This window comes from Schistocerca serialis, chromosome 5, assembly GCF_023864345.2.
Source record: "Schistocerca serialis cubense isolate TAMUIC-IGC-003099 chromosome 5, iqSchSeri2.2, whole genome shotgun sequence".
Lineage (NCBI taxonomy): Eukaryota > Metazoa > Arthropoda > Insecta > Orthoptera > Acrididae > Schistocerca > Schistocerca serialis.
In genome coordinates this window covers 190,356,767-190,645,124 of record NC_064642.1, presented here as the reverse complement: position 1 = coordinate 190,645,124, position 288,358 = coordinate 190,356,767, and the positions used below count along the sequence as shown (strand labels likewise).

The 288,358-nt window shown below is 43.5% G+C and overlaps 1 protein-coding gene across 1 annotated transcript; it reads right to left on the bottom strand.

Annotated features, from left to right (window-relative positions):
• Window positions 1–64,624: 64,624 nt before the first annotated feature.
• On the bottom strand, window positions 64,625–287,904 carry LOC126481842 (homeobox protein Nkx-6.2-like). The gene is made up of 3 exons (XM_050105802.1): window positions 287,187–287,904; window positions 156,482–156,660; window positions 64,625–64,843 (listed from the first exon to the last, which is right to left on the bottom strand). The coding sequence occupies exons 1-3, from the start codon at window positions 287,902–287,904 to the stop codon at window positions 64,625–64,627; spliced, it is 1,116 nt and encodes a 371-aa protein (XP_049961759.1).
• Between the last annotated feature and the right edge of the window lie 454 nt (window positions 287,905–288,358).

The following is a 288,358-nucleotide window of genomic DNA, read 5'->3' as shown; positions in this document are numbered from 1 at the left end:
ACAAAAAAATCAGTTGATTTAGGCTTCTATATGTACAACGTGAAATGCGTAAATTCAATAAAGACTAGTAAACGCAGAGTTTGGTAAAAGTCTGTGTTGGTTAGCTACCTTTTGATTTGACCTGTCAGTTTCGAAATTCGAGTATACTGTAGAGTCAAGAAGTTAATGCTGTGGTGTAGCTTTTGGCTGTTGTAACTTAAATATTTTAGCCACAATCCATCTCTGGAAGGATCTCTCAGAGCACGCAGGGTTTAACGCCAAGTTTTTAAAAATTTCTTTTAGCTCTCTCTTCTTTGATAGGATGATACGTTTTACTAGGCTTTAGTCAGGAAATGCCCCAAATGTCAATGCAAGGATCAGTTATAATGATCAGAAGGGGTAAGCTTGATAAACGGTGCTGCGGTTACAGTCTGTTCAGAATTAAGTGGCCTAAACGCCGCCTGCGCCGTTGCGCAGAGTCTGTCCGTTTGGACTGCCACTCGCCACAAAAGGAGTCGTGCGAGATACGTAGCGCTATTTCCACGTCTCTCCACTCTCTGCCTCGGATGTGTGACATTTTGATAAATTTCCGGAGTGATTCGTACGGAACATCGAAATTAGAACGGTGAAGGAGTCGATGAGTACTTCTTAATGTCTGTCTTCAGTAATATAGTCTGTGTTAAATACCGTATGGCAAGTGTTATGTTACGCCTGTATTAAACTGAATTTGACTAAGATAGGTGGTTGATGATATTCACTTAGGACGAGGAACCTCCGTACTCGAACTGTATCGACGACAGCTGCAAGGCAATCTTTCTGCTTTAAGCAAAAAGTAACGTTTTCCAGGATTGAAGGAACCACTGTTACGAAGGAATATTCCTATTATTTCACTTTTCATTCAATTAGAGTGTGTAGGGGGCTTGGTTATATCGAATGTGCAATTATTAATTGAAAAAATAATATCGGTGTTACAAAAAAGAGTAGGCTACGTTGAGATTCTTAGGTGGCAATAGTTTTTCTCTTCCTAACATGAGCACTAACTACAGAGTTGCTGTGACGGAGAAGCTGCAGTTTTCAGGCAAGACACTTGAATAGAAGTCGACCCCGGAAACTGTTTCGCCAGTATTTTCCGGCTGTCGCTTAAGGTGTTCTACATTCATTGCGCTGAAAAATGGCCGGCCGGAGTGGCCGTGCGGTTCTAGGCGCTACAGTCTGGAACCGAGCGACCGCTACGGTCGCAGGTTCGAATCCTGTCTCGGGCATGGATGTGTGTGATGTCCTTAGGTTAGTTAGGTTTAATTAGTTCTAAGTTCTAGGCGACTGATGACCTCAGAAGTTAAGTCGTATAGTGCTCAGAGCCATTTGCTGAACAATGCCAGACACACTGTTGTCCACATCATCAGAGGAAAATGAAGATCATGTTGTCTTGCAGTAACCAGAATTTTTTATTTCACTTCTAGAAACTCTCACAATTGATAATACAAATCGGGTCAACTTTCCAGTGAACATACAGTATATGTTTATTTTTGTTGCAACAGTTGTCACAGTATAGAGATAAAATAGTGGAAGCTGTCAATCATCATAATTGTTTTACTATGTTTGCCACAGTTATTACAGCAGAGAAATGCATAGAGAATCAAACACGACACAATAAATTATAAAAGTTCTACATTTGTCGTGTATGTTCCTTTGGACATGTCCGATAGGAAACACACCATTTTGAATATGCAAACGAATTACAGACATTAGCTGGAGTCGGTATCGATTTAAATGAATGGGGAAGTTGAAACTTTGTGCTGGACTGGGATTTGAACAAGGGTCTCCTGCTTATTAGACGGATATATGCCAACTAGACCATGGGGCAAAGTGGGAAGGGGTCGCAACCCGAGGCCTGGCCACCATCCCTGATTCTCACCCTCCAGGAATCAAGGAAAGGGTGGGGAACGTGGAGTAGAGGTACAATTTACATTTCCTTTTTTTTAAATTAACATTTATACCAACGACAACAAAATCAAAGCCGCGTCGCGAGGAGGAAGGCACAGGAAGGCGTAAGACTCATTGAGACTATCAGCGTATATTAATTCCGAGAAGAACATGGCGATGGCCGGCCGAGTGGCCGAGCGGTTCTAGGCGCTACAGTCTGGAACCGCGCGACCGATACGGTCGCATGTTCGAATCCTGCCTCGGTCATGGAAGTGTTTGATCTCCTTAGGTTAGGTTTAAGTAGTTCTAAGGTCTAGGGAACTGATGACCTCAGCAGTTAAGTCCCATAGTGCTCAGAGCCATTTGAACCATTTTGAACCTGCCGATGACCAGTGAATATATCGGTTCTAAGTATGGAAGGGTCGGGGATCAACTCTTCATACAGGAACACCCCAGCTCTGGGGTGGGCTAAGGAAGACACTGCAAAGGAAATTGGAGAAAAATTGTCTTCATTTTTGTTTGCGGACAACTGCACAATGGCATTCATTAAGAAACTGCCAAAAATCAAGGTGACTTTTCTCGCCATCAGCAATCACGTAATCGGCTGCGTGTCCGCACATCCACTTCACACAGTTCGTCTTCGCCTGCGGGAAGTATCCCGCGTCCGGAAAGAGGTGCAGTTGATTAGATATCTGATGAGGAGTCGTACGGCTAATTGGGGACATCTGTCGCACAAATAACTAGACACCTCTTGCCGAACTGCACACTAGGCGATGCTTGTCTGTGTCCAAAACTGCACAGACGACACACAGCAGTGTGTCTGCGAGGTGAATCCAGTGAAGGGGTGACCCGCGTACTTGCTTCCCATTGACCATGCAGACTGGACGTCAGTGTCAAGACAAGGAGCGCACACCGATCGCCAAACGGCACGCCAGTCGACGTGGTGATGCTTCCCCTCAACCACATTCGGTGATCTGTGCTGCGGAGGAAAGCCATAGATCGCTTTCGTGGATGTCGAATGCGTTGGCTTTATCGCAGTGCGCACGTAGCTCAGGTCGAGAAAAAAGTGGTGGGACGTCCGAAAGTGGAATAGGTGCTGAGAGAGAGAGTGTGTGGTGCAAGGGCTTCCAGCAGTAGACTAGGACAATGGTGCCACAACGCTGTGTGAGAGCCAATGAAAAAGGCGATCGCTCTGTCAGGCGCATGATACAGACCTAAACCGCTCCCCCACCGCGGGACAGTGAGGGTCTTGTACCTTATCTTGAGCAACAAGCCATGACAAACAAATGAACCGAATGCCGCTAGCATGCGGCGGACAATGGATGGCGGAATAGGAAGTGACTGTGCCAGTGGGGAATACGTGACACCAAATATACATTTACATACTATGTGCGTTACAAAACATCGAGTGCTCTTAAGGGTGATCTAGGAGCCCAGTACGTAGTCAGGAAAGTAGGCGCAGGCCGTTGAGAACAATCGTGCGCCGAGTATTCGAGTATCGGATAATATCAGCTACTCACAAAGGAGCAGCGCTGTCAGCAGGAAGCCCCTCTCCTATAGCCATGGCACTCGATTTGCGGACGTTAAGGTAGCTACCAGAAGCTTCGCCGTAGGCGGTTACCTGTGCCAGTGATTCCCTGACCTCGGCGCAGCTACGAAGGACGATGACGAGATTGTCTGCATAAGCAGTGCCTCTGAATACATGGTAACCGAGAGACATCCCAGGCGCTACCGTCACAGGTTCGAATCCTGCTTCGGGCATGGATGTTTGTGATGTCCTTAGATTAGTTAGGTTTAATTAGTTCTAAGTTCTAGGCGACTGATGACCTCAGAAGTTGAGTCGCATAGTGCTCACAGCCATTTGAACCATTTTTGAGACATACCAGGGAGGCTTTGACGGACGCCGCAGAGCAACGGTTCCATGGCGAAAACATACAACAGTTAAGAGATTGGGCAGCCATGACGCACTGATCGACGGATCGAGATGGGAGGAGTGAGACGGCCATGTAGAGTACATGAGACGTAGCTCCACGAAGGAGACGCATTATGACATCGACGGTAGTATTAGGGTAGCCCATATTGCGGAGCAACCCTTCCCGATCGAACGCCTGGCAGAAGTCAACAGCTGCCAGAAGTTCAGGAATACGACAAGAGCGATTATGTCCCGATAGCGACAGAGGGCAGTGCGGATGTTATTGCATCTCCCAAAGAGGTTCGATTGGGGGAAACCACTACCGAGCCGTCCGTTTAAACCGCGCAGCCAGCAACCGGGTTAAGATCTTTGTGTCGCCGTTGAGTAACGTCAAGGGGCGGTAGTCACACATCCGTGAGGTACGCCGAGGCTTGTGAATGGGAATGAGGAAACCATCCAGGAAACCGTCTGGGATCGGCACTATAGGTGGCATAAGCTCCTGACAGATCTCTGTCCATACTGGCGCCAAAAGGGGACGAAATGTCCTATAAAGTCCAGTGGAAGGCCGTCAGGGCCAGGGTACCTGTTCGTAGAACCCGTCTGGAGAGCATGATGGACTTCGTCCTCTGTGACGTTAATAAGCAGATCCATCGTCGCCTCCAAGGGAACCGAGCCAAAGTAGAGTCTAGAGACGCCGTAATGTTGGCAAGGTGATGACGTTGTTCAGAGTACAGCATAACAAAATATGCATGGAAAACAGACCATGTATCCCGTTGGATATCAAAACGCCGTCCATCATCTATCTTAAGAATATTAATCAAAGTCCTCCGATGGTGGTGTCGCTATGACATGATTCATAGGTGGACGCTCCTGCTCTATCCCGTCGTGTGTGCACGACCTGGGCATGGCTCCTTCAAGGTGGCGGGGAGAGAGGGGTGTGAGCTATGCGTTGGCATTATTCACCATCGCCTGGCGCTCTAGCGAATACAGCATCACAGTGCATTCCCGGAGAATGGTGAAATAGAATTCCCGAGTTCGTCGCCGCCAAGCCGCAACCTCCCTTCCGTAACCAGTCAATGCTTTGGAGAGGGCAGGCTTAGCACAGAGCACCCACTAAGACAGGGCAACTGATTGGACTGATTGGCGTCACAGCGTCGACGACAAGCTGTGCACGTGGTCTCGAAGAGCTGCCGGCAGTCGGGTGAAGTAAGGTGGGTTTTTTTCCACGGCGCACAGCGCGCCACACGCTTTGGCGGCAGAGACTGATGGCGCAGATGCATGCGTCATGGTCAGAGGCAGCTGGAAGAATGGTTATGAAAAGCGTAAACCCCAGACGATCGCCACGAACATGCTCCCAATAATCCACTAGGCTGAGGTGCTGGAGAACTGTCGCTAGCGCATATGTCAATGTTACGAGAATAAAGCTGTGTCCGCGTAAATAAAAACTTTCGTGCAATTGAAGGGGTCGCTGGAAGAAAATGCCAGCCATCAATTAAGGTTCAAATGGCTCTGAGCACTATGGGACTTAACATCTGAGGTCATCAGTCCCCCAGAACTTAGAACTACTTAAACCTGACTAACCTAAGGACATCACACACATCCATGCCCGAGGCAGGATTCGAACCTGCGACCGTATCGGTCACACAGTTCCAGACTGTAGCGCCTAGAACCGCTCGGCCACCCCGACCGGCCCATCAGTTAAGGATTAAACTGATAAATTTATCTGTTGCTTCCCAATACACAACGTTGTGGGAGGTAGTAGTTTCATGTGTACTGTCAGAATGCACTGCCTACTCTGCTTATGTCCTTGTCTGTAAAATTAACGAAACACGTAACATACAATAACTCAAAATAAGCTGTTGTTAATTAGCACTTTCTTCCGCTCTCTCCTTCAGTGTAGCATGTTATTTTACACCTGACACCTTAGAAAAAAAGAAAGGTCATTAAGTCTCAGTAATGTCATTTCTTACAGCTCGATAGCTTTTAGTGCTTGCAATTGCCAAAGTTGTGTTAAGCGGAAAAAAATTTCATGATTCTATATCTGATACAGCAGAAACCAGTAAATTCTTCCACTTTTTTCCCCGAGATAACAAATCAACTCGCAGTAATTTCATTTATAGTCAAGCTCAATCGTCTTAACGTCTTTTACTGTCTTATATTTATCCGTTTCTAAAACGGTGTTAACGCAACGATTTGGCGAAAGGCAAGATTGACGCTATATGCCTCGCCTGGATTGCGTGACGTCATAGTTGAGTCGTGAGGCCTCGTCGATTAGGTGGCGTTGTTCGGAGGCCAAAACCAGCGTTATAAAGCACGATGGTTGCTACATGACCGTCAGAGTGTCCGAACCTGGGATCGTGGGCGAGGCGCCGCACAACGTCGGCGCACTGCTCGTCATTCAAAAGCCTGATGTACACCGTAGTACTGAGGATCGAAAAATGGATACCAATAACATCTTGTGGCGGGAGACGAATTTAATCCCGTATAAAACGCTGTACTTCATACGCCTTCGGTCGTTCGTGATTCAGAGGAAAAGTTAATTTAATTGTGGTTTGACAGAATATCTCACGAAATAAGCACCAAACGAAAAAACTGCAAAGAACGAAACTCGTCTAGCTTGAAGGGGGAAACCAGATGGCGCTATGGTTTGCCCGCTAGATGGCGCTGCCATAGGTCAAACGGATATCAACTTCGTTTTTTTTAAATTAGGAACCCCCATTTTTTATTACATATTCGTGTAGTACGTAAAGAAATATGAATGTCTTAGTTGGACCACTGTTTTCGCTTTGTGATAGATAGCGGTCACTTTCAATGGACCACCCTGTAGAATTCAGACGAGGCTGTCCAATGATTCCTTCAGTGCAAATGCACACCACACTCGAATTCTTATGTAATTCAGCGACGGCCGGCCGACCGTGTCGCCTAGTGTTAAGGTGCTGTTTCTCGTCCAGCGTGAACGGCTCCATGTTTTTTCGATTTTTAGTGTCTACATTTTTTTGCCCATCGTTTTGACTGTCTTCTCTGTGCCACCTTTATGTGCTACTTGTTGTCAAACTCGAGGCTGAAGAGCGGCGTATTGTGCTGCTGACAGCCCGCCTTTGTATAAGGTGTTTAAAATCACAATAAAGAAAAAAAACAAAGGCCGGCCGGTGTGGCCGAGCGGTTCTAGGCGCTTCAGTTTGGAACCGCGCGACCGCTATGGTCGCAGGTTCGAATCCTGCCTCGGGCATGGATGCGTGTGATGTCCTTAGGTTAGTTAGGTTTAACTAGTTCTAAGTTCTAGGGGACTAATGACCTCAGAAGTTGAATCCCATAGTGCTCAGAGCCATTTGAGCCTGCCTCGGGCATGGATGTTAGTGATGTCCTTAGGTTAGTTAGGTTTAACTCGTTCTAAGTTCTAGGGGACTGATGACCTCAGATGTTAAGTACCATAGTGCTCAGAGCCATTTGAACCATTTTTTTTTAATCAGCGACATGCCGCGAGTAATGAGGATAATGGTGAAGGGGCACTACATTAGTGGTATGTGGATAGTTTGAGAATTTCGGTTTGACGGGAGGCTTGCTAGGGTAGGCCGTGCTGATGTGCTGGCCACTGTGTTCGGATGGCACAGCAGTCAGCACATCTACCTAGTAATCAGGAGACCTGTGTTCGAATCTCGGTCCAACACAAATTTTCAACTTTTCCCATTAAATCAATGCCCACTCGCAGCCAATGTCTGTAATTCCTTTGCGTTATAAAAGTTAACTTGTTTTATTTGTAAAAAGGCTTATTTGTTGTGATTTACGAACCTATACTGCCATGAAAGATATCCTGGATTTTTCTTGGCAAGGAGGACGCAGCATGTTATCCTTAATGGAGGGTCATCTTTAGATGTGGAAGTAACTTCGGATGAACCCTAGGGAAGTGTGTTGGGTCCCTTCTTGTTGATGTTTTGTATTAATAGTCCTGCGGACTGTGTAATAGTTAACTTCAGACTTTTCGCAGATGATGCAGTTATTTACAACGAAATACAGTTTGAACAAAGCTGTACAGATATTCAGTCAGACCTTGACAAGATGTCAATGTGCTGCAAAGATTGCCAACCTGCTTTAAATATTCAGAAATATAAAATTGTGCACTTCTCAGTACGAGAAAACATAGTATCCTATGAATATATGGTCAGTGAATCACAGCTGAAATATGTAAACTCATACAAACAGCCGGATGTAACTCTTAGTAGTGACATGAAATGGAGCGACCATGTAGTCTCAGTCGCGAGTAAAGCAGGTAGCAAACTTCGGTTTATTGTTAGAATAGCTGGGAATTGCAGTCGGTCTACAAAGGAGACTGTTAAAAATCACTCGTGCGACTCATCGTAGAACATTGCTCAAGCGAATGGGACCCGTACTAAATAGGATTAGTAACGGGCATTTAACGGATGCCGAGATGGACAGCAAAAATGGTCGTAGGTTTGTTTGATCCTTAAGAGATGTTTAAAGAAATAAACTGCCAGACTCTTGAAGATAGACGGAAACTATCTCGAGAAAGTCCACTAACGATGTTTCAAGAACTGGTTTTAAATGATGACTCAAGAAATATACTACAACCCGCAACACGTCGATCCAATAGGGATCGTGAGGACAAGTTTAGATTAATTACAGCACGCAGAGAGGCATATAAATAGTAATTCTGTCCGTGCTCCGTACGTGAAAGGAACGTGGAAAAGTCTGGTACAGTCAGATATACCCTCTGCCCTACATTTCACAGCGGTTCCAAGGGTATAGATACAGGAGTGGCAGTATTCACAGAAAGCTTCTCGGATTGTTTCGCCCGATTTGCATAATTTCTCTGTGTGTTTTACAAAGCAAGCAGCCCATTCGTAATACACATGCACGTCGTAGCGTGCTGAAACGTCGCTAGGAAGCTATTAATCGACCACTATATAATTGTAACTGGGAGTGAGGGAGCTTTGGTCGGCTTAGCCTGAGTTTTTGTCATGATATTTCACAAGGATACGCTGAAACACTTAGTACTATAATTATGCACAACTATCTTGAAATCATTCGGTGCCATGCGTTTTTCTTAGTCACCACTGTACTTGTTTGCTGTAACGTCATCGCATGTTTCCGATAACAGTCACCGGAGACCAAGTGCAATAACATCGTGGTGAGGAAATACAGAGTTCTAACTGAAAGGTCCCAAACATAAACACTGCGCAAACCGTTCTTAGCCTGGCACTTTCACGCAGTTTATTGACACAGTATTATTCTGTCGATAATACGGAGCGTGTGAGGGCCGCTTTACAGCCGCAAGTAGAGCGTAGAGTGTGAGCAAAGGAGTTAGAAGTGTGCTAACATCACTAGGCAGCATAAATAGACCAAAAACAATTCCGTAGAAAACATATATTGCCCCACTGCACATAAATCCTGCTGCCTCCCCCGTTTATTTTCTACAAAAACAATGAAAGAAAATTCAATGAAAGAATATTTCTTTAGCACATGTCATTCTGTTCTTTCTCTAACTTTTCGCTTCTAAAATTTATACGATTTTACACTCGTTCTAACTAAATCTGAAAACATTGGTTTCCACTCTGATGTTGGTCCCCAAAAAGCAAGGGGTTTTCGAAGTATTCATAAGCTGTCTGTGGTGATTAAAATCACTGTACACACTTGTTTCGTTTGACAAAAGCGAATAAAAAGAATTCATTAAGCAATAACTCAGATGAACACCGACAGTGGGACATTAATTTAGTGTTTTTCTCTGTTGACTATTGTTCGTGCAATATTACTTCGCCCCTCAGCAGAAACGCGTTTTCATTCTCAGTGCCGGGTGAGTCCACGCCCCTATTTAGAAAGGAAAGCCTCCTCAGTTGCTTGTCGCCTACTGAGCGATGGGCTTCATCTGTTGTGGAAGAAACATTGTATTCCTGCTTCAATTACACTTTGGGAACGGAAACGTGTGCACGCTGGCTGCCTTGTAAGCTTTCTCAAATTATTTTAAAGAAACTACTCAGTAAAATAAATTTGATTTTCTCGAATCTCATAACTTCATTTGTCAGCTTCATGTTGAAATTCCTGTCATTTCTTTAATACACACACCTAAGAAAGTTTTGCATCACCTCGGTTCCCAGAACTCCTGAAGATAGACGTTGACCGTGGATAGTGTATCACAGACGTAGTACGTTTGACTGTTCAGAGATGTCACAAACCCGCCCAAAGATGTAAACAACCACGCTTGAGCAGCGTCTATTAGACGGAGGGGGGTCCGACAGCCGATCAGCTCCAGTCATTCCACCAGGAAAGAGGTACACGGCTCGTGTTGTCTGTAGTCCAACCATGCCTAGACGGTCAATACCGCGGTCCGATCGCGTCCGCATTGTTACTTTGTGACAGGAAGGGCTCTCAACAACAGAAGTGTCCAGAAGTCTGGGAATGAACCAAAGCGTTGTTGTTCGGACATGAAGAAAATGCAGAGAGACAGGAACTGTCGATGACAGGCCTCGCTGAGACCGCCCAAGGGCTGCTACTGCAGTGGATGACCGTTACGTACGGATTATGGCTCAGAGGAACCCCGACAGCAACGCCACCATGTTGAATAATGCTTTTAGTGCAGCCACAGGACGTCGTGTTACGACTCAAACAGTGCGCAATAGGCTGCATGATGTGCAACTTCACTCCCGACGTCCATGGCGAGGTCCATCTTTGCAACCACGATAACACGCAGCGCAGTACAGATGGGCCCAACAACACTCCGAATGGACCGCTCAGGATTGGCATCACGTTCTCTTCAGCGATGAGTGTCGCATATGCTTTCAATAAGGCAATCGTCGGAGACGTGTTTGGAGGCAACCCGGTCAGGCTGAACGCCTTAGACACACTGTCCAGCGAGTGCAGCAAGGTGCTGCTGTTTTGGGGTGGCATTATGTGGGGCCGACGTACGCCGCTGGTGGTCATGGAAGGCCGGCTGTACGATGCGTGAATGCCATCCTCCGACCGATAGTGCAACCATATCGGGAGCATATTGGCGAGGCACTCGTCTTCATGGGCGACAATTCGTGCCCTCATTGTGCACATCTTGTGCATGACATCTTTCAGGATAACGACTGGTGTGGCCGGCATGTTCTCCAGACATGAACCCTATCGCACATGTCTGGTACAGATTGAAAAGGGCTTTTTCTGGAAGACGTAATCCACCAACCACTGCGAGGGATCTGCGCCGAATCGCCGTTGAGGAACTAGCGGATAGTATTCCACGACGAATACGGGCATGCATCAATACAAGAGCACGTGGTACTGGGTATTAGAGGTACCGGTGTGTACTTGGGTTGTTTGGGGAAGGAGACGAGACAGCGAGGTTATTGGTCTCATCGGATTAGGGAAGGACGGGGAAGGAATTCGGCCGTGCCCTTTCAAAGGAACCATCCCGGCATTTGCCTAGAGCGATTTAGGAAAATCACGGAAAATCTAAATCAGGACGGCCGGACGCGGGACTGAACCGTCGTCCTCCCGAATGCGAGTCCAGTGTGCTAACCACTGCGCCACCTCGCTCGGTGGTGTGTACTGCAGTGTGGACCAACACCCCTGAAGGTCGCGCTGTATGGTGGTACAACATACAATGTGTGGTTTTCATGAGCAATAAAAAGGGCGGAAATGATGTTTATGTTGATCTCTATACCAATTTTCTGTACAGGTTCCGGAACTCTCGGAACCGAGATGAGGCAAAATTTTTTTTGATGTGTGTAATTTTACCATGATTTGAGACCACTCTCATGTAATACTTTTTATATGGAAGTTCCCCCATTTGAATGTATTGATCGTGTTAATTATGCTGTAAAATCATGATTTCGGTCTTTGGCCATTTCCAAGTAACGCAATGTTGTGCATGTTCAGACTTCTATAAATGAAATCATTGTTGAAATACATTAAATTAGGTTAGTAGTCGTTAATAGTCGTAGTTACTGTGATATTCCTACTGAACCAAATTCTTGTAGTCTGAAAGAAAAATATGTTTCTCTATGATTATTTTGCATTTGGTGGACTTCCGGTGACACATTTCTGTGTACAAAATGAAAATAACATAATGAATTTTTCTTTAAGCTTGAGACGAGTTCTGTATCTTTCTTCAACTTTGAAAAAATGATTGTATGTAGTGTAATCACTTCTGATCGTATGGACAAACCATAGACTGAAAGTGGAATGCTCGTAACATTCATCACACACCACAAAATGTTCAAGATACCAAAATGAATTTTTTGCAGATGATAGCACACAAAGCGGAGGGTATTTTGCCCTATTATTACCATGTGAAACTTTCTGATCTTCTCTGCTAGATGAGTTACAACAGAGTTTTTTCTATGAAGTTTTGAGGTCCAACTATAACTGGCCAGATAAGAATTAGTATGGGTTTACAATAAGGTAAGTGAAGGAAAAATGCATGTATTTTTTGTACTGAGCATGAGATTTTCGTGAGCTGTTGACATGACATGTCCTAAACCGTTCATTTAATAATAAACTGCTTCAGGATTCTGTCAAAATTGCAGCTGCGTTCGCATGTTAGTGAGGTGTGATATTAAAAACCCAGGTGTGTGTTATGGCAGAAGAAGCTAATTTTAAAATGGCTGCTAGAGAAAGATAAATGTTTTACTACTGGTCCAATTTCAGCGCAATTCTGTAATCCATTGTGTTTTTTAATAATAAACAGCTGACTTGTCGAATTGTAAGTTGTACTAATATAACCTATTAATATGTTTGTTTAGAGACTCGGTAGCTGTAGTTAGAAGATTTGTATGATACGCAATTGCACGAAGGCTTCAGCTGTAGAACTGCTCTCCTGTACCACACTGACCTGTCTGCAAGGGAACTGCCACCACTACCGTGTCCCCTCCGCCACCACGCTATCTGTGTACCTAGCGGCCAAGTTTGACGTGATTTGTGACTTCTGGCATGGTTGTGTTGAAGAATGATCTGGCAGTTTCGGTTTTTTCTTGATTGTATCTATGCTTTTATGACAAACAAATTATTGTATAATATTCAGCATTAATTGTTCCTATCTCCTCAAAAGCAATGGTCACGACACGTACAGTGTAGGTAAGGAAAGCAGCGATCATATTCGTGGTAGTGTTTCAAGAGTGAACCTCTTTTGTTGGTTTCATTTCATCTTGGGATTCTCAATCGGTTGACTGTTACTCAGTTTCAAGGTTGCACAAATACGAGTGTCATTCGGAAGGTAAAGTACGGTTTGTGTTGACACGTGGCCGCGTCTCCCCCACCAACAATGCCGACCGACCAGTGACCTTGGTACTTATCCGCTTCAGTTTGGAGGTAGCTTCGATCAAACACGGTTACTTACTGCTTAGGTGTGTGACTTTAAATTTGTGACAACATTGACGATCCCGCCATGTGTGAGATGCGCAGTGTTATCCGCTTGTTAAACGTGCAAGAAGTCAGACCTATCGAAATCTATAGACAGATAAACGAAGTTCGGAAATGGTATTTCATGTTTAATGGTGGGTGGAAGAATGATCACGATGCAGACAGCTCGAGCCGGCACTCCGTGGGGTCTGACAGACTCAAAGTAAAGATTGAAACAAAAGTCAAGAAGATAGGCGTTTCACTACTAGTGGACTCCGCTCATTCTTCTCAGAGATTTCAACAACCGTGTTGTACAACACTGTTGGTTCACACCTGTGTTATAAAAAAGTGTGTGCCAGGTGGGTTCCTCGAATTTCGTCAGACGAACGCAAACCAAACGAGTGGAAACTGTATTGACATTTCTCAGTAGCTTTGAAAAAGGATGGTGATGAATTTGTAATGCCAGTGGGAAAGAAATATAAACGGATTGACTGCCAAATAGGAGGAACAAAGTTAGAACAGGTGGACGGTTTCAAGTACTTAGGATGCATATTCTCACAGGATGGCAACATAGTGAAGGAAGTGGAAGCGAGGTGTAGCAAAGCTAATGCAGTGAGCGCTCAGCTACGATCTACTCTCTTCTGCAAGAAGGAAGTCAGTACCAAGACTAAGTTATCTGTGCACCGTTCAATCTTTCGACCAACTTTGTTGTATGGGAGCGAAAGCTGGGTGGATTCAGGTTACCTTATCAACAAGGTTGAGGTTACGGATATGAAAGTAGCTAGGATGATTGCAGGTACTAGTAGATGGGAACAATGGCAGGAGGGTGTCCACAATGAGGAAATCAAAGAAAAACTGAGAATGAACTCTATAGATGTGGCAGTCAGGGCGAACAGGCTTAGATGGTGGGGTCATGTTACACGCATGGGAGAAGCAAGGTTACCCAAGAGACTCATGGATTCAGCAGTAGAGGATAAGAGGAGTCGGGGCAGACCGAGGAGAAGGTACCTGGATTCGGTTAAGAATGATTTTGAAGTAATAGGTTTAACATCAGAAGAGGCACCAATGTTAGCACTGAACAGGGGATCATGGAGGAACTGTATAAGGGGGCTATGCTCCAGACTGAACGCTGAAAGGCATAATCAGTCTTAAATGATGATGATGATGATGAATTTTTGAATCACCTTGTCGCTGGCGCTGAGGCTTGATGTTACATTTCACACCTGAAACAAAGCGACAGTCATAACATCATTCGCAATCCCAAACGAAACCTAAAAAAGAAAGACAAATTTTAGGCACCAGAAAGATTATGGCTACGGTGTTTTTCGATCGTAGGGGTGCGCTGCGTATTGACTGCATGCCTAGGGGTGAGTGTGGTTCAAATGGCTCTGAGCACTATGGGACTTAACATCTGAGGTCGTCAGTCCCCTAGAACTTAGAACTACTTAAACCTAACTAACCTAAGGACATCACACACATCCATGCCCGAGGCAGGATTCGAACTTGCGACCGTGGTTCCATTTTGAAGAGCCTAGAACCGCTTGGTCACAGCGGCCGGCCCTAGGGGTGAGACTATAAACGCAGCGGCCTGTCAGATGTTTCAACGACTTCGCCGCGACATTAAAAACAAGCAGTGCGGAATGCTAATCAGTGGAGTCATCCTCCTTCACGATAATGCACGTCCGCTTGCGGCGCTACTGACACAGGACTTCCTTGAGCGATTTCAGAGGGAAATGTTTCATCATCTACATACAGTCCGGACTTAGCCCCAAGTGTTTATCACCTATTCCTCGAACTGATTTTTTTTTCTTTTTTTTAGTGAACAACGCTACAGAAGTGATGATGAACTTAGGAAGCCGTTAACGAATGGTTCAATAACTTGGCGGCAATTGAGTATGCAGAAGACATAGAAAAGCTGGTAAAACAGAACAACAACTGCCTAAATTTGAACGATGACTACGTAGAAAAGCAGCTTGGGTATCAAATTGTGTGTAAAATAGCTTCGTTTAACTATATCAAATAAAAATTTCTGTAGAAAAAAACGCTCTTTACTTTGTAACCTCCCCACAAAATTTAATAAATAATAATAATAATATGATTCTATTTTTTGTGTAACCTCAGAACAAAATTGGTTCCCATTTATAATCTCCATACAGAAGTGCATTCACATTTAACCTCCACACAAAATTTGTTTCCCATTTAATGTACCCACAAAATTCTTTTCTCATTTAATGTAAGCTCGACACAGAAAAATTTCTAAACCTCGTAATAAAAAATAAATTCAGTAACCTGGTAAATTTTGGACGACAGCAGTGCTGCGTCATGGCCCTGTAAGATCATTCTGAATAAAAAAGCAAAAATTCTTACCTCAATAAGGTTGCCAACTATCTGCTCTTACAATAACTTTTTCCGGCACAGCTCTGTGCAATGCTGGCCGATAGATTTGTCATTTATGAAAGGAAGCAACTGATTTTTCTTTTGCAACAGTCGGAATGATCATGGATTGGAGAAATTAGTAAATTCCTTAAATTGAAATGAATGCTTGTTAGAAATTACTTTATATGACAAAGATTATTATTAGGACATTTTTAAAGGATTTACATGGGAGTTCACATAACATTACTAGTTATGCGCGAGGCTGCTTTTTACCTTATACAATAATACTCAGGCTCCGGCATCGCTACACCGCGACCGGCCACCGAACACGATACACCATACCAGACCAGAGCAGACTTCACACCAGACACAGACTAGCAACAACTTACTGCTACATCTACACGGTTCCTACTGAGTCAACACTGCTCTCTGGTCAGCGATTCTCTTATACCTTGCATATCGCAGGCAATGCATGAGCAATACATCGAAATTACATCTGCTCGGACCTCTTACGTAGCCCTCCACTGCTGGGGCAAAAATTTGGTAGCGATGGTGAGTCAATTGGACTTGCCATGAGCAACAAATTTTTCTTAATTAACTAAGTTTACAGTCACAGAGTATATACATATATATAAGTGCAGAACATGAAATGAAATAGAGTGCACATGCACTGAGTACAGAACATATCAAAACATTACAAAATATATATGCAATGAGTACAAAACATATTAACAAATGACATCAAGTGCATATGGACTGTAGTACAGAACATATCTAGCAATGACAAAATGTATACGCAATGAGTACAACAATATTAACAAATGACATAAAGTGCATACGCACTGTAGTATTTTTTACCATTTTACAAGAACTAGGATAGGAAAGGGAAGGATTGCATCATGGTTGTAGCACAGTAGGTTGCACGTAGCTGCACTGAAAGTCCATATCTTTCTACAGAAGCACAACACCAAGTGAGACAATCTGAAGTTCTCTTCCCTGAAGTATTAATCAGTGTAGCCAAGACACTGAAATGTCTTATTAATATTCCATGTTATCATTTTGGTAGTGCATTAGGTACACCAAACAGTGGGACCATAATAATATCTCCATCGCTCAAGGTGGTGGACAGCATGTCGTGTCAACACCACGTTCTTGTAAGGTACACCAACGTAGAATTAGTGCAAAAACCAAATATGGTGCTCCATGATCATAAGGATGGACAGGACAAACGGATATTGCAGTAATTTCTGGTAATTAGGCCAGAAAGTGAAGGACATTAAGTCTTATGCTAGTCATCATTGAGAATTACACTAGTCTATCAACCGATTTGAGTAATTGGTGGCACTCATTGCCTAGTTATTAAACATTTCTGTACTATGTATGAAGTATTACAGAATAATATTCATAAGTCATCTGATTACAGTGAACATTGGCACTCATTGGCCAGTTACAAACCATTTTTATGCATTATTCAAAACTAATCATTGAGAACAAGAGTTAATTAATGGCATACCAGTTACATAATTCATCTAGTTATACTAATCATTGGCATTCATTGGCCAGTTACTAAACATGTAGCAAGTATTGAATATTACAAAACAATTTTCATCACTCATCCGATTGTGGTAATTATTGGCACTCATTGGCCAGTTACAAACCATTTTATGCATAATTCAGAAGTCATCATTCAAAGCAAGAGTTAATGAGTGTAGCATTAAGCTACTGGTATTCGTATATGATAGCATGTAAGTGACATAATACAAATTTAAAATATAAGAAACAGTGGCATTCATTGGCCAGTTACTAAACATATAGCAAATATTGAATATTACAAAACATTTTTCATCATTAAAGTGACATACAACATATTTAAAATAATTATTGGCACTCATTGGCCAGTTACAAACCATCAGAAGTCATCATTCAAAATGAGAGTTAATTAAGAGCATAGCATTTATAGAGTACAACAAAAATATTATTTACAGAAATTATTGGCATAGCATTTATACATTGTTACAAAACATCATTCAGTATTACTCAGAACTCATCATTCAAGTGACATAGGACATATTTAAAATGTAACACACTATAACTATTACTCAAGGTCTGTGATTTGAAAAAAATCATTCAGTATTACTCAGAACCCTCTGAAACTGGTAGCGTTACTTGGGACTGGTAATACATTTTTATTTTTATTTTTTATTTTTAGTAGCAATGCATTGTGTTGGGATTAATTGCTGGGGCATGAAAATATTTGCTTTTGACTTATTGCTCCAAATAAAGATTAGTAACGTCATTCGTCAAGAGTCAGCTGTAGCAAGGTTATGAAACAAGTAGAGTATATGTGATGACATTCATGAATGACACACACAAACGGGTAAAAAAAATGCAAGTACTAGAACACGTTTAATAACTAACTGGTTATAGCACATTAATTTCATGAATAGCTTCTCCTGAAAAAAAAATACAAAATGGATTATTAAGCTGAAAGAAGAAACGCATATTACGCTGAAAAGTAGTGAATTTCGAATTAACAGAAATGAAACGTGTACTCAATATGTATGTACTCTAGCTGTCCTTTCCAAAACATTCAGTCATTATACCATGCGACATAAGACATACTGTTAAAACGAACTGCAACAAATACTTAAATAACTACATAGCATCTCTTAACTAACAGTAAATATATAAACTTCATCATTATTCTCATCTGCAAAGAAAAACTTAAAAGTGGTGCGTTAAGTGGCCATATAAAATTTATCACTATCATTACTTACAAACAAAAACTTCATTATTCATATCACCATAACTTCATTACTATTATCACCTGCAAAGAAAAACTTCATTATTCATATTAGCATATTCTTCATATAACTATTCATCACCATTCATTATCATGTGCAAAAAAGACACTTAATTATTCATATTACCATTTACTTCATACAACTATTCATAGTATAGAGTTTCTTATTTCTAGCATATTTCATCACTAAGACTAAGATGTGTAGTTCTGACTGACAGCCTGCATCAATCGCCTCGTATTCTGAACGAAAAAATTAGTTAAGATTGCTATCATACGATATGTATAGTATATTCTTGTTCATGTTTGTTAATTCTGATCCATTTACTCTTCGTGACGAGGTATTGCATCTTCTTTCGTTCATTCCGAAGGTGAAATTCCCATTTCAAAGTAATCCACTGTGGTTTGTTTAATTTATTTCTTTTACACGTTATTGCTTTCTGAAAATGATGAATAAGGATTAATATCTTGCATTTAAATCATATACCCATTAAATAAAAACTGGTTTCTAGTGATATAATTAAGCATACAGCACAGCATGACAGAAAACGCATTATGTCAAAAACATAGAGAGTGTTCAGGCGCAAAAATGTACACACAGTCTCATAATGCAGTAGCCAAAAATGTAGAATAGTCAAGATATTGATATATCATAAGGAAAAATGTCAAAGTCAACTGGTGTTTGTTACATCTTAAACATTTCATAGTGCATACAGGAAAACAATCATACATACACGAAAAATGGAAAATGTGCACGGTCTGATATATAACGACAAGAAAAGCGACCTGCTAACCTTACCTTGCCGGGCACTTGCCAAGAAAAAATACGATAATCATCAGTAAGTAGTCACATAAATGTAATTGCATCATTGGTCATACAATAATCAGAAAATGGCATTACAGTGTGATAAATCATAAAGTATGTTCTTTCAATAAAGGGTTTAATATTGGACACATGGTGATTGCCTTTACTTTTTCTGGTTCTCAGAGTTTCGACGTGTACTACATTGGGGCGAGGAATGCTGCGAATTCAATATGGACCTGCGTATAGAAGCTCAAATTTACTGCATGTAGTATGTACGTACTAATATCTTCTGTCCAATGTGAAAGTCACGACGTGTACAAACCTGTTTTTGCTGTCTTCTCCGGCGCTCTGCGTCACGTTTGATGTTGTTCAGCGCAATGTCAATTATTTCATGGTGTCGTAGTCGACGAGATGTAGGAAAGGATACTAATTCTTTAATATTGCTAGGTGGTTCAACATTTTTCAGTATAATAGTCGGAGATAGCATAGTAGGTACATTTGGTATGGAATTAATTACATCCTGGAATGACAGTATGTGTGTGTCCCAATCAATATGTTTTTTATGGTAGTATATTCTACATAGTTTACCAATTTCTTTCATTAGACGTTCACAAGGGTTCGAAGAAGTGTGATACTTGGATATATAGATAGGAGAAATGTTTCTTGCTCGTAACATACGTGTCCATATAGCAGATCGAAACTGTGATCCATTGTCGGAAATTATTTTCAATACATGTCCTACATGAAATAGAAAATGTTTTACAAATGCTTTCGAAACAGATTTAGCAGTAGCTTTGCGTAGCGGAGTGAAGGTAACAAATTTTGAAGTGAGTTCAACAGCGACAAAGATGTAGCAAAAACCTCTATTAGTTCTGGGAATCGGACCAAAAATATCTACAGCGGCCATGTGTCTCAATTTAACAGGTACAACGGGATGTAATGGAGGAATATGTGAAGTCGTATCTGACTTAGCTTTCTGGCAGATTTTACATGACGCTAAAACTCGTCGAATACGTTTCTCCATGTTGGCAAAATAACAGTTCTGTCTCAGTATAAGAAAACATTTTCTCGTTCCATAATGTAGGTAACTTAAATGAGTATACCAGAGTAATTTGTTAACAAGCTCGTCAGGAATACATAGTAACCAGTTGTTGCTGTCAGGGTGAGATCGGCGAAACAGAATATTACTGCGTACAGTGTAATAGTTTCTGATGGTAACATTATTCCTATCTTGCCAAAAGTGTTTAATTTCTTTCCACACGTTGTCTCTACTCTGCTCTTGTGCTACGTCTCGTAATGACGACGAAATGAAATTTTCAAATGCAACTTGTTGAATGTACATGACGCTGAAATTTGCTTTGCAGAAGTTGGTTGCGATGTCTTGCTGATTGTTGCTGAGAGAACGGGATAGTGCGTCTGCTACAATATTTTGTGTACTGGGAATGTGAACAATTGTAAAATTAAATTCCTGTAAATAAAGTTTCCATCTGCTTAATCTGTCGTGTGTAAATTTAGCGGAAAGTATAAACTGTATCGCTCTATGATCTGTGTAAACGGTCGTATGTCTCCCATAAAGAAAATGCCTAAATCTCGTAAATGCCCATACAACACATAATGTTTCAATTTCTGTAACAGAATAATTACGTTCAGCAGGTGACAGAATGCGACTCGCAAAGGCGATGTTTTTAATTACTGTAGTACCATCTTCTTCAATTTCCTGAAAAATGTGTACGCCTAAAGCGGTGTTTAGAACTGTCGGTCGCAATGGTGAAATTTCTAATAAGATCTGGATGTGATAAAAGTGGTGCATTCAACAAAGCTTCTTTCAGATTCACAAATTCAGAATGTGCTTGGCTATCCCAGAACCAAATAGTGTTTTTACCCGTCAATTGACATAATCTAGGGGTGTCTAAAGCAGAGTAATGAATAAATTTACGAAAAAAGTTAATTAAACCCAAAAAGTTGCGTAGTTCTTTCTTCGTCGTAGGAACAGTAATGTCACGTAAAGCTTGAAGTTTTTCCGGGTCAGGCGCAATGCCTTCTGCTGAAATTACATGTCCAAGAAATTGTATTGAAGTTTTGCCAAAGTGCGATTTACTGAGATTAACTGTGAGTCCTTGTGCACGAAAAGTTCGTAACAGTGGTTCAAGAATCAAATTGTGTTCAAACCAATTAGCTTCTGCAATAAGAATGTCGTCTACATACGTTGTGATTCTGTCTTTCATGCAAAAGTGTGTCTCGGATGTCGTCAAAAGTAATAACATTTTCGTGAACAAGATTCTCTGTGTCAAAAGTATTGCTTGCGTCGCTGGAAGATGCAACCTGTATTGTATCTAGTCAAATTCTATCTGTCGTGCTATTATTTTCGGGAGGATGCTGTGGCATTTCGACTATTTGTACTGTTCTGTTATTTCGTCCTGATGCATTAGGTTCGGGATGATATCTACTGTCTGGTTCATTCATGATAATCTGTTGTTGCGGATGATTTTGCTGCTGGTAAGACCGACTGTTATTAAACGTACGCTGAAAATTGTGCTCATTACTTTTACGTCTGTCATGATAGTCATTTCTATACCGTGCATTGCGAAATGAGTTGAAATGGTGTGTTTTCTGCGCGTACTGATTTCCTTGTTGCTGTGCGTTACTATTTGGCGGAGCCGACGCTATACGTGCAGGCGGCGAAACATTAAAGCTTGGTTGACCTTGCAGACTACATTGTTGGTTAGGTATGCTAACCGGTTGGTTTTGTTGCTGTTGTTGGGAAAAACCTCTATTGTTACCAAAGTGTGGTTCCTGTTGCTGATAATTTTGGCGATACTGATGATTAAAATTTTGCCTGTTATTAAAATTATGCTGTTAGTTCTCGTCATTTCGGGAGTGTGTAATGAAAACTGTCGCTTTCGGTAAAACTTCTCATATGAGGTTTCTTTACTAATTCCTAATTATAGATAGATCGATAGTTGAAGAGCTGTTTTGATAGATATAAAGAATAGTAAAAGAGAAAGCAGCAGTGCAGAAAACTAAAGATGAAAAAGCAGTACTACGGCTCGGGGCCCTGTGCACGCTACGGCACATATTCATCGAAGTGTAATGAATCCCCTGAGGTCGATTACGTGCTGCAAATAAATTTTAGTTTCTGCGTTACAGGCAATGCCACTGAAAATTCGAAAGAAAATTGTTGTATCCAGTCCAATGCTATTTCTGCAATACAGACCAAGCTGATGAAAATACAAAAGCAAATTGTCGTACCCAGTCCAAAGCGCGTACCTGTGCTCTGTCGTTTTTAAATACCTTAGATTTTTTTACGGATAAAAATTGCTTATAATCACAATTGTCGTCTCTGTATGTGTGAACAGGTGCAGGATTGAATGAGAATCTGTTTGTCTGTGTCTCTTCGGATTCTAAGTCGCGTGGTCTCTGTAAATTACTTAAGTTATACTGGCTGTGTGAGAGTGACAAATGTTAGGAACGTGGCGTATGCTGTGACGTGTTAGTGACTGAAACATTTTTCATTTCTGTCACTTCTTGCTGTAAAGTTGACAATTTTCTACGTAATTTATTATTAGACGAACCTATCTCACTGATCGTCTGCTCTAAATTTTGGAATTTGGGTGTTTGATTAAACGAAACAGGTGACGTATCGTCTCATTTGGTGTCATTATTACTTTCGATAACGTCAATACGACTGGCCAATTCATCATATGTTTCAGTCAGTACTTTTACCTGATCATCGTTTTTATTATCACAAGCGTTAATTTGTTTTTGTATTTTACGTGTGGTTTCGTTCAATTTTTTAACGTCTGCTTTGATGGCATCGGGATCCTGTATTAGTTCTAATTGTTCAAGTCTGTCGGTCACTGTCTCAAAGTCTACTGTGTGTGTGTCTGTTTTTGTTTTAAGATCAGAGATTTCATCATGTAATTCGGTGTTCAACTGTTTGATAGTATTAATTTCGTCTGATACTGTAGCAATATTGTTGTCTACGTATGTTTTTGCTTTCGTAAACAATTTACGCTTATCTTCCTGTCTCTGTGCAGTAATTGTTTCCATGACTTGTTGCTTTACTTTATTCTGTTCCTGTATAAATTTACGGTAACGCGTTTACTGTTTCGTAGGTGGTGATTAAAACGTTCGTCAATTTGGCTGTTCTGTTGGTCAAATTTCGTGTCTACTTTTGCATCCACTGTACGTGAAAGTTCTGCTGACATTAATTTAAACTCTTCGCGTAACTGTGTTGCGTTTTCAGAGCATTGTTTAGCGACTGCACTAATTTCATCTCTAAGTAATTTCGTTGTAGCTGCTTGCGTATCCCTTAATTCTTGAGCAACAGATCTAATTTCTTCACTACTGCTCCTAGCACAAGCCTTAATTTCCTCGCGTAATTGTTCTTTAGTATCATGACATTGCGCGGCAATGGTTGTAATCTATTCACTAAGTTGTTTGTTCTGTTCATTAAGTTGTTTGAAAATGTTGTCTTGTTTTTCATTGTTTTCATTAAGTTGTTGTTTGAGATTTTCATTAAGTTGTAGCAATAATGCCATAACTTGATCCATGCCAATATTATCTACTCTATTCTCTGTGCTGTTTGATGGCGTACCTGCAATTGTCACGTTTTGTGTAACCATTTGGTCATTGTGTGATTCTCGGAAAGGTTTGCCAATCGGGTGTGCACTGTGGGTCACTACCTCGGAATCAAATAAATCTGACATATTTTGACTACATTGTTCATCTTCGTGAGAAAAATTTATCTGTTCACAATTCAAATTTTGCAAACCGGGTGTGTCAAACTGGCGGCGTCCATTGTATCGGAACGTGCCGCGTCATCAATTGTTAAATTTACTGTGGACACAATTGAATTTATTTGCCCATTATTAGGATTTGACTCAATACTAGTGATCGGCAGGCACTGATTATCTGTCACTAGGGGATTATCATTATTACACTGAGTGTCGCAAGTATTATCGGTCAAATTATTCGAGTCCGCTATTTCACTCATTGCACATCGCGATGTACTGTTAACAGTTTTTCGCGGCATTTTCTCACAAATCGAAATTAAGCACAAAAATGAAACAAAGGCAAAGTAAAAATGGAACAAACACAATTACAACAAAGAGCAATAAATTTCCGATGATCTGTGAAAGAAAACGTGACAAATTAGTAAATGCGTTGCGCCAGATGCAAACTACATTTAAGTAAATAAGAGCAGATATATGACTACTTCTCAGAGATTCACAAAGAAATACGATCCTGGCCGGTTGTCGCCAAGTGTAACCTCCCCACAAAATTTAATAAATAATAATAATAATAATATGATTCTATTTTTTGTGTAACCTCAGAACAAAATTGGTTCCCATTTATAATCTCCGTACTGAAGTGCATTCACATTTAACCTCCACACAAAATTTGTTTCCCATTTAATGTACCCATAAAATTCTTTTCTCATTTAATGTAAGCTCGAAACAGAAAAATTCCTAAACCTCGTAATAAAAAATAAATTCAGTAACCTGGTAAATTTTGGACGACAGCAGTGCTGCGTCATGGCCCTGTAAGATCATTCTGAATAAAAAAGCAAAAATTCTTACCTCAATAAAGTTGCCAACTATCTGCTCTTACAATAACTTTTTCCGGCACAGCTCTGTGTAATGCTGGCCGATAGATTTGTCATTTATGAAAGGAAGCAACTGATTTTTCTTTTGCAACAGTCGGAATGATCATGGATTGGAGAAATTAGTAAATTCTTTAAATTGAAATGAATGCTTGTTAGAAATTACTTTATATGACAAAGATTATTATTAGGACATTTTTAAAGGATTTACATGGGAGTTCACATAACATTACTAGTTATGCGCGAGGCTGCTTTTTACCTTATACAATAATACTCAGGCTCCGGCATCGCTACACCGCGACCGGCCACCGAACACGATACACCATACCAGACCAGAGCAGACTCCACACCAGACACAGACTAGCAACAACTTACTGCTACATCTACACAGTTCCTACTGAGTCAACACTGCTCTCTGGTCAGCGATTCTCTTATACCTTGCATATCGCAGGCAGTGCATGAGCAATACATCGAAATTACATCTTCTCGGACCTCTTACAACTTTCCGAATGACCCACCTGTATCCAAGTTCCGCCTCTTGTAACGATATTGTATATGGATTTTGCAATCCCTTCATAGAACCTTTTGAGAATGTCGTTTACACCAGCCAGTCTTTCAGCTCGAGTCAAATAGTGCAGGATCCAAAGGGAACTGATATTTTTCACACCTGAATTTTTTCTACAAAATAGAATGTATATGTCTGAAATATGTTTAAAAATGCTTTAGCTAACGGTGGGTCAATGGCGACTATCTTCAAGCACGTTGCCCACTATATTATGTCGTTTTGGAAAAATAACTGATCTTCGAGACAAGAGGGCGTGCTGAAAAGTAATGACTCAGAATTTTTATTCTTTTCTCAATATTGGTATGAGGTATTACATGACATTAAGACATCGCTGACACAAGTTGCAACCTTCTTCTGCCCCGAACTGCGGCATGTAACATGGCGGTATATATCGTAACTATGTCGATGCATGAGAAACAGCGTGTTGTAATCGAGTTTCGAAACGCGGAGAACTCCGTCCACACATGGAGCACTCTCTCCTCCAGCATGACACTGCCATACTGCACACGAGCGCTGAGGCATCTGCAACAATCCGTCGCCTTGGGGTTCACAGTCATCGATCATTCTTCCTACTTGGCCAAATCCGATTTTCATCTTTTTCCAAAGCTTAAAGAAGATCTTCGAAGACTTCACTTCGACAGCGACGAAGCGATGGAAGCCGAGGTGAGATTGTGGCTCTGTCTACAAAGTCAAACATCCTACAGTGACGGTATCAACAAACTGGTCTCTCGTTGGGAGAAATGCGTTCGTCGCCAGCGTGACTATGCTAATACGTAAATATGTAGACATGAAGAATAAAAATGTAGAACGTTAATAAAATGTATATTATTTAAAGAGCGTTAAGAGTTTCGCACGAAAGTTTCGGAGGTATTTCTTTTCAGCATGTCCTTTACGTCAATGCTGGGAACCCGACCACATTGAAATTCTGTAAACCAAGTGTAAACAGTCTTCTCTGAAGGCTCTTTATTACCAAGAGTTGCACGCAGCGGTTCGAGGGATATTTGTCTTGTTGAGCCCTTTTTCTGGAACACTACTCTGTGAATTTATGAGCTGCCTTTGTTTGAACATTAACAAATGGTTCAAATGGCTCTGAGCACTATGGGACTTAACATCTGTGGTCATCAGTCCCCTAGAACTTAGAACTACTTAAACCTAACTAACCTAACGACATCACACACATCCATGCCCGAGGCAGGATTCGAACCTGCGACCGTAGCGGTCACGCGGTTCCAGACTGAAGCGCCTAGAACCGCACGGCCACACCGCCGGCGAACATTAACAAATTTTAGAGCAACAGTAAATCTCTGTCTTTTACCCCAAATTTCTGATCGCCCTCAAACAGAGGCTATGTTATGTGGTGTCATTGAGAGAAAATGCACGTGCTGAGATTCTTTCTGGAATCTTTACTATTAAACCGCTATCCCGGAGTCGCTACCAGTTACAGGCTACGTAATAACTTCCAGGGCAACAAAAATTTTACTTTCAATGTTTCGTATAGTTACTGACCGAATTTAAAAATTTGAAATACCATGGAAATCTACTCAGTAAAAGGTATCATTTTAACGCAATAATACAAGTATTACAGTTATAAATTGTGTTAGAAACTATGTGCTTGTCTTGAGGCATCTTATATGTCAGCGTGCAAATACTCGGACTTTATTCATCCAGTATTTGAGAATGAGACCACTTAGCGACTTCCAAAAAACTTTACAAGTATTTCAAACCTTTACGATACAGTGTTCCCGTTGACGCCACACACAACGTGAAGAAAAGAAAAACGTTTATCTCATAATACATTTTCGCTGTTCATGCAGTCAAACTTAATCATTATGCCTGAAATTATAATTTATTACTTGAATGAAATTTTCACTCTACAGCGGAGTGTGCGCTGATATGAAACTTCCTGGCAGATTAAAACTGTGTGCCGGACCGAGACTCGAACTCAGGACCGAGTCTCGGTCCGGCACACAGTTTTAATCTGCCAGGAAGTTTCAATTTATTACTTCTTTACTAGTGACCCTATTCGCAACAGAGTTTTCAGTCAGTATCCACGTATACTACTTAACGTATCTGTAAAATTATATCGTTGAACGACACGTAGTTGAAAGATATGATCTGTTTCGTAATGAGAATGCAGCGACTTCCAGTTTGATTTCAAACCTTTCTCACACCTTTCTCGCTTACATGTTTAAAGTCAAATACTTAACACATTAACTCATTCGTAAAGTAATTAGACGTTTGTAGCTGTAATATACATAGCATTTTGATTCCTTAAAAAATCGAGGGTTTACTAGTATTTAACTAAGCGGTCGTACTGTACAATCCATGTTGAAGGCTGTATCGGGACGTACCAGAATAACCTTTGTGAAACTTACGGAATAATGTGTGCTAAACACCGGCTGATACAATACATCTGAAACGAGCTAGGGATTCCATTAACGATAACACTTCTTTTCATAGCTGTAGCGGAAAATCGACAATAATCTGACTGATTAAAAACCTCCCATACTTTTCTTAAATTTGCTGTTGCTTCTCGACTCAACTGCATAAATGTTGTGACAGTCGTACTAGCGAGTATTGGCCGAAATAACAGCAGCGGTGTACATGCGTGCTAGGAAATAATCAGTAGCACATCCCACAATGTTTGGGAAGATTATACAGAATCATCTGCTATTAGATAATTAAGGTAGAGAGGTAAGGCATACAACAATTTAAAACACATCAAAACTGATAAGCTTTCCATTTGAACCATGGACAGGATTGTTTGAAATTACTAACGTTGATGATACCAACTTGTGATAATATTATTCGTATATTCAGTATTTGTGCCACAAACTTTACACAGATTTATTTTTCAAGCTTTCCATTTCGAAATACGGACGTAAATATGAACTGTATCGGCATGTGTTAGTTACACAGACCCAACGTTACTGAGAGACGCGAGAGACCATTTGGTCTCAGATATACAGATTGATAAACAAAACTCAGATCTCTCAATATCCGGGCTGGTTCTTAAACATACGTACATTTGGGAAGAGCACCCATGGTGGGCAATAATTTATTTCCGTTGACTCTCAGACAGGCAACCTGATTATGCGAACAGTGATTGAAAGACTGTCTAACGGTAGTGGAACACGCAGATCTAGCTTCAATCAACATCCTTCCCATTACAATAATTTACAAATTTATAGTAAAAGAGATCTCAGATCGCAAATTCTAGAAAACTAAGCTTGAAACTCCCCTATGCCTAATGCCACTGCGGCCACCACCAGCTATCTTAGGCAAGCGCTCGGATATGGCGTGAAGACTAACTCAAGGAGGTTCGAATTGTAAACTAAACCTAGAACCCGCGGTAAATGTAAAGAATATGTGAAAATATGCTATCAAAAATGTATGGTCAAAATTATGCGGTGTAGGATCTGTTACCATTGGTTTCGAAACCATGTGGCTCAGTACTAGTGCCCACAACAAGGTCTCGTGATGTGTAGCACTGTAATGCTACAAAATGTCAGCGATGGAGAAGGCGAGCACGCAGTATCCTTTGGACAATGTTTGGAAAACGAATAAGTGATCAGAGCTTTTTCTAGTAAGATTGCGTAGCACATTGTGATTGTTAACAAGGCCGAGGCACACTTTAACATCTATTTATTTCGTGTCTAAGCAGGAAATCATGTTGTTCTTGTCATGGTCTTCCGTCCGAAGAATGGTTTGATGCAATTCTCCATATTACTCTATCCTGAACAAGTCTCTTTATCTCTGAATAACTACTGCAACCTGCATCCTTCTGAATCTGCTTACTGTGTTCATCTCTTAGTCTCCCTCTCCCCAAATTTCAAATTTCTTTTTTCCCTATTCCTATTCAGTACCCTCTCATTAGCTACATGATCTACCTATCTAATTTTCAGCATTCTTCTACAGCACCACGTTTCAAAGGCCTCTATTCTCTTCGTGTGTAAACTGTTCATCGTCCATGTTTCACTTCCACACATGGCTTCATTCCGTACAGACAAGACTTAAATCTATATTCGATGTCAACGAATTTCTCTCCTTCAGGAACGCTTTTCTTGCCGCTGCCAGTCTATATTTTATGTCCTGTCTACATCGGCCATCATCAGTTATTTTGTGCCCAAATAGCAAAACTTACCTATTATTTTAAGTGTCCCGTTTTCTAATTCAATTCCCTCATCATCACCTGATTTAATTAGACTACATTCCATTGTCCTTGGTTTGATTTTGTTGATGCTCATTTTCTATCCCCCTTTCAAGACACTGTACATTCCGTTCAGCTGCTCTTCCAAGTCCTTTTCTGTGTCTGACGTAATTAATAATGTCATCGCCAATCTCAAAGTTTAATTATTCCTCCCTGGACCTTAATTCCTACTCCACATTTTTCTTTGGTATATGAAGATAGTATCTGTCCGAAAGAACAGATACCATCTTCATATACACTCCTGGAAATTGAAATAAGAACACCGTGAATTCATTGTCCCAGGAAGGGGAAACTTTATTGACACATTCCTGGGGTCAGATACATCACATGATCAAACTGACAGAACCACAGGCACATAGACACAGGCAACAGAGCATGCACAATGTCGGCACTAGTACAGTGTATATCCACCTTTCGCAGCAATGCAGGCTGCTATTCTCCCATGGAGACGATCGTAGAGATGCTGGATGTAGTCCTGTGGAACGGCTTGCCATGCCATTTCCACCTGGCGCCTCAGTTGGACCAGCGTTCGTGCTGGACGTGCAGACCGCGTGAGACGACGCTTCATCCAGTCCCAAACATGCTCAATGGGGGACAGATCCGGAGATCTTGCTGGCCAGGGTAGTTGACTTACACCTTCTAGAGCACGTCGGGTGGCACGGGATACATGCGGACGTGCATTGTCCTGTTGGAACAGCAAGTTCCCTTGCCGGTCTAGGAATGGTAGAACGATGCGTTCGATGACGGTTTGGATGTACCGTGCACTATTCAGTGTCCCCTCGACGATCACCAGTGGTGTACGGCCAGTGTAGGAGATCGCTCCCCACACCATGATGCCGGGTGTTGGCCCTGTGTGCCTCGGTCGTATGCAGTCCTGATTGTGGCGCTCACCTGCACGGCGCCAAACACGCATACGACCATCATTGGCACCAAGGCAGAAGCGACTCTCATCGCTGAAGACGACACGACTCCATTCGTCCCTCCATTCACGCCTGTCGCGACACCACTGGAGGCGGGCTGGACGATGTTGGGGCGTGAGCGGAAGACGGCCTAACGGTGTGCGGAACCGTAGCCCAGCTTCATGGAGACGGTTGCGAATGGTCCTCGCCGATACCCCAGGAGCAACAGTGTCCCTAATTTGCTGGGAAGTGGCGGTGCGGTCCCCTACGGCACTGCGTAGGATCCTACGGTCTTGGCGTGCATCCGTGCGTCGCTGCGGTCCGGTCCCAGGTCGACGGGCACGTGCACCTTCCGCCGACCACTGGCGACAACATCGATGTACTGTGGAGACCTCACGCCCCACGTGTTGAGCAATTCGGCGGTACGCCCACCCGGCCTCCCGCATGCCCACTATACGCCCTCGCTCAAAGTCCGTCAACTGCACATACGGTTCACGTCCACGCTGTCGCGGCATGCTACCAGTGTTAAAGACTGCGATGGAGCTCCGTATGCCACGGCAAACTGGCTGACACTGACGGCGGCGGTGCACAAATGCTGCGCAGCTAGCGCCATTCGACGGCCAACACCGCGGTTCCTGGTGTGTCCGCTGTGCCGTGCGTGTGATCATTGCTTGTACAGCCCTCTCGAAGTGTCCGGAGCAAGTATGGTGAGTCTGACACACCGGTGTCAATGTGTTCTTTTTTCCATTTCCAGGAGTGTAGTTAAGGCTAACCGGCCGAGCATTGCCGGAACTCTTACGGGACTCGGTAAGATCGTCTGCCGCGAGTAATGAGTCTAATGGGCAGGGGCACTACGAATGTAGTGTGTGGACATTAAGTTGGGAATGTGGGTCCTACGGGGAGCGTGCAAGGGATAAATCCCTGCAGTCGCTCTATCCTCTGTGCCCTCAGTGGCTAAATTAGATTGAGCGTCTGCCATGTAAGCAGGAAATCCCGGGTTCGAGTCCCGGTCGGGGCACACATTTTCAGCTGTCCCCGAAGATGTATATCAACGCCTGTCGACAGCTTAGGGTGTTAATTATCATTTCATTTTTTCTTTGGTTTCTTTTACGGCCTGTACAATGTACGGATTAAAAGGGTTAGGCTACAACTTGTCTCACTCCCTTCTCAACCACTGCTTCCCTTTCATCCCCCTCGACTCTTATAACTGCCGTCTGGTTTCTGTTCAAGTTATAAATACCCTTTCGGTCCCTGTATTTTACCCCTTCTGTCTTGAGCATTTCAAAGAGGTTATTCCAGTCAACACCGTGAAAAGCTTTCTCTAAGTATAAAAATATTATAAACATAGGTTTGCCTTTATTAATCCATCTTCTAAGATAAGTGGTAAGGTCAGTACTGCAGCGCGTTTTCCTTCATCTCTCCTCGAGGTCAGCTTCTACCACTTTTGTCATTCTTCTTTAAAGAATTCGTGTTAGCATTTTCCAACCATGACTGATTAAACTGATAGTTAGGCAATATTCACATCTATCAGCACCTGCTTTCTTTGAATAATTCTGGGGATATTTCGCCTGTCTTATAGATCTTGCAAAGCAGATGGAAGAGTTTTGTCACGGCTGGCTCTCCCAAGGCTGTCAGTAGTTCAGACAAAATGTCGTCTACCCACGGATCCTTGTTTCGACTTAGGTCTTCCAGTGCTCTGTCGTATTCTTCTTCCATCTCGTCTTCATCTGTGTCCTCTTCCATTCTTCCATTTCTATATTATTGCCCTCCGTACATCCCCTTGCGCAGAATCTCTATGTACGTCTTCGATCTTTCAGCTTTGCCATTTTTGATTAGGACTCATTTTACATCTGAGCTCTTACTATTCATACAGCTGCTTATCTTTTATTCAAAGCCCTCTTTAACATTCTTGTAGGCGGTATCTGTTTTTCCCCTAATGATATATGTTGCTAAATCTTTGCATTTGTCCTCTAACCATCATTGCGTAGCCATTTTGCACTTCTTGTCAATCTCATCTTTTAGACATTTGTATTTCGTTTTGCCTACTTCATTTATTGCGTGTTTGTACTTTCTCCTTTCATCAGTTAAAATCTTACAGATAATTTGGCTTATACGGCAATATATCGCAGTCAGCGCCATGTGTTTCGCCCCTAATATATAATCCAGTTGGGAGGACTGGAATGTGGTCCACTCAACCCTGTGATGCCAACTGAGGAGCTGCCTGAATGAGAAGTAGCAGCCACAGGGTGTGCAAAGCCGACAACGGCCGCAAGAGCGGTGTGCTGACCCTATGCCCGTCTACACTTGATCTCGGTATCTACACACATTTATTATTAATAGCGAATCTTGACAACGTGAAGGTACACAATAATAGAAGCATAATCTTACTAAGAACTCCGCTAACAGCTGATAAAACCGCACTATAAGAAGCAAAGTACAGTGTCACCACATTTTGTGGATATTAAAATTAATAAAGAAATGTCTAAAATATACTCACTACGTTAAAAGATTGTAGGCATATCCATCGGTCCTCGTCAAATTTTACTATTCAGTCAATATCGGCAATACTATGGTGAGTGAAAGGCAAAGGGGGCGTGCTCCAGTCTTTAAAATTTGCCTTCATGTAAAAAGAAAATATTTTATAGTTAATGGACGCTAAAAGTTTTTAAAAGGGGCTGGATTGGCGATAAAAAATTGTCTGTGCTGTCATGAGTTGTCGCGGGACTATTGAAATTACTATGTGAAAAGTACCAGGTGAAAGTGTCTTACCTGTGTGGCCGTGGGGCAGTTCGGTGCAGAACAAAGCAAAACCGGCCCGCACGAGCGACACAGAGAGACTAGCTGGCTAGCGGGGCGGAAGCTATACATGTGGACAATGTGACGTCATATACTCATGACTAGGAGCGCTGGGTCGCTACCTTTCCAACCGAGAAGAATGCAGAATTTTAATATGCACTAACACCTTATCATACAGAAAATCAAAATTAGGCAGAATTCCAATTACTTATTCAACGTGGACTGTGTGTTTTCGTTTTTGTAACTAAAAATTTCTACTTCCTGTAATATATTCAATATATGGTTTTTTTTCTTTTTGATGAAGTATTTTTAAATTTTCTGAAGGGCTTGTGATGTGCCCCTTTTCGCGTAAGTGCGCTGTTAATGCAAATCGTGGATTATTTAACTTAAGGTGTACCTGAAATCTTATTCGAAATGACCTACTGGTTTGTCTTATATATTTCTTAGGGCAACCATTGCATGTAATGTGGTATACAACCGCTTCATTATATTTATTTACCACAGAAAATTCGTTCCCTTTTAAAAACTTTTATCGTCCGTTAACTATAAAATATTTTCTTTTTTGTTTTTAGATGAAGACAATTTAAAAAAAATGGAGCACGTCTTCTTTACCTTTCGTTCACCATAGTATTGACGATATGCACTGAATAATAAATGTTGACTAGGAACGATGGGTATACCTATGACCTTTTAACGTTATGGGTGTATTGTAGACATTCCTTTATTAATTTCAATATCCACAAAATGTGGTGACACAGCACTTTGCTTTTTATCGTGTAGGTTGCACCTGATAATGCGGCTTCAAGCTGCGAAACTGGTTGAGTTTTAATATTATAATACCGGCTGTTAGTGGAGTTCTTCCTAACATAATACCTTTCAACAGCTGCGGTTGCTTGGAATATAAAATAGTTTGTGATAATACAAGAAAAAGTTCCAGTAATTGGTTATGTATGAGACTCATTAGGTGGGCCTTAACTCTCGCGTCTTACTACAGATAACAGGCGTAGCACAGCCGACAAACAGTCAGCTGGAGCCGGCCGAAGTGGCCGTGCGGTTAAAGGCGCTGCAGTCTGGAACCGCAAGACCGCTACGGTCGCAGGTTCGAATCCTGCCTCGGGCATGGCTGTTTGTGATGTCCTTAGGTTAGTTAGGTTTAACTAGTTCTAAGTTCTAGGGGACTAATGACCTCAGCAGTTGAGTCCCATAGTGCTCAGAGCCAACCAGTCAGCTGGTGTAATCATTTTAATACTGTGTTCATTGCACTCTCGGCCCGAAGAAACAGTGTGAGACAATATGGAGCAAGAACTGAAGCTTAACAATCAATATCCCCTCATTTGGGTAGCTCTACGCGATCTGATTATCAGTGAGTAGCTTCATTTAGGTATGGCACATTTGAAGCAACTTGTGGGTTCTCTTTCCCGCCGAACTGAAGCTAGCGGTGAGTAGCGGTATTGTATGGTGTTTTAGTGATGTCTGCATGAGGTAACTAACTTTATATCCACTCGCATTTCTAAGCATGGTGGCGTAGTTATTCGAAAATCAATCATATGAATACACACAGCCAAAATCAAGTCTAACGCAACCTTTTCTTTCAGTCCCCTATTTCAATAATCAGTTTCAAAATGTTTTTGGTTTTCGACTCACCTTTCTTTAAGACACTAAATGCTTTTCTCTTCTTTTCCACCCAGACATGTTGTAGCATTTAACAGCAAATACCTGTGGCTTCTGCTTTATTTCTTCAGGTGAACCACGCTTCACACTGCAAAAATACGTTAAATCTTCAAAATATAAAACTGTGACTATAATATCGTTTTTGTACGGTACATGGGGTAGTTTGCATGTATTCCTCAACAAAGGAGCAAGTCTTGGCGGACCAGTATCTAAACGTGATGCACAGATCATCTACTGTATAAATGTATCATAATGCATTATCTGGTGAAAACTGTGACTGTTTTAGAAAAACTATCGCGCTTAGTATCTGCGTCGTGGCTATAGACGTGTGATCATTCTCGCTAGTGAACCATCTTTGCATGTATTCAGATCTTCCAAGGCTTCAGTTTCTGCTATCATTTTAACACTTTCTTTTCTCCACCGAATCCACAAGGGGGATGATGAACGTTAAAATCCGCCAATACTTTCTTCGGATGAATTAACGATGCTCCTCATTGTGTTCCTTTGAAATGTATTCATTTATTGAAATTTCCTGGCAGATTAAAACTGTGTGCAGGACCGAGACTCGAACTCGGGACTTTTGCCATGTCTCCGCGATATCCTTTCTTTCAGGAGTGCTAGTTCTGCAAGTTTCGCAGGAGAGCTTCTGTAAAGTTTGGAAGGTAGGAGGCGAGGTACTGGCAGAAGTAAAGCTGTGAAGACGGGGTGTGAGTCGTGGTTGGATAGCTCAGTTGGTAGAACACTTGCCCGCGGAAGGCAAAGGTCCCGATTTCGAGTCTCGGTCGGGCACACAGTTTTAATCTGCCAGGAAGTTTCATATCAGCGCAGACTCCGCTGCAGAGTGAAAATCTCATTATTTATTTATTTCCCTTTTGGGTAGCTATTTTAGGCTGAAATGGTATCTCTGTCCTTACGGTTCTTTTTTCAGACTTCGTGAGAGACGCCGCACTCCTCCCCTCCCAATCCCCTCCCCGCTCCCCCCTGCCTCTCCCCACCGCATGGCACACCTATTACCATTCTTTTCTGCACACGCAATAAAATCATAACGTAGTTCTTTTGGCAGCGTTTCAGAGAAAGCGCCAGCGGGTAGCTGATTCAGAGGTACAAAAGTGACAAAACATGTTTTGTTATTTTTTTATTGAATCAGTGTTCTAGTTCGTTCTGTTCTCAACCAACACTCACACATCTGTACTACAAGTACACAGTGCTTTGAATCAGCCGACCAATCGTTAGGTGCACAGGAGCGTCAGTTTAACCTGAGTGCTTGTTTGCTTAAACGCTGTTTACGAAAACTATTTTTTCCATCATGGCCTGATTAAACTGTCGAAAAAAGCTCAAATTCCATGTAACTTTTCTTTTGCACAGTTAACGAGTTTCCGTCCGTGGCCATTGTCAAATGCAGATGTATATCAGTGCCGTATGTGTAGCAACATACGTGTGTCTCTGCATGAACGATTAGTTTCGTATATGGTGACGTTCAGGTCATCGACATAATTACAGCTACATTTGAAAACTGCCTCGCGCTGACACAGGAAAATAATGCAAAATAAGTTTGGAAGTAAAAGCTTAACTTCTTCCGGCAAATTAAGGAACATGTGGTGGGCAAAATGGTTATGACCTCCAGGATAAAACTTTAAACACGTGTTCGGAGATTTTGGTTTTGCCTGGTCTAAAGGGGTTGCACAAAAATACGAAAACACCGAAGACACAACACATTACCATCCCTAGTACGATGCAGGGAGCCCGATGACATTCAAAAGAGCTTCTAGTCGTCTCCGAATGGATAATAAGATCTATGTGGTTTTCAAAGGAATCTCTTGCTATTCTTCTTGCAAAATATTGGCGAGTTCACTTGACAATAATGGAGGTGGGTAGCGTTCACGCACCTTTATTTCCAAATCAGACCAAAAATACTCAATAATATTGAGATCTGGTGACTGTGGTAGTCAAGGGAGATGTCAAAATTCATCATCGTGCTCACAAAGCCATTCTTGGACGTTGCGAGTTGTGTGAACAGGGAGGGGTCCTGTCTTCCTGGAAAACAGCATCGTCATTGGGGAACAAGAATTTTACCATGGGATGGACTTGAACAACCAAAATAGTCATACAATCCTTGTCAGTAAAGCGACCCATGGGGCCCATGGACTACCAAGATAGACATCCCAAAAGACATCCCAAATAGTCACCCAGTCACCCCCCTTCCAATCCCCCCCACCCTCCGCCCCACTCCCATGTTTCACTCCTGTGATATAAACTCGGTCAGTTGTAGTCAGTGTGAAACAAGACACCCGACCAAATGATTTTCTTCCTTTGTTCTATAGTCCAGGTTATATGGCTTTGGCACCACGTTTTCGTGTTACGGGCATTTGCATCACTGCTGAGTGGTTTTGGGCAACGGCCTTGCCGCAGTGGACACACCGATTCCCGTGAGATCACCGAAGTTAAGCGCTGTCGGGCGTGGTCGGCACTTGGATAGGTGACCATCCAGGCCGCCATGCGCTGTTGCCATTTTTCGGAGTGCACTCAGCCTCGTGATGCCAATTGAGGAGCTACTCTACCGAATAGTAGCGGCTTCGGTCAAGAATACCATCATAACGACCGGCAGAGCGGTGTGCTGACCCCACGCCCCTCCTATCCGCATCCTCCACTGAGGATGACACGGCGGTCGGATGGTCCCGGTAGGCCTCTCGGGGCCTGAAGACGGAGTGCTAAGTGGTTTTGGAATTCCAGCTCGCCCTACAATTCCTTGTTTACGGAGCTCGCTTCGTATTGTTTCGTTGTTGACAGGGTTCGTGAGTGCGACATTAAGTTCTGCAGTGACTTTTGCTGCTATCGTCCTCTTGTTTTCGTCCCAATCCCCTTCAGTGACCGCCGGTCACGATCAATCAACATACACTTTCGTCCGCGTAGTGATTTAGCGGATGGTGTTTTTTCGCTTTCCCTGTGTGTGATATAAATATTGCTTCTTGAAACACCAAACACTGCAGCTCCCTTCATTACGGTAGCATTCGCCATACGAGCATCAACAATTGGCCAACGCTCAAATTCACTTAAAGCACGCCTTCTTCAGGACACGAGTGGCCTACCGGGACCAGCCGACCCCCATGTCATCCTCAGTGGAGGATGCGGATAGGAGGGGCATGGGGTTAGCACACCGCTCTCCCGGTCGTAATGATGGTATTCTTGACCGAAGCCGCTACTATTCGGTCAAGTAGCTCCTCAATTGGCATCACGAGGCTGAGTGCACCCCGAAAAATGGCAACAGCGCATGGCGGCCTGGATGGTCACCCATCCAAGTGCCGACAACGCCCGACAGCGCTTAACTTCGGTGATCTCACGGGAACCGGTGGATCCACTGCGGCAAGGGCGTTGCCCTCAAATTCACTTAGCCCTGAAATAATGCACGCACACACAAAACACTGCTCTGACAGCGACTGACAGTCGAACGTGTTGAGGATGTTGCACAAGTGCCGTTCGTAGGCGAAAACAACACCACAACCTGCAGGCCGGCCTGAGTGGCCGAGCGGTTCTAGGCGCTACAGTCTGGAACCGCGTGACTGCTGCTGTCGCAGGTTCGAATCCTGCCTCGGGCATGGATGTGTGTGATGTCCTTAGGTTAGTTTAAGTAGTTCTAAGTTCTAGGGGACTGATGACCTCAGAAGTTTAGTCCCATAGTGCTCAGAGGCATTTGAACCATTTGAACCATTTTGAACAACCTGCAGGCTTGCCTAGCATCTGCATTTATGTTCAGGCATGCATTTCTAGCAGTGTTTCCAAGTTTTTATCCAATCTCTGTACGTTATGAAAACGCTTCCACTTACGTTTCATTAGATGCAAATTTGCATATTCTTCCAACAATTTAAACATATTTAACACGCTGAACGTCTTCTACACAATCGAGATTAGAGCGTACGGTAAAGACTAAAGGAAGGAAGAATAAAATCTGCCGTCCCATCGACAACTAGGTCGTTAGATACCTAGCACAGTAGTTGGTTAGGGATGTATGAGTAAGGAACTTCGATTTTTTTTCTCTTTTTAAAGAAACCTTACGAAATTTAGCAGAACCATGGAAAATCTAAATCTGGCGGGATTGACTAGGATTTGAAACGCCGTTGTCTCAGCTGCGAGTATCGTGTCTGATCTTCTGTGCCACCTCACACAGTCAGTGCTAACGAGACCCAGTGAAATGTAATTACAAACGGTGTATTGTGAGAAGAGAATCGAAGCGTTAGAGATGTGGTGCTACAAAAGAACTTTGAGCATTAAGTGAACTGATAAGGTAAGAAATGAGGAGGTTCTCTACAGAATCGACGGAGAAAGGTACACTCTTAGACATAAAACTCGACCGGCGGCCGGCCGCTTCAGAGGCTAACGTAAGTCCGCGCCGATCGCGACATGGGACAATAAAACTGACCAACTCGCTAATTCTCTAAGTCCGGCTATCTGCACAATCTGGCAACACTGTACACTGCGGCACTTCCTGGAGGAAGCCTTGTCCGATGTTAGAGGACGCAGAGCCTGTTTACGCTCGTGGTCTAGCGGTAGCACGCGTTCTTTCTGTCTATGATGGCTGTGGATCGAGAGCAGCTGGAATTAAACACTTTCATAGTCTCTTCTGTCTGAATGGTGAACACACGAATTTAATGGTAGCGCAGATTCAATCTATTTCACTTTCTGACACACCGATAACAAATTTTTATTCAGTAACCATTTTGCTGCAGATTTCTCGAAGATTGTCCTCCTCTGAACGCCGTAGGTGGTAAAGCTCCGGGATACACTTTCTGGCTAACGGCAGCGGCCGTGGCGACAGCAGCGACGCTGCACTCCCCCGTTCTTTATCGAAATCGCCTGCTACCGCTCATCGCTTTTGATCATTTAAAACTCTTTATTATTTTTAAGTGTTGCTAAACAGAAAATTTCTACGATTTTCACTCACGCTCGAAAGCAACGGAAAATTACTCTATTACATTAATCGGCGAGAGCTGAGTATGCCTCGAAATTAATTTAATAGACTGGGACGAAAGTGATAGTTAAGGTCATCACATTTAAACCAGAAAAAGATGTCATTTTTGAGGCTTCAGAGAACGGAAAGGGATTGCTAACGCTGGTGTCAGGAAAACTCTACAGTTAAATGCTGTTGCAAAATATAAAGGGGAGAAAGTATATTAATCAACATGTTCACTTCATAAACAATCTCCTCATGTTAGACCTATATGACGAACGAAGCTCAAATTCGTATCGTTTCCGAAACTAGTTCACAGTGCAGCACCTTGGCATTTGCAAAGCAGACATCCGTCATATTAACATAATTTACTAAGTCGAAATTGCACGAAGATTTGTGTGTAATGGCACTCCTAAGATTTCGTATAAGGAATTTTTACTAGCAGTTTGCAACTCCATTAATTAAAATGGAATATAAAAAGGTTGTGTTCTGCGGCTTTCTGCGACATTGAAACGCCATCTCATATAGCACTATTATTGCAACGCATAAGGGAACCACTGAGCTAACGACACACTGGCCATATCAGGCGGACTATAGTCATTGTGATATTGCCTGAGCCTCAAAACGCAATACGTGTTACTTATGTGAAGAACGCCGTTCTTGGAGACCAGAAATTAAATATACTTTCTGTCTCGTCTTACAGTGGGTTATATCGTATGAGTCTTCGATGTGAAATACGAACGCCATGTGAATTTAGCGAGGTAATATCGGGCTACACCCGGAAGTAAATGCACTATCACTGTGTTGACAAATATTTGCTACGACGCTGCTTGCTCTCAGCTCCCTTACGAGGCAGCTCTTCAGCGAAAAGCTTGTCGTGATTGTCCGATACGGTTCTTCACAGGGGAGACGCCCGCGCACGTTCGGTTTTTATGCGGCGTTCTCTCCTAATAGTTTCTGATGTCGCCTCGGGGTCTATGTATACATTTGAGGCATTCAGTTATCATTAATCCAGAATGATACAAGTTTCAGCTTCCGGCGTGGGAGAAGGCTGTTGACAAATGACAATATATCATTTCAGCGTAGGAAATCCAAACGGATGATTCAGTGTTTCTCATTCAGCTTAAAGCATGTAAAATAATTTTCCGTAACGTTCATAATCATCTCATACTACAGACGAAGTAAAAATACATCTTAAGCTTATTTGAATTGAATATAATGAAAGATAACAAACGCTCTGCACCTCGATGTCGAATGTGTCCACGTGCAATCTTTTCCAGCATACACATAGAATGTCACGATTACCACGAGAATGAAGAAATATGTTGGTAAGGATGGAAGCAAAAAGAGACACAGTCAACAAATATTCGATTCCTCAGGATATTCATTTCATTTGAGATTTAAAAAGAGGTAAAGCGGAATATTACTTTCGTTAACACGAAAGATATGTCGCACATATGGATAACGAGGAAGTCTGCGTCTTCATACGTTTCCTCCCTGAAATCTGTATGCTCTCTTATATACTAAGTAGACTGATCATTGTTTCCATAATGTTACCCTCTTGTTTGGCCCCTAAACGGTCAGTAGATTCCAAATGCATGTTTCTGCAAGAAAGTAGTTGTTTGAACCCTTCCTGTGTGTTTTTTTGCTTGGAAATCATGAAGCAGACCACTCTGCCTCGCCCCTCCCTCCCCCCTCGAGGGTCAGGCCTCAAAACTAAACCGTTTTTTTCATCCAATGGCATAATTTATTCAGACTGCATAAGCACAAAACTATCAAACAGAGTCTTCCATTTGCAGTTGCAACACTTTAACCAGCAGCTGACCCAAGTGTGATCCACGGTCATGGTCTGAAATTACGAGCTCTCTGCTACTGTGGCAATGTCCGTACTGTATTTTCTATCCCACGGCACCAGCTTTTCTGGTAACACTGTGTTAAATGAACAGGAGTCGTTGCAGAGTTGTGCCAGCGTAACTGTCCTCCCATTGTCAACTTGTATCTCACTTCTCCTGTAGTGTTGATCACGAGGTGCCGAAGTAAAGGAGTATATTCTGCATGACGTAACATTCAATATTCCCATCTTTCATAGCCACTCTTCATGTGCATCGATACCAAATAGGGAGGTGAAAAATCTTGAGAGTGAGAGAATTACAGTAATAATCGTAATAAGAACAATCAAATAATGAGTGAAGTTTATTGCAAAGCAGAACGAGAATGGCTGTGAAAATTAAAATCTATAAAAATAGGTTGATCGTTGAGTTGGCGCAATGCAAATATCTGAAGTTTATTGCAATGCAGAACTAGAATGGCTGTGAAAATAAAAATCTATAAAAATACGTTGATCGTTGAGTTGGCACAATGCAAGTATCTTCTTAGCATTTTATTACTGAATTTAGTTCTGGATGTTTGCAAAGAAAAAGGAAAATTCGGTACTTCTCGCTAGAGTAATACAATGTGAATCAGCAACTACGCTTTCCTCAGAACACGACTCAGGCAGGTCCCCAAGTAGCTACCAAGGCATTGCTGCATTCTGAGCCTGACATTGCTCTGATGACGGTTAATGCAGATAGTTCCGATTATGTAATACAAAACTTATTGGAGGTTAGTTCATAGGACCGTAATATTATATTTGCGATGTAGATGGCACATTAACGTGACGACTATGCAGATTATTCGTCAAAGAAAAAAGACAAAATTATGGGAACTGAGCATTGTTCTACGCCACCAATGCTGAAAGAGAGTGAATGACCACAGGCGTGCCCAACACTTTCGAAAGGTCTTCCAAGTACCAAAAACAGTAGCAATATGATGAAAGCATTGGACAGATCAGAAATGCCTCACTGCTATCTACAACCTGTTTGTGTCAGCCCTAGTGGTGCTGCGCTCCCAGACGCCAACCACATAGCACATTACACCGCTGAGTTCTACGAATGAATTCGGTACTTCTACTGATCAGCTTCAGTGAAATTTGTTATACATGACTAGAATATCAGGTGTTATTATGGATAATAGTCCAACACATCGAAATCATTTGGCGGATTCACAATGAATGTAATAGATTACTGAAGAAGAAAGGAAACAATGGGAAAATGCGCTGATGTGGATTTTCATACGTTTTTATGTTCATAGCTGCCATAGTTAGTACATCAATAATAACCTCGTTTATTGCTTCAGTAACTGTTACCTTCTCGTTTGACACCGAGATGATGTAAACAACACAAAAAATGGCTCTGAGCACTATGGGACTCAACTTCTAAGGTAATCAGTCCCGTAGAACTTAGAACTACTTAAACCTAGCTAACCTAAGGACAGCACACACATCCATGCCCGAGGCAGGATTCAAACCTGCGACCGTAGCGGTCGCGCGGTGTAAACAAAGCAAATTCGTGTCACTGACAGTTAATTCTAGTCTGTTCCGGGGGTTAGTCTTGTTTTGTTGTTGATGTAAATTGGTATTCGCTGCGAAAACTACTGTCGCAAGTCCAGAGAGGTTTCCAGAACACACATGAATCGGAGGGTTTGGAATAGTCTCTCAGTTGTGACCTTTTGAATAGCAGTTGCCGCGCGTGGTGGCCACGCTGGCTGGGGCGCCGTGTCACAGATTTCGCGGCCGCTTCTGAGGTTCTAGTCCTCCCCGGGCATGGAAGTGTGTGTTGTCCATAGAATAAGTTAGTTAGCGTAAGTAGTTTCCACGTCTAAGGACTGATGACCCTAGCAGTTTGGTCCCTTAAGCACTAGAACTTATAAAAGAGCAGTAGTGGAAGGAATTGATAAGATAAAGCTTTTGCAGAAAAACTGGAACTAATGGAAAAAAGCTATAGTTATGTTAATTGAGCACTTTACTGTAGCAGTGCCTTGTTCTCACAGTAGTAAATACTGCCCTTACCATAATCGTTGCTGACGTATACAGCTCGCAACGTGAAACATTGAGAGTAGGGCCACCTCTTGCATGAAGCGACCATTTTGAACTGAAATACGTTTCCTAACTCAAAACCACTCCTTCTGTGGTCATTATTCACAATATTTGATCGACATGACAAGAAAATATTAAATGGATGTAGCAGATAAAACACCGTCCCACAACCGCAAATCATTCTCATACCAACACAGTTGCCAAATAAGGCGTACGACGTCGTGAGTCCTTGACTATGTTAGCGGCAAGAAGATTCCGTTTTCTTAGCAGAAATTCTTCACGAACGGATGGGGATACAATGCAATCCGAATGACAGATATGGCTGTATGCCTACATGTCTAAAAAGAGCAGAAAATCTAATTGTTAACCCTCTGAGTAATATTCCCACGACTGTGACTCGTATCATGGTTAAAGCCTATTTATTACCACTGTTCATGCTTACCGACTCTTACTTACATCATCAAATAACAGCAGCAAATGAGAGAAATACTTTCGGAGTACACACCTTGATATTTGAATTAATTTTCCGATGTAGCAGGTTTTCTTTTTCAATAAAGTTATTGTTTCCATTTCCAGACAACATTTCATATCCTTCTTACTTCTGCTGCAGCAGTTATTTTGCTGTCCACACGGGAAACCACGCCTACGACTACCATCATCTCATTTCCTCCGATTAGCCTTACTTAATTTTACTACTGCTCATTACCCTTTTATTAAAAACTGTAAACCAAGGATAGAGAAATAACATCTACATGTAATGTTTACCGCGATGCAATCAGGAAACTGTGCTTATAAAAGCGCTCAGAACAGCTGAACGAGCCTTTCAATTTGCAGCACACTCCAGACCGAATGAAAGAAAATAATATTAAGAGGAGCAAGTTGACCATAACGAGGGTGGGGTGGGTTTGATGTAGCGCCGTGAAGTTAGACCAGTTTCCGTCGCATTTAGTTCCTGATAGACCAAAATGTGATCTTGACACAAAAGCATCAGTGTACTCATATGGGAACTATTTCCAACGTGTAATTGATAGAACGCCTGGTCACGTTAGGTAGCATTTCGCCTTCGGCCATCACTAATTTTAATTTCAGTCCATTCCTTGATGACGCACTGAAATATTTTCCAACTTTTCTCATTGATTCCTACCTTAGAGATTTCCTAAAGCGTTATATCCTGTGTTAGTCACACCGTAAGTTAGACAACCATAAAGCTCTGACTTGATGTAGAACATCAAATCATTTGAGCATCGATTCGAAAATACAAGAGACCACTTCTGAATAAGGGCCTGCGGGCAGCAAGACCTGGAATACAACACTGTGGGTAGTACAATGCCCATGTTTTACGTCACAAGATGCAGAAGTGATTTATGCTTTTCGAAAAACTCATTTCATGAATGCTTTCGAGTCTGTTAACGTATGGGAAAGGTGATTTGTGATGATATAAAGTTGGGTAACATAGATTTCACTAATTTCGTTGGATTTGAGAATGGGAGTCAGTTTCTGGGTAGTCGAGTGATGTGATGTTGGTCAAGACCGACTGCTATTTCTACATCACAGTGGGTGCCGTAGTGTTCCTGTTTGGTCAACACAAACACCACGTGACTGAGCACACTGCTCTTCACGTCACATGCTGCAAGTGGCCGTGTCACGTATGGAGTACCGACAAGAATAGCTAGACGCTGGTGGAAAGAATACCAGCAAAGGGCCTATAACGGGTGGAAAAGAGGAAGTGGAAAAGGGACCATGCTCAATTCCCATAATATTACCTTTTTATATTGACGAGTAATCTGGATTGTCTTCACATCGCAAATTTAAAATTACGATCCTAGCAACTAACCTGTATTACATAATCGGAACTATCTGCATTAACCGTCATCAGAGCAATGTCAGGGTCAGAATGCAGCAATGCCTTGGTAGCTACTTGGGGACATGCCTGAGTCGTGTTCTAAGGAAAGCGTAGTTGCTGATTCACATTATATTACTCTAGCGAGAAGTACCGAATTTTCCTTTTTCTTTGCAAACATCCAGAACTAAATTCAGTAAAATGCTAAGAAGATATTTGCATTGTGCCAACTTAACGGTCAACCTATTTTTATAGATTTTTATTTTCAGAGCCATTCTCGTTCCGCTTTGCTATAAACTTCACTCATTATTTGCTGGTTCTTATTACGATTATTACTGTCAGTCTCTCACTCGCAAGAGTTTTCACATCCCTATTTGGTATCGATGCACATGAAGAGTGGCTATGAAAGATGCGAATACTGAATGTTACATCATGCAGAATACACTCCTTTACTTCGGCACCTCGTGATCAACACTACAGGAGAAGTGAGATACATAAAGTTAACAATGGGAGGACAGATACGCTGGCACAACTCTGCAACGACTCCTGTTCATTTAACACAGTGTTACCAGAAAAACTGGTGCCGTGGGATCGAAAATATAGTACGGACATTGCCATAGTAGCAGAGAGCTCGTAATTTCAGACCACGACCGTGGATCACACTTGGGTCAGCTGCTGGTTAAAGTGTTGCAACTGCAAATGGAAGACTCTGTTTGATAGTTTTGTGCTTATGCAGTCTGAATAAATTATGCCATTGGATAAAAAAAACGGTTTAGTTTTGAGGCCTAACCCTCATGGGGGGGAGGGAGGGGGGAGGCAGAGTGGTCTGCTTCATGATTTACAAGCAAAAAAAAACACAGGAAGGGTTCAAACAACTACTTTCTTGCAGAGACATGCGTTTGGAATCTACAGATCGTTTAGGGGCCAAACAAGAGGATAACGTTATGGAAACAATGATCAGTCTACTTAGTATATAAGAGAGCATACAGATTTCAAGGAGGAAACGTATGAAGACGCAGACTTCCTCGTTATCCATATGTGCGACATATCTTTCGTGTTAACGAAAGTAATATTCCGCTTTACCTCTTCTTAAATCTCAAATGAAATGAATACCCTGAGGAATCGAATATTTGTTGACTGTGTCTCTTTTTGCTTGCATCCTTACCAACATATTTCTTCATTCTCGCGGTAATCGTGACATTCTATGTGTATGCTGCAAAAGATTGCACGTGGACACATTCGACATCGAGGTGTAAAGCGTTTGGTATCTTTCATTATATTCAATTCAAATAAGCTTAAGATGTATTTTTACCTCGTCTGTAGTTTGAGATGATTATGAACGTTACGGAAAATTATTTTACATGCTTTAAGCTGAATGAGAATCACTGAATCATCCGTTTGGATTTCCTACGCTGAAATGATATATTGTCAGTTGTCAACAGCCTTCTCCCACGCCGGAAGCTGAAACTTGTATCATTCTGGATTAATGATAACTGAATGCCTCAAATGTATACATAGACCCCGAGGCGACATCAGAAACTATTAGGAGAGAACGCCGCATAAAAGCCGAACGTGCGCGGGCGTCTCCCCTGTGAAGAACCGTATCGGACAATCACGACAAGCTTTTTGCTGAAGAGCTGCCTCGTAAGAGAGCTGAGAATAGGCAGCGTCGTAGCAAATATTTGTCAACACTGTGATAGTGCATTTACTTCCGGGTGTAGCCCGGTATTACCTCGCTAAATTCAAATGGCGTTCGTATTTCACATCGAAGACTCATACGATATGACCCACTGTAAGACGAGACACTTAGAAAGTATATTTAATTTCTGGACTCCACGAACGGCGTTATTCACATATGTAACACCTGTTTGTGTGTTTAATGTTGCGCTTTGAGGCTCAGGCAATATCGCAAAGTCTATAGTACGACTGTTATGGCCAGTGTGTCGTTAGCTCAGTGGTTTCGTTATGCGTTGCGATGATAGTTCTATATGAGATGGTAGTCCCAATTTGGCAGAAAGCCGCTGAACACAAACTTTTTATATTCCATTTTAATTAATGGAGTTGCAAACTGCTAGTAAAAATTCCTTACACGAAATCTGAGGAATGCCTTTACACACAAATCTTCGTGCAATTTCGACTTAGTAAATTATGTTAATTTCACGGGTGTCTACTTTGCAAATGCCAAGGTGCTCACTATAAACTAGTTTCGGAAAAGACTCAAACCGACTGTCAACGATACGAATTTTAGCTTTGTTCGTCATATAGGTCTAACATGTCAGGAGGTTGTTTATGAAGTGAACATGTTGATTAATATACTTTCTCTCTTCTAAATTTTTGCAATAGCATTTAACTGTAGAGTTCTTCTGTCACCGGCGTTGGCAATTCCTTTCCGTTCTCTGAAACCTCAAAAACAATAACTCTTTCTGGTTTAAATCTGATGACATTAACTATGACTTCTGATCAACGTTAAATACTTCATCAACCCATACATGGAACTCGAAATATGCAGTGTTCCTGCACTGCAAGGTATTGACACAGTTTATCGCATAGACTTACCACAAGGATGATACAGAAACGGTAATACACTTTACACCACAGAAGCTCACTCTGCCTTGACGAAAACATCCGAATATTGGTCAAAAGTTGCACAAATAATTGACTGTGGAAGAAAAAGAAGCGAGGCATGAAACATTTATAAATTCATCGAATGTAGTGTGTTGGTTTAATTTCGTCCCAGTCTATAAAATTAATTTCGGGCCATACTCAGCTCTTGCCGATTAATGTAACAGAGTGATCTCCGTTGCTTTCGAGTGTGAATGGAAATCGTAGAAATTTTCTGTGGAGCAACAATTAAAAATAATAAAGCGTTTTAAATTATCAAAAGCGATGAGCGATAGCAGGCGCTTTCGATAAAGAACGGAGGAGTGCATCGTCGCTGCTGTCGCCACGGCCGCTGCCGGTAGCCAGGAAGTGTATCCCGGAGCTTTACCGCATACGGCGTCCAGAGGAGGGCAGTCTTCGAGAAATCTGCCGCAAAATGCTTACTGGATAAAATTTTGTTATCGGTATGTCAGAAAGTAAAATAGATTGAATCTGCGCTACCATTAAATTCACGTCTTCACCATTCAGACCGAAGAGGCTATAAAAATGTTTTACCCCATCTGGTCACGATGCACAGACGTAGACAGAAGGAACTCATGCTACCACTAGACCACGGGCGTAGACCGATTACGTTTTCTCTAACATCGGACAAGACTTCCTCCAGGAAGTGCCGCAGTCTACAGTGTTGCCAGATTGTGCAGATAGCAGGACTTAGGGAATTAGCGAGGTGGTCAGTTTATTTGTCCCATGTCGCGATCGGCGCGGACTTAGTCTCTGCAGCGGTCGGCCGCCGGTCGAGTTTTATGTCAAAGAGTGTACATATGAGAAACACTGAGGGACAGTATCATAAGAGACTTCTTAATACATCAGGGGGACAACTTCCATGGTACTAGAGGGAGCTACGGAGGGTAAAAACTGTAAGGAATGACCGGGATTGGAATATATCCAACAAGTAATTGATGATGTGGTGTGACAGATTAACTCTTGAGATGAAGAGGTTTGCGACAGGAGAGGAATTCGTGGCTGGCTGCATCAGGCCCGTCAGAAGACTGATGACTCAGAAAAATTACTATGAAGGTGCAACTTGTAATTTTCTGCGAGTCGTGTCGATCATTTTAGTTTCAGGGAACAGAAAACAATACCGCCGTATGTCAACAAGCCATGGCTGGTTAATGCTGGGGCCGGCCGGAGAGACCGAGCGGTTCTAGGCGCTTCAATCAGGAACCGCGCGACCGCTACGGTCGCAGGTTCGAATCCTGCTTCGGGCATGGATGTGTGTGATGTCCTTAGGTTAGTTAGGCTTAAGTAGTTCTAAGTTCTTGGGGACTGATGACCTAAGATGTTGAAGTCCCATAGTGCTCAGAGCCATTTGAACTATTTGGTTAATACTGGTCGGCTTTCTGCTTCCATATTGAAAGCGTAATATGTATGCATTTATGCTGACTGTCGACAAAGTAAATTGACCGATGAATGTAATCATATTGTGATGTTGCGAACAGCGTGAGACTAGAGCATTTTTTAAGGCCTGGCCTAATGGAGAGCAAAATCTAGAATATTCTTAACCATCATATATATAAATTCTCAAAATGATTGCCGAAAAAAGATCAAAGGCAAGGTTTTAATAAATGAAAAGCACCAGTTTGCTTTTGTTCTACAATATTACTTTCATTGTTAATCGGTTTTCGGCTTACAAGGCCATCTTCAGACATTTACTGAGTATTATCACCAAAGAAGTTAAATGTTAGCAAACAACATTGGAAGAGAAGTAACACATCTAGACTGAAGTAGAAACATACAGTAAGTAACATCTTTGCAATGAAAAAGTAAAAACTGAACAGTACATAAATAACAATGGAGTAGACAGGAAAACCTTTAGCACAAAATAGGAATAGCATGCCTATGTAACAGTTTCTATTAATAAACAAAAGTAATAAAATAAAATAAAATTAGTACTAGGTAAGGCTGCATCAGGAGGTATGAAACATGGAGAGAGATACACAACCAGTTAAAAGAAGAGACAGTTATCAATGTAACTACAGAATACATAAGGAACTTAAGCAATATCAATAAGATAAACAGAAATAATTAAATGCGGGAAAATGGAAGTCTTTGAGGGAACCTACAGTCTGAGAGTGCGGTGGTACTGCATTTTAACATTAACAATATAATCAAAGCAGTGGCTGTGTAACAGTTTTCATTAAATAAATGAGCAAAGTAAAATATGAACAGTGTTTGATGAGACAACTACAAGGGGTGTAAAACATGGACAGTAATACAAGTACCAGTTAAAAGAAAGCCTTAACTGTTGAAACTACAGTCTATGTGGAATACAAAGACAATTTCAACAAAACAAAACAACTTAATGAATAAAGGAAAATGGTAATATGTTGGAAGAGAGAGTTTGGGAAGTAATGAACAACAAAGATGATTATATGAAGTTTAGGAGAGGGGAAGTGTTGAGCTGTGTCTGGTCATTTAGGATGAGATCTGGACTGTGAGAAAGATGTTTGTTAATTTCCAGGACTTCCAGCAGGTTGAGTTTATGGCCTTTGTTTACTAAGTGAAGTACATGGGACACTGGCTGGTAGTTGTGACCCTCACTCACTACATGCTCAGCAAATGCAGAGTCTGAATTCTGCAACCTCTAGCTGCGTTCATGTCCAGCAAACTGGTGCTTTTCATTTATTATAATGTTGTTCTACAAAGAACCGACAGAAGATTCTGTTAATATGACAAGGTTTTAAATTATCTTCATACAACTGAAACTGCAGATAGCTTCATGACGAATTGTAAGCATGATCTCGAAAACGTTGAAAGGTGGCTACACTGAGCCATAGCGCCAGAGATTGCGCCAAAGAGTATTATTCAGCCGCCTCCACTGGCAGTGCTTGTTCAGAAGTTCCCGTAGTTAGTTCTTGTCGAGAAGTCGTGGTGGAGAGTGCTTGTTGAGATGTAGCAGTGGTGAGTCGTAGTTGAGAAGTTGCGGTAGTGAGTGCTTGTTCAGAAGTTCCCGTAGTTAGTTCTTGTCGAGAAGTCGTGGTGGAGAGTGCTTGTTGAGATGTAGCAGTGGTGAGTCGTAGTTGAGAAGTTGCGGTAGTGAGTGCTTGTTCAGAAGTTCCCGTAGTTAGTTCTTGTCGAGAAGTCGTGGTGGAGAGTGCTTGTTGAGATGTAGCAGTGGTGAGTCGTAGTTGAGAAGTTGCGGTAGTGAGTGCTTGTTCAGAAGTTCCCGTAGTTAGTGCTTATCGAGAAGTCGTGGTGGAGAGTGCTATTGAGATGTAGCAGTGGTGAGTCGTTGTTGAGAAGTTCCCATGGAGAGTGCTTGTTTAGAACTTGTAGTATTGTTTTGATGGGCTAGACACCAGATGTTGTTGGATTAGGGATGCTGTAATGTGCTTTTCGTCAATATATATGAAGGTAAAAAAATTCTTTTTTTTTTATTATTTCAATGTCTTAAACAATAATGCCTCTTGGTCACTGGTTCAGTCAACAAAGCATCTGGCTCGTTTTCTTGTATTAGACTGTATTTCTGATTTCTATGGGCAATTATAGTATTTCTGGTTTTTTTTAATTACTTCAGTATAAATGGTGTTTAAAATATCTGGTCTTATTGAGGAAGAACCGTGCCAGATGTGTACGTTGAATCACGCTTCCACACACAGAACAGCTACACTTGTGTTTTGTTGTTTCCTAGGTTTTATAGTTGCTGGGGACTTAATTAATTAATTGTGTTAACAGAAATTTTGTTTCATTCTTTGTTGTTGTTCTATGCAGTCAGATTGCGTACAAATACTGGTCAGGGCCAACCGGTTACGAGACTGCGTAACCGGACAGACAGCTACTAAAAAATTAAAAAATATTTGCATTCTAAATAATTAAGCCCCCATGAAACGCCTATTAAATTTCGTACCCCTGCTTGTCTCCTGATGAAATTACAGTATGCAGTTTGTGGTAAGTTTGGGTTTGCAAGACATAGTATACCTTTTCTCGTAATTCTTGCACCAGACTTTATTATATTCTTCGCGAAACTACGTCATCTATAAATTATTGTGGATGTGCAGTGTCATACACACTTGAGAATGAATCATCGTTGCGCAAGACAAGCTCTAACAAGAATCCTTGACCAGTTTATCGGAAAGAGTGTTATGTTTATTATGAATAAAGCATGATGTACAGTGTAAGTTGTGATTTGTTTACGTGTGTAGTTTCATGTGTAGCCTGCGATATAATTCAGTGTGTAATACAAACAATTTTGATTTTCACTATTACGTTGTAAAAAGAAAAAATAGTTTGTTGAAACAAAAAAAATGCTGTAGATACCAAACTGCGTTTGTGAGCTGAACTTCGTACATGCTGTATCAAAATAATGTATTTCAACTAATAGCGTTGTCCAAGGAGAATTTGCCACTAATTAATCTGTCTGAGTAAAATAAATGAAGGTTAGATTACGAGTAGTGTTCTGTTTTGCGGCTGCGGCGCTGGCAGTGGGAACATAGAGTTCTGTTCACGAACTTTGAAAAATATCTGGAAGTTACGAAAAAAGTGTACGTTGGTGAAGGAAATCTCAGGGGAAGTGAATCAGTACCTACGTGAAAAGTTTCGTGCTGCTTAGAGGTATTAAACGGGTAATAAAATACGGTGTGAAATCAACGAAAAAGTACGTGGATAACGGAGGCTGTGCACAATTCAATCTCTGGTGTGAAGGCAGAAAACGTTTCTGAGCTAAAAGTGGCATTCCTTATAAGACAGAACTGTTTGTAAGGAGGACCTAGATTTTATGTGTGGATTTATAGTGCAATAAATTTCGTAGCGTTACTCGAAAGATAACAATGGGGACTATGAAAGTTTTGTCAGTTTTAATTTCTGTGATTTTTACACGTATGTCACCTCCAGTTACCAACAATCTTACGCCAACTGTTTCAAACTTACAGGGACATACTTCGGCAAGAAAAATGTCTTCTGGCTGAAATTAAAATTACCTGTTACAACAATTAGTTAATGAGTGGAACTGCTTCGCTGTTAAATTGAAGATGTATGCCGCTACATACTATCAAAGAATAAAACAGGGAACTGCAACGATCCATCTTTGACCATCGTCAAGAGAGGTAAGCGTATTAAAGTTAAATCGCGGACCTGACAGTGATGTAATTTTTCTCTTTAAGCGAATAAAAACGTAGGGAATAACGTGCAGGGTAAATTGCGTAATGCATAGGAATTAATTAATTAATTAATATTTTCTCGAAAGTAACAAAATCAAATTTAAGTGGTATGCGCATTCGTTATGTCAACATGCTGAAGTGCGCCATGTGTAAATTTACAGAGTCAAACGAGATACTTTCATTTCTCGCGCAGTTGGAAGTAAGAATAGAGCACTTAATTAATAGATGGTGAACCAGTGACTGTCGTCGTAATCCCACTGACTGTCAGTTAATTGTATTATCACACAAATTTGATAGCTCTTGTGTATTAGCAGTATAGCGATGTATTTTGCCTTCCGTGTAGTGTATATGAGTCCAAGGGTTGCGGGTCTTCGCAGCCATCTCAGGGTTTTGAATGTGGCGTCATTTAATACTGCGTTACTCCGATGATATGCCGTGGTAATAGTAAATCAGTTTGCCTACAGAGGAGAGCGAGGAAATCTTAAACTTCTATTAGTACTCTGTATAAACAGTAAATAAAATGTGGCAATGGCGACTGAGTATTTCTAAGGTTACATCACATCATCAGTCACTACTAAGATGGCTTCATTGGCATGTAACCCACCATGTTAAAAAAAACTGATAGTTTTTTCTAAGACTTTTCATGTACAGCAGCTTGCGTTTTCAGCTCCGAACTGTCAATACTTACCATTTTGCGGCAGATTTATTGCAAATTAACCATTTTATTTTGTACTAACTCCGTGAAACGATACGTATCTGGTGTGTGAGCGAGGAAATATGGTGGAAGATCGTTGTGGTGACCACGGAGCTGAAACTCATATACAATTATCTTGCTTTCTTATTGCTTGATTTTTTTGTGTTCCCTGTTTGTTTTCGTTTCGTAGTAAGCAGACTCTGGTTTCACTACATTGTGCTTCTGATTACGACTGCTCGTGTGTGCTGTACTCTTTGTATTGCACTGTAAATACGTTGCTAGTATTGTGATTAAGTTCTGCTCGCATCCGTAATAGGGCTTTGGTAAATGATTCCATTTTGAGTTTGTTAAACGCAAAACAGAAGCATGGTGTTTTGTGGACTTTTGCATATTTTTTACCGCCTAAGAATCTGTGCGTGAACTGCTCGATTTAAATGCTTGTTAAGTATATTGCTTTTATTCTAATTCATTTTTGTTTGCAACCATTTTCCGTACTTTTTTTAATGCTGAACTCCATGTTAGCATGTTTTGACAGTATCAGCATTCAGTTTCATTACATCTTGTCACAGAGTTAGTATGTAATTCTGCTTTGAATGGTGTTACTTCTTGTCACTGAATATCATGGGATTCACAGTGGCTTGCAGAGTTTGGATGTAGATGTAGATGAGTATGCTTGGCAGTCTTGCTGACTCGATATAGTTCCTTGCAAATGTTAAAAATGCGATACTAGTTATGCAAATGTTTTCACACGTTATTAACGGGTGCTACAAACAGTATATTTTAGCAGAAGTAAAGGAAAATTTCGGTGGCCTCCATTAAGTGCGAGAGTAAGAAAAACGGATGAGAACAAAAACAATGTAGAATACGAGCAGTATACTTCCAATACATTTAAATAGAGCAGTTCACATGCGGATTGGTAAGCAGTAACAAACAGACATGCTCCACAGAACACCATGGTACGAAACCAGCTACTATTTCATATGAAATAAAAACAGATATGGAAACTTACTCCACACAGTAATATGTGTGAGAGCAAAAATTAAGCAGACTACTAGCATTACTCGTCTTTTCAATCTGCAGCTGTCGTCCTTTCTTTAAGCATTTGCAGTTAAATTAGAGGATATGTGTTCAGCCTTCTTGCATACACACTCCTTTTTCTTTTTACCCAAACATGTTTCAGCATCTCTGTGCCCTCATAACTGGGTTTTTTGTTTACTGAAGAAATGTAAAAAGTGAAAATATTTTAGTTTATAATTGATTTAACAGAGTAAGGCCTAAAGCAAGTTTTTGTTCTTTTAGCTTTTTACCGTGATTTTACTTTATGTGGCTTTGCAGGACCAACTCTATAGGGTCTTGCTCTGATAGCTTGTCATCTGCAAAACCAAACGATGTAAGTGTGAATTTCATCGGCGAATTAACACATCTTTTTATTTTTAAAAACGTGATTTTTTGCGTGTAAAAATGTTTTGCGTAGGCCTATATGTTTGTTACTACTCACGTTTTGTTGTCACTGATTCTTCTTCTTTTGGATTCCAAGACACTGCATACACATATTAACGTAATTTATTTCTTTATAAACGCCTTTTTACTTCGCAAGATGCGATGAGCACTCTGTTGTGTTTCCTAACCCCGTCCGCGTTCATTTTTTCCCTAGATAATTTGGCGCTAAATTTGAATTTTGTGTACTTTTCTCTCTCTTCATGTGTGTGTGTGAGTGTGTGTGTGTGTGTGTGTGTGTGTGTGTGAGAGCTCCTTTGGCTGTTTATGTTGCCTTTTCTGAAAGTTACTTTACTATGTTAAATAATGTGTCTCTACAGAGTATAGTGATTTCATTTATAACTTGTTTGCCTTCTGCTCTTGCCTTCTGTAAGTGCAAGTTCTCTTCTACTGTCAGTATGTGGTATAAGCTGTGGCTGGATGTCAGTATTTTTAAATCTGTTTCTATTGTAGTCGGGTGGTGGTTATGGGCTGTTAGGTGGTCAGCAAATGTGCTATGGGTGCTGTTACTTTTTAGGGCTTTGAGGTGTTCTGAATATCTTGTTTTAAAGTTTCTGCATGTTTGTCCTATGTATACTTACTGACAAGTGTTGCATATGAACTCATATGTTCCTGACCTGTTGAATTTATCTGTGGGTGTCTCCTGTGTCCTGAATTTTTTTCTGTGTTGTGTTGTCTGTCCTGTACCCTATTTGAAGTCCCCGTTTCTTCAATATGTTGTCTATTCTGTGGAGAATTTTGTTATTATTGGTGAGTATGTGCGATTTTGTTTTGTGTGTGTTGTTGTACTGTTGTGTCTTGCATGTGGTCATTGTTTGTATGTTGTGTTGCTCTGTATTGTATAAGGTTTTGTGTGTATGTTATGCTTTCGTTCCTTCTCTGTTTACAAATTTGTTGGTTTGATTTCTCTATCATGTGTGGTTTGTAACCATTTTCCTCTGCTATCTCTTTTATTGTGTTTAGCCCCTGTGTGTAATTCAGTTTGCTTACGGGTGTTATGTTCAATCTGTTGAGCAAGAATCTGAAGCTTTCTTGCTTGTGTGCCACCGGGTGGTTCAACAGATCGTGAATGGTGATGCTTGTGGTTGTCGGTTTCATGAATATTGTGAAATCATGGGTGTTGTTCGTTTTCGTATGGTGAGGTCCAGGAAATTTTGTGTGTTGTCTGTTTCTGTTTCTAATGTGAAGTGAATTTTTGGGTGTAAGTTGTTCATTTCCTTGTGTAGCTGTTTTATATATGTGAGTGTGGTTCATCAGCTAGGCATATTATGTCATCGACATAATAGTGTATGACTTCGTATTTTTTTGGTCTTATTAAATATGTGAAATTCCTGTTCTCCAAGTTGTTCATGAATATGTTGGCTAGGAGGATACTAATTGGGGATCCCGTCTGCAGTCCTTCATGTTGGGAATAAAATTATTTGTTGAACATAAAGTAATTTTGTGCTGTTATGGTCTTGAGTATGGTTGCTATTTCATTAATGTGTGAGACTGGTGTGTTTCCTTGTTGTTTTATTCTTTGTATGATGATTGTTTCATTAATTGGAACAAAAGTGTGCATTGATGTGACATCAGATTATACGAGCCTTGCTGTGTCTGGTATGTCTCTGTTCCCCATTCTCACTACCAGTTGCATTGGTTTTGTTGTTTTCAAAAGTGTATATGTCCTTTACTAACGTGTGTGTATGTTGGGCTAGGTGGCATGATGGAGGATTTCTGAAGTCGATAACCGACCTTAATGGAGTATGATCTTTGTTCACCTTTGGTAGGGCTTTTAGAGTGGGTGCCTTCGGATATTTTTGTATTATTGATTTTGTCTGGGCTTTCCAGAATGTATTTTTGATGTTTTCTAGTGTTTTTGGATGTTTCTCTGACATTTTGCTGTTGGGTCACTGATCAGTTTGATGATATTGCTGTCCTTCAGAAACACAAATGTTTTATCTATGTATTCCATTTCATTCATAACCACAACAAAACGTGATTAGTATCAAACATATATGAAAACATTTTGACACGCAAAAAGTCACGTTTTTTAAAATCAAGAGCTGTGTTAAATGGCCGATGAAATTTACATTTAATCGTTTGGTTTTCAGATGGCAAGCTGTCAGTGCAGGACGCTATAGAGTTGGTCCTGCAAAACCACATAATGTAAAGTCACGGTAAGATAAGAAGCAAAACGAACAAAAACCTTCTTTAGGCCTCACTTTATTAAATCAATTATAACCTAAAATATTTTGACTTCTTACAGTTTTCCAGTAAACAAAAAGCCACTTATGATGGCACAGAAGTGCTGAAATATGTTTGGGTAAAAAGAAAAAGCAGTGTGTTTGCAAAAAGGCGGAACAACATTAGGTGTACAACGCAATTCAAAGAGTCTAATACACAAAAGAACGTCGTAATCAGGAACGTAATCCAGACTTGATAACAGCCACATGGTCGAAATTGCAGTATTAGGTTCTACAAATAAATACACTTTACCATAAAACTACAAGATCCACCCGTAAAGTGCAAATGAAAAATACTTTATCACCTAGTACAGAATGCAGTTATCGGGCCATATTTTCCCGAATTCTAAGTTCACTGCCAGGCAGCTCGGAGCGCAATTGTTGGTCTTTGCTTCCGTATCGTAACACAGTCCTTGCACTTCTGATATTTTGGTGTTCTGTGCTAGAGACTTACTTATCCTGCGTGGTCTGCGTACATGTCTGTGCCTCATAGTAGCTTTTTTCATAGTAGCAGCAGCTTTCTTTATAATTTACTTTAAGCAATTTAGCTGACATAATCTTGACAAGCATTAAGTAGTATAGCGTATTATTTTCTTTGATCCAGTGCATAGTTGAAGGTTCTGTGATTTGGCTATCTCATATTTGTGATCCCTTGACGGGATCTATCGAACATTATGAAAATCAATGAATGTCGTAGGTTGATTAAGAATGAGAGTTTTCATTGTGTCAGTACTAAAGTGTATCCTTCAGAATAACAGAAAATTATAACATAAATTAGGGTCTTTGCGTGTCAAATCAACACACTGATTAAATTTGACGTTCTCAGATTTTGATGAAACTAGATGCACCTTGTTTCCATATATAGCTATGAAGGAAAACCATACATTTTTTGTGATTTAATTAAAAATTTGTTAAGTCTTCAATTTTAAAATTTTCGTTAAAAAATCTACATCATGGAGTAGTAAATTGCCATTTTCTCCGGAACCAGATGAGATACAGACTAGCAAAACGTGTCATTTTAATGCTGTTTAGATAGGTTTTCATTTGGCATGCAACATGATGGGGTTTAAAAATTAATTTAAAAAATTAAATAAATTTCAGATTTTAATATTCTAAAAAAGCCATATTTTTAAAATTTGGAAAAAATCACAAAAAACTTCTGAAAGTTTAATTTTGAGATCATCATGGATCACATGTTGCAAAATTTTCAAGTTCGTGTGTTGTGTGAAAAATGACTTTCGTAGAGGTTCTGCATTAAATCACCAAATTCATTTTAAAAATTTTACTTACAACATGACATTTACGAACAGCTGTGTCTATCACAACTTGTCGTTATACACTGTAGTTACGTATCCATTTATACCTGTCAGTGACGGTGTTTCTTGGGGTTTGGTGGCAACTGCTGTAATGAACTTCGAGCATTTGTCGTGTCTGAAACTACAGGAGTGAATGCATGAAACAAACGAGTCCCTGGAATTGTTAACGCTTTGCTGAAGCGACTGTTTAGAAATGTGGCTGTCTCTATGCATTCGTCTAGAATTGCAAATGCAAAATGTACTCCAGAGATCTTTTCCACGCCCTGTTGAAAAGTTGCCGAGGTGTAAGAATTTGATTGTCATATCGATGTAGCAAACTTACTCGTGCTGCCGGCCTCTTGATTGTGCCACTGACTCCATCGCCAGGCCCTTTTCCATATGCTGTTCCTGAAAAATGCCATTCATCTTCTATGCCAAACTCAGCTTGATGAAAACATACATTTAAAAAGGTTTTCTTGTTATTGTACTGAGCAATAGCGCCATCAGAAAAGTAGTAAATTTTTTTAGGTTCAAGGTGCTTTTTCAAGAATTCAATGAGCTTTTTCTGGAAGCAGTAGACAGCCACAGTTTTATGTTCCAGACAGTCTGAAATAATAACATAACTGAGATGCTCTGTTTCTGTTTCTCCTTTGTATTATACAACAAATGGGTGAACAGTGGCTTGCTGACTTGTCCAGAGATAGATCTGGACCTCATCGTGCGTCAAAAATGAGTAGTTTTATGAAAAATCACAGTACACCGAGAATGGTGAACTTTGTAATCGTTTTCCTAATGTGTTTTATGATTGAACTTTGTTTTTCTGCAATAAAGTCATGACGGACCAACATAGACAGTTTATTGCAAAATAAATTGATGAACTCTGTAGTTGATATTTGTAATGTTTCCAGTTTACACCTGTCTGCAGAAATCCACTGTCGGAAGATGACATAGTCTATCAGCTTTTCTTCGAACGCCTTCTGAAGTATAGTCTTGATTTCCTTATTCCCAGGGCATAGATTACAGTCTCCCAACTGCAATCTATTAATGGTGGGTGACACAGAACCTTTTTAAGACACTCTTTATATGTTTGTATTTCTCCACTTGTTACTGAGTTCAACCTTGCATTTTCAATCGTAAATTTGAAATTTTGGTGAATGACATATACACGGACTGTTTGTACCACAGGGCCCTGCTGGAAAACAGCTTTTAGGCCTCAACTCTGCAAATTTGGAAAAAACTGACAGGCATATTAGGAAAATTTTCTCTAAAAACTCTGTATGCCTCCTTTAAATAACAAAGAAAAAGTCTCTTTGGAACTTTAATTTTCTGTCCGCCGCTGTCCTTCATTGAAACACAATCCATTACTCCCGGCATGGCGCTGCTTATGTCGTCACTTTCATAAAATGACCAAAAGATGTGGACAGTTTCTACTGGCAGACTTTTCCCTGGTTTTTGATGAGGGTTTTCCAAAACACCTCCGTTCTGTAATAGCTGCTTTGCTAGCCGTACCATGTATTATGGGGCATTGAACTCCTGCATTGTCTTCCTTACACTCTATGATTTAGGCAGGCACGTTAAAACCATGATTTTCTTTTTTATGCTGCTTGAGTTTGTGAAGTTGGTGTTCAGATTGTTTAAAACTGCTCTTTCTGGAACCTCAGTGTCACTTACAGAAGGCTTTGTGTTACCAGATTCCTTTTCATAGCAGAATCGATTCTCTTTCTCTTTCCTGCAGATTATCTCTTATTATTATTATTATCTTTTATACATGCGTTGTGAGAGGCGCTGACGCTTTCACCTAGAATAACTTTTGACTTGTTAAATACGTTTGTATTCGTTTTTGGGGTAGATAAACTTTGCAGTACTTGGGGATATTTGCAATGTTTGTTAGCCTACGCGAACATTGCCCAGAGGAGAGTCAAATAACGAACACTTCGATTTATGTTCATCATTAATATTCAAAACACAAACATCTATTTGACTGATAAATTTTTGCACCAGAGGATCATATCAGAATGAAGAAAGTCCAATTATATAACCCTTGTATAGATCTAATAAGAAATTACAGGGTAAAGCTTTACTGAAAACGGAGATTTTTTTGTGTTGGTCTTGAAGTCGTTTGAATGGCATACCACTCGGAGGTTTAAGCCACTTTCCACGGAAATTTTCTGTGCTGGAGGAAATACAGCTGACGTTTACGTAAGCGACTTCTAACATTTTTCGTAACAGAATTGCTTTTTTGAGGAATAGTTCCACTGTACCGCCTTTGAAACCCCCAGTAAAGTATCACACTACTGGTGGAATCATTTTTTATCTTAAGAATGCATTTTCTGTCGAGAGGAACCAATGCCGCACCATTCTATCTGAAGACCGAAGCTTAAATCCCCAATGCTCTGTCTGAAAATGTAACTAAATCTAAGTACGTCCATCCTGAGCAGTCCGAAGTTGTACTCCATCCAAATGATGTAATTGTCCACGGAACGGTAAATCCTGATCCTCGTTATATGATATCGTGTAGGAGTCAATATAGGGCTGGTTGATAAATACTAATTTGTGTGATGTAGTCGTGGCAGCCTCAGAAACAGGACTAATACAACTTTTACTTTCTTTTTGGAACGCGACCTTCATCTACTGCCTCTCTGAGTCATATAAACTGTGTTGTATGTGTTTTCAAGTTTAATCGTTTTGAGTTTTATATAGAAATCTAAATACTTGTAGAAATGTTTGACTTTAAGTCTCAACGGAAGAACGATATGCGTTTAACGTGGGTAAATATTTACGAGCAGACTCATGTAGATTTCGTGTGATTTGACACTGGCTGTCATATCCTTGTTTGAAGCTGGCAGTTTTCTTCGTCTTATGTCATCTACTTTTTTAAGCATACAGTATCACACAGAAAACTTAATTATTGCAGTCATAAAATCATAACTGCCAGAGAAATCTGGAAAATGAATTACTGTGCTTACTTTTGAGGTAGAGGAATGAGGAGTTTAGGTACATTGTGGGAGAGTACTAAATCATACACATTCTAATTCGCAACATGTTTATATTACAAATAATTGGTATATTAGCTGGTATACACGTACAAGGTTGTTACTTTTCGAAATCAGATATCATTTTCAGCAGCCATTTACTCATTACACTCATTTACACACTGCACTCACACACGCACGCTGTCTAGTAGAGATTTCTTTATTTATAATCTTATTTTTAAATTATGCACTTAATTACACAGATAAAATAACATTTATTCGAAGAGCGCTTGTTTCCTGTACGTTAATGGCGGCGCACACATTCGCCGCTATCTGCTTCCACGACGCAACGCGCGGTACGCTGTTTTAACACGCAGTGCCCGCGCACAGCTGTGAAACCAATTTTTTGGGGCCAGCAATATATACGCCCTATCTGTGGGACGTGCTTTTGCAGTAATATTATCAGCGCCTGACTAGTTGCTTTATTCCTTCCCACAGGAACCGTACACCACCCTAATCTCCCCGCCTTTGCCTTTTTTTCCCCCTCCCTCCCTCCTCCGCCTCTGTTGCCGACCAGCGCGCCGCGGCAGATATACTTTACAATATACATAATCTTATTTACAAGTCCATATATAGCTTCGCGGGCACCCTGCTATGCATCCTCTCGCTGATTAGGCCTTCTACCTATCTTACTGGTTAATCTAGAACGTGCAAAATGTACAGCTAGGTTCATATTCTTTGGTTGCATTTGCATAATACTGCGCGCCCTCTTTTTAAAAATAATACAGACTGTCACGCCGCACCTCCAGCAGTGTAGTCTATTCACTTCCACACCAACTACGAGTCCAGCTGAACTGACGAAACGGGGTGTCAGATATGACAGGATCTAGATACATAGTACAGGCTACATATTTCATTTTACCATCAATTTCATTACTATAAATTACATGTGAGGTCATTCGAAAATTATCTTTACAAACGAACGTTCGTTCTACTTCTAGTTATGAGTTGAATAAAAACTTTATCTTCGTTTCGTCATTTCAGCTTCAACAATTACAAAGAAAAATCATAACAATGCGCAGTGAAAATGCAAATTAGAAATTTATAATCTAGGCAACAGTTCAATTGCAGTAACAAGTAAATGTCCCAGTTATGCTCCTTGCTCGTAAAAAGTTATTCGTGCCTGACGCTTCCTCAGTTCCTTCCATTCTTGTGGCGATCTTCCTTGGGAACAGTTAACAAACATCGTTGTTATTGCTGTCACTAACACAGGCATCACATGACACCGCTGAGCCGGATGCTACGACTCCCCTAGCGTCATACAAAACCACTAGCTTTTTATACTGACGGGTACAAGAAACTTGATAAATGCTTGCTGAAACGCTTCAAGAACATGAGGAACAGCACAACGTGCAGCACATGACGGAAACGAGCCCCTGCTGCAGCGCTAATGTCTAACTAATTAGCGACATTTCTTGCAGAAACCGCAACAGACCTCGGAAAAGAAGTACTGTTCTTCTGTAGCACCAGTTGCGCTACTTTCTTATTAGTAAACGAATTAGAGGAGTATGTAACATTAGCACCCTTATTTTTATTTAATGAGTGCACGGGCTTCCATGAAATTGTACTGGTTTCCTTCATATTTTTTCGATTTTGGAAGTATAACTACTCTTAACATCGCGAGAATATTGATCTCTGTCTTATGTTAAAAATTAATTCCTGAATCTTTTTGCTTGTAAACACTGTTCAGTTACTAGAATGAATCTTTCACAGCGCTTTGAAACGTCTTGACAGACTAAAAGTTAATTCCAGACCTGAATCAGAATCAGTACTAGTGTTTTCTGCTGGCAGCTTGACCCAGACCCCACTCTCGAACTAGATAGATGGTCAAATCTCTCCAATTTTCCCACGCCACAAGGACTCTCTTGTATATATTGCCAGACAAGTACCCTGGTATAAGTAATATGGCGGAGGCTGGTTTGATACTGACAAACGGAGAGATTGACAGGTGTCTGGATAGCGTTTTAGTCTGTCAGAACACCGTATCGTTGTTACTGTTACAATTTAGAGATCAGTTTTACAGTATTAATCGTTTTCTTTGATCTGTAGAACGGTTTTCTAAATGCAAAAATTTTCACCTTCTATCATTCTTTCAGTGTAACAGCGAGCATTTCTGTTCTCCTATCTTATAGTTGCCGCCAATAAACAGTCATATTTGCAGTTCATTGAACTTCACAGTACTGCATACCAAAATAGCCTCCATTCGAATAATGGGCTTTTAGTATTGCGATGGCTGATGCAGAGCTTCATCTCTGAAAGACCCATATGTCTCCATGTGTGTAATTCAGCCTCGAGCACCAGGAAATTGCTTGTGCTGTATCTTGAACAGAAGTTATCGACAACGAGTGGGAGACTTCCAGCAGCGGACTGTTTACGCTACAACGTGGCTCTGAGATGCTTCACGGTAGATATTTCCCAACAGTTGAGGACCACTCAGTTTGGAACAGCGGTCTGTCCGTCACGGGTGCCGTAGAAACTTGAGGTCCAGCGTTCTGCGACGAGGCTGGAGACGCGTCGAGCAGGCTGAAGCGCTCGTCGGACGGAGCCGACGCCCCGGCTCAGGGGCGGCCCGTCAGCTCGGCGGCCTCGCCGGCGAGTTCGCGGCGCAGCCGCTTGGCGGCGCTGGCGGCGCGGCCCAGGTCGTCGTCGCGGTCGGACGCGTCGGCGTCGGCGTCCGCGTCGGCCAGCCCCTCCGCCTCCTCCTGCTTGCGCTTCGCCGTCGCCATCTCGGCCGCGTGCTTCTTGCGCCACTTGGTGCGCCGGTTCTGGAACCACACCTGCAACGCAAGAAAGAAAATGTGTCAGGTCATCCTGTATCCTGTCACATCTGATAACGTTATACACTGACTAGCTAAATAAATGGACAGTCTGTTTAACGAAGGGTTTGAGTGAAAGATTGAGAAAGGCTAATGATAGTGAAAATGATGGGAGTTAACAATGAGTGACCATGCTCCCGGAGTCAAGCCAAAAGCGCGTAATTCACAGTGCAAACACCAGTTGTCACAAACACTTTGTACAGACCGCGTAGTCACAGCACAAACATCGAATTTCACAAACACCATTGTACGGAAGTGGCACAATTTAGTGCGCTCGGCGTGTCTCGATTGTCAAGTGAAAATTGTCGAAAAATGGCTCTGAGCACTATGGGACTTAACATCTATGGTCATCAGTCCCCTAGAACTTAGAACTACTTAAACCTAACTAACCTAAGGACAGCACACAACACCCAGCCATCACGAGGCAGAGAAAATCCCTGACCCCGCCGGTGAAAATTGTCGGTACGCTACAATTGGCTCTGAGCACTATGGGACTATCTGAGGTCATCAGTCCCCTAGCACTTAGAACTACTTAAACCTCACTAACCTAAGGACATCACACACATCCATGCCAGAGGCAGGATTCGAACCTGCGACCGTAGCAGTCGCGCGGTCCCGGACTCAAGCGCCTAGAACGGCTCGGCCACCGCGGCCGGCCGGTACGCTACAAAAACGCCGTCAATGTGTTGTGTGGTATGCGAAATTTTTGAGTGTCGTAGAGACTGAGCCAGCTTTCGGACACCAGCACAACGTTATCGGCCTGTTCTAGTGTTTTCCTTTTCTAACATCTCAAACGGATCACTCTGTACACTGACGGAGTGTGCGTAACACATAAAACACAGTGCTGCGCACAGCACAAAACATACGAACTTTTATTCCTTTTTCTTTGATATGAAAATCATTTCCGTTAAAATTTCGACGAAAATCGTTATCACTGTTTATGTTAGGTACCACAGATGCATAGATATGTTTAAATGACCACAAACTCGCGCCCAAAGGACTGATTCATTTATTGTTCCACTGTAGGCCAATTTCAGCGTTACGCCATTTTCGAGTGGTCACTACAATATGTACATAGTAACATCGTAATAAGCATCTGATAGGCGACCGCGTCACTAGGTTAGTTATTTTGTACCAAAATTAGATAGGGAGGTTACAAGTGGTTTACCTTTCCAAAGATGTTTCTCAGATTCAAACACGTTTCATCGTTGTTGCACCATTTAATTACTGACCTCTCTGGCATTCATGATATGTTTCAGGCAATATGTTGTAGTTGTCCTCAGATATTTTGATGTTATCGTATGTTACCCGTAGATACGTAACCTTCATCGTTCTGTCTGCCGTCATTTGAAAAACAGAATTTCCTCAGAAAAATAGATGTTGCTGAATAAAACACAAAACTTCGCGATGCCACCGACGTGTCGCAAATTTTCCTACCAGCCGAGCAGTCCTTCATATTTGCCTTCCAGGCCATTGTTTCTCATTCCGGATCATGTTATCCTTTACTGTGCTTTTCACGGTTTGCTGATAATTTGCGGCGTAATTAGTACTTAAAAATTTTCTCGTCGTTTCGTTTTCCGTCTGTGTCACGCAGTATTTAAATGTGTCATACTGCGGATTTTCCTAGTGACTCTCATTTTCTTTTTGACATAATATACTTCAGATCTTTTGTCCTTCTTGTTTAATTTTTGTGAATGTTTCTTAATTTGTCTCCGTGATGCGTAATTGTGCTTCAGTTTGTCTTAGTACCTCTGTTTCCTTTTTGCGTCATTTCTGCCATATTCTAGGTTTTGCTAAATTTAAATAACTTTCTCTCTGTAGTTACTCTAAATTTTCTCTAAATACTACAAAAACCGGTATTTTCTTTAAGAGAACTATGTGTAAATTTTATCAAGAATTAATGAATCAGTTTGGTTACTGCTGCGCTAAAGAATAAGAAATCCATCGAGATTCGACAGCCGGTCTGTTTGAGAATGTTTTTATGCTACTTAGCATGTCTCTTTCGCTTAGACAGACTTTATCCGTATAAGACGGCCGCTGTGACCGAGCGGTTCTAGGCGCTTCAGTCCGGAACCGCGCTGCTGCTACGGTCGCACGTTCGAATCCTGCCTCGGGCATGGATGTGTGTGATATCCTTAGGTTAGTTAGGTTTGGTAGTTCTAAGTCTAGGGGACTAATGACCTCAGATGTTAAGTCCCATAGTGCTTAGAGCCATCTGAACCATTTTTATACGTATAAAAATGTGAAGTTTTCCCATGTTTCCTATTCCCAAGGTTTGATCCAAACGTAATTGTACTGTAGATAGGTGCTGAGTGGAAGGAATATGATGGTATATCGCCTCCAATTGGACGATGTCTAATAAGCAAATATGAAGTTCAAATGAACCAATGGGTTGGCAGCCGCTTCATTTATGTATAAAAAGCAAAAACTTTCATTCGTATTCCAAAGTAAAATCATTGCAGACTTAACGTTTTGTAGCTTGCAAAGTATAGTCTTGCTGATCAAATTGGTGCAAAACTGTCAACAATTTAGACCTATTGGAATATGTATTGATGGATCATACACGAATCGTATTTGCTTAGCAGAAATCATCTTCCTGAACGTCTCTAACCCAGATAAACTTCAATGGGATCTTAATAGAACAAGTATGAAATTCGACCTAAAAAGACAAACGTAATGTACAACCAACTTGGGAAAAAGAAAATAGAAGTTAACAATGAAATAGAACCCAAAGGTGAGTATTTGTATTTAGGGAATCGAAAACAGTGACTTGACAGACAGCTCAAGACGTGCCCTAGAGTGGTTTTGGTAAACTATATTAGGTTTTCAAAAGCAACGTTCGGATGTTTCTGCAAAGGACAGTTTACATACAGTTAGGTGTACTGCCAATTGTGACTTACGACTGCGATAACTGGACTTTTAAAATCGTGTACCTTTAGTCGAGCACGTTGGATACAGGAGAGACAGAAACCAAGGAACGGATCTGGGAGAAGATTGGGGAGAAGACGCAATCAAGACACATGAAAATAGGATGGAGGTGGAGGGGATATGTAGCCCAACGAATAAATGATAAACGGAGAAAGCAGCTTCTTTGTTGAGTTCTGAGACACAAGAAAATACGAACAATGGGACCTACTGCAACGACAAATAGCTAGTGATTATACTAAGGAGCATAAACTATCAATATAAATTTTTGTCATCAGAAGAATATTTGCAAAAGGACTAATCGTCGTGTTTAATGTTCACAAAACGGTTTATTAGGGGAATCCACATTCTAACCCAACATTGGTGTCCCAGTTTGCCCTCCGCCAACGTTTTCGGTCTTCTAAGCTCCTGTGCTAACGCGCGCACGAATTATTTCAGTTGAGATCATCCTGGAAACTGTGCCGGCAGAAATACCGTCTGTGGTCTGGGGAAGCAATGGCTGAGGTGTATGGGCAGGGGGGGGGGGGGGAGGGGGGGCTAGCCATACGATTAAATTAAAAAAAAACTCAGATATTCCGTGAACTATTTACATATTTGTAAAGATACTCCGTATTATCGTTGTAAGATGGTTATTTTTTGATTTTGTTATTGGATGTGTTAATATTTGTATAGGAAAATGATATATTTGAAGAATTGTGGTCAGAGAAACAGTTGTTAGGCAACAGTATCTGCGTCTGCGATGGCAGCACTGTGGAGCCGTAGGATTTTTGACAGTCAGTAGTGGAAACGTGCGGTGTGCAGCAGGCGGGGATTCGCTGAGTGTACAGTGTAATGCATAGACGCACTTTGGAACAATGTAAGTTGCAGATTTATTGCGAGGAGGAATGATGACAGAACAATAGTTGAATAGCATACGGACATAAAAAAGCTTTTGAAATGAAGAACAAGGTATTATCTGACGAGGTAAAAAGTCTATTTTTATTTTTGTACACTTCTATTGTTGGTACACTTCACCCTCGTCACAGTCGAATGTTGATAATTATTCTATTGATTGATATTGTAAGTTAATTTACTGTATCATGGAAATTATTAGATTAAATGAATTTTCATATTGGAGTCTATAATTGTTTTCTTTGATAAATTCCTTCCTAACTGAAATTTCAGAACTTAAAAGTTACGCCATGTATTTCAGTGGCATTCTGTGTGAAGATCATTAACCCAATTTCCCTGGACCAAACACAGATTTTTTTTATTTTTTTATTTTTTTTAGGTGTTGTGGAGTATTGCTGTGTTGCTGTTTCTGCCAGTACTTCTGCCATTTTGCAGGTGAGATTCATAATGTTTCGTTTTATTTGCGCAATGTAGGTTCTGCCAGTTTCTTTATTTTACGAGGGCCTTATGTCAGTGTAGAAATTTTCGTGTGTTTCAGGTTACAGTCTTATACAGGCCGACATTACAGTTTGGTTTGTTTTTTTTATATAGTTACATTTTTCTGCAAACATTTTACACTGACCAAGTCCACTGAGCGTGAAATCATTGGTTTGCTTATTAATTTGCTTGCGAATGCGATCGATTTTCACACACACAGGATTTTCTTGAATTTCATGTAAGTGATGTGGCTTTGAGCTCAGTAGCTCATTTAGGTTGTCAGTTCACATTTCCAGGTTTGTATTCACGATAACACACTCACGCAAGTAAAGGCTACTCACTTACATCGTATTTTGGTGAGTAGTTGGCGATGTGGTGCTGTATCGAAGCCTTTCGGCAATCTTTTCACTTGAATCTATTGTTTACAAGACGTCGTATATGAATAAAGCCAGCTGTGTTTCAAGCGACTGGTTTTTGTTGAAAGGCGGTAGGCAGTCCGCTCGTCGCGACTGAAAGAAGGGCGTATAAAAGGAGTAAGAGAAGAACGTGCAGAGGCGAGGACTCAAACGACGTGATTTGGCGCGTCTGGGCTGCACGCGGGCACGTGCGTGGAGGGTGGCGGCGGTTGCGAGCGCGCGATCCGTCTGTGGCGGCGTGTCTGGGGCGCAGTTGGCGTGTTTGCGCCCGCCCGCTCCAGTGCTAATTACCTCCCCCCCCCCTCCCACACCCCCGCCCACAGTTACTAAGAGCAGTACATCACGGACGCTTTAATCATCCCTCCTTGCCGGCGCTCCTTCCTCTCCTCTATCTTTTATCATAAAGTGAAGTCCCGGCACCGGGCGGCGGATAGAGGGCGCCGGTAATCAAGTGTAATTATGCGTTGTATTTGCAAATTACACGGTATTTAGGCCGGCATGTAATGCCCATCAATCATGGCCAGGCGGGGACGCCGGGCCTCTTCCACGGCCGCAACTCGCTGCTGCTCCTCTTCCTTTTCTTCGTCCCTCCTAGCCTCGTCCTTCCGCCACTTCTCCCGAGTGCGCCGTCTCGCCGTCCGGAAAGCAGAGCGAAGGGGTGACAGAAGAGAGGGGAGGAGGCTCCTGCCTCCCCTCCCCCCACCACTCGGCCGTCGTGCGGCCGGCACGGCGCCTGTGCCTTATCGTCTAAATGAAGTGGTATTAGTGAGGCATCTCGGAGCGCTGCAAAATGTGGTCGGCCGGCGAGCGAAGGGCTGAAGGGCTGCCGGGGGATGGGACGGGAAGGGTTAATGCCTGCCTGCGAGGGCGGAAACTGCGCCCTGTCCGCGCCACACCCTGGCCCTATCCCGTTTACACTCGACCAGAATGGCTTCATTACTTTCAGCGCTTCGGGAAGGAAGGACGCCGCAGCATACCATGCACGTCTTCAACGTGTTTACCCGACACTTCGGAACGAGGACAGCGGAAGCGAAACTCGAGCCAAAACAACTGACGAGACAAATAATATAAAGGGCTGGATCAAGCTTTCCCGACGAAGTTTCGTAGATTGTCGGCGAATGGTTTGATACAAGAATGAGGAAGGTCTTGTTAAAGAATAAAGGAAAGTGGCAGCTTATCCTTTCACTAATGACAATTTTAAATTTCAAAATTTTGTTTAGGGGTAAAACTAAATAAAGAATTTGCCAGATACGAGTAAGACTCACGCACCAAGAGTTCCACACAAGCTTAATTATGTACGCTGACAGTTAATTCATTCTGGGAATCGAAAATCTCGACCATTTTTGCGTGTTATCGACATTGATACTGGCAACATATCGTTCCCAGCGATTGCAAGATTTTCGAGAATATTTTAATTTCAATTGTATAAATGTGACATAAAGTCATACAGGGGGCAGGCGATCAGTTATTATAAAAAAAAGTAGTTCTCCTCTCAGGCTGACTGGGTCGCAATGATGAAAGTCAGACATCAAACAAGGAATAACTTTATTGCTCATATGACGTGTTTCGGAATTTCTCCATCTCCAGACATCTAGGAGACAAGCCTGCGAATGTTTGTTTCTCATAAAACTTGAAACGCCATATCTAGGTGCAGCAGTCGCTCCTGGGTATCTGATAACGGATAAATTCCGAAACGCGTCATATGAGCGATAAAATCATTCGTTGCTTGATGTCTGACTTTTCCCATCGCGACCCAGTCAATGCAAAACTACTGATTGTTTTAGCTTCAAGTTTGACTTCGGATAACAAATGACAAAAAATATATTTTTTGGTGTGATATAATTACAGTTTATCAGTTTCGGAGCTTTTCGTTTACTTGTACCGTGAAACTTTGTTTCTTGCCAAATTTCATCATTGTAGATCAACGGGAAGTACCCTACAGGCTTTGATGAGTGTCTTTGTGAGTATTAAAATCTGTGACATAAGTAGCCTTGTCTTTTGACTGTATTGACTTAGAAGCTTCAATTTATTGTACTGCCAAGTGATCATAGGCCGCAGTACGTGACACAAATTTCAACCTCATGCGTCTACCCGTTCCTAAGAAAAATAGTTTTTAACAGTAGGACTGACAGACAGACAAACAGACGGACAACAAAGCAATACTTTGAGGATTCCCTTTTCACCGCTCTGGGCACGGAATCCTTAAAACTGATTCAAAAGAGTTAACTTCACACCTAACACTTCTGCTAGCGGAATTTCACTGCATAAATCTTCCTAAATAATGTTAGCCACTACAATAATACCACAAAAAAACCGGTCACACGAAGCATAACACGTTCCCACGTAAAAACACTCACAGCCAGCCATCCACTAACCCACCCAACCACACACACAAACACACACACACACACACACACACACACACACTTGACAAATGAACGCATAGCAAACCACACATATATAGTACACACTGAAAACGAAAGAAAAACACACAGCGACAGTTGGCAACACCACACACTATAAACACACACAAGTTCAACGCACAGTGCGAGGTGCAAGTGAAATGTTGAAATAAATGTGATCAAAAAACGCCGCAGTTCGGCCGTCTGTACCACGGAAACCGAGTAAATACATCTTAAGGAAGAGAAAGATGGACTAAGAACATTGGAAATCTTAAGTAACAACAAATCATTATTTAACCTCACGAATCTGAGCCTGCAAAACTTACTTCTAACCTGAAAAGCAAGAGAGTAACAAGAGCAAATGTAACATAGTAACACATTTGTAACTACAACAAAATACATTTATACAGGGTTAGGGACTAATTATTGCCACCAAGAATAACTCCGAAAGTGTGATAGGAGCTGGAAAGTTTGTGGGACAAAAGTTGCATGGAACAACGGGGGCCATAATAGACGTTGGTTTTTTTGTTGCTAGGTGGAATCGCTTCGGAGATATGAAGGTCAACTTTGTTTCTTTAAATGGGATGCTGTAGTTTGGTACTTATTTTATGATAGCGGCTATCGAGACGAATCCAATGATGTGTATGTGTAAAGTTTTATGCTGAATGCGCTACCGAATTGTAAACAAAAGTGAACGCCTTTTCGCTTTTGGAATCCTTGTAGAGCACCAAACACAACTCAGAATAAACATCTAGGGCCATATTAACAGAAACTTCTCCGTTCGAAACTGGTAATGGCTCTATTTTTAATTACCAGACTATTTAATGATGACTGGTTGCTTTTCTATTGCTTTCAGTAACAATTCACATGTGTTTCCACAAGGGGAAAACACTCATTGCCAGTTTTTCACGTAAGATTATACCAAACTAACACAATGTGTAACTTCACCTGTAAAAGAGATACAAATTGTGTTTACGAAGCATGAAACTCATATTTCGATACCTGCGCTTACGAAGAGGGAGAAGTAACTGATGGTATAGAAGAGTAGATATTAAATCTACTAATTCTTTTACTCAATGACATAACTGTGCATCTTGCGAGGGTGGGTGTGGAAACACTCGAAATCGGTGAAGGACAACAAAATAAATTTGATTACATAAATAGTGACTGGTTGCAGCAATATCTTCCTCAGTAATTTAAGAACTGTTTCTTAATGTTAGGACTTGTCTATGAAATTTGTGTATTACTTGTGCTTTCACTAAGAACGCTTCGAATGTTAGATACATAAATCTGAAGAGACAGCAATCGCAGCAATCGTATATTTGTGTTGATCAATAAAGTAGTCGAAAATTATAAAGTTTACTGAAAGAATTACTCTATTTTAAAATCAAAGATAAAGCTAATATTATCGAATCTCTTCCTAGGATGCGAAGAAATTCTGAAATAACCGTTATATCTACGTCGTACTGCAGTGCTTTTTCCTTCTGAATCACCTGCGCAGAGGGATGCTTCTAGAACTCTGCCCGATTTGAGATTGGGGCCGAGATGGCATTCTTATGAAAGCAAATGAGATGGAAACAGCTGCACCTCTGCAAGATATCCTAAGATTTAAATTGAGGGAAGTTGTATAAAAGCAATGAAACTCGAGTGGGCGTATAAATACTTCATCTTGCTTCCCGGAGTGCGGGCAACTTCCCCTGAGCTTCGCCAACATACACATTCGCTCTGGAACGTTGTCCACGCGACTAAACAGCGTTTCATTTGATATTCTGTTATTATCATTGTACGATAATAAAGAATGTACGCCCCGTTGACTGTTTTATATAGGGTTAATGAGGAGAAAAGATAAATGGATTGAGGGATAATAGTATTAATGATTCTGAACAATAAACTTAATATGACCATATGTCCTACTACGAATTGTATCCGAGATAGAACACATTTTGTATCACTTTTGTAAGTTTTATTGAATAACTCGAAAACCGCACCCTCCAGCGAAAACGTGTCGCAATATAAAATTGAACCACATTAAATTTCCTACAAAAAAAGTCATTTTCATTGTTTTCTGTAGGACTGATAGCTTGCGCGGGGGGTCAGAGAATATTGAGCAACTCGCGCGACGCGCATGCGCTGTTGCTTAGATAGTTTTCGTAGACCAGTTTGAGGTATCCCGACTTGACAGACCACAAGTATCCCGTATCATATTATCCATCTCAACCTTATTAGACTAGTGTGGTACGTTGTAAACAATGCCAATATTTGAGTAATACAGAACATAAACGACAATGAACACTAAATATGTTCTATTTCGGAAGCCATTCGGAATATGGCATATGTCCATATGAAATTTTCTGTTCAGTGTCTCTAATACAACATCCCTCAAAGCAGGTACATTTCCTCTTGACTTATGCTGTATAGAAAACAGTTTGTTAAGCAGTGCACATCGATTTTATAGCGTAGCCACTTACTTCTTAGAAAGAAATTTCGTTGTTGACTCCATGTTAGTTATCAATCGCATGTATTTGTAATTTTTTCCGGTTTTGTTGATTTTACGAGTGTATGGTGAAAGGTCAAGGAAGAATAGCATCTCTGGGTGCTACCATGCCATCCGCTCTTCAGCGAAGCGCTTCAGCACAGTAACAGAGCAATATCAAAATATGAAAATTATATTCAGTAGACAGTTTAGACTCAAAAAATTGTTGTGATTTAATGGTCTAAATGTGAAATAAGGTGACTTAACTGATGTTTACAGAATTTCAGTGACATAATACTTCCTGATACAAGTGAAGGAAGAAGATGATGGTTATCTGATATTTGTTTGAGGAAGACCAGTGTAATAGTAAGGTTTCGAAGAAGAGAACTGATTTATAGAAAATGAAGTAGACGCAAGAAAGTATGTCATGATGGTATGTATATTATGAAGGACTTAATGGTGAGGGTAAGGATTCAATAATTTATGTATGGATCAGGAACAGACGTTTAAGAAAGGTAAGGTGATTGAATGAGCCATCGTGTGTAAAACAAGGGAAGGTCTGTTATGTTGGATAATTATCAGAAAGGATTTCGCTTTCCATTCGCATTAGATGTTGCTGTTGTCTGATTTTTCTCGCCCGCCGATGGTGATGTGTCGGCTGTCAGCGGCACATTCACGGACACTCTTCAATCAAAGAGCCGTAAGACTATTACAAAGATGAGTTAAAATTTAAAGTATTGCTGAAAATAAGCGCTAGAAATTTAAAAAGATTATGATTGTGCGTTTATGGTTTACAAATTAAACGAAACGATTTACTGAATTTTTGTACTACCGCAGGGATATCACACTTCGTTATCAGGTGGTTCAAATGGCTCTGAGCACTATGGGACTCAATTGCTGAGGTCATAAGTCCCCTAGAACTTATAACTACTTAAACCTAACTAACCTAAGGACAACACACACATCCATGCCCGAGGCAGGATTCGAACCTGCGACCGTAGCGGTCGCGCGGTTCCAGACTGTAGCGCCAGAACCGCTCGGCCACCAGCGACTGGCCGTTATCAGGTGGAAAATAAGCGTAGTGATAATTGTTAAATTTAAGCGCCTAACCTGCATCAGGGGTTTTGGGACTTTGGAAGACAGGAAGCTTGCAGTTACATAACGTTTGAGGGTAGGTCGTGGAACAGTAATGTGGGGGCTGTTCGTTATGGTTTTTATGCGGGTTTTGTGGTGAGTGAATCGAATGGTTGGATGCGAAGTTTCATGAGGAGGGGACAGGTCGTGGAAGTAGACTTAGTAGCAATCTGTATAGGCACAGACGGTTCCCAAGAACGATATGGAGAGAAGTGACATAAAAACTCCTTTCTAATTATTAGTTATTTACAAATCAACCTTCGGTTTAATAAAATCATTTGAAGGATACACAGTTATACTGACTGACGTGAAAATCTATAGTTTGATCCGTGGCAAAATGTTGGTCTTCGCCTTTCTTTGTCCTTTGAAATTAGCCGGCCGATATGCGCTTCAGTCTGGCAACGCGCACCCGCTACGGTCGCAGGTTCGAATCCTGCCTCGGGCATGGATGTTTGTGATGTCCTTAGGTTAGTTAGGTTTAACTGGTTCTAAGTTCTAGGGGACTAATGACCTCAGCAGTTGAGTCCCATAGTGCTCAGAGCCATTTGAACCATTTGTCCTTAGGTTAGTTAGGTTTAAATAGTTCTAAGTTCTAGGGGACTGATGACCTCATATGTTAAGTCCCATAGTGCTCAGAGCCATTTGAACCTGTGAAATTGTTGGTAGTGAGGGCATCTGCCGACTGCAGCAGTTAAGGGATTTGAATGGGGTCGGACAGGAAGTAAGCTAAAAATTAGATGTAGGATGTCCATGGCGGGAGCGGGGGAAGAAATCCATAAATGTTAAGAGCATCACCTGTAATTTTCATCTGCATCTACACCAACATTATTACTCTACAATTCTGCAATTCACAATTAAATGCCTGGCAGACGGTTCTTCGAAATACCTCAACCCTTAAATCTTTCCGTGCGATCTCTGATTTCTCTTGTTTTACTATGATGATCATTTCTCCCTATGCAGATGGGCACCAACAAAATATTTTCCCACTCCGAGGAGGAAGTTGGTGATTGAAATTTCATGAGAAGGTACTACCGCAACGAAAAACGCATTAGTCTTAATGATTGCCACCCCAATTCGCGTATCACATCCGTGTCACTATCTCCCCTATTTCGCGATAATGCAAAATGAGCTGTCCTTCTTTGGACTTTTTCGATGTCCTTCTTCAATCCTAACTGATGTGCATCCCACGCCGCACAGCAATACTCCAAAACAGAGTGGACAAGCCTTGTGTAAGCAGTTTCTTTAGTAGCCCTGTTGCATTTTCTAAGTGTTGTGCTAATAAACTGCAGTCTTTCCCCACGACATTATCTATGTGATCATTCCAGTTTAAATTATTCGTAACTGTAATCCCTAAGTGTTTAGTTGAATTGGTAGCCTTTAGATTTGTGTGATATATCGTGTAACTTAAATTTAGCGGATTCCTTTTAATACTCATGTACTTTATTACTTAGAGTCAATTGCTACTTTGCGCACCACACAGATATCTACATCATATCGCAATTCGTTTTGATCATCTGATGACATTACATGATGGTAAATGACAGCATTATCTGCAAGCAATCTAAGCAGGTTGCTCAAATTGTCTCCTAAATCTTTAATGTAGGTCAGTAACAGCAGAGGGCCTGTAACATTTCCTTTGAGACCACCAGATATTTCTTCTCTTTTACTCGATGACTTTCCGTCAGTTACTAAGAACTGTGACCTTTCTGACAGTCGCACGACCTAGACGTTACTCCAACGACACAAAATTTGATTAGAAGTCGCTGCGTCAAAAACCTTCTGTAAATCTAAAATTACGGAATGAATTTGACATGCCCTGCCGATGAGAATAAAGAGTTATTTGTTTTTCACAAGGACAATATTTTCTGAATCCGTGTTGACAGTTTGTCAATAAATCGTTTTCTTCGAGCTAATTCATAATGTTCGAGTACAGTAATTTATATGTTCCAAAACCCTAAAACAAATCGATATTAGCGATATGAGTCTGTAATTCAGTTGAGTACTCCTATTTCCTTCCTTGGGTATTGGAGTGACTTCTGCATCTTTCCACTCTTTAGGTACGGATCTTCCGACGAGCAAGCGGTTGTTCAAATGGTTCAAATGGCTCTGAGCACTATGGGACTTTAACAGCTGAGGTCATCAGTCCCCTAGAACTCAGAACTACTTAAACCTAACTAACCTAAGGACATCACACACATCCATGCCCGAGGCAGGGTTCGAACCTGCGACCGTAGCAGTAGCGCGGTTCCGGGCTGAAGCGGCCACAGCGGCCAGCCAAGCGATTGTACTGGGTGAGCAAAAAGTCAGTATAAATTTGAAAAATTAATAAATCACGGAATAATGTAGATAGAGAGCTACAAATTGAAACACATGCTTGGAATGACATGGGCTTTTATTAGAACCAAATAAATACAAAGGTTCAGTAAATGTCCGACAGATGGCGCTTCATCTGAGCAGAATAGCAATAATTAGCATAACAAAGTAAGACAAATCAAAGATGATGTTCTTTACAGGAAATGCTCAATATGTCCACCATCATTCCTCAACAATAGCTGTAGTCGAGGAATAATGTTGTGAACAGCACTGTAAAGCATGTCCGGAGTTATGGTGAGGCATTGGCGTCGGATGCTGTCTCTCAGCATCCCTAGAGATGTCGGTCGGTCACGATACACTTGCGACTTCAGGTAACCCCAAAGCCAATAATCGCACGGACTGAGGTCTGGGGACCTGGGAGGCCAAGCATGACGAAAGTGGCGGCTGAGGACACGGTCATCACCAAACGACGCGCGCAAGAGATCTTTCACGCGTCTAGCAATATGGGATGGAGCGCCGTCCTGCATAAACATTGTCGTTTTAGCAGGTGTTTATCAGCCAGGCTGGGGATGATACGATTCTGTAACAGATCGGCGTACCTCTCACCCTTAACGGTAGCAGTTTTGCTGTCCAGCGCCATCTGTCGAACATTTTGTGAACATTTTTTTTTTTTGTTCTAATAAAACCCCATGTTATTCTAAGCATATGTGTCAATTTTTACCTCTCTATCTACATTATTCCGTGGATTATTAAGCTTTATACTGACTTTTTGATCAGCCGGTATATGATTGCTAAATTTGAGGTATGTAATCAGCATGCTCTGGAAGGAACCAGACTGGTCTACATTGTGGACCAGAGGCTTTGCCTTTATTGAATGATTTAACCTGCTATGCTACACTTAGGAAATATACATTTAAGTTACTCATTCCATTTGAATTGGTACTGTAGTGTAGTTTATGATTGATAGAGTAGGTAGATATCGAGGTTAATTTAAAGGCAGGGGGTTTAAAATTACCTTGGGAAAATATAAAGAATTCTTGGAGAGGAAAGAGGTGGGGTTTGTTTGTGTTGATGCTGTAGTAGTCCACGATTGTCAAGGAAGACATAGATACAGTGAGCGCCACAACTTAATTCTTTGATGTGCCAATTTTTTTTAACGAGTAAACAGTTTCTATAAACTCTTTTACTTGAGCGTATACAATTACTTTGTCTCGAAAATTCCTGCAGGGGACAGCAGATACTTCGCTCGGTCTGCAATATAACGCAGTAGTAGGATCCCCCATTTGGCAAGGCTGCGAACTGCTGGGGTAGCGACATCTTGCAGGGGGATTAGTGCGGCCGCTGCGGCTTAGGCCGCCTACATTTCATGCCATTCCGTTCCGTTCCGGCCCCCAATAATAAAGGAGCGGCCGTTATTAATGCTGCAGCATCTACACGTGTTTACCACACCCGCTGGCCGCCGGCCTCCAGGACGCCGGAATTGGCCGCCCCTTTCTGCGGCCACTCAGTTTAATTACCATTCCGGCTCTTTTACAGTTAAAAAGAGCGCGCCGCGCCGCCCGAGGCGACCCCGATACTCGGAAATAGTCGCCGGGCCGAGTGTGCCGGCTGTTTGCATTAGCTGCGCGTAATTTGCATCTTCTGTTTTTCCCATAGGGAAGGCGTGTTACATGCTAATGCCCCAATTTCTTGCCGTGAGTTGCTCGTTCCCCAGAAATTCTGGCTCCATACCAGCAATTCCGCCCTGTGGAGGGCAGCGCCAGTAACTCGGGAACGCGGGCTGCGTCGCATCTTCCCGAGCAGAGATGTGATTCTCCCGGCCGGTTACACCTCCGAGTGATTACGAGGTGCTGTCGGAGATACAGGGGGAACACAGAGCAGCTGTCAACGTTCTTCTAGCACGTGTGGGCTCAATAAAGCCGCGACACTTAAAGTATCGTGGAAATAAAATATTTTCAGACGCTGTTACGTTCTTACATATTTGCCATAAAGATCTCCATGAGATAAGGGTTTTTCTTTTACTGTCTCAGTCATGTATCAGTGATTTCTACTTTTCGCCCCGAATCGTGCAAATTAATTGGAAATTTTTTTAAATTACGTTATGTTGACTAACGACTGTACTATTTATTACAGTTTCCACGATTGCAATTTCGAGCTCAGGTCTTTTTCAAGAGATTAAGATGCTGAGATCAACGTCAACATTACAAAAATATGCGAAATAGATGTGAGCTTATATGGCTTATATTAGTATTCGGGATGGACCAGACCGTTATATAACAGATGGAAATAAATCTTGTCAAATTGGATTCGTAGTTTCTACACATTTCAGTAACGTCCACCGTAACTTTTACAGCTTCTGCAGACGTCAGTGAAGTACACGGTATGCGTACGTAACTCAGCAGAACTATAATTCTAAAACAAATATAAACTTTGCAATTCCAGAATGGTGACACATAATTTAACTTTGCCTTGGACGCTTCTCAAACCATCCAGTCACATTAACATTACCACCACCTAGTCCGACGTCAGCGTAGAATAATCACTCACGGATAGCAGGTGGCAGCAGTACCAGTGAAGTGTATATAAAGTGTGTCTGGGGAACGCGGAAAACAGTGTCGTTGTCGTAATGCGGAAACGGGGTTGTTTGTCTGACGCCCAAAAGGGCATGGTCATTGGCTTTCGGGCCAAGGGTGGAAGTATTTCTCTTAACTGTTCGCGTGGCGGTGTGGCTGAGCTGTACCGTTATTGGCAAGGCCGGCGTGTGTGGCCGAGAGGTTCTAGGCACTTCAGTCTGGAACCGAACGATCGCTACGGTCGCAGGTCCGAATCCTGCCTCGGGCATGGATGTGTTATGGTTTTAGGTTAGTTAGGTTTAAGTAGTTCTAAGTTCTAGGGGACTGATGACCTCAGATGTTAAGTCTCATAGTGATCGGAGCCATTTGAACCCTTTTTTTTGTTCATGGCAAAATGGCGCTATCCAAAATCGGCGCCGAGGCAGCTGCGATACACCATTGATTACGCATGACAGACGTGAATGACGGCTGCGGAGATGTGTACTGGCGAATAGACGTGCAACTGGTGAGCAATTGACGGCGCTCAAAAATCAAAGAACTACCAACAGTGTCTATTCGACGACCATTCAGCGAACGCTGCCGCTTGTGGGCCTCCGCAGTAGGCGCCTGGTTCATGCACCTATGCTGAACTGCTGTTTGTCGGCGACGAAGGCTGGAATTAGCACGCCAGTTCCGCAACTGGACGTCCACTGAATGGTGACAGATGGCCTTTTCAGATGAGTCACTTTTTATGCTCCATCGGAGTCTGAAAGCAAACACCCTGCAACTATCATCGGAAGGGTCCATGCCGGAGGAGGGAGAGTTATGCTCTGGCGAATGTTTTCGTGGCATTCCCTAGGTGATCTCGTCATTCTTGAAGGCACAGCGGATCATCACGTTTCAAACAGCTTAATGGAGACGCCTCAGAGCTACGTGAAAGTGAAACTTTACTGTTCACTGATTTACAATTATTTATGGGAAAGTAAACGTGAAAAATTCGAAACGCATAAAGAAAGTAAACAGAATGTCTACAAACTTTTCTAATGAAAAAAGCAGATGAAAACGAACTGTCATTATATGTCATTCAGCTAACAACACGAATTTTTGTAACAATAAATTTAATGTGGAAAATAACTAAACCCAAAGTTAATGCAGTATCTGTCATAATTGTGTTTACCCTGCAAGAGAACTTGTACTGCGACCCCTTGGAATTATTTTTGATATTCGGAATTTACAATCCAGAAACTAGTTATCTAATTGTTTTAATTTGTATTTATTCTGTAACACAATTCTTCTAACAGCCCTCTCAAATTTTGTTTATGTTCCCAGTTAGCAGACCAAAAGCCACATTCTAAAATGGTTTCTGATTTAGTATTTACCATACACATTTAGTCTTTGTTGTAGTTTACGATGTCCTGCAAATTTAGTTTTGAGTTGCAAGTCGCCGAAGTGGCTTCAGCTATATAGATCTCCACCAGGTGACTGGTCTACTCGGCGGGTGGCCCTAGCCACACGCATATTTCAATGTATATGCTTCGATTCGTATCTGAGAAGCCATCGTGGTTTTTCACAAATCCCCTAAAACAAAAGACGACATGGTTCCTTAGAAAAGGAAATGCATTTCCAGAACTTAATTAACGCCCTGCCCTTATTTCCATTGTTTGCAAAGTAACAGTGAATTGTTAATGGTTCCTCAGAAAAGAAGACTCATTTCCAAAACTGAGTTAAGGTCCTGCCCTTGCAAAGTAGCAATGACCTGTTGATTTAATTTATTCCCTCAGAATTAATGCCGCTACAGAGACCTGATCTTATACATAATGTGCAGCGCACTAGCTTGCGAGATAGCGAGAGCAACTAGACCCGTAAACGACACCGGGCAGCCTGAATGCATGAATGCAGTTTTTAGGCGATTTTCCACATTTGTTTGGGCAAATGCTGACAAGGTCACCTATCGCTACGGGATACAGAAGCCACCACCTTACAAGAGAACCTCTGCTCACTTCACGTCACGGAAGAAATTACCACGGTCGCTGGAGCGCAGCCCTTGGCCGCTCCAGACATGAGAAAATGTCACTCGGGCTGTCAAATCGAGTTAAGCAATGATACAATCCGATTACGGGCTACGAGTACGTTGAACCCCTCATGATGTGATTCGTCCCACTTGACAGGTGACCCCGCTACGATAGCCAGCGTCTCTCACTGATACTATACACAAGTAGTTTAAAATAAGATAACACACAGAATTCAGTGTACACTATTCGCGGAGTGATGACGCTCACGACTTCCGTCTTTTAAGCTAATTGATGGGGCATTCGGTCACAAAGATAAATAAAATGTATTTGCCGTACAATAGGATAGAGAGAGTCCATACTAGCTCAATGCTGTGATTATGAATTTTCACTACAAGCGGGTCGTCATAATCATCATACCAAGTAGGACACGCTTAAACCCGATTGGGATCTGAATGCTCCATTTGCAGAACATTTGTTGAGGCAAAGTCAGCCTGTGCGAGTATCTCAGTCGGGCGAGAGCACAGCCCCTCAGGTGGGGTAGAGGGGGCGCCTGTGGCCGACCGGACGGACGGGGGTATTTTTGCGGCAGAGCTGGGGCGAGGCGCGGCCATTACTCAGCGCGCCGCCGGTTTTAGCGTGGATTTGTGTCGGGATCGCTCCGCCATCATCGCCCCTCCTGACGGCTTGCAAAAACTATTGCCCGGCCAGTTTCATCTCGCCAAATGGAAAACAATACAATTTGTCTCTGCGGTCCGCGCGACAAATGGTGGCTTAGCCCCTGCCGCCGCTGCGTCAGCGCCCAGTGCATTCGTAACCCACACACACGCACTCCATTTCTTGTTCCTCTCAGTACCAGCTCTAAATCTTTATAACTCTTACAGTTACTTATTCTGGAATTGCGAAACTACGAGGCACTGCAGCAGTTGCGCTACACTTTCACAGAATACTCGTAACAAATGCTGGTCTAGAATTCGCCTTTCGTCCTACTTATTTCACGTATTTATACGACGTCCAGAAATTTGTAGCCAATCTAGAATAGTATACTACAAAACACTATGTACCGCTCCCACAGGGACAGCAAAAAAAGGCTAATTATAGCGCGCTCAGAGGCATTCATGGAATCCTTTTTCCTTCTCTCCATAGACGAATTGTACAGAAATCTGTCCTGATCGGTAGCATAATGTAAAGTACCTTTTGCCATGCGCTTAACAGTTGTTTCAGAATGTAAATGTACGTGTAGATGTATCCGGATGCTACCGGGTGTTCGTTTAAAAAAATGGCTATAAGCACTGTTGGACTTAACATCTGAGGTCATCAGTCCCCTGGACTTAGAAGTACTTAAACCTAACTAACCTAACATAACACACATCCATGCCCGAGGCAGGATTCGAACTTGCGACCATAGCAGCAGTGCGGTTCCGGACTAAAGCGCCTAGAACCGCTCTGTCGCAGGGCCGGCTTCTGTTTATTTATGACAGTTGTTATAAATTTATTAACATTTAAAGGATACAGCCTTTCGCTAAACTAAATCGAGACACTAAGTCGGCCGGCCGGAGTGGCCGTGCGGTTCTAGGCGTTACAGTCTGGAACCGAGCGACCGCTACGGTCGCAGGTTCGAATCCTGCCTCGGGCATAGATGTGTGTGATGTCCTTAGGTTAGTTAGGTTTAATTAGTTCTAAGTTCTAGGCGACTGATGACCTCAGAAGTTAAGTCGCATAGTGCTCAGAGCCATTTGAACCATTTGAACACTAAGTCGATCTACATTTTCTTACAATTAGGCACGGAGGATATGTAGATCTCAAAATCGTTAGTGAAGTGTGAGAGCGTCGTTGACCATATCGCATAAATAATTTCTATATGTCCCAGTGTAAAAGATATATAAATGAATGTGTGTGTGTGTGTTCCAGCATAACAGTGAAACGCACGACAGAATTTCAAAAAGAAAAAAAAAACCTTGGGGGGGGGGGGGGATATACCCCAAGTACCTGTGCAGGGACGTGGGAGAGGAACTGAGTGAAGTCTGCTGCCCTGCAAATCTTATAACGAATTAAATTAAACTTGGTCCACAAACACACCACTCGCGATTGTATTTGAGAACGAGTGACAAGTAAAAATACGCTTAAACAACTAATTTTAGTATGGAGTCCATAGGTCGTGAGGCCGCTAGACTAAATGACAGCAACTGAAGACACGCGCGGAAAAACGGACTAGCCCTCAAAAGTTAAAAGTTTGAGATAAGTGCTGTTATCTGCTGTTGGGTGCAGGAATTATCAAAATTGACATTGGTCTCACCCCTAAATATTAGAATTTCTTGCGTTTCTATAGATATGTTTTCTGTAATGTCAAAAACAGCCGCTATACTCCGGCTTCCCGCCTGCGGAAAGAAGCTGAATAGCAGAACAGTAGGATATCCAGTACTGTGCTATATGATAAACAGACAACAGATACGTAATTGTAATTTGAAAAGGTTTGGGGGCTGAGATAGATTATATTGGAATTAATAAAAGCCGGCCGCTGTGTCAGAGCGGTTCTAGGCGCTTCAGTCGGGAACCGCACGACCGTTACGGCCGCAGGTTCGAATCCTGCCCCGGGCATGGATGTGTGTGATGTCCTTAGGTTAGTTAGGTTTAAGTAGTTCTAAGTTCTATGGGACTGATGACCTCTGATGTTAAGTCCCATAGTGCTCAGAGTCATTTTTTTAATTAATAAAAGTGTAAACACGAAATATAATCCTTGTGTAATACGTAATATTAATCACTTTATGTACCTAGTTTAGAGTGTTTGAAGTGTTCAGTAGGCACATTCAGCACAAAATACAGATAATCGACATGGAGGATGTAGAAATGGGAAACGGTGACGAGAGTGTGAAAAATCAGTGAAAATCATCAAAAGAGGAAGCGTAATCCAATGAAATGGCGCAAAGATGTTGAGAAGAAGAAGAAGCGCAACAGTGGTAAAGAGTACAGTAATTATAAGGGTGTAGTGAAAAAGGCGAATCACAAGGTTCACATTGAGCCTATGCGAGAAAATGCTTCGATATTGTACCTGCAGGCACACGGGAGAAGTTGTTTCGTGATTTTCGAAACCTAAGTAACAATGATCTTCAAAATGTTTATGTACTTGGATGTTTGAATATGAATCCTGTCAATCTGAGGGATACTGATGATACAGAGAGAAGTGGGCGGCATATGACCAACATCTGTAAGATTACTGAGGGTGAAGTGTAGGTTCAGATGTGTAAGGAAGCTTATCTAGCAATCTTCGGTATAAGCAACGGATGCCTATCCCGTATGAATAAAAAAAAGAAAACATCTGGAACTCTTGAAGTTAGTTTCTGTGTTCATTAGACTACATTAACGATGATAGATTTATGTGTAACATGACATTAAAAGCTGAATATTTTATTTAAGATAAGCGTGGGAGACGCAACAATCGTCCAAATAAACTTGAGGAGGTCCCGGAATTCACATGGGCTTATGTATGAGTAAATAGTTCTCCTACGCAGTCATTCAGTCATTACTACAGGAAAAGAATTCCAACACGACGTATGTGTGTACAAATATAAATATTAGCAATATGTATAGTATTAGCCTTGGCATGTACTGTAAAATATTTTTCAGTTTCTCAATATTGGCTTTGCAAAACCACGTAGTGGCACCTGTTAAGTTTGTTATCGCCTTAAGATCCACATTTCATGTGAGAAAAACTGTCAGAAAAAGAAAGAACTAGAGGCAAAACTGAACTTCCATGATAAATAGGTTAGTACTGAAAATATGAAAACAGGCTCAGAATATTGAAAAACTTTTACAGTTCTGTTATGGACACTGCTTTCGTCAGTGGATGCATTGTTTTGCGACATCAGACTATGATCGTGGCCTTTGGCTCTATCTACTTGAGCCATACGTGATGTGTTATCACCAATTTTCCATTTTGCAGTACTTTTTACTACAGTTAATGCAATACAACCTACGACCAGCTCAGGGAAAGAAGTGATGACACTTTCTGTAGGACCTGACCACGATTTTTCAGGACAGTGCTCAAGGACATACAGTGCAAGCTGTTACTGATTTGTTTGACTGATGGGCTGCTAAGTGCTATACCACCTACTGCACTCCCCTGACTTAAGCCCTTGTAAGTTCAACTCGATTTCTAAACTAAAGGAAACACTTCACGGCATTCGCTTCAGAACTGCTGCAAATTCGTCGGTCAATAGACCGTGCCGCTCGAACTGTCAACACAACTGGCACTGCTAAGAGTATCCTACGACTTCCACATCGCTGGCAACGGGTTACACACAATGCTGGTGACTACTTTGAAGGTCAGTGAAACTCTGAAACACGTATCTATTTTGTACGAGCTGTAAATAAATTAAAGTTCCAACCCTCGTACTATTGATATTCTTTATGAATTATTAATTTTCATGTTACTTTCCAATATAAAGGATATCACACATCGGAAAAAATAACTGGTCCATACTGTATGGATTTTCGTTAGAAAGATAAGAATAAAATAGTCTGATACAATTTTTCCAGTCTCGTTTACACAACCCCACTTTTCTCCTTTTCTAAATACTGTGGGTTAGCCCGCTTTTCCGAGTATATCTTCAGTTGTGATCGAATTCTAACATCAGTTGAATGACACAAAGAGAGATCTGTAATTCCTCTTGGATACTTTTATAAACAATGGGACCTTGGAAAAGGAACTAGAGCCCATAGTTTGCCTGTACTTAAGCTTCCAAAAGAGAGCAATTAAAATTATTTAGACTTTATAGAGTCGGTAGATCAGATTTCTGCTATTTTCTAATACAAGACTGAGATGAGTAAATGAGTGAGCAACGTCGGGTAAACGGGAAGTTGGAGAAAATTATGCCCCTACTGCAGTTCCTACGGGTACGCTCCATTTTGCTTACGTTTCTGTTGAAAGTTCGATGTTGGGTACAATGTACTCAGTTGTATCACTCAGAAACTGTGTGAGCCATTCATATATCTGATAATGTACTTAACTTGTTCATACCTTTCTTATCAGTTATAAGATTAACCATGGCACAGTTAGAGAAAGAACCGACCTTAGATCTCGAGAAAGTCCAAGAGAAAGAGAGCGTCTTTTCCCTTGCATATAGTTCTGAAGTCCGAAATTCAGACGCGGAAAGTATAACAACAAGCCTTCAGGTACGAGGGCAGTTCAATAAGTAATGCAACACATTTTTTTTCTCGGCCAATTTTGGTTGAAAAAACCGGAAATTTCTTGTGGAATATTTTCAGACGTTCCCGCTTCGTCTCGTATAGTTTCATTGACTTCCGACAGGTGGCAGCGCTGTACGGAGCTGTTAAAATGGCGTCTGTAACGGATGTGCGTTGCAAACAACGGGCAGTGATCGAGTTTCTTTTGGCGGAAAACCAGGGCATCTCAGATATTCATAGGCGCTTGCAGAATGTCTACGGTGATCTGGCAGTGGACAAAAGCACGGTGAGTCGTTGGGCAAAGCGTGTGTCATCATCGCCGCAAGGTCAAGCAAGACTGTCTGATCTCCCGTGCGCGGGCCGGCCGTGCACAGCTGTGACTCCTGCAATGGCGGAGCGTGCGAACACACTCGTTCGAGATGATCGACGGATCACCATCAAACAACTCAGTGCTCAACTTGACATCTCTGTTGGTAGTGCTGTCACAATTGTTCACCAGTTGGGATATTCAAAGGTTTGTTCCCTCTGGGTCCCTCGTTGTCTAACCGAACACCATAAAGAGCAAAGGAGAACCATCTGTGCGGAATTGCTTGCTCGTCATGTGGCTGAGGGTGACAATTTCTTGTCAAAGATTGTTACAGGCGATGAAACATGGGTTCATCACTTCGAACCTGAAACAAAACGGCAATGAATGGAGTGGCGCCACACCCACTCCCCTACCAAGAAAAAGTTTAAAGCCATACCCTCAGCCGGTAAAGTCATGGTTACAGTCTTCTGGGACGCTGAAGGGGTTATTCTGTTCGATGTCCTTCCCCATGGTCAAACGATCAACTCTGAAGTGTATTGTGCTACTCTTCAGAAATTGAAGAAACGACTTCAGCGTTTTCGTAGGCACAAAAATCTGAACGAATTTCTCCTTCTTCATGACAACGCAAGACCTCACACAAGTCTTCGCACCCGAGAGGAGCTCACAAAACTTCAGTGGACTGTTCTTCCTCATGCACCCTACAGCCCCGATCTCGCACCGTCGGATTTCCATATGTTTGGCCCAATGAAGGACGCAATCCGTGGGAGGCACTACGCGGATGATGAAGAAGTTATTGATGCAGTACGACGTTGGCTCCGACATCGACCAGTGGAATGGTACCGTGCAGGCATACAGGCCCTCATTTCAAGGTGGCGTAAAGCCGTAGCATTGAATGGAGATTACGTTGAAAAATAGTGTTGTGTATCTAAAAGATTGGGGAATAACCTGCTGCATTTCAATGCTGAATAAAACAACCTCTGTTTCAGAAAAAAAATTTGTTGCATTACTTATTGAACTGCCCTCGTACAAATACTCGTGCTTTACTAGATACGCAGTGAAACCTGAATTTTTGTGGCTGAAGGCATTCATTGTTGTACTTCCAGTACACGTTCGTTAATTACAATCACACCGATTCAACTCGAAGGCTATATAGAAGCACTTCTTGCAATATTCGATCAGTATCCACGTTCAGACTGGCCCGAGCTATGTTTACACGATAGTGATGATCAATACCGAAATAGTGATGTGTAACTTACGTGTCCACGGAGAGATGCGGCTCTATCGCCTGGGCGTTAGTACGTGATTCAGCGTTCCAGAGGAGATTTGTGGGTGCTGGTCGTACTAGAACTCGCGCAGCCTTGAGGACGCGCCAGAACAGAGCCACAAGAAAGAGAGCTGTGCGACAGAGGGTAAGACACGACAGGGCAGGACAGGAGAGCCGGCGGAGCGCACCGTGTTCTTGCTGTGCGGGGGCGGAGGGGGCGGCGGGGGCGGCTTAGGGCGCGGGCCCGGGGCTTAGGCGCTGACAGATGGCGGCCATCCGCACCTGTGCTGTGTCCGCCACCGCCTCCCCACACAGTATTAACCCCGGCATTCTTACCGCCGCGCCGTCTCCTGTCTCCGGCACACGACGCACTCTGTCTAGAAATATTCCCGCCGGTTCCGCTTCTCGCCATTAAAATAACAAGCCGAGTAAACTGTGTGACGGCAGCCTGGTAAACGACTTTGCACTTCACGCGATAGAAGGTCCCCAGGATCAGTTTTTTTTTTCATCCTCGGAAATAGAACACGAGACTAGAATGCACCTTTCTCTCTGTAGCGGTGTGTGTACTGATTTGAAACTTTCTGGCAGAAGCGTGCCGAAGCAGAAATCGTACCGGGTATACTGAATTTCGCGGCCAGTGCTCGTATCTCCAGGCACTATTTACGATCCATCCGCAAAGCTAAGTTCTGCCAGTACGTCTGCATTCTAATCTTCAAAGAAGTTCTCCTGATACCTTGCCTGACTAGGGCACACGCTTGGACGATTGATTATACTCTTAGGCTCGTTTCCGAAACTCCTGTTTCACTCTGTAGCGGAGTGTGCCCTGTTTAGAATCTTCCACATTCGAGTCCCTGCCTCGCACAACGTTTTAGTTCATTAGGACACGATCTAAAAATGCAAAGGTCTCGGGTTCGGTTGCTGTTGTTGTGCTCTTCAGTCCTGAGCCTGATTTGATGCAGCTCTCCATGCTACTCTATCCTGTGCAAGCTGCATCATGTCCCAGTACGTACTGCAGCCTACATCCTTCTGAATCTGCTTAGTGTATTCATCTCTTGATCTCCCTCTACGATTTTTACCCTCCATGCTGCCCTCCAATACTAAATTGGAGATCCCTTGATGCCTCAGAACATGTCCTACCAAACGATCCCTTCTTCTAGTCAAGTTGTACCACAAACTCCCCTTCTCCCCAATTCTATTCAATACCTCCTCATTAGTTATGTGATCTACCCATCAAATCTTCAGCATTCTTCTGTAACACCACATTTCGAAAGCTTCTATTCTCTTCTTGCCCCAGCTATTTATCGTCCATGTTTCACTTCCATACAGGGCTGCACTCCATACAAATACTTTCAGAAACGACTTCCTGACACTTAAATCAATACTCGATGTTAACAAATTTCTCTTCTTCAGAAACGCTTTCCTTGCCATTGCCAGTCTACATTTTATATCATCTCTACTTCGGACATCATCAGTTATTTTGCTCCCCAAATAGCAAAACTCCTTTACTACTTTAAGTGTCTCATTTCCTAATCTAATTCCCTCAGCATCACCCGACTTAATTCGACTGCATTCCATTACCCTCGTTTTGCTTTTGTTGATGTTCATCTTATATCCTCCTTTCAAGACACTGTCCATTCCGTTCAACTGCTCTTCCAAGTCCTTTTCTGTCTCTGACAGAATTACAATCTCATTGGCAAACCTCAAAGTCTTTATTTCTTCTCCATGGATTTTAATATCTGCTCCGAATTCGGTAACTGGTCAATAATAGGATTTCCTATCTGTCGCTTTTCTGTTCTTTCTCCTCTGGCAATTATAGCTGATGTGAAAAAATCCGACTTACACCGTAGATCGGAATCCACACTAAAATGCATGTCTCCCTGTAACTGACTGGGTTAAGTCAGTTGAAATGTCAGAGGAAGGGAACGGCGTACCGACCTCCTACAGGACCATGCCTAGTAAACCACTGTGCTGTTCAAAACAGTCTAGGTATTGATGAAAACTTTACTTGCGACACTGTACAAGGTTCAGTAGCAACAAGATACGATTAAATGAAGCAGCGTTACACGAACGTGCATCAGGCGACGGACCTGACGCGATCGATAATTTCTTACGGGAGGTGTAGGCTATCACAAAATCGGAAATAATGAACTTCCAAAATAAATATTTAACATATCCAAAATAGTGCTCGGGCAGTTGTCGTTATCACACATCTAGGATTAAGATTTACGGGTCAAAAGAGATATTTATGAGACGAAAGTTGGCAAATGAAGATAAAATTGTACATTAGTAACAATTCTAGGGGGGTAAAAGTTTTCATATTTCTGGTTTGAAGACCGTGTCATATAGTACAATATCCAGCCACATCTTTGGTCATTGGGGATCAATTCGAAGCGGCACTCATTGACGAAGACAATTCTACTCCAGCCTGTCAGACTCCAGGCCGAAGACGTGTCTGAAGACGCTCCAAACAACGGTAATATACCAACCTGATTGTAGCCGACCATACGGCCCAATAACCAAGAGTGGTGTCTGGGATGACAGTTCATTTCAGAGCGGGATCCGTTTGGTTGTCATCTGCGGCACTCTTCCAACACAGAGGCACGTCGAAGATATTGTACCTCCCGTTCTGTTGCCCTTCATAGCAAGGCATCTTGGGCTAACATTTTAGCAAGATAATGCTCGCCCACACGCGACGAGTGTTTCTATTCCTTGTTTTCGTGCTTGCCAAATCCTACGGCCAGCAAGATCGCTAGATCTCTTGTCAATCGAGAGCGTTTGGAGAATTATGGGCAGGACCCTCCTACCAGCTCGGGATTTTGACGATCTAACACTCCAATTGGACAGAAATTTGCAAAATATCCGTCAGGAGAACATCCAGCAACTGTGTCAATCAGTGTCAAGCCGAATAACCGCTTCCATAAGGGTCAGAGGTGGACCAACGTGTTATTAACGGGCCCAATTTGTGAAGCTCTTTCTCTTGAATAAATCTTGCCATTTTTCTGAAATTTTAACCTTTTGTTTGTCTGTACATGTACATCATATTTACCACTTTCCGTCCCATTCAAGTAATTTCTTCGTGATGCGTCTTTTTTTGTATTAGAGTGTGTATACAACAAACAGAAGACGGACAAAAAAATGCTGATGGTTAGATGGGTAGCATTAATGAGGAATTTCCGAATTGAATTGAGGAGAAAAGGAATCTACGGCTCAGTTTGACTAAAAGAAGCGATCCGTCCGTACGACGTATCATGAGGCAGCAAGGACTAGTCAGTTTGGTCGTGGAAAGTAGCACCTGCATGTGTGTGTGTGTGTGCGTGTGTGTATGTGTTTGAGTGTGTCAGTGTGTGTGTATCTAGCGAGTAGGAGGGGGGGGGGGTGGGGGGGCAGAAAACTGTACAGAAAGACAGAGAGAGAGAGCACAGCTCAAATTGATATAGGTTTCAGTAGTTAAGCAATGATGGAGGAGCTTTTACAGGACGCACTAGCGTGGAGTGTCGTGCCATTCTTTGGACTAAAGATCACAATAACTGGATGTCAGTTCGAAAATAGCTGCTGAGTGGCGCTGAGCGGTGATGACTGGCTAAGAGCTCGAAATAGCTGATGAATTGCGCTGTTATTTGACCGATGTCTTCTCATTGGAGGTGCGGCTCCCTTCCTGATGGAGAAATTAATTACGTGGTTGCTGAGGTACCCCCGTCACAGGAACACCACTCGCCGCCTGCCGGCCTTGCGTGGCAGAGAGGTGGCGGCTGGCCGTTTCCTTCCCTGCTTCCGCGGCCACCCTCGGGGCGGTATTTTCCGGCCTGTCATTAGCGCCGACCGCCGGCAGCCAATAAACTGCGGCCGAATATTGTGCCCCGCTTTATGATATCCAATCTGCCCGCTGTAAGCAGCTAGTAATATATTGCCGCCGGAATTTACTTTATTATTTTTCTTCGGTTTTCTTTCCCCGCGAGCAGGGCGCCGTTGATTTCAGGCGTTATTGATCAACAGTGGAGCAACGGCTTCTGGACGTTAGGGTGGAGGTTTTCGCAGTACCTCGGGGCCGGCGTCTACTTTCCGGTCGCTCGGCTGTCAGCTCCGCTTGTGTCACATTTCGTCAAGTGTAGAGGACTAGGAGACGTTGCCGTATCCCTGACATCTTTATTACAATTCAGTTAACCATTCCGTCCGCGGACGATGAGTCAGACGAGCACAAGAAAACCGAAATCTCCTGGTTTCGAACTTTGGTTTTTCTGTATTAAACTTCAATATTTTCTGCTGACATTATCAAGAGATCTTAAAGAGAAGAGTCCAGTGGCGTTTCACTCTCCGAACACCGTACACAGTTTTGGAGTAATTACTGTATTCAAAACTGTAGCTTTCTCTGTATTAAGTACCAGACTGGTTAGTATAAGTTGCTGGGAGCGTTCTGACATTAAGTAAATAAGAATATTTGGAAATAAAGATCGCATTTTGTTAAATGTTTTTTATTTTGTTTCCTCAATGACCAGTTTCGACAGAGTCTAGCTGTCACCTTCGGACAAGGAGCGGTCATTGAGGAAATAAAATGATATTACAACACGTTATCTTGCCTGCCAAATATTCTTATACACGGGTTAGTGTCTCACTCGGAAGTTTCTGATTTCATAAAAAAAAAATAAACACAAACGATAAGGCCAAAGCCCGCTATGGATGAGGGGGAAACAGAATGCAGTGACGTTGTGAAAGGGTACAGTACCGCCCGACACTGAAAATAGGTACAACATACTTCATTATTTTTGTCAGAACAACATATTTTTTTTGTAAAATAACTCAATTTCAATTAATACAGCGAAGCCGGATACAAGTGTGGGAAAGAATGACAATATATTTATTTAATTGATCACATCTGCACTCCCACAAAATAAATCCCTACATCCAGTTTGGTGAGATCCGTGAAATGAATGAATGTATGGTCGTCTGCTAACCGCAGATAGTGAATGTGAATATATGATCATCTTTGAGACGATCCTTTGGCCACCTTTGGTGGGACCAAAGAGATGAAATTTACCTGAGCTTTGAGCGCCTGAAATGTGGCTGACCAATACAGTAGCATGGTCTTCCCCCACCTCGACAGAGGTATGAGATGACCTGGAGAACGGCCATGTTTCAGCACTCTGCCGCTGGATCTTGTGTTGTTATGACCTGTTTTAGTTGTGCTCCGTAATGACGAAAGAGTGGAGACATGGTATTCATGTGGAATATTTAAGAGTAGTTTGAAATAATAATTTCTCTATTTCAGGAACTTTTGTGGGGAGAATTAAATGTCAGGCAGGTAATATTAATGGGATTGTAGTAATCTTCGGAAGTGACCAACGGTCACAATGAAACCACGTGTAGCAATAAGTTGAAATACTTCCGTGTGCTTAAGTTAATCTGAATTACTAGCGTGTGTACAATAAGTTGAAATATTTAAGAAATAGCGTGTGTACCATAAGTTGAAATATTTAAGAAATGGCGTGTGCAGGACTTGAAATTAGAGACTAGTACTTCCACGTGGTGAGTACTGTGTGAGTCTCAAACTGTGTATGAGACAAAAGATAAAGAGAAGTACTCGTCCATGGTATCAGTTGAGGACTCGCGTGTGTGATGAATATGTTCTTAATATTACTTTGCGTGATGTGATTCCGTGTGACGCTAGATTCAAACTCTGAGAGAGAAGCAAGGTGAGTCGGCCGTCTATCCAGCAACGCCACTTGGCTTGCATTGCACAGGAACACGTGCAAATATCTCCAGAGTTCATAGTAGGAAAGTAGAATTACAAAGTGGGGCAGTGTCGTGTGAAACTGGGATAAATACTAATTGAAGTGGGAAAGCTGAAAGTGATAATGTTGTGACTATTTAGTGTTTTGTATTCCATGTCGTAGTGTGGTGTATGTCATGTAATTTGGGTATGTGTGGTTTGCATGGGAGAGTAGCAAGGTAGTTTCAAAAGATTAGTGGGTTATGCTTGTTCCTTCTGTACTGCTCGGTCTGGAGGATAGTTTCGTGATGATGATTGTGAGAGTCGAAGTGTGAGAAATAATAAAAGATCCAGAAAGTGCACTGTAGCGATAAATAATTACGAGACCATAATATAGAGATTCACCAATGTAAAGCCATGCCCACTGGGCGGAATTTCTCATGTGTTATTGTTGTAGGTTATAGAATTTGTGTGTTTAGGTTAGAGAATTTATCGGAATAAATAAGATAGTGAAAAGAAAAAAATTGGTGGACTTTTCCTTCGAATTGTATGTTGTCATAATGTCCCAAATTTATAATGTGTGCGCCATTCATATTCAGTGCGGTGGCCACGTGTTGGCAAAAGCCGTTAAATAAAAGACAAAAAGAAAATGTGGTATTGCCAGTGCGTAGTGTACAGTCAGAGTTCTGTAAATTACTGATAGTTAGATGCGTGTTTCCGTTGCGTATTAATCATATAGGAGGATAACTTGTAACTTAAGTGTGAGTACTAGAGTTCATGTTACTCGATAAATAAGAATGAATCCACTCGCTTGGCAGACCACTCATCTTGCAGGCCTGACTGCTTGATGCCACAGTATGAGCAAGGCATGTGGGTGCCTCTCAGTTGATACTTTTTCTCTCTGCTTATTTCATATTGTTATAGCATTGCTACTCTCTAATGTCACGGGCAGAGGCATTCGTGCAAGAATATTCGCTTGGGTCTCGGCTGGTGTCTCATATGCAAGACTTTCGACACGGCCTCACAAGAAGAAACCAAATGGCGTCCTGTCAGTGGAATAAGCTCGCTACGAAACCGAATCTTCTGTTTCTATCCACTAATTACCGATAAACATCTGTTTCAAGTGTTCATGAGTAAGAAGGGCTACTTGAGCTAGGAAACTGCTACTGGAGCCCCGAACATGCATCACGGCATCAGCGGTGTGTTTCCCGTCCCAATCCCACGCAGTGAATACTGAGAGGGAACGCAAATGAAGTCAACTAACTGGAGCTGACTGAAAACGTGAAACGAGCAGGCGATTAGTCGCTATTGCGAGGATGAGTCTGTAAACGCACCAGCGGTCTGCTACACGCTAGACGGTTATGAGCGCCCAAATTATTTGATAATTTACTGTAGGAATAAAATCCGCAGTGCTATATGAAAAGAGGCAAAGTTTTCAAACGTCAAAGGATCGCTGAACTTAGCCTAGAGCTAGGGTTGCTTTGTTTTCATTGCTTCGTTGTAGAATGGTTTAAATGGTTCTGAGCACTATGGGACTTAACATCTGAGGTCATCGGTCCTCTAGAACATAGAACTACTTAAACCTAACTAACCTAAGGACATAACGCACATCCATGCCCGAGGCACGATTCGTACCTGCGACTGAAGCGCCTAGAACCGCTCGGCCACACCGGCCGGCATCATCGCAGACTATGTTTGGTTTGAAGTTGGTTTGTTGTATCTTTGACAGATGCAAGAGGAACTCTCAGACCGATGAACTACACCCACAGCTACATCAAGCGTTTCCCGTCTGCTTCTTCTATATAAGTTAATTTACATCGAAACAGAGTGTGATGGTTACCGTAGAGTGATAATGCATTTGTTTTTCATGAATTTAACTTTTAGTTGAATCCACCACATCACTGGGAACAACTGAAGGTGACCAACCTACGAGGAAGTATGTGAGGCGGAGTACCTGGAGTCGTAATGTACCAAAACTCATACACAAAACTACATAACCACGCAACACCTATGTGTTGGTCGTGTTTGCCTACTTTAAAATGTTAGCAACTAAGTTATTAATGATTTTGTACAGCGATTCGTTGATTCCTAATAGAGTTATCCCAAAATTTGTTTGACTTCTTAACTTTGCATTCATTAGTCTCGGGGTCTGGGTTTCAAATCTGAAATTGATACATCTGTATTTCCTGAAGGTTTTATCACCGTTGTTGTCAAACTCTGATCTTTTTAGGGGGGCTATTTAGAAACGGTCCCAGAGCAGTGCCTCGTGGCACGCCCGGCGATCGAGGACAGTACGGGGTGGCGGTAATCGGCGCTACGTTCACATCATGATATCGTGATGATGCACTGGGCTAAGGGGCTACTGACGGGCGCACATGTAATCTGACTCCGGGTTACTCCACTAATTGGATACACGGAGCCTGAGTCTAGTTTAACAGCAGGTTATTCGAGCGGTGCTGGCGGTAATGCCGTTTTCAATTATGAGCCGGTTTTGACCGTTATTAATTACAATTCCTGGTGCGTGCGGCTTTTGCAGTCATTGCCGCCAGCAGTTTGTTTGCAGTTGAGGAGGTGGCTATCCCGGTCGCCAAGCGGCGCCCTAATGCCCGCGACCTCTCTGCGCTGGACACGTTTTGCGCGGAACAATTATTTCATTAAAACACCTTGGCATTAAAACCGCGCCGCGTAATCCCGGGCTGTAATCGCCCGCGCGGCTGTTTTATTCGCCCAGATATTATTTCGGCGGCAGAGCTCTTCTCGCTTGTGATTAATGGGCCAGTCGTTGGCCCTAAATGTTATTCTCTAAATGACGGCGACCCCCTCCCCCTTACCACCCCAACTCAACCCGCTCTCCAATCGATGCGGGATTTGTGTGTTGCGCTTTTGCGTTTTGATAGAATAATAAAAAAACCAGAACCAAAGAAATAACGGCCGTGATGAATCTGACACTTTTTGACGTTGAAACTTCGATAAATTTCCAATTAATACGGCCCGGCGCGGGCGGCCGTGTGTATCAACGTTCGGTGTTTTGAATACGCGGGGGCCATTAATAATTTCCCGCTCGCCGATACATCGCGCGGCCGACTTCAATAATTCATCTGCGGGCCGTTGTCTCGTAAAATCTAGTCCGTTTCGCGAGAGATTATAAAATTACGCCCCGACATTTGCAATAAACATTCGCCTGTCGCGCCACTGATGGATTGTTTATTTTTAAACTCTATCTATGGACTGCACTCACTGATTTTCAACTACTCTTTTCCACGATGCCTGTCTTCAAGACTTGAAAAGACTCAGTCATGACTAGCAAAGCGTGAAGCTACTGTATTAATCATCACTTTCATCGATACTGAGAAAAATGTTCTTGGGTACAAAGTTCTTCAAATGTGTAGGGTTACGGTTTAATGGATCCCCACCGAAATATTTTATCAATGGATCGATATATAAGGACAAAGTTTCCAGCGAACATTTTTCTGAACGTTAATAACTCTTAAATTTTCTTAACTTTGGAGATACTGAGTCAAACACAAGTTTTTACGCATTATCTACTTTTTATAGCGTTGGAGAAAATATGGAATGATAAACACAGTGCTGTCTTAATCACATGACTTGCCCTAGTGGCAGACTTTTCGCTGCTGGCTACTCAAACGCAACTATCCTATGCCAGGATGGTATGCAACCAGCGAATCTACAGAAGCGCCTTCAGGTAGGCCCTTACTGTGTATTGAATTGTTTTACGTGTATTGACCGTAATTTTGCTACTACATCTGTTGAGTATACAACATTACTTCTTAAATAACTGCGTGAGTTGCTATTCTGTAGAGTGCATAATGATCACTATTTATTACGTTCTTATAACATCATCCGGTGATATGCAGCCACAAGATTTGCACCACCGATGTTGATGCTACCAAAGGAGACCACAGCCTGAAGAGTTACCTCTGTCCAGTGTACTTTTTTCCTCTTCTAGTAGCAGTGTACTGTAGATCTTTGGAGGATGTAGTAATTGGAAGATAAGCGCAGCTCATTCGCGTCCTGAGGAACGGTCGTCGAACAGACCACGAAACTGCAGGTCTACAGCACTGACGTCAGTTTGTTGTAGAATTTCGGAACTGTTTCGTGCTCGCGTTTTGTGACTTTTCTGGAAATCTAAAATCTCCTCGGTAGTACTCAAATGGATTCCGTAAACAATTATCATGTGAAACGCATCTCGTACAGTTTGCCTAGGTTGGTTGGTTGATTTGGGGCAGGGGACCAAACAGCGAGGTCATCGAACCCGTCGGATTAGGAAAGGTAGGGGAAGGAAGTTGGCCGTGCTCTTTCAAAGGAGCCATCCCGGCATTTGCCTGCAGCGATTTAGGGAAATCACGGAGAACCTAAATCAGGATGGCCGGACGCGGGTTTGAACCGTCGTCCTCCCGAATACTAGACCAGTGTGCCAACCACTGCGCCACCTCGCTCGGTAGAATTCGCCGATAAGGCCCGGAAGGCAGTAGATACCAACGCCTAGGCTCATGCTCTGTTACTTGACTTCTAGAAACCGTTCAATACAGTTTCGCATTTCCGCGTAATGAGAAATACGTGCGTACAAAATCTGAGACCAGCTCTGTGATTGGCTTCAAGAGTTTCCAGTAGACTGAACACAGCATATCAACTCAGACAAATCTTCAGACATACCCAAAGAATGTGTTATAGAATCACTACTTTTTACAATGTGTTTATACACTTGACCTAAGATAACGCTGGAAGTCCCATAACCTTTCTCGCGGGTGATGCTGTTGTATATAGAGAGATTCCAACGGTATAAAATTGTAGTGAAGTACGGGAAGACAGGCAGAGGATCAAAACTTGGTGTAGGGATTGTAAGTTGACTCCCAACATTGAAAAAATGTAATGTATTGCTCATAGATAGGCAGAAAGACTCATTGCCGTATGAGTACACGATTGCAGAGCAATCATTAGAAACAATCACAACCATAGTATATTTGGGAGTACGCGCACGGAGCGATTTAGAGTGGAACGATCACTTAAAACAAATCGCAGGAAAGGCAGACGCCGGACTGAGATTCATTAGAAGAATCCTCAGAAAAGTGAGTCCACACACTAAGGAAGTAGCGTAGTAAATCCTTGTTCGACCAATGATTGAATATTGCTCGTCTGTGTGGGATCTATACCAGACGGGATAGATCGAGAAATTAATGAGCATCCAAAGGAGAGAAGCGCCTTTCGTGACAGATACATTCTGCAAGCGCGAAAGCGTCACTGAGGTGCTCAGCCAACAGCAGTGGCGGATGATACAAGGGAGGTGTTGGAATCACGATGCAGTTTGTTGTTAAAATTCCCAGAAGATTCGACCAATATGTTGTTCATCCCTTCGTATATCTCGGGAAAAGATCATGTAGGTTAAATCAGAAACATTCGATCTCACACGAAGACTTTCACACAATCGTTCTTCTCGTGGATAATTTGCAACTGAACAGAAAATGTTTAAATGATATTAGTATACAAAGTACCCTCCGTCATACACCACAGCGGAGTACAGATGTAGATGTAGATGAGATGCTTCCATGCATACATCCTGATGTAGCATGTGTGTGGTAGGCAAATATATCATCATTTACTAGAGTTTCTTAACAACCAACTAGACCTCATAAAAAGGAAACCAACCACATGGTGCCACTGACCTTATAGGATGTTACACATGAGAGATTCGAGTACTTCTTTCGGCATAAAGTTAATATAATGAAAATTTGTGACAGCTCGTGACTATAGCTAGGGTTCTACGGTGCAGTTGCATTAACCATTAGGCTAGTTGAGCACGCATGCAGACCAGAATGAATTTTTCAGTGTTATTGGTGTCTATACCTACGATTTCCGAACGCTATTAAGAGAGTTTCTTCTGCGAGTATGTGGGAAGACGCAGAAAGACCCATCATTGTTTGATTACACGTTTCCACAACAATATCTAGAAGCAACACAACCATTAAAAACCTGTTAGTATGGGTGCGGAGCGATTTGAAGTGCAACAAAATATGCAAAAAAATCACTGGTAAGGCAGATGCTGGGATGAGATTCATTGGAAGAAACCCCAGAAAGTGTAATCGATCTACAAGGGTCCGTGGTTTACTCCGTTACAAAAGATAACTGCTAACTGAATTAGATATCATCTCACGTCATTGATTCTTCATCGATTTTATCCCCATGAGTTTTTTTTTATCTCACTTCAGTGAATCTACGAGGGCGTTCTGAAAAGTAATGCCTCTGAATTTTTTATGTGAAAACTCTTAAAGCTTTGTAAATAAAACAAACGTTATTAACATTTTACGTCTTTATTCTCCATGTCTACTTATTTTCAGGCCTCTGCCATTAAAGAGCTCCGAACATGGCGGTGTGTAACGTAACTATGTCGATGCGTGAGAAACAGCGAGCTATAATCATGTTTCAAATTCGAACAGTTCGTCCACACGTGGAGCACCTTATCTTTCAGCACGACAATGGCAGACCACATGCGAGGGCTGCAAAATATGCAACAATCCGACGTCTTGGGTTCACTGACATAAATCATTCTTCATACTTTTCCCTTGTTTCCCTTGTTTCCAAAACGTAAAGAACACCATAGAGGACTTGCCTTTGATATTAATGAAGCGGTGAAAGCAAAAGTGAGGTTGCGGCTCCGTCAACGAAGTCAAATATTCTACAGTGACGATATCAACAAATTGGTCTCTCGTTGGGAGAGGTGTGTCCGTCGCCAGGGTGGCTATGTTGAGAAATAAATATGTAGAAATGAAGAATAAAGATGTAGAATGTTAACAGAGTTTGTTGTATTTAATAATCTTTAAGAGTTTTCAAACAAAAAATTCGGAGGCATTACTTTTTAGCAGGCCCTCGCAATTAACACACTGCTACTACAGTGTGTGCCAACAGTCTTGCAGCAGTGGTAACACCGGTTCCCGTCAGATCGTCAAAGTTAAGAGCTGTCGGATTTGGATAACACTTGGACGGGTGACCGTCCGGTCTGCCAAGCGCTTTTGGTAGGCGGGTTGCACTCAGCCCTTGTGAGGCAAATTGAGGAGCTACTTGACCGAGAAGTAGCGGCTCCGGTCACGAAAACTGACAACGGCCGAGATAGCGGTGTGCTGACCACATGCGCCTTCATATCCTCATTGAGTGATGCTTAAAGGCTGAGGATGACACGGCGATCGGTCAGTATCGTTTGGGTCCTCTGAGGCCAATTCGGATGGAGTTTAGTTTTTTTACTACAGGGAGTAGGCAAAAGCCATGAGAAGGCACGGGACCAGATATTGATAATCGACGACCGAAGCCTTACCGCGTATAATTCTGATGAAATGATTTCTTGACGCCTCACCTTCAAATCGGCTGCGGTTTACCCCACAGTAGACCGTCGGTCGCTCCGTATGGTTCTTCGGAGGCGACGTGATGTCCGTCCGTCAAACACTTGTGACCTTCTTGTTCGCAGTTTGCGCTTGTGAAAACATTGTCTCTGCGATACTGATGACTTTGGAAACCCTAATTCTTATATAGTCTACGATTTTCGACGACCCTTGCTTCATGCACCGGGCAACGGCCTTGCCGCAGTGGATATACCGGTTCCCGTCAGATCACCGAAGTTACGCGATATCGGGAGTAGTCGGCAAGATGGGTAACCATCCGGGCCGCCATGCGCTGTTGCCGTTTTTCGGGGTGCACTCAGCCTCGTCGTGATGCCAATTGAGGAGCTACTCGACCGAATAATAGCGGCTCCGGTCACAGAAAACCATCGTAACGACCTGGAGAGCGGTGTCCTGACCACACGCCCCTCCTATCCGCATCCTCAGCTGAGGATGACACGGCGGTCGGATGGTCCCGATGGGCCACTTGTGGCCTGAAGACGGAATCCTTTTTGCTTCATGCACCAATTATCATCTCACGGTCATCGGTTAGGTCTCCAATTTTCACGACTCACCAGTCTACGACAGAGCGCCCAGATATCACGTCTACACTCTCGTCGTAGACGCATCTAGCCGCAACATTCAGGCATAACACACGGTACGTCTTGAAATGGGACTACCCTTCTTGTGACTATTGGCCACTCAGTTCATATTAAAGTGTGCGTATGTTATCTCCATGTAATGTCGAACTGACCACTAAAACTCGCGAGAGACGGAGCCGCCTGTATAAAATGTGTCAGGGACTATTGAGTTGTCGGTAGAGAAGCGATGACAGGAGAATGGCCCAGTCAGGCGAGCTTAGTGACTTGGAACGTGGACTAGTCATTGAATGACACGTGAGTAACCAATCCATCACAGACAGTTCAGTCCTTCTAAAGCTAGCCAGTGCCACTGTTGGTGATGTGACTGTGAAGTGGATCGCGAAGGAACAACCGAAGCTAAACCAAAACCAGGCAGATCTCATTTAATACCGGAGAGGGATCGTCGAGCATTGCGGAGTGTGGTTCTAAAAAATCGCATGAAATCAATCCAGTTAGCACAATGATTGTGTGTAGGGAGTTAAAAAGAATGGGGTATAATCTTAGAGCAGCTCGTCAAAAGCTATACATTTTTGATGACAGTGCTAAGCGTCCCTTGAGGTGGTGTACAGAAAGATCCCACTGCACACTGGATGACTGGAAACGAGTAATTTGGAGTGATGAACCACGCTATACCATGCGGCAATCCGAAGGAAGGCTTTGGGTTTGGTGATTCCCCAGAGAACGTTACCCGCCATCATGTGTAATGCTAACAGTGATGTACGAAGGAGATGGCCTTACTGTATACAGGCATTTTTCATGACCAGGGTGTGATTCCCTTACTGCGTGTATGGAAACGCTATGTGCGGAAGGTTGTGAATACATTTTACTGGATTGTGTACTGCTTACAATAGGGTAACAATTGGGAGACGGTTACTCTTTGTATCCACATGACAATGCCCCTTGTCATACGGCAGCAACTGTGAGACGATGGTTTGTGGACACCAACATTCCTGAAATGTACTGGCCTACCCAGAGTTCCGACCTGAAACCACTGGAATATCTTTGGGATGAGATGGAACGTCCACTTCGCTCCAGACCCAACATCACTGCTTTCCCTGGTTTCGACTCTTGAGGAACAATGGTCTGCTGCTCCTCCGCAAACATTCAGATACCACATTTAAAGTGTCCCCAGTGTCCCCATCAGAGTTCAAGCCGTCATAAAGGTGAATGGTGGTCACACCACGTATTAAGTCCATTAACAGGAGTATGGATGCTTACGATCCGATAGTGTATTGTCATTAAAATTTTTGGGTAAGTTGTGGAACATATCGCCTGACGGTGTTCTAAGAACATAAACGAAAGTGGCAATAAATAACTCTATAGTACTGCAGATAGGCTGTTTACATGTTTATGTCAAACTTTTACGACTTCACGAATCTCCTACTGTTAGTGTAGCATATCAGATACAGTTTGAAAAGAGAGAAACAACGCTTCAGCTCTCACTACCGTTATCACTCGAATGAAAACCCTAGCAGCTGGTGGAAAATGATACGACGAAAAAATCGAAGCATATAGTATTTTGACAGCGACGCACAGCTTCAGCGGCTGCCGTGCCTGGCTTGTAGCGGCACAAAGGGGCTAGCAGGAATCAGCGTTTGTCTTACGAGCTGCCCGAGCCGGCCGCAATCAATACCCGCGGGCGACCGCCACCCACGCCTCAACCGTCTCCGGATGGCTCCTCGGCCGCTAGCACCGCCTCTCGTCACAGTCACTACCAGTGTATCAACTGATACGTCTGAAATGGATACCGAAACATGTTCGTATTACGGGCATCGAACGTGCAGACCAACTGGCGAAAATGGTGCACCATCTGCTTGCCTCCAACACGCCCCTATCATTCAGCGATTTTCATAGTACAGTCGCCAAGCAAGCAAAAACGGAGTGGACAATGTTTGTGGACATTTATTTTTTATTTATTTTATTTATTAATTGCCAAATTTTAGACCTGTTACCTGGTGTTTAAAACAGGTCGTACATCTTACAATTTTCGTTTTTCATCTTTTTACAGTTTTCTTTCCTTTTGTTTTATCTGCAGCATTTACAAAGAATGACACTTTTCAAAATAGCAATAATTTAAGGTTGAAATACATGCAGCGTAACATCAAAGGAAGTTGGGATTGGGCGGTTCAGCAGTAAATCCTATTCCACCTTCGGTTTAGTCACTTGGCGTGCCGGCCGCTGTGGTCGAGCAGTTCTAGGCGCTTCAGTCCGGTGCCGCGCGGCTGCCACGGTCGCAGGTTCGACTCCTACCTCGGGCATGGATGTGTGTGATATCCTTAAATTAGTTAGTAGTTCTAAGTCTACGGGACTGATGGCCTCAGATGTTAAGTCCCATAGTACTTAGACCCCTTTGAACCATTAACTCGGCGCTCAGGAGGAAAGATATTGTTATTATCAACAGACTACCAACAGGTCGAATGAATATGAATAAAATGGACGTTTCTTAAAATTAATAATTACTCCAAGCTTTGATTTCTGCCTCACTGACGAGGAAAAATACTGTCGTCCAAAAACACTTACGCTGTACAATATTTTCAAAACTTAGGATTATTTCTGTCTTTGAGTAGCTCTCAGTTTCGTAGGTGGTTCTTATGCCAGCTGTATTCCTCATTTTGCTTCGTGTTTGTAAAAGGAAATTTTAAAATTTGATGAGCTTTTCTTGCCGGCCGAAGTGGCCGTGCGGTTAAAGGCGCTGCAGTCTGGAACCGCGAGACCGCTACGGTCGCAGGTTCGAATCCTGCCTCGGGCATGGATGTTTGTGATGTCCTTAGGTTAATTAGTTTTAACTAGTTCTAAGTTCCAGGGGACTAATGACCTCAGCAGTTGAGTCCCATAGTGCTCAGAGCCATTTGAACCATTTTTTTGAGCTTTTCTTATGTTTCCTTATAGTACATTGTGGTCAGATACAGTCTGAAAAACTTGTAAAGGTGTTGCACCGTTTTCAAGTTAATTAGCATTGGAGTTACCCAATCAACTCTTGCGCCGGAAAATTCGAGCTCTCTGCTATTGGCGGTGTTGCCAGGTGTGTTCTTCGTTTGGTCTCCTAAAACCGAACAAGAGAGCAATACGAACACTGAACATGGGACAGTAGAAGTGATAGAACCAGAGCCAAAAGCTGAGCTGTCTCTTGCGCTATCATTTATGTATGAGAGCAACAGAAATTAATTGTATCTGGCAGGCCGCTTGAATTTACGAGCGCAAAGGCCTGACTGACTAACGTCAATGCTAGGTATCTCGGAAAGAGCACAACGTATCTAACTTTTTTCTTAAAAATAGTTTATCATCACAACCTACTCTGCAACACTCTTACAAGCTTTCCAGACTGTTTCTGGCCACGCTGTATTTATAACTGAATTTTATATTAAAAAATTTGATCCTTTTATTGTTACGGTGCAGGCAGACTAATGTACTTTATAGACTAATTTATCTCTGACAGTTGTGCCTTACATTTTCTAATGAAATCAGACAAATTTACTGCTTGTTTCACTATGCGAATAATTGTATCCGATGATATGGACTTTGTCTGAAACCAATAAAATAGAATAAAAAGCTGGAAAACCTGCACAAAGATTCTCCTGTAAAGCTTACAACACGTGAAGTTCTGCAATTCCCGGAGCAAGTTTCTACACAAATAACTAGCTCCATCTACAGGCCCTGGCAGCCACATCGCCAGCGACCGACCGCCGTGTCATCCTCCGCCAGTGGCGTCATCAAATGCGGTATGGAGGGGCGCGAAGTCAGCACTTCGCTCTCCCTGACCTGTCAATTTTTGTGACCTGGAACAGCTACTACTCGGTCAAGCAGCTCACAGAGTGGCATCAAAAGGCAGGGTACACGACGCTCCAGTCCTCCCACCGGGAAGGAAATCGCTGACACCATCTGGAATCGAACCTCCCTCCTCCGCCTGTCGGTAAGACTCGCTGACCACTCAACTATGGAGGTGGACAATTTTCTATACCTACATCTGTGATCCGTAAGTCATCGTAAGTTGTACGGCAATATTTTTTCGCATTCTAATACAATTCGTGGCTGGTATAAGGGAATGTATATAAAGAAGCAGTAATCACATAATGGCTGATCTCTGACAGCAAGGAGAGCATTCGTTATTTGTTCTTTCACTGCCTGCAGTGTCTCCAGTTGAATACATTACTCCATTGTGAACTGTAAATAGTTTCGTAAATTGTGCATTCAATGAAAGTTCTCAGACCATACAGAAGTAAACTTTCCTCATATATCGCCCTCAGTATTTGTCTGGAGCACTTTAGTTGTTTGTAAATCGCTCCATTAACTTCTCACCATAACAAAATCTTTGTCTGTTCATCTCGAGGAAGTAATCTGAAACTTCAGCGTTAAATATTCCGATAGTGATAAAATACGTGATGTCCTCAGACGTCCAGCGATCACTATTACTGGTTCCTATCCCAGAATGGGCACAATTGGATTATGCCTCTACCTTGCTAGGAATAGCTCTTAATTAGCAGAGTCATTATCGATATCGATAACACCGTTGCTGGGATAACTCTTCTAAAACCTTCAGTTTCTTTGGTCTATAAATTTTCTAATCAGCAATTTAAAATGTTTGTACTGATTAGCTCCATAGCACAGTAGCTTTGAAATGAAATCAGGTAAATAGCATAAAATAAATAAATAGCTGGGGATCACATGAAAATAGAGTGAATCAGCGTTCTATATCTAAAGGAATCGAAGCGTTATAGACGAGGCACAGATGCGCGGTCGTTTGTTGCGCCGACCTCGTCGGGAAAGAATTCTTTCCGTCTGAGCTGTATGCGTATTTTGTCGCGAAATTCAGAAACGTACAGAAGGGAAAAGAAAAAGAAAAATAGAATACTCGTACGCAGCCTGCAAGGTGTCTCAGTGTCGAAATGAAATCCTGCGACACTGAGTCGGTCGATCGTTTCAAGGAAGTCTTTCGAGGAGGGGCTTCAAAGCCGGTTTATTCCCTCGACAAGCCGGGCACTCTGGAAGAAGGGCGGGAAGAGAGGGGGCACCGAGTGATATTCCCGGGCTGCGAATAACTGGCGAAGAAGTTGCCGACAGAAATCCCTCGTGCGGCGGCGAATACACGAGTTCCTTCCTGCCTTCCCTTCCCGCGCAGCGCGATGAACGAAAATGGCCGAATAAGGGGATTCTGGGCTGGTGCGCCTTTATTATGATCGGGCTCGCGTTTTTATGATCCCTGGCGGAGCGCGGACGGCCCCCGCGGGCGTCGTAACGCAGGCGTCAGATTAAGGCGGAGGCGGTGGGGGCGGCGGAGGCGGCGGTGGCGGTCAGTGCAGCCCGCCTGACGGCTCCATTCGCCGCCATCTTGGAGCAGATTCCGACGGCCGGCGCTCGCCGTAACCCTCCGCCACACCGCATCAGCTCCTTTTAATGTCGGACACCACTACAATATTATGCTTGTCAGAGCGCTGGTGTCCGTATCTATCTGCAAACACATGTTCGGGTACTTCTGCTAGAAATCTGCTGACTCGATTTGTTTTGTTAGTCTTCTGTTGTGAGCCCCACACAGCTGAACAACACATGTGACCAACGCCTCTGCAAAATACACTTCTCCTTCTTCTTTATCTTCCACCAAGCGAGGTGACGCAGTGGTCAGCACCATTGGACTCGCATTCGGGAGAACGACAGTTCAAATACGCGCCAGATTTGGGCTTTCCGTGTATTCCCTAAATAGCTTCAGGCAAAAGCGGGAATGCGTTATTCGAAGGGGCATAGCCGATTTCCTTCCCCAGCCTTGACAGAGTCCGAGCTTGTGCTCTGTCTTTAATGATCTTGATGAAGACGGGACGTTAAACCCTACCTTGCTTTCCTTCCTTCCTTCCTTCTTTTCTTCCTTGCCTCTGACCCTTTTCTCTACACGTTCGGCATTGTTAAACGGATGGTGACAGTGGTAGTGATAGTCCGTGACGGGATGCCTCTTGATCAATTTCCGTTCGCTGTTCAATTCATGTACACACAGCCGGCCGGAGTGGCCGTGCGGTTCTAGGCGCTGCAGTCTGGAGCCGAGCGACCGCTACGGTCGCAGGTTCGAATCCTGCCACGGGCATGGATGTATGTGATGTCCTTAGGTTAGTTAGGTTTAATTAGTTCTAAGTTCTAGGCGACTGATGACCTCAGAAGTTAAGTTGCATAGTGTTCAGAGCCATTTGAACCATTTGAACCATGTACACATATTTATTGTAGCTAAGAACTTCTACATCGATCCAATAGACTCATTCAATCCCACTGTCGAACTCTGCTGGGTTCGAAGTATGGAACGCATCAAAAGCACTGATGATAAATGAGCACAACTGAAAAATCGGAAAAACCGCTTGAAGAAAGGCATACGTAACATTAAAATTTTATACAAGAGAGGAAAAGATGTGCCGCATGTATTTGAATACACTCAAATTGGAGATATGGACACTTAGAGAGAGCGAACAGGGTTTAAAACTCTGTATGGGGCCATTCATGTTTAAATTTTGCGTGATTTTCTTGTGTAACTTCAGCTGATCATCGCACGTTTCCTCTGAACAAGTCGCAAGCGATTCATTCGCTCTAGCGTTTCCAGCCGAGCATCGTTGACGAGACATTAAATTCTCCACCTTTCTTCTTCTTCCTTCGAAAGTGTGCAGTATCCTGCAAATCGGTGCACATATTTTCTCCAAGAAACTGCAGTTTTGACAAATGGCGATACCTTACATAGAGATGGCTGTGAGTGTCAGTTGTTTTCTGTATTACACCTGTAGATACTATCAAGTGATGAAATGTGAGCGCACTGTGTGCAACCGGCTGCATATAGTGGCACATGTCGGCACGAATGACGCCTGCCGCTTGGGTTCTGAGGCCATCCTCGGCTCCTTTCGGCGGCTGGTTGATTTGGTGAAGGCAACTAGCAACGCACGCGGGGTGCAGGCCAAGCTGTCTGTTTGCAGCATCGTACCCAGGGTTGATCGCGGTCCTCTGGTTTGGAGCAGAGTGGAAGGTCTAAACCAGAGGTTCAGACGGTTCTGCGACGGTATCGGATACGGATTTTTCGACCTCCGCAATCGGTGAAGAACTGTAGGGTTCCCCTTAATAGGTCAGGCGTGCACTACACGCAGGAAGCGGGTACTGGGATAACGGAGTACGTGTGGCGTGCACATGAGGCTTTTTTAGGTTAGAGGACCCCTCCGTTGGGAGCAAACACGATTTTCTTGCTAAATCAGCCACAGCGACCTCAGAGAATCTCGGTCCTCGCAGATCAGAGATAGAAAAGATTAACATGATTTTGTAAACTGCAGAAGCATCCAAGGAAAGGTCCCAGAAGTAGTATCGCTTATAGAAGGTTACAATGAACAGATAGTATTGGGAACAGAAAGCTGGTTGAAGCCAGACGTCAATGACAACGAAATCCTAAGTTCAGAATAGAATGTTTATCGCAAGGATAGGTTAGTCGCCAATGGTGGCGGCGTGTTTATTGCAGTAAAAAATTCGGTAAAATCTAGCGAGGTTATCACGGATTCCGAGTGTGAATTACTCTAGATGAAATTGAGTATCAAAGAACGGTAAAAAATGGTGATCGGATGCTTTTATAGACCACCTGGGTCAGGATTTGTAGTTGTAGAAAGCTTCAGACGGAGCATGTAGAATATCATTAGTAATTTTTCTGATCATGCCGTTATAATAGGGGGTGATTTCAACTTTCCAGGTATAGATTGGGAGTGATATGCCATCAAAACTGGTGCCAGAGACAGGTAGTCGAGTGGCATTGTTCTGGATGTCTTGTCCGAAAATTATCTTGAGCAGATTTTTAGAGAATCAACTCGTAAGGGTAGCGTCTTAGACCTCCTGACAGCATCTACGACGTTGGGTCCTACAAGAAATGTTAAGAAAGGTAGGAAGATATATTTGCTCAACAAGGGTGACAGGATACAAATTTCAGAATATCTCAGCAGTCAGCATCAAATATTTGGTGATGAGGACGAAGATGTGCAGGACAAATGGAAAAACTTCGAAGGCACCTATCACTATACCCTAAACAAGTATGTTCCGAGTAAGGTTTTAAGAGATGGGAAAGATCCACCATGGATGCCGTGTTACAAAAGGGCTACGTAAACAAAGAGCACTTCATCTCAGATTCAAGAGAAGGAAAAACCTAGCTGACAAACAAAAGCTGAACGAAGTGAAAATGAGAGTTAGGAGAGCAATGAGAGAAGCGTTCAATGATTTTGAAAGTAAGACGTTGTCAACCGACCTGAGTAAAAACCCTAAGAGATTTTGGTCGTATGTAAAATCAGTAAGTGGGTCAAAATCAACTATCCATTCTCTCTGCGATCACACCGGCACCGAAACGGAAGATAGCAGAGAGAAGACCGAAATACTGAATTCGGTCTTCCGAAGTTGTTTCAGTGCGGAAGATCGTAACACTGTCCCTCTTTTCAATCGTCGTGCGAACATCGAATTGAGATAACCGATCGCGGAATTAAAAAGCAGCTACAATCGCTTAGTAGTGGAAAGGCTTCAGGACCAGATGAGATACCTTTAAGATTCTATACAGTTTATGCAGAAGAACTTGCTCCCCTTCTAGCAGTAATTTATCTATATCGCTTGAACAACGAAAGATACCTAAAGGCTGGAGAAAAGCGCAGGTCATTCCCGATTTTAAGAAAGGCCGTAAGACAGATCCACTCAGTTATAGACCTATATCGTTGACGTCAATCTCTTGTAGAATTATGGAACATGTTTTATGCTCAAGCATTCTTGGAAAATCAACAGCTTCTCTGTAAAAATCAACATGGATTCCGCAAACAGTGTTCCTGCGAAACTCAGCTCGCTCTGCTCCTCCATGAGATCCACAGCGCAGTGGACAATGGCTCTCAGGTTGATGTCGTGTTCCTTGATTTCAGTAAGGCGTTTGACACCGTCCCGCACTGCCGTTTAATAAAAAAAATACGAGCTTACGGAGTATCGGAGCAGACCTGGGATTGCATTCAAGACTTTCTTACTGATAGAACTCAACACGTCGCTCTTAACGGAACTAAATCGACAGATGTAAAGGTAATATCCAGAGTACCACAGGGAAGTGTGATAGGACCGTTGCTGTTCACAATGTATATAAATGATCTAGTAGAAAGCGTCGGATGCTCTTTAAGGCTATTCGCAGATGATGCAGTTGTTTATATCAAAGTAGCAACGCCAGAAGATAGTAAGAATTTCGGAACGACCTGCAAGAATTGATGAACGGTGCAGACTCTTGCAGTTGGCCCTGAACGTAAATAAATGTAACATATTGCGCATACAAAGGAAAAGATATCCACTACTGTACAGCTACACTATTGATGAGAAGCAGCTGGAGACAGCGTCCGCCGTAAAATATCTAGGCGTAACTATCCAGAGCGACCTTAAGTGGAATGACCATATAAAACAGATAGTGGGAAAAGCAGACACAAGACTCAGATTCATCGGAAGAATCTTAAGGAAATGTAACTCACCCACGAAAGAAGTGGCTTATAAGGCACTTGTTCGCCCGATTCTTGAGTATTGTTCATACATCTGGGATCCCTATTGAGTAGGACTTATAGAGGAGATGGAGAAGATCCAACGAAGAGTGGCGCGTTTCGTCACGGGATCGTTTAACTGGCGAGAGAGCGTTACGGAGATGTTAAAGTAACTCCACTGGCAGACGTTACAAGAGAGACGTTGTGCATCACGGAGAGATTTGCTATTGAAATTTCGGGACCACTTTCCAGGAGGAATCAGACAGCACATTACTTCACCCCCCCCCCCCCCCCCCCACGTACATCTCGCGTATTGACCACGAGGAGAAAATTCGAGAAATTAGAGCCAATACAGAGGCTTACAGACAGTCATTCTTCCCATGCACCATTCGCGAGTGGAACATCGTTGGAGAGATCAGATAGTGGTACCGAAAGTACCCTCCGCCACACACCATTAGGTGGCTTGCGGAGTATAAAGTAGATATAGATGAATGTCATGTTCTGGCGAGGACTTAATATCACGATTGAAACTGCAACAATAGGGCCAATCCTAGAGGATAGTTTCGTGCGTAACCACATAGCAGAGAAATTTAAGTATTCATTTTTATAGGTGCTTACGTATGAAATTTGCCAGTTTAAACCGACCCAACGACCTAAATTGCAGTCCTAGTGATAGTAACTGAAAATAAAGTCAATGGCGAATATGTTGTTCTTCAAAAAGTTTCACCTATTTGTGGAAATAGCGCAAGAAAAGATTATCGTTCAGTGTTCTGTTTAGCATTGTTTTCGTGTTCATGTTGTTAATCTGTGGAAATTCGCCCTTACTCCAGATCATGAATTTCTCGGCCTGCAAACACTTACCATGTTCGTCGTTTTCTTGTACGATCTGATTCTTTTTTCGTGAGCTGCTTGGGTAAATTTTGCTCTACTCGGTGCTCGGCGAAACAGTAAACTGGGCAATGAGTGCGCACCTTTCGAAGTACTGCGGCGTAGGCGACGCCATCCGCGCAATGCACTGGGTCGTGCACGGGCGCTCAAAGGGCGGCGCGCCTGATTAAGAGAAAGAAAGCCGTGCCGTTTAGCGTGCTGATTAAATTAGGCGGCTGTTAGCAGTTAGCTCCGACACGCGGCCAGACACGCAGCGGCAAACTTGGAGTACACGCCGCCCTACACCGCAACAAACTGCGAATAACTTAACTCCGGCGCCGCGCCGAGCCGCGCGCGCGTCTTTAATATAAATAAAAGGGACAAAAGAACACTTTTAATATAATGAGAATTCGCGGCTTTATATTCGCTCTTTCCCTCTCAGCCGGGGAAAAAATCTCGTTACTTTATTTTTTTATTATTGTGATTCACGTCCTTCTCTTCCTTTTTTAACAGCACCAGGAAAGCCTGCGAGCCCCCTGGCGGCAGTCTCGCTAATTAAAAACATTGTTGCGGGGAAATGAGATGAGCGTCTGCGAGGACAGTCGCTACTCCTCGCAACTGGACCCCACGCCGGCGGCGTCACGGAAAGTACTTGCCGTCAACTCTCCCAGCGAAAGATTTGCTCTCACAAATTCCTTCAGACAAATGCGTTTTGTGTTTCTGTGAGGAATGTGTGGGCCGTAGTCCACCGTATGGGTACTTGCCTGGCGCAGCTCTCTATGCTAATCTTGCCACTCTGCTCATCTCCAAGCAACTGTTGCAACATACCTTAATTTTAACCTGACTATTTTATTCAAGTCCTGGTCTTCCTCTTTAATTTTTACCCCCAATTCCCTCCACTACTAAAATACTCATTGAGGAAGTTTCCCATCACCCTATCACTCCTCTCAGTCAAAACGTGCCCTAAAACTCTTTTCTAGCCGATTCGCTTCAGTATCTTTCATTAGTTATCCTGTGTTCCCATATAACCTTCAGCACTCTTTTGTAACACTACGGTTTGAAAGCTTCCATTCTGTTCTTCTCTATACGTCTATTGGTGTCTTTTTGTTTGGATGTGTGTTCCTCAACGAGACTATAACTACTGTGTTTCACATGGAACTGAAAATGCCAGTCTGATAGGCTGAAACCGGGAATATAAACATATAAATGTGATTGTGTCAGGACGTGAAAATTGTTTTGTAATCATTTATCTTGTTACCCGAATAGCAAAACTCGTCTGTTATTTCCATCTTATTCCCTAATCTAATTTGCCCTGTTTCATCTGACTTAATTGAATTACACTTCATTCCCTTGTACCAATTTTATTTAATTCATTCGACCTTTTCACCACTTACAGTCTACATTTACTTCTGTGTAGCCCGTATGCCTTCATTCTCTGATCGTAGTTCTTCCGAGAATACTCATCCTTTACGTCATACTCTCTCTGTGAATAGAGTCACCACTGTGCTCGTTCTGCTCTAATCCTTGCTCGCTACTCCCCATATATTTTTTACTGATCCCGCGTATCTGTAGTTCGTGATGTACTTCCGCCCGTCGAAAGTTTATCTTTCCACTCTTCTCTTAAGCCAAGATGTTATTTGCAACCGTTCCTTGTTTCATACTGTATTTTTAAAGTATTCTTAGAAGTCTCCTGTCCTTTCTTCTGGTTGAGATCTTTTGGAACTTCTCATATAATTGCTTGTTTGATATCAAGTGAAATGTAAAATCATCTGATGATACTTTTTATTGCTTTTGCTTATGTTCACCCTAGAAGCTCTTTTCAAGACAATATCCATTCCGTTCAGTTGAGTTTCTAAGTCGCATTTCGTCTCTGGCAGAATGTCATCCGCAGCCTTTAAAATTTTATTTCTCCTCGTTTACATTTAATAATTTGGGTTCCTCAAGTGCGTCTGTACCTCACCTCGTCATACAATGGAGAGCATGTGTACTTGATGGAAGTTCTCGGCCTTTTTCCAGAGGAACCTGTTGTAACACCTGGCTCACATTGAAAATTCGGGTTAAATATTCGACTATAAAGATGATTATAATTCGTATTAGCCATTTTCTAACACCACTAAAGAAAAACAAGTTTGCTAGTCAGCTGACTGACATAACTTGAGAGCAATGTTGCCATTGTCGTGGACTTTCTAGCATCTGCTCGCGATACAGGCGACGGGATACGAAGGATCTTGTATAGAAAAACGTAGATGAGAAACACCCGAGGGTTTCTAGTAGATTACTGGATAGCGGGAAACTACCGTGAAATTTTTAGTTGGTCTACAGCTATTTTCATATTTAACGTTGAGTGTAAGTCACAACGAATCTACAATTTTGCTGCCTTCGCTTTGTCAGCACGTATTTACAGCTCGGGCATTACGAGCATATGGACGAGACAAATCGTGATGTTAGAATAAGCGCTGATGATTTCCACAGGTGCACTTCAACACGAAATATACTATAGTGACCTATGGTGTGTGCCGCTTCATTGGTATTATGCCGAGGCCGGTACCATAAAAACGTATTTATTTCGCAAACATTGACATAAACGTTAACATCACGTCCAAAAATGTTTTGTTTTATCCGTTTGCTAGGTAGACTACTTCGTATTTACTGATAATAGATGTTTGCCCTAGCTCATTCAGCTGTTTTTATTGCGACCTTAATATTTACAGTAAATAGGAATTACAGTGTGCAAGCCAACTTGAGAATGATCTGCTTCCGTTTGTGTTTCTTCTTGTACTTTCTCCATAGTCGACTGATTTGGGCAGCCATATGGCATGCATGAGAATGAGGTTATAGGACTCTGACACCGATAACTTAATGTTCGTTTTCTTCACTAACTTTTTCCTGTATTCCTACGCAATCAGCACTGATATATGCGTCGTGGCAATGTTAGTGGCAGTGGATGGGCTTTTGCTTATGCCTTTCCTGACGTCACCTCTCGCGCTCTCCCCCTACATCTCACACTCTCTACCACAGAATTTTTGTGCCGTATCTGTCTGCATAAGAATAAACCTCATGTTCAAGCGTGAGAACGTTTTCTAAATACTTGCGTAGCATTTATCGAAGGCGGGACGGGGCTATCAACCAGGTATTTACCTATTTGGACTTGAAAAACCGTCCACATCAAATCCAAGCCGCCAGCACACCTTCCTTCCTCGCGAGGCGGTTTCTATTAGGGGCAGGCTCGCCTTCCAATATCGGAAAAGCGGCAAGTTAATGCACTAAGGTATCCAGGCTTGCCCAATAACATAATGTAAATATGTGTAAATGTGAGCATCAGAAATAAAGACAACCGAAGTATTCGAAACATATGTTACTTGGCGGATGATTATGACGTCCATAAGGCAAGAAGCTCACCCCTCTATAAATATATTTACAAAATGTTAGGGACCTGTTCCATAAGTAGATAATTGTTCATTAGTGTGAAATAATGTTGTGATATTAAAAAAAAAATAAGTAACTAAAAATTAAAATAAAAACTGGCTAGGTGCGAGTAGGACTCGCGTAGTGAGTGTTGCGAACAAACTTGATTATGTAGATAGACGTTCATCTATTCCGATAATCGAAGATCACGACTACTTTTGCTTGTTAACGACATAGGTACTGGCAAGATATCGGTGCTAGGGATTCCAAGACTTTCGAGGAGGTTTTAATTTCAAGTCTGAAATCGCATAACAAATGACAAAAATGTTTTTTTTTTCGCATGATGTGACTACAGATGCACAATTTTATGAGTTTTCCTTTACTTGTACCGTGAAACGTTTCTTCTTGCCAAATTTTGTGGTTTTACATCAAGGGGAGGTACCGTGTAGGTTTTAAAGAGTGAGTTTAAGAGTATCAAAATATGACATAAACGGCTGTATCTTTTGATTGCACTGACTTAGAAGCTTAATATATTTACAGCACCAAATGACTATAGATTTCGGAATGTGACATGAATTTCAACTTGATAAGTCTATCCGTGCCTGAGGAAAAGAGGTCTTAACAGACGGTTAGACAGACAACCTGATAATAAATGAAAATTTTTTGTCGTGTGATATAAATGCAAATTAACAATTTTCGGAGTCTTTCCCTTTGGCTGTAGCGGGAAACCTTGCTTCTTGGCCAGTTTCATAATTTTAGTCTAAAAGGAAGTACCCAATAGGTTTTTATGAGTGAGTTTGCAAGTATCCAGCTATATGACATAAATGGCCGTATCTTTTGACTGCACTGATACAGAAGGTAAGGTTTATTACACCGCCATGGGACCATATATCATAGTATGTGACAAATTTCAACTTGTTAAGTCTACGTTTTCTTCAGAAAAGGCGGTCGTAACAGGCGGAGAACACATAGTCGGACAAGAAAAGCAAAAATAAATAAATAAACAAATAAATAAAAAATCGGGTGGTACAATTACAGTTTAACAACTTTCAGAAGCTTTCCTTTGGATGCACTGTGAAACCTTGCTTCTTATCAAGTTTCGTGGTACAACGGGGAGTACTCCCCCCCCCCCCCCCCGCCCCCCCCCCCTCCACCCACCCACCTATAGGTTTTGATGGCTGAGCTTGGGAATACCGAAATATGTGACATAAATGGTTGTATCTTTTGACTGCATCGACTTAGAAGCATCGCTTTTTTACATTGACAAGGGATCGTAGACTTTAATATGCGACATAAATTACAATTTGATAAATCTACCCGTTCCTAAGAAAAACTTCAAATGGTTCAAATGGCTCTGAGCACTATGGGACTTAACTACTGAAGTCATCAGTCCCCTAGAACTTATAACTACTTAAACCTAATTAACCTTAGGACATCACATACATCCATGCCCGAGGCAAGATTCGAACCTGCGACCGTAGCGGTCGCGCGGTTCCAGAATGTAGCGCCTAGAACCGCTCGGCCACCCCTGCCAGCTAAGAAAAAGTGTTTCGAACAGACAGACAGATAGACAAGAAAGTGATTCTATAAGGGTTCTGTTTTTAGCGATTGTGGTACGAAACGCTAAAAACTTCAGCTAGCTCGGCGTTTGAGAGTGGTTCCTCTGACTGGGAGGCCAGAGTGAGGCGGTTCTGGGTCATCAGTTATACGACGGGGTAGAATGCAGCACCAGAGGAATCGCTTTATGGGGCGGTGAGGCGAGTGCCAGATCGGCCAGCAGTGTGCTCTGCTCCATAAAAAGCCGTGCCCGGGGCCGGACGCCGGCGGGAATTGGCGGTTCTCCGATAGAAAGGAGGCCGATGAGCCGGCGGCCAATCTCCGGCGATTTGCATCAGTCCGGCGGTGGGGCCAGGGGCTGCGTTAGCCTCGCGCCCCGCACTCTTCTAATTTAATTTCCGATGACGGATTAAATCTCCCTTTTGCCGTATCCCTCGCTGGGGTCGCCGGCCCCTGACGCGGACAACGGAGCCGAACAAATTGCTATCTATTTTAAACTAATAGCCGCTCTGTTAACAAAAGGCGGCCGCTCGAGGAAAAGGCGAGGAGCGCGGTAGAAAGCGAAGAGAGGGCGAGGGAAGACAGAGAGGCACGCCAGGTTGCGGGGGTTAATCTCGCGCGCGGCCAAACAATGGCCGCAAGGAGTCGGGATTGAGGGGGGGGGGGGGCGCGCGGGGAGGGGTCAGAGGGGTGATTTAGGGCCCGGCGAGGCGGCCGTCGCATTTTTCTGGCAGCGGGCAAGGTGTCTGCGGCTTGCGGCCGCACCGCCAAATCCTCCCCACCACGCCGCCGTCATCCCTGCCAGCGCCGCAATTGATGGATGTGGGCCGGCGGCTCGCGCATGCGCGCTGCGTGATGCATCCCCCTCATCACGCGCGCCGCGGTCCTCAATCATTATCACGTGACAGCGCGCGGCGCTCCTCGTTTGTCAAGGTTTGTAGCGAAATGTCGCTACAAGCGCGGGGCGACGCGTCCTGGCCGGCGGCGCCTCTGCGCAGATACACAGCAATCTCACTTTTTCATCGAAACTGTTTTAATCCCGGAACTGTCACTGCGGCGAGTTTTTATTTCTCGCCCTCCCTCCGTAAGATATTTTAGCGGTGATATATTTATAGAACTATCCGCACGCCAAACGAGATTTATTGGTTCCGGCCTGCCATAGAGATCTATTTGCATGTTTTTGCGAAATGGCTTACCTAAACACGATCGGAGTGATTTGTATAGCTTTTTTTTTCCAGTGCGCGAGTGCACTCGGGTCTGTCCCCGTGCGGACCTCCGCGATCTAAATACACATTTTACGCTCCTTTCGAAATTAAAACGTCACGCGGTGCGGGAACTCGTCTGCGAGCAATGAGTGCGACACATCGCGCCATCGACGGGCGCAGTTTTATTATTGGAAAAGCTACAGCCCCAGCCGGGGTGGGACTTTACGGTGACCCCTTTGACAGATAGCGCGCACATTTCTGTCTTGCGTGCTGCGTGAGTTAGCATTTCCGTTACGACCGTTGCCTGATAGATCTATTGCGACACTGAGCAACAACACACTTCTGTAGCGGCACGTTACATTTTTCTCTGGCACTCCTCTACATTTCAAGCACTCACTTCTCCCTACATATTTCTCGGTTTTGTATCATTCTCTGTCTTATAATTAGTTCCACTTGAGACTGAGATGAGCCAGTGAAAAGTGTTGATTTACGTTCCCTTCCATCCTTGCTAATGAATTTAAGAGATTTTTACGAAAACTCTATTCTCCGGAACACATGTTAACTGCTGATGCAATGACAGCGGCTGTATGCTTGTATCATTGAAGCCAAGCACTGTCTAATATGGTGTATGCTAGATGGCAGGAAGCTGAAAACATATTTTAAAGATGTGCTGTCTTTTCGTGACGATATGACGAACCTCCTGGCACACTGAGCCATCACGAAAGCAGCAACACGAGAAAAAGAACATCGAACTGGATGTGTTCCAGTCATAAATTGTAAGTTGGATCAATAAAAACATAAAAAAATACCGGCAGTTGCGAGAAGGACTCGCTCTTTGAGGGTTCTGTACATAATAATAATTTCGTGTGGCTCCGTATCCTGGTGCTAGTCTTTAATTGGACCCCACTCAGGTGACTTGCGTTCCCAACGTAGTCCAGTTATCCAACCAGGAAAATGGAACGTGCAGTTTAACGTGGAACACGAACCGCATGTCACCTGTGATGGCTCCTCACATAGCTGAGAAGTGAAGGTTGGGTTAAATTGAAAATTGAAAAATCTTTGGTCCGAGCGATATTGGATCCCGCAGCTCTCGCTTTCGAGGCATGCTCCTTACCAGTACATCTTTCTTTCTTTCTTTTTTTTGTCCGAACGTGCGGTCAGATAATTCATCTATGGGTTTTAAAGAGTGTGTTCGCAAGTTTCAAACTTTGTGGCATAAATGGCCGTGTCTTCTGGCTGCATTGGCTTAGAAGCTTAAATTTCTTACACCACCTCGTGGTCGTGCGGTAGCGTTCTCGCTTCCCACGCCCGGGTTCCCGGGTTCGATTCCCGGCGGGGTCAGGGATTTTCTCTGCCTCGTGATGGCTGGGTGTTGTGTGCTGTCCTTAGGTTAGTTAGGTTTAAGTAGTTCTAAGTTCTAGGGGACTGATGACCATAGTAGTTAAGTCCCATAGTGCTCAGGGCCATTTGAGCCATTTTTTTCTTACACCACCAAGGGTTCGTGGACCTAAATAACTGACATAAATTTCAACTTGCTTACTCTAGCCATTACTGAGAGTAAGGGGGCTTAACAGTCGGAGCCGGCCAGAGTGGCCGTGCGGTTCTAGGCGCTACAGTCTGGAGCCGAGCGACCGCTACGGTCGCAGGTTCGAATCCTGCCTCGGGCATGGATGTGTGCGATGTCCTTAAGTTAGTTAGGTTTAAGTAGTTCTAAGTTCTAGGCGACTGATGACCTCAGAAGTTAAATCGCATAGTGCTCAGAGCCATTTGAACCACTTTTTTTAACAGTCGGATAGACAGACGGACAACAAAATGGACCAACGAGGGTTCCGTTTTTATCGATTTAGGTCCAGAACCATAAAAAATAATGCGAAGTCGGGCACTTCTCAACCGATGAAAAACAATCCAAGGAACCCTGTTAAAAAAAGTTGTGTGCAAATGACGACGTAACAGCAAAACTGACAACTTGTTCTCTGTACTGAACCAGATAACTGCAAGCTGTATTTCGTCAAGCTATCCGCCTATGTTAAGTACATGATGATGAGTAGGAGTGTCATCCTTGGGTACGTTATGAAGGGGGGGGGGGGGGGGGGAAGTGCGATTTTTATGGGAGTAGCAGTTCCCAAAATGACTGTATCGTTGTACATCCAAGAATTTGTTTTCAGTTATTTGCAGTCGAAACAGCATTTATACATGTAAATTGAGAGCAATGACGAATTTCACTCTTGTAAGGTCGATTAACAAATAATTTGATCCTAGCTACCGACAGCTAAAGGTGTATTACTTTGGTCAAAGTTCATAATCCTATTTCATTTATCGCTCTCGATCAATCAAACTATACAACCACTTTCCCTAACGTTGCTGAAGCAGTAAGCATAAAATAACAATGGCGTAATACTAGGTTCTCACTGCAGTATAAATGGTTCAAATGGCTCTGAGCACTATGGGACTCAACTGCTGAGGTCATTAGTCCCCTAGAACTTAGAACTAGTTAAACCTAACTAACCTAAGGACATCACAAACATCCATGCCCGAGGCAGGATTCGAACCTGCGACCGTAGCGGTCTTGCGGTTCCAGACTGCAGCGCCTCTAACCGCACGGCCACTTCGGCCGGCTACTGCAGTATAAGAAGACAAACATTTGTTATAACATTGTCAGACATGAAAACTAAGACCTGTGAAGTTCCTTTACATTCAATCTGCATAGTTTAGTATTTGAATATTATCGTGTCATTTATGAATTTGTAAGACAATGATTTCATGAGACAAATAGAAATCGCAACTTTCGTAAATGGTATTACTGATTTCATGACATAAAACAAAAAGTGGAGTGGGGAATCTAAATCCTTATTTTTCAAGGTAGTTGCGTAATTACTCTTACTCTTTCCTACAATTTCAGACCCTAGAACGATTCAACTGAGAAAAGACACTTGAAAAGCTTTCTCGGTGTGACAGGCCTACGTACCGTCTTTAAATTATTGTCTATGGAAATGATTAGAATAGTAGACGTGTCCCAGAGTCATCCTGATGGTGTAGGATGCCATTTACTCAGCTTTAACTTATAAATCCGTGATTTTAGTAGGATGATAGGGTAAACTTGGACACAAAATATTCTTTTGCCCACTTGTATTGTGAATCAATAAATGAACCATTCCGCTTCAGCACTTATCTTGATGAAGGTAGTAAAATCAGTGAAGCGCAGAGCAATGCCTAGGAAGGGCATTTTATGGTACCCTCCATGGCTAAGGCATCGATCATTTCCCTATGACAGATCCCAACACGAGCGTTAATCCGCATTATATTAGCTTTTTGGTGGGTAGAGTTGGCAGTCCATATTTCAACCAAAAATTCTGTTACAAGACGTTATATTTGGTAACAAAAGTACAGTCGTGAACTTGATGTAATCTACACTGCTCGATCATGTCTACTTACGCAGATGAATTTACACACAATGTGGCGTACGCAAACATCGACAAGTCTTAAACGACTGTATGACCCTCATACGCGTCGCTCATTCAAGAGCTCGTAATGCCTGAAATATTAATTTGTGACCGTTGTTCCCCTTTCCCACAACACTATAACACTATAACACATTATAGAATGTTCTGTACAAAGGAAAAGGCTGTAGACTAAAAAGCAGAAATATTACTTGCGATTTAGTTGTAGGAACAAGAAAGAGGAATCATAAACAAAACACCCCTAAGGTAGGAGTAAAGTTTCTAAAACGGAATAAAATGTGGAAAAATGTGGAACAGAATCGTAATATTTTGATAAACAGGGTAGACAGAAATATAACTTCAGACGTAAAGGTAACTTTCGGCGTACTCCAAATGAGTGTCGTAAGAAAATTACTTTCACAATATATACACGGTGATTCAGCTGCCTCTACCGATGTCGTGTTATGTAACACACAATGTTATAGCTGGCTTTCGTAAATCACACACAAGATGTACATATTATCTCGCTCGCTACGTGCGAACTATTAGTCCTACAGAAAAATGAGCTGGACCTTTTTGTAGGAAATTTAGTATAGTTAAATTTTGTACTGAGGTTTGTTTTCGCTGGAGGCCACTTTATTCGAGATATTTAAGAAAATCGTACAAAAGTGACCTTCGACTTCACCTCCACCCCACACTCGTCCCTCAACCGTCAGGATTTCTGATACGTTACTCGTGGCACTCCCTGCTACAACTGCATAAATATTTATGACTGCACAAATTATCGCCCACATTCGACCTTTCTTGGTATTTAATGACTGACCTTATTATGCCGTCGGTTTAGTAGAGTACTTACAAAATGTAAAACTGACATTTATGCAAATTTTATCTAACAAATTTGGGAATTTTAACAGCATAAAATAAACAAGTACATCGTTGTATTCGCCAGACCTTTTGACTACGAAACTTCTGTGCTTGTGGTGGTTAACATTGGATCGAATTGTCAACGTAATTAGTTATAGCGTAGCGTTTTTCGAAAGTCGTTTTCCGTTCATTACCCTCAAAGGCAGGTTTCAAGCAGTAATGTTAACCAAGTAGCCGACTCTGCTCGTAGCGAGCAGTCAATAGAGAGCGAAAACAGGGCAAATATGGGGAGTGGATCGTGAAGTCGGAAATTTTTTGTAGTGGTAGATGGGATTGTCACGAACAACACACTAGAAATCCTGACTGGTAAGGGATGAGTGTATGGTGAAGGTGTGTTTGAGGGTCTCTTTTGTTATTCTTGAATTACTCGGAAAATATGGCCCCTAGCGAAAGCAAATCCAAGTAAAAAATTTAACGACATTAAATTTCCTACAAAAACGCCCTGTTAATTTTTTTCTGTAGGACTAATAGCTTGCGCATAGCGAGCAAGAGGCTATGAAAATCTCAGTTTGGCTTAAGGAAGCCATTTATAACTTTGCGGGTTGCATAAAACGAAAGCGCTAGGGGCAACTGAAGCATGGAAGAATCCTGGAGATACTGAAAGATTATATAATGGTAAGACAGAGATTTAGGAACCAGGTTTTAAATTGTAAGACATTTCCAGGGGCAGATGTGGACTCTGAACACAATCTATTGGTTATGAACTGTAGATTAAAACTGAAGAAACTACAAAAAGGTGCTAATTTAAGGAGATGGGACATGGATAAACTGCCTAAACCAGAGGTTGAAGAGAGTTTCAGGGAGAGCATAAGGGAACAATTGACAGGAGTGGGGGAAAGAAATACAGTAGAAGAAGAATGGGTAGCTCTGAGGGATGAAGTAGTGAAGGCAGCAGACAATCAAGTAGGTAAAAGGACGAGGGCTAATAGAAATCCTTGGGTAACAGAAGAAATATTGAATTTAATTGATGAAAGGAGAAAATATAAAAATGCAGTAAATGAAGCAGCCAAAAAGGAATACAAACGTCTCAAAAATGAGATCGACAGGAAGTGTAAAATGGCTAAGCAGGGATGGCTAGAGGACAAATGTAAGGCTGTAGAGGCTTATCTCACTAGGGGTAAGATAGATACTGCCTACAGGAAAATTAAAGAGACCTTTGGAGAAAGGAGAACCACTTGTATGAATATCAAGAGCTGAGATGGAAACCCAGTTCTAAGCTAAGAAGGGAAGGCGGAAAGGTGGAAGGAGTATATAGAGGGTTTATACAAGGGCGATGTACTTGAGGACAATATTATGGAAGTGGAAGAGGATGTAGATGAAGACGAAATGGGAGATAAGATACTGCGTGAAGAGTTTGACAGAGCACTGAAAGACCTGAGTCGAAACAAGGCCCCGGGAGTAGACAACATTCCATTAGAACTACTGACGGCCTTGGGAGAGCCAGTCATGACAAAACTCTACTATCTGGTGAGCAAGATGTATGAGACAGGCGAAATACCCTCAGACTTCGAGAAGAATATAATAATTACAATCCCAAAGAAAGTACGTGTTGACAGAGGTGAAAATTACCGAACTATCAGTTTAATAAGTCACAGCTGCAAAACACTAACGCGAATTCTTTACAGACGAATGGAAAAACTGGTAGAAGCGGACCTCGGGGAAGATCAGTTTGGATTCCGTAGAAATGTTGGAACACTTGAGGCAATACTAACCTTACGACTTATCTTAGAAGAAAGATTAAGAAAAGGCAAACCTACGTTTCTGGCATTTGTAGACTTAGAGAAAGCTTTTGACAATGTTAACTGGAATACTCTCTTTCAAATTCTAAAGGTGGCAGGGGTAAAATACAGGGAGCGAAAGGCTATTTACAATTTGTACAGAAACCAGATGGCAGTTATAAGAGTAGAGGGGCGTGAAAGGGAAGCAATAGTTGGGAAGGGAGTGAGACAGGGTTGTAACCTCTCCCCGATGTTATTCAATCTGTATATTGAGCAAGCAGCGTGGAGGGTAAAAATCGTAGTGGGAGACCAAGAGATAAATACACTAAGCAGATTCAGAAGGATGTAGGTTGCAGTAAGTACTGGGAGATGAAGAAGCTTGCACAGGATAGAGTAGCATGGAGAACTGCAACAAACCAGTCTCAGGACTGAAGACCACCAAAACAACAACAACAAGAATTCACCTAGTGGACAACGTCGGAAGTTCCATAAGCATTTCGCGGATGATGCTGTTGTACACACATCAAAAAAAGTTTTGCATCACATCGGTTCCCAGAACTCCTGAAGATAGCCGTTGACTGTGGATATTGTATCACAGACACAGTCCCATTGACTGTTCAGAGATGTCACTGAACCCCCCCAAAGACGTAAACAACCAGGCATGAGCAGCGCCTATTAGACGAAAGGGGTCCGACAGCCGATCAGTTCCAGTCATTCGACCAGGAAGGAGGTACACGTCTCGTGTTGTCTGTAGTTCAACCATGCCTAGACGGTGAACACCGCGGTTCGATCGCGTCCACATTGTTACTTTGTGCCAAGAAGGGCTCTCAACAAGGGAAGTGTCCAAGCGTCTGGGAGTGAACCGAAGAGATGTTGTTCGGACATGGAGGAGATACAAAGAGACTGGAACTGTCGATGACATGCCTCGCTCAGGCCGCCCAAGGGCCACTACTGCAGTGGATGACCGCTACTTACGGATTGTGGCTCGGAGGAACCCTGACAGCAACGAATCCATGTTAAATAATGCTTTTCGTGCAGACACATTACTTCGTGTTACGACTCAAACTGTGCACAATAGACTGCATGATGCGCAACTTCACTCCCGACGTCCATTGCGAGGTTCATCTTTGCAACCATGACACTATGCAGCGCGGTACAGATGGGCCCAATAACATGCCGAATATACCGCTCAGGATTAGCATCACGTTCTCTTCACCGATGAGTGTCGCATATACTTTCAACCAGACAATCGTCGGAGACGTGTTTGGAGGCAACGCAGTCAGGCTGAACGCCTTAGAAACATTATCTAGCGAGTGCAGCAAGGTGGAGGTTCGCTATTGTTTTGGGGTGGCATTATGTGGGGACGACGTACGCCGCTGGTAATCATGGAAGGCGCCGTAACGGCTGTACGATACGTGAAGGCCATCCTCCGACCGATAGTGCAACCATATCGGCGGCATGTTGGGAGGCATTCGTCTTCGTGGACGACAATTCGCGGCCCCATCGTGCACATCTTGCGAATGACTTACTTCAGGATAACGACATTGCTCGACTAGAGTGGCCAGCATGTTCTCCAGACATGAACCCTATCGAACATGCTTGGGATAGATTGAAAAGGTCTGTTCATGGACGAAGTGACACACCAACCACTCTGAGGGATCTACGTCGAATCGCTGTCGAGGAGTGGGACAACCTGGACTAACAGTGCCTTGATGAACTTGTGGATAGTATGCCACGACGAATACAGGAATGCATCAGTGCAAGAGGACGTGCTACTGGGTATTGCAGGTACCGGTGTGTGTAGCAGTCTGGACCACTACCTCTGTAGGTCTCGCTGTATGGTAGTACAACATGCAAAAAAAATGGCCCTGAGCACTATGGGACTCAACTGCTGTGGTTATCAGTCCCCTAGAACTTAGAACTACTTAAACCTAACTAACCTAAGGACATCACACACATCCATGCCCGAGGCAGGATTCGAACCTGCGACCGTAGCAGTCGCACGGTTCCGGACTGCGCGCCTGGAACCGCGAGACCACCGCGGCCGGCTACAACATGCATTGTGTGGTTTTCATGAGCAATAAAAAAGGCGGAAATGATGTTTATGTTGATCTGTATTCCAATTTTCTGTACTGGTTCCGGAACTCTCGGAACCGAGGTGATGAAAAACTTTTTTTGATCTGTGTATATGGAGAAGTCGCAAAGGTATAAAATTGTAGCGAAATACAGGAAGATTTGCAGAGCATCGGAGCTTGGTGCAGGGACTGGCGATAGATGCTGAATAAAAGCAAATATATGGTACTGTGCAGAAATATGCAGAAAGACCCATTATTGTATGATTGCACGGTTGCGGAGCAATCACTGGAAACAATCACAACCATTAAATATAGCGCAAAATGCATACGGTGAGATTTAAAGTGGAAAGACCACATAAAACTAATCCCGGAAAAGGCAGATGCCGGATTGAAATTCAGTGAAATAATCATGAGAAAAATTAGCCCACCCATAATGGAGTAAGCTTACGAAACTGTAGTCGACCGATAGTTCAATATTGCTTGTCTGCCTGGGAACCTCATCAGATAAAGGAAATAAATGGCATCCAGAGAAGAGTTGCGCCTTTCCTAACAGGTACGTTCAACAAGCGCGAAAGTGTCACGGAGATGCTCATCTAACTCCAGTTTCAGATGCATCACGGTGTCGCTTGATATTAAAATTTAGAGAGCGTACGTTCTCAGAAGAGCCAACCAATATATTGCTTCCTCCTACATATGTTTCGCAGGATTCGGATTTGATATTATAGTGAGGCCAACCAAAAGTTTTCCTTGCCACGCTCGATTTGCTACTAGAACTGAAAAAGAGGAAAAGAACAGTAATACGTGAAGTTTTCTTCATCACACACTATAATGTGGCTTACGGAGTACACTGGGTGTCCGAGGAGAAATGATGAATATTCAGGGATATGACAGAAACGATCATCAGACTAGTAAACACAGATCCTAAACTGTAAGAGTCACTAGGAGTTCTCCCTCTTTTAGTATAAGGGCGTTGCTTTACATATTTTAGGAAAAAGCAGTTTTGACTAAAATAACAAAAAGTTGTCAAGTAAACATGGGCTCTGAAATGTATACGTTAAGGACTATAAGCAATCAAGTAAACATGGGCTCTAACATCTATACTTTAAGGACTATGAGCACTTATTCAATAGAAGAAACGTGTTTCACAATAGCGAATATGAACAAGTGAGGAGCTGATATGAATAGATGTACATGTCCACTGAATGCAGTTTTTCACAAGCAACGTAAAACGTACTTCAGGCAGACGTATGAGTGAAAATAATAAACTGAAGCTCCAAAGAATCTGGTGTAGGCATGCGTACTCAAATACAGATACATGTAAACAGGCAGAATACGGCGCTGCGGTTGGCAACGCCTATATAAGACAACAAGTGTCTGGCGCAGTTCTTAGATCGGTTACTGCTGCTACAATGGTAGGTTATCAAGATTTAACTGAGTTTGAACATTGTGTTTTAGTCGGCGCACGAACGATGGGACACAGCATCTTCGAGGTAGCGATGAAGTGGGTATTTTCCCGTACGACCATTTACGAGTGTACCGTGAATGTCAGGAATCCGGTAAAACATCACATCTCCGACATCGCTGCGGCCCGAAATAGATCTTGCAAGAACGGGACCAACGACGACTAAGGAGAATCGTTGAACGTGACAGAAGCACAACCGTTCATCAAACTGCTGCATATTTCAATGCTGGGCCATTAACAAGAGTCAGTTTATGAACCATTCAACGAAATATCACCCATATGGGCTTTCGGAGCCGAAGGCCCACTCGTGTACCCTTGATGAGTGCACGACACGAAGCTTTAGGCCACGTATGGCCCGTCAACACCGACATTGGACTGTTGATGACTGGAAACATGTTGCCTGGTCGGACGAGTCTCAAATTGTATCGAACAGATGGACGTGTACGGGTATGGAGACAACCGCATGAATCCATGTAGCCTGCATGTCAGTAGGGGACTGTTCAAGATGGTGGAGGCCCTGTAATGGAGTGGGGCGTGTGCAGTTGGAGTGACGTAGGACCCCTGATACGTCTAGATACGACTGTGACAGGTGACACGTACGTAGGCATGCTGTCTGATCACCTACGTCCGTTCATATCCATTGTGCATTCCGACGAACTTGGGGAATTCCAGCAGGACAATGCGACACGTCCACAATTGCTACAGAGTGGCTCCAGGAACACTCTTCTGGGTGTAAACACTTCCGCTTTCCACCAAACTACTCAGACGTGAACATAATTGAGCATATCTGGGATGCCTTGCAACGTGCTGTTCAGAAGAGATCTCCACCACCTCGTACACTTATAGATTTATGGACAACCCTGCAGGATGCATTGTGTCAGTTCCCTCCAGCACTACTTCAGACATTAGTTGAGTCCATGCCACGTCGTGTTACGGCATTTGTGCGTGCTAGAGGAGGACCTACGCAATATTAGGCAGGTGTACCAATTTCTTTCGCTCTTCGGTGTATATTGCAATGCAAACGCCTTTACTTGTGTCCCAAAATACAGTCCGTATCTGTAAATCAAATCTACAATGAAAATATTTCTTTAACAAGTACCTTTAAAAGCGAACACTTTCTCACTTGCGTGAACCATTAGGACATGAATGATTTTCAAAATGAAATATCTTGTTTTTTGAAAATAATTACATCTTGTTGTATAATGTTTGCTATACTATATTATATTACGTATTTGTAGCTATTTAGTATGTGATATCATGGGCAACAATTATAAATGGGGAACTGTAACAATGATATTCCGCTTTTTCCGGAAGTTCTAATTTTATTGTTGCTTCCCATTTGTTTAAAACGTGTGAAATCACCATAACAGACTAAAGTAATATAACAATGGCAATATCTTTCATAAGAACGTTTATTTGAGGTGACTGTTACTCTTTAACGTATAAACTTGAAGCGTCTTCTAAGTAGTCACATGCAATTCCTCTACATCTCTGTTGAACAACATGGGTATATCGTCAATAATAGATGTATGCCAACTTAAATCCTCTCGATTTCCCGAGTCTTCTCCAAAAATAGTTTACAGTAAACCATCAACATCTTTGTTTTCGTTATCTGAGATTGGATGGCTGAGAACTACTTCAGCTTGTGGTTTAGCAAAGACTTTCGTAATGGTCCTTCCGTGCTTCTAAAGAGACTTTCACTCATAAAAATCTTGCCGTGTCTTTAGAATTTAATTGTCTCCGTATCAGTACGAGCGTTTCTGTAGCTCCTGAAGGACCGATGACCTCAGCAGTTTGGTCCGATAAGACCTTACCACAAATTTCCAAATTTTTCTGTAGCTTCATACTTGTATGTGAATATTCGTTTCATCTCAGCTATGTAATCTTAAACTCGTAGACCTTTAGACAGGAATCTCATTGCTACCATCCTCTAATCTACTTCGAGGTTTCCTACTTCTCGCACTGACTGGTAGCGCTCATTATATCCTCTTTTGTTACGATTGCTGGCCTGTTTTCGTAGAAGTTTCTCTATTTTACCGAAAATGCAGTCAGCCGTTAAGTAGCTGTGGCCTCATAATAATAATTATTAATATTAGTACTATGTAGTATTAATAGGAGAGAGCACAGAAACACAAACTGGTGCCAGCAATTGCTCTGCTCAAGAACGTCTGGCCAGACTGGAATGGGAATCACGTGACTGGGATCAGCGCATCCTATTGGCCGTAATGGGCTAGTTCTTTTCACGAAATTCGTATGTGGACACGTTCGTGTCTACTCTGAATCATATATTTTCACAGGCTTTTTTAATAGAACATGTTCGATTTCACGTAAATTACATGATGTATTTAGATTCTGCTTTTCTATATGTGCCATTCCCTTCAGTACCTCATTTTTTTAAATGGTGGACATGTTCATCTTTGGGTGTCACCTCCTGAGGAGTTCTAAAGGTATTCATTCTAGAGCCTATGTTTGCTAGGATTAACGATTTATAGTTCCTGTCATGCCCCAGAATATTGACCATTCGTGATGGGTGACACTGTAGCTATCTGAATATGTAGACGTTGACGAGAAACAGTGGCAGAGACAGACCGTAAAAAACTGAATGCCATAAGCGTCACACGTGATGTGTAGGTGGGGGAGGTGAAAGCGAGTAAGCGGGTCGTGTGCAGGGGTTGTAACACCGCAGCATAGAACGGGGCGCCCCCTGTGGTAACACAGTTGCAGCGTCATAAGGCACGACGCGCAATAACTTGCGGCTCCGATAGCAATGGCGCGATAACGCGATCTGCAGTAATTGAGTTTGACACCGCTAAGGGCGGCCACAGCTGTAAGATAATCCGCGGTGCGGTTAAGTGTACGGCGTGCGGTCCCACGATACGATAGGGAGGCGGGGTGGCGCGTACACTGTTGTTTGCGGCGGCGGCGTTCTTGTTCTGCGACAAGACTGCTGCAGAACTCCTTGAAAAAGGCAACGACCACTAGGAGCTTCACACTGTCATTTACACGATCATCCATGGTGTTTACAAGGAAGACCATTCCACGTCACAGCAATCTATGTGTCTACTGATTATTCTTCGGGGAAGATCAGTTTGGATTCCGTAGAAACACTGGAACACGTGAGGCAATACTGACCTTACGACTTATCTTAGAAGAAAGATTAAGGAAAGGCAAACCTACGTTTCTAGCATTTGTAGACTTAGAGAAAGCTTTTGACATTGTTGACTGGAATACTCTCAAATTCTAAAGGTGGCAGGGGTAAAATACAGGGAGCGAAAGGCTATTTACAATTTGTACAGAAACCAGATGGCAGTTATAAGAGTCGAGGGACATGAAAGGGAAGCAGTGGTTGGGAAGGGAGTAAGACAGGGTTGTAGCCTCTCCCCGATGTTGTTCAATCTGTATATTGAGCAAGCAGTAAAGGAAACAAAAGAAAAATTCGGAGTAGGTATTAAAATTCATGGAGAAGAAATAAAAACTTTGAGGTTCGCCGATGACATTGTAATTCTGTCAGAGACAGCAAAGGACTTGGAAGAGCAGTTGAATGGAATGGACAGTGTCTTGAAAGGAGGATATAAGATGAACATCAACAAAAGCAAAACAAGGATAATGGAATGTAGTCTAATTAAGTCGGGTGATGCTGAGGGAATTAGATTAGGAAATGAGGCACTTAAAGTAGTAAAGGAGTTTTGCTATTTGGGGAGCAAAATAACTGATGATGGTCGAAGTAGAGAGGATATTAAATGTAGGCTGGCAATGGCAAGGAAAGCGTTTCTGAAGAAGAGCAATTTGTTAACATCCAGTATTGATTTAAGTGTCAGGAAGTCATTTCTGAAAGTATTCGTATGGAGTGTAGCCATGTATGGAAGTGAAACATGGACGATAAATAGTTTGGACAAGAAGAGAATACAAGCTTTCGAAATGTGGTGCTACAGAAGAATGCTGAAGATTAGATGGGTAGATCACATAACTAATGAGGAAGTATTGAATAGAATTGGGGAGAAGAGAAGTTTGTGGCACAACTTGACCGGAAGAAGGGATCGGTTGGTAGGACATGTTCTGAGGCATCAAGGGATCACCAATTTAGTATTGGAGGGCAGCGTGGAGGGTAAAAATCGTAGAGGGAGACCAAGAGATGAATACACTAAGCAGATTCAGAAGGATGTAGGTTGCAGTAGGTACTGGGAGATGAAAAAGCTTGCACAGGATAGAGTAGCATGGAGAGCTGCATCAAACCAGTCTCAGGACTGAAGACCACAACAACAACAACAACTGATTATTCTAAGACATCAAAATAGACGCAACAGTTGGTTTTTTAGGTCGCCCTTTGCATGCTTTGTTTGAAACTGTTGTGAGTAACCAAAAAGAAAACAAGCTTAGCAGTACGTCCGGAGGAGCTAGTGTTCAATGTGGTGGTATTTCTTCTTCCGCGTTAACGATACAGACTTTCAGGATTGACAAAGCAACACGAAAATACTAAGTTTATTTGTTTGTCAGCAGTTGTTGCGATGTTCCAATTTTTTAAAGTATTTTTAACGTCTGTTAGCGCAAAAATTTTTGAAAATTTTGATGTCCCGTATTTTATAGTTGTGTTAATTTTCAATGTCTGTAAACATGAAGAGCTCAAGCACAGCACTCCGTCTTCAGGCCACAAGTGGCCCATTTGGACATCCGACCGCCGTGTCATCCTCAGCTGAGGATGCGGGTAGGAGGGGCGTGTGGTCAGCACACCGATTTGCCGGTCATTATGATGGTTTTCTTTGACCGGATGAAGGGCTCAAGAGAAGAGCATATATTTCGTATGTTTCAGTGAAAGAAAAGGAGAAGGGAGTTAAAAATGCTTTAAAGTCATTTTATTATTTATAGATATGAAGACGACTGTACCTTACCTCTGCACCGTACTTTCGAAATTTATCACCAGAAGGTGAATTTCATCTGGATAAATCAACCACAGCATTCTCCGGACCGAGATTAAATGTTCTGGAGTGCAGCGCTCCACTCCAGCCGTTGACGCAGCTTCAAGGACTATTCCTCCTACCTTGTCTGGCAGGGTTTTAATAAATCTTGCAATTACCAAAAATTTAACGTATGTCTAGTTATACAAGGTTAACTTAAATTCCCGTCACAGACTTTGAAGACTTGTAGTGGAGACCAAGACGGTGAAGTTTGGCATAGAAACGCAGCCGGCCGGTATGGGCGAGCGGTTCTAAGCGCTACAGTCTGGAACCGCGCGACCGCTACGGTCGCAGGTTTGAATCCTGCCTGGCGCATGGATGTGTGTGATGTCCTTGGGTTAGTTAGGCTTAAATATTTCTTAGTTCTAGGGGACTGATGACCTCAGAAGTTAAGTCCGATAGTGCTCAGAGCCATTTGAACCATTTTTAGGAATGCATGTCCGGAAAAGTACTGTTTACCTGCTACGCGCATAATACCACAGCACACGTTGCTCTCTGACTCCGGCTGTTTGTTGTTCGGGTCCACTTAAAAGTAGGGCTCGATGTGACGACCACCGACGTCAACACAAGTACAGTTCCTCTGTTCCATGCTCCGGTTCCCCCGATCGCAGATACCTAGTCCTTCAGCATCTGCTGTAACCATAATCCGCACCAACAGGCCTTCCTAGGATGCCACAGGGGTCTCGAAAATCTAGGATTTCATGTGATCCCACAGGTAGTAGTCTAGCGGCTTCAAGTCAGGAGAATATACAAGCCAAGCAGCCGGCCACAACGACCTATTCACTGTTGCCCAAATTGTTAGTCCTAAGGATTTCGGATCATCCTTGGGTAGTCGGGCTGGTCCACACAGTGGTACAAGCACCACCTGCAGAAGTGGACTCACGATGCAAAATCCTGTGGCTGTTTTGCCTGTACCTTCTGGGAGTAGTAAAGGTGAGGCTGCTGCTCATACAGAACACGCCAGTTTGGTGATCCACATTCAGTTTACCTGCTGTGTTTCTGGATCTCATCGTCGCGACCTCTTCCACTCTTCTTCAAACTTGAGTGTGCGGCGCCGCCTTGGAGCACCGGAGTCGATCCTGCTGGTGCTGAATATGTATGTCTCTGAGGCCCGCTGGTACACCGTAGCAAAGAAGGAGTGCGAATGTGTCTGGCGGTGTGGAAAATACTCCACATACAACTCACAAGCAGCTCTCCCATTGCACCGAACTTCGCCGTACGATAATACATTTCGGTGTATTCCGCAAACGTGTAGTTCAGCATGGTCAACAGCAACACACTAAAAATGAAACGTACGTACAGCTCGCATTCTGTACTGTAGTGAATGATTACTGGTGTACACTACCACAGTATGAACGGAGTCCACAAGCAGAACAAGCACGTACAAACCTCTGTGCAGATAACAAACTCAACTGAGTGGCATATAAACAAACTTGTAGTGGGCATGGGATATAGGTGATCGGTGAAGCCGGCCAGGGTGGCCGTGCGGTTCTAGGCGCTACAGTCTGGAACCGCGTGACCGCTACGGTCGCAGGTTCGAATCCTGCCTCGGGCATGGATGTGTGTGGTGTCCTTAGGTTAATTAGGTTTAAGTACTTCTAAGTTCTAGGGGACTGATGACCTTAGAAGTTAAGTCCCATAGTGCTCAGAGCCATTTGAACCATTTGATCGGTGAATGATGTACGTAATATCCTAGAAAGTGGCGTCAAAAATACGGGAGATCTGAACGTGTGTTGTGGTATTTTGTGTGCAGCAGAAAAACGGTACGTTTCTGGAGATGAGTTTCTACGCTAAACTTAACCGTCTTGGGCCCCAATGAAAGTCCTCAATGTCTGTAAGGGAAATTTAGTTAGACCCCGCATACCCATATACTCCCCGAGACAATATATGGCATGTGTTGTGTACGAAGCAGGAGATATACAACGAAAGACGCGACAGGCAGCTAGCACACGAGCACAACCACTTGCCTGGCGTCTCTTACGACCGTACAGCAGCCTGCAGATGCCGGACCTCTTCTTGTTTCCGCATCACTTCCTCCTGTGCGTCCCACTCGTCATATTGTGTCTCGTAAGACGTCCATGATGAGTAAATTTCCTCGGGAGATCCAAATGAAAGAAACTGAGACGGTTTGAACCTCCTGAGGAGACTGATGATATCTATATCGCCATCCCATACATATTATAAATGCAAAACTTTGTATGTTTGTTTGTTACTCTTTCACGCCGAATCGGCTGGATGGATTTGGAAGACATTTGGCGTGGAATTGGCTTGTAACCTGAATTAAAACATATGCTACTTTTAAAAGTGTGTAGTACAAGATATTTATTGATTTGGAGATTATAACGTGAAATTTGGTACAGTAATTACTCTTATATAAAGTATTTGCTCTTTGACTTTAGAATTGTTTCGTATGTGTGTAAATGTTTTTATTGCTGAATATGTCGTACATAATACCACTAAACGTAATAAATACAATGCTTCCACGATCCCCGAAGTGTTTAATTTATACTTCCTACAAGTCTGTTGTGTTTTAGCCACTGGATGTCATCTGTATCTTACAGTTTCCGATACGCTTAAAGACTCACAACTACACTCCTGGAAATTGAAATAAGAACACCGTGAATTCATTGTCCCAGGAAGGGGAAACTTTATTGACACATTCCTGGGGTCAGATACATCACATGATCACACTGACAGAACTACAGGCACATAGACACAGGCAACAGAGCATGCACAATGTCGGCACTAGTACAGTGTATATCCACCTTTCGCAGCAATGCAGGCTGCTATTCTCCCATGGAGACGATCGTAGAGATGCTGGATGTAGTCCTGTGGAACGGCTTGCCATGCCATTTCCACCTGGCGCCTCAGTTGGACCAGCGTTCGTGCTGGACGTGCAGACCGCGTGAGACGACGCTTCATCCAGTCCCAAACATGCTCAATGGGGGACAGATCCGGAGATCTTGCTGGCCAGGGTAGTTGACTTACGCCTTCTAGAGCACGTTGGGTGGCACGGGATACATGCGGACGTGCATTGTCCTGTTGGAACAGCAAGTTCCCTTGCCGGTCTAGGAATGGTAGAACGATGGGTTCGATGACGGTTTGGATGTACCGTGCACTATTCAGTGTCCCCTCGACGATCACCAGTGGTGTACGGCCAGTGTAGGAGATCGCTCCCCACACCATGATGCCGGGTGTTGGCCCTGTGTGCCTCGGTCGTATGCAGTCCTGATTGTGGCGCTCACCTGCACGGCGCCAAACACGCATACGACCATCATTGGCACCAAGGCAGAAGCGACTGTCATCGCTGAAGACGACACGTCTCCATTCGTCCCTCCATTCACGCCTGTAGCGACACCACTGGAGGCGGGCTGCACGATGTTGGGGCGTGAGCGGAAGACGGCCTAACGGTGTACGGGACCGTAGCCCAGCTTCATGGAGACGGTTGCTAATGGTCCTCGCCGATACCCCAGGAGCAACAGTGTCCCTAATTTGCTGGGAAGTGGCGGTGCGGTCCCCTACGGCACTGCGTAGGATCCTACGGTCTTGGCGTGCATCCGTGCGTCACTGCGGTCCGGTCCCAGGTCGACGGGCACGTGCACCTTCCGCCGACCACTGGCGACAACATCGATGTACTGTGGAGACCTCACGCCCCACGTGTTGAGCAATTCGGTGGTACGTCCACCCGGCCTCCCGCATGCCCACTATACGCCCTCGCTCAAAGTCCGTCAACTGCACATACGGTTCACGTCCACGCTGTCGCGGCATGCTACCAGTGTTAAAGACTGCGATGGAGCTCCGTATGCCACGGCAAACTGGCTGACACTGACGGCGGCGGTGCACAAATGCTGCGCAGCTAGCGCCATTCGACGGCCAACACCGCGGTTCCTGGTGTGTCCGCTGTGCCGTGCGTGTGATCATTGCTTGTACAGCCCTCTCGCAGTGTCTGGAGCAAGTATGGTGGGTCTGACACACCGGTGTCAATGTGTTCTTTTTTCCATTTTCAGGAGTGTACGATATTATTTAAATGCTGTACGACTGAGAGAGGCGACGTGGCTTTAAATGTACAGTGTGGTAACCATTTAGTGAGGCTGGATTTGATTATGATGTGCGAGAGTATCCGCTGGTGGCAGTCACAAACATGAGGGTAGATAACGTCGTGGCCCGTACAAATATTACAAAATCTGCGCTGCTCTGAACTGCTTATTTCTTTCTTCGTCGAGGTAGTACGGTTGTTGTGAAATCTAGCACGTCGTAGATTTTGCTAACCCTCGAATGATGTCATAGTGAATTTAATGATGGCACCTCCGACGAAGGGACGCAGAAATAATCACAGCTCATTACAAGTGCATCTGTACCATTTCCATTCCGCACGCCTTAATTAGTACTTGCTGCGAGAGGAGCCGGTTGGTCTCGCCCGGTAGGAATTGATATCTGGGGCACGATAAATCAGTGGCCAGTATAAACTCTAACACCGCCAGCTTAGCTGCACAGCACCGACCCTCTTCACTCCGGCTAAGCCGCAGCGAGTTGGCCCGGCAAAACTGCGTTATTGATACAAATCCACATCGCTTACTAAACACCTATATCTGCAGATATCCGGCGCGGCCGAACTGCAAGGAAGGAAGGAAGGAAGAGCGGGAGGATCGGCCGGCAGGGAAGGCGATATCTGGCCGGCACTCTCCCCAATGAACAGTTTGTTTGGATAATTGTCTGCCGGCCGTAGCGGCGGGCGGTTGTACGGGATTAGGCGCGGGTTCGGTCGGCCACCGCAAGGGGCTTAGCCGGCTACAAAGGCGCGCACCAGATGGTGTCTACTGAGTGACGCGAGCAGGCCGCCGGCCGCAGCCATGCATATGGAGCGGCGTCTCGCCTCCAGCCCTCGCGGCCGCTGCCGATTAATTGGATTTCCCCGGTTTTTAATTGCTCTCTCTCTTCTCTCCTCTCCTGACTTCCCGTGTCACGCGGAAGAGCGCAGAGGTGGAGCCGCGGGGGCGGATGAGAAAATGCTGCCTCCCTCACCCCTTCCTGCCGAATTACTGCCGGCCTCGTCGGATAGATTGGTTTTCGCTTCGCGGTGGCGCCTGCAGAAAGGGAAATTTGCTGGACGGTAGAAGGAATATATTGCAGACTGCGCCAAATGCACGTCCCTCCATCGCCTCCACAGAGCGGTATTAAAATACCGAGACGAGGGTCGGTATAGCAACGTTGAATACGTTGCACGGGCGTCCTGATGGCGTTAGAATTCTTAGGTGTGCAGTCAAATGACAAAGGATACTTTGGATAGTGCTGGAAGCAGGAAATCTTACATTGTTCTGTCGAAATATGTATCATGAGAGAGTGATTATGTAGGCCTTCAGGCTCAAACGTGTTGAGGTTTTTTTTTTTATATATACTAGTTTTTTGATCGAGGCTTCGCCTGCCTACCCATATGTCACATATATTCCACATACATTGCCATATGTCACACATATTTCATCTGAATTCTAAGCAAACTTGTAATTCTGCCAGTAACTCACAGCAATTTCGAGTAAAAGGACTGTCTCGCGCAACTGACTGATTCTCTGCTTGCTGTTTTTACGGCTAGCGACTCGAGAGAGGCAATAAAATGTGTGTGTAAGAATTTTTAGTATATTGAAGCCCGTCAGCAACTGTGATGACTAATATATTGAAAAATCCACCTCAGTTGCGAAAATTTTCTGGTCTTTACCCAAGTTTCGGGTAGAATAATCTAGCCACTACTAAAATTACTATAACATGCCGGAGTAAGGCACAGTCAGCATTAAAAATTAAAAATTAAAACCTTTTTAATTTTTAATGTTGACTGTGTCTTACTCTGGCATGTTATAGTAATTTTATGTTTCTGAAGAAGGGTAGATTATTCCAGCCGAAACCTGGGTAAAGACCAGAAAATTTTTGCAATTGAGGCGGATTTTTCTGTGGTATTGTGGTATTGGGCCGTATGACACCCGCTTCGGTCCCGAAACACCCTGGCAAAGTTATTAGCTCGCTGCAGTGCTCATTCTCACGATGTGCTTCGTGCACTGAACGAAGCAAATAAGACACAGATTGCGCTTCATAATTTTAAAGACTTCCAAATCAACTAATTACAGGAGAGGAATACAACAGGTTGTATTCGGACGTTTCCACATGCCAAGCTGTCTCACCATCGCCTTTGAGGCTAGTGGTAGTAGGGGTACCTTACTCCCACAGTATTTATGTACAAGTAATGAGTCGTCTATATACCAGATTTGGTTGAAATTGGCACAGGCCTTACTAGTTACGCTTTTATGTCACGCCTTTGGACCTATAACGTTCAGTCATAGGGGTTTAGCGATGTCTTGCCGACGAAACGAATTACTGCACTTAGCAGGTGATATGCATACCAGTTTTGGTAGAAGTACAGAGATATACTGACATGTCTTTGCACCTCGGCTCCAGGGATGAAATGGCTTCTCGCCTGTCACCAGTTAAGTCTAGCGACCCCGAAAACTATGGATTTGATACTAATATCGGTCGGTATCGAACATTTTTACTTTTTTGAGTATTACATCTTCTCACCTCCACCAACACTCGTATACCTAGGAGTGGTTGCTGCGTATTACTCCCAAACTATTATAAGCAAGAATCAGTGACGCATATACAAAATTGGATTGGAATTTCTGCCCACGTCTCTATGTCATCTCCTAGTCATCCCCAGCTCTGTGGCCCCATAGAAATCCTCATAGGTGTGCGCACAACAACTGCCCAAGGTTTCATCGCCATCGGGTGAATAGTATAGAAAAGCACAGAAGAAAGAATCAAAAACAAACAGTTATTAATGTCTATGTATTAGATGTGATATACATGAAACGCATTCGCAGTGACGAATACGGAGAACCGTCAGCTTTAGAATGGAATGACGGGAATGAAAATTTGTGCTGGACAGGGTCTCGAATCCGGATTTCTCGCTTTACGCGAGCAGTCACGTTAACTACTTTGGCTATCCGTCACGACTCACGGGCAGACCCAGACTTCCATATGTCATCCTTCCTGTGTCGCAACCTGTCCTCGTACACACGCTATGTAATTCCCATACAGGAGAGAAACGCTGCATTACACTTCTCAACAATACAGGCACTGCAATATCGTATTACATTTCAACTCATGTGACGCAAGTGGTATCACTATCTGATTCAGCTTAATTACCAACTCACCATGAGAGTATTTCTTTAAAAAGAAGGAAAAGGGACTGGTAAATAATAGCAAACTAAAATATACATCAAATTTTAATTTCCCAGTATTTTACAAGCCCTTTTCTTTCTTTTTAACTACTTCATATGATGATGACTTGATAATAAGTCGAAATCGGCCGTGATATCATTTCTGTTACCTGAAGCAGAAATAGTAAATTAAAAGAATGTACAAAGTAGTCACTGTGTTTCCTGGGCTTACGCAACTGCTGGGATTTGTCAGGCCTGGCAAAAGGGTGTGACAGTCCAAACTGACTTAGTTAAAAAGGCGAAAGGCTTACTCTTTCGGTAGCCAATATAGCTTCCCTCGAGTCGTTTGGTTGGGAATGGCCTACAGAAAGGGTAACACGAAGGTTTCGCGTAAGCATACCACGTTTCATTGTGGTTTGTCCGTAGGGAACTTTGAAAACAGCACGACTGATGAGATATAGTCTGACAAAGGCATCAACTTGAAAAATTAATACCTTCTGCACACACTAGGCTGAGATAGGACGAGGGTGATAGATATGTTCTGTTTTTTCGGAGCGCCAGCAGAAGACAGACTATCAAGCTGTCTCTTCTGACAGAACCAAGTGTCCTCCTCTGACGAACAGGAAATTTGTTGATTGTCTTCCCTAAACGTGGCATGATGCTGTCCACGCGCATAGCTAAAGCTGAGAAACAACCTCTTAACGAATGGCTCTAAGCACTATGGGACTTAACATCTGAGGTCATCAGACCCCTAGACGTAGATCTACTTAAACCTAACTAACCTAAGGACATCACACATATCCATGCCCGAGGCAGGATTCGAACGTGCGACCGTAGCGGTCGCATGGTTCCAGACTGTAGCGCCTATAACCGCTCGGCCACTCTGGTCGGCTCCGACGTGAGGGATCTCCAATTTACATTATCATCTTATGATGTGTACAGTGGGAAATGTAAACCTACGAGAGTCGGCCTTGTTCAGTTCTAACAGGGATAGACAAACAGCCAACTGTAAATGAGGCCTACGGCGCTCACTTTAGGGAACTTGCAAGAGTAGCTCAGCAGAACGTCTTCGCTGATTTCGCCCGGGGGATCTCGAGAGCTGGGGGCCCAGCACCGCCTGATGCGACACCAGGACCGGATTGAATCGCATTACGCGCCGCCGAGGTAACTTAGTTCGGCATTCATATCGCTAATTCGGTTAGGTCTCAATCTTGGCGGCAGCTTGTAAACACGGCAGTATCCCCCGCCTTAATGAATTCCTTCCCCTGAGCGAGGCAAGGATGCCGCCGCCGCTGCCGCGACGCCGGTGCCATCTGTCGGCGGCGGCGCGAGATATCCTCGATATAATTGGAGGATTAGCCAGATAATTGAATAAAGCCGCGCGGGCCCGAGGGGCGGCAGCGCCAGTGGCGGCACAGGCTGCCAAAATAATATAAAACGCCGCCAAACTTCCCCCGCCCGTCCCTGGACGCACAGTATTTTCGTCTCCCCACTGCCGTCCTCGCACGGGGGGGACCTATTTTCTCTATATCATGATGCGCGCACTTGTCCTTTTTTGCGGTCGCCGCGACGGCTTACATGCAAATCCCCGCTGAGTTTCAATAAAAATGTAAATATGGCCCGCGTCGCAGGAAGCGGGAGAGATGACAAAAAAGAATTAGAGAGACGCGCTCGAGGCGTGGGAAGAAGCGGCGAAGCAGCACCAGTAGTCCGCGTGTGGGGTGCGGTGGGGTGGGATGGGCAGTCGCAGTCGCGTGGACGCAGTGCCGCCGTGTAAAAGTGAGACGCGCGGCGCTTGTTTCTGCCAAGTGTCAACGGGTGTTCCCCTGCGGATTCACTCCCTCCCCTACCATCACCCCCACCAGTCACCCCACCCCCAACCCCAACTCTCCACTTTCTCGACTCTCTCTTCGTGCGGCTACGCTCCTCCCACTTCCTCCCTCTGAACGATGTGGAAACTGAGACTCTTGATGCGGTGCGCAGTGGAAATTTCTCGATCTGGCACTGAAACACTGCGTTAACAATTGTACCAACCCCATAATTGCAGGAATGGTCGACATTGTGTTTCTGGTGCAGAGAAACTGTCGCAACATTGTTACGGTGTGGATGAAAGGCCACTCTGTTCAAAATGGTTCAAATGGCTCTGAGCACTATGGGACTCAACTGCTGTGGTTATCAGTCCCCTAGAACTTAGAACTACTTAAACCTAACTAACCTAAGGACATCACACACATCCATGCCCGAGGCAGGATTCGAACCTGCGACCGTAGCGGTCGCACGGTTCCGGACTGCGCGCCTAGAACCGCGAGACCACGGGGCCACTCTGTGATACCTGAGAATGAGCAAGGGCCCGAAGATAACTTGCAAGGTCCTTTATGTGATGTGTGTCGCGAGAACACCGTAAAAATGTGTGGTTTGGATAGCAAAGCTGGCTGCTCTGCATGGAGCTATTTAAAGTGATACACTCCCTCTCGCAGATATGGTACCCTTGCTCAGAAAGTGGCTGTCCTCGGACTGGCAAGAGGAATGTTCATGGACATCTAAAATCAAAGACAGTCACTACGCACTAGTTCAGCAGACGATTCCAAGAGTACCATGGTATAATAAGACGGAAACATCAAGGACCTTCAAGACAATTATGGCACGTCTGAAATTTAATCCCACGAAGATCAACAAAGACCTCATTCGGCTCAGTCTAAGTCCCACCCCTCTATATGTATGCGGAGAGGAAGAATATCCAAACCACATATTTTTACAGTGTCCTCCGAACACGTATCACATAAACGACATTGCAAGTTATCTTCGAGCTGGTCACCAGTTCCCAAGGAGCCTCCAGATCTTGTTAGTATCCAACGATGTAGCAGTGTATAACAATGGGAACGTCTTGATATAGTTACTTGCGCTGCTAATCTAGATCCTATGGTACTTTGAATGTCCAGGGAAGACCATAGCGCAACTACCTGACTATACAGGATGAGTCACTAACTATTGCCACCTGGAATAACTCCGAAAGTATGATAGTAGCTGAAAAGTTTGTAGGACAAAAGTTGCATGGGACAATAGGGGCCATAATACGACGTTGGTTGTTTGTTGCTAGGTGGGCTCACTTCAGTGGTATGAAGGTCAACTTTGTTTCTTTAAATGGGATGCTATAGCTTGGTACTTATTTTCTGATAGCGGCTAACGAGGCGAATCCAATGATGTGGAACAGTAAGGTCTTTGAAGATCAACGAAGGTCACAAAGGTGGTATGAACGTCCGTTTACAGAAGGTGTTCGAAGTGATGACCATTGGTATCAGTGCAGTGCTGCAATCTTCTTATCATGTATTGAGTGGTATTCCTTATCACTTCAGCACTTACCGAAGCACATGCTCTGACAATTCTCTATCGTATATCGTGCAAATAGTAAATATTAGTCTAATACGGCGTAGCCACCTAACGATATACGATATACGCTCTTTTTTGTATCTTATGTGAATATATGTGTCGAATTTAATAGGAATAGAAGTCAGAAGTGTTATTTAACCGTAGTTCCATAGCGGCCGTAAATTTCCTAACAGGCTGTTCTTTATTTTATAGTGAACACTTCTATTCATTATTTGCAATTATGTAATTTTGCCTCCTGTTATCATTCCGCATCAAGCCAAAAGTTATCGCTCTTGCAGGTCTCAACTGTCACGAGAACGCCATCACATGTCGCTTTCCCCACACTGGCATAAATCACAATACACTGTACATAAGACAGTTACTGGTCTGAAGCAGCCTGATAATGACAAAGAGAGCAAAAGTAGCTAATTGACAATAATGAAACATGATAAAAGAACAGGCTATAAAGAATATGACTTCTTTTGAGAGATATTTGAGTTTTTGGTGTAATCCGCAAATTGAAATGTGGTAAAAGTTACTTAACACCTAGCTATCAAGCTGTTCCCATTCTCTTCTCCTTCTCTTTCATGATGACCACGTTTATTCGGATCAGCTTTGTTTCTTCTGTTTGTTGTCCTGGTCCATTATCTTGTCAAATGGTTCAAATGGCACTGAGCACTGCGGGACTTAACTTCTGAGGTCATCGGTCCCCTAAAACTTAGAACTACTTAAACCTAACTAACCTAAGGACATCACACACATCCATGCCCGAGGCAGGATTCGAACCTGAGACCGTAGCGGTCGCGCGGTTCCAGACTGTAGCGCATAGAACCGCTCGGCCACTCCGGCTGGCCATTATACTGTCATATTTCCTCCTCCGTCTATGAAGATTTTGTTCTGGGTTTATTTCTGTGCTGGAAACCTATGGAAGTCTGAATATTTTTTAAAATTAAGAGTCATTCTGTTGTCAATCTCTGTTTCCTGTATTCCCGTTTCTTCCAGATTGCTGTGGGCCTCTAGGATCTAGCGTACTTTGGTTCTCTTGTCCACATGTAACTGCTTTATCTGATGTGTCAACCGTCTCTGGTCCATTCTAGAGAAATATTCCGAGAACATAGTTCTTCTTTTCCTGACAGTGTCAGGGACTCTTTCTGTCGTAGAATACAGTTGTTTACTGACTCGTCTTCTGGCTTCAAATGGTTCAAATGGATCTGAGCACTATGGGACTTAACAACCAGAGGTCATCAGTTCCCTAGACTTAGAACTACTTAAACCTAACTAACCTAAGGACAGCACACACATTCATGCCCGAAGCAGGATTCGAACCTGCGACCGTAGCGGTCGCGCGGTTCCAGACTGAAGCGTCTAGAACCGCTCGGCCACAACGGCCTGCGCTCGTCATCTGTGCTGACTGACACCTGCCCAATTATCTTCCTGAGAATCATTCGTTCCAGAAGTTGCAGCCTCAGGCAGTATCCATATTTTTTTGTAACTTATAGCCATCAGTGAGTTTCGGATGTTCCCTAGCCCCGTCGCCCCTGAAAGCTGTGAAGCAAGAAGCAAGCGCGCCCCTTTCTCGCAGTGCGCAAGCTGCCCTCGCCTCCTGCAGAGGGGTGACCGCCGTGCGCCGCCGATCTAATCGAGAGGCGAGCCAATTGCTCAGCCCGGCCGAGACATCTGCATGTGAAAGGCGCGACCAATCGCGCCGCCCCGCGTCCATCAAAGCCGCCTTAGCGGCTGCTACAGGGGCGTGGCCTCTCAAACACGCCCGAGTGACGCTCACACCCACTTCGTGCACTACCAACACACGAGCACGTAGCTTAAGACATTAACTAGTGTTTTCCATTCACCTAGAGATTTTGATGGAGGTCAGAACAGATAAAATCGCTCGTCTGATACAGATGAGCACTGGCATGTGTGCTATCCCTAAGAATATCTAGTTGAATGACTAACACAGGTTGATGTCGTCCATGTAGACAAAGCCGTGAATGTGTGGTATGGGTTGTCCTACCGGGGCTTGATTGAGCCATTCTTCTTTGACGGCACAGTTACCGGTGAGGTGTACCTTCAGAAGCCTGAGACATCCATTTTACCTGCCGTCCGAGACTTGTATGGAGACGGAAGAGTTTACTTTCAACTAGATGGTGCCCCAGTCCACTACCAAAATCGTGTTAGGGCGTATCTCGACGAAAATCTACCACGAAGATGGATAGGCCGTAGAGGTGCTGTGGAGTATCCACCACGTGCCCCAGACCTAATTCCTCTGGACTTTTACCTGTGGGGAACACTAAAGGACGTCGTTTATCGACAAAAGCCACGCACATTGGATGAACTTCGAGAATCCATCGTACATTCATGTGCAAATATCCAACTGAACACGTTGCAGGCAGTAGTTCGTGCTGCAGTTAGGCGGCATCGTTTGTGTGTGGATGTTAATGATGACCATTTCGAACACCATTAGTGATATCTTTAAGTTGGACTTCAAGCTACACTTTCACCAAAAATGAGACAACTCCGTCAATTAGTTTGCAAGTTATGGACTTTTAAACAGTGGATACATTTTTTTGGACCCCTCTGTATATACATAAAAAAGCTGCACCACGAGAGAGTTATACGAATGGGACGGAAATCGACAGATGTGGTATAAATGTATAGACAAACAAATGATTACAATTTCAGTAAAATTGGATGATTTATTCAAGAGAAATACCTTCACAAACTGCACAGGTGAATAACATGTTGGTCCACCTTTGCTCCTTGTGCATGCAGTTATCCGCTTTGGCATTGATTGATGGAGTTGCTCGATGTTCTCCTGAGGGATATCATGCCAAAATTCTGTCCAACTGGAGTGTTAGATCGTCAAAATTCCGAGATGGTTAACAAACCCTGCACGTAATGCTCCAAACGTTTTCAATAGGGGAGAAATCGGGTGACCTTCCTGACCAAGATGGGGTTTGATAAGCACAAATACAAGCAGTACAAATCCTTACCATATGCGGGCGGGCTTTATCTTGCTGAAATGTACGCCCAGGATGGCTTGCCATGATTGGCAACAAAACGGGGTGTACAATATCGTCGACGTACCACTGTGCTATAAGAATGCCGCGGATGACAGTCAATGGGGTCCTGCTATGAAATAAAATCGCACCCTAGACCTTTTTCTCTTTGTTATCGGGATGTATGGAGGGTGACAGTCAGGTTGGTAAGCCACCGCTGTCTGAGGCGTATCGAGACCTAACTTCGTTGGCCAACGTAGCCCATTTCGAAGTGGAACTCAGCACTGAGAACAATCCTACTCCATTGATTGATATTCCGGGCCAAAGACGTGTCTGGAGACGTCCTGGACAATGGTGGCATACCAACCTGACTACTGTCGTCAGCCATACGGCCCGACACCCAGGAGTGATGGTCTGGGGTGCCACTTCTTTTCATAGCAGGTCCCCTTTGGTTGTCCTCCGCAATACATGTTTGCACGTGTACATAACATTCACCGATTTACGTCTCATTCTCATTCTTATCATTCCTTCGTGGAGCGTCGGTTTCGTTTTCTTTGTCTTAGAGTGCGGCTGGGGGACGGGGAGGGACGGGGGAGAGGTTTGGGACACGAACTCTGCAATTACGAAAATGTCGAGAAAAGGGTAGGCAGTTCCCAATGCCGGATTCCACAACTTCCCCCTCATCTAGAACAGCGCTCACGTGTATCTGCGCAGACAAATGCGTACCAGAGTTTCCTTTCTCGTGTTAACGATTTGTTCGACTCGGCTGAGACTAACATTTAAATTTTTATGAGCAGCTTGTAAATATTAATTGATTTTCCGTCGCTTCTTGGTAGACCTTAGGAAATAAAAATTGAATATTATGCCCCTTCTCAGTGCTCCCTCTGCTGTTCCTTCCAGTTTTTGCAGGAAGTCATGTACAATCCCATAAATAGGACACGTATCCAGCTATAACAAAAACACTGAAATCCTGTAGTTATAGGATTTCGTACTACGTGAGGAACAACTTATCCCATTGTATTTGCAGTAGTGAATATAAGCCAACGTTGGTGTATACAAAATTACTTGTCTGAGGTGTGATAACTTTTATGTGGTCAGTCTGGCAGAGACGTAGTAACTACGTTAGCTGAACATGAATGCAGATGGAAATTGCGAAATTTTGACCCATTTGCTGAGCACATAGTACCAGCCACAGCTACCAGCCACAATCCCATCTCCTCCACTTGCCAAACAAAGGCCAAAAATTTGTCTTTTGGCAACCCCTACAAATCAACAAACATTTGGTTCACAGTCCAGATTTAATATTTAATGACCAAACACAACTCAGCACTTCCCTTCTCCAAAACTTTGCTCGACTCTCCCAATTTTTCAAAGCATCCCACACTGTCTGTTCCATTCTGTTCCTCCATTTTTCTTGTATTTATTAGGCTGGTCCATAAGTTGGTAGCGTTCTTGTTTTATATGTTGGTATTCCGATTACTATGGGTTTATTTAGTAATTATTATTTTATGTATGTAGTTCACTGTAGCTATTTGAGTTTACATATTGTCGTTTCGTCGTTTGGAGATAGTGAGTGGAATTTTGGACGCTGGGAAATGGAGTGGCAAGTAGAGAATCGAAACGTTCCCAACGTATTCCCCTTTCGAGTACAATACAGCTTGACAGCGGTGGATGCAGCTAGAAACATTTGCGTTGTTGTAGATAGTGAAGGAGAATATATTATTCATGACTAAAATCTCTGTTACGGGTATCCGTTGCGTTTGTTAATCTTATGGGAAAACGCTACGGACTTATGCACCAACCGAATATTTATTTTATGGGAATTGTCTACATACTCCATACATCCTGTTGTTACAGTTATCAAATCCACCTTTTACTCTGTTTCTGTATCACTTTCCATGCGTAATATCTCTTCCACGCACTTTTCAGTAATCTTGTCAAGCGCTAAGTTTATGATTTTGAGACTGTTAATTTAATTTAAATTATTATATAGGTAGTTTTTTAGAGTTTAATGTTAATATTTTTTTGGTTTGGTCCCTTTATATTTATTTGCTGTTTAACTTCTAACTTTTTAATTGAATTACCACTACACTGTCGAAGATGACATTTTCTCTGTGTTTGTTCATCTTTCTTGATGAGTAACACCTTTTTCAATGTTGTTCATTTGTATCGTACCTTCTTTGACGACAAAATTCAGTTAAAATCTGATGGCGGCCCTGTAAGCAGGAAAACAGGTTTAAAAAGCAAATTAATTTTGAAGAACATATACGATATTGTAATTTTCGTTCATAACTTGAGAATATTACGAACCGGCTCTTACTATTCGGTTAAACCACGTCGTTTCTGTTCTTGTACGAAAAACTGACAATAAAAACAAATAATAACACTCATTCATTCAGAACAACTTTTTGATGGCGAAATGGTGAAGTGGACGTAATGCACATTCTGGAGCGTATTTTGCACGAAAATTAAATGTCATCATTAGCTTAAAAACATCTTCTGGATAAAAGTACTTGAAATTTAAGATTCCGCGTATATACGTTTCTCATTAAGCACTTTACTGTCATCCTTCTGTAAGCGTCTTATAAAAGCTGTAACAAAATGTAACATACCCATTAGCTTAACATTGCTACACTGCTACAATATGGCTGACTCACAGAGAAAACCCCAGATCTGCTTCTAGTTCCGGAGTTCCCGAACTGGTGGTAAGGGAATTTTGTGCAACATGTGCAGTTTGAGTATCGAGAAGATAATAGTTGTTTAGTTTGTGTTGGCCGATACGTGGTGAACCCGCAATGGAATATCCAGTCTAAAAGCTTAGGTTAGGTTGCAGACATTACCCAGGGTATTTTAAGTAGTTATCACGTGCAGCCTATCGCCAGCTAAAACATAAGGAAGATTTTCACTTGCATTTGCTTCCGCTCTCTTACCGTAAAATGAAATGCGCCCAGTTAAAAAGTGGAGCAAAAGTTATTTGCACACCATAGGCATCAAAAACTAGGAAAGGGTTTCCTCCCGGAAGGAAGAAGGAAGTTTAGGACTTAATGTTCCGCTGACAGCAAGGTGATTAAGCACGAAGCAGAAGCTCTGATTAGGGAAGGGTGGGGAAGAAAATCGACCATGCCTTTCTGAAGAAACCGTCCCGGCATTCACCTTAAGCTATTTACGAAAGTCATGGGAAACTCAAATCTGATGGCCGGACGGGGATCTGAACTGCAGTCCTCACGGAAATCACCAATATTTTACCACCTCGCTCTCTCTTCACCTGGATTAAAAACGCTTCGTAATAGCACCTACGCCACGAATATTTTACTTTCTATGACACTTCCGTGGTCTTTCTAAGAGCAACAATCGTCAGAAATGCGCTCCTGTCTAGTTTTTTTCCCATTATACTGCAGACAAAATATTCGCTCTAGCTCCTACCAGCTGTCGTGAAACTAAAAGCCCCTACAGGATGTGCGACTGCTATAACCAGCTAAGTGAGTACAAAAAAATTGCTTTTATTAGAAGACTGTTTGAGGCGATGTGGCGGTAGTTCGACACATCAGAACTATTGTAGAAGTACTGTCGGACTAGAGCGCAATTTTGTCCAAGCCCTTTAGCGGCACTAAACTAACGCAAGAATGCGACGTAAGATCCCAGCTGTCGAGATGTGAATACCGTTCTCTCGGGGCTCGGGTCTGCGCGGCTGATGGCCACGATCTGTGAACGGAGCGGACCGAGACGTGAGACGGAGTGCCCCCCGCTGAACCAAGCGCGCTTTTACTGCCTTGTAAATTCCGACAGCGACGGCGGACCGACATATTTTTCCCGCCGACTGATGGGCAGTAATTCTTCCCTGCGCACCGAACGCCAGAAGTCTGTCCAGACACTTGAGGATTCTCGCTGCACCTCCTTTATTTGTTCTCTTTAAGGAAGCAAAACGTTAAACCTGACAGCAGACACGGGCAAGGGCTGCATTTACTGTGGCTATGTCGTTCTCGAGAATAGGGCCCTGAGCAAAAGCATAGCTTGACTACATCTATTCGAAGCTGAAAAATGTTCGTATCCGTGAATTTCTTCTCTCTGTTTCTTTTTTTTCTTGCATCTGTTGTTCCAAGCTGTTCCCGTTTAGCTTGCACCTAACTTACCCTTCTCCCCCCCCCCCCCCCTCTCTCTCTCGCTCACTCGCTCTCTTTATAGTAGCGATTCTGCGTTTTCTGTAGCATGGATTCCACAAGTCTTTGGTTGGTTTCCGGATGTGTGTGACACCAGTTGCGTACGCACGGGTCAAACAGTTCACGTAAATTGCAAGTCGGTGGTTCCTGGGCGTGGAGCTAGCGCCCAATAGCACCCCATATGTGTTTCATCGGGTGTAGATCAGAAGAATTTGGAGGCTTATCAACGTGCGTTAACTTTCATACCCGTCAGACCACTGCAGTGTGATTCTGATCTTGTGATACCGATAGTTATCCTGCTGGAATATGCGATCGCCATCGGGTAAGACATCGAGGGATGCAGGTATTTTGCAATAATGTTTACTTCGTGGTTCCCTCTATTACTATCATGTACTTATGATTAAAGTACGGCAACTCGCGGAAGTTCAATGTGGGGCGTAATTATCGTATGGCAGAGAAATTGGTGGATCAACTGAAGCGTTGATGGGGAACAGATTTACGCCGGAAAATAATTAGTTCCAATTTTGGCCACCAAGTGCAAGTGTGCAGCTGTGCATTGTAATTGTTATGGTGTGACAACCACGCTGTCATTTCACAAGCCATGAAGTGAGTCAGCAATATGGCTGTCAAGAAGACCTTGCGCTGTTAGTGAAGCTGTTATGTGTAATCACCAGCAATTAGATTGCTGCACTGAGAGAGTATTCCCAGCTGAAAAGTCTGAGAGCGGCTCGATGTCATTAAATAGTTTCTAGAAGATGATAATGAAATTCGGAAACACGGGTGAGCTTGATGTAGCACTTGGAGGTGGAAGCCGTCGTGTCTCGGTGGAAGTTGTTGGCGAGATTGCTGTTGCTGTAACTGACCAAGCAGCGCGTGCCCCGGGCAGTACTAGAGCTTGTGCAGCGACACGGGAATTGTCCATCCCATGAACAATAGCGCGGAAACTTTTGTGGTGTATATTGCACCGGTACCCGTACAAGGTCCATACGGTGCAGCAACTGAAACCTCATGATCCGTAGTGGGCGTCAACAAAATATTTTCGCATTCGGAGGAGAGAGTTGGTTACGGAAATTTCGTGAGAAGATCCCTCAGCAACGAGAAATGCCTTTGTTTTAATGATTCCAACCCAAATTCTGTATCATGCCCGCGACAGTCTCTCTCCTGTTTCTCGATAATAGAAGACGTGCTGCCCTTCTTTGAACTTTCTCGATGTACTGCGTTAATCCTATCTGGTAAGGATCTCACACCGCAGAGCAGTACTCCAAAAGAGGACACCTCCATGTTGTATGATGAGGCGCGGACACACAACACCATATTGCCTACTCCTTGTTTTACCGTCCACGGTGGTGTTGGTCAGAATTGCGGTGAAATTTGGGGTCGATGTGGCATTATTAACCCAGCTTACAGCACAGATGAACTTCTGAGCTCAGGCCATTTTTTTGCATGTGTCGACTGCTAGCCATCCCGAGGGTGGCGTCGCATGGCGATACGCTTTTGGACCATTACAGAGGAATGTTGTAGGCACCTTTGAGCCACACTTGCGCGTCGCCATGGGAGACAATTACATGGTTTCGAAAAGATGATCCTTTGATTTGGTTGCGCAGTTTATTTACGGAAATTGTGGAAGCTTCACCGACATTGCCGGACGAAAATGTGAACTACGCGGTTTCTACACTCCTGGAAATTGAAATAAGAACACCGTGAATTCATTGTCCCAGGAAGGGGAAACTTTATTGACACATTCCTGGGGTCAGATACATCACATGATCACACTGACAGAACCACAGGCACATAGACACAGGCAACAGAGCATGCACAATGTCGGCACTAGTACAGTGTATATCCACCTTTCGCAGCAATGCAGGCTGCTATTCTCCCATGGAGACGATCGTAGAGATGCTGGATGTAGTCCTGTGGAACGGCTTGCCATGCCATTTCCACCTGGCGCCTCAGTTGGACCAGCGTTCGTGCTGGACGTGCAGACCGCGTGAGACGACGCTTCATCCAGTCCCAAACATGCTCAATGGGGGACAGATCCGGAGATCTTGCTGGCCAGGGTAGTTGACTTACACCTTCTAGAGCACGTGGGGTGGCACGGGATACATGCGGACGTGCATTGTCCTGTTGGAACAGCAAGTTCCCTTGCCGGTCTAGGAATGGTAGAACGATGGGTTCGATGACGGTTTGGATGTACCGTGCACTATTCAGTGTCCCCTCGACGATCACCAGTGGTGTACGGCCAGTGTAGGAGATCGCTCCCCACACCATGATGCCGGGTGTTGGCCCTGTGTGCCTCGGTCGTATGCAGTCCTGATTGTGGCGCTCAGCTGCACGGCGCCAAACACGCATACGACCATCATTGGCACCAAGGCAGAAGCGACTCTCATCGCTGAAGACGACACGTCTCCATGCGTCCCTCCATTCACGCCTGTCGCGACACCACTGGAGGCGGGCTGCACGATGTTGGGGCGTGAGCGGAAGACGGCCTAACGGTGTGCGGGACCGTAGCCCAGCTTCATGGAGACGGTTGCGAATGGTCCTCGCCGATACCCCAGGAGCAACAGTGTCCCTAATTTGCTGGGAAGTGGCGGTGCGGTCTCCTACGGCACTGCGTAGGATCCTACGGTCTTGGCGTGCATCCGTGCGTCGCTGCGGTCCGGTCCCAGGTCGACGGGCACGTGCACCTTCCGCCGACCACTGGCGACAACATCGATGTACTGTGGAGACCTCACGCCCCACGTGTTGAGCAATTCGGCGGTACGTCCACCCGGCCTCCCGCATGCCCACTATACGCCCTCGCTCAAAGTCCGTCAACTGCACATACGGTTCACGTCCACGCTGTCGCGGCATGCTACCAGTGTTAAAGACTGCGATGGAGCTCCGTATGCCACGGCAAACTGGCTGACACTGACGGCGGCGGTGCACAAATGCTGCGCAGCTAGCGCCATTCGACGGCCAACACCGCGGTTCCTGGTGTGTCCGCTGTGCCGTGCGTGTGATCATTGCTTGTACAGCCCTCTCGCAGTGTCCGGAGCAAGTATGGTGGGTCTGACACACCGGTGTCAATGTGTTCTTTTTTCCATTTCCAGGAGTGTATTTACGTATCCATCTCGTAGAAGGTAAATGAATTATCTACCTGTGAAGCAGTCCAAGCACAGTTACATGGAGACCAGTTCGTGTGTAGGGCACGTGGTACAGCAGCTAAGACTTTACTGTGGATAATGTCACAACTTTTATGCTAGACCTTAATATCTGTTGTATACTAGTAGGTTTATTTGAAGTGAGAACAGATTCGTATTTTTCCTTCCTCTAATCGCTGAGGTTGTGGTAGTAATGAATGCTCTTCTAAAAATCCTGGATTCATAGACTAATTTGTAAGTAGTGTTCACATTATCTTAAATGCCACATTTTAGTAAAGAACTCTTGTGCAACGCCAGTCACTGCGTTGAAGCTTATGTCAGATGGTAGCTGTTTCATGTCAACTCCTGTGAACAGATGCTGAAGTTACACATATCATTGATGTGACCACAGTTCACTATCCAATAGCGGAACGACAAATTTACGACCTGACCAAACACTGGAAATCTCTGTGGATCCATTGTGGATACAAGACAGCTGCCGGTCAGAGATTTACCTAAAAAAATTGACAAACAGCCGCTTGATTTCAGAAGTTGTTATTTTATATATAGTACCAGTTTCGCCATCTCCTTAGTGCCGTCTTCTGGACCTTATACATCCCATGTATAGACAATCAGATACAGCAATGCATGCGTAATCGGAGTCATCAATTCCTGGATTCCGTGAATTTTTTGTGGAGTGTGTTGTGGTGTCACCGCCAGACACCACACTCGCTAGGCGGTAGCCTTTAAATCGGCCGCGGTCCGTTAGTATACGTCGGTCCCGCGTGTCGCCACTGTCAGTGATTGCAGACCGAGCGCCGACACACTGCAGGTCTAGTCTAGAGAGACTCCCTAGCACTCGCCCCAGTTGTACAGCCGACTTTGCTAGTGATGGTTCACTGACAAAATACGCTCTCATTTGCAGAGACGACAGTTTAGCATAGCCTTCAGCTACGTCATTTGCTACGACCTAGCAAGGCGCCATATTCAGTTACTATGTATCCTGAACAGATAATATTGTGAATCATGTACCGTCAAGAGCGACGTTCATCATTAATGGATTAAAGTTAAGTATCAAACTAATTATGTCCGCTTTCTGAATTCTAATTCCTTGTCATGTTCCAGACCTCACGTCAGTATAGTTCTTCCCTCCTCACGCCAGCCTGCGTGAGCTAAAACGCGTGCATTTCGGCCTCCAGTTGTAACACGGTGTTTGCTCTAATGCCAACACAACATGTGTAATTTGAAGATTTGACAACAACTTAAAAAAAAAAAACAAAAAAAAAAAAAAAAAAACAAGGAATGCCAGTACTGATGTCTCCAGTTATGCATGCATCAATGCATCTAATCCTCTATACACGGAGTGCATAAAGGCCTGAAGATGGCACTAATGAGACGCGGAGATGGGTCGTGTAAATAAAATAACAACTTCTGAAAATATAGTGCTGATTTTTCTTTGGTAAGAACCAGTGGTAACACCGCAGTTGTGGGCTATACAGTGTTAATCTCCATTGTGATGTAATTAAAGAAATTTCTCTAAGGGGAGGTACAAGTCTCAGGAAGTTGGGAGTGAGAGAGATATAGCTGGAGTCGTGACTCACCTTGACCTGAGACTCGGTCATGCCGAGGGCGTAGGCGAGCTTGGCGCGCTCGGGCCCCGCCAGGTACTTGGTCTGCTCGAAGGTCTTCTCCAGCGCGAAGATCTGCTGCCCGCTGAAGGTGGGCCTCGTGTGCTTCTTCTTGCCGTCCTTGTCCACCAGCGACATGCTCGCCGGGCCCACTGCAACACCGCAGTACACTACCGTCAGCCGTGAGCGCTGCCGGCGGCTTCCAGTATTAGGGCAGCTATCTCCTAACGTAGCGAGTGCGTCGCGAAACGTTGTGCCAGCCCGGGATTCGAATCAGAATTACCTGCTCTCGGCGAGCAGTCGTCACAACCAGCCTTGCAGGCCTCACTCAAATGCCAGTAAATGTAATTCATTATGTACACAGAGCTTACTAGCGGAAACTGATACGGGAGAAAATGTGCAGCAAAAGCGTTCCAGTAAACATGGGTCGGCAAACCAGCTGTTTGCAAGATAGTTACGAATGTGTGGTCACGAATTGCCCTTGACGTCAAAATGACTGTTCTAAATAAGTCCGACAAAAAGACTCGCCGTGTTTCAAAAAGCAATCACAAAGATACGGAGAAAATGCATCTATTTGTGAACAAAAAATATTATGCCATTTTAAATTAGCTGGTTTTTAACATTATGTCCGGTAAATGGCTTCCTCCTTTGTTGAAACATTGGCGAAGCCTTACCCAGAAGCTGTCCATAGTCCTACGTGCCATTCCCGATGGAATGGCACCCATTTCCTTGGTGATAGCCTCCTTAAGTGGTTTCACGATTGTGGGGCGACGTCTGCACACTTGAGCCTTTAAATCTCCCCTGAGAAAAAAACTACAAGGTGATAAATCGGGTCATTTTAGGGGCCAAGTGGTGTCTCTTTGCGAAGAGAGAAGACATTGAGAAAACAGCTCTCTCAAAATTTATAGAGAATGCCTAGAAGTGTGAGCTATGGCTCCGTCTTGTTGAAATCAGATTTCTCAGTCTTTATGGTCCCCGACGAATTGGTTTAACTTAGTTCGGAGGAAGATCTCCATCATGTGATTTTCATTAACCGTTATCGTCACGCCATCTTCTTCAAAAAATACGGACCCCTGCACCAAATTCAGCAACGGCGTACCATACTGTAACACTTTGGCTGAGACGTGGTCCTGGTGAAGTTCCTGAGTTTTTTTGTGCTGCTCAGTAGTGGAAATTTTGTTTATTTACAGTATCTCACAGTACCACATTTTCTGGCGTTGTGGCACACTGAAGCCGACCAGTAGATTTCCTATTCAGTGAAGGGCCTGATGCTGTAAAGCCTGATAGGCAAACTCCAATAGTTTTTCTATAAGGAACAGAATCATGTCGATCAAGTTCGGACCGAATGCGAAATGTTCGCTGAGTAGTAATCACAGAAACACGATTACGAATACAGTCCTCCACAACAAAAGTATGATGCTTATCTAGCTAAGCCATTGCACTCATTCTAAATGACAAGTATGCCGCTATCGATCGATAACCTTTCCACACCAGTACCCTCGCCACAGTTCACACAGCGGCCTCTCCAAATACGAGAGACCTTGAGATGGGCCCTATAATACTCAAGTATTGAAATGCAGACTTTTCCTTTAAATCCTACTCTAATTGGTCTCAAATTCTACCCCGGGTGTAACTTCAAAACAATAAAATATTGCCTCAGCACGTTACTTGTTACAGTTCGCTGACCATTCGTACCCGTTCATGAAAATGTTCCCCGTATTATCCCCGCATTGGTATGCAATATTGCACATGTGTCTACAGGGAGCTATGAATTCTTTCAAACATCCCCAATTACGACGTAAATCTTGACAGGATTAAAGTTCGCGGCCTCAGTTCTTCAATCATGATAACGATGGTGCAGTACACTTCATTTTTGAGATGAGCCCAGACAGAAATATCTAGATGATTGAGGTCAGGTGATCTTGGCGGCCAAGGTACAGGCCACTCCTGAGTTATCCATCTTGAGCCATATTGGGACGTTAAATTTCGCCTCACAACATCAGCAAAGTGTGCCGATGTCCCATCATGTTTGTACCGTATTCCCCAACCATGGGCCGCGGATGAAATTTGAGCACAAGTAGAGGAGGACTTAAGCGGAACTTCCATATTTTATACGCATTTGTACTAACTGGGACAATTTTTCATACTGAAATCAGGGACGGGCAGTAACGACACATTCGCAGTGCAAACGGCTCTTTTGCAGACCATGTTTACTGGAACGCTTTTGCTTCTATTACTGTATACTTTCATCAGTGTCACTTTTCACATTGAACTCAGATACAACTTGTACATCCCGTACGGCCAGGATAGGTTAAACTGATGGTGGATTACATTAAATTTTAACTTGTAGTTAGATTTTCTCATTCTTCGGCACTTGTGCATTTAGTAATAATGATATCACGTGGTTGACGGATTTCAGATTATCTTTAATTAGTGATAACAACTTGGTCACATAACAGTTTATTCGCAAAACCATCTAGTAGCAATTAATGAGATAGATGAGCTAAAGGTGAGAATCGAAGGGATTCACTTCCCTTGAACAAAGAAACCGCATTAGTCATGTTTAAAAACCATTGATATGACGACGTAAAGGCAAAGACGGCCGTCGTCAAACATAGAGAAAGGAATCCATGAAATGGCAAGTGAAAACATCTGAGTTAGAAGCGTAAAACTGAAACGCCAATAAGAACGACGTGAGAATGCAAGTTAGTGAAAGTGTCGAGTTTAAACATGAGTAAGGCGGTCTCCGTTATTCAAGGCAAGTGAATCACTTTTCTTCTCATCTTTAGCTTAGCTATACCATTGATCGGTGATAGGTTCGTGAATAAATTGTTATGTAACAGTATTGTTATTACTAATTACAGATAATCTGAAGATACGCTAATGCACTAAACACATCAATACTAATAAAACACTTGCAACAGAAACTGTATTCTAATTTTAGAACATTCTAGCATTCCTGCTGCGTCAAGCCAAAGTGGATTGGAGTGATGCGTTTTCTGTCGTTCTTCAGCAGCTCCCACATTCTTGGAAATGTGGTCCGTATATGTAGCTAAGTGTTGTTTTGTTCTAACGCTCCTTTTCACTATAAACACATGTTTGCTTCACATGTGTAACAATTGCGTCATGTAATGTAAATATATAGTTAATTAAATTACAATTTCTCGTTAATCTCTTATTCTTGGGTAATAAAAAACTTTTTGCAGCAGTTGTTTCGTAAGGTTAAATTACTACTTGGTACTACTGACGATTAAGTGATCTTATTAATTCCTATGTGTCGTCCTACCGTTCAACTTAGTTGACCTATGTACATCAGAGCAGACCCACCTTATGCAGTGACACACGTACTCACATAACAATAAAGGAATATCAAACTGCATACAGATACCACAACACAAACGAAAAATAACCGAAAACCACACAGCGACAATTGGCAACACCATATACACCAAACACAATCAACGCACAGTGAGGCTGAAATATGCTCGAAAACGTCGAAAATCGACATCTCGGTATACATAAGTCAACAGAGGACACATGGACTAATAAGATCACAAAAACGTAACAAGAACCAAACAATAATTTCAACTTTACGAAACATGCGCTCGAAAAAGCTGATTCTTACGTAACAATAACGAGATAAAAAAACTGTAATACAGTAATATATTTGGAAACATTAAATGACTCAATTAAAAAGTACACTAAAGAAACATGTTTTACAAGCCACTGAACATTTATAGCACCTGAAGCACTGTACAGGCTACGGACTAAAACTCGGAAACCTGGCTATGGGAAAGTGAGCTATTGTATTACTAAGTGTCCCCACTTAGCGGGGAGTTAGTGTGAAGTTGAGGAACTTAGTCGATCCGCGTTGATGTCGGACTGCGCAGTCGGCAGTGCGCTACATGTGAGACGCACGGATCCAGGTTTGAGTCCCGTTCCGACACACAGTTTCAATCTGTCGGTGAGTTTAATGCAGCGCACAGTGTGCTGCAGCATAGGAGATTCATTCAGATCTCTTTCTGTTCTTCCATGAGATCCAGAGGGCGGTAAGTGACTGCATCAAAGTTAACGCACTCAAGTTCCATAACTTTAGAAAGACGTATAGTATAAGCTTACAGAATAAGGCACCGGCTTTGACATTTGCTTCAGAAAGTCTTAGCAGGTAGAATATATCGTTCTTAAGGGCACAAATTTGTTATGTGGAAAAGTAGCTGCAGTAGTAGCCCAGGGGAAACTTCACGATGAATACACAAACGACGTGCTGCATGCCGTCGTGTGCATCGTGAAGCTATTCTCGGATGTAAATGTTGTAAACGAAATGGTTACATCATCAGAAAACTGCAGCAAAATGCAGGAAGATCTGAAATGGATCGACGCTTCGTGTGGAGATTGCCACTTGATTCTAAAAATAAATAAAGGCAACATATCGCGTATAAACAGCCGTAAAGACACATTGCCGTTCCATTACATTAGCGCCGATGAACACAACCAATAGCAACTACAGCAATGGTAAAATCCGCTACAGTTATAAAAATTATTTATTTCTAAAAAAGGAAAGCACGACCCGGTTTTAAGACATGTCACATCTTCAGGTGCATATTAAACTGTGAGTCCACAAAGGATCCATAAACAAGGTTAAAACAGCAACAACTGGAAAATACGCAGAAGCATCCTTCAGGGGCGACTTAACATTTATGACCACGTGATGCCAGTAAGAGGAACAGCAGATGCCAGACAGAGATGAAACTCATCCACGGAAGAAATAGTTTAACAATACACTCGTTTGACCAAATCTTGAACAGCGCTCTTCAATTTGGGAGCCTTACCGGGAAGGGTTAACAGAGTTGTTTGACAAGATTCAAAGAACAACGCCATGTGTTGTCATGCGATCGTTTAACACGGCAAAAGTATTTCAGAGATACTGATTACACTCCAGTAGACCTTGTCCGTTCGTAGAAGACTCAAGTAACATTTTACATTGTTCCACTAATATCTCGCTTAATGACCAGAAAATCAAAGAAATTCGAGCTCACATTAAAACTTATCGGCAATCATAGGCGTCCCCATTCCCACCCCCCCACCCCCTCCCACCCCCCTATGTCCTGGTGGAGTAGACAGTTGTATTCATATTTTGAGAGAATAACCACCAGTTCTCTGGGGTATAGTAAGCTTTTAATGTCATCTGTAAATTAGTTTTGATCGTGGCTGTGTTTCAGCAACCGTATGTAAGTTTCGGCGGAGAAATAACACAGCCAACCGGCAGCTAATAATTGTTTCAAACATTGGCCTATGTTTCGACACTCTAAGGATGTCTTCATCAGAATGAAAATTTAAAAGCCGTAAAGTTACATTGCGAAAAGGCAATAGTCAAAGTTTAGAGCAGACACGATCCAGTCAAAAATTAAAAATTAAAAACGTTCCAGCCTTTGGTACGTACACCTTGCAAGGAGTATTTCGACTTGAGAATGTCTGCTCTAAACTTTGACTATTGCCATATCACTATGTAACTTTACGGCTTTTAAATTTTCATTAGAGGTGTCGAAACCTATGTCAATGTACTAAACAATCATTTGCAACCGGTTGGCTGTGTTGCTTCAAGGTTGAAAATCTTCTACAAAATTTAGTTCTTACGGCACGACATGTCTCGAGACCGACAAGCTCAGTTATATAAAAATAACGGCAGTTTTAGAGTTTCAGAGTCTGCGGACGCCCTTGCCGACAATCGTTCTTCCCTAGCACCATTCGCGAATGGAACTGGGAAGCGGGAAGTGCTAGTTGTATTCAAAGTACTTCCCACTATGAGATTGTTAGCGGAGATAGACGTAAATATAAAAATGTCAGTACCGTATTAGAAGCACCCATATAACATGCACAAATAAACAAAGTTCTGATGCAGTATTTGGTGAGTGAGCGGACAATCACCGCTCTGCCTGGGTCCCTCGTCTACGCCGGCTTGCAGCTGGCTTCTGCACGAGTGGCGCGCGGCCCTTTCTGTGTCTCGGCCCGCCTGCGGCCGTGTGCGCGCGGACGCCATATTGGCGGCGCCTATATAGGGCGCCACCCCGCTCCCTGCTCCACTTCGCGGAGTGCGCATGCGCCAGCCCTCTGGCGCCGACCAATCCTCGGCCGCCGTTCCTAATACCGTCATTATTGCTGCTATAAAGCTTGTAAAAAGGCCGAAAGAAAAGTGGACTCTATTTTTCTGATGTTCCCGGGAAGACAAGATGAAATCTCGCGGACGGCGTACAGTCCGGTTCACGAGCGTCGGCAGCATATCGCCGTTCCCGCAAGCTGAAGAACGGCCCCGGTCTGCGCCGAGATCCCGGGTCGGCTCGGGCTGTTGTTTTGTCTTCGCAGTGCACTTCTATGTGGCACTCATTTTCGTCTCCAGCATTATGAGGCCCGGAAATTTATATGGAATGAAAGAATATTTGAGGGATCCCCAGATACAAGAGTTGGACAAAAATATGGAAATACCGCGAGAAATACACGCTTGAACATAAGTACAGAGGCTGGCCGAGCATGCAGGTTGCGCTGTTGTATTTGATGACTATCGCCGCGCGGGATTAGCCGAGCGGTCTCGGGCGCTGCAGTCATGGACTGTGCGGCTGGTCCCGGCGGAGGTTCGAGTCCTCCCTCGGGCATTGGTGTGTGTGTTTGTCCTTAGGATAATTAAAGTTAAGTAGTGTGTAAGCTAAGGGACAGATGACCTTAGCAGTTAAGTTCCATAAGATTTCACACACATTTGAACATTTCTTTTTTTTTTCTAACGGAATCTGTGCAATGTTCTCGATGCGCTGGATTATGAGTCGTGGTCAGATCACTGTTCTGTGTACCTGTTAGTGCATTTTGTCGGATCTAAGTGAACTCGAGTGCGGGTAAATTGTTAGTGCTTGTGAGGTGAGTGCTTCCGTAACCAAGAGGCCTGAAGTGTTTGGTGTTTCAAGATGCACCATATCGAATATTTATACCACCTACAGGGAAAGCGGGAAAATATGTTATGCCGTATTGTATTGCATGTTAACCGGGGGCTTACAAACGATGGAGAGGCTCCGTCCCCGCCGCAGCCGCACTGGTCCACAAACCCATGACGACTACCGCAGTCCACTTCACCCCTCCGCCGCTCCACACCGAACCACTCTTTCAGGGTTACTGTGCGGTTCGGCCCTAGGTAGATCGTACAACTGTGTGGCATACATTTTATGTTGTCGGTAATATGCGACGCTTGAGTCGGTGTACAGAGCAAGGCCACGGGACATTGGATAATTGGAAACGAATGATTTGGAGTGAAGAATCACGCTGTACCCTAAGGCAATCCGACGGGAACGTCTGAGTTTGGATGTTGCCTATAGAACATTGCCTGGCACCACATGTATTACATAGGCTGTGGTTCCCTTATTGCGATCAACAAAACGCTAAAAGTTGAAGGATATGAACACATTTTACAACGTAGTGTGTTCGCACCCTGTCATAAAGCAGCATTTATGAGGCCATGGCTGGTAGACAACAACATTCCTGCCCTGAGTCCCGACCTGAAGCGAATGGAACATCTTTGGGATTCGATTCTTGAAGAAGAATGGTCTATCTTTCCTCCACAGACATCCAGACACCTCATTGTAAGTATCTCTAGCAGAATCCAAGCCGTAATTAGGTAAAGTTTGGACACCCCCCAATATGAGTGCCCATCGCTTTTCATCAGATATTGTACGTAGACTAAAAACAAAAAAAAAAAAAGGCTCTGAGCACTATGGGACTTAACTTCTAAGGTCATCAGTCCCCTAGAAGTTAGGACTACTTAAACCTAACTAACCTAAGCACATCACACACATCCATGCCCGGGACAGGATTCGAAACTGCGACCGTAGCGGTCGCGTGGTTCCAGACTGAAGCGCCTAGAACCGATCGGCCACCCCGGCCGGCATGTAGACTTAATGTAGACGTAGCAAGTAACTACACCTAGTCACGTGAACAACTTGGTGACCGACGGTGTGCACGATTGGCTTTGTCGAGTAACAACCATTATAGCGCATCGATATTTGTATTCTCTTGTGGCCTTCAGTTTAGACGGACGAGCAGCCAAGAAAAAGTCACTTTAACTGTCACGGATTTCCTATGGCCGTAGGTACTACTACTATGATTCGTTTCAAAAGTGAATCAGTTGAAAAAGCCTCTTTTGTCGTGGCCGAGCGGTTCTAGGCGCTTACAGTCTGGAATCGCGCGTCCGCTACGGTCGCAGGTTCGAATCCTGCCTCGGGCATGGATGTGTGTGATGTCCTTAGGTCAGTTAGGTTTAAGTAGTTCTATGTTCTAGGGGACTGACGACCTCAGAAGTTAAGTCCCATAGTGCTCAGAGCCATTTGAACCATTCGAACCTCTTTTGTCGATCATTCCAAGTAACTAGAAGTCGACCAAAAAAAACGACGGCATACGGGAAGAGCTACAAATGTGAAGGGGCCTGGCATCCTCGCTGACGTTTTGCAGACGAGGCGCCGGCCTCCGATGGTAGATCGAAACCCCGCCTCGGTCACGTGACTGTGCGACATCTTGGGAGCCGCAGGGGGGGGGGGGGGGGGGGGAGGGTGGCACGGCCATTACCGCGGCCCGGGTAATGAGCAGGCAAACTTGGCGAATGGCTAGTTATTCAGGCGGCAGTTTGCGGTGTACTTCATTACAGTAAAGCTGGTCATTACATCACAGTTAGGCCCCGGCGCCCAACTTGGCTGACGCCATGTGCCGCCTCGTCGGTACAGTCCGCTCATCTCCCGCTGCGGCCGTGCCCTCTGCGGGCCCCCAAGTGGAAATCAATATCGCACGTCTTCCCGCTCGTGCAGGCAATAAATCTGGCACAACGTGCCCTGTATAAGCGGACCTAGGGTTGGCTGTGAGGTAAGTGGAAGGTGTCGGTTTGTCTTTAGATTGAAGGCCAGCTTCCAAGACACGGAGAGGAACTGCTGGTAAGTTAAGAGCCGTGTGTCAATCTGTGAAGTGTGTTCTGGTCCCACAATGGATTTCCGAAGTTAGCGATCCAGGTTCGAATACTAGTATGTTACGCAGTTTTATCTTGCACATGATACATGGAAGATCAGGGTTTAACGTCGTGTCGGGACGTGTTTATTACAAATGAAGTACTGGCTCGTATTAAGGACAGATGGGCAAGAAAATAAACTATTTCCTTTTTAGAGGAGTCGTCTCCATATCTGCCCTATGCGATTTCGCAGAATCATGGAAAATCTCAGTCTGCGTGATCAGACAGGACATGAAACGTCGTAGTCCCAAATATTACTTATTTTTGTAGTCAAGTCCAGAATGAGATTTTCACTCTGCAGCAGAGTGTGCGCTGATATGAAACTTCCTGGCAGATTAAAACTGTGTCCCGAACCGAGAGTCGAACTCGGAACCTTTGCCTTTCACGGGCAAGTGCTCTACCATCTGAGCTACTCAAGCACAACTCACCCCCCGTCCTCACAGCTTTACTTCCTCCAGTACCTCGTCTCCTACTTTCCAACCTTCACAGAAGCTCTCTTGCGAACCTTGCAGAACTAGCACTCCTGGAAGAGAGGATATTGCGGAGACATGGTGTAGCCACAGCCTGGGGGATGTTCCAGAATGAGATTTTCACTTTGCAGCGGAGTGTGCGCTGATATGAAACTTCCTGACAGATTACAACTGTGTGCCGGACCGAGACTCGAACTCGGGACCTTTGCCTTTCGCAGGTAGAGCACTTTCCCGCGAAAGGCAAAGGTCCCGAGTTCGAGTCTCGGTCCGGCACATAGCTTTAATTTGTAGTCAAGTGTTTATCCGCTGCATCTTGTCACAAGCTTGCTCAGAACTCCGCTGTAAGTACTGCAGCAGTGTTGTTTTCCTGTAAATGTGCTTGCAGCCATTCAGTCATGATGTAAACTTTGAATGCATTTCGTTCAACTCTTCACAGGTGATAAATACTGCCTTCATATTCTGCTAAATAGTACAGAGTGGGGTAGCGCAGCGGTTAGCACACTGTACTCGCGTTCTGGAGGACGACAGTTCAAACCCGCGTCCCGCCATCCCGATTTAGGTTTTCTGTGATTTTCCTACATCGCTTAAGGGAAATACCGGGATGGTTCCATCGGAAGGGCAAGGCCGCTTTCCTTGTCCATCCCTCCCAAATCCGAGCTTCTGCTCTGTCACTAATGACCTCGTTGTCCACGGGATGTTAAACACTAATCTCCTGCTCTTCCTATTCTAATAATTAAAATAAGTCAGGGGCCACGAGTGCGATCTGCAATCCTCTCCCTAATCCTGATTTTATTTTCCGTGCAAATACGTCTTCTAACAGATAGACCGAGTCTGGTAAGCGCAATTAAGATACTGGAAAGAACGAAGCAATGACATTCACACATAAATTATTGAAATGACAACGTATAATGATTTGCATCGCGATGCGAGCAGCTCTGTGCAATAAGCTATCTGTACTATTTTCTTTATGATACATTATTCTTGGAGTCTAATGCCAATTCTTATACTTTGAATATCTAGCAGAAACCAAGTTCAAGACTCAGTCAAAGAACGCTGACTTCGGCTTTACATATTTCCGATATTACCTCTGGGCATATTATACTCGTAGCATGCATCCTTAATAGCAGACTCTCTCGAATCATTGCTCGATTGCGCAAATATAAAATTCAGCGTGAGTACTAACGTCTTTGGTCATGAAACATTCCGGGGATCTCAGGATAATTCACTTGAAAACGTTAACCCAGGTGAATCTGTGAAGGTGATCAAAACAGATGGTGGAATAGAGAGTGTTCTAATGCAGATTTTGAGACAGGAAAATTGTGATCAACGATTCCGTTATGAGATCGACGTCGATTTTACACCAAACGAAGCTCTCGTTCCTTTCTTCTTCTTTCGTAGTTTTTCTTTTGTTGTTTCATCATCAGAAGCTTCAACTCTGTATCATATATACTGACTATCAACGGCAATACATAATGAAAGTGGAGACATAGGGGTAACAGGCAGCGATCTCTTGAGAAAGATGTGATCTTTCCGTCTCGCTGACATTTAATGAGCTCTCATTTTATTACAATTCGAAGAATTGATAAGGAGTAGAAACGTAACAAAAATTTTGAATCGAATCGCCTACCTTGCACAAAGTGGACACTTGAAGCTGAGGTGAACATTGTAATCCAAACAGTGAATATCTCCAGAGTTTCAGGTTAATAACGAAATTAATGATGTCAAATGACAAAGCAGTGTTTTGGTCGCAAGTGCATCATGACGTAATTTAGTTTCTCACGCCCAGTTTCAGTCTTAGGTAATTCACATGGCATCACACCTCATATCAGGACTACAGATAGAACAGTATTCACTAGACTATTACATGGGTTATCATATCTCATAATATGATAATTCTGAAGACCATAATTTCTTTAACTATCCCGTTTTTATATGTAAACTGAATGTGGCGAGGGGAAGAAAGGAAAGGGATCGTTGCTACCAGGGGCATTGGGACATTACACGGAATCGGCGGCCGCGAGTGAAAATGTGTACCAGACCGAGATTCGAACCCGGGATCTCCTGCTTAATGGGCAGATGCGGTAACCACTCTGCCATCCGGGACAACCTGTTATCGCACCTCCATGGACTATCTCGTCTCGCCTCACGGCCGCTCCACTCTCCCATCGAGCGCCATCTAGCCGCAGTCCCTATCCATTTCCTCCATATTCGCTCTTCCGATGTTCCCACTTTTTGCGGAAAAAGACGGCTTACAAGGAGGATTTTATTTGTTGAGCAGAAGATACCAGCAGGAAAATAAAAGAACTGTAGTTTCTAAGGGAAAGAGTCTCAATAGATAAACATTTTGTACAATTGTGTGTGAATCACATTTTTTCATCGTACATTGTTGAACATGGACCTCCGCAGGGGACCATCCCTATGTGTTAACATGTTGACCCAACAACATCGTCAGTTACGACTGCAGTGGGCACAGGACCATCAGGATTCAAAAATGTGTGTGAAATCTTATGGGACTTAACTGTTGAGGTCATCAGTCCCTAAGCTTACACACTACTTAACCTAATTTATCCTAAGGACAAACACACACACCCATGCCCGAGGGAGGACTCGAACCTCCGCCGGGACCGGCCGCACAGTCTATGACTGCAGCGCCTTAGACCGCTCGGCTTAAACACTTTGTTGTTGATAATGAAATACTTCAACAAGTTATATAGAGGGTGTAACAGGTATAAGTGCAGATATTTTCATAAGCATACGAGCCCATGTTTTCTGCATGGTTGTAACTGCACCAATAAATAGACTACGCCTGTCAGTATAGACTTATCGTTTTGCATCCACGTGTCCACACTCCAACACTTGTCCTGCTGCCCAGGGTAAAATAAACCTTAATGGCTTGCTCCTGCCACTCATACTTAGAGTTACTAACTAACATAAAAATGTACGACTTCTAATACCTATAATTATTTGTCTGCAAATGGCGTGAATGCTAATGTAATATTATTCAGTACACTGTCCTCAGTCACTGATACAAATATGTACAGTTATACCCATCACACCCTGTATATTAACTCCTTATTGTGTAATATTACATAAATGCCTACGATAAAGTTAAATACAGGAGAAACTACCCAAATTCTCAAATACAGATGTAACAAAGAAAATTTTCCTGGAAAATAAAATGGCTTGACTGTAGGTAGAGTGAAGCTCTTGATTTGTCGTGGCACCTGGATGGGGAGGGTTGTGAACCCGTCATCCGGTCCGCCTCTTCTCTGGGAAAGATTCCTGGTACTCAGTTTTATAGCAGGCTGCATGGACATGAGGCCATCCTGGAGGGATCGGAACAAGACGATTTCCCGCTCCTACCTGGGCTGAACCTGGGACCCCCAGGTCCAGAGTCTAGTTAGTCCTCAGTCACATATGAACAATAAGAGAGCAGAATTCAGGCAGATGAGATTTCTCAGAGCAGTAAAAGGAAGTAGTAGATTAGACAGGACGAATGAATAGGACAGCTATAAACTAGGAAATAAAATCCATGAAAACTGAACAAAATGAAACGAACGCATTAACAGGATGAGTGTCCAAAGATTACCTGCTCAAGAAAGACTGATGAAAAGACGAGTATTACAATACGTAAAAGGCTAATATTTGAAGTGTTGAAGAAAAAGAAGAAGAAGGGTTCTGTAACAGCTGTATTTCAATGAAATCCAACTGTCTGAGTGAAAACTGCCCGTTAGGTATGTAGTTTTTCACTGATTGGTCTCCAGATTCATTTCCAGATATACATTTCGTTAAGGCGTCTTATCATCTCGGCTACGCTGTCATTTGTAGCACGAGACGTGCACTGCGCTAACAGGTCACAGATCTCCGAAGTTGCACGTGGCAACCGCTCGCTCGATCACGTCAACGACAGGGCGCAGCTATGGCCGCCCGCACATTTAATCCGGCAGAACTCGTTAGGAACTGCAATATTTCGGCGATGGCCGATGTAGCGCGCGCGGACGGTCTTGCGCCGCCGATGACGCCGCGCTTCCGTCGACCGGCTGACGGCGTTTTTATAGCGGCCGCTACATCGCCGGATTAAAAACTGCTACACTAATCTCCAATTGCGGGCCGGGTCACGTGATTGTTGGCGCAGTTTATTATGGAGCTGCCGTACGTGCCCGGAAATTAATATTCCCCCTTTGTTCGATGGCCGGCGCGCCGCCGTAACGCTGAAATAAATGCCATTAATGCGAACGCGGCCGTTGGAGCATCGGAAATCAATCAACTGATTCCGCGGTAATACGTTAATGAGGGGACGCGCGCGATTGAGCGGTCGGGCCGCGCAGTTGGCATCACTGCGGCAGCCGCGCGGTGAATCCCCGCAGACGGCTGCGGGGAAACCCCTGGCCGCGGCGCCGACTGTACACATTAGGACTTAATGCGCGTTTCATTGGTTGTTTAGCAAGGCGCGGCCGGAATGGAATAAAATACTGGTTCATACACAGAGGAAGGGCGCTGGCCGTGTTATGAGGTTTTAAGATGTGCGGCGATGTTGTAATTAGTGTCCATGTGGGGCTGTTTATTAAAAACAAACCCCCCTCCCTGCCTCTCGGTCTCCCCCGGGTCTTACCTTGCCGGTAATTAGAGACGGAATTAAAACTCGTAATTAGCGGTGCGCCGGGCGCGACCGAGCAATCTCGTGCGTTTCGCTCCTTTGGGAAGGCGCGCGCAGCGAGGAGAGAAAAAGGCACGAGGGAACAGAGCGGCATGCCGTCGCAGCCAGCTGCCGACAAGCGGAGCAGCGCCCCGTAATGGCAGGTAGCGGCACCGCAGCCACGGAGCCGGCACAAACTTAAAAACCGCCGCCCGCCTACAAATTCTCTGCTCCCGGCTGCAACGGCCACTGTGGGGGCGTAACGAGCCTTTGGGAGCCCTCTGCCCTCTTTAGAAGCGCACACGCCGAGAAGTTACTTTAATTTCGCTGAAAGAAATGAGCCCGCGAAGCGTACACGTACAGCGTCCACTGCCCCCCAACCAACGCCCCCCCCCCCCCAGGTGAATTCTATTGCTACAAAATTACTTACAGAGAAAGGTGCTGTGCTCTGAAACGCTTTTCGGAAACGATTCGATTATTTTTATTTTTGTGCTCCAGCCCTCATTTATCATTCAGTAAGGTCCTTCAACCCTAATACTTTTCGGGAGGACGACGGTTCAATCCCGTCTCCGGCCATCCTGATTTAGGTTTTCCGTGATTTCCCTAAATCGTTTCAGGCGAATGCCGAGATGGTTCCTTTGAAAGGGCATGGCCGATTTCCTTCCCAATCCTTCCCTAACCCGAGCTTGCGCTCCGTCTCTAATGACCTCGTTGTCGACGGGACGTTAAACACTAACCACCACCACCACCCTAATACTTTCTCCAGGATTACTAAAGAGAGTCGGAGCTTGTGTACGAGCAAATAACGACGCATGCGCGGAACCACGACGCCTTCCCCCGCCAAGGAATATTTTTATAGTAATATTATCCCCTCTCACCCCCTTCCACACCCCCCGCCGCCATCCCCACACCTCATTTACGGGCTCGCATATGCAAATTCTCCAGTCGTGTATACACAGTCGTTGTGCTTGGTGAAATATTAACAGTAGTTACTGTCTACTTCGATTTCATTTTCAACACTCTGAGAATCTGTTGCTATTACAATTGTTAAATCAATTGCGTGACACACGTACTACTAAAATTTTTGAACGAACGCTTTTTAAATTACGTATTTCTCTCAACTACAGTTCCTTGGAATTTACACTAAAGCAATATGCTAAATACTGATGTAAACAAATTGTTGTAGTTATTCACGTTTGGAACCTACTGGACCACGCGATAGCAAAAATGGGCATTTTCAATGTTTTGTTTTAGTTTTTCTTTGTGCCCATTTTACTTTCATTCTCTCAGAGTGGGCTCTCTAAGTTTTACAGTCTTCTTGGGTATTTCTGACAGGCCGACTCTTTTTTTATCATCAATATGCGTTAGTCCTGCTTCCTTGAGTTTTTTTTATTGCAACTATACATTTTATTGCTTCATTGCTTCATTTTAGTTCTACTGCGGCTTCCGTAAAATCCTTGTAGTTAATCTTATTATATCCAGTCCTTCAGTATGCTCATAGATTTTAGCGTATGTTTTTTCATGTCCGAATATGTGTTTGTGTACTTTTGAATTTCCTTATTTTTCTCTTTGTGTGTATGTTCCTTCTTCAGTATAACTTCGACCTAAAAATTTTCTGATTGTTTTTCGTCCTTTTTTGGATAATTTCGATATCTCATTGTCTTTTTAAAATGATTGTTTCAACTCCATAAACACTGGTTTCAAAATTTTACAAATATTGTTGTTCCTGTTACTATTAAAGTGCATCTTTCGCACGTTCAAAAGAGAAAAAACAGCAGTTTTTTCTTGGGCTGCGCATGGTGGGAGGGCATCCGAGAGAAAGTAACTAAGTCCCATAAATTTCCCTGAATCTATCGCTGGATCTCGGTTACCACCATAAAGAAAGCTGACAGAAACATCCAGGGAAGCACAATTAGAAACAGTTCCTTGTTCCTGTACTAACTACCAGTGCTGGATGCGCATGTTCTGTATGGTACAGATTCCACCATACCAAAGCAGTGGTTGAAGTTGCCATTGATAGAAGCCGCATCATTACAGGTTGTCTGCGGCCTACCCCTCTGCAGCTGCTATACTAGTTTCCCCTAGAATCGCACATCCTGGCATTCGACGAGAAGCAGTAGCCAAAAATGAGAAGACTGAAGCAACAGCTCCAGAGATTTATCCTCTGTTTAGTTGTCAGCGTGCATGTTCACGATTGAAGTCGGGCAAGACTTCCGTTATAGCAACTGAGGCATTCAGCGTATCTACGCAGAAAAAGATACAACAAAAGTGACGTAACACAACTATGCATGTGGAGAGATACGTGATGCTTCAAGAAGGATTAACTCACGGCCACACAATAGCACTGACTACTCGAAAGTCACCCGAGTCCGTTCTAGCATCACAAGGCGCAAAACGTGTTTCTTGAGATCACGTCTCAGTGTTGAACTTACGTTGTGTGAATATGGGGCTGAGTGGTCTACGCCCAGTTTGGTGCTCCATGGACGACATATCTAACTCTAGCGTACTGACCGTAGTCCTGGTTAAAAATGGCTCTGAGCACTATGCGACTTAACTTGTGAAGTCATCAGTCCCCTAGAACTTAGAACTACGTAAACCTAACTAACCTAAGGACAGCACACACATCCATGTCTGAGGCAGGATTCGAACCTGCGACCGTAGCGGTCGCGCGGTTCCACACTAGGGTCAGGGATTTTCTCTGCCTCGTGCTGCCTGGGTGTTGTGTGATGTCCTTAGGTTAGATAGGTTTAAGTAGTTCTAAGTTCTAGGGGACTGATGACCATAGCTGTTAAGTCCCATAGTGCTCAGAGCCATTTGAACCATTTTTTTGGTTCCAGACTGTAGCGCCTAGAACCGCTCGGCCACAACGGCCGGCGTAGTTCTGGTCTGGAGTTGTTTAATACTTGTAATGTTTATATATTGTCCTCAGCTATGTTGTGTGTATTTTTGTTTACGTTGTTTGACGAGGAAATATTTAGCTCAGCGCGAACAATAACGTGATACTGTTTGAAGTGATCCGGTGAAGATGGCGGTCGTGGACACTGGACTAAAACTATGCTTTAATATGAGAAAATTTCCAGCAGTGACTGGGGTGGAAGCTGAGATTTTCGAGCCGGCCGATGTGACCGAGAGGTTCTAGGTGCTTCAGTCTGGAACCGCGCGACCGCTACGGTCGCAGTCTCGAATCCGGCCTCAGGCATGGATGTGTGTGATATCGTTAGGTTTAAGTAGTTCTAGGTTCTAGGGGACTGATGCTCTCAGATGTTAAGTCCCATAGTGCTCAGAGCCATTTGTCTGGGATTTTCGAGACAGTTTTGGCAGAGGACTGTAACGAGAGGGAACAGATTGGGGCTAAAGGGAGTGACGTATGGGTGCAGTTTTCCTCCTCTATTGTTCAACCTGTATGTCTAAGGAGCATGATAGAAAATAAACTATTCAGCAGGGGATTAGAAATCAGGGTGAAAAAAGTAGTAATAATAGGAGCTATCCTCTGTGAAAGAGGAATAAGCACGTAATACAGGTTGAAAATATAAAAAATAGAAAGGAAATTGAGAATCAGCAGAAACGTGATTAGAAAAATTAAGGAGCAGGTTGATGAAACAAAGGAATTAGTACATTTCGAAGCAGCATAACGCCAGAGGGAAGTGGGGTCTGAAGCGTGCTAGTACTTTCATAGAGCACATTCCTAGCCAGAAGAAGTCTACACTCTACATCTACATCGTACTCTGGTAGCCACTGAATGGTTTGTGGCGGAGGGTACTTATGGTATCCTTTTCCACTCACGAGTGGCGCGTGGGAAGAATAATTCTCGGTAAGCCTCTATGTTAGCTCTAATTTCTTGAATTCTCTCTTAATTAATCTCGAGGTTCGTAATTGGTCGCCGTAAGAGGGTTGTCCTGCAGTCTCCCTCGAATATCGGTTCTTTAAATTTAGCTAGGTGGGTTTCGCGAGAAAGATGTAGACTTTCTTCCAAAGGGCCCATGTAAGTTCACTGAACATGTCTGCTACAGTCATCCGTATCGACTAGCTACGACGCTAGATTGTGCCTGCGAATTCCTTAACTTTTATTGTTGTGACTACTTGATAAGTACCCCAAACGCTGGAGCAGTACTCTGGTACCGGTGGCAGGCGAGTCTCGTATGCGACTGTCTTTACAGTTGCATTGCACCCTTGCAGTAACCTCCCAACAAATCTTGTTCTCGCCTCCTTTAGTACAGATTTTATGTATTCGTCCCATTTAAAAACGCTTCTTAATGTCACATGCAAATGTGGCCTGCTCCAGATGCTTATCACTGATTTTCAAATCGGTTTCTTTCTCTATATTGTGTGTAAGGTGATGCATTTATCCACATTTAAAGAGAGCTACCTTTCACTACAAAGCCACCTTACTACCTAAGATTGGTACTGAAAATAGAGAAGATACAAAGACGAGTACAGCGTTTCATCACGGGCTCGTCAAGTACAAAATCGTCATGTCATGCAAATGTAGTGGCAGATATTGTGCATCTTGATGAAGTTTACTGCTCAAATTCAGAGAGCATACATTCCTAGAAGATCCAGCCAGTACATTGCTTCCTCCTACATACATTCCGATGAAGTTCAAATGGCTCTGAGCACTATGGGACTTAACATCCGAGGTCATCAGTCCCCTAGACTTAGAACTACTTAAACCTAACTAAACTAAGGACGTAACACACATCCATGCCTGAGGTGGGAATCGAACCTGCGACCGTAGCGGTCGCGCGGTTCCAGACTGAAGGGCCTAGAACCGCTCGGCCACAACGGCCGGCCATCCCGTGAGAAGACCATGAAGGTAAAACTAGAGAAAATCGAACTCACACCGAGATTTATCAGGAGTCGTTCTTACCACGCACATTGGTGAACGGAACAGGACATGGACGAAGTCCGGAACCGCGCTGCTGCTACGGGTCGTAGGTTCGAACCCTGTCTCGGGCATGGATGTGTGTGATGTCCTTAGGTTAGTTAGGTTTAAGTAGTTCTAAGTCTAGGGGACTGATGACCTCAGATGTTAGTGCTTAGAGCCATTTGAACCATTTTGAACATGGACGAATTGACAGTCATACTCCAGGTACCTCCGCAGCAAGGTGGCTTGTGGAGTATACAGCGTAGATGTAGGTGTAGATGTACACTAAATGGACATTTTGTCTACGTCTTTCTACAGTTCCTTACGGCCGCCCAACGACCGTAATTTCCTGTACAGTACCCATGACCCGACGTGACAAATCCTTCATGTTGCTTCCCGTTCATTGCATTATATTTAGTGACACTGTGGACCAACTCAGCGCTCTGGTAATGTAGTGACGTAGCAGTGCGTGTATGTTTGTGAGTCTCTCCCCCCCCCCCCTCTCTCTCTCTCTCTCTCTTTCTTTCTCTGTCGTGTCGCTCTCTCTCTACCTCTCTCTCTCTCTCTCTCTCTCTCTCTCTCCCCTCTCTCTCTATCTATTTCTCTCTCTGTCGAGTCGCTCTCTCTCTTCCTCTCTCTCTCTCTCTCTCTCTCTCTCTCTCTCTCCCTCCCCCCCCCCTCTCTCTCTCTCTCTCTCTGTGTGTGTGTGTGTGTGTGTGTGTGGTATATTTTGTATTAGTAACCTCTGGAAAACGACACTGGCTGAAGGCTTGGCAATGTTTACAGCACGTGAACATCTCACCTGTTCGGTAACGAGTTGCATCTACTGCTTTCATTACTAGTGAATTGTGCTCCGCCCAGGACTTCCCTTCACCGTATTTGCAGCAAATGCTGTTCGTTTGCAGGTCATTCAGTGTGTGGCGACAATTTGCTGATGACTTTACGCAACGTCCGCGAACAGCCTACGAGAGCTACGGCAGTGTCGCAGCTGTGGCGCCCGCTACAAATCCCGCCGGCGTTCCTCGGCCACTCTCATATTTCACGTGCAGGAGGCTGAGCCGGCCTTACGTGACGAGAGCGGCAGCTAGAGCTCCGTGAGTGAGGCGCCCGCCCTGAGCGATGGCGCGCCGGCGCTAACGATGCGGACGTCGGCTAACCGTGTTAGCGCACCGCCACATTAAGGCCCTCGTCGCGCGGCGCTCCGCATTAATTGCTGCGCCGCTCTATTGGGTTTTGGCGAGATTAATACGGCGGCCCTTTTAGCGTGATTTCGTTACGACGCCCGCTCCTTGATACTACCCCGTGATGGATACCGCGCCGCTGATGAAGTTTGATGACGCGCGGGTCTCCATCATTCGATTACGCGCGCGTACGGCCGCGGCTTTAATATCCCGAGGTGAACATAGAGCGAAATGCAATTCCGCCTGTCCGCGCATTACGCGTCGCTTAACTAACGAGCCGACGCTCGGTTAATGTGTCATTGGCGCGGATCAACGCTTACCTATAGAACCTATTACGGTTTATACTGTACGAGGAGTTCCGAGAGGATACGGTTCAGGCGGTGGTACGGAATTAAGAGATCGCCATTTGCTTTCCCTTCTGAGGAATGGAATTTGCGATTGACGCCCCGTTGATGTCGAGATCATGAGAGTCAGAGCGGAAATTGATTTCAAGAAGGCCAAGGAAACCTCTCGAATGTCGAACATCGGTAGGTTCATCTCAATGAATTTTTGAAAAGGCTTAATATAACATTTTTTAAATTGTTGAATACAATGAGATGCATAAGGGTCACAAAAGAACAAATAATGAAATGAAATGACCGTCCGGCATTTTTGGCCGAAAGTCCCCACCTGGGGAAGTTCCACCGCCGAGTTACTAGTCTTTTCAGTAGAAGCCACGTTAGGCGACTTGCGTGCCAGTGATGATGAAATGATGATTAGGACAATAAAACACCCAGTCCCCGAACGGACAAAATCTCCGACTCCACCGAGAACCGAACCCGGGCTCACTGTATGGCAGTGCTGACCACACGGACAAGGAAGCGGACTTGGGAAAAAAAAAATTGAGCGAAACCAGCTCCACCCTGCGGCACCAGAACAAGGACAGATAAAATGCCGGATGGATAGAAACTGGACATCTTCGGAAGACGGGCGACAGTGAAAATCCCTGGATCTTTCTAAGATGCAGCAAAGTGGAGACCAGTCAGACCGAGAAGTACATGATGTAATGGGTTTTGGGTACTGTATAACATTTCATTTGTTGGAGCGAGCTGCCGAACTATGAAGCAGTCGTTGATAATGTCCTATAGTTCGGAGCACGAACAATGGCGGTTCGCACAGGGCGAGAAACATACGGGGATTTCGCTGTTGCAGGTTCCAAGCGACAGTTGCGGTCCTCGCGTAAACATGTATTACTCTTGATGTAAGCGTCTATCCTGCAAATTACGTCTTTCCCTTGCTTGTGCAAAATTTATCTCTCTCCACCACCACGCTCATCCATGTAAACGCGCAACAAATGGAATATAAATTCTCTAAATAACTCGCTGCTATCATATTTAATGCTCGCATTGGGTACGACATTTACAGCAGAGCGCTCAGAACACAAAAGTGGACGCTCATCGGCTGTTGAAGAACGCGTGACGTAGGTACGCAGAACAAGTCTAAACTCGACCGTCATCGTTCGTGACTCCAACCATAGTCTTCCGGTACTTCCAAACAATTTTGTTAGGAAATCACTTTCCTGTGCATAACTTCGTCGTATTCAAACAGCTGCAGAGAGCTACAAATGTTGTCCAATTTGTTTATACTGGATGCGTCAAAGATATTTTTACAAACTTCTGTAACTAATTCCTTACACCAAAATAATAAAACAGTTTGATATGAAGTTACAATGAAATGAATACCCCTAGCTGCACATAGGCATTGATATAACGGGGACAATGGCCCGACCGGGACTCGAACCCGGGATCTCCTGCTTATATGGCAGACGCTCTATCCAACTGAGCCACCAAGGACACAGAGGATAGTGCGACTGCAGCTAGTTATCTCTGGCACGCCTCCCGTGAGACACACATTCCCAACTTATTGTCGCGCACTATATTCATAGTGCCCCTGCCCATTTTATTCCATGTAAGCAGGAGATCCCGGGTTCGAGTCCCGGTCGGGGCACACATTTTCAACTGTTCCCCGTTGACTTATATCGACGCCTGTATGCAGCTAGGGGTATTCATTTCATTGTAATTTCATTCTAAAGAGTTGCATGGTCACCGATGGTATCGGATATGTCCGAAAGAGCAGATACCATCTTCATATATGATACGAAGTTGTCTGAAGATGTTGAGCTATCAATGAAATAATATATTTCGAAGTTATTGTCAGAAATCTATGATAAACATTTAAAATATTAAATACCCCCGCCCCCCCCCCCCCCCCCCCACACACACACACACACGCAGACAGACAGAGAGAGAGTTGGGGATGGGGGGAGGGGTGGAGGAGGAGAGAGGGAGAGAAGGAAAACATGCGTGGATAGATGAAATCTCTAGTGCTGTGACTTAGGCACAAGCAACAGTTTAAGATAAATCTGTGGGCTGGAAAGAGGTGGTCAGTATGCACATTGTAACTCGGTTCACTGAATGCAATGGAAGAATAGCACAACGATGACGGAATACTGAGGTGTTCCCGAACTGAGGGTAACAATATCTCACTGGAACTTTCGTAACTCTTCATCAATGAAACTATCAAAACTGCTGTGCATCACTGTTAACCTACAACAGACACAATGGGGGAAACACACCAAATACAGAACGGAGCAGCACTGAATACAAGCTTGAGAGCGAAGACTAAAGTGGTCATCACTTTTGTCAACAGTAAGTACCTTTAGTATAGTTGCGCAGATATTATCAGTACAATGCAAGGATAGATGAAATCGAACAAAATACAATTCCTCTGTAAAGAGCCACCGAGGACCACAGGTCTCTCGCACTAAAATACTCAGAAATTATCCCTGACCACCCTCTGAAATTTTTTGGTAGAGTTCGAAGGAATGAGGAAGATTAGAATTTAACATTCCTTCGGCAGCGCTGTCATTACAGACAGAGCACAAGCTCTGATTATTTCAAGGATAAGGAAGTAAATCGACCGTGCCCTTTCAGAGGAAGCGTCCCGGCATTTTCCGGAAGCGATTTAGGGAAATAACGGAAACCCTAAATCTAGATGGAGGGGATGCGGATTTGAACCGTCGTCCTCCAGACGTGTGCTAACCACCGCGCGTGGAGTTTGAGTTCACGTCGGAGGTCATGAGTGTCCTGTGACATTCCCTTTGAGTACGCCGGACTCTGTTGCTGTTTCTGGCGTCATTTCCCAATTTCGAACATCGTGGGGTTCCCACGTGGTGCAAGCTTTTGGACTGAAGCCTCTTCTACGTCTACATCGACGTGATTACTTTGCAATTCACAATCAAGTGCCAGGCAGAGGGTTGATCGAACCACCTTCAGGCTATTTCTGTAACGTTCCACTCTCGAACAGCGAGCGAACTCTCATTTTTCTTATTTTATTGTGAAGATCATTCCTACCTACGTAGGTAGCCGCCAACAGAATATTTTTGCAATCGGAAGAGATAGCTGATGATTGAAGTGTAATGACAAGATCCTGACACAACGAAAAACGCCTTTGTTTCAATGTTTGCCATCCAAATTCGCGTATCATGTCAGTGACACTCTCTCCCCTATTTCTCGGTAGTACAAATGAGCTGCCCTTCTTTGAACTTTTTCGATGTCCTCAGTCACTTCTATTTGATGCGGATCGCACACGACAGAGCAATATTCCAGAAGAGGGCGAACAACCGTATTGTGAGCAGTCTCTTTAGTAGATCTGCTGAATTTTATAAGTGTCCTGCCAATAAATCGCAGTCTTTAGTTTGCTTCCCCACAACATTATCTATGTTATCGTCCGAACTTAAGTTAACTGTAATTGTAGTCCCTAAGTATTTGTCTCTATTTAAAGCCTTTAGATTTGTGTGTTTTATCCTGGAACTTAAATTTACAGGATTCCTTTTAGTACTCATGTGGACGACCTCACACTTTTCATGATTGAGAGGCTGCCCGCGGTGGCCGAGCGGTTCTAGGCTATACAGTCTGGAAGCGCGCGACCGCTACGGTCGCAGGTTCTAATTCTGCCTCGGGCATTGATGTGTGTGATGTCCTTAGGTTAGTTAGGTTTAAGTAGTTCTAAGTTCTAGGGGACTGATGACCTCAGAAGTTAAGTCCCATAGTGCTCAGAGTCATTTGAGCCATGATTTAGAGTCAATTGCCGTTTTTCGGACCGTACAGGTATCTTGTCTAAATCGTTCATCAATTTGTTTTGGTCATCTGATGACTTTATAAGATGGTATATCACAGAATCATCTGCAAACAATCTAAGAGGGCTGCTCAGATTGTCTCCTAAATCGTTTATGCAGATCAGGAACAGCTGAGGTGATGGTGGTGGTTGGGGAACGGTTGATATCACTTCTATTTTACTCGATAATTTCCCGTTAATTACCACGTACTGTGACCTTTCTGATAGCAAATCACGGATTCAGTTGCACAACTGAGATGATACCTCATAGCACGCAATTTGATTAGATGTTGCTTGTGAGAAACAGTATTAAAAGCCTTCTGGAAATCTAAAATAGATCTCCAGTCATTACTTCGTGGGAAAAAGAGCTACGTGTGTTTCGCAAGAACAATATTTTTCGAATCATCGTTGGCTATTTGTCAAATGGTTCAAATGGCTCTGAGCACTATGGGATTTAACATCTGAGGTCATCAGTCCCCTAGAACTTAGACCTACTTCAACCTAACTAACCTAAGGACATCACACACACCCATGCCCGAGGCAGGATTCGAACCTGCGACCGTAGCGGTCGTGTGGTTCCAGACCTGAGGCTATTTGTCAGTAAATCGTTTTCTTCGAGGTAACTGATAATGTTCGAACACATTGTACGCTCTTCAGCTCCCTACATCCCAATTTCTCAGCTTATCTGTGCAAGCTCGTCCGGGCAGCGTGAACCCCGCCTATGACCTTTCCATCACAAGCGCCTTAGTTGGTCGTGGCATCGAATCCGGAACGTCCGTGTCAAGTCTGTGAATACGGCTTTTAACGATTGGTTCTGAGTTTTGACTGCTAGAAAGTGTACTGTCTAATCGAAGACCTGGTCCTGCTTTCGGTATGAACGCGTTTCGTGTAGTGAAGTTCCGCTGCCATACGTGACAGGGCGGGTAGCAAGCCCGGCGTATGGTGGGTCGGCTCTCTGACTGGCGACGTTTGATTTAGCGTCGCCCGAGGGGCAGCGCGGCCCGGCACAGCTAGGCCCGTATTTATGAGACGACGTGGCGGCGGTATTTACCGGCCAGACGTGCCGCGAGCCTTCCGCCTTCCCCTGCCGGCCCGGCGACTCCGCGCAGCTGCCGCCGAGATGGACGCGTCAGCGCGAATCCGAAGGGGCGACCGGCGTCTGCTCGCTACACACCAGCCGCTCTGGTTCGCTGTCTCCCTGCTGCACGGATCTGGCCACGCTCATTCCAGCGCGCTGAAATTTCTTTAGAAGTGAAGCACATCCACATCTACACCTACTCTCCGCAAGCCACCATATGGAGTGTTGTGGAGGGTACTCTGTTCCACTGTTACTACCACCGTTTTTGTGTTTCAGTCGCGAATGCTTCTTGGAAAGAACTGTTGTTGATAAGGCCCTGTATGAGCTCGAATCTCTCTAATTTTGGTGTTTTCAAGATACACTACTGGCCATTAAAATTGCTACATCAAGAAGAAATGCAGATGATAAACGGGTATTCATTGGACAAGTATATTATACTAGAACTGACATGTGATTACATTTTCACGCAATTTGGGTGCATAGATTCTGAGAAATCAGTACCCAGAACAACCACCTCTGGCAGTAATAACGGCATTGATACGCCTGGGCATTGAGTCAAACAGAGCTTGGATGGCGTGTACAGGTACAGCTACCAGTGCAGCTTCAACACGATACCACAGTTCATCAAGAGTACTGACTGGCGTATTGTGACGAGCCGGTTGCTCGGCCACCATTGACCAGACCTTTTCAGTTGGTGAGACATCTGGAGAATGTGCTGGCCAGGGCAGCAGTCGATCATTTTCTGTATCCAGAAATGCCCGTACAGGACCTGCAACATGCGGTCGTGCATTATCCTGCTGAAATGTAGGGTTTCGCAGGGAACGAATGAAGGGTAGAGCCACGGGTCGTAACTCATCTGAAATATAACATCCACTGCTCAAAGTGCCATCAATGCGAACAAGAGGTGACCGAGACGTATAACCAATGGCACCCCATACCATCACGCCGGGTGATACGCCAGTATGGCGATGACGAATGCACGCTTGAAATGCGCGTTCACCGCCAAACACGGATGCGACCATCATGATGCTGTAAACAGAACCTGGATTAATCCGAAAAAATGACGTTTTGCCATTCGTGTACCCAGGTTCGTTGTTGAGTACACCATCGCAGGCTCTACTGTCTGTGATGCAGCGTCAAGGATAACCGCAGCCATGGTCTCCAAGCTGATAGTCCATGCTGCTGCCAACGTCGTCGAACTGTTTGTGCAGATGGTTGTCTTGCAAACGTCCCCATCTGTTGACTCAGGGATCGAGACGTGGCTGCACGATCCGTTATAGCCATGCGGATAAGATGCCTGTCATCTCGACTGCTAGTGATACGATGCCGTTGGGATCCGGCACGGAGTTCCATATTACCCTCCTGAACCCACCGATTCCACATTCTGCTAACAGTCATTGGATCTCGACCAACGCGAGCAGCAATGTCGCGATACGATAAACCGCAATCGCGATAGGCTACAATCCGACCTTTATCAACGTCGGAAACGTTATGGTACGCATTTCTCCACTTTACACGAGGCATCACAACAACGTTTCACCAGGTAACGCTGTCAACTGCTGTTCGTGTATGAAAAATCGGTTGGAAACTTTCCTCATGTCAGCACGTTGTAGGTGTCGCCACCGGCGCAAACCTTGTTTCAATGCTCTGAAAAGCTAATCATTTGCATATCACAGCATCTTCTATCTGTCGGTTAAATTTCGCGTCTGTAGCACGTCATCTTCGTGGTGTAGCAATTTTAATGGCCGGTAGTGTATACAAGCACTCTCTTCGAATTTCAACAGTAAATCACATCATGATGCAGAATGCCTCTTTTGTAGCGTCTGCTAGTGGAGTTCGACGAGTGCCTCCATTACGTTATCGCGCTTACTAAACAAGGCTGTGACGAAACACGCTGCTCTTCTTTGTGTTTTCCCTATTTCTTCTGAAAATCCTATCTGCTTCGGGTCTCACACTGACGAGCAATACTCAAATATCAGTCAAATCTACATCTGCATCATACTTCGCAAGCCACCTAACGGTGTGTGGCGGAGCATCCTTCTTGTACCACTAATTGATTCCCTTACTCTGTTTCTCCCGCGAATGGCGCGTGGGAAGAATGATTGTCGGTGAGTTTCTGTATTGGCTTTAATGTGCGGAATTGTCTCGTCGTGGTCACTACGCGACACGTGTGTGGAAAAAAGTAACACGTTGTCCAACTCTTCACAAAAAGTGCTCTCCCCAAATTTCAACAGTAAACCTCTCTGTAATGCACAACGTCTCTCTTGTAGTGTCTCCTAATGGAGTTTGTTCAGGACCTCTGTAACGCTCTCGCTCCGATTAAACGATACCGTGGCGAAACGCCCGCTCGTCGTTGGATCTGCTCTATCTCTTCTATCAGTCCTTCTTGGTAAGAATCCAGACTGATGAACAATATTCAAGAATCGTTCGAATAAGTGTCTCGTAAGCAAGTTCCTTCGTAGATGAGTTACATTTTCTTAAGATTTTTTCTTAGGAATCTGTATAGCATCTGCTTCTCCTTCTACTTATTTTACGTTGTCATTCCACTTAAGGTCGCTCTAGGTACTTATTCCTAGATTGTTACGGTAGATATTTTTTCCAGCAATTTTTTTAGCAGTACTGCAGTTGTACAGTAGTGGATTTCTTTTCCTATATATGCGAAATATGTTACATTTATTTACGTTCAGGTTAGCTTCAAGAGCCTGCACCATCTTCTGCATGTCATTCTGCAAATCGTTACTGTCTTCCGGCGTCGCTACTTTCTTGTAGACAACTGTATCATCTGCGAACAGTCTTAAGGAGCTTCCGACGCCTTCTATTAGATCATTTATATACGTTGTAAATAGTAATGGTTGTATCACACTTCCTTGGGGTACTCCGAAAATTACATCTGTCGATTTTGTTCCGTTAAGAGCGACACGTTGAATTCTACCTGTAAGAACCAGGGTTTTATAAACTACATAATTCCTTGGTACTGCATACTTCCTGAGGATTCATCCAATGAATCGCAGTCGGCATTTCCCACTATTAGTTTTATTAATCGTTCCACTTTAAATAGCTCCATGTGCAGACTCTCAGATATTTAATGGATGCGATTCCTTCCAGGTATTTCTCAACAATCATTTAGTCACATAATAACAAATCTTTCCGCCTTTTTATTCCCAATACGTTACTTTGTTTGTATCCTGGGCCAATTTCTAATACCTGCAACAGGCGGCGGTCGTTTGCAGTTCTTCACGTATTTCGCTACAATTTTTTAACAATGTGACTCCTTTGTGTAGAACAGCTTCACCTGCGAACTCCCTCATGAACGTTCCAACGTTCTCCGCTAAATCATTAGTAGACATGTTGAGCAGTAATATCGCTCTAACACACCCTTGGGGCATACCTGAGATTACTTTGAAGGATTCTCTGGATAATGAATGCTGTGTTCTATTTGCCAAGATCTTCTCAACTCCACGGCAAAACTAGTCTTACATTCCGTATACTTGTATGTATTTCTTATATTATGCGGAAATGCCTTTCGGAAATCGAGGATCACGGTCAATGTATTCTGCCTTCTGGGCTTCATAGGCGAATTTAGCGAACTGTATTTTACACCCTCGGTGTCTCCGGAAACTGTGTTGATTCCTATAGAGGAGTACTTACAGATCTTCCTAGATTTCCGAAAGGCGTTCTACACTGTATCACATGGTCACAACTAACCAATATAAGATCACACACAATATCTGTATGTACACAGTCCGACACTTTATGCTGCCCCAAGGAAGTGTAGTAGGACCTCTAATGTCCTCAGCGTATAAAACGATTTATCAGATAGGATCAGCTTAAGTATGAGATTCTTCACTGACGATCTGTTGCTTATAGATTAGTATCGTCGTTGGACTATCGTAAGAATTTGCAGAAAGGCTTGCCAAAATTTCCGCTTCATGTGTGAATGGTACCGACCTTTAAATGTGGATGAATGTAAGAAAATGCCTATGACAGAGAGAAAGAACGTGATAGTGTCCGTGTACAAGGTTTGTTTGAACATCATGAGCATGTCACGTTGTATAACTTAAGTATTTACGGGCAATAGTGAGAAGCAAAGCCGGCCGCGGTGGTCTCGCGGTTCTAGGAGCGTAGACCGGAACCGCGCGACTGCTACGGTCGCAGGTTCGAATCCTGCCTCGGGCGTGGGTGTGTGTGTGATGTCCTTAGGTTAGTTAGGTTTAAGTAGTTCTAAGTTCTAGGGGACTTATGACCTAAGATGTTGAGTCCCATAGTGCTCAGAGCCATTTGAACCATTTTTTTGAGAAGCAATGTGAAATGGGACGATTACGTAAAACCATTATTAGAGAAGACGAATCGAAGACTTGTGTATGTTCGAATGGTTCCGAGTGAAATGCAATGTGTCTATAACGGATATAAGACGCTAGTGCATTTTTCCACTGGTTGGAGTCCTTATCAAATAGACATGATAACGGACATCGAACGAATATTGAGAGAGTCCCTGCTAATATAGCAACAGTTCGACATAGGGCATACGATAGAGTAATAGAAATGTTCGGAAACTTGAAAGAGAACCTTTAGTAGAAAGATGACTTAGTTCTCTCGAAAACCCATTGCGTAAATTTAGAGAACAGTTTGCGAAGAAGACTGTGCTGTCACGATAGCGCGTACCGCGTAGGAAACATCAGAATAAAAATAAAGACAAATGAGAGCATGTAACAGGCGTACGGATGTTCAGTATTTCCACACTCACAATGCGAATGGATTTATGCCACCCGCAATATTATATTTGGCCTTCAAAAATCATGAGCGAGGTTTTCATATTCTCTCGCTCGCTACAAACAAACGTTTAGTCCTACGGAAAAGATGAACAGGACCTTCTTGCAGGAAACTCAGTGTAGTTACATTTTGTACTGGGATACTATTTCGCTGGAGGCCATTGTTTCCAGGTTCATCAAGAAAAGCGTACAAAAGTGACTTTCAAACGCACATCTACCCTCTCGCTCACCCCTCACCAGTCAGGATTTTTAATATGTTGTTCGTGGCGCTCCCTCCTACCTGTGTACAAAAGTTTCTGACTATATGAACTGCTCCCGATATTCGACCTTTTGTGGTCTCGATTAACATAGTCAATTATTTCGTTAACATTATTAATTTAAATGTGCCTGTAGGCGTAATGAAAGGAAAACGAATCTTGTAAACGTTACGCTAAAACTAATTACGTTGACAGTTCAGTCCTAACTTAACCATTAAAAGCACAGTGATTTCGTAGTCACCAGGTCTGGCGAAAACAACGAAGTTATTCTTCATTTTTTGCTATTAAAATTCACAAAATTGTTATGTAAAATTGACGCAAATGCTAGTTTTGCAAATTTTTAAGTGCTCGGCTAAGTCGGTGGCTTAGTAAGGCCAGCCAACGAAGATAAATGAAGGACGAATGTGGGACATAACTAGTGCAGTCGCAAATTTTTGTACCGTGATAGGAGGAAGTGCCACGAACAACACACTAGAAATCCTGACCGGCAGGGGTTAAGTGAGGGAGTGGGGGTGCGTTTGAAGGTCACAATTGTACGTTCGTCTTGAATAACTCGCAAACTACGCCCTGTATCGTAAACGTATTCCAATACAAAATTTGACTACATTAAATTTCCCACAAAAAGATCCTGTTCATTTTTTCTGTAGCGAGAGAGAGACAATATGAAAATCTTGCTCGTGGCATTTGATGGCCAGATGCGGGTTGCATAAAACGACGTCGGTAGGGTAGCTGAATCACCCAGTATATACATATACAGTTTTGAGAGGTGACAAAATTAAGTCGCCAATTTTTCGTTACAATCGATGTGCTGCGAGTCGTGAGCCGTGTATCGTTGCTATTCTTACAGTACACTACCGTTTCTCGATATGTGAGCCACACATGTTGCACACTTAGTCGCTACAACGCATTTGCTCATTCTAAAGACTTCATATTGGCCATAGGCAATCGGCATACACAGTGAATGAATGAAGAGAAGCGGACTGACAGTGGACAGTGGCGCTGCTGAATATTGATGTGCTGAGGTAACAGGAGCCTACCTCACCTCACTACTATGCAAAACACACGCTACGTTCATTCAGCACCGGGGCCACACCGAATCGTACCATGCCTATTCTTCATTTTCCCCTACTATAGTCCCTCTCTCTCTCTCTCTCTCTCTCTCTCTCTCTCTCTCTCTCTCTCTCCCTCTCTATCTATCTATCTACCTTTTGCTGGAGACAGGCGATGAGTAGCTTTACCTTCACAGAAACGTTGAACTTTTATATTAAATAATTATATTGTAACAAATTAGATGGGCAAATAATTTATCCATCATAGGCTGATCAGTTCCGTGCACAAATATTTGCCATAATACGAAATCGCTCTCAACGCCTGGTCTACTAACAATTTATTTTATTAAAAGTTTGTATAAAAGATTTAAAAAGCTAATACTGTTAGTCTTTGATTTCAGTATGAAAGATTTAAAAGATTCAGAGTGCTCAACAAGAAACGTTACAACTATTGTGCAAACAGCCATTCTGGATTACAAACCGGCATGTGAATTTTCTGCAGTTATTGTTGTACAAATAGGTCAGGAAACCCAGCACCTCCGAAGGCTTTTGGAGGTGCTGGTACTGTACATCTACTGTTTACATAGCGAGTCTTTGTTTCCGAAATATATTGATTATTATAGGCCATTTTTCAATCATCGCTAAAGCATTAGGTTCTTAATATTGTTTAATATTTGTTTAATGTTGTGTTATTTTTCAATCACCGGTAAAACATTAGGTTCTTAATATTGTTTTAAATTTTTTAAATATTGTATTCACGGTAAATGATAACAGCCAAACAGTTGCATAATAAAGATTTATTGAAATCCTTGACAACGGTCTCGGTATAACTAAATATACCTTCATCAGAAGCAAAAATACACCTAAGCAGGAAGACACCTTCATTAGCAAAAATCTTAAAAACATAACTGAGATAAAAGAAAAAACACTTATAGCTTTCAGTAACCATGAAAAATACCAAAGTATTACAAGCACAAAAACATTTAGTCACTTACTAAAATTACATCCTGCAGTGGAGATGCATAAAACAATCGTGGTAAAGGCGTCGTCAGTAGTTAAAATATACCTCAATCTGTACAGCATAATTATATAGAGATGGTCTTGCGAACACGGCATACTACCAGTACTTAGCCGGTCGCGGTGGCCGAGCAGTTCTAGGCGCTTCAGTCTGGAACCGCGCCACTACTACGGTCGCAGGTTCGAATCCTGCCTCGGACATGGATGTATGTGATGTCCTTAGGTTAGTTAGGTTTAAGTAGTTCTAAGTACTAGGCGACTGATGACCTCAGATGTTAAGTCCCATAGTGCTCAGAGCCATTTTTGAACCAGTACTTAGCCTGTGAACTAGCGTGAAGGAGGTATGGGAGCACTAAGGTAGAAAATTTTACCGAGAGAGGGCACTTGTGGTCTGCTCGAGACACTCGCGCACATTAAAACACCGGGATACATACTCATGCGCATCAAAATTTTAAAGATTGTGCTAATTTAAACCCTCTGTCTTAATAAATAAAACATATCAGAACCATTTAAAACACCTGCAAACAATAAAAAATCTGAACACCAATTTGCCTGCGTCCTAGTGTCAAGCAGGTGAAGCTTGCGCTAAGGAACATATCCGACGAGAGAGGGCACTAGTGTTATGCGCGAGAATCTCGCGAAAAATTAAAGGCTAGGGTACATACTAGCGAAAACAATATTGTATTATTATAAAATGGAATAAAAATAACAATGTTATTGATTAGCACATCTGAAGCCGTATTTAGTGTAATCAGAAACAGAAGGGATAATGAAAGAGTAGAAGACTGAAAATGACGATGACAATAGATACTGAAAAAGAGCAAACTTTAAACATAGGACCCGCCCGGTTAGCCGCTCGTTTTAAATCGCTGCTTCCGGGACGGGAAGGTGAGCCGGCCCCAGATAGTATCCACCGGCGGATTAACACGAGGGTCGATGTGCCGGCCAGCCTGGATATCGTTTGCAGGCGGTTTCCCACGTTCCACCTGGTGCATATCGGCCCGCTATCCACGCTAGTCTTCATTTGCATGATTCGTAAACATTTAGAAAACTTTTGCTCACTTTCACGTGCGTAATGCTACACGCAGAGAGTTAGAGAGTACATTTTCCGTCCCAAAGGGTAACGGGGTGACGACAGGAAAAGCATCCGGCCAGCTCTTAAATTAACCATGCCAAATCGGTTCGTAACCACGCCGACTCTGCGCTGGTGTGGGACAAAGGCACAGGAAAAAGAAGAACAAGACTTTCAATAGAGGACTGTGTGAATACGGCTGATCCCGGTGGAGGTTCGAGTCCTCCCTCGGGCATGGGTGTGTGTGTTTGTCCTTAGGACAATTTAGGTTAAGTAGTGTGTAAGCTTAGGGACTGATGACCTTAGCAGTTAAGTCCCATAAGATTTCACACACACACACACACACACACACACACTGTGTGAAGGGGGGGAGGGAAAAGTGGTGGGTGAGGGAAAAGTGGTGGGCCAGGCGGAATTGAGAAGAGTGATTTGCAGCCAAGTATATGAAAGAAATAGCTATTGTGATAGAAGTAGGAACATCAGCTATCTTTTGAGCTTTTAAAGGAATTTGATTTCTCTGATATTTTGAGGGACATTGGTCCAAAGTTGAGTCCTGATACAGGAAATGATTTTGTTATTCTACCTTCATAACTCTCGATGTTTTCTGAGCAAGGTCTCTCTGCCACTAGTATTAAATAAGTGTTCGCAGTTTTCAGAGAATTTCCAACTGAACATGATTATCAGTTTAACGCTTAATGAAGCATGCCTTTCTAATATTCCGTGAAATTACAATTAGGAAAGTAGGTGCATCCAAACTGGAAATGAGAACACCTGTTCTATTTTCTATCAAGTAAGCTTATGATATTTCGACCTTAGTTTTTGTAATCAGCTGTTAATCACGAAGTCGTCATGTTTCTCACTAGCTATATGAGTCATTTTGCGCACAGTAAGCTCTAAATACATTGCACAAAATACCGCGTGCGAAAAACAACAGAAATGATACAAGCTGGAGTAGAATCAGGAAAATACCGTTTGGGGGTAATACGACATTTCTTTCCTCAGGCCACTCTGTATGAGCCATTCATATAAACCGGCAGCTCATACAACACTCGCAAAAATGTTGAACGAAACGTACATTAAATGTCACACGCGACATGGAATGCTTCATTTAATTAAAAAAAGTCTTTAATTATCCAGACAGTTTTAGGATAATGGAATTTTCGTAATGAAAGTGTGAGGAGGGTAAGTGACGGCAAGGAGAGAGAGAGAGAGAGAGAGAGAGAGACAGACTCATATTTACAAGAGTCAGTAATGGAGTTGGCAGCGACACAGATTCACAGGCAAGGAGTGCCCGGGCGCCGGAGATTAAGTGGTGGGTGTGACGGGCCCGTGACAGGGACTCCATCGGCGCATAAAAGCGCCGTTTGGCGGCCGTGTAATCCCATTAATTGCGCAGTTAGGCGGTGATCTGGAGGCGCGGCGGTTTTACGACGCGGACGCCGGCTTTACTGTCGCCGTAATCAAGTCTGCAGCCGGCTGCCGCCGCCGCCGCGCGGGTACCCCTGTCCGACGGCGACACGAGGGGCAGGCCTACCACGGCCAGAGGCTCGATCACGCGACGCCCAATACAGGCGCAGTTTCCTGTCCACTGCGCCACCGCTCTCGGGTACTGCGTACAGTATTCCTCTTGAACAACACAATCAAGGGATGTAAAAGTATAGGGTAAGGTGGGGGTAAATCCGACCTGGTGGGTAAACCCGACCGCCCTCTATTTGTGAGAAACGGCAAAGCGGAGTGAGCATTCGAAATAACGAAAATGTCACCTTGACAGCTTTGCAGCATTTGACATTTAGACACTCAAAAGACAAGTGTGTTTTCGATTGTTTCAATTTGATTTCTGTGAAAACTGCATCACTAGATTTACCTTATTAAATAATACAAACGGTAAGTGATTTTGTAGTGCATTTAGTGACTTATTCAGTGTATGTATCGTTTTTGTTGGAAATTTCGCGTAAATTGATTCTATGTGTGTTAAATGAAAAATGGAATGGTGGGGTAAATCCGACCGCTAAATGGTGGGTTAAATCCGACAGCATATTTTTTAATGTTTATGCGTATGGAATTATTTATTTATGGAAACAAAGTGAATTTTTGTTTATTTTTAGGAAAATGGGGCGAAATTACAAACGAAAAACGACAAAACGCAATCAAAACTATATTCGCTGAGCAGTTGCTGCAGTGCAAATGGGAATGTCTTTACTAGCTGTCGTCGTGACTCTTAACATTCCGAGATCGACATTGCTGTTGCACCGCCGTGCAATGAAATCATTTTTCAATTAAAATTTACATTCATTTAACTTTCAGTACATTTAGTACTTTAAACATTGTTATTTTTTGAATAAATTTTGTTCATTTATGTAAAAAACATATTCGCTTATTATTATTTCCCAAAAACTTGAAATAACAGCCGGCCGGTGTGGCCGTGCTGTTCTAGGCGTTTCAGTCTGGAACCGCGTGACCGCTACGGGCGCAGGTTCGAATCCTTCCTCAGGCTTGGGTGTGTGTGATGTCCTTAGGTTAGTTAGGCGACTGATGACCTCAGAAGTCAAGTCGCATAGTGTTCAGAGCCATTTGAACCAACCTTGAAATAACAGTAGAAACCAATATGGGACTTATGACGAACGTATTCGACAGGACAGCGCGGCGAAATTTACTGTTAGTTGGCTATGATAGCAGACGACCGACGCGAGTGCCTTTGCTAACAACACGACATGGCTTGCAGCGCCTCTCCTGGGCTTGGACCATAGACGGCTGGAAAATCGTGGTCTGGTCAGATGAATGCCAATTTCATAAAGTGAGATTCGAGTGCGGTGCAGACCCAAGAAGCTATGGACGCAAGGTGTCAGCAAGGTTCAAATGCCTCTATGCACTATGGGACATCTGAGGTCATCAGTCCCCTAGACTTAGAACTACTTAAACCTAACTAACCTAAGGACATCACACACATCCATGCCCAAGGCAGGATTCGATCCTGCGACTACAGCAGCAGCGCGGTTCCGGATTGAAGAGCCTAGAACCGTTCGGCCACAGCTGCCGGCCTGTCAGCAAGGCACGGTGAAAGCTCCTTAATGGTATGGGCGGCGTTTACATGGAGTGGACTGGGTCCTCTGCTCTGACTGAATATATCAATGACTGAAAATAGTTATGTTCGGCTATATGGAGACCATCTGCAGCCTTTTATGGGCTTCATTTTCCCAAACAACGTTGGAGTTTTTATGGATGAAAATGGGCCCTGTCACCGGGCCACAATTGTTTGCGATCGACTTGAACATTCTGGAGAATTCGAGTCATTGATTTGGCCACCCAAATTGCCCGACGTGAATCCCATCGAACATTTAGACATAATCGAGAGGTCAGTCCGTGTACAAAATCCTGCACCGGCAACAGTTTCGCAATTATGCACAGCTATAGAGGTAGAATTATTGGATATTTTTGCAGGTGGCTTCCAACGACTTGTTGAAATCATGCCACGTCGAGTCGCTGCAGTACGCAGGGAAAAAGTTCGCTCGACACTGTATCCTATGACATTCGTCGCGTCGCGTACAGTTGCAAACGCTAGAGGAGACGTGTTGCGCATCAAGTTTTACAGTAATTTCACGAGCGCCCGTTCAACGAAGTACTGGACAACACGCTACAACCACTCACATATTTCTCGCGGAATGACATCAATAAGAAAATTACAGATATTAGAGCACTTAAGTACGTAATCGATAGTCATTTTTGCCACTACTATACATGTATGGAACCGGGAAGAGGAAAACATAGCAAATACGGAAGTATCCTACGCTAGAGTACTGCAAGCGCGAGGTTTGATACGTGTAACGTTCATCTGACTTCGGTGTGCGAGATAGAGGGCAAATAAAACTCCGCACAGCTTAACGGAAGTTGCCCAAGATGACCGACTCTACCCCGCCTAGTACACAGTCGCCTGTGCGATTTGCATATCCACGCGGATGATCAAAGGGCATGTGCACTGTGTGCAGGCTCGATGGTTTTCCGCCGTCTCGCAATGCGTTGTGACGTAGCTGTCACGGCTCCTTAGTCACGTGCAAAGCGAGGTCCACGAGAAAGACAGGCCGTGGCGCGTACGTCACAGCACGTGACACTGTAGGTCTTACGAGTGCCAGCACCCGTCCACGGCGGGGAGCCAGTAACTATTTCAGACGAGTTTAATGCTATTCTTGACTGCGTGTTAAAATGCATGCAATTTCTCGATAGCAAGCGACAAAATTAAGACCTTTAGGGTACCTTTCCGATTAAATATTGATTTCTTTTGGGCCCTGCACGGAGCCGAGCGTTCGCGAATTGTGGCGCACAAGCCGACTAGTGTGACGTCACAAGTTCATTGCCGGGTCCTTATATCTCGTTCGGCTCATGTGCAAAAGACCATGCGCCTTTTAGGTGGCACTCGCAGAGTGCTTGCCCGCTTGGGAGCGAGTGAAATTCTGCGTGGACGACTCCCACTCACTCGGCTCACAATGTGGATGCAGTCCTCCATCTTACACCACACGTCTTAAGGTGGCTTGCAGGGTGTAGATACAGAAGCAGAGGTAGATGTATAACATTAGCAAATTGATCATCATCTCTCCCTCAGAAAAGCAAATCAGCTGCCTCGAAAATGATTGGAATCGGACTCTGCACATCACTGTTTTAGTTATAGGGCCTAATAGCTTTATTTAGATCCACTCTCGTCAGGGAAGTTTCATTCACAGGGCGATCGGTTATCATTGGCTGTATAGGCTTTTCGCGTGCGATGGCATGCCGCAAGAACCAATGCCGAAGCTGAGACCACTGATGACGCTTCGGCCCGTCATTCGATCAGTGTGGCAGATGCCGCATCGGCTTTAGCCGAGAATAAGCTTGGCAAGTTAGACGCCGCCTTGGAAAAAAACGAGAGGAAGACGTTGCAACATTTGGAACTTCACATTAGTCTGTCGGTGGCGTTTGATCGCTTACCTGTAGAGAAAATCAGAACAAGACCTTATAAAATAAAAGTAGTACATCGACTGACCAATCCAGATGCTGTTGGTGGATGTCTGTACTGCAACTGGCAATTTGCAATCTACGTATTATGGAGAGATTGATCTGTAAATGTTTTCCTTTTCTGATAAAGCTTAAACACATATGTCGTGGAACGTGAACTCGCAAAACAATCGACATTGGAACTGTGTTCGATCAGTTTTGGTAAATCTGTTTATGTTGTGCATTAATTCTGGCAAGGCCAATTTAGATCTCTTGTAAAAAGCGTCGGGTCTCGTCGCCAAAATTTCGGTTGTCATAATAGGGCAATGATTGCGATTTTTCATAAAATTCGAATAATATTTATCTGTTGATAGAATAAATGATTAGTTACCCTAGCGGTTGTCCATTGTCTTGAGGCCATAACTGATAGCGCCCCTTTATTACCCCATTGAAGAGAGCTAATATGGTGCTGGCTGTTATGAACCACTCTCCCAAGACATACAGGAGAGTAAGAAATATGAGTTGGCGCTGAAGGGACGTGTTTAGTGGCTAGTAAGTCCCTGCCCTTAACTTAAATATTCAGACATACCTTTTGACTGACACCGCTCGATCAACCGTCCTTGTAGAAAAATTATTGACAAAATCACTCATCCAAGATATCAGTATTTACTTCCGAATAAATCCACGATACCCGAGAGGAAACTGAGGTCGTATAGTCCTACGAGAAAATCCGCTACATTCTCACAGACGCTGTAGATGGACTGCCTTCTGTCTAAGGATATTTATATTGCTCTCATCGATGGATGAATGTTCCTAGCAGCCACAATACGAGAACCGTAGCTACAATGGCATCTCTCACGGCGCATTGTGCAAAAAGGGAAACGCTACAATGTGGAACATAACTGATGGCCAAGAACAATCGTCTGAAAGCAGGCCATCAAAAGAGTGACGAGTAATCCGGGTGTAGAATGCAGCGGCATGCGCCAGCCACTTCCCCCTCCTTGTGAGTGCAGGTAAAGCAGAAAGCGACCCCATCCGGCTGCCAACCGTCACACCTGCCTTAAATTACCCTCACTGCAGACGGATTCGCTCGACGAACTGAGATATCGCGAAGCGTTCGATGTTTATCTTTGGACCACATAACTTCGAGATTCTCTAACATACCTGCCACCTTACGTTTTCGAATACGCAAATGGGCATACTAATGGGAAGCTGAAGCACCAGCTTTGATTTATAACCTTTAGGGACCATTTAGCAGAGTCGAGAATTACAGTTAAATTCTTCTTCATCTTATGCATTTTATGAATTATGTAACAGGTTCTGCACTTTCGTACACTTTTTCTTGTGGTGGTGCTTGATAAATCATGCCGGCTGGATGCTATGGTATTACTTGTTTAGGTGATCGGTTCTCATTTCGATAGTAGGAGAAAAGTACTGTTATCATTATTTTTATATCGTTTCCGTACAACTGTATTGGTGCAGCCATAATTTTACAAATTTTTATTATTGTATCTTTTCTCATTATCTAGGTAAGTGTTCTGTTTATTTTTTCACATATCGCTTGACGTTTGTTCAGCTTCTCTATACCATATTTTCTGCATAATTGTTCAGTTATTTTGTTGTTATTTACTGTTTTCCACTGTTTTGGGTATTTATACTGAAATGCCATAACATTAGAGGCATGTAATGAAATTTTAATATTATGTGCTGTTCACCTTCATTTAATTGCCTTGTTTCTTTGTAAGGTGACGAAGGATGGGATAGCGATATGTACATAAACAGATGGCGGCAATGCATTGGCGGAGCTGTCATTTGTATTCGGAAGATGCATGTGAAAAGGTTTTCGACTTGATCATGGCCGCATGACGGGATTTGACAGACTTTGAATGGTAGATGGAGCTAGACCCAGGCTAGTAGTTGGAACTAAGGATCTCTGATATCCTTAGGGAATTCAATATTCGGAGAACAACAGTGTAATGAGCGTGCCAAGAAAACCAAATATCAGACATTATATCTCAGCGCGGACAACGCAGTGGCCAACGGCCTTCACTTAACGACCAAGAGCAGCAGCGTTTGCGTGGAGTTGTCAATGCTAACAGACAAGCAACACTGCGCGAAATAACCGCAGAAATCAATGTGAGATGTACGACGAACGTATCCGTTAGGACAGTGCGGCGAAATCTGGCGTTGATGGGCAGACGAGGCGATGGCCTTTGCTAACAGCACGACATCGCATGCAGCAATCCTCCTGAGATACTGACCGTATCGGTTGGACTCTAGACGACAGGAAAGCCGCAACCTGGTCAGATGAGTCTCGATTTCAGTTGATAAGAACTGATGGCAGAGTTCGAGTGTGGCGCAGACCCCACGAAGCAGTGGACCCAAGTTGTCGACAAGGCACTGTGCAAGCTGGTAGTAGCTCCATAATGGTGTGGGTGGTGTTTACATGGAATGGACTGGATCCTCGGTTACGTTCGGCTTATTGGAGACCATCTGCAGCCGTTAATGGACTTCATGTTACCAAATAACGCGCCAGGTCACCGGACCGCAATTGTTAGCGAATGGCTTGAAGTAAATTCTGGAGGGTTTGAGCAAATGGTTAGGCCACCCATATCATCCGACGTGAATCCTATCGAACATTTATGGGACATAATCGAGAGGTCAGTCCGTGGACGAAATCCTGCACCAACACTTCCGCAGTTACGGACGGCTGCAGAGGGAGCATGACTCAGTATTCCTGCAGGGGATTTCCAACGAGTTTCTGAATCCATGACAGTTGAGTTGCTGCACCATACCGGACAAAAGGAGGTATCCCATGACTTTTGTCACCTCAGTGTGGTAGTACACTTATGTTAATGTGTTTACGTTATTTTAGCTCCTCGAGATTCATCTGGTTTGCAGTTATTGATATGTTAAAAAGAATGGGTGAAAGAGAATACCCCTGTCGCACTCCATGATTCGTCTACCCTTTTTCACCTCTTTTATTACTAATTTTGTTTCAGGATACAAATTTTGATGGTCCTTACGAGATGTATGGTGGTCAGACATTTATTATCCTCCACCCGAACAGTCCTTGGAAGGCCCAACGATTCCGACCGATCGCCGTGTGATCGTCCGCCGAGAGGCGTAACTGGATGTGGAGATGGAGGGGCCTGTAGTCAGCACACCGCTCTTCTGGCCGTTGCCAGTCACAATCAGGTAGCTCCTCGGTTGGCCTCACAAAGGCTGAGTGCACCACACCTGACAATAGCGCTTATCAGATCCAGACGGTCACCCATCCAAATGCTAACCAAGCCTGACAACGCTTAAATTTGGTGATCTAACGCTAACTGCGACAACGCCGTTGGCGACATTTATTGTTGCCCGTAAATTATTTCGATCAACTAGATCGGAAGCTTGGGCATGGTTTTCTAAATCCACTCAAAGATTTTATTGAATTTGTTAAAAGGCTCTCGATGTCATCATCAGCCTTGTTGAGCAAACGCTGTTTAAGTAATGCCCGGGGTTAAGTAGTGAGTGGTGGTTGACTGACCGGTTGGGTAGGTTGGGGTCAATGAAGCTCGGCTAGCGGGGCCGGCGGGACGCTGCAGGCAGCTGGGGATGGGGATTTACGCAGTGTGCATAATCTTGCCTTTGAGTCTTGTCGCGCCGCCAGCTGAGGCATACATTACCGCGCTCACACCTGAGGGCGGCGCTTTGCATAATTCGAATTACTTTAAGATACAGTGAATGGCACCGGCGGATTAAAGGCCGTAACTCACGGCTTACGCCGGCGACTGTACGCGCCGAGGGCGAGAGGCAGGGAACTTTGATCGCCACAATGGGAATTATGATGAAATACGGTATTAATAAGTCACGCTTAGCGAGGCGCCGGACAAAGGCGGCGGCGTTTTAATACACAGCGGCCGCGAGCCGAGGCGCGCTGCAAAACACACACAGGCGCTTTCATTTCGCTCGTCAGATTAACCGCCCGCTTCATAATGGAGGACGTGTTTACTGGAATAAGAAGATAGTGCTCCTCTGCACTTAATAGCTGCCCCTCGTATAATGATGATACACGTGTCCGGCTAATTAATATGGGGTCGGAAGCCTGCATCTCCAGCTAGGGTTGACTTTTCTCTGTATTAAGGAATGTGTTCAGTAGCGGCTTTTGATGTAAAACTGGTAGTACAGAAAATCATCGGAGTATTCGATACTGAGAACTCCGTCAGAGTGGCTGAAAAGTTGGTTTTGCTGTTTTTTTCGCCGTCACTTGTGGACATAGCGCTATTGTTCGAGTGCTATTCAGAATAAAAGGAACGATCGGTTGAGAAATGGGAACCACAGTGAAAATGCGATGAAGCTTTGCACAGATGTGTTGGGCAGTGCCCCTCGTATGCCCGTAGAGAGGGTCACGTCGCTCTTCTCGGTTCTGAGTACACAGTGAGTGCGTAAAGATGACTTGGAAATAGTATCTCCCGCCAAGTATGGTAGCCTGCCGAGAGATTTCACCTGATTTCATGCAACCCCACATAACGCAGCTGTCACGCAGTTACTTCTTTATGATAGTTCTCGACCGCACACTGCAGACGCAATGGAGACTCTCTTGCAGCGTTTTCGATGGTTAGTGTTTAACAGTCCACCTTACAGTCTAGCTTGGCTCCCCCTGATTTTCATCTCCGCTCAAATGAACCGCTGGGTATGAAGACAACATTCTGACACAGACAACGAGCTGCAGTCCGGCGTAGAACATTGTCGGAAACCACAGGAGGCTCCGTTCTATGACGAGGATAGTGGAAAGTTAGTACAACGCTACTAAAGGTGTCTATGTAGAGAGAAATAGCTGGAAGATGTGCCTAACTATTGCAAATAAAACAGGTTTGAGTTTCACTCTGGTTTTCATTTCGCGACCTTACCTTCCGGAGAGCCCTCGCAGTTCTCGTCAGTTGTGTAGCTCGTGGCTCGGTGATAACGTGCCAAATTGCGGATCCAAAGGTCGCAGGTTCAATCCCCAGTCAATTTTATGACGTCTACCAGTCATCTACCACTTGTTTCACCTCTTACCATGTTTGTGGATGTAAAAAGCCCTGAAGTGCACCGTATTCAGTTCAGGAGTCCATGAAAACTGCAGGTTCCCTCTACAACTGGCTGCGTAAATCAGTGCAAAGGTAGGTGGAGTAAGACCTTGCTTAATAACGCACTGTGCTTTTCGAACCAACCATCGGACTGATGTGTTAATACGATGGTTAGGGCAAGTGATCATGTAACTAACCAGCAGTGGTTTCGTAGTTCCATCGCTCACTTCCTCTTGAACAGGTATTCACCATTTTAAGGTGCGAAGTGGCAGAATTTTTACCGTTGTATTGTATAGATAAAAATGTCACTTACCATTGTAATATTCAACAGCTATTATTTAGTATTATTTAGTGTTTAGCCTCTAGATCAGGATTTGCCGAACTGGTTCCGCGGATCGCTGATGTTACGTGGGAAGCTAGTAAGCGCTACGCGAATAACTGTTAATAACAAGACTTATTTTCCTTTCAGTATTTTAACGATTTACGATTTAAACTGAAGTAATCACTGAAAAAACAATTTTTTTCCTTTTTTAATATTTTATTAAGCTTCAAAATAAACAAGATGCTCCATCAAAACACCATGATTTTCAAAGTGTTCCTCCAGAGGAAAACTTTGGGAACCCCTGGTCTAGATAAAAGTGCAAATAAATGTAAGAAAATCTCTCTTCGTGTAAAAGATGAAAAAATTACGGTAAATATCTGAGCTTCCACAGCAGTAGATTCCCTGTCGTAGCGTGTGTATTACCAGCTGACAGGAAGAACAGATGGTCAAGTTGTGATCAGAATACCGCTTACAAATTACAAGCTACCAGAAGAGGTTTGTTTGGTGCACAGCGGGATAAAGAGTGTAACTGTTACCGCGATAACGAACCATCAAGGCGGCTGCTTTTCAGATACTGAAAATTACGAAATGCGGATCATGTAAGAATAAACACACGGCAATGAACTAATGAACAACTATGTGACAAAACAGTTGTCTATGCGAGAATGTAGACTTTCTTGCCAGATATTACTGACGAAGTCTATGATTATAAGGCGAGTGGGCTCAGGAGAAAGGTGAATGGATTGAGACCAGACATTGCAGATAGGTGGATGATGCATCTTGACAATGCCACATGTCACACGGCCGCTTCTATTAGGGAATTTTTGATCCATTGGTTCAAATGGCTCTGTTCTCTATGGGACTTAACAGCTGAGGTCATCAGTCCCATAGAACTTTTTTTTTTTTTTTTTTTTTTTGTTATCAATCTACTGACTGGTTTGATGCGGCCCGCCACGAATTCCTTTCCTGTGCTAACCTCTTCATCTCAGAGTAGCACTTGCAACCTACGTCCTCAATTATTTGCTTGACATGTTCCAATCTCTGTCTTCCTCTACAGTTTTTGCCCTCTATAGCTCCCTCTAGTACCATGGAAGTCATTCCCTCATGTCTTAGCAGATGTCCTATCATTCTGTCCCTTCTCCTTATCAGTGTTTTCCACATATTCCTTTCCTCTCCGATTCTGCATAGAACCTCCTCATTCCTTACCTTATCAGTCCACCTAATGTTCAACATTCGTCTATAGCACCACATCTCTTCTGTTCCGGTTTTCCCACAGTCCATGTTTCACTGCCATACAATGCTGTACTCCAGACGTACATCCTCAGAAATTTCGTCCTCAAATTAAGGCCGGTATTTGATATTAGTAGACTTCTCTTGGCCAGAAATGCCTTTTTTGCCATAGCGAGTCTGCTTTTGATGTCCTCCTTGCTCCGTCCGTCATTGGTTATTTTACTGCCTAGGTAGCAGAATTCCTTAACTTCATTGACTTCGTGACTAACAATCCCGATGTTAAGTTTCTCGCTGTTCTCATTTCTACTACTTCTCATTACCTTCGTCTTTCTCCGATTTACTCTCAAACCATACTGTGTACTCATTAGACTGTTCATTCGGTTCAGCAGATCATTTAATTCTTCTTCACTTTCACTCAGGATAGCAATGTCATCAGCGAATCGTATCATTGATATCCTTTACCCCTTGTATTTTAATTCCACTCCTGAACCTTTCTTTTATTTCCATCATTGCTTCCTCGATGTACAGATTGAAGAGTAGGGGCGAAAGGCTACAGCCTTGTCTTACACCCTTCTTAATACGAGCACTTCGTTCTTGATCGTCCACTCTTATTATTCCCTCTTGGTTGTTGTACATATTGTATATGACCCGTCTCTCCCTATAGCTTACCCCTACTTTTTTCAGAATCTCGAACAGCTTGCACCATTTTATATTGTCGAACACTTTTTCCAGGTCTACAAATCCTATGAAAGTGTCTTGATTTTTCATTAGCCTTGCTTCCATTATTAGCCGTAACGTCAGAATTGCCTCTCTCGTCCCTTTACTTTTCCTAAAGCCAAACTGATCGTCACCTAGCGCATTCTCAATTTTCTTTTCCATTCTTCTGTATATTATTCTTGTAAGCAGCTTCGATGCATGAGCTGTTAAGCTGATTGTGCGATAATTCTCGCACTTGTCAGCTCTTGCCGTCTTCGGAGTTGTGTGGGTGATGCTTTTCCGAAAGTCAGATGGTATGTCGCCAGACTCATATATTCTACACACCAACGTGAATAGTCGTTTTGTTGCCACTTCCCCCAATGATTTTAGAAATTCTGATGGATTGTTATCTATCCCCTCTGACTTATTTGGCAGTAAGTCCTCCAAAGCTCTTTTAAATTCCAATTCTAATACTGGATCCCCTATCTCTTCTAAATCGACTCCTGTTTCTTCTTCTACCACATCAGACAAATCTTCACCCTCATAGAGGCTTTCAATGTATTCTTTCCACCTACCTGCTCTCTCCTCTGCATTTAACAGTGGAATTCCCGTTGCACTCTTAACGTTGTCACCGTTGCTTTTAATGTCACCAAAGGTTGTTTTGCCTTTCCTGTATGCTGAGTCTGTCCTTCCGACAATCATATCTTTTTCGATGTCTTCACATTTTTCCTGCAGCCATTTCGTCTTAGCTTCCCTGCACTTCCTATTTATTTCATTCCTCGGCGACTTATATTTCTGTATTTCTGTTTTTTCCAGAACATGTTTGTACTTCCTCGTTTCATCAATCAACTGAAGTATTTCTTCTGTTACCCATGGTTTCTTCGAAGCTCCCTTCTTTGTACCTATGTTTTCCTTCCCAACTTCTGTGATGGCCCTTAGAACTACTTAAACCTAACTAAGGACACCACACACATCCATGCCCGAGGCAGGATTCGAACCTGCGACCGTAGCGGTCACGCGGTTCCAGACTGAAGCGCCTAGAACCGTTTGGCCACCCCGGCCGGCAATTTTTGATCACGGAGGCATTCCACAGCCCCCCCCCCCCCCCCACACCATTCACCTGGTACTGAGTCCTTGTGACTTTTTTCTTTTCCCTAAACTGAAAAATTTCTTAGAGAGACGTCATTTCGGGACTCTGAAGAATATTCAAAAGACTGTGACCGATATGTTATAGGCCCTACCAGCTGAAGCCTTTCAGCACTGCTACTAAGACGGGGAACAATGACTTCCGCCGGTTTACAGCTGCCAAAGCGAATTACTTTGAAGGGAACGAATTTGTTGCTTAATAAAATAAAAACTCTGGTAGATAAAAAATCAGTCTCATTACTTTTCTCGCACATCTCGTACATAATGGAGAACAGAAACCGAAAGGAAAAACTAACAAAACAGATATTTCAACCAGAGGGATGATAGTTAGGTAGAGTGTAAGGTGGGAGAAAGTGGGCCTCGATGTGCTGCTACCACAGTAGCAGGAGGCAGGAATTGCGCTGATGGCTGCTGCTCGTTACGGGAGAGGGGAGAGAGGGGTTAATTCCAGGGCTGGGTACAAATTGTGGCGGCAGAGCGCATGCGCATTACAGAGACGCTAATTGCGTCGCATTTTGGTGGAGTGCTAAACGCGGCAGATACCGTTAGGTTAGCTTTATTGGCGCGTGTAGAGGACAGAGCCGTGATTTAGCTCCTGCGGAGTGGAGGCGAGGCCGGCTACAGCACACACGCGAATGTGAGGTAGCGCTAGAAAGAAGGAACGGGGAAAAAAACGGCGCCAGATAATATTCTATATTTCAGCGGAGGGATTAGACCTAAGCCCTGGAATACCCAGTGTGGGGAAAAAATAATTGCCATTATTTCTTTTGCCGGCGGCGCGTATATCGACTGCAAATTTACACGTCGCCGCATTAATTAATGATAACGGATGGCGAGTTAGGTACACATTACTTCGGCGGGCCGTTGTTGGTGTTTGGGCTCGGGAACAGCTCGGCCACGGTACGAGTGTGGGCGCATATGTGTTGCGACGCGCGCCGGGGGCTTAAAAGGGGGTCCGGACGGGGAGGTGTGTGATGGCAGAGAGGGTGGAAGGAGGGAGGGAGGGAACGGAGGACAGGGTGCGTGGCGGGGGCGGCGATTGGCCGGCGGAATCCGACGCCAAACAGGCGTAGGCGCCGAGGCGTGATGGCGCCATGATAAGCCGCGAGCGAAACATCGCCGCCGTGCACATAATAGTGACGTCACGGCCGGCAGCGCCAATTACAAACAGCTTACACGCCGTCGCAAATGTGTGCTGCAGGGCTGCCAACTTTGCTGTCCTCACACCACTACCTCCGCTCCACAAGGAAAGGAACACCTACCCACACGTTTTACAAGCGGTGGAACTGCGACTTTTTGCCATAATCGTGTGTAATGGTAATTCGCAAGGAATTAATTAGCATAAAAAGCTTTGAATATGTGCTGGAAGCTGGCAGCATCGCGGAGCCAGAATTTACGTCGCTAATTCCCTGCGCTTAATCCCTTACCTGTTTCTGTGCGCTACATATGAGGCTTCTAACTCATCGTATCCAGCCTCAATGCAGTAATCCGATTCCTCTATATTTCCGGCTCTGCCACACAGATAGGCAGATTTTAACTATTATCAATTCTTTCCAAAGCATATACTTGTCATTGCGATACTATAGTTTACAGTGCGGTTATCGATATTGCTTTAAATCTAGCGATGTAGGGCTGACGATCGCCTTTTCGACTACACCAGTCTTAATAAACAACGGCTTACAACTGGGCGCTTGTTGTTCTACACAAAGCTCTCGTAGCCAATGGCGACATGCAGAGATGGATTTTGCAAAGCGGTACGATTCTTAACTGGCTCTCGAGGGAAAGCTCACTGCAGCGAGATGTAGTTCTCCTTTTCCTCAACAGCTAGATTATATCTTCCGTCATTTTCGAGAGGCGTTCGACATGGCATAACATTGTCGACAGATAACGAAGGTACAATCATTCGTAGTAACTTCCCAGAGCTCTGAATTTTTGAAGGATACCGAGCATACTGGAAAAGCGGATTAATGTTCTGGAGGACGCCCGTTTACATCCCCGTCGGCCCATACATATTTAGATTTCCCGTAATTTCCCTACATTTTAAACGGCACGACCAACTTCCTTCTCCAATCGAAACTCGTGTTCCGACTATAATGACCTATTCGCCGACCAGATTTCAAACTCTAAGCTTCCTTCTTGATTTTATTTCGAAAAATGTATGAAAAGTGCAATCCAATACGCTGAACTGGGCGAATGATGATCGAGGAAACGGAAACACAAGCGGTCTTGTGCCAAGAAAGCGCGATAGGGCCACAAATATTTTGCGTTTACGTGAACGAGTTTTCAGACGCCATCAGTAAAACTCACAAATTGTTTGGTGACTTTTGTTTTGTCTACTGCAAACTGTCGTCCGGCACATAAAATGTTGCAATAACGCATTTAACAGTGGCTTGACAGTTTGTGTTGTAATGCTTCTGCAACATTTTATGATATGAAGATTACAGTTGTCGGATCGAAACCACTAAGACGATGAAATTACTTGGTGACTGTTGGTGAAACACTTTTGGCAATCATCAGATCTGAGAATAAAGTGATGTGTTTAAACGGTGTGTGTCATTGATCGAGGCTCCAACACGTTACAAACGCGGAGAACTGTAGTTGTCACAGTGGCTTCTTACCATGGTTGGCGAAAAAAGAAAACTATTAAGATTATGTGGCGAAGCAAACCCTCGGTATCTCCTCAACAATAGTGTCGCTACGTAAAACATATTCAAGTGTGTTATCGCGTAGTCTTGTTTTCTAACGCTTATTTCCTCTTTCTCCACTTGTATGATGGCATTTCTTCTTGGCTGTGTTTGTTGACATCGAGTAGCATTTTCTCTATCGCCCTGACACCTTTTCTATTTCCGATTTTCATTTTCAGTGTCAATCTGACATTATGTGAGTGGGCTGCTTCTGTGTCGACAGCGCTGTGTAGCGCTTTGCATTGGATATTGGATATCTGACTGCGCTTTCTTTGTAAGATACTCTGTGGTTGGCTGGACTCGTACTTGGAAGTACTGCTGCGCAGTTGGAGGTGAACGGCCAGCAGTGATGGATGTTAGATGTGAGAAGTTAGCATTGATGGAGGGTAGAGGTCTGAAGTGTTAGCGTAGGTTAACGATCTGTACATGTTCGACTTGGAGGCTGAATATTATTCATTGTACTAGATGTCAATGACGATTTATGTTTGTGTCTGAACTGGATGTCACATTATTAAGGTAAAAAAAATTACACCATTTGGTTTGCAACAAAATCTTTCCTTTGCTAACCACATGGCTATTAGTAGTTAGAATCTTTTATTTAGCTGGCAGTATTGACTCTCGCTGTATTTCAGTGGTTCGCGTAATGAAGATTTTTGTGAGGTAAGTGCTTAATGAAATGTACAGGTTATTGTTAAGACTTCCTTTTAGTCAGGTCCATTCTTTTGAATTAATTATTTGAAGTCAGGTTGTAATTTTTTGAGCAGTCACATTGTGTTGGGTTAGAATATTGTGGGTCAGGGTTGACAAGATAAGAATAACTTAAGAGAAAGTAGGTTCACTTGTATTCAATTTCACTCAGCAGTTTAAGTAAAATATTTTAATACAGAAGTTTCAGTTATTAGAATCTGAAAGTACACATATTTTGTGAATGAAACTTCCTGGCGGATTAAAACTTGGTGCCAGACTGGAACTCGAACGTTGGACCTTTGCCTTTGGTAGGCAAGTGCTCTACCGACTGGGCTAACCAGCATGAATCACGAACAGTGAGTCGCGGGTCGTGAGCTGTGCTTGGATAGCTCAGTCGCTCCAGCAAAGGCAAAGGTCCCACGCTCGAGTCCTGGCACAGCACCAAATCTCAATCTGCCAGGAAGTTTCAAATCAGTGCACACTCCACAGCAAAATAACAATTCATTCTGGATTCTTTGTGAATAATTTCTAGCGTAATTTTCTAACTCGCTGGAAAGGGTTTATTTATACATAACAAGAGAACGTAATTTCACATCGTTGACCCAAAAAAGTTGGCATGCAGAATCAGAAGCAAAGATTTCATAATTCAGAAGGTTGGTCTGGACACCATAGTGCTTTACTAGGAGCAGTCTTGTTGGAAGTGGTATTCCAACGCCTTCCACCGATCTTTGAACTGACTTACCTGGCCAGTTATAGGGAGCTCGATATTTTTCACGTTAACAAACACTGCCAGTTGTGAAAAACGGATGAATGACAGGCAAAAATCTTAGAAGTGGCAAGGAATTGGACCTGAGACCTTTGAATCCAAACTGATACTTTGCCTCTGAGCCACTTAGCCACTCATTTGTGTTCATAATGTGGCTTCACATAGTGATAACTTCCATACAGAGTGTCGAGGTTGATAATGGAATGAAAAGTTTCTGTCTGATGCCGACAGTGGTCGAGCAGGATCTAGTGGACCCAGTGGTGCGCGTCCGCTGAGCCACACTGGCCAGCGCCTTCCGCCTCCTCTGTATAGGACGGCCAGCGGCAGCTGCTCAGCCTGATCTCGCTCGGAACCACTTCCCAGCGACACCATCGTTTATGTTTGCTTCAGGGAGCCACATCCTCGTTGAAGTTGTGATAGCTGGACTCTGTTTCTTCCTGCAATATTATTAATGAGTCTTCGTTCCACTGGAGAACGACAATTTAAGTAAACTGTTTACTGTGTTATTTGTTCGCTAATCATTTCTTATCCTGTCCAACTCTTCTGTGAGAACAGTTGCTGGCCGGCCGCTGTGACCGAGCGGTTCTAGGCGCCTCAGTCCGGAACCGCGCTGCTGCTACGGTCGAAGGTTCGAATCCTGCCTCAGGCATGGGTCTGTGTGATGTCCTTAGGTTAGTTAGGTTTAGGTAGTTGTGAGTCTAGGGGACTGATGACTTCAGATTTTAAGTCCCATTGTGCTCAGAGCAATTTGAGCAATTTTTGAACAACAGTTGCTGCACCACACTGTAGCCCACCTCTCCTTGCAGTTGTGTACGAAGTCGTACACAACAAATAACTTCAAAAATTGTAATTTCGATACACGAATGATATAAGCTTACATATTCCGGACATATTCTCTGTTGAAACACCAACCAACACCATAAAAAAATGTGTTTGCTTTAGTGCATAGTATCTCTTTTTTTGTCTAGTGACTGCAGGTTTCGGCACCAAGTACTATCATGTGAGAAGGTGATCAAGATGCTTGAGTAAGTGAGTTAGCCACTGCCCGCCGTGGAATGGTTCATGATGATATACTTGGTACCGAAACCGGTAGTCATTAAACAAGATAAACCGAGCGAGGTGGCGCAGTGGTTAGACACTGGACTCGCATTCGGGAGGACGACGGTTCAATCCCGCGTCCGGCCATCCTAATTTCGGTTTTCCGTGATTTCCCTAAATCGCTCCAGGCAAATGCTGGGATGGTTCCTTTCAAAGGGCACGGCCGACTTCCTTCCCTAATCCGATGAGACCGATGACCTCGCTGTCTGGTCTCCTTCCCCAAACCAACCAACCAACCAAACAAGATAAAAGTGAGGCTATAGATTAAAGTAAAAACATTTCTTTCTTAAGTATCTTAACTTTTTAGTAATAAAGTAATTTACCTTCAAAATATGGTGAGAGGACGGTCTGGAACCGCGCGACCGCTACGGTCGCAGGTTCGAATCCTGCCTCGGGCATGGATGTGTGCGATGTCCTTAGGTTAGTTAGGTTTAAGTAGTTCTAAGCACTAGGGGACTGATGACCTCAGATATTAAGTCCCATAGTGCTCAGGGCCATTTGAACGATTTGAATCCCCTTCCCATCTGATAAATCTCCGCGGACGCCGTAGTCTGTTGGTTGGGACATGACCCGCCAGGCGTACAGCGCATCTGCGCCGCCAGCGCCATTTGGTATGCGGGGCCTTCCGTCAGAGGCGCGCCGTCATAAACTGCACGTAAAGCGCACGTCACAATCATCGCCGTAATGATGATGACGACGCGGCGGCAGGGCGCGGCGCCGGCTGCCGTATAAACACGCCATTAGGATGCGCCGGGGCAGCAGCAGCAGAGGCAACACTCGTCCTTCGGCACACCGCATCGCCGCGCAGCCGGTGTGGCCGGGCGCACAGCAGCTGCGCTCCCAGCGGACACCGCTCCCGCCTCATTCCTCATTCTAAATACCCGTCCGGCCGCCCCCATCTGTCTCGCCACTCTCTACCAAAATCAGTAACCACCACTGAGCGATGAACATTTCCCAGCGCGTACTACCTAGTATTTCTCATCAGTTAAACACAGTCATTAGCGATCGTTTGTGACTGATTTTCGTATAAGCGTAATCTTTGCCTTTATTCCTAGAATAAATATAAGCCTATATAACACTATATATATATACTCCTGGAAATGGAAAAAAGAACACATTGACACCGGTGTGTCAGACCCACCATACTTGCTCCGGACACTGCGAGAGGGCTGTACAAGCAATGATCACACGCACGGCACAGCGGACACACCAGGAACTGCGGTGTTGGCCGTCGAATGGCGCTAGCTGCGCAGCATTTGTGCACCGCCGCCGTCAGTGTCAGCCAGTTTGCCGTGGCATACGGAGCTCCATCGCAGTCTTTAACACTGGTAGCATGCCGCGACAGCGTGGACGTGAACCGTATGTGCAGTTGACGGACTTTGAGCGAGGGCGTATAGTGGGCATGCGGGAGGCCGGGTGGACGTACCGCCGAATTGCTCAACACGTGGGGCGTGAGGTCTCCACAGTACATCGATGTTGTCGCCAGTGGTCGGCGGAAGGTGCACGTGCCCGTCGACCTGGGACCGGACCGCAGCGACGCACGGATGCACGCCAAGACCGTAGGATCCTACGCAGTGCCGTAGGGGACCGCACCGCCACTTCCCAGCAAATTAGGGACTCTGTTGCTCCTGGGGTATCGGCGAGGACCATTCGCAACCGTCTCCATGAAGCTGGGCTACGGTCCCGCACACCTTTAGGCCGTCTTCCGCTCACGCCCCAACATCGTGCAGCCCGCCTCCAGTGTTGTCGCGACAGGCGTGAATGGAGGGACGAATGGAGACGTGTCGTCTTCAGCGATGAGAGTCGCTTCTGCCTTGGTGCCAATGATGGTCGTATGCGTGTTTGGCGCCGTGCAGGTGAGCGCCACAATCAAGACTGCATACGACTGAGGCACACAGGGCCAACACCCGGCATCATGGTGTGGAGAGCGATCTCCTACACTGGCTGTACACCACTGGTGATCGTCGAGGGGACACTGAATAGTGCACGGTACATCCAAACCGTCATCGAACCCATCGTTCTACCATCCCTAGACCGGCAAGGGAACTTGCTGTTCCAACAGGACAATGCACGTCCGCATGTATCCCGTGCCACCCAACGTGCTCTAGAAGGTGTAAGTCAACTACCCTGGCCAGCAAGATCTCCGTATCTGTCCCCCACTGAGCATGTTTGGGACTGGATGAAGCGTCGTCTCACGCGGTCTGCACGTCCAGCACGAACGCTGGTCCAACTGAGGCGCCAGGTGGAAATGGCACGGCAAGCCGTTCCACAGGACTACATCCAGCATCTCTACGATCGTCTTGATGGGAGAATAGCAGCCTGCATTGCTGCGAAAGGTGGATATACACTGTACTAGTGCCGACATTGTGCATGCTCTGTTGCCTGTGTCTATGTGCCTGCGGTTCTGTCAGTGTGATCATGTGATGTATCTGACCCCAGGAATGTGTCAATAAAGTTTCCCCTTCCTGGGACAATGAATTCACGGTGCTCTTATTTCAATTTCCAGGAGTGTATATGTCTCATCAACTACACACAGTCAGTAGCGAGCGGTTGTGATGGATTTTTGTGTCAGCGCAAGCTTTGTCTTTGTAATAGAATAAGCATAAATCTGTACAGACAATATTTTGAAAATGCTTAAACACAAGAGATCTACCACGAGGGACAGGAGAGGGCATCTGAGACCACTCCTCACCCCACATATTCTCCTAAGAAAACAAATCTTCACAAATCGATTTCGTGTCCTGCTCCGCCGAAAAGACCCGCGTACCAATTAACTAATCGTGTTGTAAGGTGTAAGTGGCTTTGTCAATGGGTTGAACTAACATAAAATTCTTGAGTTTCAAGTCGAGATGATGAGAGTGATGCTCACAGCAACATCGTGCCATTTCGTGAATCACTTTCTGCTGGAAACACGAAAGTTCAAAGAAAGCCAGACCCTGTAATGGACACTGATTAGTGGCAAGTGTGCCCAGTATCGTGAAATTTCAAAGTATAGCTGGAGGGCTCTGCCCACAACGTTCCAGACGTTCTCAAATGGGAGAGATGCTGTGACCTTGCTGGCCAAGGTAGGGTTTGGCAAGCACGGAGACAAGCAGTAGAATCTCTCGCCTTGTGCGGCCGGACATTATCTTGCCCATATGTCATTAAGGGCAAAAAAATAGGGCGTAGATATCGTCGACGTACCGCTGTGCTGTAAGGGCGCCGCCGACGACAACCAAAAGAGCTTTTGTATGTCCATCCTTTTAGAGGGACGTCTCTCGGACGACGGCCGTTTACTATCGTGACAAAAAATGAAAACACCTACAGCCGTCCTTATGATTTTGTTTTATTTTGTCGCTACGAGTTTCGACGCTTCATTGCGTCATCTTCAGGCCTGTATGCATAAATCATTAAAGATAGCATTATCAACTTATCGGTCAAGTTACATAGAAACAGATTAAAATAGAATGAGAACAAAGGCAAGACTCTACAAATGAATTTACACCGAACATTTTGACAGAAAGAACAGATACATCCATTGTCACACATCTAAAATGTACGCCATCCATTCATGCATCAATTGCAGATTCACACTGAGTCAGAGTTTGGATTCTTACTACACGTCGGTCAGGGGGCCTAAAGATGGCGTAGTGAAACGCTGAAACTGGTCGCAAAAATAAAATAAAATTGGAAACATAGACGGTCGAAGTAATTTTTGATTTGACATTTTAAGTCTAACGGATGGTCCGTTTTGTAGGTCTACTGCTTAATTGAGAAGTGAAGTTGATCAGTTGGAGCTACGGGGATCGTCAAAACGAATGGAGTGTGGAGTGGGCCTGTCTTCGTCATATTGGAGTAGATAAATGGAAAGGGAGGTTCCATCGTATATACTTACAGTTAGTTGGAAAATGCTGGACTGTATATTGTTTTGTTGCGACGGAGGATAAAGAAGTAAACAGTTAGTTGCGTACCAATACCAGTTTAATATCTTTCTCTATGAGTAACGTCTTTCCTATAGCTGTTGACACATAGTCCAAATAACGACACTACAAATAACTGTAGCGGTTACGAAACGTGGCGTGGCTTCCATTTTAGCACTGGGCTGGGTATTCCATTTGTCCTTTTCGCCGGCAGAAACCGCGATAACTGCTGGCGTAACGGGAAGGCCGGATAATGAGCGCGCGGCCGATGCGGACAGTTTACAAATGATGCCCAGGCGCGGGACATCGCGCGCTGCTACAACGCCGCCATCTGGCGCCGCGTCGCGATATTAACTCGTTCCGGAATCAAACAAACGTCGCTGGTCGGCGGACATTGTAATTAATCTGCGGCGCGGCGTCTTTGTTTCCGCGGGCCGTTCAATCACGCCTGACAGCCGGTCTCGGCAGCTGGCGCCGACCGCACACGCTGGCGCGACGGACTAAATATTGTTTAACGTAGCTTCTGAAGGTAGCAGGGACACAATCCGGGAGTGGAAGCTTCTCTACGACTTGTGCAGACACCGTACTGCAATTGTACGGGTCAATAGACATGAAAGGAAACAAAAGCGAAGCTTGTGAAGGGATTTAAAGTATAGGGAGAAGAACAAAAATTTTAAGTTTTTGTATGTCCACGCTTGTGATTGACAGTCTGCGGTACTTCGGCCGTTCACTTACATAATAAAATTAAACACCTGCAGCAATCGTTTTGATATTTTATTGTGTTGCAACCAGTTTCGGTGACTCAAAGCACCATCTTCAGGCGTTGATTGACGCTGAAAGGCTGAATACCAATCGTAATCATGGTCCCATCAGTGTCCAATATCTATGAATTGGCTACCGCAGATTACCGTAAACGCGATGTAGTTGATGGTTGCAGACACATCATCACTTTTACAGTATTCTACGGCGGCCAGTTCATAGATGTTGGCCGCTGGTGGGTTCGTATTTAAGACTGATTTCACCCCCTCAGCGTCAATTAACGCCTGAAGATGGTGTGCTGAGTCACAGAAACTGGTTTTAAGTAAATAAAATAGCATTAAAACGATCGCTGTAGGTGTTTCATTTCATTACGTAAAAATTTTATTGTTGGTCATTGACAGTGTGATTCTGTCACAGACGGCAAAGGACTAGGCAGATCGCTTGAACGTAATGGATACCGGTTTGGAAACAGGTTATAAGGTGAATATAAACAAAAGTGACACAAGGATTATGGTATGTAGTTCAATCAAATTAGGTGATGATGAGGGCTTTAGATGAGCGAGTGGGACACTTGAAAGGATTAAATTAGTTTTTCTGTTTGGTTCAAATGGTTCTGAGCACTATGGAACTTCACATCCGAGGTCATCAGTCCCCTAGAACTTAGAACTACTTAAACCTAACTAACCTAAGGACATCACACACATCTATGTCCGAGGCAGAATTCGAACCTGCGACCGTAGCGGTCGCGCGGTTCCAGACTGAAGCGCCTAGAACCGCTCGGCCACACCGGCCGGCTTCTGTTTGGTCATCAAAATAAATAACGAGGTGGAGAGGGTACAAAAGTAAGATTGCTGATAGAAAGTAGTGTTTTTTTCGGAAAAAGTGAAATTTGTTAGCATTGAATACAAATTTAAGTGTTAGACGGTATTTTCTCTGAAGGTATTTTCCTTGGACTGTAGCCTTGCGCGGGAGCGAAACATGGACGATAAACAGTTTAGATAAGAAGACATTAGATTGGCTATAGTAAGCAGATTGAAATTAATGTATGTCACAATGACTGTGCAGAGATGAAGGAGCTTGCTCTGCTTCAAGTACCGTGGAGAGATGCATCCCACTAGCTTTCGTGATAAAAGAGAAATACCGACGTCAGCCGCAAGAAGGCACTGAAATAATTCACTGGCGACAAGCGAAAATTTGTGCCGAACTGGGACTCGAACACGGAGTTCCCGCTTTACGCTTAGTTGCTCCAGCTACCCGAGCACGGGTCATGTCTAACACAAATTTCCAACTAGTCGCACACTACTCCCGAATTGCCGCCCTTTCCACCATTCTCATTGCTCGCAGCATTTAGCGTGATTCCCACAACAGGACGGGCCTGGGTGCATCCACATTGAGATATCACGAATGCCGTAAAGGCGCATATGTTACTATTATATGCGTTTTAGGCCGATCCAAGTGTCTAACAAGTATTTTTTAAACCTGTGAGGTTTCTCTTGTTTCAGGTTCCATTTTTTGACATTTTTCATATTACATGCATTTGAACGTTACGCGTTAAGTTAGATCAGTCGCTAGCGTGAGCGATGGTACATAGCGCTACTCGGCTACTACAGTGCATCGGGAGGCTGTTCGCACGATCGCCAGGCAAGTCGTGTTTACGGTCACACCATTATGTCTCTTCAGATTCGCTAGTTGTCTAAGGAATCAAAAAAAAAAACAAAAAAAAAAGTTCAAATGTGTGTGAAATCTTATGGGACTTAATTGCTAAGGTCATCAGTCCCTAAGCTTACACACTACTTAACCTAAATTATCCTAAGGACGAACACACACACACATGCCCGAGGGAGGACTCGAACCTCCGCCAGGACCAGCCGCACAGTCCATGACTGCTAATCCCGCGCGGCTCTAAGGAACCGAACGAGGCTTGTGAATATATTTGTATCAAATATTTTTAATTAGTATGCGCTTTTAACTTAATAAATGCTGGGGACAGTCTAAGAGTCATTAGAATTAATTTACTGTGATTGCATTATGCATTAAAGTAATTGTAATAAGAAACAAATAGTGCTGAATGCGCTACCGAAAAAATACAAATCTATCAAGTCCGGACTTGTTTGTGACAAGAGAGTCAAATACAAAATAGCTTACTTCTCCGTCTGTCGATCACGATCGACAGACACAAAGATAAGCCTGTTTTGTACAAAGTACGAATCCTCGTGATTTCGTACAAAATTTGCTAATGATTCTTGTTGGGCACCAAGTTATGTCAGTCAGCATTAGGATGTATTCCTGGTCTGAACTATGTGTCAACCATACTCTCGTTTCTAAGTATTCTACAGCATGAAGTGTATCGTATTGAGTAACTCTTTATTATATTACGGTGTTTCTCAATAAACACACAGTAATGGCATCCTGAACTATTATTCAAAGTAGATTTGCTGCCCGCTCATGCTATCATTACAACACAACCAGAACTTTTCTAGCTTCGAACGTTTCCAGTGTGCTACAATATCTACTACGGGTAACATCAGCGAGAGTACTGCACAGAACAGGTAGCTAGGGAATACTGCATGCTCTTCTTAGCAATACAGGTACTGCACTCTTGTATTTATCGGCCGATATCAGGCAGTGGCTTTCAATTAAAATGTCGTCCCCTGTACGGGAATTACATTATGTGTGTAGGAATACAGGTTTTGACGATATATTACATCCTTCTGGCGTGTCAGTGTCAAACGTTGTTTCTTGTTAGGACCAAAATGTTTTGTAATGTGCAACTCTCTGTGGCCATTCGATAGAGCGGTCATAAAGGGAAATTTGTGTTAAGTTCTATGAGACCAAACTGCTTAGGTCATCGGTCACTAGCCTTACACACTACTTACTCTAACTGAAACTAACCTACACTAAGGACAACACACACACCAATGCCCGAGGGAGGACTCGAACCTCAGACGGAGAGAGCCGCGCGAACCGCGGCAAGACGTCTGAGACTGCGCGGCTACCCCGCCCGGCAGAGCAGTCGTAAATTCGTGAAGTGCGACATATGGTTTAACAATATGTTACAGCAGTGACAGAAAAACACGAATAATAACCAGTACTCTGGCAGCAACTGAGTAGCTCTGCTGTGCGGCTGTAGCAGACACAGCGTAACACGGGCCGGAAAATGCGGGCAACTTGAAAAGGGCTAGACGACATGATGGACTGTGTTTGTCTGGGCTGATTCCATCTACATACTGCAAAAAACTAAACTTAATGTATCTGTCAAAACATGCGCCTTACGACTCTTAGGAGAGACCTTCCTTAACAAAAAATAATCCTCTGACAACAAAAATTATATTAATTTTCTTGTTATAGTCATGATCGATGTCGGTGCAACTAACTCCGTCTTCAGATGTACCTGGTACACACCGTCCGTCCAGAACCTTGAGACTGATTTTATCCTTGGCAATACAAGCGACGTCAGCGCAGTAACCATGGCGGCAGTTCGAACAAGCATCTGTAAATAATCGACCCGGCATCTGTAAATAACCGAAATGCATTCTACCAGTCACTTGCGAGCAGGCCGTGTTATATGTAGCGGACTGCAATCGTAGAGTGTCAACTTCGTTGCCACAAATCACAATGCAGGAACATCTCTAAATAGTGCTCAAGATATTCTTCAGAATGTTTTAAAGAAGGAAAAGTGTGTACAAAATTTGTCCCGCACACCTTGACTCACGAACATGAACAACGGTGCTTGGATGCCTGCCACTACTGGATTGAAATGCGAAACGCGGACCATTCTTTTCTGGAAGAAGTCATCTCGGGTGACGAGACTTGGTCATGCAATACTAACCTACGACAAAACGACGAAGTTGCGAAATTTACATAAAGGATCAAAGATTTGACATCGTGACCGAAATTCAAGCCAGTGTGAAGCGTGTTTTGAAAAACATACCAAAGAAGGACTTTTCTGACAGTTTAACATGATTATATGTACATTCTGAGCGATGTAATCGAGTGGGAGGAGAGACATGAAGCATTTAAAGCACCATTCTAACTTTTATCTGTTTTTTGTTACTCCAGTCTCGAAACGTTTTGGTCTGACGCAGCAAATAACCCTAAATGTAATCGACATGTGGCGTGTATTTCGTAGGATCGTAGCTTCCTGTCATCACTATCCAGCAGTTGCGTGCATTGTAGAAATATGTAGCCAAACAGTACGATCTGGCGCGTATTTCAAGTAGCACACACTTAACTGGCGCACAATGCTTGTAAAACCTGTGTCCACAGAGCTATTCGGGAAGTGACTTTTGGTACTGCTAACGACTGAGGGGTCACTTTCTGAATGGGGCTGTGGACACAGGTTTTACAGGCAGTGTGCGCCAGTGAAGTGGGTGCTACTCAAAATACGCACCAGATCGTACTGTTTGGCTACATATATTTACAATGCAAACTACTGCTGGATACTGATGTCAAGAAGCTATGATCCTAGGAAAAGCATACCTCATATCGATTAGATGCATGCGCTTGTGTGCAAATGTTAAGGACGAAACCAACCCTGCCGTGATACGTTACTGACAAGCTCGATGAAACTTGGACTACACGTAGAAAGGACTGCCACAGTATAGTACAGTAGGTAACTGAAAGAAATGCGCAATGAGACGAACAGAAATGACACTTTTATTCAAAGATAATAATTACACTACCGAGCGAGGTGGCGCAGTGGTTAGACACTGGACTCGCATTCGGGAGGACGACGGTTCAATCCCGCGTCCGGCCATTCTGATTTAGGTTTTCCGTGATTTCCCTAAATCACTCCAGGCAAATGCCGGGATGGTTCCTCTGAAAGTGCACGGCCGACTTCCTTCCCCATCCTTCCCTAATCCGATGAGACCGATGACCACGCTGTCTGGTCTCCTTCCCCAAAAACAACCAACAACCAACAACAATAATTACACTGAAGTCACTGGTGTTCATGATGGTTCTCTGAACATTACAAACGGCGGAAAATGGTTCTTAATAGGGTTCATGATCACCACGGACGTCAATGCGTGCTCTGTAACGTGTTCCCACACTGGTAGAGGTTGCAGCTTATAAGGGGAGAGCTAGAAACGCCTAATTCACCCAGAAACGTTATCGAACATGATCGTTTTGGATGTCCAGGTGTTACGGTGTGGGGAGACATAATGCAACACGAAATTTCTGCCCTCTGAATCTTTGAACAAGGTTCTCTCGTCAGCTAACGTTATTGTGACATTTTACTCCTTACCCACGTCCGTCTTTTCAGGGGAGCATTAAGCCATGCCTTCATTTATAAGGGTGATAATGCTCGGGGGCGTTGACCAGCGTGGGTGAGGAGCTCTTGGGACGAGAAGGCGTTCGAAGAATAAACTAGCATGATCATTCCGCAGACTCAAATCTCTTCGATCACGCGTGGGATACGTTGGGGATAAGTGCTGGAACACGCCCACTTGCACCAACGATCATCCAGCACTTTTCAGCCTCGCTGGTGGAGAAATGGTACTCCATTCCAGAAGAAGTCCTTACCAACTTCGTGACCTGCGTGCTAGCACGTTGCAGAGTAACGCAATGCTGTTCGTGTTGATTACTCATCCTATGAAAAACCGTTTCCCGCCGTTTGTAATATTCAGGGAACCATCATTAATCGTGGTGATTCCAGTGTAATTATTGTCTTTGAATAACAGTGTCACTTTTGTCTGTCTCATGAATCGTGGTGACTTCAGTGTAATTATTGTCTGTGAATAAACATGTCGCTTCTGTTCGTCTCATTGCATATTTTTTTCAGTTACTATAATGTAGCAGTTCTTTCTATGTATGGTCCAAGTTTCATCGAGCGATGTTACTTGGTGATGCCATATCATAAAACTGCGTACTCGTGTTCCATCAACGATGGATATTTTATACAGCAGATTTTTTTATAGAGCATATGCACTATCAGACCAATTGTGTGATTGGATTGAAAAGTTCCTAGATAACAGAACGCAGCATGTCATTATCAATGGAGAGAGGTCTTCTGAAGTAAGAGTGATTTCAGGTGTGCCGCAGGGGAGTGTCGTAGGACCGTTGCTATTCACAATATACATAAATGACCTTGTGGATAACATCGGAAGTTCGCTGAGGCTTTTTGCGGATGATGCTGTAGTATATCGAGACTTTGTAACAATGGAAAACTGTACTGAAATGCAGGAGGACCTGCAACGAATTGACGCATGGTGCAGGAATGGCAATTGAATGTCAATATAGACAAGTGTAATGTGCTGCGAATACATAGAAAGAAAGATCCTTTATCATTTAGGTACAATATAGCAGGTCAGCAACTGGAAGCAGTTAATTTCATAAATTATCTGGGAGTAGGCATTAGGAGTGATTTAAAATGGAATGACCATATAAAATTAATCGTCGGTAAAGCAGATGCCAGACTGAGATTCATTGGAAGAATCCTAAGGAAATGCAATCCAAAATCAAAGGAAGTAGGTTACAGTACACTTGTTCGCCCACTGCTTGAATACTGCTCACCGGTATGGGATCCTTACCAGATAGGGTTGATAGAAGAGATAGAGAAGGTCCAACGGAGAGCGGCGCGCTTCGTTACAGGATCATTTAGTAATCGCGAAAGCGTGACGGAGATGATAGATAAACTCCAATGGAAGACTCTGCAAGAGAGACGCTCAGTACCTCGGTACGGGCTTTTGTTGAAGTTTCGAGAACATACCTTCACCGAGGAGTCAAGGAGTATATTGCTCCCTCCAATGTATATCTCGCGAAGAGACCATGAGGATAAAATCAGAGAGATTAGAGCCTACACAGAGGCATACCGACAATCTTTCTTTCCACGAGCAATACGAGACTGGAATAGAAGGGAGAACAGATAGAGGTACTCAAAGTACCCTCCGCCACACACACCGTCAGGTGGCTTGCGGAGTATGGATGTACATGTAGATAACAAATTATCACTTTTGAGAATCTGTTTATGCCACGAGGCTTCTACAGGTGCCGTAACTGGCCCGAAAGTTTGTAATGAGCCACTAACACGAAGTAGGTACTGGCGAACAGAAGGTCTTCTTTCGTCGCACACGAATATTCGTTGACACTTGGTTCGTGGGAGTGCACCGGTCAGTTCTGATACTGACAGGACTGCCATCAGTGACGTGACCGGCGGTTCATTTCAGCGGGATGGCGGTCGTGCCGGCCATTCCGGCCCGGTTATTCGAAATCAAAACACTGATCGATTTACGAGTCTCATCCCAGCTTTATATCCCATACTTAATGAACGAATTTATTTTACGACCAGTTTATCCGCAATAACCTCTTATTAATGGGCTAAATTATGAATTGTACTGGGCGATCACGTAGCTAAGCATTAGTACGAGTGCGCAGAGCTCGCTACGCTAGTTTATAGATCTGCTTATTACAGTTTATACCCGCTGCGAAACAAATCACCGCCCTCTGTTCGAAATGTAGAAAATGTGTTCATCTGAGCCCGACGCGGCGAGTTTCAATTGCGTTCAACTCGCTGATAACTGGCTTACGGCCCCAAACAGAAAATCAGCAGAATAGAGGATGTCCGTAAATAATAGACAGGCTCTTTTCGTAAATTAGCAAAAGCCGAGGCTTTCTAAAAGATGAAATCTGTGCACCGAGTCGGAACTGTAATACTGACATTTCATTTAAATACCTGTATTAAAGTACCGATCCTGTATATGGCTTTAATCTCTCTCAGGATACTCCTTTCATCGCTCAGTCTTCTCAAGAATGAACGTATTCAATTAAAGTTGTTCTTAATTCCAACAAAAATCATATAAAATCGGCTACGGAATTGAAACGTCTACAGACTTGAAAAATCAATTCGATTTCTTTCAAGTCACCTTGCACCTACTCTTGTTTACCCTGTTAGCTTCCGCCACAGCTTTTCTTCTTGCTCGCAGACGTCAGAGATTTCGAAAAACGTCAGCTACTGCGAGTTTTGTCTCTCTAACAGACAGTTCGGACTGATTTATACTTCGTCGGAACCTACGAACTAATTTATATCTCGTAGTAACTTACGCTATTTCCGACATAAATGAACCCATTTTGTCGCTTAAACGGTCTTGGATGACTGTCCGCAAGAGTATACTGAAGATAACCCTTTGGTATCCATGCCGCATGTTACGAATAATGCTTGTATTACTATGCGCTTTTAGAGAGAAAAAACATGTAATAGTTACTAACTTACTGGACACCGTTGAGAGTGTGTACCATAAAGCTTGTGTATGTCGAGTATTTTGAGCAAAATTCGAGAAATTGAAGCAAAGCTTTCTACAAAGATAGAACGCAAAGAGGCAGGCATGCTGCTGCGTGTTTAATGCATGATGCGGTTTCAATCGCCAACATACTGAAGCTCTTATTTTATTTTAAGATCAAAACATGCTGTAGTTTATATGGAACGAGCCCTACTTTCGTGAAAATATCATCGCTGTTTGGAGGAAGAGTGCAGTTATATGGAACATGTCGAAGTCTGCAGGGAATGTTAAGCACAGAAAGATCCGGAAAATATTCTAAATAAAAGGTCAAATTCTGTCGCCGCAGCTCTTTTTCGCCCTATTATCATGTGTTTAAATGACAATAGCGATGGTGACACTGTCTGCGTACTCACTTTTATGAAAACAAAATTTTCTATTGAAATTCTTTATTATTTCACGACATTAAAAAATTGTGATCATTAACAATATGGTAGCGTGTATTTATCTCTACGTAGTATTACATATGAAGACATCATTTCAGTGCCTCCAATCTTTTGTGTACACGTAGCGTGGAACGCCTTCCACATTGACAGCAGGATAAGATACCAAACCTGATTATTTCCAAGTAGACACCGATGCAGTGGATAATATGAGGACACTCCTCATCGCAAGAAACGACGTCGACTAACTGGTAAGGTCTGTTTCTGATGACACCGCTGTCGACGAAACGTTAAACGTTTACTCCTCTTTTAGGATCTTATTCACCATGATGGAGAACTTGTCCTCTGGTTTAAGCGGGAAGGGTAGTTGTGCAAACTTTGTGTAAAATGTCTCCAAACAGCCATCATTCTACTATTTATTTAGCACATAACGGCTCTCTAGAGTTGGCCTGTTTCTCCAAAGTCACGAATATCTCGTGCTATGAAGTCATTAGGAGAGACATAAGAAGCGATTGCTGCACATCAGTATTTAAAAGGAGTGTAATAACCATCCACATTACGATGCATGTAAGCACTAGTATGACATGAGAGTGATAACAGAGCCGTTCAGTAGTCATGTTTCGCGCGTCCTTTTAGTGTTTTTCTCTGATAATGTGTCTACCCTGTAGTACTCGGTAGCTTGTGAAACTGAATCAGTTATTTCCGGGTTCAGTGCTATGACTAGTACAGAGGAGTAAACATAATTCCTAACTATCTCTGACAATTGGATTTCGAGCTGTTTTCGTAGAACATGAGTTTCCTTATTCACAGGAGGAAACGCGAGGCGCTTACGACACAGTATTTTGGTCATTGGAGTAGTTCAGGCAATAGAATTACATATCCTATAGCATGCGCTCAGCGCCTCCCTAACATGTGCTGGTTTCCACTCCAAACGATCGCTCACAGAGCGATTGGTCCGACTTTTTTATTTTTTTATTTCGAACCCGGGGAAACAGGCGTCATTAATGCATGCGTGGACACACATCGACAGTTGCACCGGAAATTAGCAGCGTGTTTTGCGGCGCCGGCCCTGACGGCTGCTGATAAAATATAGTTATAATTGCAGCGTATTTATGCACAATCTGTTTGAAAGACTTTAATTTCAGATTATTGATGGTAATCGACGGAATATTTCTGGGCCACAATAATTTCGCTCTCCGGTGGCAGAGGCGCGCTCGCTGATAAGCCGTGTCAAACGTTTGCTTTATGATAGCGCGCGTATTTCACGTCGCCCGTGATGGACAGCCATTACAAGGCACGAAAAACACGGCGCACTGCCATTATCACCGCTCCCCGCGGCTGGGTCCTGTGTGCGTGCTGTAATTTTGTCGGCTACCATTATCTAATTTAGTCGTGACGTGACATACAAGTTTTGACACTACCGTCTACCTGCAATAGCGACGACAGCAGCAGAGGTAATTAGTTTCAGTTTTCCTGCTGACACTTTAGTCATGCTCTGAAATTTTTCTTATTGGTAGCATCATGGGTCACCACCTTTTTTCGAGGCTCTTTCCCCGCTGGGAATTCACATAACAGCTTCGTCTGCCATGACGTTGTTGAGTACTCTTTTCCACCAGTCTTCTCGCTGATTTGATACGACTTTCTAGACGTGTGTCAATTTCTTCATTTCAGAGAAGCACTTGTACCCAACACCCTCAATTCTTGTCTGATTTTTCCCAGTTTCCATCTTGTGCTGCATTTTTTACCTTCCGCAACTCCCTCGTGCATAACAGAAGTTATTCCCAGATGCCTAAACACATACCTATACTCCTGCCCCTCTGCGCATTATTTTCCACATACTCGTCTCCTCGCCGGTTCTGCAGAGAACCTCCTCATTCCTTATCAACCCACCTTATTTCGGTAACATCACATTTCAAACCCTTCGATTATTTTCTTTTCCGATTTTTCCACAGTCCATGATTAACTACCGCACAATTCTGTGCTTCAGACTTGTTGCGGTCTTCAGTCCGAAGAGTTGTTTGATACAGCTTTCCAAGCTGCTCTGTCCAGTGCAGGTTTCTTTATCTCCGAATAATTACTGAAGCCTAAATCCATTAGAATCTGCTAACTGCATTCAGTCCTTGGCATCTCTCTGCAAATATTCCCCTGTGATGGTACTTGAATTACGTAACCATTACGGCACCTCACCTCAACCTCTCGATACCAGCAATATTCTACTGTGTTTCTGTAAAATAGTTAACATATTTCTGTGACAACATTCAGATTTGATTCCATTAATGTAGAGGTACGTCGATACATCGACATGTATATATTGCAATAATATTCTTATGCGTATTCTTTCTTTTGTCATTATGATCATTGACGTACTTGTAACTCTGATTTTTGGGCGCGTAAGCGGTTGTTAGAGAGTCAAGCTTTGGTCGCCATGATAAAAAGACGTAAATTGTAGTCAGTTTATGAAATGTGAACTTTAACAGTGAGGAAGATATTTTCAAGTACGTTTTATTTTGTGAAGTGATGTTTTGGAACGAGTTACGTGATGATATTGCAACAAAAGTAATAAAAAAGAAGCGTAACTTAAATTCGGAGTGCTGATTAATTTTTTACATCACCATTGTCCTAACTTGCAAAAGTTTAATCTTCAAGAATGGTTTATGAAACACATCTACAAAACTTTTGAATATCGCAGAGTAACACCTAGGCCTCTTTGCATCCGAGCTTGGAATCATCACTACCTAGATTTTCGACGATTGAGCCATGAGTTCACAACGAGACCAGCGTGGGAAACACGAAAAGATGAGTGCCTAGTTTATCCATTATTTCAAGAAATGACTTTATTAACTGTGCTCTAATGACACCTGCCACATAATATAACTTTGTTGTTGCCCGAAAATGCAATATTTAGCAGCGTGAGCAGCACTACAATCATAATTAATTTTTGACGTTTGTTGTGGTAGGGTTGTTAGACCCCTCCACACTTATCCTCAGCCTGATGATTCCTTGATGTCCCCGAATGTGTCAGGCAGTAGGTCCCTTGTTTTACTCAAGTTGTGCCAAAAATTTCTATTCTCCCCACTTAGATTCAGTTGTCCTGATCAGTAACACCATCTACTTATCTAATCTTCAACATTCTTCTGTAGCAACGCATTTAAAAAGCTTCTACAGTCTTCTCATCTGAACTCCTTATAATCCATGCCTCAGATCAGAGGAAGGCTACGCTCCAGACAAATACCTTCAAAAAAGACCTCCTAACACATGAATATATATTTGATATTAACGAATAACGTTTCTTCAGAAACGCTTTTTTTTGCCATCGGCAGTCTATATTTTATAACCTCTCTACTTCAGCTGTCATTAGTTATTTTACTGTGAAAATAGGGAAACTCATCTACTACTTTAAGAGTCTCAGTTCCTAATTTGAGTCTCTCAGAATCACGTGATTTAATTAATCATCATTGCATTATCCTTGTTTTACTTTTTTCGATGTTCATCTTACATCCTCCTTTCAAAACACTGTCCACTCTGTTCAACTGGCCATAAGCCACCTTTGCTGCTTCCGACAGAATTACAATATCATCAGCAAATTTCAAAGTTTTTATTTCTCCTCGCTGAACTTTGATTCCTTCTCCAAACTTTCCTTAGGTTTACTTTACTGCTTGCTTAGTGTCCAATTTCAGTAACATCGGGGACAGGCTACGACCCTGTCTCAATCTCTTCTCAGCCACTTTTTACCTTTCATGCACCTCGACTCTTATAACTGCAGTCTGGTTTCTGTACAGGTTCTAAATAATCTTTCACTTTCTGCTCCAAACTCACATTTTCAGAAATCCAGGTTCAACGACGAAGTGAAAGAACACATAAACGTATACGAACAATGATAGGGCGAACTGAAGACTCACATTATTGACAGGATTCTAAGAAAGTTCAGTGCTAATGTTAAGGACACACAGAGACCGATGCGACCTATTCTGCGATATTTCTCACGTATTTGCTGTCCTTACGAGTAGGCCTGACAGCACGCGAACAATAAACTCCGAAGCACGCTGTCCAGATCGTAGCAGATCGCTACAGCGCATGCGGAAATGTAACAGCCGTTCAGAAACTTAAACAAGAATCGTTAGAAGAAAGAGCGACGTTGTTATCGTGAGACCATTTTGGTTATTCACAGCAGACTGCACAAAATTGTTTTATGTTTGCACTGTACATAATGTCCGCCCCGATATCTGAATGGTCAGCGTGATGGAATGCCGACCTAAGGGGCCCGGGTTCGATTCCCGGCTGGGTCGGGGATTTTCTCCGCTTAGGGATTGGGTGTTGTGTTGTCTTCATCATCATTTCATCCCCATCCTGCGCGCAGGTCGTCCAATGTGGCGTCGAATGTAATAAGACCTGCACCAAGGCGGCCGGACCTGCCCCGTAATGGGCCTCCCGGCCAATGACGCCAAACGCTCATTTCCATTTTTCCTGTACACAATGCTTACAAATTACAGTGGAAATTAGGACGCTTGCGGAGGTGTACGTTATCAGGGTACGATGAGGAATTGCTAATACCGGTATAATTTGTCCGCCACAATGGCTTATGGAGTATATGTGCAGAGGCAGATGTCAAATACGTGAAATCGATACTAGACGGGACTAAAGGAGGATATGGAGCGCTGACAATAAAGAACAGCGGGGAACTGTCAGAGAAATTTTTCGGGATCGTACCCCATTTTCAAGCTATAAGATATAAAACCGTACTGCTATTCGTATTATCTCGTCTTACACTTGTGGTTAAGCGTGGATATATGCTGCATTCTACGATTTACTCAGTTGCAACAAAGTAATGTCCATCAGACAAATTCTGCTCTGAACAGTAAATGCTGATAATGCATTAATTTATATTGTCTCGTTTACAATTACTATTCGTTCTTGGCAGTTTCTGTACCTTCAATAAATGTATGGTTCAAATGGTTCAAATGGTTCTGAGCACTATGGGACTTAACATCTGTGGTCATCAGTCCCCTAGAACTTAGAACTACTTAAACCTAACTCACCTAAGGACGTCACACACATCCATGCCCGAGGCAGGATTCGAACCCGCGACCGTAGCGGTCGCCTAATCTTGTGGCAAGAACTAAAGATAAATAAACAAAAAAAATAAACACTGCAACTGTGGGACGTCTGTATCCAAAGCAAATACTTGAGTAAAACCGCGCACCTGTGTTGGCTGACAACGTATTCACATGACCAGTTTCGCTGTGTTAAAGCAGCATTTTCGCGTGATATGTCGTGTCACATGGATTAGCAGACGGAGAGGTCCCCAACTTTCGTAGTAACAAAATCCAACCCCATAAAGAGGGGAAGAAAGTAAATAAATAATAACCGACAGAACATCGGAGGGAATAGTGCAGGGGATAAGGCAGTAGTTTGTTATTGTGCCTCATCCCCTGCACTGTTCTCCTGGATGATCTGCCGGTTATTAATTGTTGACAACTCCCGCTCCTCGTGGGGCTAGATTCTCTGACTACGAAAGCTGGGGGCGCCTCCGTGTGCTAAACCACGTGCTACTACTTATCACCTGAAGATGTTGCTTTAACACATCGAAACCTGTTGTGCGAATAAATCAGCAATTGATAGCCGTTTGCGGTTATATTCTACTTCAGTTTACCAACGGCTGTGGTTGCCCAGGATATAACGTTACATATGAGAGAGACAAATATTTTATTAGGTACGGACCAGCCAATGAAATTCTCCTTGAAAAGTAGTGGTGTAACTACGAAAAAAGAGTTTCTGGAAAAGTTTTACAGCGCCACCCCTTGGTTTGGCGCGGACTGTCAACGGTATTAATTTCGCAGATGTAGCCCTCTCTCCCGCCATCCCCTCCCATCGGCGGTAGCGGGCCTGGCTCTGTGACAGATGGAGCCGCCAATAAGAAACCGTGTCAACAGCGCGGCGCCAGATTGATCAGCTGTCGTTATTAACAGCGCGTGCGTCGCTCCCCACGCACGTGTCGCCCACGTGGCTCCACTTGGCTTACAAGCGCGGTCAGCGGAAGTCCCTCCTCTCCGACATCAACACTCTCCTCGGATACACTAGCCTCGAAGCATCTACCAGTGTTAAGTGTTATCTCCAGAGAGTCACCTTTTGCTGTTCTTCATTCAAGCACGTTTCTTATACAAGAAAAAAAAATGTTCAAATGGGTGTGAAATATTATGGGACTTAACTGCTACGGTCATCAATCCCTAAGCTTACACACTACTTAACCTAAATTATCCTAAGGACAAACACACCCACCCATGCCCGAGGGAAGACTCGAACCTTCGCCGGGACCAGCCGCAGTTTCTTATCAGCAATAGGTTGTTTTAGTAACGCGACTCTAGACTTTCCCCTCTTCCAATGCGTTATTTTAGTAATGTGGTTCTAGCCTTTCCTGTCTTGCAGTACGTTATTTTAGTAGAGCGATTCTAGCCTTTCCTCTCTTCCAATATGTTATTTTAGTAACGCGATTCTAGCATTTCTTCTCTTCCAGCACTCCCAATGATCTAGCCACGAGCAGCGTAGCTAGTGCACCCTCGATTTGCTACTAGCCTGTCATCGATTAAGTGACTCTTTTTCATCATATATGTTTGACATTGCGTCAGTCTTTGGGGGCGATCTGAATGCTATATTATTCTCGAAGAATCAAGTTTGCCAAGATCGCTAGTAATTCTTTTTATTACTACGACCGGTTTTGACAGATCTACGTTATCATCACCGAATCTCATAACATTATTATGTGCTCTTTACAATATTGAAAGACGCAACATCATTATGTGACTTTCAGTATTGTAAAAAGCATGTATATCTAATAATGTTACAAGATCCGATGATGACTGAGCAGATCTGTCGAAACCGGCGATAGTAGGGAAAAAGAATTACTAGCGACCTTGGCAAACTTGATTCTTCTAGAATAACATTTTTTTCTTCAGTGTTCTGACTGGTTTGATGCGGTCCGCTACGATTTCCTTCCTCCTGTGTCAACTATTCATATCGGAGTAGCACTTGCAGCCTGCGTCCTCAATTATTTGTTGGATTTATTCAGCTCTCTGTCTTCCCCTACAAATTTTACCCTGTGCAGCTCTCTCTAATACCATGAAAAGTTATTCTCTGATGTCTTAACAGATGTCATCTTCCTTGTCATTGTTTTGCACATATTCCTTCCTTGATCAATTTTACTGAGAACCTCCTCGTTTCTTATCAGTCCACCTAATTTTCAACGTCCTTCTACAATGTCGCATCTGAACCCCTTCGATTGTCTTTATTTCCGGTTTCCCACAGTCCATGATTTACTACCATACAACGCTTTGGTCCATATTCTTAGATATTTCTTTCACAAATTAAGGACTATGTCTGATATGGTTAAAATGGCTCTGAGCACTATGGAACTTAACATCTGAGGTCATCAGTCCCCTAGAACTTAGAACTACTTAAACCTAACTAACCTAAGGACATCACACACGTCCATGCTCGAGGCAGGATTCGAACCTGCGACCGTATGTCTGATATATTTACACATATTTTAGTGAGGAATGCCCTCTTTGCCCGTGATACTGTTCTTTTTATGCTCTCCTTGTTTCGTCCGTAATGCGTTATTTTGCTTCCAAGCTAGCAGAATTACTTCACTTCGTCGTCTTCGTGGTCTCTTATTTCGCTGTTACGTTCATCGCTAATCTCATTTCTACCACTCATGACTTTCGTCTTTTTTCGGTTTACTCTCAATTCAAGTCATCTGCACGTTAGGCTGTTCATTCCGTTCAACACTTCCCGTAATTCTTCTTCACTTTCACAGAGGATAGCAACGTTGCCACCAATTTTCATCATTGCTACCTTATGATCCTGAATTTTAATCTCTCTCGTGAACCGTTTCTGGACATACTGACCGTCATTTATACTTGAATTCTGGATCTATCAAATGTGAGTTTGAGGATAAAACAAGGATCTACAAAAGACTATTAACAATGCGAACGTATCACTGACCGAATGAATAGCAGGATCCACATTACCCTATTTATCGTCCTGTTTAAAGCTTTCCGCTGTTTCCCCAAACACATCACTCGCTCGCTCTGTCTGTTCCATCAGAACTGTGGTAGGATGGTGGCTGGATGTGTTGGCTCTGAAATAAAAAAGTGGCAAGAGACCACTCTTCCAGGAGTATCATGTCCTATATCAAGTAAAATGTTACGCATTTCCAACTAGAGTGCAGTAGATTCTCATCGACATGGATTTAGACTGTCTAACTATATGAAGTTATCTGTATATTTACATTGTAGCCGTTACAAATATAAAGTTGTCGCCTATGAAGTTTTGGTAGGGAAGCACACAACTCGGGGGCAGTGCGTAATGATAATCCGAAGTCATCTTCCGTGTAATACGTTACAGTCTTCAAAGTTATTCTCTTTGTAGATTCTCGGTCAAAAACAGAAAGAACAGAAACTGTCCTTTTTTTAGTTAGAAACCTTTTTTATAGCGAAGTCGTACGCGTAACACAAAACTGAGGATTGATTACTGACCCCGGAAGAATTGGTTGAATGCGTTAGAAGTGATAGAACAGGAAATGGTTTGTAACGTCACAGGACATGCTTTTCCGTTTTATGCTAGGTTAATTCGATCAGAAACTGGAAACAGTCTCAGAAATGGAGGTCACTAATAAAATAATTCACAGATGTAAGTATGTTCAATCTAGAAGAACAATTATCCTAAAGTTACACCAGGACATACCAACGGCCTTGCATCGTTGAATACACCGGTTCTCGTTAGTTTAACGAAGTTTATCGACGTCAGGAGTGGCCAGTAGTTGGCTTGGTAGCCGCCTGGTTACGCCACGTGGTGCTGGCTGCTTTCCTTTGCCTTTCACATGTTGACTGCCACGAGATAGCCGGCGGACACGGCAGAAATTCACGCCTGACGCCGTGCGCACGCCGGAGGCCACATGCTGCAAAATGCATGTACATTGCTGTACTGTGCTTTAATTTGTATTTGTTGGTTGAGTTTGAGTTGAAGACGATGTATAGGAAGTCAGGTACAGTAGCTTGATTTTTTTTTTACAACTTTACACAACATCCAGAGATTAATAAACAGAGTAGAGCTTGTGGCCGCTGGCACCCACACGACGTCGGGCGTGAATCTCTGCTCTGTCCGCCGGCGGCGTTGTGGCAGTCCACGTGTTAAGAAGAAGTGGAGGAATGGTGATGGCGTAAAATTTTTGACCACCAATATTCTGGATTAAATTCCAAAGCTCACCGCAGTGTCTCATACGAAGTGAGTGAATATGACACTGTTCATGTTGATCTGTTCCCTGGATCGGGACCTTAAGTTCGGTGGCCCCCTTGGTCTATTCAAGAGGAATAGGCTATGTGCTGGCTATGTGCCTCTCACTTCTGTCATCATCATCCATCACAAACATCACACCACATACATGCACCCATTACATTCACCTTCCCTTATCAAATACATATAAATACCCAACTCTCACACATCGCGAAGGAAGGGTGCCATTGAGTGCGAATGACAGAAAAACCTGTCCAGTTCGACAGCTGAACCTGAGCAGCTAACAGTGCCATACTACTTTATATTTTTACCCGAAAGTGTCGAGAGGCTTACAGTGTAATAAATGAGCCTACAGACAGCTCTACGTCACCAAATAACTAAATAAATTTGAAGGTTCATTTTGTGTATGATATTCAAGAAAGAATCTTTGGTTATGTAAAGAGTTTCTAAAGTAGTAAATCCCCAGTAAGTAACAGACACGATCTGATAATTTGATGTTTACTAATGCCCATCCTAAAACTCGATTTGCTATCCGTTTGTGATTACGTCTGTGTTTTGTTGGTATCTTTTTTGTGTATATGCTTTGATTTTTAGCACAAATTATTAGCGTAGACAACGTTCATATTACGGGCTTTGGTATACTGTAAGCATTTGTAACTAATTCTGACACTGTTACGCGTATAGAAGCAGAATGAAATTTATTTAAAGATAATAACACTTCCACTTGACTGAGGCCACGTGTGATGAAACTGGCTGGAAAATTATTTTATTTTCGCAGCGAGAAAACCGTCAGATACAGGCGGACAGCGTGAATTTCAATTTCCAAAATGGTCAGCGCGAGATTTAAACTCTTGGCTCTCGGGAAAGCCATAGCCACGCAGGTGGTTTCTGAATGGCTGCTTTCCATCCCGCTAAGCCAGCGTGCGAGAGACAGTAAAAAAAGAGCGCTCGCAACTGTGTCTAGTTTGCGTCACCAGGGCGTCATTATTATTGGCTTTTTACCACTCGTCGAGTAATTGTCAGGCGGCAGAGCCGCGCGGCGAGGCGTCGTAAAAACTCGCATTCCATTATTTTAATACCGCCATTTTTTGTCGTAAAAATTAATTAAAAGAGAGCCACGGCTACGGATATAATCGCGGTGTTGGTTTTTTCCCCAGCCGGCGTCAGGAGGCTGTGCGCGCGTCGGCGAGGTCACACGAGGGGGTGACGGGGGTGTAGCGAGGACGCTGTCCGGCCGCGCCTTGGTCGGCGTGTCGCCAAACACGCTATCTCCCATTAGGGCGATTGTCGGCCTAATTAAGTCTGGCGCCCCGGTGTACACGTATAAGGATGTAGGCGCGGAGCGGCGCGCTCGTAAAAGTTGCTCCCCTATCCTGAGGTCGTCCCGGCGGAGCCCCGGGCCGGCGTGTTTTTAAAAATTGAAAATGTCCAATAAAAACGCAGGGGCGCGTGCGCCGCGTACATCCCTCCCGGGCCCTCACAGCCTCCACAGTGACGTAGGTCCCGACGGTTACCTTCAGCTCACGGAGAGGTGGGTGGAAGTGGAGCGATACCTCGTGAGTTACAGTGCCACCAAACCAGCATGTTCCCATCTGTTATCCGAAATGAGCCCTACAGGGTGGATAAAGAAAGCCGGAGGTTCGATAGTTGTCAGACGAGCCTCGAGAGCTAATGGCTTACTCGCTGCTGGTAATATTCGAAAATAATATCTGGTTTGCCTCCAATGGCTCTGAGCACTATGGGACTCAACTTCTGAGGTCATTAGTCCCCTAGAACGTAGAACTAGTTAAACCTAACTAACCTAAGGACATCACACACATCCATGCCCGAGGCAGGATTCGAACCTGGACCGTAGCGGTCTCGCGGTTCCAGACTGCAGCGCCTAGAACCGCACGGCCACTTCGGCCAGCCGGTTTGCCTCCAAAAAGAGTAATAGGGCTTCTGACGTTTTTTCACTGAACACAAACGATTTACCGGACAGAATGAACAGCATTGTAAGATTGTTTGCTGATGGTGACATTGCAGAAAGACTTGGACATAATGATAACTTTGTATAATATATACTAAGATGGTATCTGTTCTTTCGGACTTATCTTAGAATATATATAGTTAAGGCTCACCGGCCACTTGACCATCTTCTTTCTTCTGTGCGAATGCACAAACAGTGTCCGAACTCTTACGGGAATCGGCAACGCGCCGCGAGTAATGAGCATAATGGGTGGTGACACTACGAATGTAGTGCGGGAAAATACGTTGAGAATGTGGGTTTCGCGGGAGGCGTGCCAGAGATAAATCCCTGCAGTCGCGCTATCCTCTGTTTCCACGGTGGCTCAGATGGATAGAGCGTCTGCCATGAAGCAGGAGATCCCGGGTTCGAGTCCCGTTCGGGGCACACATTTTCATCTGTCCCCGTTGACGTATGCCAACGCCTGTAAGCAGCTTAGGGTGTTCATTTCATTGTAACTTTGTATGATGTCTGGTACCTCCCTTTAAATGACGACAAATAAAAAGAGAAACAACTTGAGCGTATCAGATTACATAATTAGTGGTGACCACTGTATAAGCGATCACGTAAAATCAGTGCTATCGGAGCCTTGTGGAGACTTGGATTTATCGGGAAGGTTGTGGGAAAATTTAGTGCATTCGTATAGAATACAAGAGCTGTCATGACTAAATTCTACAGTATTATTCCAAAGGTTGGAACCCTAGCAGCCACGACAGCAGACACGGAATGAATTCAGAGACGCTCTTTCAGGACTGTAACAGATAGACGTAGCCGTAAGTGTAATGGAAACGCTCGGGGAACTTAAATGGGGGAACTTAAATGGGAATCCTTGGAGGAAATACGACGTAGTTCTAGCGAAATCGTGTTGGGAATATTTACAAAGGAGTGCTGAAAAGTAATGCTTGGTTGGTTCAAATGGCTCTGAGCACTATGGGACTTAACTTCTGAGGTCCTCAGTCCCCTAGAACTTAGAACTACTTAAACCTAACTAACCTAAGGACATCACACACACATCCATGCCCTAGGCAGGATTCGAACCTGCGACCGCAGTGATCGCGCGGTTCCAGACTGTAGCGCCCAGAACCGGTCGGCCACTCTGGCCGGCGAGTAATGCTCTTAAGGCTTTTTAAATAAAAGAAACGTTACAACATTCAACATCTTTATTCTTCATTCTACGTACTTATACCTCGACATAAGTCTCCCTGGCTACGAACACATTTCTCCCAACGAGCTACCAATTTACCAAATTGTTCATACCAGCACTGTAGAATGTTTGACTTTGTTCACGGATCCACAACCTCACATTTTTTTTCACCTCTTCAACACTATCAAACTGAAGTCCTCGAAGGTATTCTTTAAATTTTGGAAACAGATGAAGATCGGATGGAGCCAAGTTGAGACTGTGGGCAGGATGGTCGATGACAGTGAACCCGAGGCATCGGATTGTTGCAGATGTCGCAGCGCTCGTGTGTGGCCTGTGCGGCTGGTCCCGGCGGAGGTTCGAGTCCTCCCTCGGGCATGGATGTGTGTGTTTGTCCTTAGGATAGTTTAGGTTAAGTAGTGTGTAAGCTTAGGGACTGATGACCTTAGCAGTGTAGTCCCATAAGATTTCACACACATTGTAACTTTTTTTTTTTTTTCGTGTGTGGTCTGGCATCGTCGTGCTGAAGAAGAGGCTGTTCCGTGTGTAGGCGAACTCTTCGAATTCGAAACTCGATTACAGTATCCCATTTCTCACTCACCGGCATAGTTACGTTATACATCGTGATGTTACAAGCTACATTTTGGAGGGCAGATGGTGGCAAATACGTAGACTGAAGAATAAAGATATGATATATTAATAATGTTTGTTTTGTGATACTTGAAGTTTTCCCGGCGGACATAATGTTCCATCATCTTTCGGGCGTGCACGCCCGAAAGATGATGGAACAATGTTTGTTTTATTTAAAAAGCTTTAAGAGTTTTCACACAAAAAATTTGGTGGCATTACTTTTCAGCACACCCTCTTGGATAAACTGTGTTACATCACCGTATATCTCGCCCAGGTATCGTGAGAACAACAGAGGTTGGTGCAATCATTTGTGCTTTGCAGGACGGAATAAGAAAGAGAATCGATAATATTGGTACGATGTGCACTTTACTTGCACTGTTCACTGGCTTTCTGGGTATTATGTAGGCTGAAGATAAAATCTTCCAGCATGTTAGGCGGCGTTATGCTCCACATCAATTTCTTCTACGAGATCATTTCGACCCCTCTGCGGCGATCTTCTTCAGAATCTACTGGAGTTCACGGTTAGCTGGACACTGTCAACGACCAGTGCCGCGTTCACATGTAAGTGAATTTCCCTGTCCTTATGTTGAAACCATGTGATTATTGGATAAAATTCATTCTAGCTACAATTGGTTGGCCATTGTCAGTGGTTAGACATCGAAACAGGAACAGCACGAGGGAGAAAGGTTTATTAAAATATTTCTGTCATAACGTAGACGTGACATCCTGATTGTTGCTTGTATACCTCGAGCACAGTGTCCGCGTATTTACGTTTTTGATGACGCGAAATCTATATCCGTCTCCTCTATTGAGATCACATTAGTTTTGGCGTCTCTCAATTGCTCCGCGGACTTTCCATACAGAAATGTACGTTCTTAAAATTAACGTCTTGGACGCAATTCTCCAGATGTTCGACTACTGCAGATTTCACACTTTGTTTCCACTGCGTCTGACGTCAGTATTCTTTACCACATTGTTTCGCATCACTTCGCGTTTCGCCTACATACACTGTGCGACAGCCACGCGCCACTTCTCAGACCCCCGCAATTTGGAGACAATCGAGATGTAGCTGAAGTTCAAGAGAAACACGACGAAGTTTAACCCCCTAGAAGATGATAAAAGTCACGAAAGCCAGCAGAGGGTAGACAAAAATATGGAACCGCCACAAACACAACACATTACGATGTAGCAAACCTGTTGATATTCAAAACAGCTTCCAAGTGTCTCGAAACGGGTAAAGAAATGACCTTATGCCATTTTTCCTGCTAAATAATGGCTGGTTCAGGTAACGGCGATGGAGGTGAATAGCGGTCAAACACCCTTCCCTCCAAAGGAGACCACAAAGGCTCAATAATATTGAGATCTGGTGACTGTAGTGGCCAGGCAGGACGCAAAAATTTATCCTCGTGCTCACAAAACCAGTCCTGGACGATGCGAGCTGTATGAACGGGAGCCCCTCTTCTTGGAAAGGGGAACAGTGTACCATGAGATGGAGCTGATCAGCCAACATGGTCACATAATCCTTGGTAGTATTGCGGCCTTGCAGAGTAACCGTGAGACTCATGGAAGACGACGACATGGTTGCCCAAACCACCGCTCTTGGTAACTGAACTCGATCACAAGTTGAACCAAATAACTTTACTCCACAGTTCCATAGTTCTGATTTTACGGCTGCGACACGACGTTTTCCTGTTATGGGCATTTCCATCATTGATAAGTCAATCTGGAATTCGAGCTCGTCCTACAATTCCCTGCTTATGAATATGCCTTTGTGTTGTTTTGTGCTGGCTGGGTTTGTGAGTGCAACATTCAGTTCTGTAGTGACTTTTGTAGCTGTTATCCTCTTTTCCTCACAGTTCTCCTAAACGACTGTTCGTCACAATCACTAAACCTTGCTGATTACGAACCTCCCTTGTTCACCAGTACGTGATTTCTTCCCCCTTCACCCTCCCCATTGAAAGTAAATGGTTTTCAAAAAAATGGTTCAAATGGCTCTGAGCACTATGGGACTTAACTTCTGAGGTCATCAGTTCCCTAGAACTTAGAGCTACTTAAACCTAACTAACCTAAGGACATCACACACATCCATGGCCGAAGCAGGATTCGACCCTGCGCGGCTCCAGACTGTAGCGCTTAGAACCGCTTGGCCACCTCGGCCGGCTAAATGGTTTTCCATTGAGTTTAATTACTTTTGGGACACATAGTTATCATTGAAATATAGAACGAGTGATGATGGGAGCTTACACAGTCGATTCGATTGGTATGAGGATCCCCAGTTCAATTGTGTTACAGGCTGGATTACGTACCATTCATCAAGTAGTTTGTGACAGAATATGAAGAAGCCCTGTCATTCATACCCAATACCAAGGTTCCCACGTATATTATATTTGTTTTTATAGGCACTATTAACTACATATGTAACATATTGTACTGTAATGGTGACATGATACACATCATTTTCCGCTTACAACAAGTACTTAATGATATACGATTACACTGCTCCAAGTGTATTTTTCTTCAGAAAAAGCGTGCTTTTTATGTATTATGTCGCGATGTGCCAGATGATGACTTAAACTGTCGGAACTGGGTGCAACTCAACTCCTGTCAACGAAATAAAAAAATTATAGAACAACCGTACAGCCCTCCCCGCTGTACAGCTCGACGGTTTGGGGAACAACATGTGACTCTAATATACGCAGTTTGCAACCATTAAAAAACAGGTGTTTGAAGAGCAGGCAACTAGTATGTTTCACAAATTAGACGAGCATCGGGGAAATGTCCGCCAACTTGCGAATGTATGCCAGGCCCTACCATGACACTGGCACAAATACAAGGTGTTTCGAGCCACTATTACACCCCCACAGGACCATCAAAGATGATGCACTCTTCAGTTAGTCGGTATTTTATATGTAAATAGTTACTGTCAATCATTCGTAAGACTACCTAACCAACACCGTAAAAGGACTCAAGGACCACAGAGAGCCCAAGTCCCTTTGCAAGCGAATGCACTATACAGTGAAACTATTTCTCACACTTTGCCACCCCAGAAGAAAAAATCGCCAAAAGCCATCACTCTTTCGACACAACACGCAAAACAAAATGCAACATAATAGAGACTTGGCAGTATACCTGAGAATGCCTCTGAGTAGTGATTATTGGAAAGGGCGCCCTAACTGAATAATTAGGGAAGTTGTCAAAATGTCGTGTGAAATAACAAAATAATCTACTGGTGCAAAATCTAAAATGTGGAGAATATCAGTCTCGCAGAGAAATCTCGGGAGATCAGTTTCAAACGTGATTTAAGGACGTAGTGAGGTAGCACATTGCGTGGTTCACTCCAGCTGTAACACGATGTTGCACTTTTTTCTGGGGATGAGAATGACGCAGTGGGTAGAGTAGCGGCAGCTGTATATCGCTTCTTGGGCGATAAATAGCGTTGTTTGGACAGCGAGGACAAACACGCGATTCGGTCGCCCGCTTCGCAAGCCGGTATTAATTTTTGTCTCCGGCCTGTCAGTGGTGACGCGCCATCTTAATCAGCCGCGTCGTGAGGAGGGTGGGGGCAGGGAGGGGGTGTTAGTGGGGAGGGGTGGACCCTCGTGCGCCTCTCAGCCTAATTTGGTCTGCGGCAATTCCTGGTTAATCAACGGGGGAGAGCGGCGCGCGCATTATGGACTGCATGACGGGCCGAGGGGTGCGTGCTGGCTGCGAGATGCGGGATGCGAGGGGCCGTGTCCGCCGTGCAGCTGCCGGAACGAGCCCGCGCCTCCGCCAGGCTTGCCAGCTATAATACACGTGCTTCGCCGAGCAATGCTCGCGGTAACGGCCTGTGCTCAATAACCGAGGAAGTGAATTCCCCAGCTAAGAGCCCGTACTCTGAACTATGTAATGTTTGCTTCCCGACTGCAACACCACGAGCAGACACGTTGACCAGCAAGGTGGAAAGCTGTGATTAATGCTTCTGTTTTTCTTTGGTGCTTCAGACTTTCTTGTGTATTCAAACTATCGACGAATTCGTCTGACCTGATGGTTAGGAGATAGCTCCTGGCCGTGTGATGCTTTCGTATACACGAGGGCAGTCATAAATTTTTAATTATCTCCTCAAAAAAAAAAAAAAAAAAAAAAACTGTGAAATAGTTTTTTGTTCGTTTGCAGGTACATAACTGCAGTCCCAGCACACCTGCCACATTACTGTAGCACATCGCTAGAGCAGCCAGAACAAAGTGGTACAGACCTTTGGTAAAGTGGACTATCGTGCAGTAATTCGTTTTCGACAGCAACCGTTGTAGGTAAAAAAACGCACTTTCGACGTGGCCTCCTTTTCGGTCAATGCTCTTTCGTCCAACCTTTTTCGTTTCTTTTTTTTACGCTGAAATAATACCACTCCTGCAGTGATAGCCGGGAGAAAGCTCCCATCTACGAACACTTCACTGGAGTGAAAAAGTTTTTCAGGTATAATTTTGCTTGAGTCTGGGAATAGGTGGAATACAGGGGGCGTCAAATCCGGTGAATAAGATGGATATTCCTGTAACACACCATCCGAACTGTTCAGTCCCAAAATCTCCAAAATTACGTCTAGTGTAAATACTGGGTGATCAAAAAGTCAGTATAAATTTGAAAACTGAATAAATCACGCAATAATGTAGATAGAGAGGTAAAAATTGACACACATGCTTGGAATGACATAGGGTTTTATTAGAGCCAAAAAAATACAAAAGTTCAAGAACTGTTCGACAGATGACACTTGATCTGATCAGAATAGCAATAATTAGCATAACAAAGTAAGACAAAGCAAAGATGATGTTCTTTACATGAAATGCTCAATATGTCCACCATCATTCCTCAACAATAGCTGTAGTCGAGGAATAATGTTGTGAACAACACTGTAAAGCATGTCCGGAGTTATGGTGAGGCATTGGCGTCGGATGTTGTCTTTCAGCATCCCTAGAGATGTCGGTCGATCACGATACACTTGCGACTTCAGGTAACCCCAAAGCCAATAATCGCACGGACTGAGGTCTGGGGACCTGGGAGGCCAAGCATGACAAAAGTGGCGGCTGAGCACACGATCATCACCAAACGATGCGCGCAAGAGATCTTTCATGCGTCTAGCAATATGGGGTGATTTTTTTGGCTCTAATAAAACCACATGTCATTCCAAGCATGTGCGTCAATTTTTACCTCTCTATCTACATTATTCGGTGGTTTATTAAGTTTTCAAATTTATGCTGACTTTTTGATCACCCGGTATGTCATTAAAAGGATGAAAAGTAGAGGATATTGTCCATATCATGGTAATGAAGTGACAGACCAGTAACCGAGAATGATTAGCAACAAAACTGTCAACACTTTCGCCGAGCGAGGTGGTGCAGTCGTTAGCACACTGGACTCGCATTCGGGAGGACGACGGTTCAAACCTCTATACGGCCATTCTGATTTAAGTTTCCCGTGATTTCCCTAAATCGCTTCAGATAAATTCCGGTATGGTTCCTCTGAGAGGGCACGGCCGAATTCCCCATCTTTCCCTTATGCGATGGGACCGATGACTTCACTATTTGGTCTCCTCCCCCAAATCAACCAACCAATACGCTGTCTCAGCACTTTCGTACAACTTTATCAAAAAACTAATTAAGTAAAATTTTTGAGAACTTCCTATAGAATACCTTACTAAGGAGAGTGATGATAAGGTGTGAAAAGACGGTTTACACATGGTAAAACTTATTTCAGATTAACTAACAAACAGGCCTGTGGAAGCACGACAAGGGATTTAAGTTAGAATCGTCTTGCTGAGCAAATGAATCTCATTGGTTGTATCCATCTAGCAAAGAGTCATTTGTAATTAAGAAGACAGTTATGAAGCAGCAACTTTTCGTAAATTATGAAAAATGGTTACAGACGCCAAGAGCATTAAATAAATAAAAAAAGACAATCCGAGCATCACATTCCTCAACTGTTCCCAAATTAGCCAAATAAACATTGTAGGCAGTTGCATTGTCCTGACAAAGACGATGTATATCGTCTTCAGTACAGACTTCTGTTACTGCTGTAGATCGCGACAGCTGCGTGCTAATCGTCAGTTTACCTTGTGCCAAGTTATCAATATGGAGACTCTATTTTCCATCTCACAAAACACTGACTCGTCTAATATTTGCTTAGCATTATTTTTTGCAGCGTGGCCGGTTTCGATCCAACGCTTTGACTGCTGTTTGTTTCTAACGTCTGATACAAATCGACAAACAAAATCAGCAGCACTCCTATTTGAAATTATGCGAATATTGCTGAGAAATTCGTTTTCATATCTGCTTTCGATCAGCATTGCTCAGAGCTCTCTCGCAGTTCGTGCTCTGAGTTGTATTTACGGCACTGTTTCTTCTGCCAAACCCATGGCGCGGGCTGATTCACACACCTCTAATGGCCGACGGTCCAGTGTCATATTGCGAACTTTCTCGATTTCAGAAATCAGAATAAACAAAGCAATTTCGCTTCCCCGCTGACACTTGATTTGTATCATTCCACAAGATTTACAAAGATCACACACCTGTTTCACTCACCTGTAATGGCCGACCACCCTGTATCATATTGCGACCTTTCTCGATTTCACAAAGCAGAATAAACAAAGCAATTCCGCTTCCCCGTTGACACATGGTTTGTATCATTCCACAAGATCTACAAAGGTGATAAGAAGTAAATTTCATGGATGTCAGTTCCATTTTCTTGCCAAACAGAAAATTTGATTCGTTCGATTCCTTCGCAGTCACTTTCTAAAGGGAAGTTAAGAAACCTGCAGCATTAAGTCCAATAATTAAATGGCATTCGAAGCTATGCCCTCGTAAACGAACAACGATGGTGAGAATTTCCGTGATCTGTGCGCTCTTATTCTAAACCAGTGACTCTCTGTTTTCCAAATGGCTTTTTTTGGCGACATCTCTGTTATCAGTGGACCAGTTATTTTATTTACAATCGTCCGCTGAATCTACAGAACCGCCGTAGTGAACACGCGCATAGCAATATCGAGCAACGCTTTAATAAAGCGGGTGGAAATATTGACGGTTATTAACCCGCAAACAACAGTGCTGTCTGATGATAACATGTGACATGAAGCCACACATGGAAATACTTCTCCTCGTAATGAACAACTGTCTGGCTGATTTACTACGAAAGCCCGTGGTGGCGAGCGCTTCACTTATAGCCGGACCCTCTGAAGATTCGCCAAAACACGACGCTGAACAGATATGGCATTGTTTTGGTATTAGTGAGTATTTGCTGACAGTTATCAGGGAAGATATTGTGTTGTTATGTGGGCAGAACAGTGTCCTATCAGTTACTACAAAAACCAGTATAAACGTAAGGAAAAGAGATATGTAGACATTACATATCACATGTGTACTTACGCTGTCATAAAATCACGATTAATAGTGAGGAAGAACGTTCTGCTAGGAACAACATTTGGTTAGTGCTGATGGAGCTATATGTCACTGTAAACTTGAGGGTAAAACTGTAAGAATAATAAATAATACTAAACGAACCAACGGTCTGTAAGTCAGATAATATGCAAAAGAACTGAAAGAGGAAAATAAATATAGTGCTGGTGAATACACCTTTTTACCTCGGCAGACACTCAAACGAGATGGTAGAGTCACAGCAATGTTTGCTATCGTGGTAACATGTTACGACGTAGACGAGATCTGTTCAGTTTTGCCCGGGAACTGAGCTCCAAATATTCAACAGTACTCTTAAATTAGCACTCCTGTAAAATTGAGAGTAATGAGAAATAATCAATGGAAGTGTGCTTTAGAATCTTTTTGGCAGTTTGTCTTAACAGCATTCACATCAGACTGAAGCAGAGCATGCGCATTATCATAGGAACGCTCAGAAACACTCAAACTTGCTACCTTAGCCACTCCCGCAACGAGATGTTCAGATGTGTGTGAAATCTTATGGGACTTAACTGCTAAGGTCATCAGTCCCTAAGCTTACACACTACTTAATCTAAATTATCCTAAGGACAAACACACACACCCATGCCCGAGGGAGGACTCGAACCTCCGCAGGGACCAGCCGCACAGTCCATGACTGCAGCGCCCAAGACCGCTCCGCTAATCCCGCGCGGCCCGAAACGAGAGTACACTCATATCAGCAAACTTAAACAAAAAAACAAAAAAGAAGGAAAGCTGGCCAAGAACGCAGAAGATCAAGTTACTTACGACAGCTGCACCATCAACACAAACACGTTTTGTTTTTCGTTTCTGGCATCTTTCTCTATGGACGGCAAAAGAAAGTGAAGATACTAGTGGCAGGGTGCATAAACTATGGATGCAATTAGTGTTATAAGTGAACAACTCAAGAAACCGAGTATCTCAACCAGCGTTTGAAGAATTGGGAGGTGACGCAAGATTTTTGCCGTGCCATCAGCAGAATATGGACAAAATGTGGGGTATGCGCAGATTTACAGTATAGATAGCATCTAATCCTGACCGCCAAACTATCAAGACCTGTCTACATCGAGTATTTACTGGACTTACAGAGGCGTTTCTCATACGAATAGAGGATTGTCGACTGCATTAGAAACTTAAATTTCGTCCATAATATTTCATAAACACATGTGTAAACACTGTAAGATTTAAGATCTTCAGGCTCTTACATACGATAAGCTGACGCTATCCATAGTGTAATTAAATAAACGAATGAACTGATATCCAAAGTACTGAACAGGTGCCTGTTAAGGAAACCAAGTGATATTTAGGCTGAACTTAAAAATGTCTGCCTTTTGAATAGCCAGACCTCTACGGCCGATGATCATTTCCTTGGTGATATCGTTCTCTGGGATTAGGCAGTGGTCCAAGGCATATTTTCATGGCAAAAGTTTCGTCTCCTGTTGCTTTAGAGGATTTAGTCCAATCATTACTGCTTTAAGAATACTTGGAACACATCACCGATGAAACTGATTGTTCGGCTGTCTAGCGCAACTGGGAATGTAAAGTATCAAAAGTACACTCTTTTCAAAGCAGTAAATATCAGAGTACCTAGCCACCTACCTCCAATACTTCTGAAGACGTCTCCCGAAATCTGAGAAGAAACTTACGAAAGAAATATGGACTCAATTAAATAAAATAAATGTCGTCCATGAAGTGTTGTCAAATGCCAATCAAGCAGAACAGAGAAACTATAAAAGAATAGGATTTGGGAATACATTTTATATACTTTGGAGGCAAGGTGAACATTCAGATGTAAAACATGCCCTCGAATAGTCCCCGGAAAGATGGAAGAAAGTAGCCACTATTTTAGGTCATATTTTTTAATGAGGTGAGTGGAATGATCTGTTATAGTGTGGTTACACTACTGCCGAAAAATCACTGTAAGCAATCACAACCATTAAATATCTGTGTATGGAGAAATTTAAAGTGGAATGACCACATAAAACTAATTGCAGGTAAGGTAGATGCCAGACTGATTCATTGCAAGTAGCCTCAGAAAGTGCAGTCCGCCAATGAAGGACGCAGCTTATAAAAACCTTGTTCGATTGACACTTGAATATTGGTCATCAGTCTGAGATCTGTCCTAGTGGGACTGAGGGAAGAATTAGAAAATATCCAAAGAAGAGCGGCGAGTTTCGTCACAGTTCTCTTTAGTAAGCGTGACAGCGTCACGATGATGTTCTTGCAACTTCAGCGGCAGACAGTACAAGAACTCGTTGTGCATGACCGTGTGATTTATTATTAAAATAACGAGGACGTACGTTCCACGAAGAGTGCTTCCCGCTACATGTACACTTTGTGATCAAAAGTAACCGGACACCTATCAGTGGGCATTAATACGACGCGTGTCCACCCCTCTCATTTATGGAGACTGGAATTCCGCTGGGGACACATTCAACGAGGATTTTGAATGGCTGGAGAGGAGTGGCAGCCGATTTTTCCTCAAGAGCTGAAACCAGAGAAGGTAGTGATCTCGGATGCTGGCGTCTGGAGCGAAGTCGACCTTATGACTCATGTCAAAGGTGTCCCGTTGGGTTCTGGTCGGAACTCGGGGCACAGCAGTACATTTCCGGAATGTTATTGACCACTAACAAATGCCTCTCAGGTGCTGCTTTATAATAGGGTGCACTGTCATGCTTTATAGTAACAGTCATCGTGTCCGAACTGTTCCACTACTGTACGCAGTTAAATAAAGCTGTAAATTGTGTTCAAATCCTTCCGTATTTAGCGTTTTCTTACGCACCCTAACCACGAACTGTACCCCTATAGAGTACGAACATCTTCCCTATACTTCACTGTTGACATTACACATGGTGGCCAGTAGCGTCCCCAGGCATTCATCAAACTCAGACCCTGCCGACAGACTTCCACAGGCTATAGCGTGAGTCACCACTGCATCTTACTCGTTTCGGCCCAGCAGCATCGCCCTTTATCCCTTCTCAAGCGCCGCTTAGCTCTGACTGGAAATGTGTGGCTTACGAGAGGCTGCTCGATCATTCTACACCATTCCTTTTAACTCTCTACGCACACTGTGCTAACTGGTGTGCAGACAGCACTTTGGGACTCACGAGTGGTTCCATCAGCTGATTTCGTGCGATGTTTTACAACCCTCCGCAGTGTTCGACGGTCCCAGTCCGTCAGTACGTGAGGACTGTCTAGCTTGGTTTAGCTGCGGTTGCTCTTTCGCTTTTCCTCTTCACAATCACATCATCAACAGTCAACTTGAGCGGCTTTAGAAAGGCTGACATGTCTCTGACGGATTTGTTACCCAGGTGACATCCAATGGCTCCATCTACACTGGCGGGTCGGCCTCTCGTGTCATATAGTGGTCAATACCGCATTACATAGAGGCGTCGCGATACTTTTGATCAGATAGCGTATGTAGTGAGAAGCAGTGGGGGTATTGATACAGATTCGATTTCAGGGCACTGAGGTTTACGAAGACTTTTTCTTCCCGCTCACCGTTCCGGACTGGAGCAGGAAACGGGAGTAGTTACAGTGTTACACGAAGTTCACCATCTACATCAACATCTGCATACATACTCCACAATCGGCCGTACGGCATGTGGCGGAGGGTAGACTGTACCCCTACCGGTCATCTCCTTTGCAGCTCCACTCGCAAATAGAGCGAGGGAAAATGATCATCTATATGCCTCCATATAGCCGTAACTTCTCTTATCTTTTCTTCGCCGTCCTTACGAGAAATGAATGTGGGCGGCACTGGAATCGTTCTGCAGTTGGCGGCAGTGGAATCATTCTGCAGTCAGCATCAAATCCCGGTTCCGTAAATTTTCTCAATAGTGTTCGGCAAAAAGAACGTAGTCTACCCTCCAGGCATCCCCATTCGATTTTATGAAGCATCTCTGTAATACATGATGGTCGATTCTATCGGTAAAAAATGTAGCACCACACTTCTAATTTGCTTCGGTATCTTCCTTTAATCTGACCTGATGGCAATCCTGAATACTCGAACAATACTCAAGAGTGTGTCGAAGTAGTGCTCTACACACTGTCTCCTAAAATTCTCCCAATATATCGGAGTAGACCATTCGCCTTCTCTACTACAATCCATAAATACTCTTTCCATTTCATATCGCTTTGCAGCGTTATGTCTGGCTACTGTCTCAAGTAGCACACTACTAATGCTGCAATTGAGCATTAAGGGTATGTTTTTGCAATTCATCTGCATTAACTTACATTTTTCTAAATTTAGATGTAGGTGCCATTGATCATATCAACTAGAAATATTGTTTAACGAGGAGAACGCGACAAATGCTATATCCCAGTTTCCCAGAAACCTCGCTCAGTGGAGGAGTGGTCAAAATAAGCGAACACGTGTCTCGCCTTATCCGCAGATACTCGACCGTTTTTGAGAAAACGACTGTCAAAGCTTTTCCAGGTATTTTATGTGCTCTTTAGCGATTAAATATGTCGACCGTAGCGGTGGTACAGAGACTAGCATCGCAGCTTCACAGTTTAGCGCTCCATGTTTTATTTATCTACCCATGTTCGTAAACGATTACTACACGAATGTTTCCCAGTGTATATTGAAATAACACTGTCCTTATTAGTCTACTAATTATACGTCTGGTTAATAAAATAATAAAAATGAATGAATGAGAAAATTGAAACTTCTTGGCAGATTAAAACTGTGTGCCAGACCGAGACTCGAATTGCCTTTCTTCCAGAAATGCTAGTTCTGCAAGTTTCACAGGAGAGCTTCTGTATAGTTTGGAAGGAAGGAGACGAGGTACTGGCGGAAGTAAATCTGTGAGTACGGATCGTGAGTCGTGCTTGGATACTTCTGATGGTAGCCGGCACGGTATCCCAGCGTTTTCGGTCAGGGAGCTCGCTGGCCCCTGTAATAAAAAATCTGAGTGAAGGGATCAACGACGAACTTCAGTGGATGTCATCTGACGTCCGCTACGACCAAATACAATGAACAATTACGAACAAAGCGGAAAAAAAGATGGTAGAGCGCTTGCCCGAGAAAGGCAATGGTCCAGAGTTCGAGTCGGTCCAGCACACAGTTTTAATCGGCCAGGAAGTTTCATATCAGCGCACACTCCGCCGCAGAGTGCAAACCTCATTCTGGGAATGATAAAATTATTTGGAATTGTTTTCGGCGAAACTCTTGATTCATAATCCACTGCAGGCGTTAGTTTTCGGTAATGTGGTCCGTTATGGGTGGTTTGCTGCGAAACTATTGCCAACGCCTGATATCTTCAGCACTCTTAACGAGGTTTCTTTCCTTAGTGAGAGTCATAGGAAGAAATGCCACTGTCGCAAACCTGCCTTCTTGCGATGCACATGGGTTCAGAATTTTTATGTTCCGAATCTTTCTAGGAAATGTATTATCCGAGGGAATGCACCAAATTTTGACGAAGGACATATTAATCAATATAAGAATTGATATAAGAATGAAATACGAGAATATAAAAGGATTGTAGCCCTTGAATATGTCATACACGCGTATATTATGTTATTGTGAAATCCAGTTGTAATTTTAGACTTAATATAACACCTGTGTATCCATTAACTCTGATAAGAAACTTTTTAGTAATCTTCAACGGAAATGGGTAGATGAGTGGGGAAAAAATTAAATTAAATGAAATGAATAAAAATAATAATCGGGCATTGAACACAGTGCACAAAAGTTAGAGGCCAAGACGCTAGACACTGAGACACCATTTCAGTTGAGATTATCGCGCGCTAAAGACCTCTATAGAGCATCGAAAACTTTGGCCGTCGCTTTCTAAGAAACAGTCAGCTATCTACGGATAAGCCGACACAAGTGTTCGCTTATTTTTACTTCTCTTCCATTGAGCGAAGTTTTTGGGAAACCGGGTGTGTTCTCCTCGTAAGTTATCTTGTATCCTCCTATGCTCACTCAACGACGACACTTTCCTGTGAACCAACGCAGATTGCTGCTCACTCTGTTTGACATATTAGAAAATAACTGTCCGCAGCTCGTGGTCTCGCGGTCGCGTTCTCGCTTCCCGAGCACGGGGTGCCGGGTTCGATTCCCGGCGGCGTCAGGGATTTTCACCTGCCTCGAGATGACTGGGTGTGTTGTCCTCATCATTTCATCATTATTCATGAAAGTGGCGGGATTGGGCTGAGTAAAGGTTGGGAATTTGTACGGGCGCTGATAACCGCGCAGTTGGGCGCCCCACAAACCAAACATCATCATCATCATCTTCATCATAGAAAATAACAGAAATAACAGCGGTCCTATCACACTTCCAGGGGGCACTCCTGACGATGCCCTTGTCTCTGGTGAACACTCCCCGTCGAGGACAACGTATTGAGTTTTCTTACTTAAGAAGCCTTCGAGCTACTCACGGATCTAGGGACCCTTTCCGTATGCTCATACCTTCGTTAACATTCTGCAGTGGGGAACGATGCCAAATGCAAAACAATGGTTCAAATGGCTCTGCTCACTATGGGACTTAACATCAGTCCCCTAGAACTTAGAACAACTTAAACTTAACCAACCTAAGGACATCACACACATCCATGCCCGAGGCAGGATTCGAACCTGCGACCGCAGCGGTCGCGCGGTTCCAGACTGTAGCGCCTAGAGCCGCTCGGCCACTCCGGCCGGCCATGCCAAATGCTTTCCGGAAATCAGCCTGTTGCCCTACATCCATAGTTCGAAGGATGTCATGTGAGAAAAGAGCAAGCTGAGTTTTGCACGAAAGATGGTTTCTAAAACTGTGCTGATTCGTGGACGGAAGCGTTTTTAACTCGAGGGAATGTATTACGATAAGGTGGCTTGGGAAATATACACGCAGATGTAAATGTACGATAATGAATAATCTGACGAAAACGACGCCATTGGAAAACTAGCCGAAATATGTCCATTCAGCACGTAAGATATAGAAACACATGCACACGCACCCACATACATAGACTCCTTGTTTTATCTCGTGCTGTTTCCACGGGAGTGCGGCCTCGCAGCGCCGAAAATACGTGAGGACGGCGTCCTCTGCTGCTGGGGAAGCACTTCTTCCGCGGTGAAATAAGCCCCTAATGAAAGCCGAGTTTAACACCGAGCTGTGACAGCAAAAAGAAAGGCGCGAGCCGCGGAAAGCCGGGAAGAGGAGAGACAGAGAGAGAGAGGGAGAGAGGAGACAGGAAGACACGGCCGTATAAAGAGGAAGAATCCGGCCACAAGCTCTGCGGCGGCCGTATAATTCAGTAGAGAGGAATAAAATTGTCGGCGCTGCCAGAAAACAATCCGTATAATTTGTACTTGCAGGGGAGAGGTCCCGGCCGGACTGTGGGGAGGGGGTGGTAGTCCAGCCCCGGGTGGAGGGGGGTGTTGGCGTAGAGTGGTGGGGTGGTGCGGAGTGGGGGGTGGGATCAAATAAAACGGCGCGGCTTGGCTGACCGCAGCTGGCGCTGTCCGCACGGACAAGTTGTGCCGGGCGGGTCCGCGCCGCGCTGGCCGATACATTATTGCGGTGCGACGCGCCGCTCTGCGAGGCCTGATGTCCTCATCCGCGGCGGCGGGCCGCTCCTTGACGTCGCTCTTAAAAAATTATCTCCGCCTGCGGCTGCAGGGAAAAGGCCGCGCCCACGCACTGACCTGCCGCCGCAGACTGAGGGTTGCAAAAACCGACCGGTTCAAACCGATACCGGTATTTTAGTTATGAATAGCCGGTATTTTTCGGTATTTGGTCTCGGTTATAACACGTGTTTTTAGTTTTCACTAATAACCGAGCAAAAAACCGAAATATCAATTAGCCGTAACTGCAGTGTTAACTTTTTGTGGCCGGCCGGAGTGGCCGTGCGGTTCTAGGCGCTACAGTCTGGAACCGCTAGACGGCTACGGTCGCAGGTTCGAATCCTGCCTCGGGGATGGATGTGTGTGATGTCCTTAGGTTAGTTAGGTTCAAGTAGTTCTAAGTTCTAGGGGACGGATGACCTCAGAAGTTGAGTCCCATAGTGCTCAGAGCCATTTCAACCATTTAACTTTTTGTTTTTAAATAAACTTTTTTTTTTTAAAAAAAGGAATAACTATTATTCGTGAAATATTCCGTATTTAGTAAACAGGTAAAACGGTAAGTAAGATTTTTGAAATTTTTGAAAACATATGGCTCAAATGGCTCTGAGCACTACGGGACTTAACTGCTGAAGTCATCAGTCCCCTAGAACTTAGAACTAGTTAAACCTAACTAACCTAAGGACAGCACACACATCCATGCCCGAGGCAGGATTCGAACCTGCGACCGTAGCGGTCGCGCGGTTCCAGATTGAAGCGCCTAGAATCGCTCGGCCACTCCGGCCGGCTTGAAAACATAGCCTTCGATCTTAAAAATAGTTAAAACTATATTTACAACGATAGCAATCTTGTTAAAATATTTTTTTTTATTGGAGTGAGTGACTGGTTTCGACTGTATGAGTCATTTTCAGACGCCAGAGCGGTGGATGGACACTGCTTGATGAGTTCCGTCGACCCTCTACCCTCGTCTAACTGCTCACACGAGCGTCAAGGGTCGACGGATCTCATCTAGCAGTGTCCATCCACCGCTCTGGCGTCTGAAGATGACTCTTTCATAGAGTCGAAACCGATCACTCACTCCAATAAAAAAAAATATTTTGACAAGATTGCCATCAAGACTGTTTTAAATTTTAGTTTTAAAAGCGATCAGTGCTATTGTGCTAACAACGCCGATAAAAAAGAGCAACAAACATATGGCATAACTACTGGTACAGCATTGCTGAGACAATAATGTACCTGTTGCCGTGCGTTGTGGCTTAAGGTACGCGCTTACGCGCGCTGTGTGAGATTGCTCCCACCTGTTCTATGCGGTAGTTTCTTGCTATCGTCGCCGGGCATCTGCCATATTGCAGAATGACATCAGACATTGTCTGGAATCATTTTTATCAAGTAACGTTGCAATGAAGTACAATATTTCATTTGTTATAAAAGTTTACAGATTTGACCGCCATTTCTGTGAAATAATAAAAGAGGAAGGAAATTATAGTAACAGTAGTAAATTGAATACTTAACAACAGTTCATTCATAGTTACAATAAAAACTGAAAGTTACTGATCTGCTGCCCGTATCTACATAATACGCCTTTGCCTGCTTGTAGCCCTTGAAAACGCACAAATTAATATGAAAAACAGTTCTTCAACCTCAGTTTTCACTCTTTAGCACTGACTGCTCGTAATGCCCAAATGGTATTAAGATCCCCGATTACAACATGGTTTTTATGGCAGTGTTTCGAAAAATTAGATTCAATTGGACATAGGAAACTTTTTGTAGTATTCAAGCACTTATCACTTAGCCGGCCGCAGTGGCAAAGCGGCTTTAGGCGCTACAGTCTGGAACCGCGAGACCGCTACGGTCGCAGGTTCGAATCCTGCCTCGGGCATCGATGTGTGTGATGTCCTTAGGTTAGTTAGGTTTAAGTAGTTCTAAGTTCTAGGGAACTGATGACCTCAGAAGTTAAGTCCCATAGTGCTCAGAGCCATTTTTCTTATGACTTTTCGACTAAAGCAGCGAACAGTGGAAACAGTAAGGTTTGTTTCACTCTTCTGCTTAGTTTTATATTTTGATTTTATATATCTTGGAACTGAGAGAGATAGGTTTCTACGTTTGTTACAGTGAATAACAGGAATAAAAATCGGTTATTTCAGAAAACATTTATTTAGGCTGTTTTAACAGTCAGGTGAAAAGGGCGTGGAATACTACCGATACGATCGAAAACCAGTTGCTTCAGCGATAACAGCCATCCCTTCCACCGACTTGACCCCCGAACTCACTCTGTGTTTCATTCGCTGATCTGTCAGTCACGCCTCACCCTTATCTGTTATTTTCAACGTGGAGAACATCCGAAGCCTGCTGAGTTTCTCTGTACCTAAAATAAAAGAACCTAAAACAATGCATTGCAGAAAAATTTCCTTTTATTGAATCGGTCGGTGTAACGTTCTCCTTCTTTTCCCACTTATAATAAGGAGACAGAAGTCATGGGATAGCAATATACAGATGGCGGTAGCACCACGTGCATAACGGCTGAGGGTAGTGGCATTTTCGTAGAGTTGTCAGTGCTAACAGACAAGCAACACTGCGTGAAATAACTGCAGGAATCAATGTGGGAGGTACGACGAACGTATCCGTTAGGACAATTTGCCAAATTGGCCGTTAATGGGCTTTGGCAGCAGACTACTGATGCGAGTGCCTTTGCTAACAGCACGACATCACTCGCAGCGCCTCTCCTGCGCTCGTGACCATACCGGTTGGACCCTAGACTACTGGAAAACCGTGGTGTGGTTCCGATTTCAGTTGATAAGTGGAGATGGTATGGTTCACGTATGTCACGCAGACCGCACGAAGCAATGGACCCAAGTTATCAACAACACACTGTGCAAGTTGATGGTGGCTCCATAATGGTGTGAGCTATGTTGTATGGAATGGACTGGGTGATCTGGTCCAACTGAACCGATCACTGACTAGAAATTGTTATGTTCGGCTACTTGGAGACCATTTGCAGCCATTCGTGGGCCTCACGTTTCCCAACAACGATGTCATGCCACTGGGCCACACAGTAGTTCACGGTTGGTTTGAAGAACATTCTGGACAGTTCAGGGGAATTATTTGGCCACACAGAACGTCCGACATGAATCCTATCAAACATTTGTGGGAAATAATCGAGAGGCCAGTTCGTGCACAAAATACTGCATCGGCAATACTTTCGCAATTGCCGTGTGGCCGAGCGGTTCTTGGCGCTTCCGTCTGGAACCGCGCGACTGCTACGGTCGCAGGTTCGAATCCTGCCTCGGGCATGGATGTGTGTAATGTCCTTAGGTTAGTTAGGTTTAAATAGTTCTAAGTTCTAGGTGACTGATGACCTCATATGTTGAGTCCCATATTGCTCAGAGCCATTTGAACTTTCGCAATTTATGGACGGCTATAGAGCGGACGTGGCTCAACAGTTCTGCAGGGGACTTCCAACGACTTGTTGACTCCATGCCAAGTCCAGTTACTGCAGTATGTCGAGCAAAAGGAGGTCCGACACAATATTAGGAGAAATACCATGACTTTTGTCACCTCAGTATATGTGGGGTCGTAGTTGTACTCAAGTTTCAGGAAATTAGTTTATTAATTTTGCGGACGGGTGCCATTCCTATTGCCGCAATGGTCAGTTACGTAAGTCAGAGAAGTTGTGGGCGTCACCTATCTGTGAATTGTGTAAACCGCCAAAAATACAAACACCCTAGCCGGCGTACAACTCACGATCACCAGTCCACCGCGCGGATTTGATTCGGATTTGGCTCATGTACGAGTATCTCTCCCGCGAGCTAGCGCCTCGCACGTACGCCTTGGAATCAAAATTAGGCAGTATGTATGAAAATAATTGAAGTCTATGATTTTCATTTTTTCTGTAATAGGTGTATTTTCACCCTCTACATCGTTGGAATAAGACATGTCTTTTTCATGATTGAGAATTATTTGTGCAATACATGAACTGTGGTTGAAAGCATGTTTACTTCTCTACATTATTTGTGTGTATGTGTGAATACCTAAGGGACCAAACTGCTGAGGTCATCGTTCCCTAGACTTACACACTACTCAAACTGACTTAATTTAACTTATGCTAAGAACAAGACACTCACACCCATGCCCGAGGAAGAACTCAAACCTCCAGCGGGAGCGGCCGCGCAGTCCGTGACACGGCGCCTCAAACCGAGCGGCCACTCCGCGAGGCTTTACATTATTTCCACTTTTAAGTAATGTGCTATTCGGAAATAATGTCCGATAAAAAAGACTAAAATCATAATTAAAGCCGTAATTATTAAATATGACGACTGTACGTGTTTATGGAGAGTTGCACTGTATCAAAAATATCTTGACAGTTTACAAGCAACTAAATATTCGTTCTAAACACAACATCTTCACAAGCAGCCGTTATTTGTGCTGTTATTGACGAGAGGAACATTCCAGAAACAATCTTGCATTTATTGTTTTCCATACATAACCCGTATAACACGAAAACTTAAGGTTTGTTAGTGGGGTGGACGCAGTATGTCATCCCCGTTGGAGAGTAAAACGTGCCCTAAGGAAGTGTATAGGCGTCCTTGTTGTTCGGTAAAGTCATAAATGACATGGCAGAGAATGTTGGTAGTAACTTCAGACTTTTGCAGTTGATCCAACTATATGCAACGGAAACTATCTGAAATAAACTGCTCAAATGTACACTCATATTTTGATAAGATTTCAAAACGGTTTCAGGACTGACAGCTTGCTTTAAATGTACAGAAAAGTAAGGCTGTGGTCTCTAAAAAACATAGAAAAATAGTATCGTATGACAGCAAACTCAACGAGACACAAATGATACCAGCAAACTCTTACAAATATCTGAATGTAATATTTTGTAGGGATATAAAATGGCACTATCACATCGGCTTAATCGTAGATAGAGCAGATGGTAGACTTCGGTCCATTGGCAGAACACTGAGAAAAAGCAGCGTACAAAGGAAACTGGTTACAAAACATTTGTGCATCCCATCTTGTAATATTGCTCAAGTGTGCTGGAGCCATACTAAACAGGGCTAACTGGGGGTATTGAACGTATTTAAAGTAGAGGAACACAAACGGTCACCAGTTTCATTGAACCATGGGAGAATGCTACTGAAATGCTGAAAAATCTAAACTGGGCGGCGATCGAAGCCAATTATCTTGTAGATAGTTTCAGGAACCAATTTGAAATGAAGAATCTTGAAATAAAACTCGTGCCCTTACGAATCTCTCCTTTAGGGACTACGGAGACAAAACTAAATTAACTGCAGTGAGCGCAGACGCATTTAAGCAATCTTTTCTTTTTTGCTCCATAAACATTGGAACGGTACGAAGCCCTAATGCTACGTACCGCCTCCTATCAGTTTCACAGTGGTTCGCAAAGTGTTTATTGTACGTTCATTACATAAATGTGTTAGGCGTGTTGCACTATTGAAGCGAACAGAAAAAACAATGAGAATTACATTTTAATGTACCATCGATACACAATCTGGCTAAAAATAAATCCTCGCTCATGGGCCTGAGAGCAAAATTAACACCACTGTATGAGATGAAATCATAGATGTTTAGCTAGCACTTTAGGCAGAGAAGGCAACACCTGAAACGTTGGTCTGGATTCAGAAATCTTTACTCAGCACACTATATCCGAGGTGGTGTGCCCTTGGTTTCGTCCGACCTGCAAAATCAAATCATCCAGCCAGTTTGATTCACGGCCCAACTTAGATGTGGATTAGAACACAGCGCAGCTTGGAATTTAAAATTACAGAAGATTTTTTTCACGTGGTAGAAAATCAGTTAACGCTAGAAGGAATAGTCCGATTTATGACCCATTATTTACATTGCACCGTAGGAGTTAAGATTTTGCATTCTTGAAAGAGAAATAAGGACTCTGGGAACAACTGCATTTGGCCGGCCGGGGCGGACGAGCGGTTCTAGGCGCTACAGTCTGGAACCGCGTGACCGCTACGGTGGCAGGTTCGAATCCTGCCTTGGGCATGGATGTGTGTGATGTCCTAAGGTTAGTTAGGTTTAAGTAGTTCTAAGTTCTAGGGGACTGATGACCTTAGAATTTAAGTCTCATAGTGCTCAAAGCCATTTAAACCATTTTTTTTTTTTTTTTTTTTTTTAACAACTGCATTTGACTCTGTGGTGTCGTGGTGGTCGAGGTGAGACCCAGACATAAAATTTACCGTGCGGGATAACGAAGTGAGGAATATTGCTTCTAACGCCACAGCCAACAAAGTCTCGCACATGAATTTAACGATAATCTTCTACCTCCACACCATCTGCGAATATGACGGTAAGTAACCTTATTGTATGGTATAATGGTAAGCAGGCCCGTAGCACGCATTTCCAAGTATTTTACAGAGTAGCGGCGTAGCTCTACAGTAATTGTCCACGCCGTAACATCAGAATCGTACTGAACACTAGAGCGTGCTGGAAAGTAATGCCTCCGGACTTTTTATTCCGTTCCCAATATCGTCTGAGATCTGACTTATCATGCATATTAATCGGTCGACTTTCTCGCTTCACTGACGCAAGTTGCAGCCCTCTGACACTAGAGAGCTCCAAATTGAAGCGCGTAACATGGCTGTGTGTAACGTAACTATGTCGGTGCGTGACAAACACCGTGCCTCCAATTGAAATTCATATAAAAATGAAAGCTGTGTGTGGTGATGACTGTATGATTGTATCGACATCATTAATGTGCGACGTTGGGCTGTTCGTGCTCGTGATAAAGGAAACGGCGGTGCTAATCTCAATGTGTATAATAGAACTCGGAGTGGGCGACCGCATCAAATGAATTTTAGTCTAACTTTCGTTGCGTTTAGGAAATAATGATTATTCTACGACTGCTGATGTCACGTAAACGCATGACCAAAAATGAAAAGAAACGTTATTTCCCAGGTCTCATTCACCACTTTTCCTGGTCTCATACAGTCTCTGCACGCAAGTTCTGTATGCATGCGTAACCGGGGCAGGAAAAATTGCTAACCAACAATGGGTCGGCATTGCTTGACCGATATCTTGTCCGCAGAATAGGAATAAGATCGGAGCACCACCAGAAAGCCAATTCCTTCCTAACGCTGTACGGTGTTCGCGTACGATATACATTGCGGCGACGAGAAAGACTTCTCACTGTCTTGGTCTCTCCGATAGGCGGCTTCATTCCCATCATTATCCATTCATATCTTCTCGAAACCTCGCTTCACTGTCATGTTTCCTTCCCAATACTTCGGTTGTTTATTAATACAGTGACCTCGTTTAGTGGCCCAGGACTATTCTACAATTGACCCACGTATAAAGCGTGAACAATCCTTTCAGTTTTCAACAGGCATCATCGTTGCCTTTGAATTAATTAAGAAATAAATTACTTAAATACATTATTGAATTTTGTCCATTTCATCTTTTTCGAGCGGAATACTAAACAAACTTTTTTCTTCATAACTTTCAAAATTTTCAAAAATAATTGACGTGTAGGATCTACATAGCATGTCATGACCACGTCCAGATGCTGAATATTTAACGCAGCTGATATGGTTCAAATGGCTCTGAGCACTATGGGACTTAACTGCGGTGGTCATCAGTCCCCTAGAACTTAGAACTACTGAAACCTAACTAACCTAAGGACATCACACACCTCCATCCCCGAGGCAGGATTCGAACCTGCGACCGTAGCGGTCACGCGGTTCCAGCCTCTAGCTCCTAGAACCGCTCGACCACCGCGGCCGGCGCAGCTGGTATCTCTCACATAAATAACCTCAAATAACGCGCATGTTTGTTATTTGCTGGTATCTGTTTACTGTTTGTAATCTGTCCATCAAGTGCTCTCTTCCCAGGATTCTAAGAGTCCATTATAATTTTCATGAATGTGCAGGTAAAGTAAAATTATGTCAAGTTCTTACACAAAGACCTTATTGTAACGTATAACTGGATGAGATTGTTGTAGAGAGGGTATTTATCATTTAAGCTAACAGATTATTATCTGCGTGACACTGTAGATGTTTGCATTAATATCATAATGATAAGATTAGATAAATGCGTGGAACATCCTGTTAGCCTACATTATTAAACACATGCAGCAAGATATCGGTGATATCTCCTGTCAGGGCACCGGACAAGTTGACGCCTGTAAAATTCCCTTCTCGGTTACGGGGACAACTAGGTTCCCACCCAGTCACATCATTCATTCTTAGCTTTTCTCGAGTCAGTACGTAAGAATAGTTTGCGTGGGTAGCCGGATGGTCAGCACAGCTGAATCTCAAGCAGAGGACCCGGGTTCAGTTCCCGATGACAGCGAGGGCTTATCCTTGGCGGGTGGATTGGAACGGGGTGCACTCAGCCTCGTGACGCCAGTCGAGGAGCTACTTGAATGAGAAAGTCTGGGAAGCCGACAACGGCTGGGAAAAAAAGTTCAAATGGCTCCAAGCACTATGGGACTTATCATCTGAGGTCATCAGTCCCCTAGAAGTTAGAACTACTTAAACTTAATCAACCTAAGGACATCACACACATCCATACCCGAGGCAGGATTCGTACCTGCGACCGTAGCAGCAGCGCGGTTCCAGACTGAAGCGCCTAGAACCGCTCGGCTACTGCGGCCGGCACGGCTAGGAGAGCGGTGCGCTGACTACATGTCCCTCCGTACCGCATCCGCGTGACGTCACATGGCATATGACAACACGGCCGTCCGTCGACATCGCGTTGGCTTCAGGGCCTGATCGCAGTACGGAAGAATGCTACGTTGGCTCTTTAGACAAGCAAGAGTACGTGTCCAGTCTTCATTTACGGCACGGGAGTAAGTAAGAGTAAAGCCTCGAATTTCCATTACTGAGGCGGGTTCTGCAGTAGTAAGATAATGGAGTCGGATTCGGTAGTGCAGCTGTTTATAGACGCTGATTTAGATTTTCTGTGGTTTCCCTAAATCGCTCAGGGCAAAGGCCACGACGTTTGCTTTGAAAAGGACACGGCCAATTTTCTACCCAATCCTTCCTCAAATCGACCATGAAATCCGTCTACATCTGCATCTACAAACATACTCCGCAAGCCACAGCACAGTGCGTGGCGGAGGGTACCATTTACCACTACTAGTCGTGTCTTTTACTGTTTACTCGCAAATACAGCCAGGGCAAAACCACTGTCTACAGGGTGGTCCATTGATCGTGACCGGGCCAAATATCTCACGAAATAGGCATGAAACTAAAAAACTACAAAGAACGAAACTCGTCTAGCTTGAAGGGGGGAAACCAGATGGCGCTATGGTTGGCTATTACAGCGCCATCTATCACAAAGTGAAGTAAGTGGTCTAACTAAAACATTCATTTTTCTTTACGTGCTACACAAATATGTAATAAAAAATGGGGGGTTCCTATTTAAAAAAAACGCAGTTGATATCCGTTTGACCTATGGCAGCGCCATCTAGCGGGCCAACCATAGCACCATCTGGTTTCCCCCTTCAAGGTAGACGAGTTTCGTTCTTTGTAGTTTTTTCGTTTGACGCTTATTTCGTGAGATATTTGGCCCGGTCTCGATCAATGGACCACCCTGTATATGCCTCCGTATGAGCTCTAATTTCTCATATCTTATCTTCACGATCCTTAAGCAAATGTATGTTGGCGGCAGTAGGCCCGTTCTGTAGTCGGGTTCAAATGACGGTTCTCTAAAATTTCTCTATAGCGCTCCTCGAAATTACGTCGCCTTGCCTCCAGGGATTCCCATTTGAATTCCCGAAGCCTCTGCGTAACACTTGCCAGTTGTTCGAACCTACCGGCAACAAATCCCGCAGCCCGCCTCTGAACTATTTCTATGACTTCCTTTAACCCGACCTAGTGCGGATCCCAAACACTCGGGCAGTAGTCAAGAACAGGTCGCACCAGTGTCATAAATACAATCTCCTTTACGACTGAGCAACACTTTCCCAATATTCTGATAATAAACCGAAAGTCAACCATTCGCCTTCCCATACACAAACCTCACATGCTCGTCCCTTTTCACATCGCTTTGCAACGTTACGCCCAGACATTTAAACTACGCGACTGAGTCAATCAGTACACTACTAATGCTGCATTCGAACATAACGCGTTTGTTTTTCCTATTCAACTGAATTAACTTACATTCTTCCGTATTTAGATATAGCTGTCATTAATCACAAAAAGTAAAAATTTGGCTACGTCATCTTGTACCCTCCCCTACAGTCACTCAGTGACTATACCTTTCCGTTCGCCATGCTATCAGCGGCAGACTACCACAGCTTGCTGCCCATCCTGTCCGTCGGATAAATAATGTATATAGAAAATAAGAGCCATCCTATCACAGATCCCTTGGGCCCTCCTGACAATACCCTTGTCGATGGGACGTTAAAATTTAGCACTTCTTCGAATTTTTGTGACTCTCATGACTGCTAACATAAATCAACAGTACTTTGCATAGTAGTGATAGAGGATCTTTCTGTTTTGCTGTCAGTTTGTTATCTATCTGCTTTTTATTCCTTTTTGCCATCGGTCTTCAGAGTGATTCTCTAGTAGCTTCGCCAGCGGGAGCGGATGAGCTGGCGTGGTTATCGAAGCGGACACTGCAGAACGTCATGACAAAAGGCGCACGCGAAGCATGGCATGGACAGAGTCACTGACTCAGGCGTTGATGTGGCCCGATAGTTCTTAACGCTGTTCACAACTGTCTCGGACGAGTGCCTCTCCTCGCGCCGTGCTTTGTAGTCCGCCTGCTGGCCACACTGACTCGCCTCAGCTCTCCGTTGCCTCTTCCGGGGTCGAGCTCTCCGCTTGTTGACCAGCCACCGTCGCCTCGAGAAGTGACGGCTCGCAGCGTATTCCAAAGAGATCATGCGCCGCCCACGATTTCCAGTCTCGCAACAATCTCTTCATCTCAGGCTAAAATGTACACGCAATATCCTTAGTTATTTGCTGAATATATTCTAATCTCTAATTGTTGTGTTTTGCGTCTCCTTCTAGTGCCAGAGAAAGTGTTCGTTGATATCTTAACACATGTCCTATCAATCTGTTCCATTCTCTGGGTTATGTGTCGAAGTTTACTTTGCTTATGCCTTCACGAGTACGTTCTAGACGAAACTATGAATTTATTTGAAGTCCCTACGGCTTATCTTTCGACAATTTTTTTGAGGAGATTAACGTTTTGAGATTACACACCGCGAAGGCTTTACTCGACGTTTTGAGAACCAATGATCGAGCGAAAGAGAATAAAGATATCATGTGTACACCTGTACGAATTACGGCATAAGAACCACAATGGTATACTGTGAGTTATTGTGGCATGTGCAGAAGCATAGGGATACTGTTTTTCTCTAGTATACTTCAATGAAGTAGGAAGCAGTGCAAGAAATGCTAGTGGCAAGGTCCCAACTCTATAAAATATCATACTGAATGTAAATGCAGAATTTACCCCAAACGCAAAGAAAAATACGCAAGACCTCCATTCAGTTCACAAACGCCAATGCAGAAGCGTCTGGTTCTCTTCTGAAATATGCGACTGAAATAGTTGCCAGGCGTTGCACGACAATGGAAATTCGCAAGGAAGCCGGAAGCCACTACTGCGGGGTAAACATGGCACATAAAAAGAGACTTAAAGCACTATGGGACTTAACATCTGTGGTCATCAGTCCCCTAGACTTACAACTACTTAAACCTAACTAACCTAAGGACATCACACACATCCATGACCGAGGCAGGATTCGAACCTGCGACCGTAACAGGCGCGCAGTTCCGGACTGAAGCGCCTAGACCCGCTCGGCCACAGCGGCAGGCGTAAACATGGCCAAGCAGGATTTTCATGCGAGACTCCGTCGTAATAAGCAACATAAATATAAAATGGCATCGTGTACGTATTTAAAATAGTATTCCTAATATCCTTCTAATAGCCTAAATGTTAGGGTGTAGTTACATTTACAAAACTCTTAGTTGAATCTATATCTTGTACATAAGGTAAAGTAGAGAAGGAAATAAGATTTTATCTTACTAGCCTGCACGTATCTTGTTGCTTCATATGACAATGGAGACTGCCATGATGGCTAAGTTTGGATGCGTTTGTACCGCATTATCGTATTCTGGCCGCCTTGAATTTGATATATGACACATTTCTCGAACGCTGTAGCGAAGTTTCAACACCAATACTAAAGGGTGATTTTCTTTTCGATAGCTTACAAATGCCGTTAAAAAAAGCACACCGTTCCATCTGCAAAATCATTCTTCCTTTAATATTTTGTTAATACAAGTATTAATATAGTCTTCTTCTTCTTTTCATTGGCGTTTACCCTGTCTAGAATGGGCTCCACTGTACTCAACTTTCGTCCAAATTATTTTATCTTTACGATCAGATGCCCTTCGTTTCACCGCAGTCTTCACTTACCTAAAGGGAGAGAAGTCGTGTGCGCCGTCTCTCTGTGAGTTGTGCAGTCTTTATTCTGTGTGTTGCCATATTTAAACTGTGTGTGTGTGCCGCATGGGGTAGCCGCGTGGTCTTAGTCTTAGGCGGCTTGCCAAGGTTCGCGCGGCTCCCCCCGTCGGAGGTTCGAGTCCTTCCTCGGGCATGAGTTTGTTCGTTGTCCTTACCGGAAGTTAGTTTAAATTAGATTAAGTATTATGTTAGCCTAGGGACCGATGACCTCAGCAGTTTGGTTCCACAGGAACGTACCACCAACTGCGCGTGTGTTTGTGTGTGTGTTGTATTTTCTGAGACAGCAAATGGGGAACAGCCCAGTATTTGCGTAAACGATCGTGGGGACCCTCCTAAAAACCACTCTCGGAATGGTCAGTACACCAGCGATTGTTGTTTATCCGCCGTAGTGGTTGGATATGGTTTCCGTCTCACGTGGTAGCGCGTTACGCTATACAAACAGTTACAAGAATTAGTAGTACTGGCCGTATACAAAATTACAAACCCCGCTGCGCACTATAATTTCTTATAAGACTCGTTCGATATTCTGAATCGTCCAGTAAATAAGAGAAGTATTACCTCTTTAGCGTCTCACTTCGTATACGATGGTTATAATCAAACTTTGGCTACTTGAGAGGGCCCCCACGATAAACGAGAGATAATGGGTTAAAAAGCTTTGTGTAGACATTTGTAAGGACGTCAGGAATAAACCACTGAAAGAATTTCCACATGAGAGGGTAATATTTGTTATTTGCGTACCATGTTTTCTTTCCAGATTACAGTGTGACTACCATGTGCATCCACGACGGCCTGGATTCGCACTAGAGACACCATTTGACAACTGTTCGCTGTACTTTTTGAACGGTGAACCGTGAAATGTTCAGCTGTCGTGACACAGCTCGTGTGCACTGCACATACTGCGTCCAGCATTCTCAGCCAAGGTAATAGTGGCACAATTGGCGTCGGCCTCTCCCACGAGCAGTTCCAAAATTACCAGTTAATTCGAACTTCCGAATCATGTTCTTCAACCCTGGTGAGGAAAGACGACCTCTCCGTGTTCCTTTAATGCTTCGATACTCGCGCAGAGCACCAGCACTGTTAGTTACTTTGATAAAACACCTTTACGAGTAAAGCCCTGCTCACCTTGTCCATACCCTTGTCGACTGTCTGCAACTGTAATGCGTACTGACGCTTGTGTGTCAAACGTGCGCCGCCTACCACACCGGCGCCTAGCGGCAAGTCGTGCCACTAACGCTACTAAAAACGCAAATCCTGCAGCGCACCGTCTGAACACCAATCCTACAAAGTTGGCTACCCGCACGGCATGGAGTTTTGTGTGTGCACTGGCTCAATTAACGAAGGTTTAATTGTAACCACCCCATTTATACTAGCGTACTCATATAACTTTAATTATCGTCTCCGAAAATTAAAGTTACGTAATTAAGACAGCAATGGTCAGTTTTTACGGTTTCTAACACAAAAATTAAAAAAAAACTGACTTTTTATTTGCACAGAATGGGCATATGATTAACGAAACTGAACAGTTCAAATTTCTAGGTGTTCACATAAATAGTAAACTGTCGTGGAAAGCCCACGTTCAGGATCTTGTGCAAAGATTTAATGCTGCCATTTTTACTAATCTAACCGTATCTGAAGTGAGTGATCGTTCGACGCGAACATTAGTCTACTTTGCTTATTTTCATTCGCTTATGTCGTATGGTATCATATTTTGGGGTAGCTCTTCGCATTCTAAAAGGATATTTTTGGCTCAGAAACGGGCGGTTCGGGCAAGACGTGGTTTAAGTTCAGGAACCTCTTGTCGACCTCTGTTCACGAGTCTGGGTATTTCGACATTGGCCTCATTCCTTACTGTCATTTCTTGTTAACAGTATTAGCTTATTACCAAGAATAAGTAGCTTTTACTCTGTTAATACTCGGCAGAAATCAAAACTGCATTTGGACCGGACTTCCTTAACTCTTGTGCATAAAGGTGTGCAGTATACTGCTGCATCCATTTTCAATAAGCTACCACTCGAATTCAAAAATCTTAGCAGTAATCCACTCGCTTTCAAATCCTCTATCGAGGAGTTCGTTGGGAAATTAAGCTAACTCTTGTTCTATTGTTGGTTGCGTTTACTTAAACTTACGGACTGACTTTTTTCGGATTCATAAACATTTTATTTTTATCTGTTATTATTTTTATGTTGTAATTTCATGTACTAACACGTTCCATCACCTTGGAGATTTGCTCCTCAATTTGGTCCTACGGAACTTGATGTGTAAATAAAAATAAATAAAAATTGAGTGCACAAACATTCGTATAATCTTGGTGCACGTTGTAACTGACGAGCGGCAGTACGCCACTAGAGGAGCCAAAACAAGATACTAAGTGGTTTTTTTGTGAGTAGTTTTCGGCGGCATCAGAATAGCTGCAGTTCTGTCATACCAATCCAAACGTTAATCATGTCATCTGGATTGTCCGACACAGCTGGAACGTTTCCGATGCTGCCGATAACGAATTACCGCACGATATTTCACTTTACAACTGGGCTGCTTCGCTTTGAAAGAGCTCTCTCGAGACTTTATATGATGCCGGTCGTACGGCGCAGTGATTTAATTGTGTACCAGGACTGCGGACAAGTCGCTTCGAGGAACCAAAAACTTAATGAAGTAATGTTAATTTTTGGAGACAATATTTTAAACTTTATGTTTAATTCTAGTACATATGCGTTATTTCCTAATTAATTTGATCATTGTTATTCAGTTAATTTAAAACTTAAAATTCTCAGTACATTAATGCAGTCATTGAACGAAATTGCTCGTTGTAAGAATATCCTCCATATCTGACTATTGAGGCCACAAGTTCGCAGCTGAGACAACACACAGAGGGCGCTAGATGGAGCTCTACTGACTCCAGTAATTACGCATTCAGTGCGATATTGCTTAAAAACGAAACAACAAGAATGGCCTTAATTTTCGCGTGTCCTCTGTGTGTTTGCGTGCAGTGTTTACTGGGAGGAAGCGACGCTGCAAACGTGGGCAGCGGCTGGCCCGCGCAATCTCGCTGGCCCAAATTGTGGGCCAGGCTCTCCCGAGAGGGCATTTAGCACAAATTTGGCGCCCCGAAGAACGGAAAAACCGAAACAAGAGGGGGGGGGGGGGGAATTATCGCACACACGTCTCCGCAAATTAACGGCGCGGCAGCAGCGGCGGCGGCAAAACTCTGCGGTATTTGTCGGTCCCCGGAACGGCATAAACCTGCCACGCCCACGCCTGGCCCACGGCTGGCCCACGCCCCCCCCCCTTTCCCTCCCCCTCCTCCTCCTCCTCCTCCAACAGCGCCTCGCCAGGCCGCACAGCCCAGCACAGCGCAGAGTAAGTTTATCGGTTAACCAAGCACGGCCCCCATTGTGTAAATTAAACTGAAGTTGTAGCGGCGCGGCGAGCTCGCTCTGCTCCTCCCTATCGATTGCCTCGCTTCCTCCGAGGAGGCAGCGCAGCCGTTGCCATGGAGACGGCCGGCGTCGGCGCCACAGATAAACAGACGGACGTTCTCGGCCAGTAAAGCGGCGCGCTTCTTCCCTGGGAGTTTTGAGGTCGCGATGCTCCTTCTCCTGTAACTGGTCTTCCCACCACAGTTCATCTAAAGCATATATGAGAGGGATTTGGTTTGGCATTTTGAAGATCTCCCTGCTGACGAAACCTGTGACGCACCAGCGAAGCCGAATACAGCATAATTTTTTGGGGTAGCACTCAACTCATAAGACATTCTGAAAACATGACGTCGTTTTGACGTCACACGCTGTATCGACAACCACGTGAATTGCTATCGACTTTGTGACAGGGAACAATATGAATGCCGGCCGGAGTGGCCGAGCGACTCTAGGCGCTACAGTCTGGAACCGCGGGACCACTGCGGTCGCAGGTTCGAATCCTGCCTCGGGCATGGATGTGTGTGATGTCCTTAGGTTAGTTAGGTTTAATTAGTTCTAAGTTCTAGGAGACTAATGACCTCAGAAGTTAAGTCTCATAGTGCTCAGAGACATTTGAACCATTTGAACAATATCCTCGCTTCATTCGCAGCAATATGAGCTGTCCTCTTAGGTTCTTGCCCAACCACACACTCGAAAATCGCCACGTGTTCGAAAATAAACAGGTAAATATTTTTGAAAAGGAAAAATATGAGTTTTATGGCTGTTCGTTTCATTCGTAGGAATTAAAGCTGTTGTCTTAGTTTCCTGCCTAACCACGCAATCGGAAATCGCCACATATTTGGAAATAAACACCCAATATTTGTAAGAAGGAAGAATATGAACTTTATTGGAGCTCGTTTTAATCGTAGCAGTTTAAGTTGTCCTCATAGGTTACTGCGTGACCACACACCCAAAAACCGCCAAATATTTATTTCATCCTTCGTTCTCTAATCAGTTAGAAATGTGAATAGCATCGAATATTGCAGATCATACTTGTATTATGTTCACAAGGAAGTCCCAGCACCTGTTAACAACGCGATCATGAAAAAAAAAAAAATATCAGGTAGCTGAGTGCTAACCTAAATCCTTCGACCTCGTAAATCACCACATTACCCTTTACGCTAGCGCTTGGTCGTGAGATTTTAGTCTCCTGTCTTGGTTATTATAGTATCTCTTGATGCGTTATTAACGCGACATTTAATGGTAATGGTGACGAGTTGGTGGTAAATTTTCAATGCGCCGTTGCTCTGGATCGGCATACTGCAGGTTATTATGTAAAACATGCAAATATGCCAAAATGAATATGGCGCTTGTTGCACCGAATGTCTATATTGCGCGTGACGCCAAAATGACGTAGTAGCATTTGTAGAAAGTCTAGTGCAATGAGTTTTACCCTAGTTTTTGTATGTTCATGGAGAAATTAGTTGATAGAGAAGACGCGAGTTGCATTGTGCTGTTATTTTGTTTCGTCCAGTATTAGAGCTTGTAACTTTGAAAGCAATAAATAGTTTGCGTGAAAGTAGAGTCTTTTTTTGGTATAAATTTCCGGTGTTCCACTGCGACCAACAGAATGAATGACGATGCAATTTTGGCTGTTTATTTACGAAGAATTTTTCTCAGCACTGAGCGATAAGCGATGTGCTGTTTTGCGGATCTGGAATCTACGACAAGGATTCACATTTTAACGACGATTATAAAGTAGCAGAATGACGCAGAGAGAAATTTTAAACATATGACAAAAGAAAAACTACTAGTCGAAACAAGTTTGAGTGTGGGACGCAGAGTTGTAACTCCCAACTGCTGATTTATGTAACCGTTAATTTAGAGAAGTAATAACATTTCAATACTCTAGCTATATAATAACTATAAAAAAGACCGGTGAGTACCACATCTGTCTCGATTACAGACAATTAAATAAAGTTACAGTGAAAGATGGTTCCACTGCCGCTTATAATAGATATTTTAGAAAAATTAGGATGCCTGTATAATTTGCATCCTAGTCCTCAAGAATGGATTTTTTTCACATTGATTTTGAAGAGGAAAGGCGTAAGTATACTTCATTCGTTACAAACTGAGGGCAGTCCCGGCTCAAGAAAGTTCCATTTGTATTATAGAATTTATCTTCAGTGTTCCAGCACTTAATATACACAGTTTTCTGCACAAAAGTTGAAGAGAAGAGCAATAGTTTGGCAGTAACTGAAAATATGCTCAAAACTCTCTGACAACTTTCTAATGAGAGATGTAATACTTTTAAAGCTCAGCATCAGAAGAGACATTATATTGATGGAACACACTGTGCACTTGAAGTCATCAAGCCTGAGCCTGAGAAAGGATATCACATAGCTAAGCGAAGTGATGATGAAACGGAATGAGAATGTTTGACTGACCACATGGGTCCCAGGACTATGACAGCATGTGCTGAATGTATGTAATCCTGGCTCAGGGACTATTTATCATCCGAGTCTGATGATAGTCAGGATGATCGACTGTGGCATTCGAATGGCGGATTTAAATGTTTTCCTGCTGTCAAGACTAGTCATGCATCAGTGGAAGACGATTATTATTGCAGAGTAGCAATGTGCTGTTCTCATTCATCGTTATTAAATATCGTTGAAGTATAAAATCGAAAAAAAATCTTTTCCATGTATTTATGAAAACACCTTTGAAATTAATAAACAGTCATACAAAGAAATATACATTATGTACAAATGCATAATTACAGTATCCAAAATAAGGCAGTTCCTGCACACTGGCCATAACTCTTCGCGTCTCTACAACGCGATTTTGTGAACGTCTCTATGGCAAAGCCTCTCCATAGCTCTATAGATGGCTATTGTTGTCCCCTAGAGCCTTTGCACTTCGCAGATGAAAGCTGTCAAAAGCGCTTCGACATTTCAAGGATTTCTTTAAGCTGACTCGCCTGTATAAATGCCTTAGTAGTGAAGAATAAATGTATTAAAGCTTCATGGATGATGCAGAAATTTGCACGCGCATCATAGTTTAAAACGTCACATCTTCTGAACTATGTATGGTACCATGATACAATTTTGTAAATGCATTTGGCAGCATATGTGGATACTGTCTGTGAAATTTATTACAAATAGAATTAGTAACAAAGAAGAAATAAAATTAAACGTCACGCACGGGACAGCCGTTTTTCACGCATCTTATTATGACGTCATATCTCCTGAACTGTGGTGGGTGGTTCTTACTCCCACAGGATTGTTAGCTGACAGTCAGGTATATGCGTACCAAGTTTGATTGTAGTCAGTCCAGTGGTATAGGGGGAGATGTGAAACATACACGCATACATACAGCGCTTTTTATAATATGTATGGATACTGTCCTAATCCTGAGGCATCATATGCAAATACTGAGAGAGGAGAAGGGGGAGTAACAACCTTGTAAAAATGACACATTTTGCTGCTGATGAAGGACAACATCTAACGAACCATTACAGTTCAAGATGGGTAAGTCGAACAGGACGTATACGTTAACCTGCACGATCACATGTCTTCAGTGGGCTACGCTAAACTTTTCTATCTGGGATCATCTCACAAGTTAAGTGTACAGTTCTCTCCTAGCTACGGTTGAAGAACTGCAGCTGCGATTTGTCCAGTCTCGTGAAGAGCTACGAAATGACCTGTGGGGTGTTTGAAAGAAGTCATAACTAATTAAAGAAGCAAGCGCAACTAAATGAGCGTACGAGACGCGGAATACCTCCTTTGGCGGGCGGGAGTCTACAGCAAGTTGTAACATATAACCTGCTTAAGCAATGTTGTATTTTGTGTTAAGGTGAGTCATCGGTGAATATTGAGGGGACTTACTGGAAAAGTTTACATTTCAGATACATTTGTACCAACAAGAACAATATTTCATACTAAGGTCAGCAGCGGTTCACAAACGCACATTCATTATCTCGGAAAGAACAAACGTTTACTTGAATGCTTTCACTTCTATTTTTATATGTTATCATTCGAGGCAGGCTTCGCCATTAATCATGATTCTTAGCTATTTGGACACTTCGTTAATTCAGTGTACCGGTCCGTTATAATTAAAGTGCTGCTACTCTCGCGTGTAAAGTGTGGACCTTAATTATCGTATGGCAGTGAAACGTGACAGATTTGCTAATGCGCTAGTGTGGAACCAATTTACTATGTAAAGGGTATTAGTTCCAGTTGTGGCCACTAGATGCAAATCTGGCTCTGTATAGTGTTTGTATGACGGCATGACATCCAAGCTGTCATTTGACAAGCCATAACTTTAGTGAACAGTTTGAGCATCGAAGAGAGAGAGCTTGAGCTGTCACTGAAACTATTTTAAGTGAACGGCAGCAATTACATTTCTACATTGGGAGTGTATCGCCGACTGAAGGGCGTGAGAATAGGTTCGATTTCATTAAACGGTTTAGAGAAGATCGTAATCGAATTCGAGAACCCAGGTGAGCATGGTGTGGCACCTGGAACAGGAAGGTGTCATATTCCAGTGGAAGTTACAGATGAGGTTACTTTTGCTGTAACTGATAATACGTGTCTCCGGGTAGTGTTTGGGCTCGTGAAGTGTCACGAGAATTGTCCATAGCATGGTCGACAGTAAGGAAAGTTTTGCGATCTGTTTTACACTGATATCCCTCCAAAATCCACACGATGCATTAGTTGAAACATAATGATCCGCAGCAACGTTCTGAATTTGCTCTTCGGTTTCTGGTACGGATCAAAGTTGACGACATATGGCCAGATAATATTCTACGGTGTGACGAAGCACATTTTATGCTACATGGTGCAGTGAATACATAGAACTGAAGAATTTGGGGTACTTTTAAACTTCGTCTTGTATTCCAAGAGTCATTGCACTCGCCATATGTTACCATGTGGTGTGAATTCACTAGTACTCTCATTCTCAGTCCGTTCTTCTTTGAAGGGGACACACCCCAGAGAGCCTGTCAGGTTTACCGTGACGTCTGCACGTTATCGAGACCTTGTACCGCATGTGATTCCTGCTTTGGACGAGCGCAGCTGGCCGGAAACCAATGTTTTCTTGCAACATGTCTCTAGCCCAGTGAGTTAATGTGGGCTTCTACGAACGTGTTATCTCCGCTGGTTTTCCAGATGCATGGCATGCAAGGTCGTGTGATGTGAATCCATGTGATTTTTGACTCTGGGGATACCTAAGAGACTGCGTTTAGCAGGGACACGTTCAGTCTCTATCTGATTTGGAGGCCGGTGTACAGGAAAACGTTGCTCAAATTCCACCGGAACTGATGTAAGAAACTGTTGATCACGTCGTTTTACGGATGTCGCTTCTCGTCGACGTCTCCGGTGCTGGAACTGGACAAATTGTGTACACGCCGGGTGAAAATAAAATCAACATTATGCCTTCCTTTTTCTGTCATGTCCCGTTCCTAATCCAATACACATGGAAACGTTCCTGCACATCTTTCTTGCATTTACAGCGTCAGGTGTGCACCTGATGGCCAAAATTGGAACTTATTTTTTTTTCCAGCGTAAATCCGTTCTTCATTAACGCATTAGAATATCTACCAAGTTTCGCTGCCTGACGATAATTGCAGCCTGCACTGGACCTCTTCGAATGGCTGCACTTCATTTATAACCACCCGATTGCTCAGGTTTTTGGATGTTATAAGGTTGTGATACCGTATAAATGTTATAAGAAAAAGAAATGAAGGAAAGTGGTGTTTTAATTCAGAGCAGTGGCTGACATGGGAAGTGAAAGAATATGAAGGAAGAGGAATAAAAGTCATGAGGAAGAGACAACAATGCTAAGATTCACAAGATGACACGGTCTTTCTTGGCGGGTACAAGGAAAATTCAGAAGACCTGTTGAAAGAAATGGGCAGTGAGATAGGGTACAGTATCGATTAACGCCTAAGCCTAACACAGAAAATACGGAGGTGATGAATGGTAGGAAGCAGAATAACGATTGCAGTGGAATAAATGAATTAACTATCGTATTTAGGAACAGAGGGACTTGCGCTGTAGGCCAACTAAGTACCGTATTTAAGCCGTTGTTTTAACTTTACGCTTTGTCCAGTACTTCTCATCTATTTAATTAATTGTTTTCTTTCTTCTGCTGTCTACTTTCCTATCAGTTGATCTGTTTCATCTTGGAAATTTTCCACTTCTTTAATTTTTTCTTTGCTTTATTCTGCCTTCAATTTCTCATTTATTTATACCCATTTCGCCCAGATATTATGTACTTTCCTAACCCAGTTGGGCTCTCGTTAATCTTTTAAAACTGTTGTACAGCACTCCGATTCCCTAATTACTTATGTAGTTTCTACACCTTGTATACTTCTGTGTTACTTCTGAGTTAAATTGTGCCTACTGCTTTTTTGTTTCGTAATATATCTCCCGAACAATTTTTTTCCCTTCTTCTTCATTTCTTCATTTTGTTTCATGGACAGTAAAACTTGTGTTTCTGATGGGTATGTACATTGTTGTTTAGTTACTGTATTTTAACAATATTCTTTCTCTGAAAGTTTCTTTTGCCTCCTCCATATGCTGGATGGTTTCTCCTGGATTCTTAAAGCTGTCTGTTCATCTGAATTTTTCAAGCTTTAGCTTAATTTTAACTAAGCAGCTTTGTTGTTCTCACTAGTTCTGTATTCTCGAATAAGTCACATACTGCTGATCTTTCTGCTGTAGTCCTGTTTTTTTTGTGCTATTTTTTCACTGTCTGGCCCCTGCAAATGGTAAGTAATCATATTCTACACCTTCTCAAAACCAGTTTGTGTACAACTTTTAATGATTGATTTTGCCATTTTCTTCCTCCTGTCTCTGGTCAAGTTTTAAATCACAAGTTGAAAAACGTAGGGGATAGTTTACTTCCTTGTCTAACAAATACGTCTGCCCAATATGTTTATTTTTTATGTCAAGAACATGTCCACAGTGAGCTTAATTAGAAGTTCACATAATCTTAAGAAGATCTAATAGCGATTATTGTCGTTTTAGAGGGGAATTGAATCGAAACGTTTTGTATTTAAGATTTTCTTTTTGAATGCTACTTCAACAATGTGGACAAAAACCTATTTTAAGCAGTAATCCAATAGTTTTCCATCTTAGTCGTGGTTATGAGGGACTGTTATTCATTTTGAACTCCAGTGATCGCGAATCTGTAAAACGATTTTATATAATTTATTCACATGTTTTAAGAACGCACCATGTGAATAAGGAAAACTATTTAACACAAAACTATTGCAGTGTTTAGCTGTCAGTTTCTTCTTATCCGAGTCTTATTCGTGATATTTTTATCACTATTTGCTTCAAGGCAGCGTTATTCCGTTTTCCTTCTTTTTTAGCATATTTCAGATCAAGCCGTCAGTGCATTTGATTTATGCCCCGTTCCTCGAATTTCTCTTATTCATAAGTATGAAGGTGATGTGTAAAGATGCCCTTAAAGGAACATAACGTTGGGATGTTACGAGGGCTGTAAGTGTAGTGCAATGAAAGTCTTATTTACTGACAATAAAAGTAACGCACCTGGTTAATAATTCTATTTCCTTCGTTTAGCGAACCTGTTCTGAATTTTTGCATCAAGACAAACGGTTGCAGGGACCGCTGGTATCCTACCTTGGGGCTCAGATGTGTTAAAACCGCTAAGAAAGTAACGAAAGCCGATCACGATGAAGAAAAACCAACCAGTATTGCAATGAAAATGTGCGAATTTTATATGAGATCATATGCGAATTTATGTAAGCTTCATTGTCGAGAAATCACGGATAAAACATTTAGATACTGCAGATACTGATAAATATGTAATTGCTACGTAAGTACGCTAGAGTTCTTTCAACATTCAGGTTGCTTTTAAGACACTGAAAATGCAGTACTTGCATTTCCAGTGTTCTCTTCTACCGATTAATTTTGAACTCGAGTAATTGGATTTTCACTTGTTGCAACCATTTCCGAAAAACTCCGAGCAAAAAGTCTAAAGATCCGCATGTACGTCTATAGTGGCATGGATGTGAAGGCATACAGAATGCGTACATGTGTCGGAATACCGTACGACAGATACCGACGTGTTAGGCAGAATATTCATTCCACAAATGCATAAAAATTCATATTTTGAGATGAGGTGGTGTACCACGGTGATCATGGAGAAAAATCCTAAATTAATGAGTAACGTAGGAAACGGAGAATTTTTATTTGTATGAATGGATCCTCATTTGCTCCCGAAAAAATACAAGCATGGAATAATATCAAACGGCGACGCAAACAGAAATACCACGAAACTGACGTTTTATACTTAAAGAATGGCTCGTGTTAAGCAGGAGCTTACAGCCCTATCTGGCATTTGCAAATTCCGCGTCCATTCCGACACGCTGTGGAAGTCTAATTGAAGGAAATTAATTTCAATAATCTAACGATTTGTTTTATATGATACCCAGTATTAAACGATTAAAGCGATTGTGTCCAGCTTAATTACAGTTTCATTAGTTTATTATTGTGAATAATTTCCTCTGAATAGCTGCAGAAGTTTTTTTACCTGACTCTGTAGAACAATGTACATGTCATCGCTGAACATAGCGAAAGACGGATTACAACTATGCTTGTGCACTGATCACGATCTGAGTTTTATTTTGGCTGTTAAGTACATATATTCACGTAACTAATGTTGACGCACTGAATATTTCATAACCGGTTAAAAAAAAAAACCATGCGTGATAATACCAAAAGGGGCGAATATTTTGTTGTATGGTTAATGCTCTTCACACTTTCTATGCGTCAGGATATTATATGTGTCTGATATCATATATTTCTTGTATGCATTGAATACCGGCATTTTTGGATTTCATGACCAGCGCTCCTATTGTACAATGTGTCTTCGCTGGGGATAAACTTAGGAGGCCTTTTAACACTTATAATAATTTCGGAACTCGTAGGGCATTAGGCAGAAAGTTAAATGATGTGGGGGGGGGGGGGGGGGGGAGAGCACTATATGTCGACTTTTAACGATAGAAAAATAGGCAGATATATACGTAAGTAGGCCTATTGGTGGCGGAATCGTGAGCCACGATGTACAGGTAAGTACAACGTAATGTTTTGTACACTATTGAAGAACCAGTCAAGGGAAGAGCGTGATAACTTCGCTCGATGGAGTGTGTTTTAATGACAGAGGGCATATGATCGACAGCAAGAGTATTACAGCCACGACGTGGGTGAGGACAGAGCCAGAGAATGGTGCACTTGGGAGAACCATAAGGAAGCTAGGGAAGAAGGAAGATTAGGATTTAACATCTCGTCGACTACGAGGTCATTAAAGAAGGAGCACAGTCTCGGAACGTTCCAAGGATGAGGAAGGAAATCGGCCATAGCCTTTCAAAGGACCGATCCCAGCATTTTCCTGGAGCTATTTATAATGATGCAATAACTAAATCTCGATGGCCGGACGGGGATTTGAACCATCGTTCTCCCGAATGTGCGTCCACTGCGCCATCTGTGTGGGTGCTGACATTTAGTCGCTGGTAAAGTATGAAAATGATATGGTAGTACAGTCATGTTGGCTGGACTGTGATTTGAACACAAAACTATTGTTGCGAATTCGCTTATTCGACATGACAACGATATACTGTGTTTTATCGTTAAAAGTGCGCTTAATTCATGTCGTAGTCTTCTTTTTGGTCACTGAATATTGCCCCATAATTTCGGAGCAGATTACACTCGCGGAGCGTTCTTCGAATACATCTCCAAAACAACGCGCCACCCTTGCGGTAAACTCATCATTGGATTCGAAGCAGTTTCCAACCATTTTCGTTTTCAATTTGGGTGCAGATGGACATCGAAGGACAAAGAATCTGATAATACGGCGGATATTTAAATGCTATAAGCACTAAATACAACAGTTTCCTGTTTGACATTGGCACTTTATAAATAGATGTACTGCTTTGATGAGAGATGTTCTTTCTTTTACTCGTCTGGGGGCTTCTGAAGCACTTTTATTTTAGCAGTCAATCCAGAAGACTTTGCAGTATTCGCCCAGTTTACTCTTTGCATAGAAATCAATAAGAACAATCAGATCAACATTTCGGAATACTCTGGCCACAATATTTATGGTAGACGTAATAGACCTCAGTTTGGAGCGGGGATTTTGTCTGACAACCTGTGCTTTGGTCAATTTTTCTTTTGTTGTTATTGTCGTATCTAGAGTGAAGTAATGGGCCTACGTCTCATTCATAACACAAAACAGCGCGCAAATTCAATTCGATCCTTTTTACCATGGTCCAAATTTAGCGGCGAATTACAATTTCGTAGTTGCGTTTAGTTCCAATTAAACAAATCTGCCAGCATATTTTCTCTTATTTACGTCTTCGTGCTCTTTCTTCTGAAGTGGCTATGACGTCAGCTGTTCCATTCACCGTTCATCGTCGATCATACAATGTTCGTACTTGTCTCCAGACCCGGCCGCGGTGGCCGAGCGGTTCTAGGCGCTTCAGTCCGGAACCACGCGACTGCTACGGTCGCAGGTTCGAATCCTGCCTCGGGCATGGATGTGTGTGATGTCCTTAGGTTAGTTAGGTTTAAGTAGTTCTAAGTTCAGGGGACTGATGACCTCAGATGTTAAGTCCCATAGTGCTCAGAGGCATTTGAACCATTTGTCTTCAGATTTGGAATATCCATAATATAGTCATCTTCAGGACGAATAAGACCATTTTAGATTTAGCCTAAATTTTATCAGCCTACTGTTGAAAATGGTGGAGCAAACACCTTAATTAATTCATTATCTTAGGGAGTAATTCTGTTGGAAATTAATAAAAAAAACAACGAATTTCGTTGCGGCATGATACTCTCCAATTTGTCGAACCAAGCGAAAAAGAAACTATAGTATTTGGAAAACGATTCCACAGAGTAGATTGTCATTTGAGTTACTTTGTTGCCCAATACCGCGTGTCAGCTTACGACAACTTATTCTCGTAAAGGCACTGTTCAGGCATTAGTCTGAAATTATGGCAGGGGAAGCAGAGAATACCTAGTTCTCACGTAGAGATTAGAATGCTAAGCTGCTGAAAACTCTCTGCCCCTCGCTCACTCCAGTAACAGAAGTGTTAAGCCCTATTGGTGTCAATCCCTGACTGAGAGAAAGACGTGCAGTGCTGCAGTTGTGCACGCGGCTTTTATTGTGTTCAGTTCTGGAGTATCAACGCGCGGCGCCGACGTATCGGGGCTATTTGCAACCAGTAGTCACGGCGAGGCCATTCGGCGGTGCTTAGGCTGAGCGCTATTTGTCGGACAGGCTAATTTGCACGGCCGGAACACGGGGGGCGACGCGGGCGTCGAACGAGTGTCGTACGGGCAGCGGACAGCGCCGCCCCCGCCGCCGCCCCCGCCCCCGCCCACACACGGCAACCCCCTTCCCTTCCTGCCTCTGTCCCCACCAGCACGCCACTCCCACCCACTCCACGTGCTCGCGAGCTCGCTTGCCTGAGCACAGAACAAAAGCGGAAAAGCTGAACCACGACGACCTTCTTTAGTGTGTACATGGCGTGACAAGAAGACCGATTCAGTTCATTAGATGAAGACGATGTGTAATGCCCGGTGACTAATACACACTGAATTAAAAAATAATTTTTATTAATCTGAACACGGCTCATCAATGAACTGAAATTAGTAATCAATAAAGGGATTATAGCCATCTTGACCTATGACTTTTATCCACACATCTTAACATAACAGATCGCCTGCCTTCCGACTTGACAATGTCAAGTAACAGCACAATTATTGTTTCATTCCATTAATCTGTGGTTCGTAAACAAACGACGTATTCTAATAAAGCATCTTTGCCCAACACAGAGATCATGGATGTGGCCAGAATGTTGCTATCTATAAGAAATACAGTACAGCCGTTTAGGAGGATGATGGAATGTAGTCGAATTAAGTCGGGTGATGTTGAGGGTATTAGATTAGGAAATGAGACACTTAAAGTAGTAAAGGAGTTTTGCTATTTGGGGAGCAGAATAACTGATGATGGTTGAAGTAGAGAGGACATAAAATGTAGACTGGCAATGGCAAGGAAAGCGTTTCTGAAGAAGAGGAATTTGTTAACTTCGAGTATAGATTTAAGTGTCAGGAAGACGTTTCTGAGAGTATTTGTATGGAGTGTAGCCATGTATGGAAGTGAAACATGGACGATAAATAGTTTGGACGAGAAGAGAATAGAAGCTTTCGAAATGTGGTGCTTTAGAAGAATGCTGAAGATTAGATGGGTAGATCACATAACTAATGAGGAGGTATTGAAATGAATTGGGAACAAGAGTAGTTTGTGGCACAACTTGACAAGAAGAGGGGACCGGTTGGTAGGACATGTTCTGAGGCATCAAGGGATCACAAATTTAACATTGGAGGGCAACGTGGAGGGTAAAAATCGTAGAGGGAGACCAAGAGATGAATACACTAGGCAGATTCAGAAGGATGTAGGTTGCAGTAAGTACTGGGAGATAAAGAAGCTTGCACAGGATAGAGTAGCATGGAGAGCTGCATCAAACCAGTCTCAGGACTGAAGACAACAACAACAACAACATAGCCGTTTAGAAGGCGTGCTTTGAAGTTTACTTTATCTGTAGTGATCCTGTAAACGATCGGTTACTAAATGTTTCGAGAGAAATGGATAAAACTGGGCGACAATCTGAAATGAAGTACTTGTATCAGTGACGTTTAATACTGACAAGTGTAAAATAGGAGTCATACTGAACATTAAACAATTCATCCTCTTCGTTTACAACGGATAAGAAAATGGCTATCCAATTTAAGCCTCATTAGACACAATCATTTCAGACGTTCATTCTTGGTTGCTACAAAGAGTCATTATGGGGCACTCAGCAATATTTGATAGAATTTTACTACTGCCTGGCGGGAGAAAGCATCCATGATTTCCAATGTGGATCGCTCTTTGCTCGTGTTAATCTAAGCTCGTTCGCCGTCCATCGATACGTTTATTCAGTGTGATAATCTCTCTGTGAAAAGTTAATTATAAGCGTCCGTATATCGGTGTGCGTAGTAATGAATGAGAAGTTTCCCGGCGTCTTTTACATTGCCCCACATTTTACCTGTTTTCTAAGTCGAAAAGTAATCAGGCTTGATGATAATTGGCTTCAAATCGAAAATCTGTGGAACTTCCAGACACCTCTCTAGAGAGAATAGTTGATTCTCATGAAACTAATGAGGAAATGGTTGGATAATATAATTTTTTCATAGTTTGTCAAACACCATTATGTTGCTCCGAGTAGTAAAGTGAAACATACTTCGTGTACTCCTATGTCCCTACCTAAATGTATAGTGTGTGTAGACATCTGACGGGACGAATGTTATTCAGACAACATACGGAGACCTTGCCTGAAGTATTGTTTAACCGATGCAGTGATGATACAAGCAATTGATGGAATTTTCCTGCGAAAATTAAGTGAAGTAAAAATGTGGACAATCTCAGTGTGGTGTTGAGAATGATAAGCAGAAACTGTAGCAAATTCGGCGGGAAGTAGTAGCCTACACTCAGTATGCGACAAGAATGTTAAAAAGAAAGACGGGATGGTTTCAAAACAATACTTTATGTCCACAGTACCACAAGCGGCCTACAAATAAACGATTGTCGAATGAGAGACATGTGTATTTTTATGAATGTGTCAGACATAAAGATTTTCCAAAAATTGCGATCTGTCCTGTCTATACGTCAACGTTTGTGAACTGGAAGTGTTTCAAATTCGGTTTATTTCCTTTCCAGTCTGTCTTTGTAGCCTGCCTTCCCCTGCTATGCCTAGCTGAGATTTCTATTAACACGAAACTTCTGCTCCATTCGCTACTGTTCATTTTCATGTGCAAAGAAGCTTCTTACACTTTATCTTACTTACCAGCTTATCGCATGCTGATCCACATTTAAAGTAGTGGTTAAACGCTATGGTTTTAGGATGTTTTGTTTCTAATACGTGGCTACATTTTAAGCTGAGCAGTTTTATTGCACCGTTATTCCCTTGACGGTCTTCAGCATTGATAGCCTCTGTCTAGGGCACCCACCCCCAGCCGTTAAAAATTATTGTTAGTGGAAACGGGGCGAAAAATTTATTTTACGTGATTGCCAATGGATAATTTGACATATGTGCAGCGGGTAGCACAAAATAATTGTACTTCTGAATGACCATACGAGTAATAGGTTTTCTTCAGTTTCAAACGACATTCATTTCAAAGCTGTCGCATGCTGTTTTCTGCAGGAATATTTTGATTGCTAATTAATTCTCTATATATGCCGTGGAACATGATGAATACTCCACAGTAGTAATTAAGAAATTGCCACGAAAATTTGTTATAATATGATAATTGGTACACAGGTTTGATATATAATGAAATAAATTTGTTACTTAGTACAGAAAAACGTACTCAAGATAATAAATTTCTAGAGGCATGTATTACAGGAAGGAGGATGAAGAATATTTCGTCGTAATAATGTGTCTATAGTGTAGAGATGCTGCACATTATTAACTTAATCAGGTACGCTACAATGGTTTGGAGGGTCCTAACACCCCGCAGATATCTACAGTGGCCTGTAGGTTCTTCATCAGAAGTCCACGTCAGCCATACCCTTACAAAACTGAACAATGGTCGTTGCATGTAGGTGGATAGGCAGCGAACGACTAAAAGTGCTTATGACGCCTCCACAACCCCTCTTGTCCGCGCCGTCAGTAATTAATAGAGATGTCCGAATTCGATTTTTAGCTCGTCTCCTCTGCTAGTCAATACATTTTCAAAGAACGTAAGAGAACTAATCGAGGCAGGGTAGGCTCGAGAAGAAAGTGGACGCATCGGACACATTTATTTCCGTTGAGGGCAAATAGCACATACCGACTCATGGGAGGATTTCGCCACGTTATAGCCCATATGAGCGACCATAGGATACAATGTTGAAAGATATTTCGAAGTAGTAGATTTTAAAAACAGGATTAAGATTGCATTTGTCTGTTGGTTAAGATAATGAGGAATCCGAAAAGGACGTGCTCTATATGATTTTCTTAGAATTTCATGTCACCATGTGCAGAAAGACGTAAGTCGCACGCTTTTGGGGAGAGAGCTACTGATAATCTATCGATACTAGCTCCATCTGAAAAACGGCGTCAACATAATTTTATTGTATGCAGAAATTCTTTCCACGTAAGCCTCACAGAATAGCTAAAATGATCGTGCGTCGAGAAACGATGTTTCCGTTTTGTAGACAGGAACTGAATACACAACCATGATGGATAATATCTAGCAAAAATAATGGGTACAGTTAAATACCATACAAAAAACAGCAGTAGGTGATTAGGTTAACAAACCCAAATCCATCAAATATTCATGGCGGAATGGTGATGCGTGTGCCCATTGTTACTGATCGACTATTTTAAGCGACAAACATGTCTCCCCAAATAGCTCAGTAGCCAAGCACGTATAAGATACATCTACCTCTAAATTGGTAGAGCAAAAAATATCATTCACATTGTGAAATATGTATACTTCTTGCACTGCTACGAAGGTCAATATAAAATGAGGGACATACGGTTATCGCAGCAGGATGAAAAATCGTTATCCTATTTGAAGTTACGGATTTAGTTAGGAGTGATGAGTACAATAGAATCAAGAAAGATGAACATAAATTTTAGTTTGTTTCAAACCTGAAATAATAAGCAGGACATAGTTGCATCGTAGCAGTTTCGGATGGATTTTGCAGCACTTAAAAATGACAGAGGTATTCGGCGGCTGTGAAAGGGAGTTGTTTCCTTTGTCACCTCTTTTCACTGAGAATTTTTAGGCAAGAGAAGCAGGGATATCCTTATTGCGTTCAAGAAATTCATTTCAGTTTCCTGTATAGAATAGCTGAAGATTCATCCTCGCAGTTATACCATTTGGTCCTCTATAAACAAAGTTACGGCGTTTCTGTCCGCAGATTCAATGAAATAATTCATGATCTGAATTAATAGCCTAAACCTTTCCGACGCATAACATTTGATACATTCGCGCCGTGATTATATCCGTGAGTTGAACCCGCTGGCAAATAAAACTGAGAACTGATTTAAGCCTAATAAGCTTGAACTTTCTTGACATACTGTGTGCGAACTAGTTGTAATACCACAATTACTCATTGCTTATCTACTGTTTTATTTTAGATTACTGATCTCACATCGTGCGCGGACGTGGTAAAACTATATTTTCCGTGTCCCAAATCTCATTCCACAGTAATCATTATTTTTGTCTTTTTCTGCAGCACCGTATTATTCGAAAACAAGATTCAACTGTTCGAAATTTTTTAAAAATAGAAACATATTTCCTTTGTAAATGATTATTATTTGTGGTTGAGGCAATATCTTTAGGTACAGTTCATTGTTCTCGATTTAATTTTTGATATATAGGAAATGTAATTATACCGCGCTTTGAGTACAAAGACGGCGTTATGAAGGATTTTACAGTTCTTTCAAATGAATAAGGTTTTAAGTACAGACTCAGAACTTATTTATCGGAAAATTCACTTAACCCAGCAACATTAACACTATTTGTACACGAACATTTCACTTTTGGTTTGTAAACGGCATTGAAACTGGTTTTAAAAGCTTACAAAGCTTTTGAAGACTGCATTTCGTCCAAATATTGTCTCGTTTATTCTAGTTTTAATTGGAACAGTTTTAAGATATTTGGTACTTTTTACCTCATAGCGGAGTGTTTCAGTTCATTGTGGACTTGCATAGCACAACTTCAAAGTAGTAAAGAGCACCGGGGAATCGTCAATACAAATATGCAGTATTGATAGTCAAAGGAGATAATTGAGTCATATATAAACATTTTGATCCACAATACCAGATGCAATTGACAGAGACAGTGAGTAGCATTTATAATATATCAGACAGCGGACGTATATACCGCTCACCACTAAAGTGAAACGAATTCTGTACTGTAGAATAATTACCTGATGCAGTGCACGGTCTGCGACAGTAAGAGTACGACTTAGCGACATCAGGGGACTACAGTGTCTTCTGAAACTTCCGGACCGTTCAGGGAGCCGTTTCAGTTTAAGGAATATCAGTTGCTGTAGAATTAATCGTATCGTAACAAATAAATAAGTGATATATTTATGAAAGCCCATATATGCAATGTCCGTGTATACTTGGCTTTATTTTTGCAGCAACTTAAGGTAGAAGCAACTAATCACACTAAAACACCAAAGAATTATCTACTAGAAAGTTTCCAAAATTAACCTACTGCGCTTGCGAACGACAGTACCTCATTCACGTGTGTATCTAAAATAATTTTCAAACTCATTATGTATGTTAATCTTAAATCAAGCTCTTCTTAAAGCCCGGAATGTAGTGTATATTTATTAGACGATCAGAAATTCACGAGAAATGTATAGCTTCAAAAATAACTGAATACATTTAGAACATGAGTGAAAACCGAAATATCAATAACAGTTAACAAACGAAGTTGAAGCAATTATTTTTCCGAGATACTTTCGTTCTCCATCAAATTGCACATTTTGGTACAAACGAAACATAACCACGCGTCATCAAGCAGAAATTACAACGGGACACACACACACACACACACACACACACACACACACACACACACACACGCACACATACATACATACACACACATACATAACTGCAAAAACTAGACTGAAGCTCTGAGTGGTATTTCATTCTGTTACTAATATCTTATCTTGTCTTTAGAATCACCTGTTGGTAGGAACGAGCAGACCTTCCAAAGAGTGCATTATAAGAGTTGTAATACAATTTTGTTTAATAAAAACGAAATTTCGGAGGAAAAAGGAGTATGTTCCAAAGCAAACAACGACAAATCAGATTACACAGTCTATAATTGCCCTACTTGATAGGTAAAGTGCCTTGAATGTAATTGAAAATGACAAGAAAGTGTATCTTAGTACGAAAGCAGTTCTAAAAGAAATATTTCATTCAAACTTCAGTTTCGTAGCAGAAATTAAAGTTCAGAAAGTAGATGGGTAACTTGTAACTACGCACTCCTACACGACTCTCTGAGAAGCAGGTGGCTGCAGTAACAGTGAGCAAACGGATAGGCAGTAGGAAATTGTCTTAGAAATCGCCACTTATTTTTTTCCTTTCTATGACCAGTAAAGATGGAGTGGTTTTGTGTAATAATCATTGCTGTCTATTAAACCAATTTTTACAATATTTAAGGTTTTTGAGATCCTATTCGATTCTCCTCTTGTTTACCTCCTTGTTCAAGCCTTGGATAGACAAGTGATTGAGTGAGTTACGTGCTGGGTTACCTAGTAGCAGAGTGAAAAAAAATCAAACAAACAAAACAGAACAGAACAGTTCATTACGTACTGTTGAATCATTTTACGTAGTCCCTCAAAAAGGATAACGCATATAAAACAGGCCTAGTACAGTTTCATTGACGCTTTTGTTATTTTTAATAACACCGTAACATCTGCAAATAAAACTCAGAAAATCTAATAAAGAGTACCCTCGGTCAGCGTAGCGTTACCGTAATTCTGTTTCCTGCGTATTCAGTAGTCACATCAGAAACTGAAAATGGTGATAAATTTTAAATTAATAAGCATTACCCTTCTTTAATTCGTATGATGTTTAGCGTCCTGTTCATCCCATTGCAACCAAGAGAAAAGTGACATTTACGCAGCGCATTAGTAAAGACAACGATGTTCACTGTGCTCCACATTAAACTGTGCTCCATTAATACTGACCGCTGATTCTATACACCACTTTGCGAGCTGCAAATTCTCTAGTGACTTCGTAGGCAATAAAATTATTTCTAGTTTTATTTTGAGGGGTTGTCTGAAAGACGATGCTAGTCAAATGACCCAGAAGGACATGTCAGTCAAGTAACTATTACAGGAGATATCTGAAAATTGCAAATTAAAAACTGGGATTGGCTATGAAATCAAAATAGTACCTCCATAAACGTTATATATTCTATTCTTAAACGATTTCGAAATACCTATGTTTTCCGCCAAGTTAATGTCATTTCTTCCCACGATATTTCGACAATTTCCCGTTCACAATTGATTGTAGCCTCCTCCCTCGGGCATGGGTATGTGTGTTGTTATTGGCGCAAGTTAGTTTAAGTAGCGTGTAATTCTAGGGACCGATGACTTGAGCAGTTTGGTCCCTTAGGAATACACACACATTTTAAGCCGGCTGCAAACACGAAATTTGCAAATGATTAATTTCGGCGAGGAAGCCTGAAAGATTTTCTTCGTTTATTTATTTATTTTTTTTTATTTTTTTTACGACACTAATCGTTAAACCATGTCAACATGCAGTAACCGTTTCGAGCACCCAATTGTCACTATTGGACAGTCTAAAACCACATGCTGGGCGTGTTGACGTAACTTTCCCATACCCAAGTATGGTACTTACACCTTGACAACGCAAAGGTAAAGTTATGCCACTGCTTGCGTTTGGAACCGGTTACTGCACTTTAAAATGCTTTTGCGATTGTTGGCGCAAAAAAGGAGAAAAAAGACAAAAATACAGAGACAAGAAGATAAGCAGTCAAGAACAAAATCTGTATTGACAATATGCATTTTTTTTTTTTTTTTTTTTTTTTTTTTTTTTTTTTTTTTTTTTTTTTTTAGGCTAGGGGAACATGTCAACTCTAAACTTGTCGTTGATTGTGGCACAGGCGTAATGTCGAGTGGTACGGAATCTGGTTGGACTATTGCAGTTGTAATTTTCTCTTCTTTGGGCAGAACAGTGAAAATCATATTTCCACAATTTCACAGGAGCGATATGTGTATTCCGCTGCCCGATGGATGCATTTATTATTGTAAACGCCCAATGTAAAGACTACCTTCCTGGTTAAAAATAATCAAAATGGACTTATACACTTCTCAAATGAAGTTCTCATTATTCCGTTTAAGAGTGTGGCACTAATACAGTTCTGCCTTTTTTAATTCAGTCCCTTAGAAATGCTTGGAGAAAGCACGTGTTGTAAAACCAGTTGTTTTGTTTGCTGTAAAATAATATTTGCTCATGCCGGTAAGGATTTTCCTTCATTTGTTTTGTAAGCGACGCGTTACGGGAAAAATTTCCTTCTCTCAAGTGCGATTGTCATGTATTACGATCTTTTTAGGCGTGTTGTTTGCGACTAGTGAGCTGTTACATTATTCTGGCTCCTTTACTGTAACATAAACACGTGCAATTTGGTAATTACTACGTCTCTACTGTAATATATAAATAGGCGGAATTGTTTAGGTATTACATTGAAGGCACTGAAGGGACGCACGCATCTAAAACATCATGCCTAAAATCTCATAACACGTGATTGAGAGAATTATTTCCCAAAACACATCGCACAGAAAATGTATAAAAGAAAATATTGACTCTCAGCAGCAAACGTTATTTTATAGATTTTTCTTCTGTCAGGTACCAAAGTAGTCCAAAATTTCTGATATGACATTTCAGCCGTAGATTGTAATTACTGTTTATATTCCAGTATTGGCTAATTTCTGCCGACATGACACTGTGACGTTGGTGGACATGCAGAAACTACTGCTACTTTCGAACCGTCTTCGTACGAATTTTACGTACGGCTACTTGTCACAAGTCGTATGTCTGTCCAGTATATGTTGCTGGCTGGACAGCTTGGTGGGTCATCCTCATGCAACACAAGTACCGCATGAAAGAAGCATAACTGTTCAATACTGGAATATAAACAGCAATTACCGTCAACAGTGGAAATGTATATTTTTTGTCTACGTGGCGAATGCAGCGACGTTTCAATGAATCTGAAAGTGTTTGTGTCACATATATATGTGTGGGACAGGAGCCATAAATTACGAAACAAAAAGTACTTGTAGTAGTACTCAAAATGCACTCGATAAAAATGTTATACTGACGAAGGTGTGAATGTATTAGGCCAGTTCAAGCTAGATGGAAATCCTAAACGCATTCTGCTCCCAATAAATCTATAGAAAAGTGGCTGCTTGTTGTTCTCTTTCAAGTAATTGAGTCTACAGCCTATGAGCTCGATCACCATTAATGTGGATGATCTGATGTGCGTGGAGCTATTTTATAAAAACAGGATCGCCGTTTTGTGGTATTTTAGGAATTATAGCCTTTCGTCCGAAGAAGAGCGAATTAGGCTCTTAGTGGAGCGATAGGGGGCGCAGCGAGCGAGTGGAAACTATTAGAGACAGAGAGGCAGATGCGGTACTCACTGGCGGCGAGGCGCTCGCGCCAGGCGATGGGGTTGCTGACGAGGCCCTGCAGGCCGGGCCAGTAGATGGCGGAGCGCGACGTGAGCTCGGCCAGCGGGTGGTGGTGCTTGGCGGCGGCGGCGGCGGCCGCGGCCACGTGCGGCTGGTGCTGCTGCTGGTGGTGGTGCTGCTGCTGCTGCTGGTGGTGGAAGTAGGACGCCGCCGCCATGCCCGCCGCCGCCGCCATGCCCGCCGCCGCCGCGAAGGCCGCCGCGGACCGCGGCGCCGGCCCGCCGCCCACGCCCCCGGCGGTCACCGGCGCCGGCCGGCTCAGGATGTGGTCGATGCCGTGTGGGTTGCCTCCCGCGCCGCCCCCGCTGCTGCCGCCACCGCTGCCACTCGTCGTCGAGCCGTTGGGGCTGCCCTTGCCGCTGCCGGGGCTCGGGCTGGGGGCGGCGTACGTGGGCGCCGGCTGCTGTTGCTGCTGCTGTTGCTGGTGCTGCTGTTGGTGATGGTGGAAGAGCGCGGCGGACTTCATCTCGGCCATGGAGTGCAGCGCGGCCAGCGGCTGGTTGCCCAGCACGAAGCCGGCCTGCGCGCCGCCGCCCCCGCCGCCCCCGGGCCCGGGGCCGCCCGCGCCCACGGGCCGCTCCATATTGAGGTTGAGGAAGGAGAGTACGGAGGGCGAGGGTACGATGGGCCCGCCGCAGTGGGCGCCGCCGTTGCTGAAGTCGAGCATGCCGGCGCCGTGCTGGTGCAGGTGGTGGTCGAGCAGCGCCGCCGTCGGCGAGTGCGCCTGCGGGGGCGTCGGCGGCGGCGAGGGCGACAGCGACGAGCGCGACGTCCCCTGGGAGTCGTCGGTCGGCGGCTGCAGGTCCCGTGGAGAAGCCGTCGTGGTCGCTGCTCGCTGCTGCCTGCTGGCCGGACACAAACGCCGCTGCTGCCGCCCGCCTCGACCGACGAGCTGGGATTAAGCCGGCCCGCGCGCCCGCCCGCCGTCCGTGACGTCGCGCCCGGGGCAGGGCAGCGCCCGCCGCGCCATTGGCCGGGGCGTGTTTCCCGCCGGCCGCCGCCATTGGCTGCCCGCTCTCGCGGCCACGCCTCCTCGGCCTCCCTCCCCCTCTGCGGGTCGACCTACTCCGACGTGTAAAAAGCGCGCGGGCGATCTGCTCCGGAGGGGTCGCCCCGGTGTT

Bases quoted from the DNA above. Each gene is read 5' to 3' on its own strand.
- LOC126481842 (XM_050105802.1), bottom strand. From the start codon at position 287,904: ATGCTCGACTTCAGCAACGGCGGCGCCCACTGCGGCGGGCCCATCGTA. The intron at 156,661-287,186 runs GTGAGTACCGCA...GCGGTGTTGCAG, and splicing joins GCGCGAGCGCCTCGCCGCCA to TGGGCCCGGCGAGCATGTCG. The intron at 64,844-156,481 runs GTGAGTCACGAC...CTTGCGTTGCAG, and splicing joins TGACCGAGTCTCAGGTCAAG to GTGTGGTTCCAGAACCGGCG.